Here is a 288,358-nt window from a genome sequence, read left to right on the forward strand (position 1 = left end):
CGCGCTGCACTGCGCGAGAAATAAAACCATTTAATTTATAATTGCACTAACATTAGCTTTTAAATACCAAATTCGTAACAATATCATAATTCAGAATGCATATAAATTTACAGCATTTAAAGAATTATCTAATCGTTGCCACATGTTCTATTCAAATACTATAATAAGTCTAAAACGATGTATAAAATAAATTAAGCAAACGAAACAAAAAAGAAACAGTTTTTTACAGACGATTCAGTATTTCTCATTCAACTAATTCAGTTCTCACTTCCTGACAAGGCAAAAATACATAAAAACTCAAAATATCTATATTAAAAATTACGAAGTAAACCTTAAACACTTATTTCCTCGAATAAATTCCAGAATGGATTAAACATGATTTAATTCGCAGTAATAGAAAAAGAAGTTATCTTTGTTATTGCGATGCTTAGTTTCTCTAGATTGGTAACAAATCCGCTATTTTGCCAAGTTTGAAATGTAAACAAACATGTCCGCCATCGCAAAAATAATTAGGCTTACCTGCACTTAAACAACTTTTAAATTGTTGATAACTCCCCAAATATTGCATGCAGATTTTACTAAAGGCATAAAAACCTTAACCGGAAGATAAGAACAACATAATTCAATCATTTTTAAAGCACAAAATGCACAATTTACAAACATATAAGAGTAAATTAACTGAGATCTCTGAGACGGTTAACAGATATATGTATACGTATATTTATATACGTTTGATGCGGCCGATTGCAACCAAAATACGAGGTGCACATCTACATGTTATAGCAGTCCTATATACAAAACTTCAACGTTCTGAGGCTACTCGAACGTATATACGTACGTACGAAAACGACGCCACAAAAAATTCTCTTCAGAATTAATTTTAAATCTGCTTTATGGTTCTTTTGGGGGAAAAGAGTCTTTTATTCTGCCCTTACGTACAGATGTCACGCAGAAACATCGTTAAATTGCATTCGATAGCGGTCAAAATGGATATTTTCGTTGAAATATGATGCCTGAAAATTTTCGCGATTACAATACATCTTTTTTACTTCGTACAAGAAAGTTAAAAACCTGATGCGATCACATGACTTCCTGGTAAGAGCCTATTAAGTTATATGCATTTCATTTAAACTTATTTCCTCGAATTTCATCAGATATATTTCTTATTCATTTAATTCAGTTCTCACTTCGCGGCAAGGCAAAAATACATAAAACCTCAAAATAGCTTCATTAAAAATTGAAAAATATAGAGAAACATAAAATACCAAATACAGTTAAAATAATTAAAATTAGAGTTTTTACGCAAAAACAAACAATTCAGCCAGCGGGCAAAAAGCCAGATTTTTCATTGCACAAAACTGAAAGTTTACTTTCAGTCTTAGTCGGCACAAAAACACTGAAATTGCAGAAACTGACTTAATTCACTATTTTTGCTAAGTTTCAAATGTAAATAAATATGGTTGTTAGCAGCCATTAGGCTTAGCCGCACTTAAACAACACTTTATTATTGGTAATTCTATTGGTAAATTATTGGTAATTCTACAACTATCGCATGCAGACTAATTAAAGGCGTAAAATCTTTAACCGGAACATAAGAACAACATAATTCAATCATTTTTAAAGCAAAAAATGCACGATTTATAGAGTAAAGAAACTGAGATCATTGAACCGAGTAACAGCGTAGATATATATATATAATTGAAATAGAAATTGTAAAGCTAACTAGTAATGAGACGTAAGACCTATTTGGTCTCAAAAAATTTTTTTGCGCATAAATTTGCAAAAAGATATGAAATAATAGTAGGTAGAAACATTGCAGCGATCTTGCTAAAAAGTTACCAGGAGCTGTAGCTCCACGAAATAGTTCAATGCTGTATTACTAAAATATGAACTAAGAAGATTTTTTTAAAAAACTTATCTGGAAAAACTGGAAAAAAAAACTGTAAACACGCGAAAAAAACCGTTAATATTAATGTTGGAAGACATGCGAATGCACGAAAAAATATCTGACCGTTGTGATATGTGAAAAGTTAATACACATAAAAAATAGATTGACGGAAAAAATATATATGAAAAGTTAATACGCATAAAATATAGATTGACGGAAAAAAATATACCAAAACATAAAATGCAAAAATTATAATGAAAACATAAATTGCTAAAATACAAAAATACAATAATTACAAAGCGGAAAATGGTAAATTAACCCACTCGTACCCTCTGCCAGGCTTTTCAAGGGAAAAATGACTGAATGTACGAACTAGGCCAAATACCATTACGCGTTTCGCCGAAACAGACCATTGAAGCTCCTATTTGATGCGCTAAATTTTTTTTTATAAAACATGAATAGTCCCAAATAAATCTTTTTTGGAGCTTCACTGCTCTGTTCCTTTTTCCCGACGCGTCCGCTGAAAAACACATTAGGGTGTTAAGAATGTAATTGCAACTCCGAGCTATGTAAAATTAAAATCAAAATAAAATAAATAGCGGTTTGCTATTAGTCAAAAAATTACAACGTACGGGCTGGTCCTGCACAGCTTAAAGAAGATAGAACTTTTAAAAAGAGAATGGTGCTGTAGTCAAATTAATATGCAATTAAATTAGCAAGAAAACTAACGTCGTTGGGCCTTATTAGGACCCAAAAAAAAAAAAAAAACATACAGACAAAAGAAACGAAAAAACTGACCTGTAAGGTGCCGTCCTTAGCATCGCGAAAAAATTTGAAAAGGGTGCAAATCCCCTCCGTGTCCTACCAACCTTCCTTCTCGTCGTGTGACGTAGGTGGGAGAAACAATTACAACTGCATAGGCCAATGGGCTGAGATTGTAGTTTTGGCGGGAACTCCTGTTCCCCCCTTCTTTTATAGAGGGTGTGACAGACGTGAAAAGACACGGAAAGAACTCAAAATGGCGTCAGTCAAGTTGTTAGAAGAACATAACTGCTACAAATAAGTGAAAATGGCTAATTCAGCTAAAATTACTTATTTTTGGCCACAAAAGAAAGAGTAAATTGGAAGAAAGTCATTTGTTGATAAAAGTCGTCATTCTTCAAGCTAGAGGGCGGTCAAGCTACTATGACAAAGGAAAAGGCCCGATTTGTTAATAATATTAGAATTTTACCAATTTAAAACTATTAAAACAATAATATTAAAGTATAGTGCCAAAATCTTTGGAGGAAAGAAAATGTATTTACGAGAATAATCTGTACATTTATACAATTTTTACATTAGATTATCTGAATCAGCCATCCACTTTATACCGTCCCATTGGGCTTTGAGCATAAAATTTCATTATCCAAAACAAATTATCTAAAAATTGGTAAGGTTAATGCCAGCTTTTTTTAAGGTATTTTTAATTATTTGATGAGGAATTTGGTTATTTTTCAAAATTATGACGAAGTAAAGTATTTCTTCTTGTAAGTGTTTTGTAGTATTACATATTCTTTTTTTTCTAAGTAGCTGTGAAAAAATTGTGCTAATGATGATTCTTTTGGAAATATTAGAATTCCAGTTGGTTAACTTTAGTGTAGAAAAAGTGAATTCTCTCCTCTTGTCGTAGACTTTAATAAAATTGTAATCTATAATATTTAGGTCAAGGTATACTACATTATTTTGCACCGTATTTGTATTATTTAGTTTTAAGCAAGTCGGGTAGATATTAGCAGCTTCTATTTTGTTATGGTTGTTAAAGGCTATGATATCATCAATGTAACGATATATGTGTTGGTAAAATTTATGTTCTTCTTTATTTAGTGAACGGACAAAGGTCAATTCTTTTGTGAAAAGGAATAATTCACAGACAGCGCTTGAAAAATTACCACCCATTGGGATCCCTTGAATTTGTTTGAAGATGCTATTGTTAAAGAGAATAAAATTATTGAAAAGCACGCTCGAAAGAAAAAGTTGTCATTTTTCGTAATCAATTATTGTTGAAATCTGTGGAATAATATCTGGTAGAGCAAGTAAGCTGGTATAAATTTCTTCAAGTGGTAAGGTAGTATAAAGGTTCTCGAAGTCGTAGCATTGTATACGGTCTATTTGAAGTGAATTAATTGTCTTAATCACGAGCTCGTTACTTTAAATCATCCAATTGCAATGCAGATCCTTAAAATCATAGTTATTAATCAAGTCACGTATTAAACGAAGTTTTTTTGCAAAAAGATAATCTATTTCTTTAAAATAACTTTTGGTACTATTGGCAATAAACCTGAATTTAATAGAAGACTTATGAAATTTTGGAAGCGCATAGAGATTTGCAAATCTGTTATTATAGTTCCGGGGATGTATCTTAAGTCTTTTATGTAGTGCGTTAAACCTATCGATAAGAATTTTGGTGTTGGTAGTAATTTTTTTGTAAGTGCAATTACTATTTAGTTCTTTGTGTAGAAGGTCGAAGTAAAACTTTTTTCAAATAACACTAAAATTGTTGCTAGCTTTGTCAATTTTTGTAATGATAAAATTATCTTGTTGTTTTTAATTAGATTATAGAGTTGTTTCTTATTGTGTAAAGAGTTGAAAGAAGGTGTCTTGAAAAGTAAATGTTGAAATTCTTTAATCAGTGCAGCTTTCCATTCAAGAAAAGTAGTAGTAGGTAAATTTGATTTATCATTAACTAAGATGATAAATTTATCAAGATCTTGATTGAAATGTTTGAGGCAAAAATGTTTATTGATACTGAAAGTAGGACGAAATTTGGTTCCAAGTTGTAAGAGGGCTCGCAATTCTAAGTCTTCAATGATGTTAAGATCTCCGGTTATAACATGTTGGTGGAAAGGATCGACATATTTTTGGTAAAGAGGTAGTTGGCAATTACACTTGCTATTTTCTTGTACCTCGTGGTGGTTAATAACAAGTTGACCTAAGGTCTTTTCAAATTTAAAGCAGGGCTTAATTTGTAGTTGTGGTCAGGAAGCAAGTGTTGATATTTTTTAAAAATGCTAGGTATTTTTAGTTGATCGTAAGAAGGGTGTTTGAATTGTACAGTACAAAACAGTTTTTTGTGAAAAAAATTGCTATATTTTAGTTTAAAATTGCAGAAGTCAATAATTAAGTCTTTAATGATTTGTAAACATTGAAAATGTTGATTCATTACTTTAATATTTTTAATTATTAATTTCAGATCTTGTGTAGAAAAAAAATTTTTGTGTTTGGAATCACCTCCTCTGATTCCTCTGGTCGTTATATTGCTAAAAAATCTGAATTGTCCATATATTGAGACTTCTGTCTGTCTATTGGTGGTATGACTTAGATATGCATTTAGTCCGTAAGGATAAAGTGACTTTTTTGAAGTATATAGATGGATTCCTTAAACAGTCTAAGTTTAGTGTTTGGTACAATATCAAGCACAGTAATTTCTATGTTATCAAAATTATGCATATTATAATGCTCTAGAATTGCAGTATGCTGACTATTTTTTGTGAGATTATTGCTGTTATTTTTAAATTTTTTTATATGAGATCTATGGTTATCAATTCTGAGGTTGAGAGGGTTTTATGTTTGACCTATGTACAGTGTATCACAAAAGTGATGGGACACTTGTGCTTTACAAAAGGAAACTGTAATAAAATAAATTAAAAAACATGTAAAATGTTTTTGTGGGTGTGTTTCATACTTAAATTTAGTAATAATTATTACATAACATACATTTTCTCAAAATATTAAAATATTAATTTAATAAAAATACAATTGTTTAAAACGGAGCAAAAAATGAGTCACATAAGTGATGGGACACCATTAGATACTACTACGTACTACAATAAAAATACTTTTTGGGGTTTTTATTTTTACTCAAGAGCAATTGGCAATAATTTATAAAATCGTCTGCAGTATTTCTCTCCAGTTTGTTTTGGAATTTTTGTGTTTTTTAGCTCTATGCAGCCATGAATACTAAACGAAAAGACACTTTGCTTGAAATTCGAAAATTAGTTAATAATTTGCATATTGAGCGTGGAAAATCTATTAGAGAAACTTCTGAAACAGTTAACTTGAGTCATTCAACAGTTTTCAATATCATTAAACGATATAAAAAGAATCCTATGAATCAGGATAAAAGAAGACCTGGCCGACCATCAAAGCTATCCAATGGAATAGAGCGAATTATCGTTCGAAATATTAAAAAAAATCCAAGATTGAGTGCTCCTAAAGTTGCTGTTGATTTACAAGCATTATATGGAGTAATTGTTAATCCTAAGACTATTTGAAGAGTAATTCGATCTGCTGGATATCACGGTAGAGCAGCCAGGAAAAAATTCTTCGTAAGTGAAAAGAATAGAAAACTATGACTGGCCTTCGCAAAATCCAACATAAATAAGAATTCTCATTACTGGAATGAAGTTATATTTGCTGATGAGAGTAAATTTAACATATTTGGTTCTGACGGTAGAATCTTCATGTGGAGAAAACCCAGGGAAGAATTTCGCAAACAGAACTTGGTGCCAACAGTAAAACATGGTGGAGGAGGAGTTATGGTATGAGGGTGTATGTCGTCCGCTGGAATTGGTAATCTTTTTTTTTATTGACAGTATAATAATGGATCAGTACAAGTATATTGACATTTTAAATCAAAATTTGAAATCTTCAGCACGAAAATTGAACCTTCATAACGATTTTAAATTATACCAGGACAATGACTCCAAGCACACTGCTTTGAGCGTTAGACTCTGGCTGCTGTATAACTGTCCTGAAATAATAAAAACACCACCACAATCTTCAGACTTAAATCCCATAGAGAATATCTGGCAAAAATTGGAATCAAGAATTCGCAAACACACAATTTCTTCAAAACAACAATTAAAATCGGTGCTTCAAGAAGAATGGGTAAAATCACTCCAGAAATCACAAAAAAATTAGTCGAATCCATCACAAGAAGATTAAATCATGTTTTAAAAGTAAAAGGAAATCCAACAAAATATTAAAACCTTTTAAAAACTAAAATTTTTGGATAAATATTTGATGGAAAAGTAAGTATCCCATCACTTATGTGAGCCAATTTTGCTCCGTTATAAACAATTGCATTTTTATTAAATTAATATTTTAATATTTTGGGAAAATATATGTGTTGTATCATAAATTATAATACGACGTTTAGCTTAAGAAAGCTTCTCCTGACGCATGCGCCGTTCGCGTTTATCCGCGCAGTGAATGATGACGTAACTGTTTATTACGTATGTATGTATATGTATATCTTTCTTACTTCTTCGCCCTTTTTTTTTCTCTGCTGTATGCAACTATGTTTAAGTTAATCTCTGTCCTTAAAAATGTTCATTGATATCACAATCTATTTAGGCCCATTTATTTCTTCAATGGTTATGGGCCCAGGAACGTTTCAACTGTGCCTAATTAGCAAAATACTTATTTTAAAATGAACATTTTGAAGTTTTCGAGCATTGAACTCTTAAGCCTAATTCAGTGCAAGAACTGTTACGTCTAATCAATGGTAAGAACTGATCATCGTTCAGTTAAGCCTATTTTTATAGCGCTCAATCTTGTTTTTTTTTTTTTTTTTTTTTTTTTTTTTTTTTTTTTTTTGGCTGTGAGAGACTGTATTACATTATGTCGCATTTGACTACTATAGAAAAGCTCGGAAAAGATAATTTTGACAGTTGGAAGTTACAAATAGAAGCAGTATTGATTAAAAACGACCATTGGGATTATGTGACCGGTAAAGCGCTAAAACCTGCTGAAGGAACCGAAGACGAAAAGAAATGGCTCCAAGCTGATCAAAAAGCTCGCGCAGATATAATTCTTGCTATTAATCCTAGCGAACTGTGTCATATAAAGCATTGTGTGATATCAAATGCTGTGTGGAATAAACTCAAAGCCGTATATGAATCGAAAGGACCTGCGAAGAAGGCTACATTATTAAAACAGCTTTTATTTAGAAAAATGGTGGAAAGCGAAACGATGTCTGAACATTTGAATAATTTCTTCGAAATAGTTGATAAGCTTAAACAAATGGAAATTGACATAGCTGATGATTTATTATCGATTCTTCTGCTCTATAGTATTCCAGAAAATTTTGAAAATTTTAGATGCGCCATCGAATCAAGAGATCAGTTACCTAGTCCCGAATCTTTGAAAATCAAAATGTTAGAAGAAAGGGAAGCAAGAAAAGGGAAAACGTCTCAAGATTCACAGAATGCATACTATACTGATTATAAAAGAAGAAATCAAGAACAGAAGAAAAATGAAAAATGGAAGGTAAATTCAAACAAAAATTTTCCAGCTGAAAGAAATTTTCGAAACTTGAAGTGTAATTACTGCTCGAAAATTGGGCACAAGGCATCTGAATGCAGAAAGAAAGTAGCTGATAGAAAATATGCGCAATCAAATAAGGAAAATCAAGGTTCTATGATGGCTTCTAATTATGAAGAGTAGATTAGTTTAGCAGTAAACAATGCTTATCAGAAGACCTCCTCATGGTGCTTAGATAGTGGCTGTACATCTCACATGTGCAATGACAGAAGGTTATTTTCAGAATTTCACCCTCGAATGAATTCAACCATAAGGTTAGCAGTTGACAAAACAGCAAAAATTACAGGAATTGGAACTGTCTTTATAACAGTACCTAACGGAAATAAGACAATTAAACTTACGCTCAAAAATGTGTTATGTGTTCCGGAATTAAAATGTAATTTGCTGTCAACATCTAAAGCTACTGCAAATAATCGTTCAGTGATTTTTACAGAACGGCATGCTAGAATAATAGAACCAAACGGATCTATACTAGTGCAGGCTATTCGTCATGGTGATCTTTATTATATAGATCCAAGCACTGAAACAGCTGCAATAGCACAGGTAAGTGATTTTGTAAAGTGGCATCTTAAATTAGGTCATTTAAATGAGTCTGATTTGAAAAGACTTAAATCTGATAACATGGTTAGAAATTTAAATTTTAATAACACTGAATCTCTAAAAGACTGCAAAGTCTGTATCCGAGGTAAACAAACTGCGCAAACCTTTCAAAAAGAATCAAAATTTCAAAGTGATGAATTACTGAACTTGATTCACTCAAATTTGTGTGGACCTATGAGAGTCCCATCCCATGCTGGTTCGCGTTATTTTGTTACTTTCATAGACGACAAATCGCGTTATGTCGAAGTCAGTTTTCTTAAAACTAAAGATGAAGTGAAAAATGCATTCATTAAATACAAAGCTGCGGTCGAAAATTGTCTAGGAAAGAAAATAAAAATCCTTCGGACTGATAACGGTCTCGAATATCGTGGAGAAGAATTTAATAAATATATTCAAGAATGCGGGATTAAACGAGAATTCTCTGCACCAATGACTCCTCAACAGAATTCGAGAGCTGAACGCATGAACCGCACTTTAACTGAAATGGCCAGATGTTTGTTACTACAAAGTAATCTTCCCCAATCCTTTTGGGCTGAAGCCTTGAATTGTGCTGTTTATATTCGTAATCGTTGCCCGAATCGAAACCTGGGAGTAAACAAAACACCTTATGAATTATTTTTTGGCATCAAGCCAACTGTATCTCACTTCAAAGTATTCGGACAGAAATGTTTTGTACTTAATAAAAGGTCTAAAGGGAAATTCGATCCTCGTTCAGAAGAACATATATTTGTAGGATACTCAAATGAATCGAAAGCATACAGGCTGTGGAATAAAAATTCCAGAAAAATCGTTATAAGCCGAGATGTTAGATTCATTGATGAATTTGAAAACTCTACTAATTATGATAAAGATTTAGAAGTTTTATTTCTCGAAAATATTCCTGATAAAAAGAAGGAAGAACCTCTGAATGTAAAGCAGATATCGGCTGATGAAATAACAGAAGACCCCTCAAATATGGCAGAAGCATCTGCTGAATCATCTGATAATGAAGATTCTGATTCCGAAGCACTACCTGAAATGCAGATTAAAAGGGGGCCAGGTCGTCCAAAGAAAGTCAAGACTGGGAAGCCAGGAAGACCAAAAAAGGAGTACCACAATATAAACATAGAAAAGGAAGAAGCACAAATTGCTGAAGAAGATACAAATCCGACATTAGAAGAAGCATTAAATGGAAGTTATGCTGAAGAATGGCATAAGGCTATGCAAAGTGAGTATGAAGCACTTGTTAAAAATGGTGCATGGAAATTAGTAAAGCGACCACACAACAAAAAGGTAATAGGATGTCGCTGGGTTCTTAGAACGAAATATAATGCAGATGGAACAATTCAAAAGAGAAAAGCTCGATTGGTTGCTAGAGGATTTGCACAGGAACCTGGAATTCATTTTAATGAAACCTTTGCTCCAGTAGCCAGAGCAAGTTCTATAAGAACTGTGATTGCATACAGTGCTGAACAAGACCTTATGTTATATCAACTAGATTTTGTTATGGCTTATGTTAACGGAGATTTAAAAGAAGAAATTTTCATGGAACAAGCTAAAGGTTTTGAAGACCAAAATAATCCTGATTATGTTTATACTTTGCAAAAGTCTCTTTATGGTTTGAAACAAAGTGGACGACAGTGGTATGAAAAATTAGACAAAAAACTCAAAAACTTTGGATTACAACCATTACAATCAGATAAGTGTGTATACAGGATGAAAACATCTCAAGGTGTGTTAATTCTAATTTTATATGTGGATGACTTAATAATAGCAACAAATAGCTGTGATTTATATGCTGAACTTAAAGGTTATCTTTCTAAAGAATTTCATGTTAAAGATTTAGGCAAACTTCATTATTGTCTTGGAATAGAATTTAATCAAGATGTAAATAATAATTCTATTAGTTTATCTCAGCAGAAATATGTTAATAATATTCTACGAAGGTTTAATATGCAAGATGCAAAACCAGTAGCAACTCCTTTAGATCCTAGTGTAAAATTAAGTAAAGAAATGTGTCCTTCTGAAACTAAAAAGGAAGAAATGAACAATGTACCTTATCGCCGTCTAATTGGTTCGCTTATGTATCTTTCTGTGTTTACTAGGCCGGATATTACATATGCTGTCAGTCACCTGAGCCAATTTAATAACAATCCTGGAAAATTACACAGGTTGGCTGCAAAGTGCGTTCTTCGATACTTAAAAGGAACTAAAAATTATTGTTTAAAATTTCGAAAGACTGGAAAAGCACTTACTGGATATACCGATGCCGACTGGGCGTCTGATGTTAATACTAGAAAATCGTATACAGGTTACCTATTCAAGCTAGCTGGAAATCCGATACGTGGGAATCATGCAACAGTCTGTTGCATTATCAAGTACTGAAGCAGAGTACATCAGTCTTTCAGAAAGTGCCAAAGAAGCAGTTTATTTACGTCGTTTTCTTAAAGAATTAAATTTTACTGCTGATTATCCAACCATTATATATTGTGATAATCAAGGTGCACAGAAGCTTATGAAAAATGCTGTTTATCACTCACGCACTAAACACATAGATATTAGACATCATTTCATTCGTGAAATTTACGAAAGAAATGAAATAGACGTTAAATATGTGCCAACAGAGAAAATGCCTGCTGATGTACTGACAAAAACATTGACTGCTTCGAAACATTCTAAGTGCTGTAAATTAATTGGAATAACTATAAATGATTAATGTTTATTTTTTTTTCAGCCGCCAAATGTCGAAAGGAGGATTGTTGTATCATAAATTATAATACGACGTTTAGCTTAAGAAAGCTTCTCCTGACGCATGCGCCGTTAGCGTTTATCCGCGCGGTGAATGATGACGTAACTGTTTATTACGTATGTATGTATATGTATATCTTTCTTACTTCTTCGCCCTTTTTTTTTTCTCTGCTGTATGCAACTATGTTTAAGTTAATCTCTGTCCTTAAAAATGTTCATTGATATTACAATCTATTTAGGCCCATTTATTTCTTCAATATGTTATGTAATAATTGTTACTAAATTTAAGTATGAAACACACCCACAAAAATTTTTTACATGTTTTTAAAATTTATTTTACAACAGTTCCCTTTTGTAAAGCACAAGTGTCCCATTACTTATGTGAGACACTGTATGTGTGAGAACATTCTTTACAGGTGATTTGGTAGATACAATTGTGAGTCTTTCATAGTGATTGTGTCTTATTAGTTTTAGTAGGAAGTGGAGTAGCATTAGCCTAACAGGTTTTTCAAAGCATATTGCTTCATTTAATTATCTCTATGTGATTGATCTGAGCCAGTAAATTGAAAGTAAAGAGGGAGCTAGCCTGCTTTACAGTGTTTTTTGGAAGGAAGACTAACCTATCGTGAAAGTGGAACTGTAAACAGTATCCGGTAACTTAAAAGCTATAGCTTAAAAAAATGAAATTGAAATACACCTAAACTTATTGAAACTTTTAGCGCTCGAGGCTGCTAAAAAGAAAAATAATTGAAATAGAAATTGTAAAGCTAACTAGTAATTAGACGTAAGACCTATTTGGTCTCAAAAAATTTTTTTGCGCATAATGCTGCAAAAAGATATGAAATAATAGTAGGTAGAAACATTGCAGCGATCTTGCTAAAAAGTTACCAGGAGCTGTAGCTCCACGAAATAGTTCAACGCTGTATTACTAAAATATGAACTAAGAAGAATTTTTTTAAAAAATTTATCTGGAAAAACTGAAAAAAAAAAAAAACTGTAAACACGCGAAAAAAACCGTTAAAATTAATGTTGGAAGACATGCGAATGCACGAAAAAATATCTGACCGTTGTGATATGTGAAAAGTTTTTTTCCGTCAATCTATTTTTTATGTGTATTAACTTTTCACATTCACAACGGTCAGATATTTTTCCGTGCATTCGCATGTCTCCCAACATTAATTTTAACGGTTTTTTTCGCGTTTACAGTTTTTTTTTCCAGTTTTTCCAGATAAGTTTTTTTAAAAAATTCTTCTTAGTTCATATTTTAGTAATACAGCGTTGAACTATTTCGTGGAGTTACAGCTCCTGGTAACTTTTTAGCAAGATCGCTGCAATGTTTCTACCTACTATTATATGTTTCGGCCGATTGCAACCGAAAAGAGAGTTTCACGAATACAGGTTATAGTAGTCCTATATACAAAATTTCAACGTTCTGAGACTGCTCGTTTTAGAGTTATGCGAGATAATTGCGTACGTACAGACGTCACGTACGTACAGGCGTCACAAACGTACGTACAGAAGTCACAAAAAAATCTTTTTTTGAACCCATTTTTTAATCGGTTTTAGGAATAAGAGACCTTTACTCTGTCCCTACATACAGATGTCCCGCAAAAACATTGTTTAGATGGATTCGATAGCGGTAAAAATGGATATTTTTGTTGAAACATGATACCCAAAATTTTTCGCAATTACTTCCTTTATTTCGTACAAGTAAGTAAAAAGCCAGTTATAATATTTCAGTTATATCAAAAAACGAAATACTGTATTTTGAATTTGATGTATATGCATTTATTATACACATATTTTCCTAGTTTTAGTCGCCGCAGAAATCTTTATTAGATCATTTATATATAAATAATCTGAACATTATATTCTGATGATATGAGTTACAAATCTATAAGATGTTATTTAGATATTATTAATGTGAAATAACCTTTTATATTTATTTTTGCTTTTAAAAACGTCTTTACCTAGACGTTATGGAAATATTTAATGTTAAATTAATTACATAATAAGTGCAACGTATTTGGAAAGCAAGAGGAAGGTGAAACACGCCATGTAACGTAAAATTAGGCAAAGCAACAACCTTCTGTTTGGTGTAAATTTTAATCAAAATTCTGTGGCGACTCTAGGCGAATCTGTTTACTTGCCAACTCCGTGCTCGTATCTCTAACTGTAACCAAGCCCCCCCCAAAAAAAAATAAATAAAATAAATAAAAAAAAAAAAAAAAAAACTTGGCCGGTTTTTTCCTCCGAAGCAATTATTATCTGTGCTAATTTAACGTGTAATAGTTATGTTATAATTAAAGGTTTTGTTATTTAAAATTAAGCTATTACTATAAGTGTCTTGTGGATCATACGAAAATTCTAGAAACACCTCTACATTATTTTGTAGCAACCAGTGCAACAGGCTGTTACAATTGGTGACACGGACCTGTGCACGTGCTTAATCGATATCAGTCAAAAATATTTACAGTGTTAAAGGGAAATTTTTTCTATAAGAGTGTCTGGTGGTAATGTGTGAAATGCATCACAATTGTCAATAGTCGTGTTCCAGCAATGTGGATTGATTTGATGTATTCGTCAGTGATCATGTTCTAGCAACGTACGAGTGTGTATCAAGGTGATTTGTGATATTTTGTACCTTTTTCTTGGTATTATCTGTGTGCATTCGTCAAGCGGGTGAGATTTTTCCTTATGACAACAGAAAAAAAAAAAAAAAAAAAAAAAAAAAAAAAAAAAAAAAAAACGACGCACCGAGAAGATATAAAGCAAATTGGACACATTGATATTCATACAGGTTTCGACGCAAAATGCAAATTTTTACATTTGGCTGCCAATGAATGAACGGTTGTCTCTACAGCGCATTTGATCTGCGTAACTGGCAGGATATTTAAGAGGAGAAATTGCGATTCCAGGTAGTAAATTCTTCACTAATTTCATTCCGTGTACTCTGGTAGACAGTAACTATGCCCCGCATAAAGGTGCGCGCACGATATGCGCAGATGTCAGAATTTGAGATAGGTCGTGTAGTTGGGCTCAAAGAAGCCGGTTGGTCTTATCAGCGAATAGGTTGACATTTGAGCAGGAGCGATGCCATTATTAGACGATGTTGGCAGGAATGGGATAATCATGGCCGCACATAGCATCAAGAAGGAAGCGGTAGGCCTAGAGAAACGACAGAACGTGAAGACCGAGAAAACGTCAGAGCGGCACTCACAGCCCCAGATGCACCATTATTATCGACTGTACGTGCAACTAGTGCTTCAGTGGCCGCAAGAACCATTCATAGACGGCTCACAGAAAGGGGACTGAGGTCACGGCGTCCCTTGCGCCGACTACCAGTGACCTCTGTACAACGTCAAGCCCGTTGGCAGTGGTGTCGGGCTCATTCGCTCTGGAATGTCACTGACTGGAGTAGAATAGTCTTCAGTGGTCAGTCCCGCTTTGAACTGAGCCCCGATGACCAGCGAAGGCGAGTCTGGAGACGCCCCGGACAGCGTTGTTATACCAACCTGACTGTCTTCCGGCAGACAACCAGAAGTGATGGTCTGGAATGCCATTTCATTTCATAGTAGGACCCCTTTGGTTGTCACCCGTTGCAACCTTACAGCACAGCGGTACTGGACGAAGTTCTAAGGCCCGTTGTGTTGCTCTTCATGTCACGCCACCCTGGGCTTACCTTACAGTAAGATAATGCCTGCCCCCACAGTGCACATGTTTCTGCTGCTTGCCTTAGTGCTTGCCGAACATTACCTTGGTCAGCAAGGTCGCCGGATCTCTCTCCTATTGAGCACGTTTGGAGTGTTATGGGCAGGGTCCTCCAACCAGCTCGGGATGTTGACGATCTAACGCGCCAGTTGCACAGAATTTGGCACGATATCCCTCAGGAGGATATACGCAAACTCTATCAATCGATGCCAAGCCGAATAACCGCTTGCATAAGGGCCAGAGGTGGACAAACGCGTTAGTGACTTTTTCACTTTGTGAAGCTCTATCACTTCAGTAAATCATCCAGTTTTTCTCAAACTGTAAGCACTTGTTTTTCTGTAGATGTACCGACATTTCTGTACATGTTTCTGTTCTGTAATTCTACCGATTTTCGTCCCATTCGGATAACTCCTTCTTGGTGCATAGTTTTTTTTTTGTTTTTGTTTGTTTGTTTCTTGTCTAAGAGTGTATTTCTCATGCTATAGATCATTATAACCCAAATCCAAACATTAATTACTTACTTATTCTTCACTTGTACTACAGCTGTATTCCTGCACTAAATTATTTTATTGCTGTATTTATTTATATATATCAATGAAATGTCTACTAGAGATCCTCCAGCCACTGATGATAAACAGATGGCTCATGTTGCTGTGAAACCGGTACATGTTGCCGTAATGACCCCAACCTTTTCTTTTTTTTTAATTGTTTGGGATGTCCAATTCAAGCTCGGGTATAACATGCAATGACACGAAAGTTTATACCGCGGTTTCTGCCCTCGAGACCGAGGTTCTAAAGTCACTACGCGCGATAATTCTGAAAGAGAAAAAACACCAAATACAGTTTAAAAAGTTACCAAATACAGTTTTAAAAAAAGTTTTACAAGTATAATAAATACGAGAAATTGAAAAATAAATTAATTTCAGTACATGAGGAGTTTGAAAATACTGAATTAAAGCAGCTGTTACATGATTTGCAACTTGGAAATATACGCCCATCCCAGTTATTGTCAAAAATGCAGGACCAAGCAGGTGACAGTTTTAAATTCAATGCGTTACAATCATAGTGGCCCAAGCCCCTCAATTCCCCAAGCAATATTCAGGCTATTCTTACCACTAGCGAGAACGTACCCCAGTTGGCCTAAATGGCAGACAAAATTCATGACGTTCTCCAGCCACAAGCAATTAATCAAGTTCGCTTCAGCAAAATATCTAAGAACTATCATTGCAAGTCTCAGCCTTACAGACATGATCTCAGCACTACCCGCGAGCCAAATCAAAGTCCTGGAACCCCCAAAATAAGGAATATCAAGGCATGCAGTCCACTAAGTAAAACAAAATTGTTTCAATCCCTCCTGATTTGGTAATAACGCGTAAGTGTTACGTCTCCATGCCAATTCCAGCAGATCTCTTAACTGAGTGGGCCATCACTCGAAGCCATGAGCGACTGATAAAGCGTCAGGGGTGCGCTTTTTTGTAGATACAGGTGCTGATATTTCAGTCGTACCTCCCTCTCTTGTCAAATTTAAACAGCTACCTGGAAAATTAAACTCATTTGCAGCCAATGGATCAAATATCGCAACATTTTGAGAAATAGTAATGTCTTTAGACTTAGGTTAGTGTCGTAAATTTCAATGGCCATTTGTCTTAGCTGCGGATTTGCATCCAATAATTGGCAAAAAGTTTGGCAATTGCAGAAACTCTTTTGGTTGACATTAAAACCGAGGCTTACTCAATCAAATAATTGTCCGCTGTAGGTAGCATCCGAAATGCCTATACTTTTGGAATTAAATTAATTTTCGGTAATTCGCCCTTTCGCAAATACTTCAGCAGTATCATAATGTCATGCCTTCTGTAACTGCAAACCTAGTGCTGACCACGGTATTGTACATCATATGGGGACCTCTGAACCACCAATTTTTATTAAAGCAAGGCGGTTGCCCTCACAAAAATTAAGGGCCACAAAAGAGTTTAAATGCATGCTGGGACAGAGAATTTGCCGCCCTTCAAAATGTTCATGTGCCAGTCCACTTTACATAGTACCCAAGAAAAACGGCGACTAGCCGCCTTGCGGCGATTATCGATGTCTTAAAGCATTTACTTTAGTAGATTCCTCATATTCAGAACTGCATGCAGGTCTTACAGCGCAATAAAGTTTTTTCTACTTGCGCTTATCATCAAATTCCAGTCAACCCACACAATATACCAAACCTTTGGGATTGTTCGAATTTTCTGAATGACTTTTGGGTTTACTGTTCGAATGGCTTTCGGGTTGTGCAACACCGCATAAACTTTTCTTAAACGAGGTCTATAATGATTTAGAATATTATGTCCCATACTTCGATTATATTTCGTTTGGTGAAATATATATAATGATATATACTTCAACAAACGAAAACGAGCACCTTCACCAATTTCAATCCTATAACGTAATTGACAATCCGTCAAAATGTGTTTTCGGGAAGTCTAATGTATCATTCCTTGGTTATGAAGTTTCCTCGGAGGGTGTTCGCCCGCTTTGTGATAGTCATTGCAATTCAAAATTTCCCAGAGCCAAAACACTGTCCAGGAGTTGCACCTTTTTCTGGCCATGTTTAACTTTTATCTTCGCTTCCTTTTCATGTCGCTGCAAAGCAGGCGCCTCTGCACACATATCTAATCGGCAGTAAAGAGCAGAATGCGTGGCCAATTATTTGCTCAATCGAATTTTGTAGAGCTTTTGTACAATGTAAGAATGGACTAGCATTGGGAACAGCTCTTATCTATCCTAAACATCCTTTTTACAGTTAGTGCTTGACGCGTCTAATGCGACCATTGGCGCGGTTTTGCAGCAACCGGTACACGAATCATGGAAGCCACTGGCATTCTCCAGCACGTACGATCGAGAATTTCTTAGTTTGTGAGGCATTTATCGTATGGTAGAAGGTCGAGCGTTTTCTGTCTGTAACGACAAAATTCCTCCGATTTTCGCTTTCTAAGAAAAGCCTGGCAGGGCCTCTCCCAGACAAATGCGCCACTTCAATCACATAGCACAGTTTATAAGTGATATAAGGCATGTCGGAGGCCTTTAAAATAAAATACAGTTGCTGTTGCTTCCAGGACTGAAGAGGTTCAGTTGCCTCCAAAAACAGATTTCTCCGCCATTGTAGAGTGTCAGAAATATGACCCAGTAGAGTGTCAGAAAATTGCAGTCTGAGAAACCTCATGGACTTAATTTATTAACTATGTAGCCGGAACAGACCTTTCACTGTCCAGCGATGTGGGGGACAATGTGTTGCGGCCATACATTCCATTGAAATTCCGACACACTATTTTTAAGAGCCTTCATAATTTATCCCATCTTAGCATTCTTGCTTCCCGCATATTGATTCAATAACGCTTTGTATGACCTGGCATGCAGGACATTGCTTTATGGGCTAGAGTAGGTGTACACTGTCAAAGGTAAAAAATTCATAAACACGCTCGAACTCCAAAGCTTTGAGTTACCATCTGCTTACTTGGTCGGTCTTTTTCCTACGGCGCAATTATAATCTATGTTAATATGTAATAGTTATGTTATAATTAAAGGTTTTATTATTTAAAATTAAGTTACGTCTTCTTGATCATGCGAAAATCTAGCTACGCCTCTACATAAACATTTGTAGCACTAAGTACAGCAGGGTGTTACAACTTGAAGACAACAAATGCAAGTAATCACCAGGAGAAAAGAAATTCTGCATATATAGCTGTATGTATAGCAAAAACTAAATAGTAAAACTAACAAGGAAGTAGCACCATCAGTCCACAGAAATGGTGACAAAAAGTGAAAAATTAGGTTAATAGCATTAGGAAACGAACTGAAATGAAATTAAACTCACTAACTATTCAAGATAAATCTTTATGAATATGGTATGCTTCGGGGAAATGCTATTCATTGACTGAAGAAGCTCTTTGGATAATTACTCATAATCAAACCTGTATTAAATTTCTAATAATGATTAGCTAGCGAAGATCTGTTTATTCTTTCTTTTCGGACATAAGATTTGTGTTCGTTGATGCGAAGCTTTAATGCGCTCTTAGTACGGCCGAAATATTTCAAACCACACTGGCAAGATATGCTATGAATTTCCCAAGAATTAAAGTCAGAAATAGAACCTTTAAAAAAACGAACAATGGATTTTATTAATAGGTGAAAAAATGACTTGAAAACTGAACTTCTGGAAAATCAATGCAATTTTGTAACGGTTGAAATGGAAGAACCAAGGTTATTAATGTTATTTTTCACAGCGGAATATCTTTTTTAACGGCAAATGAAAATTTCTTAAAGGTTTTATCAATAACCATGGGAGAAAATTCTCTGTCAATGGCAAGTGATTTCATTAGAAAGCAAAGATTCTGGGGGTAAACTTTAAGTGCCAGAAATACCTAATACTGAAAAGCAACCATTATTTTGCTTAGCTGGGTTGCAAGATTTAGCATGGGGAGGCAAACAGAAAAGGGTTTGCGGTACTGTATGGTTGGATTAATTGTAGTTATCAAATCAAAAGTGCTGCTAAACGGTGGCGTCTGTTATAGCTTGCAAGTTGTCTCCATCACAGTTCCGTCTGCTTTGACACATTCGCGACCGCTGACGTGAAACACGAGGTCCACGATGTGGCGACTCTTACTGCGTTTTCTCCCTCCCAGGCGCTGGGCTCGTATTTGCGGGAAATTTTACAAAAAAGTCTGCCTTAAGTGGGAAGTAAAAATTACGGGCTTATATTTGCGGGAATTTTTACAAAAAAGGCTGCCTTAAACGGGAAGTAAAAATCGCCATTCATAGATATATATGATGTGAGATCGAAGAATAACCAAATAGTCTTAAAAGTTCTAATAGTCTTAAAAGTTCGGAAGCTGTAAAGACTGACATAAACACAAAGTGAGTAAAGTTCCTGTTGAAATATTGTTTTTTTATATGCTATTTACAGGGTTGCCATGCTACCTGCTAAAGTCAGGAAATTCAAAAATTAACCAAAAAATCAGGGAATTTAAATATTTTAGTCGAAATCTGGAAAAGTCAGGGAATTTCAAACGGCAATCCCCCTTCCCCCTAAAAACGTGATGATTGCCCAAGCCTTGGAAGGGATTACTTTCTTAGCGAATTATGTACCGCATTAGCGTCATTCAGGCAGCTGGCGTAGAGCCAATTTTCACAGCTCCAATCAGATAGTCTTTTAGAAAGGCAAAGCAAAGCTTTCAGCAACTCTGGTAGCCTCGGGAATCGAGTGTATGTACAATGCATGTTGAACGAAAGAAAATACCTACCCATTCTCGTATACGGTACACATAGGATTTGGCGACAGTATGATGAGCAGTAAATCAGACATTTATGATAAGCAATAAATGGTCATTTTCGTATTAGCGACAATTTTCAAAATCGTGCCAAGGCCGTGACGTATGTATATTTCACAAGTGCACATCAGCGTACCCACTGAGGGAGGGGTTTCGAAAATGGACCAATGAGCTTCTATTGCTCTTGTGACGCTAATTCTTCATGCATGTGAGCGTACGTTGTTTATGTTTTAATTTGCATTTGTTTCGTAGTTATAAATAATACAATAGTACAAAATCTCGTAGTGTTTTCGATTTATGAGTTTAATTAATCGCTGACACTTCACTTTCGCGGTTTTTATCACACATTAATATTTGGATTTGATGTTCACGGCATATTATCGCTCTCGAGAAAATGACTCAACCTACAATTAGCTTCGAATATTATGGATTTATTAACACATGGGGATTAAGAGAATTCAAGTGTATAGTTTTGTTTCAATTGAGCTGAGGAAGGCTGGAAGTGTTACAATGAATCTAGTGTTTTCTTGTTTCAATGCTTGCATTCTTTTTATTTGTTTGTATTCATTTCAAATTCTTTCAGCCAGGTAACGAAATCTTCACAATTGCTTATATTTGATCTAACTTCGCAATGAAAATTTTCAGAAATCGACGATGCTTTAATTATTTTGTACAGAAAATTGCGTGGCAGAATATTTTCAACCCTCTTGTTTAAATCTTAAAGCACGCGAAAGATCATGTAACATGACAGAAATATTACTGGATGCCCATTGGTCCATCCTAGAAGCCACTCCCTCGGTGGCTACGCAGATGTGTACTTGTGAAATATGCGTACCGTATACTAACGACATCTTTTTAAAAAATGCGGTATTTGTCATTTTGCAGTAAAATAAAAAAATAGTAATCAATCATCTAGGCTAACCATTTTCACCAAAATATCGTTAATTATGGAAATTCAATTTTTTAATCTAAGTAATTATATAATTATTTTAATATTCGTATAATTTAATATGACTTCTTTTTCCTAAATTTATTTATTATTAATAAATAATACTTTCAAATTTTAGGCAATTTACTCTGGCATACTAATGAAACTTAATTCTAGCAGTATGATATACAATGACGAAATTTAATGCACATATTTTTTGTTTATGTATGTTGCTAAATAAATATAAAATACATGAATTTATTTTAAAATATCATTAAAAAGATTTCCTTCTTTCGTTTAGCTGGGGAAAAAAGAACTTTTTATAATCCAGAATGGACAGATTCTAATCTCTGTCTTCAGTGGAGTAAACAACTTCTATTATAGTTATAATGTCATATGTAATTGGCAAATTTTTATGTTTTCACCACGACACCTTTCTTTGCGAAAATAATAACAAGGCATAGATTCTTTCGGATTTTGTGTTTTTTGCACTTTTCCAATAATGCAGGAATGTCGTCGAATCCAAGCAAGTTATGCAAAATTCAACCCGTAATAAATTATCTTCTAAATAAATTTAACACAACATACAAACCGGAACAGGTGCATTCTTTAAATGAAGCCATACCATATCATGGAAGACTGCCTTTTAGGATTTATAATTCGAGTAAAATAATAAAGTATGAAACACTACTCAAAGTGTTGTCTGAGGCAAGTACTGGATTTATCTGCAACTTTTAGCTGTATTGCGAACAAGGAGACAATTTAGGGGGGGGAATATATTTCACTTCTTTTAAATAAAAACGAAAGCTTATGGCACCACATGTGGTGACATCATTCTCGTTAATGAAGCGCCATCCGTGAAACATCTCGCATGCAATTTTCTTTTCGCCAGAGTGGCAACAGTAAGCCTTCGACAAGAAAAAGAACAATGACTGATTTTCTGCCTGTATTATTCTATATCAAAAAAAAAAAATGAAAATAAATATTAATCTTCCTGGAGTCAGAATTGTGTTTAACATTTCCTATGTTCCAGACTTCCCCACTGGTGACCCGGACGTGATCCAATTCAACTTATGAAATGCAAGATGGAAAATGAACGTACGATGTTTCTGTATATAACGAGGTGTCATTGACATTATAGACACTTTATAAATAGTCATCTGTTATCGAATATAGGTTAAGGACAGCGTCATAAGCAGCTACTTACCCATTTTTAAAGTTTCACAGTTTTTTTTTTTTTTTTTTTTGGTGCGCATGGATTACATCGAGAACTGATGGTTCGATTGTTTTTATGCGTCTCTGAAATATAAATTCCGAGCGTACGTGGGACTGAAATACTTCTAAAATGGTAAATCAATTTTAAAAATTTAAATTTTGTTCTATCTTGAAATACGTCTGCAGAGGTAATGTATACAATTAGAATTTTTAGAATACATCAAATGTGTTAAGAATAAATGAACTAGTTTTTACTAAGCATGCTTTAGCCGAAAAAGCTTACACTAAAAAAAACAAAAAAAAAAAAAAGTTAAAGGGGGCAGTAGTTGAGCCTAATTCTACTATGGCTGAAGGAGATGAAAGTAAGCAAACCGAAACTAATGCAACATCTGCTAATGTCGCCAAGGTCAGCATCAAAATTCCTCCTTTTTGAAAACCTGACCCCAAAATATTGTTACGTTATTTTCTTCCTTCACGTTCGTACGGAGTTCGTAGATTTGGAGTGAATAACGACAAAACTTGATGAAGTATCGAAGCACACTTTATTTACCAATATTCTCAGGACAGCTCCAAAATCACTTTTACAGTCGTCGAACTGTTATAAACACGCCGACACGTTCAGCTACACAGCCTTCACACTGTCAGGCAATAACGGTGGAGACAGCTTCACTGCAAAGCACCAGAGTACAGCTTCCGACTCTGTTTGGTCATTCTCGGAACTCCGTACTCTCCACGCGATGCACTCGACGATACACAAGAGTATAGCTCTCGACTCAACACAGTCTAAGACAAAACTCTCGCACTCGACAACCAACTCGGCGCTAGACTTCGAGACATTCGCTCAATGACTGACTATCAGCTCGCTAGACGAGGCACACACACTGACTGCGGACCAGCAGGATTTATATAGCTTTCGGCTTGTGTTCGAGAACATTCTGGGCTAAACTGGTAAGAATCCGTTCCAGAAGGTTCTCCATCCGTCCATGGTATATCGCCAATTTTGTCGCCAAATGGGCGATGTCTCGCCAAATGTGGAAACTCTCCCTTAACTTGCCATTTTTATGGCAACCCTAAAACTGCTTTGAGGGGAAGCTATCTCACCGCGCGTGTACATTTCGTAACATTGTCCACTCCCAAGGACTGCACGTCCCGGGCAGTATAACCTTTGGTGAGAAGCCAAATTCGATACAATCGAAACGTTTTAAAACATACAGATAACATACTAAAGAACAAACATTTACACTACATACAAACTTTACACAGAAAGTAGGTAAAAAAAAACTCATGCACAAGAATTATGGGTATCCAGGATTGCAAAGCATTATAAAAATTAAATACAAAAACAGTTACATATAGTGAAATAATTGTAAAAGATATGAACTACCATATTTATTTATTACGTGCTTCGCCAGTAGGTACCCTACGGAATGAGCAGCACTAAGTACTATGGCCATAGTAAGGGGCTAATCTGTCATTATGAACGACCTTGGGTTTTGAATTGGGGATTTACGGATCCGTATCACAACGTCGTTCAACCTGTTGAGGACTGTATAGGGACCTTCCCAATGCGACTGCAGTTTGGGAGAAACTCCCTTACGACGACTTGGATTCCACAGCCAAGCTTGGTCGTTTTCCTGGAATTGATGTTAGGTGGCTCTTGCGTAGTATCTCTTTTTCATCCTGTCCTTCGAGATGTTGATCCGCTCTCGGAGTAAACCTGTGTACTGTTTCCAACCGGGCCTGGAGGTCTTGCACGTACTCCTCAGGCGAGGAATGTACATCCGAAGGTCGGCCGAAGAGCAGGTCACTTGACAGATGGAGATCACGACCGAAGAGCATGTGATGGAGAATAGCCGGTGCTTTCGTGGACGGCACTACGGTAAGCAAGCAGGAACAGGGGTAGCTTGCGATCCCAGTCTTCTTGGTTTTTGGAAATCATGAACGAGAGGTGGTTCAGGATTGTACAGTTAAACCTCTTCACCATGTCATCAGACTGCGGATGTAACGGGGTCGTCTGCGTTTTCTTGATTTCCAACAAGTCGCAGAGTCCCTTGAACACAGCCGAAGTAAAGTTCCTGCCTTGGTCGGAATGAATCTGGAGAGGGGTCCCAAATCTGGACACCCAATTCTGTAACAGAACTTCAACTGTTGTGACAGCTTCTTGATCTGGAACTGGGTAAGCTTGGGCCACTTCGTAAAGTAATCCATGAGAACGAGGATGTATTTGTTGCCGTTCGTGGTCCGAGGAAAAGGTCCAAGTATGTCGAGGGCAATTCGCTCGAAAGGCGCACCTACATTGTATCGCTGCAGTCTTCCTCGGCTACGTCCCTTCGGTCCTTTCCTGGCTGCGCAAGCATCACAAGATCGGCACCACTTCTCAACATCGTTTCTCGCCGAACTCCAGAAGAAGCGCTCTCGGACCTTGTTTAGTGTCTTCATACAGCCGAAATGCCATCCTGTTGAACTGCTGTGTATTTCCTTCAGAACATCAGGTATTCGGTTTCGAGGAAGCAGCAGCTGCCATCTCTTATTAGTTCCCTCGTCACGTTTCCATAGTCGATATAAGACTAGATTTCGGAAGTGGAGTGAATCCCAGAGAGCCCAGTACCTTTTAGCTGCAGGGCTGAAAATGGAAATGTCCTGCCACTTGGGTTTTGTACTGGATGATTTTTTCATGTCAGGATCCGCTGATTGGTCTTCTCTAACGTTTTCATCACTCCACGGATCTGGATCAGTTGATGTTGAAGATGTTACTTGCCGGATATTCGGATTCGCCAAACCGTACTTAGCCTCAGCTCTTGAACAATGGCTGCAGTGTGCAGGACAAGGCTTCCTGGATAAAGCAGCCGCATTTCCATGGGAGGAGCCTTTACGATGTTTTATGTCAAAGTCATATTCCCGGAGTCTTTGAATCCATCTGGCTATTTGTCCTTCGGGATTTTTGAAATTCAGTCGCCAGGTTAGAGAAGCATGGTCAGTCCGCAATAAAAATTTTCTGCCATAAAGATAATGATGGAAATGTTCTATGGCCTTTACGATAGCAAGTAATTCTTTACGTGTGACGCAATAATTCCTTTCCGGTTTGGACAAGCATTTACTCCAATAGGCTATTACTTGCTCTTGACCATTAATCATTTGAGAAAGGACAGCTCCCACACATTCTTTGCTTGCATCTGTGTCCAATATAAATTCCTTCTCTGTCTGAGTATATGCGAGCACGGGCGTAGATGTTAATGCCGTCTTCAACTGATTAAAGGACTTCTCGCACTCCTCAGTCCAAGCGAATTTTTGTTTACTTTCTGTTAATTTATGCAGAGGCCTTGCGATGTTGGAGAACCCTTTCACGAATCTTCTGTAGTAAGTACAGAGTCCCAGGAAGCTCCGTAGTTGATGAATATCCACAGGACGTTCCCAGTCCTTAACTGTCGACACCTTCGGCAGAGATGACGTGCCCGAGATAGGTAACTTCACTGCGGAACAACTTGCATTTTGAAGGACTCAGTTTAAGGTTGGCATTTCTCAATTTCTGGAACACCTTCCTGATATTTTCTAGATGTTCCTCGAAAGTAAGGCCCACTATAATGATGTCGTCTAGGTAGATCAGACAGGATTCGTAAGATAGACCCGAAGCACTGTCTCCATCAAGCGTTCAAATGTTGCAGGGGCGTTAGAGTCTAAAGGGCATAACTTTAAACTGCCAGAGTACTTGACCGGTAATGAACGCAGTTTTCTCTCTATCATCAGGATGAATTTCTACTTGCCAGTATCCACTCTGGAGGTCCAGAGTGGAAAACCACTTGCGTCCTGATAGGCTGTCTAGAGTATCGTCAATCCTGGGAAGAGGGTAACTGTCTTTCTTAGTGACATTATTTAGTCTCCGGTAGTGGACACAAAATCTTGTCGAACCATCTTTCTTTCGGACGAGAACTATAGGAGATGCCCACGGACTTGTGGATGGTTCAATGATATCATTTTCTTGCATCTCCTTCAGAAGATTTCCAACCTCTTCCTGTTTTGCGAATGGTAAACGTCTGGGATGCTGCTTTATCGGAGAGTTATCCCCCGTATCAATTCTATGTTGCGTCAGTTTTGTGCGGCCAACATCTCCGGATGACCTAGAAAATAGATCTTCAAATTCTTTTCTCTGCCGCACGTCTTTATTCATGGGTTAAATTTGCACTCTGCAGAAATTCTTCCATTAATTTCCTAGTTGCCTCAGTCGGAATTTCAAGTGGAGCTTTGTAAACGCAAGTAACTGGAGTGCATGCTGCTAGCACTTCACCCTTTTGCATGTTTCTCGGTCTGTGGCTAACATTCGCCACTCTCACAGGGATGAAATCTTTCGAAAAGTCTACTAATGAGAGGCCACTAATACCTCTCTTGGGCTATTTTCAGGGTATTCAATTAATCCAAATCTGAAGCTATTCTTTTCTATGGCGCCGGCTATTAATAATTCTGTCATCGGAGGGAGGGTGACATCTGTTTTTGTTGTTACTTGGTGATCTGCGGGAACGCCGCTCTTCATTTCAAACACAGTTATATCTTCTTTTGCAGAGTGCATTTCATTACGTTTAAAGTCCAACGTAAAGTCGTACTTCCGCAAAAAGTTCAGTCCGAGTATTAATTCGTCCGCGATGTTAGCGACGAAAGCTAAATGCTGGTAGGTCTCATTTCCGAAGGTAATGATGATGTAAATTTTACCTTCAATGGGAATCTTATCACCTGTCACTGTTTGTAAAGTCACACAGGGCGGAATCCAGCGCAACGTTTCGCTCAATTTTCGAGCTACATCTGTTCTCACGATGGTTACATTTGCTCCCGTATCTGTGATCATTTTACAAGGATGCTTATTCACGTATCCTTCGACGAACAGTCTTATCTCCGCCGCTCATTGAAGAGATTTGAAGAATTTTCAGAGGGGCTGCATCTTTGCCTGGCAACCTCCGCCCCGTGAGACTGCCACACTTTAGTTTCCCTGGTTTTGTTTCGCGGGAGCTCTCTCCCAGTCTTGATTCACGTGACAGTTCCTGCTGAGATGTCCTTCCCATCCGCAGTTCCAGCACTTGACGATTTTCTGCCCAGTATTGTGTTGATTAGGTCTTCTTAACGCCTCCCGAATCTCTCTTATTTCTTTTTTTAGTTTCAAGACATCAAAATTTGGATCTTGTGTTTGAGCTGCTCTAACAAGATGGCGATCTCTTCGAGTCGCTTCTTGAGCCGACTCGAACTTCATAGCGTAGACCAAGGCAGATTTCAGGTGTTTCAGATTCGCCAATTTGAGAACTTCCTTAACGGCATCGACGAAATGCATCCAGGCCAGATTTTCTCGACATCAGGTGGATAGTCCGGATATGCTTGATGCGCCAACCTCTCGATGTCAGATGCAAGTTCTTGAAGGCTTTCCGTGATTTTCTGCTGGCGGAATTTCAGCTGCAGACGGCTACAGTCCTTTGCACACTTTTCCCCGAATCTCATTTCCAGCGCATTCAAGAGGCGGCTGAGAAAAAGCCAGATGAATTTTTGGAAACACTGTCGATGCACTTAATATGCGGAGCATTTTATCTGTAAGCAGTGATGATTTGTCCAAATTGTCTACAATGGCTGACAAAATATGGGAATTAAATCCCAATCAAATGGCGCAGATCACCCTAACTACAGATGCATCTGATTCTGCCGTGGGTGCCGTGATTCATCAACTATTCAATAATGAAAAACAACCGCTTAGCTTTTTCTCCCGATCACCAACACAGAGAAATTACAGTGCATACGATCGAGAACTACTTTCAATCTACCTAACGGTGAAGCATTTTAAGCACATTCTGGAAGGACTATCATTTACTACCTTCACTGATCATAAACCTATCACTTTCGCCTTCCACCAGAATTTAAAGCTTCTCCAAGCAAGTACAGCAGTTGAACTACATTGCAGAATTCACTACAGATATTTGCTACATTTTTCTGGAGAAGAAAACATTGTAGCTGACACGCTAATCGAGGATCGACACTATCGCTATCCCAGCTCCAATTGATTATACAGTTATTGCCAGGAGGATGCAGACTTCAGGATTCTTAAATCAAATTTCCGTTTCAAAATAGTACAAATTCCTATTCCAGACAGAAATAAGAAAATTTATTGTGATACTTCCGCTAATTTTAAGAGGCCATACATTCCTAAAGAATTTTGCGAACAAGTATTTTTCTCTATACATAACTTATCCCATCCTGGAATTCGTGCAACGAAGCTGGTGACAAAAAGATTCATTTGGCCTGGCGTAAACAAAGACTGTCAGCTGTGGTCTAGAGCATCTTTGCAATGCCAATGAGCCAAAATACACAAACATACCCATGCTCCAGCTGCTGACTTCAAAGTTCCCAATCAATGTTTCAAGCATCTTAATATCGATATTGTTGGCCCTTTACCATCTTGCAAAGGTACCTGCTTACCATCATCGATAGATTCACTCGGTGGATTGAAGCTGTACCTCTGGAAGACCAAACTGCAGAGTCCGTCGCACATGTCCTCATCGCGACTTGGATTTCGAGATTTGGAATCCCAAAGAAGATAACATCTGACCAAGGTCGGGAATTTGACAGCGAACTCTTCAGATCCTTGAGCAAATACCTAGGTTTCAAGGCTAACAGCACCACGGCTTATCATCCACAATCTAATAGGTTAATCGAATGACAACATTGAACCTTGAAAAACAGCCTAAAATCCCACCTGCAAACGTCAAATTCTTGGACTGATGTTCTACCTTTGATTTACCTTGGCATTCGAACCGCCATTAAAGAGGATTTGCATTGTTTTTCTGAACTTGTCTATGGTTCACTAATCTGTTTGCTTGGAGAATTTTTCAGTTATGTACCCACTGTTACGCATTCAGATTTTATACAAAAATTGCAGAGTCACATCCAAAACCTAAAACCAACAACTAACCATAAAAAAAAAAAAAAAAAAAAAAAAAAAAAAAAAAAAAAAATTCATGCACAAGGACAGCAAATTGTTCACACGTATTCATCTATAATAACATAATTTCACCTTCTCTTCATCCACCCTATCTCGGACCATATTTAGTTAAAAAAGTCTTGAGAAATTTTTCGATGTGGAAGTTTCAGGTAACATTAAAAGGATATCGATAGATCGACTTTCTCAAGAACGAAATAACAACAAATCTCCAGACACACAAAGGGCCCACCAGCGGCCGAGCGGTAAAGTCGCTGAACACTGGTAGTTCGGTCTGAGGTTCGAATCCCGCGAACGGGCTGGCTGCATGGGTGTTTTCGTGGTTTTCCCCATGTGTAACGTGTATACGAGCCAGTTTCCCTTAGAAAGTCATCCATGAAGGCATCCCTCCCCTTAGGCAGATAGCCCTAGTGTGCTTTGCCATAATTAAATACACCACACACACACACACCAGACACATGAAGCTGATAACTCCAAAATCTTACCTCCACTTCCTAGAAACAATGATTCTTCTTAAGATATTCATCCTAGAAACACAAAAGCTGGACGAAGGGTGAGATTTCCGGCATACCTGAAAGAGTACGAGGTATAAGGCTATCACTGGGAAGGGGGTGTGTGGCGACATCATTCGCGTTAATAAAGCTTCATCTGTGAAACTTCTCGCATGCAATTTTCTTTTAGCCAGAGTGGCAACAGTAAAACTTCGACAAGAAAAAGAACGATGATTTTCTGCCTGTATTAGTCTATATCCAAAAAATGTAAATAAATATTAATCTTTTTGGAGTCAGAACGGTGTTAAACATTTTCCTATGTTCCAGACTTCCACACCATAATATATACATAAACAATTACTATAATAGCTGAAAACTTATTGAAGAAGAAAATTCGTTATACATAGGAATAGGGGTTTTCCAAAGAAACTGAATGATATCCAATTGGAAATAGGTAAATTTGGTTTTCAGTGTAAAGGTGAAGTACTAGTTCTCAAATGGAAAGATAAACGAGATGTTAGAATGGTATCCACCTTACACAATGCTGATATCGTCGAGACTGAAAAAATGACTAAAAAAAACTAGACAGCAAGTTCGTAAGCCTGAGTGCATAATGAAATACGATCAACATGTCTACTAATCAATATCTTTCATATTATTCATTTCTGCAAAAATCTATCAAATGGAGTTTTAAAGTTTCTTTACTTTGCATACTTTTCAATTTATTTATTTTGTATTATAAGCTCAAGTTAAATATGAAAATAACTTTTTCGAAATTCTTACAAATTCTGGCAGAAGAATGGATTGCTTTTGCTACTGAACATTATAATTCCGAAAATTTACCATGTAATAGCTCACCCTGATCCTCCCTTATAGGCTTTAAGGTTACATAGTAACACACCAGCGAGAAAGAATCGCACAGTCGAGAAAATCAAAGTATTCACAAAAAATGTAGTAGTCTGCAAAATACGTGGAAAAAACATCATACTTCATATACATGCAAATTATGTACACTGTGTAAAAAAAAAAAAAAAAAAAAAAAAAAGAGTTCTATATCTCCTGTTCTACTGTAAGATATGTATTAGATTTATATATTTTTTACGTATATACATGTTTGTTAAAATTTAAATTTGTTTAAATTTAGGTTCTAATATAGATATATTTATATATATTGTTCTAATATAGGTGTTTTGAGACAAAATTGGTTCTTTTTTCGGAGGAGGGCCCCTTAACAAAGAAAATGGGAACAAACTGGCATCCTGAAAATACTGTTTCAGGACAATGAATGCACTCTTCAAAAACTGGACGTCTGGAAACTCTAAACTTAGAGGATTCTGGGCATGAGGTGCTATAGCAAGGGTTTGCTCAATGCACTGATCCTTATAAAGAGGAAGACAATAGATTTTTATTTATTTATTTTTATTCAGATATGCCATTAGCACAAATGCCAGAGAAAATATGTTTCTTGCTTATTAATTTTGTGTTTCAAATAAGTGTGAAATTTTGTGTTTTCCTCTCTTAATAATACTTTTAGAATAGGCTTTTAGAAATAAAATCTTTATTTAAGCAAATCTTTTAAAAATTCTTAAAAAAAAAAAAAAAAAAAATTAAAGTGCTCCTTGAAGCTTCTTTAGGCTTTTAATAAACAAATGAGCAAAAATTGTAAACAAACACATAATATATAAATAAAAGTAAAATGATTAATATACTAAATCAAGCTTCATTATACAATATATTCAAATTTTAAAAGGCCAAAAAATACTTTAAAAACAACACTTTAAGGAAAATAATGATAAATTTATAAAAACTAAAATTAACAATAAAGTTAGTACTGTTATATTAATCACTGGAAAACAAGTCGAGTTTGTCCTTTATATCCAGGTAATTTTTCATACCTAAGTCTTCTAGTTTGCCTGGGAGTTAATGAAATACTCTCCATTGAAACGGAAGGTGAATCTGTAAAGTACCAATCCACATTTTTTATAACAACTGACTTTTGTAATACCAGAAAGATTTCAAAATTGAAATGATTCATTAACTTATTTGGCATACTGAAGAAATAAATAAGAAATAGCAATATTTAAAATAAATTTTAATGCATTAAATATGGCAATGGACCTTTCTGCATTAAAAAAAAAAAAAATGTTTTATGAGCATGTGTAAAGAGATCAAATTTTCACTTGAAATTTGCCTACAACTTAAGAATATAAAATACTATAATGAAAATGTTTAGGTCACATACTCTAAAAATGACTAGTATTCCTCAGAATATAATTGCTTGACACTGAACAATTATCCTTCTAAAAGATGACCTATCACCTCTATGGAAGACCAAAATAACCTAGCTGTAACTGTAATTCAGTGCTTCATACTTTAAAAACTAACTTCAAAAGATATGTTGAATCATCGTGAAATTGTCCGAGTTCTTGAAAACTCAAAATCATTTTCAAATGTAAAAGGATTGATTATAAACTTGAAAACATAAATGAATGCATTAATTCTAAAATTTATTTGTCTACTTCATTTTTAGGCAAAATACAAACCTGCATCTTCCCCAGCTTCTACAAACTTTGCAGTTTATAAATTGTAACATAAAAGAAATATCAATTTGTGATTAAACAAAGATTAACATTATAGATGAATGTATCGTACTTCATTACAAATATTATACATGAAGGATTAATACATCTTGAAGTTGTAATACCAAGAAGCAAAAATAAGTTTATGCGATTTGGGAGTTCTTTAGTGTAGCTAAGGCTTGCAAATGATCATGTTCTTAAGCACTAAACTACAATACTCAACTTGTAAGAAAGGTTTAGATATATGAAAGCCTTATTGAATCTAATTTTTTCTGCCATACAAGATTTCAGAAATTCGATTAAGTCTTATGGAATGACATCAAGACATCTTGAGTTTGTCAATGTGCTAGTTACCATCACTTATCTCAAACAGAGAAAAACAGAATCTCTAAATTCAGAGATGTCAGTTTATCCCTCTTATTAATTGCTATACAATTAAGTTGAAATGTTCAACATAGAATTGCCCAGCAACACTGTTCAAGATAGAACAATATATAAGGACACTGTTCAATATGTATAATTGATTCCAGTGGTTGCAAGAACAACAGATTAGGATCACAACCAGCAATGGCCAGAGAAAAACATCTGTTGAGATAAATACATTGCCCAACAACTAATTTATGAAAATTTTATTTCCATCAACTGCACAATGACAGAAAAAATTGGTACTATAAAGGTTATTGCAGAGCAGGATCTCTTATCTGTGCAAAAGGCAGAACACTTGTGTTTGTGTATGCATCTGCTTAATATGATCAAAAATGTTTCTTTATTTTAATTTTTAGTTTCTTTGATAATTTTCATAGTTTTCCAGTATTTTTAGAAATCAAACTCATAACTGCTCAAAATACCTCTAAGACTATTTACATGTTCCCGCAGCATCATGTGACAATTGATAACCGTCCTCTATCAGCATTATACTTCTTACCTCAAGGGGCATTTCAGTTGATTTTCATGCATCATGCACCTATGGTGACAATAATTCAGACAGCCTGATCACATTTTACAAAGCATGATAATTTGGCAAAAGTGTTAGTTAAAGCTGGAGTTGTTTTTTATTCATAAGTGCAAGCAGAAAATCTTGAAAGAAAAATCACATTATCAGTTTCTGAAAATATTACTATGAATTTTGAAATTTAACAGCAAGTATTGACTGCAGAATGTCTGTAAGACATCATTTGAGAGCTTAAGAGTTGTGGCCAAGTAGCTGGATTGCTCACAGCAGTGTAAAGTGTTATTCAAGTCGCCACAGCAGTAAGCATGTTAAAGAGCATTATCTTATGCAAGAGTTCCGTTCACAGCTGCGACACAGGATCTAAGCCACACTGAATTACAGAAGCTAAATTTGCACATGTGTTTGGATGTGTCTACAGCTTTCCCGCTCTGTTTTCCCATTCAGGTTTCGTGCGTTCGCTCTTATTAGTTGATGCTTATCTTAAGTCAGCATAAAGTTGGAAACTTCGAACTTTATGCTAAGAGCCCTAAACCAGATTTTGTGATGTAGCATAGACTGGTTGCCTAGCAACACAGCTCGGCTTAAACCACTTATGCCCTTTATACCATCGCAGCTTTAAAGAATGCTGCTAAAGGTGTAAGTGCTGCATAAAAGCAGGTTGGAGGCTGTGGAAGGATCATCATATCTAAAAAGGATAGATATGTCACCCTAGAAGCAAAAAGGAACTGAAATACTAGCACTGGCTAGATAGACACAGACACTGCCAAAGCTATCAGCACTCGCATATCTGCAAAAATATTTCTTGGTATAATGTTGGTTTATATGCATGCATTCTACTATGGAATATAGTATAATATTCATACTACATCATTATCTGGAAAGATTACATTTGGTGTAAGGAGCATATTTGTTGGGGTCAGCTGCAGAGTAATGTCCTCTGACGAAATCCCATTTTATTAACAGTGATCCTAGACACAAATTAGTATGAAGAGAGAGAAGAACTCATTATCATCATCAGAATGTCTAAGAAATTGATTGCTATGGCTGAGGAGGAATTGCATGGTCAGATATCATGCAAGGGGCAGAACTTCTCTTTAAACCTTTGACAGAGGTATAATGACATCACAGTGGAAAACACCATAATTCTTCTGGGTTATATCTGTCTTTTTCATGTTGCAATTGGTCCAAACTCTGTTTACAAATGAGAATGCACACCTGAACATACCAACTGAAGTGGGTAACACACTAATAGGGAAAGATATTGAATGCATGGCTTGTCTTGCATATTCTACTGACCTAATCTCATACGGCATGTTTGGGATGCACCAGACAGACATACTGCTCAAACACAGAAACCACATCAAACAGTAAGGGACTTAAAATAACACTCAGGAAAAAGGGAAGAAAATCTCCCTAGCTCTCCTCAAAAGTTTAATGGACAGCATACGTAACAGATGCCAAAAATGCATCAGTTTCCAAGAACATCGTACATGATATTTTAGAACCTCTGTAAAATGTGTGCCAGGTCTAATTTATTTAAACAATATCTGCCTTTAAAACCACCATTCTCAAAGATTATCATAATGCACATCTATGTGGCAATGGAGGTTAGAATGGAAAATCATTCCTTTCAACAATGAGTCTTAACATTTCTCAGAAATAGTGACAGTTGAAAATTAATCTGTAAATCATTGTGGCGATAGCCATGAACAAGCCTTCATAAGAAAATGTCATAACTGAGCCTGCACCCGGAATTATGATATAGGGTGTATATACAGTAAGCAGACTCCTTGGATCTTTTTCCTTAGTTACACTGATAGTTGAATGTTATGCTAATTTATTTGGTTGCAGAGCCAGCAGTAAGGCCATTTCACAAAGTTTACGAGGAACTGTTTTTCAGTATAGGAATGCTAGGTTACTTGTAACACTTGCTACTGTGCCCATGTGGATTTGATATGGTGCCATGACCTGCCATATCTCCAGACTTAGCTGCCACCAAGACATCTGGGACATCACTGGCGGCCACTGAAAAAGAATGAGCAGCTGCTGAACATAATACTTTATTGTTATTTTATATACTGTGTCAAAATATTCCTCACATAGCATGTTAAGAAACTTAAGTGCATGCATTTCCACATGCAGTGATACTATTCCATAATAAATAAATTAAGGTAATTAGAAAATTCTGTTTCCAAACTTGGGTCATTTTACATATAAATGGCATATTTACCATTCTTGTGAGTTTTAGATTTCTGAGATTTTTTTTCCTTCATATAGCAATTTCAGTGCTTAGTATTGCACATTATAATACTCACAGTACATTAATTGTTTATGATGCTCATTCTCAGAATTCAGCCACACAAATTTCTCATTTATTTTAGTTGCTAAATATTTAACTTTTTTCCAACTTTTGTATTCACTATTAATATAGTTGTATCTTGGTATATATCCAACTTGGTATATTTGGAAGCAAACATTTTTGTTTGGTATATACCTTTGCAAGCACTACCTTTGGTTACCTTTTTCGACACAATGCCACGTACAGTCCACCTAATATAAGAAATGCTCTAGTGATACTCTATTTAGGTAGTGGCAGTTGCTATAGTAACAGAGATAGTATATTTGACTAAGGGGTGAGCAAGTGAATTTTTATTTTTATTTTTTATTTATTTATTTTTTTTTTTTTGGCAAATGTTGGCAGTGAGAAAGAGTTTATCATTCAGTAAACTGCCCACATAAATAACATAACTATTCAGTAAAATAACTCGCATTACAATTCTAAATTTCACATGCTTTTGGATTTTTTTCACATAAATATTTTCTGAATTCATCAACAATGAGTTTTAAGAAAATTAATTAGAGATCATTGAAAATTATGAACATAGCATGTGTACTGGCTATTGCATATTGTATGTTAAGAAAGATGGTATCTATGATCGTGAAAAACAAAAATGATATTAAACCAGCTAATATTGCAAAGAGAGTGAAATCTATTACCAAACAAGAATCACTAACATTGAAGCATATTATGAAATTGCTTTTGATTTGGATGACAGCAAAAAATGGCAAAAGCACATCAGAGACAATAATTTATGCAAAGGAAAAACTGATACATATGCAAATCTTTCAAAAAACAAGGCAAGAAAAAGCAAAGGAGGTGAAGTGTAAAAGTCACCAATGTCTGGTTTGATAATTGGACTCGCATTTACAGTGCTATGATACATGGAGAGGGAAACAGTCAATATAAAGATGTTAGTGGTTTCATTAAAGAGTTTAGAGATTTTGTAAAGATTAAGGGCTTTGTTTTCCATATATATATATATATTAATTTGATGACACTGGCCTGTTTACAAAGATAATGCCTAGCAGAATCTATATTACACAAGAAGAGAAGGCATTGTTAGGGCATGAGCTAATGAAGGACATGCTTACTCTCTTGTTAGGAATACAAGATTCTACTTGGCAATAGAAGTAGGGATTGCAAAGTGCAACCACTATTGATCTATCACTCTGAAAACTCAGTGGTCTTTAAGAAACATAACACATAGAAAACTCATTTACCTGTGATGTGGAGGTCAAACAACAAGGCTTGGGTAATAGGACAATATTTCAGCAAGTGGTTTGATATTGTGTTTGGGCCAACTGTAAAAAGTTATTCAAAGGAAAAACAAATGCCTCTGTAGGCTCACCTCATCATGGGCAATGCTCCAATTCAGCCTCCAAATTTGCAGGACTATGCGTGTCAGAGTTTTAGTTCATCAATCTAAAATTTCTTCCCCAACACAATTTCTCTCATTGAGTCCATGGAGGATTATCAATAATTTCAAGAAATGACTATCATGCTTTCAGAAGTGCTTTGAAGTGGCCTGTGGCACAAAATTAACTCTAAATGAGTTTTAAAAAGATCAGTCTTCTACCTTTCATTACAAGGATGTAAAGCAAAGCTGTTCACTGAGCAACTCGAAAAGAAACAACACAGGATGACAAGACTAAGATGGCTACACTTTTCTCAAACTCAAATTAAAAGGAAGATGAATATCCTACTTTATTAATCAACGAAGATTTTGCCAAATGAATGGATGTCAAAACTTCAAGCAGAAAAGTACTATACTAACGCAGCTCAAACAACTAGTAACAGCATTGTCTAGAACAGTGATGGTGAACTTCTGATATAGATGTCATAATTGGCATGAGAACCCATTCTGGTCAGAGCTGTACCTAAGGTTTTCAGCATCTGAGGATATCTGAAGATTTTGTGTCCCCTTTGCAAAGAATGGAAAACATTTCATTCTAAAATTTCGTAGGACCAGTTTGGTGTCTCCTGGATGCAGCGCCCAGGGATAGATGTTTCCCCTTACCCCACCCTAGCTACGCCACTGATTTTGGTTGATGTGCATCATGCGTTTCCACAGCCAGCAAGGAGACACAAAATTGTATAATTCAAAAATATTTGTCTCTTGCAATAGCCTCGTCATTATCAACATGTGCCACACTTACCTAGAGTGCTTTCTTGGTAAGCAAATGCACTTGATCACTGTGTTCATTAGAAATGGTAGACAAAGGTTATACAGGTCTAGAACGACCAAATAATGTCACATTTCTAAAACATGATGATGAGAAGGTACAAGCAAAGTTCTTTGGACATATGTTTACTGAAGATCAGACTTGGTGATCTTCAACCAGTTCCAAACAGAGATCTGGCAGGAAAAAAAAAAAAAAAAAAAAAAAGGACAGAAAAGAGGTAAATAGATTTGGTAAAGTTTTACTTATATACACTATATATTTTACCTGCTGCATTTGTGTTTTGTAAGCAGTAAGTAGGACATTTTTATACCAACAGATTAAATATTTTCTTTTTATTTCTTATTGGAAACATTTGTTCAGTATATTTTAACATCTTCTCATTGTAAGTAGCAGTCTTTATAACTAGTCATGAAGCAATATTTTTCACAACATTCATTAACTAGGTAGTGAACATTCCCTTACATAACTTACCTTGTCTCTAAGTTAATACAGAAATTAAAATTACTCAAAATATTTAATAACATTAAACAATTTTGTGATATTGTACATTAATGAAACATGAAAATTATGCATTTACTTCTATAAACTACAAATGTCTTAAAATACCTTTCATAATTTTACAGTTTAAAATATTTAATTTTATAGCTCCAAAACTACTTAAAAACAAAAGATAAATTTCATATTTTAGCAAGAATATTTAACTTTAAATAAAACATAACATACACACCTGATAATTGGAAGAAATCATTTTCAGAATAAACTTCTGTGTTACAAAATTCATGCTTTGTTCTTGTAAGGTCCTTTATAGGCCCACTGAATAAAATTCCAGGATTATTTGAAACTTCAAACCCATTTAAGCTGTTATCAAATGCAGAAATGTCAGACTTTACTGAAATATGATTTGCTAAATCTTGCTTTTCTACTGTTTTAGAAAAAACACCTTTTTGTATACGAAAAGACTTCTCTAGAGGTGATGAAGGAGAGCATGAAAGCATATTGTGATCTTTAGGTGCTACATGATCACTTGATTTTAGCTTTTTCCTAGGCATATACAAAAATTCCTTCTGATTAAATACCTTTTTCGCACTAGTTTGTGAAGGTGAAGTTATTTCATCATTATGAAAGCTTCCATTTTTAGGGCTAATTTTAGTATTGCTAAAGGAACTCATTAATTTTGGTGAAACTGAATTGTTATTTTCCGATTTTAGCTTTTTCCTAGGCATATACGAAAATTGCTTCAGATTTAATACCTTTTTTACATCAGTTTGCGAAAGTGAAGTTATTTTATCATTATCAAAGCTTCCAGTTTCAGGACCAATTTTAGTAGCTGTTAAACAATGGTTCACTAATTTTGGTGAAACTAAATTTTTATTCTCCTTGTCTCTTTTACAAAATTTGTCAATAAAAATGGAACTATTCGTAATATCTAGAGGGGTAGTCTCTGCATCATCAAAAATATTGAAATTATTATCAGTGCAGTTTCTGACATCAGCAACTTCTCTTGTCTTAGCAAAAGGAAATTCTGTTACAGATTCAGCAAGAATGGAATTTTGGGTACATTGTGAGGAAGTGCATGGAAGAGAATTTCCTTTATCTCTGCAGCTACAAAGTTCTTCCTCCCTATATCTACAATTTTCTTCATCTCTATGTTCTTCATCTTCGTAACTAGAATTTTTTTTGTCACTGTAGCTATGATGTTCATCATCACTATAGCTATAATAATCATCCTTGATTTTATTTTCAGACTTTTGGAAGGCAATATTTAAATTATGTGGGGCAACTGTGCATGACAGAGACAAATAATCTCTATCAATTTCCTCAAGAGTTTTTTCATGAGTATTCAAATAAGTGACTTTATTATTTGGTTTAAAATCAGAACTTTCTTGTAATGAGTTAAAAATATCAATTTCACTGCAACCTGGAAAGTGCACACTTTGATATTTACTACCTGATGACAACGATAAAAAATTTATTTCGGTATTATCCCTATTTGGTTCCCAAACAACATTTTTTCCTTCAATATTACCAGGGTTGTTCTTGAGATTTTTTAAAGATTTATAAATGTTTTCCTTAACTGGATTTTCAGTCAACCTGAAAGTCTTGTGAACTGTAGAATAAAAATACTGAAAACAGAAGACATAAAAAAAGGCTTACAAATAATAAAGTGCAATTTTTTATGCTACACAGATAACTGACTTAAGAAAATTAACTTTATCATCAAAAATTCTTCTGGACATTTAATAATACATATTACATTTATTACAGGTACATTGCGGAAAAAAAAGGGGGCGTCAGTTGTATATCTCCCATTTTACTGGGCCGATTAACGAAATTCAACTTGGGCTTTTTATGTCTCGAAAATGCGACTTAGGACGTGTATTAAATTTATATATAGCATTGTTCCAATATAGGTACTTTGACACAAAATCAGAGTTTTGCTGAAATGACATAACAATTTTTTTTTCCATATTTCAATTATACAACTCAAATTATGCCAGACTGCCAAGTTCTGTAAAATTCCCATGAGTAATTAAGACACAATAACACGCCGAATAAATACTAATTCAGAAGTCAAATAACAAAAATCAGCGTTATATTTACAAAATTTTCACAGGACTAGTTTCAATGGTTTTACCAAACCACCATCCTCAGCTGCAAAACCGCAAATGAACAAGATAGGAAATAATGATTAGATAAGATAAGAAAGTCTGGACAAGAATAAGCAAGTGGCGCCATCTGTTGGTGAAACCAGAACTAAAACATAATTTTTTTAAAGGCCGAAGGCAAATTTGGATTGGAATTAGGATCATTAACTAGAACAGAAAGATTTTTATGAATGTGAAATGCCTCTAGAAAATCCAGTTCTCCAATGGAAGATGTTTTTTGAATAATTTTGGCAGCAGAAAAATTGAAAGTGTGGTTTTCGGACCAACAATGTTGAGCAACAGAAGACTTTTGTGTTTCCTTTTTTCTAACATATGCCTCATGTTCCTTGACGCGAAATTTTAAGGCTCTCTTAGTTTGGTCAATGTAAATTAAACCACACTGGCAAGGAATCCTATAAATACCCCAGGAATTCATATCCGGAATGGGGTCCTTGAGTATGGAACTCGGAATTTTATTGATGGGAGAATAAACAACCCGAAAGTTAAATTTCTGCAAAATATGTGCAACTTTATAGCTAATTGATGGAAAAAAGGGAATGACAACAGAATTTTTATAATCTCCTAAAGCAAGAGTGTGCCTTTTAGTGTGTTGAGATGAGAATTTTTTAACTGCTTGATTAATAATGTTGGGTGGAAAGCCCCTGTCAATAGCTATTGCTTTTAAATAATTTAGTTCTTCATCAAGGGCTAGTTTGGAGGAGCAAACTTGAAGAGCACGGAAAACATAAGAATAAAATGAAGCTAACTTTTGTTTAGTCGGATGACATGATTTAAAGTGTGGTGGAAGGCAAACCGATGAAGGTTTACGGTAAACCGTAGTACTGAAGTTGGATGTGTTACGTGTGACCAGAATGTCGAGAAACGGAAGAGAATTGCAAGTCTCAAGTTCAAAAGTGAACTGAATAGCAGGATCAATAGAATTCATTGTTGAAAGAACTTTATTTAAATCATCTTTATTACCTTCAAACAGAGTAAAAGTATTGTCTACATCGCGGAACCACGCCGGGAAGTTTAAAGTTTCAAACAATTTTGATTCATGATAATGCATGTAGATATCAGCCAGGATGGGACTGAGGGGGCTTCCCATGGCTAATCCCTGAGTTTGCTTGTAATATCTATTTTGGAAAACAAAATGTGTTTGTTTCAAACAGAGTGAGTGAGAGAAATTAGCTCATCAATTTCGATGCAAGAGAAATGAAATTCGCAAAGTCTGGTTTCTAGACATCTTAATGCACCCTCCACTGGGACATTGGTGAATAATGATTTTACATCAAAAGAAACCACGAGTAAATTACTAGGAGAAATGTTTTTAACTTTTTTTACAAACTCTATTGAATTTTGTATGGTGTAAATGTTATTGTCTAATAGAGTTGAAAATCTAGAAATTAAATATTTAGCTAATCTTCCAGTTCAAGTAGTTCAAAAAATCTTCCCATTGTAAACATCAAGCCAATAGTTAATATTTCTAATGTTAGTCTTTCAGAAGAACAAGAGAGAATTCTAAAATATAACTTTAACTTCTCACAAACCTGTAAACCCTCGATTCCAAAGATTTTGGCTCCTATCGAAAAAGGTTTCAAGTTCAGTAAAGTTCCAGATTCACAGAAAGAAATGATTAGGCATCTTATCGCTCATAATGTGAAATTCAATAATAAACCTTTGAAACCAAATCTAACTGCGACAGAAAGAGCTACATTGCGTGAAATTCATTCTAACCCGGATATTATTATTTCAAAGGCCGACAAACGTGGCCAGATAGTCGTCATGGATTGGAACACTTACACCGATGGTGTCACTAAACTCTTAAACGAAGGACCATATAATCCGATTCCTAAAGATCCTCCACCTTCGGACTTGTCAAAAATAAAAACTGCGATCAAATCTTCGCAAATTATTTCAGGCAACTTAAAACATTCACTTATCCCATCTGTTGCGAATTGTGCCAGATTATATGCTCTTCCCAAAATTCATAAAAGTGGTATTCCTTTCCGCCCTATTGTATCAAATTTAGGTACTGCCTCGTATCCATTAGCTAAATATTTAGTTTTTAGATTTTCAACTCTATTAGACAATAACATTTACACCATAAAAAATTCAATAGAGTTTGTAAAAAAAGTTAAAAACATTTCTCCTAGTAATTTACTCATGGTTTCTTTTGATGTAAAATCGTTATTCACCAATGTCCCAGTGGAGGGTGCATTAAGATGTCTAGAAACCAGACTTCGCGAATTTCATTTCTCTTGCATCGAAATTGATGAGCTAATTTCTCTCACTCAACTCTGTTTGAAACAAACACATTTTGTTTTCCAAAATAAATATTACAAGCAAACTGAGGGATTAGCCATGGGAAGCCCCCTCAGTCCCATCCTGGCTGATATCTACATGCATTATCATGAATCAAAATTGTTTGAAACTTTAAACTTCCCGGCGTGGTTCCGCTATGTAGACAATACTTTTACTCTGTTTGAAGGTAATAAAGATGATTTAAATAAAATTCTTTCAACAACGAATTCTATTGATCCTGCTATTAAGTTCACTTTTGAACTCGAGACTTGCAATTCTCTTCCGTTTCTCGACATTCTGGTCACACGTAACACATCCAACTTCAGTACTACGGTTTACCGTAAACCTTCATCGGTTTGTCTTCCACCACACTTTAAATCATATCATCCGACTAAACAAAAGTTAGCTTCATTTTATTCCTATGTTTTCCGTGCTCTTCAAGTTTGCTCCTCTAAACTAGCCCTTGATGGAGAACTAAATTATTTAAAAGCAATAGCTATTGACAGGGGCTTTCCACCCAACATTATTAATCAAGCAGTTAAAAAATTCTCATCTCAACACACTAAAAGGCACACTCTTATTTTAGGAGATTATAAAAATTCTGTTGTCATTCCCTTCTTTCCATCAATTAGCTATAAAGTTGCACATATTTTGCAGAAATGTAACTTTCGGGTTGTTTATTCTCCCATCAATAAAATTCCGAGTTCCATACTCAAGGACCCCATTCCGGATATGAATTCCTGGGGTATTTATAGGATTCCTTGCCAGTGTGGTTTTATTTACATTGGCCAAACTAAGAGAGCCTTAAAGTTTCGCGTCAAGGAACATGAGGGATATGTTAGAAAAAGGAAACACAGAAGTCTTCTGTTGCTCAACATTGTTGGTCCGAAAACCACACTTTCAATTTTTCTGCTGCCAAAATTATTCAAAAAACATCTTCCATTGGAGAACTGGATTTTCTAGAGGCATTTCACATTCATAAAAATCTTTCTGTTCTAGTTAACGATTCTAATTCCAATCCAAATTTGCCTTCGGCCTTTAAAGAAATTATGTTTTAGTTCTGGTTTCACCAATAGATGGCGCCACTTGCTTGTTCTTGTCCAGGCTTTCTTATCTTATCTAATCATTATTTCCTATCTTGTTCATTTGCTGTTTTGCAGGTGAGGATGATGGTTCGGTAAAACCATCGAAACTAGTCCTGTGAAAATTTTGTAAATATAATGCTGATTTTTGTTGTTTGACTTCTGAATTAGTATCCCATGAGTAGGTTTTAAAAAATTAGCTCTCAAAATTTTAGTTCCTCAATGTTAATTGAATCTGATATATATTTATTAATATCTTTTTTTATAAAACTTTCTTGATTCTATCTTCCAGAATTCGAAATTTAGGCTTAATCCAAATATAATTCACAATTTTTTTTATGATATATTTTAAAAAAAAAATTTTATAAATTTTTCAAAAGAATTTTTAACATCATCTTAAAGTAGATGTATTTCTAGGCATACCTGCGAAAAATTAAGAGTTTTTTATTCGAAATTTCCTTAAGATATACAGTCAAAAGTCTTTAATCTGGACGTCCATTATCCAGAATGATCTACTATAATCCGGACCTCAAAGCTGCAAACTTTCTACGCATGCGTCAATGCATAATGCGTTAATGCATGCGCATAATGCCTTTACACATGCACGTCATTCGTTTACGCATGCGTGTTTAATGTATAATGGACGGTATAAGCTAAGCTAAAATTATCTAATTATTTATTTCAGTCAATGTTGCAGATTGCGTTGTTCCTTAATCTTCTAATTGGATCCGGCTTATTATTTTTTGCAGACTGTTAGAGCAATTTTATAAAAGTAAGCTTGAACTTTTGATTATGTCAAAAAGAATTTCCGATTCTGGAGCTACCAAAGGATCTACAAAATGAGCAATTTTACAAAAGTAAGCTTGAACTTTCGATTATGTCAAAAAGAATTTCCGATTCTGGAGCTACCAAAGGATCTACAAAGCAAAAGAATGTTTCGAACAAAACAAAAAGTGGAATCAAACAAAAAGTGGAATTGCTGCAAAAAATTAATAAAGGCATATCCTTTGATTCTCTGACCATTCCTCCGAAATATGTTTATTATGGCGGGGACGCGGTGTGCAATGAACTGGAAGTTGATCTGTCAGCACTATCCTTATCTTCAGAGCAGATTTTTTATTTTATTCGGCTTATAATTCCTTACTAAATGTAGTATTTCATCTCGATGTACTCCGTCTTTGATATGATTTAAAATCAAATTCCTCGTCATTATAAATATCAGGAATACACATCAAATAGTTTTCTATTTGCAATTTTCTAATTTCGACTATGCGTAATGTATGCTTTACACATGCGCGCGTTGAAAGACATGCTTAATAAAGTAAACAAATAAATATTAAGCTTTTTTTTAAAATTTTGATACCCTTTAGATCATAATTGCTCTTTATTTCATAAATTACAGTTTCATACTTTAAATTTTATAATTTCTGCATGCCATCTTGCCAGATTTAAACTGATGATCTATAATCCGGAATCGCCAAAGTCCCGACAAGTCCGGATTAAAGACTTTGACTGTATATGAATTTACATATTGTCGTGTTTTGAAATTTGGCATATTTATTATGAGTGATTATGGTTCCTGCACTTTGTAAAAATTCTTTGAAAGTATGAATGATGACTTTTTTCCCCGCTTGTGTACACTGAAATGAATGGAAAGAAAATTAGGTTGCTTATAAATTAAGAAGTTTGCCAAGTGAATTAATCTTGGAGCAAACTGAAAAAAACACGGCAAGATAAATTTTTAAATTTCTGACCAAAAATTACAAAATGTAATGTTTAGGCATAATTGGAGTCGTAGAATCGAAATATGGAAAAAAATTAGCACGTCATTTCAGAAAAAGTCCAGTTTTGTGTCAAAATACCTATATTAGAACAATGCCTTATATAAATCTAAAACATATCATAAGTCGCGCTTTCGAGATATGAAAAACACAATTTGAATTTGTCCAACTGGCCCAGTGGAGCGGGAGATATACAACTATCCCCCACTTTTTTTGCACAGTGTATATACATAGTAATTATTTATGTGTATATATATAATAATAATTATTTGTGTCACTACTATCCACTGTCTTGTAAATATTACAAAAGTACATCAGCTACTATCAAGCAATATGGGCATAGGTATGATATAACCAAATATGTACTATAAAACATTTGTAACTACATATTTTAAGTTATAGACTTCCAATACTATTAGAATTTATATTTCTGCAAAGCATATTTATGAATCTTCTGTGAAACATCTTACTTAAATCAACTTTCAAAATACTTTAGTTTGATACAACCCATGGTTTGAAAAAATTAATATTGCTGACATTCAAGAGCACCTACTTTTTGACTGCCCTTTCCTTAATTATGAAAGAATTCATTGAAATGTAGATTAAAATTAATTGTCCATTAAAATGCCATGATTTTGTTTCTTTATCTCAGCCTACCATGCTTTTAATGATTTTATCGATGTTTATTTTGAATGTTGTAAATTATTTTTATATATTCTTCTTCTTTTTTATGTATGTCAAAGATGTTTGAATTAATTGTATTATTTAAAGTTGATGTGCCTTTTTTTACTTACATTTTTATAAGCCTCATATAATACTTTGTGGTGCATGAGGAAATATATTTTTTTCCATTTAAAAAAAAAAAAAAAAAGAAAGAAAGAAAGAAAGAAAAGAAAAGAAAAATGAAATCTGAAGGCTTTCAGATTTTATATTATGCCCAAACGGTGTTTTTTTTTCAAATGGCATTTAAAGCCGGATTTGAAAAGCGATACAGACATTCAAAGTCATTCGATGTAAACTATTGTTAGACACTGTAACTCCCTTGCATTGCTATGCTACCAACATAATACCAGTAAGAAGTATAAAGAAACCTTATGCATAAAATATTTGTGCTTGAAGATGCACACAATGTTAATGGAATGCTTTGAAATCATTGAGTTTGTGAATCAAAAATTTGTTAACATTTTACAAAATATGAAATAGATAATAAAAAAATTCTAAATTTGAGCTTCCAGATGCCGATATTTGAGTGGAGTTCTTAGTAGTAGAATGTTATTCAAAATTTGATGTGTCTAGGTACTGTTGTTTTTCACAATGTGAGAAACATACATACATTCATGCAGATTTTTCATTTAATTTCTTTAAATAAAAAGCAAGGCTTTACCATTTGGTGGCAACAATTTGAAAGGTGATTCAGACTTTTATAATGAACCGATGCAAAATTATTAAAAAAAAAAAAAAAAAAAAAAAAAAAAAAAAAAAAAAAAAAAGGCATTCAAGAGCAGAAAGAAGTATGTCATGCCATACTTAACTGAGAGTAACATGTAAAATTAAAGTAAGGCAAAAATAGCAGCTTAGCATAAAATCTTGTGTTAGTTTCAAGCCCTATTTATAAATGTAGTATTGATAAAACTATGAAATGTTCAGAAAAAAAGTTTTAATAACATATTTGCATGCTTTTAAGATAAAGGATTTTTTTTTTTTAATGGAATGATGAAATAGGATATAAGTTGAGAGAATTGCTTTGGTTTCTTTTTTTCTCATCAGTAAACTGGCAGATGGAAAATTTTGAAGAGAAAATATTTTAAGAAATGAAAAATGGGAACAAAAGTGTTGATTGCATCTCATGACAGACAAATATGATATATCAACAAGAAAGAAGAAAGTTGAAAGTAATATTTGAATAATCTTACATCTGCACTTTTCAAATGAAGCAAATCCCTCATATCCTAACAATATTTTGAAAATATTTGAAAAGAAGCAGAAAGAAAAGAAGAATTTAAGAAATTTAAATAAATAAAAATTAAATGTAATATTTGGAAAAGCCTGAAAATTTAAAAATTAATTATAAATCTTGCATTAAACATGAAAGAGAGCAACTACAAATATAAAAATAGAAACTTACATATTTCAAAATATAAATAGCAGCAGTTTAAAAGAGAGCTAAATAAAACTTGAACATTCTATTTCTGCTTTTAAAAATGTTTTCTTTTTAAAAAAACTTTAATATCTATTATAAATAAATAAATTTTCTGTGGATGCTAAAACAAAGAAGAAATTTTACATTACAAAGTATTATTTTATGTTATATTTCTACAATTATAACATACAAGGGATGAAAGCTTATTTCATACTTACCTTTAAAAATCTTTGAGGTACAGTAAAAAACTTCTGACACAACTGAAAACAACTCATATTTAATAAATGAGTAATCGTAGTAGAAGACACCATCATACAAACCCTATAAAATATTTATTATGAAAAAGTAGTAAATAATACAGGGCAATGAATTTCAATTTTATTTAATTTTATAACTTTGATTAATAATATAAATAGTCTAATACATATTCATTAATTTATCTACCATTTGGCTCAAAATATGAGGAAAAACAAAACGAATTGAGAATAAACAAATTAATAACCATGAAGTCACTATATTTCTAAGATATTTTAGCAAGTCACTATAAAAACAATTAATGCATATATGACTGATTATATGCTAACTGACTTTTATAATGGTTCATTTAAGTTCATAATAATTATTAATTTCGATAATGATATAAAATCAATTATGCTATAATTATTAATTTTTAATAAGTATTGTAAGAGTTTTTGATAAAGTATTCAAGTTAAAAATTTCTTATGTATGTATATATGCCCTTATTTTAAAAGCTACCTATAAAATCACAGTTAACAGAGTTGATGTCAAGCAGAAAATTATTCAACTACTATTCATTATTTATATAGCTAATCCTGAAAACCCCAAGGCAGTTTAATTTCCAAATTTTAAAAGCATACCTTTGACAGATCCTTATATGCATTGATTGCATAAGTAGACATAAGGTAAACTTTTTTTTAAAAATACATAAAAATTTCAGACCAAGTTTATAGCTAAATTCATATACAAAACTATGATACTTTATATTAGATAAATATAAAATTATTAACAAATTCATAAGAATTTATAGCTATTAAAATGGAGGTTGTGTTATTTGGATTATGGCAAAACATGCAACAGCTGTTTGTCATAGGTAGGGGTGGGCACATAAGGACTCACTAAGAGTATTTTGTGGCCCACTAAGGCAGTCAGAAAAACCTGCCTCAAGCCAAGATTTCCTTCCCAAAGTGCAACACTAGGATAGCGATGCTAATAGGCATGTGCAGTGCTTTCCCTGTCGATCTAGTTAATTACGGTTTTGTCTTAGTAACAGTAAATATCTAAATTTCCTACTTTAGTGAAACCATGAACCTTCCGAAATAAAGTAAAATTGGTGATTTATGTTGCGCATTTACTAATAAATGGGCAAACAAGTATGTCTTTAGTGATACAGAGAATAAAGGAGTGTGTTTGTGTCCCGAAACAATAACCATATTTAAGGAGTACACTCTGAAATGACACCCTGAAACAAAACACAGCGAATATGGTTGCAAACTTTCTAAGGAAGAATGCAAAATAAAAGTTCCAAAGTATGTGAAAAAGCTGAAGAAGCAAGTAACATTATTTACAAAGCAATCAACAATTCAAAATAGCACTACAGAAAAAATTTAATGGTAGCCTACAATCCTGCTAAAACACAACAAGCCATTTTTGGCTGGCGAGTTTATTCAGCAGTATATGGTAGACAGTGCAATTTTTATGTCCTGATGTAAGAAGCAAATATGAAAGCATTTCATTGTCAAGAAAGACTACAGTGAAGCACATTGACTCGGTGATGAACTTACAGAACAGCTGCAGACTGCTATCAAAGACTTTGCATGGCTTTCTTTAGCACTGGATAAGAGCATAAATAACAAAGACACTGCACAATTACTTGTCTTTATCCATGGAATAAACAATATTTTTGTCATCATAGATGAATTACTTGGCCTAGAATAAATGAAAGATAGAATGAGAGGTCAGGACTTGCTACAGTGTGCTGTGAATTGTGTAGAGAAAAGTGGCTTGTCCTGGAATAAAAAGTAAACATTGTAACAGATGGGAACAGAGCTTTCAGAGGAAAAAGTATAGTTAAGCTTTTCAAAAACAAGTTACAAGCACAAAACACAGACAGTGATATCTTATCTTTTCATTGCATTTTGCATCAGAACAGCCTTTATAAAGCTGAATTGCATTAAAAGTAGATAGATGCCGCAGATCTATTATTAGTATAGTGAAAGCAAACAGAGCAATGGCACTCCAACACTAACAAACGTCCATTATCCGGAATGACCTAAAATATGGACCTCAAAACCAACAACGTTTTTCTGGTAGGCTTTACGCATGCACATTTGATTCCCCACTCCATGCATAATAAAAACATTTGGAGAGTCCCGATTCCTAATTTCACTTCAACACTAAATAAAATACCTTGTTATTAAGAAACAATCATTTTAGCATAAATTTGTACGATCAGTAATTTGGCTCCATTGCTGCGCATCTACTTGGCACACATCTCAAACAGAAACATTATATATAGATACATTGTTGATCTGACACCAACCTGGTGAATCATTGTTTATTATACTTCCCTTTCATCACCTCGTGTTAATCAATACATGACAACTTGAATAATGAATCATGCAGCGATGCACAAACAATTTTTTTTATGTAGCAATTTAATAACAAAGGATTATGGTAACCTTTTATGTTGACATTATGCTTAGCGATGATTACAGATTCAAGTTAAATGCGCTAAAACATCTTGACGAGGAAAAATTTAACAAAAATTTCTTTCTATATGCTAAAAATAGATTTTGTTGATGATACTCATAGATCCAAAGATTATATTTAGGGCTATTTGAATTAAGAATAACTGATTTGTTAATCCCATAAACCTAGAACGAGCACCAGGGTTCGTAAGGCAGCACCGTGTTGCAGAATTTAGGACCCACAGAGACTGCATCAGGCGGTGAGATATCTAGAGCACCGACTAGGCTTACCACATATGGTGGGAATTTATTTATTCAGAACTCTGATAAGCCTTAAGCATGTGCAAGAAATTGAATTATAAGTATAATAAATAACTAAACTAATACAATTCAAGTGTGCAATAGAAGCAAGATAAAATTTAATGGAACAACTTGTCATTAGTCGCCAAGCTCATGATGCATAGACAAATATGTATAGTGAACAATAGCTAAATTTGATGATGATAGCCGCACATTTTAAAGGTTTTCGGATATTGCAAAACAAAGGTGAAATTTTCCAATTAATGGATTTTGTAAAGAAATGTGGAGGAGCAGTAATAAATGAAGATGGCATAAAAGAAGCACCTTTTGAGGTGCAGTTGCCCCTCGCTCCCTATTTTTAACTTCGCTAATTCTTTGTCCTTTGTGTTACATGTTTGATCAGATAGCCTGGCTCAGTAAAAGTTGACGGCCAGTGTAACTCTGATTAAAAATCCGGTTATAACCACGTGCAGTGAGATAAGGACCACGTGTTTCTGAGACTCCTTCCCCTTTAGTTTTCTTCTTTCTAGGTATTTCTTTCTCCTGATGAGGAGGGACCTTTAGCTGCCCTCGAAATCGATTGAGTGTTTCAATATACTTACGCTAAATACAAGGTTGTTTTTACAATTTTGATTGTCACATTTACAATTTTGATTGTCACATTAGCATGTTTTTCTTCTAGTCTGGCAAGACAATTCAAGACTTTTTGAAATTTTTTAGCATAAAATCTGCTATGTGGAGCATCGCAAGATCATGGGAGGATGTGTTTCCAGATACGTTAAAAACTGCTTGGCATAATTTATGACCAGCTACCATATTTCATGGTGAGGACGATGAAGATGATAGCCACGAATTTGAAGGTTTTCGGACATCGCAAACTAAAGATGAAATTTCCCAGTTACTGGATTTTATAAAGAAATGTGGAGAAGCGGTAATAAATGAAGATGATGTAACAGAAGTTTTTCATTGTGAAGACAATGCCCCAATCATCAATCAATTAACAGACGGCGAAATCTGTAGTATGGTTCTAGATCCAGAAAATACCGCTTCTGATAGTGAAGAAAGTGACAGAGAGGTTATTGAAAACGAAAAAATTTCGATTGACAAGTTAGTCGGTATTCTCGACACAGCAATTACAGAACTTGAACAGTGGAACTTGATAATTGGACAAGAAATTATGTCTATTTATAGAATTAAAGAGAAAGTATTAGCACAAAAACGAAGCAACTTAAACAACTTACATTGAAAGAAATGTTTAATAAAATAAACAAATAAATATTAAGCTTTTTTTTTGCAAATTTTGATACCGTTTAGATTATAATTGCTCTTTATTTCATAAATTACGGTTTCATATATTTAATTGTATAATTTCTGCATGTCATCTTACTAGATTTAAATTGATGGTCTATAATCCGGAAAAAACCTTAATCCGGAATCGCCGAAGTCCTGACGAGTTCGGATTATGGACTTTATATAATTTTAAAAGTGTTAAGAAGACAACAACAACAAGCAGTTTGAATAAAATTTTTTTATAAACAACAGCATGCATTTTGGTTTGGCGTGGATATAGTTTTCTTAGGATAGCAATATGAGGGTGCCCCAAATAAAAGTATATCAACACTAAAGCATTTAAACTGGAAAATGCACAAAACATTTCAAGTAATGCATGTTAGCATAGTAATTATTACTAAGCCATCTTTCAGTTCAGATATTTTGAGCAACAATAACATGCTAATTAATCTCATAATTGGAGAAAGTAGAAAACAGTCAGCCTGAAATTATAAGAATAGTAAGTAAATTTTTTACAGCTTATATAAAAATATATGGACGAAATATAACACTACTTTTCCTACACAGCATAAACTTATATTAATTAATAACTACTTAGAATTACTTTCAATAACATAAGACTACAGAATATAATACAGGTTATAATTTTTATTGCATTTTACAATTAAGTGCTTTTTATTATAATGTGAAACATTTGTAGTATATCAATAATTTTTTATTTAAGTGAGGTTTACTGTCAAAAGAAAGTATCTCTTGAAGCTGAGATATTTGATAGTTATAAAATATCCATTTATGAAGAGAAAGAATGAGAGAGAAAAAAAGTAAATTTATAATTTATTAATAAAAATTAGTAATAGATCAAATTAATTCATTAAAATTAAATACTTTTAACTGTAAATATTTTTTGGGCAATAATATACATTGAAATAAACACTGCAAAAGGCAGAAAATTGACAATGATCATTACCAATATTACAAAAAATTTCTCTAAAACAGGCGACAAAAATGCATTCGGAATTTAAATTTTTCATTTTGTCACAAAATCTTCCTTGTTATGATAATGTGTTATAAATTGAAAAAATGTTATAATTTGAAAATAATTTTATCCGAGCTAATGGAATATTTTCACATATAATAATAAACGTGAGGTTTTATCTACTTATTTAATATAGTTAATTTTAAGTTCAGTTACTTTTCTATCATTCTCTTTTCACCCATGCTTTTCATGCCAGAATGTAAATGGGATAATGAGTGTTTATTTAGATTGAAGGAGAAAGAAGGGCTATTTAAGCGAAGGTCACGCAAGTTACTTTTAGAATGTGTTCTGCCTACTTCCGACTACATTGTAACATGATTATTAGCAATTTAAGTCGGTGGCATCGAGTGCTTCTAGCCATTGGGCTTGTCTCACTGGTTTCTACAAGAAAGCCTTTCCTATGCATTTAAATTATCCTGTAAGCCATTAGGTTAATCTATTACATATGAATTAGTTCAACATCATATATTTTATATTTATCAGTTTTTGTATTTTTAATCCTGCTAATTTGTTCACCAGTTTATATATTTATGTTAAGCCAGAAGTGTATGGCTTGTGCAAGCCCAAGTTCGATCACTGTTATTTCTTTGTGTTCAAATAAAATGGCTACTTACACCTTTCTTCTGACTTTGTCTGTCTACAGTTTACAACAAGATTAGAGCTCACTAGTTTATGCTACCAAAGAAAGTGTGACTCTACAAACATATTATAATTGGAAAATAATTTAACTAAGCTAATGAAATATTTTCATATACTACAATAGCACAGTCATTATTACATAACTGCTAATCTTGAAACATGAAAAACTAAGAGCTTCCTCACATGAAAACTGGCAGTTCTCATGAGGTTTGGCACCGTGCAGCAATGCTCTCCTAAAAGAATCTAAAAGGACTTAAATTCCCTTTCTAATACATTATTCAGATTATTTATATTTTATTATACTGGTGTGTAATATACAACCACTTAATCAGATATTCTACATTTTATGTTCTTTGATTAATTTCATTTTGTAATTTTCTTCAGCTTCTGTAATGAGTAAAATCTTCAGAAGGAAAGAAAAGCCTTATTTGTTATATTGTTCATTGTATTTAAAAATACTTAAATAAATAAAGTATTTTTAAATACAATGAACAATAAAATGAATTATTTTATGGACCAGAAATTATTTTATAGACTTTATTTTATAATATGGATAAATATAGTAATGCACATTGATGATATTGATGAAAAACAAAATTAAATATAAATATTAACTAATAAACATTGGTTAAAGCTTATAAAAGGTTCCAATTTCTCCAGTAGATTAAGACAATTCAGATCAAGTAAAATTTAATTTTATGTACTACTGTACAGATAGATATTAAAACTAAATACAAATATTAACTGATTAAACTTTGAAAGATTCTTATTAAAGGTTCCCAAATGACTACAGTAGATTATGACAATTCAGATAAAATAAAAATTAATAAAAAAATATGCTGAAAATCGGTAGGGGTATGCAAATAGAATTTTAATAATTTGAAGTTTAAAAAATTCAATAATTTTTATTCATTTCTAGAAAATGTCTTCTTTAACAAGGTTAAAAATTAAAAACTATGAGATCCGGTAGTCTACCAACAGACAGGAAGACAAGATAGAAAACTAGGAGAGATAAATGGCAGCTATGCTGTTACATATTAAAATGCTTCTTACGTGTATGGATTCAGTGATGGGAATGAAGCCAAGAAAATTTCTTTCTGAAATAATAATTAAAAAGGCATTAATAATATGATAGGAACAATATAATTAACAATCCAATATGAAACAATATCCTATCATATTGTTACTACTTTGTTTAATCAATAAAGATTAACCATTTAGCAAATTTCAAATACAGTAAATAAAACTACTGCATATAATAAATAAATATGCATTACAGAGTTCTAAGAAAGTAGTATAACAGTCATGGCTAAAATGCTACCACAGATAATTAAATTTAAATAAATAGGAATGAATTCATAAAAATAAACAATGATGAGATTTTACTCTGTAATATAGCAGTATAAATACCTAAAATGATGAATAAAGTACTATCAAATTTCATGTAATGTAATACCACTGTCAAAATTAGCACAATACAAGTACATTATTCTAAAGTCATGAAAAAGAAAGAAAGAACGAAAAAGACCGAAAATTTGGTAATCTTTAGAGGCACAAACCAAGATATGTGATGAAACAAAATCTTGAAAACTATTATACTTAAAATAATAATAATAAAAAAAACTATTATACTTAAAATATGAGATATATTTTTGCTTATAAGATTTCTGTTAGCATAAATTTAGGTATTTTGCATAATGAAACTCGAAAGGCATACGAAACGAACGTGCGCCAAGGTATATATTGGCGAGAGAAAGTAAAGCTCGTGTGCAATGCAGTATATTTGATTTTCACCCTAGCTACTTGTACCTGGCCAAAGGTCTAATCCAGTAGTACTTTCTTCTCTTTCAGGTACGATGGCAAAGTATGTTCCTGTTTATTTTTCTTATTGCATAATATAGGTGAGCCTGATGATATTTAGTACTGATGATGATTCTATGTAAGTTATTCTTTTGAATACTTCAATTTTAATGTCCTTGAACATTATTACTTTTGTTATGCTTAAGTTAAGCAGAATTATCCTATTTTATTAAATAAAGAATTCATAGTTAATCTTTTGACTTCTGATTCTTTAATTCTGTGCTTGAGAAAACGTATTGATTACGCCTTCAGTGCTAATGCACAACCAACAAAAGATTATGAGACTGAGAAATTGAAATTTTGTAATGTTGTAAGATTCCAGGGGCATAAAGTCTTTGTTGAAAAAAAAAAACTAGTTACAAAGTTTATAAGAATAATTGTAACAAATAATAATGTCTATTCTAAAAGAATCAATTTGTATAGAAAAATTAACAGATGAAAATTATTCAGTGTGGAAATTTAAAATAAAACAACTTCTAATAAAAGAAGGTTTAGATGATGCTGTATTCGAAGAAAAACCGGAAACTGATACTATTTGGTTAAAGAATGATCGCAGGAACATATCTCTGTAATATAGCAGTGTACTAGAATTGGCTAGAATTGTAAAGGAGTACTAGAATTGGCTGAAAAGCTGCGTAGTATAGGTGAAGAAATTAAAGAAAATAACTTAATAGCAATACTACTATGTTCTTTACCAAATTCATACAACACCTTAATAACTGCAATACAAAGTAAATCGGAAGCTGAATTGTTGCTAGAATATGTTAAAAACAAACTAATAGATGAGTATTGTAGACGTGTGGAAACTAAGAAAGTTCAAAAGTACGATTCAGTTGCTTTAAAAAGTAAAAGCGAAAATAAACCAAAGTATGCTACACAATTTTGTACTTATTGTAAGAGAAATAACCATACGATAAATGACTGTTTTCATTTAAAACGCTACGCTAGAACTTCCCCGAAAACAGATGTAAATAATAGTAAAGTAAGAAATTATTCTCAAAATTATAAAAGTAATGCATGCCAAATAGCAAATACGCAAAGTGTAGAAAACATAACAAAACTTGAAGAAAATAAGTATTTTAAAAAAAGTATTGAAACTGAAAATACACAGATTCAGTTTAATCAAGTTCTAAAAGTGGAAAATAAACATGAAAACACGCAAACGCAAGAATGGGTTATCGACTCAGGAGCCTCATATCGTATGACGAGTGATAAAAATTTTTTCTCTCAGTTAAATGACTCTAATAAACAAATAGTAACTGTAGCCAATGGTGCTAAATTAAATTCTTATGGTATTGGTGAAGGTTATTTTAAAGTTCAAAACTTAAAGGGTCAGGTTACACAAATAAAATTGGAAAATGTATTGTATGTACCAGGTTTAGATAGTAATTTACTTTCTGTTCAATCTGTTACCAATAAAGGTTGCATTGTTACATTTGATAGTAATAAGTGTTGCATAAAGCATAACAATATACTCGTAGCCGACGGCAACGCTCAGCAAGGTTTATATAAATTGACCGTAAACCCAATTGATGAGAAAGCATACTTAGCTAATAATGTTTCATGTTCAAATACGAACTGTATACTAAAATGGCATCAAAGATTAGGCCACAGAAATATAGATGCCATAAAAACACTTGAGAAAAATGATTTGGCAGACGGCATTAAACTTGGCAAATGCACTCATAGTGTGGAATGTTCTACTTGTGTAAAAGCGAAACTAACTGAAACACCTTATCCCAAAACTAGTTTTAGATCTAAAAATCCACTGGATTTAGTGCACACAGATGTGTGTGGGCCAATTGAAGTCAACAGCTTAGGAGGGAAAAGATATTTCGTAACTTTCATTGATGACTATTCACGTTATACTCAAATTTATTTTATTACTTCAAAAAGATGAAGTATTCGACAAACTTAAACAGTACGTTGCATCGACAACAAATAAATTTAGAAAGAAAATAAAGGTTCTCAGATCCGACAACGGTACAGAATACTGTAACAAAAGTACTGAAAATTATTTAAAGAAACTCGGCATTTTTCACCAAACTTCAGTTCCTTATTGTCCGGCACAGAACGGCGTCGCAGAAAGGAAAAATTGCTCTTTAATAGAAATGACAAAAGCTATGCTAATAAACTCTAAATTACCGAAAGGATTCTGGGCTGAAGCAGCAGCTACTGCTGCATATCTTCAAAATAGGTTACCAACTAAAGCCACAGATAGAACACCATCTGAATTGTGGAATGGTAGAAAACCAAACTTAAGTCACTTACGAGTATTTGGCTGTAAAGCATTTTATTACGTGAGCAAACAAAAACGGCGCAAATTCGACAACAGAGCCGAAGAAGGAATATTCATAGGATATGATTCACGAAGTAAGGGATACAGGATTTATGTAGATGGAAGAAAAATAATAGTAAGTAGAACTGTTAAATTTTCAGAAAACGCGTCTTTACCTGACAAACTTGCAGAAAATAATGCTGAAGATTTAGAATTAATTCACTTCAATAACTCGCAAGATGATGAAGAAAATAATGAAGAAACATCTCTTGGCGATGATTTTACAGAAGATTCAAACAGTTCCGAAGAGTTAATTAAATGTGAAGAAAATGTAGAAAGAAGGGTTTCTAGCAGATCAACCAAAGTGGTCCCACCGGAAAGATTCTCTTATAAAGCAGAAGACGAAGAATCAATCTTACTTAAAATTAAAGATCCAGAAAGCTTTGAAGAAATTCTAAACTTACCAAAACGTGAACAAGAAGCTTGGATCAAGGCTATGCAAGAAGAAATACATTCTCTAAAAGAAAATGAAACCTATAAACTTACAGAATTACCAACAGGAAAACATGCAGTAGGCAGCAAATGGGTGTTTAAGACAAAATATGATCAAACTGGTAAAAATATAAAATACAAAGCACGCTTAGTAGCCAAAGGATTTACTCAAAAATACGGCAGTGATTATGATGAAACTTTTTCACCAGTAGTGAAACACACTACGATAAGAGTTTTCTTAACATGGGCAGCGTATAATAATGCCAAGGTACATCAACTAGTTGTTAAAACAGCTTTTTTGTACGGCAACTTAAATGAAGAAATATATATGGAACAACCAGAAGGATTCGTGGTTCCGGAAGAAAGACATAAAGTTTGTAAATTACAGAAGTCGATTTATGGTCTCAAACAAGCAGCTAGGTGCTGGAATGCAGAAATTGAAAATACACTGAAGAATCTGGGGTTCAGTCAAAGCAAAGCAGATCAATGTCTTTTCACAAAAGTGGTTCGTGATAAAAGAATTAAATTAATAGTGTATGTTGATGACATCGTAATAAGTTCTACAGAAGAAGGACTAATTCTTCAAACAATTAATGATTTAAAGAAATGTTACCAAATAACACATCTTGGTGAAGCTAAATATTTCTTAGGCATGGAAATAAATCGCAAGGAAGATGGAAGTTCTCTCTTATCACAGAAAAATAAAATAAATCAACTTGTCAAGCAATTTCAACTTGAAGAAGCGAAACACGCTAGCACACCAATGGAAATGAACTATTATAACCTAAACAAGGAAGAAAATCTCCTAACTTCAAATGATAAATTTCGCCAAGCTATTGGAAGTCTTTTGTATATATCGTCTATCACAAGACCAGATATCACAGCTTCAACTCACATACTCAGCAGAAGGTGTAATAATCCACGTCAAAAGGACTGGAATGCTGTTAAAAGAATCATTAGATACTTAAATACGACAAAGAACCTATCCTTACAAATTTCGTCGAGTGAAGAACCTAATATTACAGTTTATTCAGATGCTGATTGGGGACAAGATATTGAAGATAGAAAATCTACATCAGGAAGTGTTATTTTATTAGGAAGGAACTGTATTTCATGGTTTTCAAGAAAACAAACTTGTGTTTCTTTATCCTCAGCAGAAGCTGAATATGTTGCACTATCGCAAGCTACGCAAGAACTATTATGGCTATTAAAATTAACAGAAGATTTCAATCTACCCCAAACTCTACCGATAAAGGTATTTGAAGATAATCAGTCTACTATAAGACTTGTAGAATATGAAAAATTCAGTTCACGCACAAAACATATTGATACAAAAGTTCATCATATACGCGACTTGAATAACAAAGGAATAGTAAAACTTGCTTATCTTTCAACAGAGGAAATGGTTGCTGATATTATGACTAAACCAATTCCTAAAGCTAAATTTCAGTTTTGCAGGAATGAATTACAATTGGTATGAGTTTCATTAGCAAAACAGGGGCAATGTTAGCATAAATTTATGTATTTTGCATAATGAAACTCGAAAGGCATACGAAACGAACGTGCGCCAAGGTATATATTGGTGAGAGAAAGTAAAGCTCATGTGCAATGCAGTATATTTGATTTTCACCCTAGCTACTTGTACCTGGCCAAAGGTCTAATCCAGTAGTACTTTCTTCTCTTTCAGGTACGATGGCAAAGTATGTTCCTGTTTATTTTTCTTATTGCATAATATAGGTGAGCCTGATGATATTTAGTACTGATGATGATTCTATGTAAGTTATTCTTTTGAATACTTCAATTTTAATGTCCTTGAACATTATTACTTTTGTTATGCTTAAGTTAAGCAGAATTATCCTATTTTATTAAATAAAGAATTCATAGTTAATCTTTTGACTTATGATTCTTTAATTCTGTGCTTGAGGAAACGTACTCATTACGCCTTCAGTGCTAATGCACAACCAACAATTTCTCATATTTGACAGATGCAAAATGTAAGCTACAAAATATGGAATATAGCTTCTTTGCAGCATTTAATTTGTATTTCCATTTTGTAAGACAGTATTATTAAATCCACTATTAGCTTAAAATATTGCTTTATTAAATTTATAAATAGACCACTTACAAAAATCAGTTTGGAAATAAATTTTATTCTTCTACAAAGTAAAAATTAAAAAAAAAAATCCTATATTTATTTTTATTTAGTTCTTATTTTTTTTACAATTCTTGTTTTTTTTTAAAGAAGTTTCTTCATTCTAGTTATTTTATTTTAATGTGAATATATCTCCATCTATAATCCTGCTAATTTGTTCACCAGTTTTTGTCTTTTTAGTAATATATTTTCCAATCGACAAACTGGATTTACTGATTTCAGTAAAAACAATTAGTATAATCCTAATACATTGCTGAAATAAAGCATTCTTTGAAAGAATGCATTTTCTTGGAGATTAACATATCAAAACAAATAAATAAATAAATCTGATTCACATGCTCAAACTATGTTAAATAACACTGAAGCTTTCATAAACAATTTATAAACTTTAACTGCCAGAATTGGAATGACATGTCACTTTCAGTTTTCTAAGGTTTCCTCTGCAGTTCTGGTTGCTGTCTTTTAAGAATAACCATCTAGATTAAACAAAATTCAAATGATTCAAATTCAGTGCTCTTTACTACCTAGAAGAAATTTCATTGCTAATTTTAGTTTTCTACTGGGATACTTTTAAGTGAATGAGTGTAAAAATACTTAATGAGTAAGGAACCATTCTGTTGATCAGTTATTATTTAAGAGCCCCCTTTTGTATTACACAGTCCTCTTCCTGGGTGCTGAATAACTTGTATCATTTCCTATTGCTTCATCACAGATGAAGATGCTGTAAATTCTAGATATATCTATTCTCTTAACATCCTTTACCTCTCGGAATTTATTTTTGAATGTACGGCAATTGTATTATTGTGAGTTTACAGTCATATTTCTTGAATATTAATATTATAAAAACAATATATGGATAATAGGGTATATTCTAATGAATAATAAATAAATTTATCTCTGCTTAGTTTGTGAATGGGTTAATGCATTATTTCAGCCATGTTAATTACTGCGATCTACTCATCTTATTACAAAGATTTCCATAGAATTCAGAGAGGAAGAGAAACACCTATAATTCATTGAAACCTTCTGGGGGGTACTTGAATTCAATTTTACAAAATATAGCCATAAGGCAAAATTTCTTAGCTTTCAGGGAAATTCTGCAAGGTATTAATTACGTCTTGCATGATTCCGATATAAATACTGCAGTTTTCTTTACAAAGAAAATAATCAAATTTATAATAAAGTCTTAATTGAAACAGCATTTTAAAATCTCACTCTATTATTCCATCAGAAATTAAAACCATGCGGAAACTTCTCGATTTATTAAAAGGATTGCAATAAATATTTTCTAAAAAACCTGGTGTGACAGCAATATTTTGCTAGTGAAGACTTCTCTATTTATTAAAAGGATTGCAAAAAAAATATTTTCTAAAACTGAAGTGAAAACAATATTTTGCCAATTTATTAATGAATAAAAAATATTGCCAAAAACAATAGTTATTAATGAATAAAAAATATTGCCAAAAACAATATTTTTTATTCATTAATAAAAGAACATGAAATTGACATATGAAAACATTAACATCTACTTCAAGGTTCTAATAAACCTTTGGATAAATGGAATATATACCTTTGTTTATATTATATTATGGATTTGCTTTACATTAGTTTGACATATTTGTCATTCCCTGCAGGAATGCTGCAACAACATAAAACAAGAGTTGGGTAATTAACATATGGCTAATATATTGCTATAATATCTAAATTTCAAAATCTCTAAGTGGTCAAGATACATCTTAATTATAAATTACAATTCAGAAGTGTTTTATAATAACCATCAAAATCTTCTAATTATATCTTTTAAATTTCATTTTACAGCATTAAATTTGAACAAGAAAATGAAAGTTTTGATACAAACTTCAGTTATTTCACTTTGAGAAGAAGGCTTATAATCAAAAGTATTCTTTTTATTTCTATATACGACTGATGAAATATGCTTGATGAAATCAGCGATATCTGTAGTTTTTGAAGCAAAGAGAATCTTTAAAAGAAAAAAAAAAAACTTAAGTTTATTCTTAAGTAAGTATAATAACTTAAGTTATAAGATTAAGTTATAAGTTTCAATAAAAAATCTTTTCTTAACAAAGTTCTGTTTAGCACCACTAAAGAATAGCTAGACTTTGAAATGAGAGATCTGCTAGAAGTAATAGAAATTTGGTGCCTTAATGTGCAAATAATGTACAAATGCTGAAAATTTTTAAAAAAATCTCAACTAACATCAATACAGTACAGAAATTTCAATATTAAATAAGCTAAACTGTAAATAAACTATGACTAAGAAGTAGAATGAGCTAAAAGCATATAAATCTTGAGTTACCAATAGTAAATTTAATTTAAAGAAACATCAAACAGTTATCTCTGCTGAAAGAATTCATTAATAAAAGGTGACAATATTAAAGGTAATAAAATAACAAGGTAATAAAAGGTAGTTTTTATCTTAAAAGTTAACTAACATTCTATTGTTGTATAAGTGCTTCTTGAATTAGTCTTTGAAACCATTTAGATATTATTTAACATTTTCATTTTTCTACAACATGAATTTTGAAAAAAAAATTAAGATAATAAATAAGATTGAAATGCCATAAAATGTAGCTAATAATACATCTATGTTAATTAACTTGTAATAAGAGCTATTTTGGGAAACAAATTTAAAGATATAAGAAAATAATAAAATTGTAATAAAAGTACTTTTTTTATCATTATTTTAAAAAAAAATACTCATTTTTTTAAAAATTTTTATCATTATTTAAAAAAAAATAATAAATATAAATGATGGGTATCTAATATTTCCCAAGGAGAAACAACTTTTATCTTTCCTCATCATTCCCGCTTTAAGAACAATTTTAATAATTTAATTTCTCTAAGCTATAATACTTATTATTACCAATATTCTGACAGAAAATGCCTGTTGTGTGCTCAAGTACATATTTAGTGATCTAAAATTTTGTTTGTGGGACAATTATCTGAAAAAAAAAAAAAAAAAAAAATTACAGCCTAAATTTTTTTCATAACAATCACGGTTTTAATCTCTTTTTTTCATTGACATATTATACTTGTGTAGCCAGCTGAATTGAATGATGGAGAAACAATCAAATTAAATAATTTCATAAGAAAACATTTCAGCAAAAATATCTACATAAATATTATGTGTGATACAAATTTATGCATGATGTAAAAGATAATAGTGCTGAATCAAGTTATGGCCTTTTAATCTGTTTTAAATTTAAAGCATGTTACAGTAAAATCATATAATCAAAGCAGGAATTTATATAATTTTTTACAACTTGCAGGTTACATGTTTGCAAGGCAAAGGCAAGCATTCAAAGAAGAAAGATTAAGTTACTATAGAAGATTAATAAAAGGTAAAGTTCCTTTGTTTTTCAGTAGAGGACCATAACCATTTATTATTGCTTTGAATATGAATTGGTTATTGGATACAGAGTTTTGCTTTAATTTTGTTTGGTACGTAAGTATGTGCATAACCTATGTCATATAAGAAGTGTATGAAAATCTTAGTTCTGGAAAGATGCATTTCAGAAAGCATTATTACAAACACTTTACTATTTTTAGATAGAAAACAAAAATAGTCAAACAATTAAGGGGACTTTATAGGCTATTAATAATTTTATTTTATATATACAGGATATTTGTAAACTGTTTCAACAAAATAAAAGTGTTGATAGTACCTGCCAAAGTAAACAATACAAGGGTTGCTACTTATATTTCTGGCCTAATAATGAAGAAACAAATGTTTATGATTGAAACTGGTTTTTATTGTTTCTCAAAATATTCTCCACAAAATCAATACACTTTTTCACGCATTTGAACCAATTTTTGAAGTGCTTTTTTCACTCCAATTGAGGTAACTCCAAAACAATCAGCCACTTCGTCGGGTGTCACAAATCTCTGACCACGTAATTTATTTTTGATGTGCGGGAATAAAAATGTCATTGGGTGCCAAATCAGGACTGTATGGCTGCTGACCCATCAATTCTATGTTTTGGCCTGTCAAAAATTCCTTGGTTTGAGCCGATGTGTAAAAGCTCACACTGTCATGATGTAGAATGATTTGCCTTTTCTTCTGCTTTTTTCAAGTTTGTCCAATGACTTCTGGCGAACAAATGGTTGTGTACCATTCACAATTGACCATCCTACATTACTCTAATGTGTGTGACCGGTAGTGCCAAAGAAACAGACAGCCATTTGCTTCGATGTACTTCTTCTGTGAACAAATTTTGTTGGATTTGGATCATCTTGGAAGACCCACACATTCGACTGCTGTTTTGTTTCGGGCTCATATGCCCGAAACATGATTCATCACCAGTGTAGATGTCATACACAGCCTTTGATGCATCTTGAAATTATTTTTCCAACATTTCCTAGCACCAATTGATACGAGCCTTCTTTTGAGCATTCATCAGATTATGTGGGATCCAGCGCAAACAAATATTTTTACAGCCAAATGTTCATGTAATATCTTATCATTGCTTGTCATACTAATGCCCGAAGATGCCTCAATCTCATGGTATGTCTCATGACGATCTTGCTCTATCAGTTCATGCACAGCATTGATATTTTCTGGCACAACAACTGATTTTGGACGACTTTGAAGGAATTTATCTGGGAGCAAACATCGACCACGATTGAATTCTCTAGTTCATTCAAACACATTCAACCAGTTTTTTACAGTGCTGTAGGATGGTGCTTTATCGTTCTATAAAGAATTAAGTTTACTGAAACACTCATCTTGATAATGCACATTAAAAGTTATGAAAAATGATCACACAAAAACGCTCATGAGTCAATTATATTTTTTTGTCCGAGATGAATTTTTCAATTTACTGTAAACAACATAAATCATACTAAAATGACAAAATGTTCGAAAGAGGCTATGGTTAAAAATATCAAATTTTCGAATGGAATCATCTGCAGTCACCTAGCAGCAAACACAGTTGCCAAGGCCAGAAACATAAATAGCGCTCTTCATATTTAAAATGGAAGTCTGCATTTCAGTGATGCAGTGTCAGAAAAGAGTAATTTCAAAACACATTCAACAAACAAAAATTGTCACTTTTGACGTGCCAGTAGCACATCTCCAGAACATAACCATCAAACATTTGTTGTGCAAAATTCTAATGCAAGAAGCAGAATTGAGAGTTACAGCTGATTGGCTGTTAACAGTCAAAGGATCTATTAAGAGTTTATCATTAACCATATGTGATGATGAATCTGAATCAACTCTCCAATTAACTACCCTGTTTTGTTTCATTAGCACTAGAAATGATGCTAGTTGATTATTAGTGTTATTTATGCAGGAAAAAAAAAAAAAAAAAAAATCCATGATTACTTTCTTTCTTTACTTTTTTACACATTTTGCAAACCTGTTTGAGGAAATTTTCTAAAAATATCAGTTAAATGTTCAACTATTACATTTGATACAAATCTTTTCAGTCGATTTTATTACAAAAAATGAGCAATATGATCAACATGTTCATAATTAAAACAAGTTTTTTCTTTTAGTCTTTTCTTTCTTTTTCTTACATTTAATAAATGTAACTGAATTGGTTTTGATATCTCTGATTCAGTTTTATCCATCTTCTATAATTAATATTGTTTGTTAAATTTTATAATGTTTTTTCACCATTTGACAAAGATTCCCAACTACTAATGAAATATTTATATTTCACTGATGAATCTACCAAAATTATCATCTTTCCATCAAATTTATTCTTTCAGTTAATTTAACATATGTTCCATTTTACTGATATGAGAAGCTATACCCTTTCTTTCTTCATACTTACCATTGATATAATATTTTCTTTTACCTAAACAAGATGTATTTTTATGATCAGATTTTTTTCATGTACAGAATACAGTTTATCGTACACATCTTTAGAATTAGTACAGTTTAATACATGCATCATTGGACCTTTATCTACAGAAGAAATTCTACATTTTTTAACTTTGGCATTTTTTTAACCATTCTAATTTTTTTAGATTATTCGTTCATATTGCTTAAATTTTTATTTCCTGATACTATGTTATACAAATCAGATCACTCAATTTTTATTATTATTTGAAATTGCCATACTTGGAACTAACATTTCAACATTTCTTAATATAACTACATTTTTATCTACAGTCATTTTACTTTTTTTATATAATTTAGACAAATTTTAATTCAATTCTTCCCAAATAATTGTAAACAAGCTTTCCTGTATATCATCTGAACATTCGCTCTGTTACCATGTTGAGAATTTGTACACAGGTGGAAAAGCATATTATTACTTGATAAGATTTTTATTTTACACAAGAATATTACATTACATAACATAAAAACAAAACTCTTTTCACATAATAAAGAAAGTATTAGAATATTAACCACTGTTGACATTTACTTAAAAAGACTACTTTTGCCATTGGCTTGCAAATAATTAAGACTTCAACTCAAGTTTAGAGACATAAAAAAAATAAAAAAAAAAAAAAAAAAAAAATTGCACTTAATGTCATAAACGAAGAAAGTTTATGTAAGGTTAATTCTAACAAAAAGGTTGTCACAATGGTTGAAATCGTTTCCATTTTTCCAAAATTTGATAAATTAAATGAAGAAAACGTGATAGTTATTCAGTCAGTTCGTTAGTTTTGATGATGCAAAACCAAATATGGGTAGTTAATGGATTTTAATGATACAAAACTAATTTATATGGGTAATCCTTGGGTTTTATTGATGCAAAACTAAATATAGGTATTCTATGCCGAATACAATGTAAAATATTATATATTGACACAAGCTATACATGTACAAAATTAAGAGGAGATTCAACAGAATATTGTATTAAAATATAACATTGCTGGCATGGTTAAGTTCTCTCCCACATCAATGCATGACCTTTGTTGGAAATCGTGTCAGCAGAGATATTATCAGAGAATTTCAAGTGCAGACATATCCGTTCTGAGAAGAATCCTGAGGTTTTGGTTTTCCATTGTTCCGAGCCCAATGAGCCCCCTTCAGATGTGCTAATCTTGATATCAGTGTTATAGAAAAATGACAGCTTGGATGACAGGGGCTAAAAACGTTATGAGGGTGAACTGAAAGAGCCTCTTAAAATTTCCCTTGAGTTACTCCTGTGGTGATGGCGATAAGGAGCGCGCCTTGCGCCCTCCGATAAGTGTGGCAACCCTAGAGGAGAAGCTTCTTACGAGTAGCGAGCAGAGCGAAACAGGCAGGCTGTCGGGGAGTATGCGCGATGTTCCTAAATTTAATTTTTATTGTGCACTATGTCTTGTTAATATTATATTAATGCAGTAAGAACATAATCTGTGATATGGAATTCGAGGATTGGTGGTAAAAACATAACCGGAAAACACCATAATGGTAACCTGGACTGTGTTAAATCGTATGAACAGTTCTCAAGCACTTTCGGTTTTGACTACAAGCCATCACTCAAGATCTCCAAACCAGAAGTAATGGATTACATCGGTTTTCGTCCTCCGGATCACAGATGAGTAGTAATTATAGATCATTTTATAATTCTGTTTTCTACTTATCATTTAATTTCATTTTCTTTAGTAAAATTTTTGCTTTTATTTTGGCTTAAAAACCTTGCACAATGTCTGATGTTTATGCCGTCCAAATTCCGGTTTATAACCGATCAGACCCATCTTTATGGTTTATTATGTGTGAAAGTACCTTTGCTCTTGCCACCCCCAAACCTATCACAGAATCCATTACTAAATATAATTATGTAGTTTCTCATCTTCCTCCAGATATTGCATCACTAGTACGGGATTTACTTATGAAACCAGACCCTATTGATCCATATACAAAGCTCAAAACTGAGTTAATAAATCGTTCAGGAGAATCTTCTCAGCAAGAAATTCGCCAATTATTATCTGGAGAAGAATTAGGTTCTCGAAAACCTTCCGATTTGCTTAGAAATATGAAACGTCGAGCAGAATCTTTAAATGTTCCTGATAACTTAATGTTAGAATTATTCCTTCAACGTTTGCCTTCGACTGTTCAGTCTATTTTGGCAGCGGTTTCCAATTTAACTGTAGATAAAGCTGCAGAAATTGCCGACAGAATTTTAGAAGTAAATCCAACCCCAGGGACTTGTGCCGTTTCTCGCACAGTCGATCAGTCTCTTGAGGATAAATTATTTAAACAAATAGAAAAATTAAACAAACGTATTGATCGCATTTCTCTTTCTCGTGGTCGCTCGCCAAATCGCGGAGATCGCAATAAGGAAAGAAGCAATTCCAAAAGGAGAGATTATTCTGTTTGCTGGTATCATAGACGTTTTGGGAAAAAGTGTAGAGATGACAAATGTACAAAACCTTGTTCATGGCAGGGAAACGAAACCAGCAAAGAATAGAGGCGACTTATTCTTTGCCTCAAGTTTCACGTCGCCTGTTCGTTCGTGACCGTAGAACAAACCTTTCATTCTTGGTCGATACCGGCTCTGACGTGTCCTTACTTCCAGCAAATAATTCTCAAAAACGGAATTCGTCCCAACAAACACTTTTCGCTGCTAATTCTTCTACTATTCATGTTTATGGTCAAAAAACACTTTCTTTGGATTTCAAATTAAGATGACAGTTTACATGGACTTTTCTTATAGCAAATGTTAGTACACCCATTCTTGGAGCAGATTTTCTCCATTTCTTTGAATTGGTGCCTGATCTCAGAAACAAATGTCTCAAAGATTTAAAAACGCATTTTAAAACCGTCGGTTGCGTGAAAAATGCAAGCATTTATTCAGTAAAAACTGTATTTAGTGATACACCATATCACAAAATTTTAAAAGAATTTCCTTCAGTTACTAGATTACCAGATCCTAACCAACCTGTTAAACATAACACCGTTCATTATATCATAACTAAAGGTCCACCTGTGGTTGCAAAACCTCGTCGGTTAGCTCCAGATCGCTTAAAAATAGCAAAACAAGAATTTCAAACTATGATGCAATTGGGGCATTTGAGACCTTCGAGCAGCAATTATGCATCCCCACTTCACATGGTTCCAAAAAAGGGAAGTCTGGAATGGAGACCTGTAGGAGATTATCGAGCATTGAACGCTCAAACAATAAAAGACAAATACCCTATTCCATGTTTAGCCGATTTTACTGCTGCATTGCACGGTACTAAAATTTTTAGTCATGTCGACCTGATTAAGGCATACCATCAAATACCAATTAACCCAGCCGACATCCACAAAACCGCCATATGCACACCATTCGGTTTATTCGAAAGTACCCGTATGCAATTCGGCTTATGCAATGCATCCGCGACTTTTCAACGCTTTATAGATAAAGTCACGCGGGATTTAGAAGGTGTTTACGCTTTTGTCGATGACTTGCTCATAGCCTCTAAAGATTCTGAGGAACATTGCAGGCATTTGAAAGCTTTATTTTCCAAACTTCAGGAATATGGACTTTGCATAAATGTTTCAAAATGCACCTTTGGTCAAACATCTATTGATTTCTTAGGTTTTCACCTTAGTGAAAACAGAATTGAACCTCTTCCTGACAAAGTCAAATGTATTTTAGATTTTCCTCAACCTACCACTCTCACTCAGCTTCGCCGATTTTTAGGCATGTTTAACTTTTATAGATGTTTCATACCTAAAGCAGCACATATTCTTTCTCCTTTAATAAAATTGTTAGAAGGCTATATTAATAAAAAGAAATCTCGTTCTCGTGTTCAGGATTCATCCCCACAATTAAATTGGAACGAGAATGCTGAACAAGCCTTTATTGCTGCCAAAAATGCCATTGCTCAGGCTACCCTTTTGAGACACCCTATTCCCGGAGCCCAGCTAAGCATCTGGGTAGATGCCTCAGACGTCGCTATCGGCGACACACTTATGCAGTTGTCTCAAAAAACATGGGAACCTATAGCATTTTTCTCTATGAAACTCAGTAAAAGTCAACAGAAATGGTCCGCGTACGACAGGGAATTATTTTCTATTTATTCTGCAATTAAGAAATTCCGACACATGTTAGAGGGCAGAAATTTTATAATTTATACGGATCAAAAACCGTTAATATACGCTTTTAAACAGAACCCTCATAAATGTTCACCTCGACAATTGCGCCATTTAGATTTTATTTCTCAGTACTCTACTGATATTAGGCATGTGCAAGGTTCAAAAAACGTCGTTGCTGACGCTCTTTCAAGAATCGAAATTGATTCCATAACAAAATCTCCATTTTTGGATTTTAAAAAATTTTCGAAAGCTCAACGGCATGATCCGGAGGTACAAGACCTTCTCAAAAACAACACATCATCTTTGAAACTGGAATTTAAACCGTGCCAATATTCTGATGGTAATATTCTTTGTGACATATCAACTGACATTCCTCGTCCATTTGTTCCGAATTCCTTTCGCAGACTCATCTTTAATCATCTGCATAATCTGTCACATCCAGGAATTGCAGCTACTACGAAGCTTATTTGTTCTCGTTATGTATGGCCTGATATGAAACGTCATATCAAAAATTGGGTGAAATCCTGTGAATCTTGCCAAAAATCGAAAATTACTAGGCATACTAAAGCACCACTGGGCACATTCTCTCTTCCTGATGCACGTTTTTCAGAAATCCATATGGATATCGTCGGACCGTTACCTCCATCAGAAGGCAATGTGTACCTTTTGACTCTAATAGATAGATTCTCCAGAAGGCCTGAAGCCATTCCCATCCCGGATATGAAAACGGAAACCATTTGCAGAGCCATCTTCAACTGTTGGATATCTCGTTTTGGCTGCCCATCGATCATAACAACAGACCAAGGTTCTCAAATGAGATCCGCACTTTTTGCAGAATTTACGCGCATTTTGGGTACGAACAGAATCACAACAACAGCCTATCATCCAATGTCCAACGGCATTGTTGAACGATTTCATCGACATTTAAAATCTTCTCTCAAGGCTCACGAGACCAATAACTGGACTGAAACACTACCAGTTGTTATGCTTGGCATTCGGACAGCCGTAAAGGAAGATCTACAGTCATCTTGTGCTGAACTGGTGTACGGCACAACTCTCAAGCTGCCTAGTGATATGATAACGTCATCTAAGATATCTCTGTATGACACACAATTTATCACGAATCTTAGGCATAGAATGCAACAATTGAATCCAATAGCAACATCTGCACATTGCCAAGAAAAATGTTACGTAAGTGCTACCTTAAAGTCGTGTACGCATTTATACTTACGTGTCGATCGAGTAAAGCCACCTCTGTGCCAACCATACACAGGTCCGCATAAAGTCCTTTCTAGAACGGACAAAACTTTCACAATTGATGTTAACGGTCTGAAATCTACTGTGTCTATAGACCGTGTGAAACCAGCCTATTTGCTTTCGGACTCTAATTTGCCTGAACTGAAAACAAATAAAGACTTAAAGACAGTTCAGCAGAATAAATCTGCAAACGAACTCTCTAAGACACAAACTGTCACCAGATCGGGAAGACATGTTCACTTCCCTAAGAAACTTGCTTCTTACATAACAATTTAAAACATTTTTTTTAAATTCATATCTTAACATATTTCTTGTTATTTCATGTTTATTATATGTGTCAATACCTTGTTATATATTGAATTGCATTTTGATCTTTTCTAATTTTATATTCTAATTTTGTAATCATAAAAAAAATACCCGACAGCACGGATACTCTGAGATAATTTCATAACCTATGTCGTTCCTTTGAATAGCCATTAAAGGAACTGGGGGGAAACTCTGTGGTGATGGCGATAAGGAGCGCGCCTTGCGCCCTCCGATAAGTGTGGCAACCCTAGAGGAGAAGCTTCTTACGAGTAGCGAGCAGAGCGAAACAGGCAGGCTGTCGGGGAGTATGCGCGATGTTCCTAAATTTAATTTATATTGTGCACTATGTCTTGTTAATATTATATTAATGCAGTAAGAACATAATCTGTGATATGGAATTCGAGGATTGGTGGTAAAAACATAACAGGAAATTTCCATACTCCCATTGCTGATATCATTAAATAAAATTTTTGTTAAACTATCTTAGTTTTGTTTACAGGTTAATTTTTAATTGTTGACAAGGGATGAGATCATTGGGTCCTATAACTATAGATTAATTTATGTATACTGAACTATTTACCATAAAGTTAGTATAGATTGTAGAGACATTAGGATTTTTTTTTTTTTTTTGGAAGCAAGCAAGATGAAAAACTAGCAATGCCTTTGCCGGGAATCGAACCGTGGACCTCTCAATTAAGCACTGAGCATGCAGACCACTACACCATGAAGGCTCGCTAAGAAGGCAGGAGAAATACCTTATATACTTCCCTTTTAAAGAGCAACTGGGGTTTTTAGGGGACCCAATCGCCAAATCCTGGTTGGAGAGAATAATCATCTACCACCCTTTTAGTTCGGGTGCCACTGTAGAGACATTAGGATTTTTTTGGAAGCAGGTAATATGAAAATTGGCAACACCTTCGCCGGGAATCAAAATGCGCAGACCTCTCAATTACACGCTGAGCGTGCAGACCACTACACTACGAAGGCTCGCTAAGAAGACGAGAGAAATACCTTATAAGGTATTTAAAAGAGAAATCCAAGCTCTTAAATGCTGCATTGCAGTAAAAGTCTAAAGGATAATCACATAAGTAATTTAAATTCCTTCCTTGATGAAGATTGAATACTTAGGATTGGTGGTAGATAAAATAATCATCTCAGTTGTATGATCAAAAGTACCCAATACTGTTGCTCAAGGATTATAAATTAAGCATTTTAATTATGCAACACTTCCTAAACCTGAAATCACACAGCAATTTATAGTATTATTGCTGAAAGAAAGAGTTTCCGTTAGTCCCCCCTTTGCCGCAGCTGCATTAACTTATTAAGACCTTATAATATAAAACATAAACTTCAATAAAGAGGTACCTTAAATAAGGTATGCATTGTCATTTTTGCATGCACCTGAGCAATACATTTTGATTTTCTTAGATATCTAACAAAGCAAGCTGTAGTTGCAATGTTAAAAAGGTTTTTCACACAATATGACATTTGCTTGACTATATAGTCAGACAAGATATCAACTGCATCAGAGCCAATTCCTAAATGAAAAAGTTGCTAAGCCTCATTACAATTTCACCTTGTCAGTCATAATATTTAGTTTCTGAATCAATTGTTCAGAAATTCAGTCCATTGCTATTTTCCAACTTCGGCAATATTTATGAGGCTGGAAAGAAGTCTTTTGCGAATCATCTGAAATAAATTACCAGAAATGCAAAATTAACTCTTGAGAAATTTCTGACTGGCACAAATCATATTGAAAGTTCATTAAATAGTACACCGTTATTACCTTTATCTTCAGATCCCAATAATTTAACTTTGACCCCTGGTCCTTTTTTAGATTTTTTTAAATCAAACAACCCTTAATGCTACACTTGAAACTTACATTATAAAAATTTCTAATAACAGTCTTTCTCGTTGGCAGAAAATTGTTTAAATTAAGCAAATAATATGGAAGATATGGTGCAGAGATCATCTAAACAATCTTTAGAGAGAAGTAAATGGTTCTTTTAAAAGGAAAATATAAAAATAGGTACCCTTGTATTAATTAAATCAAGAGAATCAATTATCTTTATGCACTTGGATAGTAAGCATATCCATTATAGCATCAAGAGAAGTGATGATAATATACATGTTGTCATCAAAAACCCCCGAGGATTGATAAAACATGGGATTTCTAATACATGTATTTTGCCTATAAACGACTGATGTAATGAAATTGTATTATAGTTCACTGTATTACTTTTTGCATATTTCTTCTACTGTGTATAATTCAGTTCATTTTGTTTGTTTGTTGACCTGATATACTGATACATTCCATTGAATTGTTTAGAAATGGTATATTCTATTTAATTATTTAGAAATGGTATGGTCACCTACAGTAACCACCTTTTCTACTGAACATCTAACTCCCTTGTGTGAGCAGTTTTCAAGATTGGCTGTTTCTGAAGTTCCCTTGTAGCTCATTAGATGGCAACCAAGAAACATAAGCCAGTACTTGATGCAGCAATTAGTCTTCAAGAAAATAAGCATCAGGTGTCAAAGACAACATCACGAGGATGTGCACTCTGCAGAACCTACAAAAAACCTCTAAGAACAGTGTCGGAATGCAGCACATGCAAAGTTGCACTCTGCTTGGAAAAGAAAAACTGTTTACATGAGTATCATAGAGACTGATTTGTAGGGATGTGTTCTGTGGGCAGTGGTCATTTTTTCATGCGTCTTGAACAAAATATGTGTAATTGTTGCAAATAATTTCATTGTAACACCTGATATAGAAAATAAACAAGAGTTTTGCTGAAAAAGTTAATTGCCTTTCCCTGCCTCGCAAAGAGTTAAAGTCAACAAAAACATAAGAAGTTCATAAGCAGTGGAAGCAGATAATTTTGTCATTATTAAGAAGACAAAGGGAGTGACCATTATTCATATGCATCTGTTAGCTATGTGAATTAATATAACTGCCTTTCAAAAATGGATTCTGGCATTTTAATCATGGATAAAAAAGAGGTGGGTAGAAGTTGCTTTATAAGATATCCAAGTTTTGCTGATCAGCATATTCATTCAGAAGGTAAGGTGCACAGAACAAACAGCAATAAAATTTTTAATATTAATTGCTTCTGAAACAATATGGCAACTGATTACATTTCTTATATTAATCTGTACTGTAACAGCTTAGAGATATATTGTCAGTGAGAGAAGGATAATCATGTACAACAAGAAGAGCAATAATTTCATTCATTTGACATTTTTTGACTGTCCAGCATTTTGACATCTTTGTACACCAGTCTGGTTTTCTTTAACGTAAAATTTACATGTGTATCTTACTCTGTTTTGCACACAAAAACTTAAATTCAACCTTAATTTCATCTAAAAATTTATTTTGTGGGTTTGACATTCAAGCAATAATCAAAGCTGCATTTTCATTCATATGTGAAAAATTGAAAATTTGTATCTAACATTGATTTTCTGAAGTTTGGTTTGATAAAAATAGTTTTGTTTTTCAGAAATATTTAAAGCAACTATAGTTTTTGTTAATGCTTTTATAAATTATTTTAATATAAATATACAATTTAAAGTGGCAGTAAAAAAAACTCCTTGATAACAATGTGTTAGCATCAAATTTTTTACATTCAGATTTCAGTCAACCAGTGTTTTTACTCTCAGTGTTGACTTTTCCTTTACTGACACACCAACATAAGAAACTCAGAATCTCAGTATACTTCACTGGCTGGCCAATCATTATGCACAAGAATTTTAAAATTCTCATAAATGATCATGGTTATTATATTTTATATGTGAGGAATGATTTTCTTCTTTATGGTTAATTTATTACAACATTTAAACCTTAATTAAAGATAATAATAAAAAAATATTTATAAAATAATGGTCAGTGAAACACAGTTTTTAATGGCATTTTTTACTCTGCATTCAGCCTATAGTAAAATCTTTGTAAGAGAATTCACTAATAGAAATGCTTAACACAGCACAAGCAAAAATTAAATTTTTTTCCTCCCACCTCAGCACAGCATAAACAGGAATTACGTAAACCTCCTGCAACTCAAATATTATATTAGAGAAAAGCACAAAAATTTTATCAATTAGAAACATGTAACAGAAAATAACAAACCTTCACTTGGTAAGAGTCAATTTTCTGGCAAAAGTTTGTAATAGCACAAGAAAACAGCATTATATTTTCTCTTATTCTGCATCTTAAACTAATATCTCTGTCAAAGGGAAAAAAAGGTTATTAAACTTTTACAATAAATGAAAGAAGATAAAAATGCTACTCTTTCATTTTTAGAAGCAAAGAATAAAACAAAATTTTATTAACAAGAAATAAAACAACACTTAAGACATGCTTATCTGATCGAGAAATGCATTCATTTCAATAATGCAGCTTGAGTTTATAAAACACACTGAGATACTAAACATACTGTAATTATATATAAAGATTTATGTAGGTTTGCTAATGATTAAAAGTAAAGAAAAATAACATATTTCAACAACTAAGAATTTTCCTTTTCAAATTTAATTTTTAATTTAAGAGGTGCACTGGAATACAAATATTTAGGAACTTACATATTGTGCTTAAATTCCTTAACAATAATCCAGCAAACGTCATATTTTAAATGTAAGTGCTCAACTCGATTAATTGTATTATGCAGAGTATTATTTTCACAAAATTCTGATTGGTCAACCAAAATTACTGCTGTTTTTTCATCAATTGTCACATCAGCAAAATAAATATGAGGCAAAATCTTCTTATACCTTTTTTCACACAATATTATATCAGACCTGGATAATAAATAAAGGAAAAGAGATTAAAATAAGTAATAGATAGCCTTATTATAGCAAAATAATAATTTGCTTTTATTGCTTAAATATTTTTCACATATTTCAGGCTGATGATTATAAAATGGGATGGGGGAGGGAGTTTTTATAGCAACTTTAAAATTAATTTAAATTTACTAGATAATGTTATGTAACTTACTTGGATTCAAGTGAATACAGAATTTCATTCTGTGCAGTGACAGCATCAGATACAAACAAAAGTATGGAACTCTTGAAAGAAATTATATTCTTATTTGCATCTATGAATATGAAAAAGATAACATTTTATTTTGCTTAAAAATGCATAACAACACTGGAAAATGATTAGAAATTAAAGAAAGATTATATTTAATCAAAATATAAAGAAAAGTTTGATGACGATAGTATATTTTATCAAAAGAAATGTATTAAATCATTAATAAAGAAATCATTAAGATAAAAATTAAACTTGCAAAACAAAAAGATAAATACATAATTAAAGGTAAAAAAACATTCATTTAATTAGTTATCAATCAATTTAGTTTTGGGGTTTAAGTACTTTGCTTACTTATTTACAATCACTTTTTTTTGAATCAAATGTGATTATAGGTCTTAGAAGTATAAGAGAAAAGCAAAGTATTTAAGGCCACAATTTTATTGAAATATCGTTCTATAAGGCATTATATTTAAGAGCAATAATTTCTGTCCTCTTTCTAAGAAATAAAGAATGTTAGTTGGGAAGGGAATTACATTACTTATTTCTTCTACAACCAGTACAAAAATAAAACTCAACTATAAAAAAAATAAAGAGTAGTGCAAGTAAATTTCTCATAGTTTTAGAAACATTAAAACATCTTTTAAAGTTAGATAATTTGCTGTTTCATGGAAGAAATAGAATTTAATTACTTAAATTAATATTCATATAAATTTACAGTAAAATAACAAAAATCTTAGGCAGGATATTTATTACAAGATAATTATGCTTATTTATAGAATTTATTTTACATCAGAAAATAGCAAATATTTTTTAAATATGCCAAAAACTGAAGGGAAAAGATCTTATTCTGTTATTAATGAATAATAACAGAATAAGAACTGCAATTTTTTAAATTTGTCTTTTCTTCAATGATAATAAATTTATCAACGTCAATAAACCATTTTCCTAATGAAATAATGAATAAAAAAGTATCTCATATTAGCAATACTTTTTCTCATACAATATCATATTTTAACAGCTGAAAAATTAACAGAATCATAATATTATAAATTAATATCAGAGGTACTCACTTAATGAGCACCTCTGATTACAAATGATTAGCATAAAGACAAAACAAAATGCAAAAAACAAGGCTCTCTTAATAAGCAATGTTTCCAAGTGACGTGGAAACATTGTGATATCGTATGCAGGATCATGTCTGCATTTCCGCTCAAACTTTGGCCAGACATTATTGTCAAACACGACTCTAAAGAGTTTTAGCAAGTGATGAGGAGTGCATGTGGAGCCCATAATAAAAAAGATTATGTCTTTGGCCAAGATTATGAGGTGGATATCATGGATATAACAATGACAATGATGAACAAGTGGAAGACCATAATGAGAAGCTGGCCACTAAAGAATCTACACAGCTGCATTTTTTGTCCCACCAAGGAACTGTGGAGGAGATTTCATCTAGGGAGAAGGAAACAACAGCTTGGATAAATTAAATCTTACAGTGAAATAATAACAGAATTAAGTTCAGGGAGATGCTGAAAGCATGGGAAAGTGTTGCACCATATTTTGAGAAGCATCACTCTAATAAGTCAGTAGCTATGTGTGCTACAAATTTATTTAATGATAACATTATGTCTAATTTTTGTCGAATTCTGAAGCATAAGCAAATATGTAGTCTTTAGACAACATTCTTGTAAAAATGGATGTATTATAAATGATAAACAACATTGTTATAACTTGGTCTGAGTATTTTCTTTAGAATGAAACACATTGTCCTATGGCATTATTCTTGATTCCTATAGTAAAAATTATTTCACTTAGTGAGTGTTTCACATTACAAGTAAGATTATGAAACAATTTATTCTCATTACGTGAGATTCTATTGCATAGGTAGGAAATTACATGAAAAAGTTGGAACTATAGCTAAACCTCTTATCCATTTATAAATTAATAAAATACTTTACATTAATAATCACAGTACAAAGTCTGTAATCCGGACGTCCATTATCCCGAATAATCTATAATCCGGACCTCAAAGCCACAAACTTTTTTTTACGCATGCACATTTAACACAAAAAAACGAAGCAAATTAAGCAACTTACATTGAAAGAAATGTTTAATAAAGTAAACAAATAAATATTAAGCTTTTTTTTTTGCAAATTTTGATACCATTCAGATTATAATTGCTCTTTATTCCATAAATTATGGTTTCACATTTTTAATCGTATAATTTCTACATGCCATCTTACCAGATTTCAATTGATGATCTATAATCCAGAAAAACCTTTAATCCGGAATCGTCAAAGTCCCGACGAGTCCGAATTACGAACTTTGTATTGCATAAAAACACTAAGATTTTTGTAGAAAGTTATTGTATATTGCAATATATGTAATATTACCTTGAATTAAATTTAACTGCTTTATTTCTTGAAGAGTTTTAAGAGCAAGGGAACCAACTTTTACAAAAGCATGTTGAACTTGAAGTTCCTGACATATTCTTTTCCAGCATGAATTAACATCGTCTTCAAATTCAATAACGATTTGTAAGTCTTTCCAAGGTATATCATTTGATAAGGATGAAGAACTCACTATATAAACATAATTTCCATCTTTTCTAATAAAGAAAATAATGCAAGCAAAATCAGTAAAAGCACATTTGATAAAAAAAAAATTAATAGATATTTTCAATAAAATGTATTTCTGAGAATATGTATCTATGTCTAAATTTTGTCAGTATTGCTAGTAAGTAACTGTTAAATTTTCTGAAGAATAAATATGTTTCATTGAATTTTATTCAACCTACTTTATAAGATAGTCGTTTTACTGCATATTAGGAACTGAAAAAGCTGCAGTGCTTGAATACATATTATAAATGGAAAACTGCAATTACACTTCTAACTACTGACCAAGACAAGTATAATTAAAAAGTGCCAATTTTTTTATTCCTAATAACATATTTGATTAAGAAGTAGATGAATAGAACATTTATTAAGCAGTATTTTAATTGTTAATTACACTTTTATCTGATTATTCACAGCATACTTTCAGCTCATTAATTACATTTCACTCAATCTTAAAAAAAATCAAAAATATAACTATAATTTCTATTTAACCTGATGTATTTCTAGCAATCCCAGTCAAACATAAGTATAAATGCCGAAAACTCCCTACATCCCATAATTGTTATTTTTTCAATGTCACTAATCAATGCAATCTAATTATAATAGTTTTTTTCTTTTTAATCATTGCAGTTATTTTTTTTTCTGACAAAAGAGTTTGCATACAAGACATCCCCTACCTACTTCATAGTACATACTCATCTCAGGCAAAAATTAATACTTTAAAATGGTGCTAAATGAATTACACTAGCAAAAATACTTCATGGAAATAAAAAGCAAGAAAAATACATATTTCGAAATTTTGAGAGGTAGAAATGTAATTTCAAATAATTATCATTTGCACTAAAAGACAAAAAAGACTAATATTGATATCCTATATGCCAAAAGATGTGTAATTATTTAATGACGCATGATGATGATTTCATACATGAAATTCACAGAACAAAAGAAACCTGACATAATAGTATTCCATCTACTCAATACAGAATATAAGGCAGATGGAAATTTCTGACTGGTTCAGGCTGTATTTATTAGATGATAGCTAAGCATACTAGGACATTTAAGCCAAGAGGAAGGATGTCTTCAAAGGTTACTTTCTAATGCAAATTCAAAATGTGTATTCACATTACATACATAGGTAGGCATGACAATACTTGCACAGCCAGCTCATTCACCACAAACTGAGTTACCAGCAGTATTCAGCAGTCTTATTTGCTAAGCATACTAGGACATTTAAGACAAGAGGAAGGATGTCTTCAAAGGTTACTTTCTAATGCAAATTCAAAATGTGTATTCACATTACATACATAGGTAGGCATGACAATACTTGCACAGCCAGCTCATTCACCACAAACTGAGTTACCAGCAGTATTCAGCAGTCTTATTTGCTTCTTTTTGAAGAACTTAGCTCTGCCTTTAGGATATCACAACTTAACTAACATTAAAATATGTTTTCAAAACTTACAAATAACCTAACAATCTGAAGAAAATATGTAGCCCTTTTGCAGAAAGACAAATCTGTTTAAGTAAAAGTTTTTTTTTTCTTCTGACTCTGAAATGAACGTAATAATACAGCACAACTTGTCTATGCAATAAATATATTTGGAAAGCCCATTAAAATTTATAAGCAAAGAAGTGCACACACACACACACACACACACAAAAAAAAAAAAAAAAAAAAAGGAATGAACGAAAATCTACAAAAAGTATTCTCATTTTACCCTTCAGCAGAAAACTATTTAATTCAGTATAAAATATATTTAAATATTCATTGATAACAGACTTACAATTAACAAAGAAAATAAGGTTTATTATTATGGAGATTAAAATATTGATTTATAAATTAGATGCAAAAATATTTAAAATTACATTTGACAGTTTTGGAAAATAAATTCTATTTATAAATTGGATGAATACTTTTCTCAAATACTTATATCTATTTAAGATATGCATTTTATGCAGTGGGGGAAAAAAAAAAAAAAAAAGAAAAAGAAAAAACTGAAAATTTGTGACATGGTGAAATGTCTCAGAAAAAGTAAATAACAAATTTGGATAAACTGAATGAATCATGCAGCAAACAAATAAGAAGTAAAAAAATTGACACATCAGCAAAAAAATTATGCATAATATTTTTGGCCAACAGATGATACAATACGCAATGAAACATTTTAAACTTCAAAATGGAAAAATCTCTAATCTTTCCATAAATCAAAAAGAATATTCTAACGTGTTCAGTGTCTTCTGAGAAAATTAATCATAAAATACACTTTGTAACTTTAAGACTCATAAGTCCATAACATATAAAGCATATTACTGAAGTTATTAAAAAAGAAAAATCTCTATTAATTCCAAAATTACACATTTCATCTCATTTTTTAGTTAGCGATTATTGTGCTGTATGATTATGTATGCAATATGATTCAGAAGCATATGAAATTTAAGGATTCAGAAACAGCATAGACAAAGATAGTAAGTTGAAATTTTGATGTTGTAAGGCATTGCCATAATAATATTGATTTCAGGATTAACAGAAGTTCAAAACAAACTTTCAGTCCATTCTAAAACTACATACTTAACTTTACTACCTTAAATAACACAAATAGAATTATAGAATTACATTTACTTCCATTATTCAAAGGTGACAGTAAATATAAAACTCAATGTTTTTATGTTGTATAAAATTAACTTCTCCCACAAAAAATAAAATTACTTTATGAAAGCATTATGTAGCATTATGAAAAATACAAATACTGTACATATTTTTCTAAATACCAACCTCTGCTACTAAATGTTCAAAGTTAGCCAGTAGTGAGCATATATTTTCCACCAACACAGATTTTATTATTGTTATTTTGGGGCTAATTATTTGATTATGGCAAAAACAGATAGCTACATGCCAATGGGTAGGAATGTTTTTGTGAAAGGCACTCTTAAGGAAATTGCAGTGTATTTATGAAGCAAATGAGAGAAACCATGGAACCCTCATGCAATCAGCTATTTCCACCACACAGAATAGAACCTTAAATAAACTACCAGTGTTCCACAGCTTTAATTACACAGCCATCGGTCAGCCTCCTGCTTTTTTAAAAAAATACTTTTATACCAAAAGAGATTAATGAAAGAAATCTTAAACAACATACTTTATTAAGTGATTACAAGTTTTCAGATCAAGCTAACATATTTTTTTGTACATTTTTAAATTCTAAAACATTTTGACTGATTAATAAAAATTCTTATATTTATTTTCTCATTAAATCCTACTTACAAAAATTCTAATGCAATGTTTTCCTTATTCATCGGCATAAAATAAAACTAGAAACATAACAACTTAACTCTTAATTAAGCTGATTTAAGCTTTTAACTGTTAATACTTATAGAGTTCAGATGATGTTATAAAATGTTATGACGCATTTTTTATCAGCTAATGCAAGTTCCTTATTTCTTCTGACATTAGAATCATATTTTTTATAAATGCCATAATAAAAAAAATTATAAATATTTTTTTATAAATTCATGTTTTAAAACTACAAGAATTACTTATATTTATGCAACATGTAAGCTTTTAAGACACAATAACACGCCAAATAAATACTAATTCAGAAGTCAAACAACAAAAATTTATTATTTATTATTATTTATTATTATTTTATATATTTTACTTTATATATATTTACCAAATTTTATATTTACCAAATTTTCATTATATATTATATATATTATTATATATATATTATTTTATTCTGGTATATTATTATTATATATATTATTTATTCACTTTAAATCATGTCATCCGACTAAACAAAAGTTAGCTTCATTTTATTCCTATGTTTTCCGTGCTCCTCAAGTTTGCTCCTCCAAACTAGCCCTTGATGAAGAACTAAATTATTTAAAAGCAATAGCTATTGACAGGGGCTTTTCACCCAACATTATTAATCAAGCAGTTAAAAAATTCTCATCTCAACACACTAAAAGCCACACTCTTATTTTAGGAGATTATAAAAATTCTGTTGTCCTTCCCTTCTTTCCATCAATTAGCTATAAAGTTGCACATATTTTGCAGAAATGTAACTTTCGGGTTGTTTATTCTCCCATCAATAAAATTCCGAGTTCCATACTCAAGGACCCCATTCCGGATATGAATTCCTGGGGTATTTATAGGATTCCTTGCCAGTGTGGTTTTATTTACATTGGCCAAACTAAGAGAGCCTTAAAGTTTCGCGTCAAGGAACATGAGGGATATGTTAGAAAAAGGAAACACAGAAGTCTTCTGTTGCTCAACATTGTTGGTCCGAAAACCACACTTTCAATTTTTCTGCTGCCAAAATTATTCAAAAAACATCTTCCATTGGAGAACTGGATTTTATAGAGGCATTTCACATTCATAAAAATCTTTCTGTTCTAGTTAACGATCCTAATTCCAATCCAAATTTGCCTTCAGCCTTTAAAGAAATTATGTTTTAGTTCTGGTTTTACCAACAGATGGCGCCACTTGCTTATTCTTGTCCAGGCTTTCTTATCTTATCTAATCATTATTTCCTATCTGGTTCATTTGCGGTTTTGCAGCTGAAGATGGTGGTTCGGTAAAACCATCGAAACTAGTCCTGTGAAAATTTGGTAAATATAACGCTGATTTTTGTTGTTTGACTTCTGAATTAGTATGTAAGCTTTTATTTGATATGTTTGAAAAAGAGTATCACATAGTAACATGAAACCTATGAGTTAAGAACATTGACACCAAAATGTTTTCAGTCTTTTTAGGTTTAAGTATTTTTAGATAATTAGAATTTTTATCATAAAGAAGTCTTTATATAAACCATGAACTCATTCCGAATAAATTCCATTGTGCACTTCTTAAATGCTTTATGCAGATTCTTCATTATTTAATTTCTTTAAATATAACACAAGGCAATAATATTTGCTGGCAACAATCTGAAAAGTGAAACAGACATTTAAAGTGAATCAACACAAAATGCCAAAATGAAATTAATAGCCCTTTTGAGCTAATGTTCCTTTGGTCTAAAAAATTAGAGCTATTCATTTTCTGTCTCCTATTGATTCCTTTCAAAACACAAAATATAATTTATGTTCTTGCTTTATTTAATTTGCACAGCCAAATCAACGTTTTCTTTTAATTAAACTGCTTAGAAAGGCAGGTAAATTGGTAACAACCATTTTCTGTTGATTATTGTGTGGGATATTAACTTCACCTTTTTTTCAGTTGCTGTTGGATTAACCTTGATTTTGAGTGAACCATGGATGTCATCCTCAATATTAATGTGGATGTCATCCTAATATTTCCAGTTAATTAGGAACGGACTGTAATTAAATACATCATTAGAGAGTAAATGTTCTAAATTTCAGAATAAGTAATTCAACAACAGGAAATACTTTCCAAAATAGGTTGTTTACAAATAAAATATATATATATATATATATATATATTTTCTCCGTACAGTTTGAAGATGAACAGTTATATAAACTTTCCAATTTTACATGTATAATGTTGAAAATATATAAAATTATATTTTTACACAATACATGCTTAGAAACATAAATTTTATTATTTTCAGCTGGCTAGTGTAAATCCTAAAAATGAAATGCAATTTCCTTTTTTCATGATAAAACAATGAACTTGTGCTGCATTTTTATCTAACAGTTAAAATTAGCAATTATTCATTATACATCTTCAGTCTCTTTTAGGAGTCTTGCATGATACTCTACAAAATAACTAAATTTGAGTATGAAAAATAAACTTACAGAAAATGAACATTATTACAAATATTATAAAATAAGTAGATTTTCTTACTTAAAAACCAAAGTATCACAGAAAAGGAAAGCATTTTCAGGAATCATCTCCAAGGTAAATTCACAAAAATCAGCTTTTATTGCTGAATCCAGCAAAGAATAAAATTGTTTTAAATATCGTTTTAATATAATTAAAACCTGCAAAAAATGCACATATAATGATAGGAAGTATGATCAGTCTAAAAACATTTAATAATAAATTTATATAAAACTCAACATATTTTAAGCAATTTTAAACAAACATACAGGTTGTAAGGATCCTAAGTTTTACTAACGTTTATTTTATTTTAAAACTGTAATATCACTTCTTATTTTCTACTTCCGGCAAGAATTAAATGCTTTAACTTGTTTATGCAAATTGTCTTGCTAATGCCAAGTACTTAAGTTGTGGCTTTTTGCCAAGAAAGAGAGAGAGAAAGGAGTTATAGGAAGCAAGCCACTTGCCACTGTAGTTTTACGAGTTTTCACTCTGTTGCTGGTTGCTTTAAGGCCAGAGGTTTAGCCCTCTTGATAATTGCAGACGTATCGTAGTTTCAGCAGCTCGGCGTACTACATACGTACCTTTTTTAAATAAAGGCCAATCTTAGTGCTAGGCATTTGTATACTAATTCAAAGTTAGTTTTAGTTAGAGTTTTAGTTAGTAGTTTTTATATTCTTACATTCAGACCACAAGTGGTTGGTCTCTGTATCCCGAAGTTTCGGAAATACCTGTAAAGTATTGAAAATAAAGGGTTTCATATACCTTTATTGCGTGTGTTGTCTATTTCACACCTTCCTGAACATAGCTTGAGTAAGCTCCCTGTTCCTATTCAGGACCATTCATGTTTCCAAAGCAAATCAAGAGAAATACAAGTCCTGATAGTGGCGCCCGAAGAAGAAGAATAACCATGGCCGAGTTTCAAGAAGAACCTGACGTGCCTGCAGCAGCGGCTCAGAATATAGAAATGCCAGCTGCCGCCCTGGAAGGATTTGGTTACATTGTCCAGACCATGCGCGCATCGATGAAACCAGCAGCAATCTTTGATGGAAACTCACCAGTGACCAGTGTTTTGGAAAAATTGGATGATCACTTCATGCTATATCCATTCCATGAGTTCCAGAAAGTCACCTTAGCTACCAGCGCTTTGAGGGGCCAAGCGCTTCAAATGTATAGTAAGAAACCTCTTGGGTCAAGGGGGAACTCCCACCTATACTTACAAAAATTTCAAGACTGCCTTAGTAAAAGCCTTCCCTGTCGTAAGAAATCGTGCAAAATTGGAAGCGGAACTCTTCAGCATATACCAGCAACGAATCGAAAATTTTTCAAGCTTTATTTTAAGAAAAATTCATGTCTTTAAACTCTTGTATGGAAGCTGGCCGGATCCTGAAATAATCCAAGTAATTTTGCCTAGGTTACTTCCCCAAGTACAAGACTTTATTGAATTACGGCAGGCACAATCTCCAGAGGTGGCACGGCAGGCACAATCTCCAATGGTGGCACAACGACAATCACAAGAGCAAGCCATGAGTAGACAGGTGCATATGAAAAGAAAGTTTCCCCATTGAAAAACTGAAGGTAACAAGAAAAAGAAGCCGTTCCACCGACCAGAAAAGAGAGGGCACGACCACCCTCAGAATGAAGAAGGGAAAAGTTCTACTAATGCAAAGAGAGCCAGGAGAAATAGCAGCAACCATAACACAGCTCCAAAACGAAAGATGTACCCATTGGATAGGAGTCTATGCAGCAAATGTCGACAAATCGACGAAGGAAAACCAGCTGCAGATGCAAAGAAGCAAGAAACGTTTGAACAGCCAGCAACTAGATCCAGGCAACAATGGGAGAGAGTTGTCCCGATTCCGCCAAGAACAGCTGCCATCAAATGGCCGGGAGTACAAGCAGATGTTAAAAAGAAGTTCTTCAAGGGTGATCGAACTGGAAAAAAAAGAAAGCTCACGGAGGAAGGAACCAAACGGCGAACCCGCACAAGATGGAGGATAAACCAGACGGTAGTCTTCGCCACTTTCCAGGACTGGGTGGCAAAAAAGATGTAGGAATATCATAAAGATAAGTAAAACTTTATGTTACTTTGAAACTTTAAGTTAATTTTTCGTTCTTACTGCAAGTGGCAGAATTTAAGAAGTTTTACCTCATGTGAGGCCTACCTTTATCGCCAAAAAGGCGAGAAATGAGTTTTACCTATTTTGTTGCTATGTTTTTCAATTACTCGCGAGTAAAACTAAAATTATTGTATAATAGAAATGTATAAATACTTGAATATTGTAAAATCATTGGTAATCTTTTAGAAAGGTACCTTAAGAAAATTGTGAAATTATTGTATAAAATTTTATTTAAAAGATTCTGTCAAGAAAAGAAGTTTTAGTCTGAAGGACCTTTGAAATTTAGTATTTCAATGTAGAAGAATTAGCACTTGCTTGGAAAGAAATAGAAGTTAACAAACACTGTACTACTAATGTATGTTTTAAAATGCGTAAAATTAACGGCATGTTAATATGTCCTTATGTACAATGTGAACTGTTATCTTAAAAGTTAAGAAATACTGTGATATGTTAAAAGTGAAAATGTTATAGTAATGCCAAAATTTTTAACTTATTGGTATGACTATAAAAAGAGCAAAGTAGTGTGAATATGTGCTAAAGGTTGAATGAATGTAGTTAGGCTCCCTGATGCTACACTTCAGAGTTAACCATTTTTGAGAATAGTACCTCAGGGTTCAGAGATGAATATAAGGTGTGTTCTGAGGTCTTGTTATGTTGAATTTTAACACGTTAGTGTTTTGATTGCAGGTGGTAGTGTTGAACACTTGTACATAGACACGCATGTTTTGGTGTTTCTCTTTACAACACATGTCAGAGAGCACGGGGAGATAATAATGGCATGAATGAAATAAGAATAGTTTTAAAAGAAAAATGTACGTATTCATGTTAATTGCCATTTGATTGTTTAACATTTCATTAAACTAGTTTTCCTTCCAAATCTCTGGAAGGAACCAGATTCAACTAAGAAAAACTCCTGTTTATAGATGCAGTACAGATGAAAAGTAATTGTCCATGGAATTGATCATGTAAAAATGACTTTTTAATTTCTAGATTAGATACTTTCTAGTGAGGAATGTTTGTAAAAGATTGGCCTCGCATTAGATTTAGAATCTAGAGCTAAAAGTTTTCAACAAGGTTGTTTTAGACCTCAGTTTCAAACTAATTAACTCTGGTGGGAAGTATGTAAGGATCCTAAGTTTTACTAACGTTTATTTTATTTTAAATCTTTACTATCACTTCTTATTTTCTACTTCCGGCCAGAATTAAAAGCTTTAACTTATTTATACAAATTTGTCTTGCTAACGCCAAGTACTTAATTTGTGGCTTTTTGCCAAGTCAGAGAGAGGAAGGAGTTATTAGAAGCAGGCCGCTTGCCATAGTAGTTTTACTCGTTTGCTGGTTGCCTTCAAGGCCAGAGGTTTAATCCTCTTGATAATTTTAAATGTATCGTAGTTTTAGTAGCTCTCTGTACTACATACGAATTTTTGTTAAATAACGGCCAATCTTGAAGTTAGGCACTTGTATATTAATCCAAAGTTAGTTTTAGTTAGAGTTTTTAGTTAGTAATTTTATATTCTTACGTTCAGACCACAAGTGGTTGGTCTCTGTATTCCGAAGTCCGGAAATCTCTGTAAGGATAGAAATATAAAGGGTTTCGTATACCCTTCCTGTGTGTATTGTCTACTTCACAATTTATTGAACATAGCTTTAATAAGCTCCCTGTTCCGAGTCAGGACAGTTCATGTTTGCAAAGCAAGTAAAGAGGAACACAAGTCCTGATAATACTAGTGAATGGAAATTAATTAATTTCTGGCTAATTGACGTGTTGGAACGAGGAAGAAATTAAGAAAAGGAAAAAAGGAATTTTCACTGTCAAAGAGCTATTTCACAGACTAGAGATTATGAAATAGGCCCACTTTTTTAATAATAAGAAAAGTCTATATATAATAAAAGCAAGGAAAGCTGGAACACTGTTGATGCGTAATACCCAGATAGGATAGATCGTCTGTCTATATTGAAGAGGAAGAATTCTAATTGCGTTGTATGCTAATGTGTTGACTTTGGTAATATCTAAACAATTTGGCAGTCGAGGCGGTTTCAATTCCATTTTTATTTTCCAGTTTATGTTTGTGGCCACAATCACCTGGCACTATTCAAGAACATTTATTCCATAGTTTCTAGTATCTCTCTCTGTATTCCGAAGTTTCGGAAATACCTGTAAAGTATTGAAAATAAAGGGTTTCGTATACCCTTCCTGCTTGTGTTGTCCATTTCACACCTTCCTGAACATAGCTTGAGTAAGCTCCCTGTTCCTATTCAGGACGATTCATGTTTCCAAAGCAAATCAAGAGAAATACAAGTCCTGACAAGATTAGGATCAAAATTTAATGACAAAGGAATTTGAAATGAGTTATTAATGCAAACTCAAGAAGTAAATTTTCCAGAAAATAGAGCCCAGATCAAAAATGAGAACTATATATTAATACATTTTTTCAATAGCAGTGGTTCTCAACCTTTTGACTTACAAGTAGTACCATCTAAACAAAAATTGAAAAACTTTAGTACCACCACTTTATTTTACAATGATAATTTTTCAGTTCCTTAACAGTATTAATATATGTAATATCAGGAATTAGATGGAATGTTCAGATGTTCTTTATGGCCCTAGCTAGGTTTTTAACCTCTCCTTTTCTTATATATATATATATATATATATGTCATTTGCACAACCTATTGGCTATTTTGTTTTAAATATGCACACATCAAAAATATTAGATTAAAAATATGCTACCATTCTAATTATCAAAATTTATGCTATAATACTTTAATTCTAAAACTTAGTGCAAAATTTGGGCCTGTTTAAGATGGATTCTTTATTTTACTTAGTTTTAACCATAATTAGGATCCACTTTTAATTTTGTTTGGTATTTATTTTTCAAATATAACATGGAAGAAATTCCTTGTTCACAGAAACAGGTTGAGGAAAAAGGCAAGAAAAATTTAATAACTTTTTTTTGAAATGCCTTTAAATTCTCTTTTCTGGTTCAGCCAAAAGTTAACAAGTTCACATTTTTCAAATCTTTAGTTAGAGTTCGATCACAGGAAATTTCTATTGTTTCTTTTCTTCATGAGATAAAATTTCAGGTATATTTGAACAAAGTGAATTTCTAATACATTTTTTTTCATAACTCTCAAGAAAAAACATGTTGAAATTATTTATCAATAAAAAACAATGATTTTTAATATTGGATGCTAATTGTTCTTTTATTTTTATATTATTTTCATTAGAAAACTTTCTAAAAGTGGCAAAAAGCTTAAAATATTATTATCCAATTCTTTGATTATTAGCTTGAGTTTTTTTATCATTGCATTTATTTTATCTCTAATGGTAAATTAATACTTTGTCTTTGTAATCCTAAATTTAATTCATTTAACTTTCCAAAAATATCAGCTAAATATGACAACCATAATTCACTAAATAATCCCTTTTGCAATTCAAATTTTGAATCACAGAGTAAAATTTGAATTTCTGATTGAAGTTCAAAAAGGCAATTTAAAACTTTGCCTCTGGATAACCACCTTACTTTGGAATGTAACAAAAGTGTTTCACGTTCACTGCACATCTTTTCAATAAAATCGTAAATATTCTTGAATTTAAAGCTCGGTCAGCTTTTAATAAAATAAACAATTTTCACAACTTGATTCAAAACAATTTTCAGGTTTTCAGCGATTGTTTTGGCTACTAAAGCTTTACGATGAATGAAGCAGTGAGTAAATTTAGTTTCAGGTATGACTTTCTGTATTTGAGAAGTAAAACCAAAATGTTTTCATGTTAAAGCTTGAGTTCCGTCACTTCATATGGCAATGCCCTTATTCCAAGGAGTATCATTCTCAGACATAAAATTGTCAATCACTTTGAAAATTTCATTTGCTCTATCATGAAAAGATTCACAAAATAAATACTCTTCGGCAATTTGCTATCTTCTTCGAAACATATGTAAATTAATAATTAAACAGATTTCATTATATCAGTACTTTCATCCAATTGCAATGCAAAGTACTCACTGTGTTTTATTTTTTTAATAAGTGTCTTTTTTATGGAATTTGCCATTTAATGAATTCGCTGACTTACTGTATCATTTGATAGCGGAATCTTACTAAGTTCATTAGACGTTTTTCATTGAATAACACCAAAACGATATCTTTAGTTGCTGGTAATATAAGGTGTTCTCCAATAGTGTGAGCCTGCCCAGTCTTGGCAATTCTTAGGTTTATTAGCTTCCAAAGCTTTTAAAGTAACAAAACTGTTCATTACTTGTTTACTATTTTTGAACCCTGATAACTGCCTCTTCAAATATACTTCAGATTTATCCTTTAAATTAGTATACTTAGATTTAAGATGTCTTTTAAGAAACAATGGTTTTATACTTTGATTGGATAACAGTTCACCATAAACAACACATTGAGGTTGAGGGTCCATTTCATCTCCATTCCAAGTAAATCCAAATGATAAATAATTTTCATAATATTTTCTATAATTTTTTTTTTTTCTTTTCAGTATTCTTACAGGGTTTGTAGCCACGTTTTAGTTAATAAAATAAGCACCTATAAGCACTTTTCAAGCACATTTTAAGAAAAAAAATAAGCACCTGTCTAATTACATTATACACAACTGCATACCCTTAAAAGAAAAATTAGAATTGTAATTTAAAATATGAGAAAGGCAGTATTTATTAAGAGGAGCATTACCTCAACCATGGAAAACAATCACCTTTTTTTTTTTTTTTATTTTAAATAACAGTTCAATTTACAGAGCTGGTTTACAATGAGTGAAAAAAAAACTATGCAGAACTAATTATAAGATTTAATGATGACATTTCAGTTCAAAATATAGAAAATAAATAATAAACCATATTTATTGTATTCGCTTGGCACCTATTAATAAATACAATTTATTTTTTCACTCATATTAATATTTAAATAATTCAACTTAAATCAAAATTCTGAACATTTTCTAAAGTTTCACTGCGTAACAGTTTTCCCTTAACAGATATTACAAGCAAAGTAATTTAAGTAAAAAAGAGGAACATTTCTGAAATCAGAAGACAGGAAATTGCTTTATGCAGTCCTTCATCCTTTAATAGTAAAAGCTTAACTAACCCGCATACTCGGAAATTGCCGAATATTTAGGATATTCAAGCGTAACTGGAGAAAGAAAAGCGGAAGGGGGTAGATTGTAACCACCGTTCTTTAGATTTTTTGGCTAAATAAATGCTTTTGGCATTTCAATATGTGCATCATATAAAAATAGACCAACGGAACTGAAAAATATTCTGCTTAGCAAGCACAGTAAAACCCTTTTAAGTGTTCGTAAACAAATCTCACACTGAACATCAAAATGCAAATCTGCAAAATAACGCAAACCTTATTGCACAATACGTGCGCCGTAATTCTTCCGTACGTGATATTATGCAATCGGAATCAACAGCTGCTGGTATTCGGAGAATAAAGAACTAAATTAAGGAAAAGAAAGAGACTTACTAATCTGGTGTGTTTTTTATTCTAATAAGATAATGGATAAATGAACTCATAGTCACAATATTATTCTTCGTTCAATCTATTCAACTGCTCGTGGAACCCGATGTTGGCCTATGCCAATATTCTTCAGAAACTTGGATATCTATGCAATAAATGCATTCGTATTATTTCAATCTTATCTCATTGGCTACGAAAATGAAACGCAAAGATTTCATTAGCAATTCAGTTGGTGCAGTCTCATGTAAAACGGAGGATAACTTCATAATTTTTATCTAAAGAACTCAAACTTACAATAAGAAGAGTTTTCGGAATAAATGATGATGAAGGAAACATTGCGATCGAAGACGATAAATTAGATAAAAAAAGAATGTGCTATATTTGTCCACCGAGCAAAAGAAGGAAAACAGCTTACAAATGTATAGCATGCAAAGAACCAGTGTGTCTACAGTGCAGTAGGAAAGAATGCATAAAATGCAGCTCGAATTATAATTTTTAATATAAAAATTAATTTCCTATATTCTTATTAAAGCATTCTTATCGCAAATTTTAATGGAAAATAAAAATGTTGAATTTTAAAATTTACTTCTTCCATCCAGATACGTAAGCGAAGGAATTATTATCATAGTATATATTTTATTTTAATGAACTGATTTAAGTATAAAAATTACTTTATATCCTTATGAAAAAGTTAAATATAGGAAATTAAATAACATTTATTCAAAAAAGAAAAAGAAAAAAATATCTTATTTTGTTTCTAGCAGAAGTGGTCTGAGAGACCACTCACAGTAGTTGTGCGACAATTTAAGTCACAGTAGTTAAAGGTTAAGCATCCATTCTAGGTTCTAACCATTATCAAATTTCTTTCAAACTCTTGCACTGACAAAATTTGCAGAATAATTTTAAAACCTACATTTTGTTGCTTAAATGCTGTTATTATTTAAATATTATGTTTATTGTTCATTTTCAACATTGACTTTTAACCTTGTTCTATTATAAATATGAAGAATGTACAGCATTCATTTCCATGGTTAAAAATTTATAGCTATTTCTAATAATACTACTGAGTTTTTTTTTTTTTTTTTAGGAACTATCTTCAATCCCTCAAGGACAGGATTAAAATTCAAGACCTCTGATGGTCTACATATTAAATACAATTTTTGCTCATCAACATGCCGAATTTTAAGCTGATTCATTTATTGATATCTGCATGATTGAATAACAAACATTCGTACATATTTACTAAGATTATGTAATAAAACAGCAGTTTAACATAAAATCTGAAGAACGAAATAAGATGACTTCTGGTTAAGATAAAAAGATATTTTTGAATAATAATAATAAAATTCATAATACATATAATTCATAAATAATTTTCCATATAGCATTCATTTAAGTATTTCCAAATAACTCTTAAAAACAGAATACAAATTGCATGTAGAAAATCACAGCAAAATCAATTTGAAAAGAAGCTGACAATTATAACAGGCTGTTAATATATATTATAATAAAAAAGGAACAGTAAAACATAACAGTTACATACAGTGAGCATTAGGATGGTTCTCTTCCATCCCCCCCCCCAAATTCCCAATTTCCCTCTAAGCAGCTCTGCATATTTTAGACTTGTCTTCAATATGGTTCTGTAAAATTTCCAGATTCTTATTTCAGATGATCAAAGAACTTTATGTATTTAGTTAAAATTACAAACATATTTTGCTACAAATTCTTGCCAACAAAGAATATTTCTGTTTGTGAATATGTGAAATTTATAGTTTAACATTTCTTATTCATTTGTGCTTTTAAAGTGCTTATCGTTTTAGGAAAGTATAGAAATTTTAAAAGTATTTTATAAAACTTACTACCATTTAATTAATGCTGAATTTACACTTAAAATGACTAAATTAATTTTAGGCTTGGTTATATATTTAACCTAAATTTCTTGCAATTAATTTCAATATGAAAGCAATATATAATATTACTTTACTGCACAATAACAAGTGCTAAGACTGACATTATATTGATATTCTAATTATAATGACATCTCCAGCTATACATCAGTCAGATACCAGTATTTCAATTGGTTTAACTTCCAAATATACTATAAAGAAGAAAAATGGAAAAGAGTGTACTGATGATAAACAGACATTTCTAAATCATCTTCTTGTGATTCATTTGGATTGTTATGCTGAAAATTATTGGTCAAGTGAAACAGTAGACTTAATCGTATCGATTTTCGGATGTGAAGAAGAAAAAGACTTGCAAAACCTAAGCTTTATTTGTGTCATGGATCATCAAGTTCTCCAGATGTATCTCTCGTTAGACAATTCACGGCTGGAACAGCATACAAAGAAATAAATTTCAGTGCTTTAAAATTAACTCACAAACTGATTAGTTTAAACAAAATGCACTGGAATACTATATATATCACAAACTGATAACTCAAAATCATGACTTGGAGACAATTATCAAGAACTAATATAAGTGGCAGCTTTGAGCAACCTATCTACGAAAACACACTGATAAGCTTGGAAGAGTACATGATATATGATGTGTACCTAAATTGATTTGCACATCCAAAAGTCACATGACAATCAACCATGTTTTACAACCAACAAAATGTTTCCAAGCTCAGACAGAGAAAGAGAACTTAGATCAAGTTATCGGTCATATTAGATGCTTTAGTTTAAATCTAGACATTTAAATCTAGACATGGAGTCAGGCACCTTTACCAAGTGAAGCTTATGTGAATGATTTCAAATTAAGGCTAGATCTAAGAAAGATGAAAAAAAGATCAGAAAGTCTCAAGATTTGATTTAGTTTATTCAATTATGGCAATAAATTAATTATTAATTTATCTAAGGGAAGGGATGCCTTTGTGGAGGACTTTTCTGGTCGAACTGTCACTGTTCAGAGATTATAATGTGTTTGAAAAGTGTTACAATGCTATTTAAGTTTTCTCACTGAAGAAATGGTCAGTTTCGTTATTTTCTCAGACAGAATATCAGATTCTGATTTAAAAAAAGAAAGAGAGAGAGAGAGAAAGATTATCAATAACATGGCTGCTACTGAATAAAAGACATGAATATTAAAAAAATAAAGGTAAGAAATCTTAAAGGGGCAAATGATATAGCTGAGCAAGATTTTAAATTGCTTAAAGATTTTTACATAATATTCATTTAAAAAGAAGATGAAAAAATGAATAGCATTTATTTAAAATTATTATGGCTAATAAAAAGTTGTCCTTACAAAGATAAAAAAATAAATAAATTAAAAAATGTAAATGCCTTGAAAAATTATCTGTTTAAGTTAAAACTTTAATCATCATTTTATTTTGTTTATTGTTGTATAATTATTAGTACAGAATTGAATGTAATAAAAAAACAGATACAATTTCTTTCTCTTTTAACCCTTCAGTAGCTGATTAGTAGAATTGCTGAACTTTGTCAGTACAGCCCAGGTTCAAATCCCAGCAAAGAAGAGGACTGAACTGAATTTTTCATAGTTTTTCTCATATGTAATGCGAATACCAACCAGTTTCCTTTAAAAAAGTTTTCTATGAAAACATCCCTCAAGTGCCTTGCCACAATCTAAATAATTAAATCTTTCTCTCTGCCTCTCTCTTTTTTTTTTTTTTTTTTACTTTTCATTCACATGATTTGTTGAATTTCTGTTCTTCAGTAACTGAACAAATACAGTACAACATACTTTGCATTCACAAGACTTTTGAATTACTTCAGAAACATTTTAAAACTTTGAAGTCATTGAGAACCCTCTTCTTACTGTAGTAGAAAGTTAAAATTTTATAGAGACAAATCTAAACTTTTAAGAGTGCTCAGGGTTACAGCAGATACTTCATGTTTTACTGTATAAAAATGAACATCCTAATAGATACACAGTTTTATGAATTTTGATTGACTGCAGCTTTTATTCATAGAATCAAATGTATGTAAATGAGAACATTAAAAAAAAAAAAAAATATTCTCCCCCCCCCCCCAGAACCAACCTGCTAGTTTGAAAAATACACAATTTGCATATTGGAGGCTTATAAAAATGTCAGTCCACTGCATATAATATGTATGCCTGATAAAAATAATCTCAAAGAGTTTTACAATACCTTAAGTTGTAAACCATTCCTCTTACAAAAATAGCACTTTTCTTTTAACATCTTAACAAGTTCCTTAATTTTTGGATGTATAGGATATGTTTTTAATAATCCAGATACTTCAAAAGAAAGATTTTTCACAAGGTTTTCATAAGAGCCTAAGGGCAAAAAAGTATGTTAAAATTTATTCTTGCTTTAAAAATTGTAATTCAGTTTGCTTCTACATGTCTGTCTAAGAAAGGGTTTTTATCACTAACTCAAATAAAAACAAAATACTGAAATTGCTTTGAGGTATATGTGCAGTTTCAAACAAAATACAAACAGAGAATAGGTGTGCAAGAAACAGCAAGCTCATCCATCTCATTAATTATGAGTAACAACATTTATTTAACTTTTAGTTTACAATATAAAGATATCCAAACTCAAATAGCCTTAAATTACTAAAAATGAATACAAATATTTTACTAATTTGATAATACTATTAAATTAATTTTAATTAACTGTATTTTAGACATGCAAGTATATGATACTGACAATATCATATGCTAAAAAATTGCTTTCAAATGGGACAAAAGTAAAGTCTACAGAATCTACAGAACATTCTAATTTAAAAAGGTTATCTTCAATTGAAAAAAAATTTAGAAATGCTAGTGTAAACTTTAAAACAAATTAAATCTACTATTAAACTAGCAAAAATTAGACAATTGCTGGACTTTACGACAGTTATTGCAATAAGAAAAAAACAAATCCATAAGATCATTTTAAAGACAATGAAATGTGAAAACAGCATGAAAGTTCTTTGAAGCATGAACAAGGTTTTTACCTACACATGAAAAAAATAATGCAAATAAAAAGAAACACCAATTTTCATGAGTTACCACACTGCTATACATAAATGAGTTGCTTAAAATATGATTCTTTTCCATGAATTGTCAATTAAAATGGTTATTAAAAATCAAATTAATTTTAAAATAATTAATTACAACTTTATAGTAAGAATTTGGTATTAAGTATAATGTCTTAAAAGTGGATAAATAACAAAATGTAACACCAGTTTCTATTATGGAAAAAAAAAATTATGGGATAGCACTTTTAAAAAAAATCAGTTGTTTTCAGAGATGTAATTGATGTATGTATGTCAGAGTATGATATAAAACAAACTAAACACAGTTTATTGAACGTTTTTGTAGTAACTTCTTAAACTTTTTTCATTTATGCCCCCTTTTTAACCATTGAAAGTTTTTCATGACCCTAGATATTTAATATGAAATAAGGACATAAAAATTTTCCTGTAAAATATTTATTGCTTTAGTAAACATTATACATATAAAAAGTAGTAGTTTAAGGATTTGTTTAAGGTATATAAAAATTACTGAAATAAAATTACATTTTAAGATTGATATGCTTGTATTCTGTTGCATAATAAATTAAATCTCATTGCAATATTTGACATTTGAGTCTTGAATGATATTTGGGTTTAATAATCATTAGAGCTGAAAAAGTTGTTTCACTTAAGTATGTGGTGCTGAATGGCAGAAGAATATTAAATGCCATTTCAGAAATAGGGGAAAATTCAGTTCTAGCACTTATCCAGAATTCGGTCACGGAACTTTGTAGAAATTCAAATTTTACGTTTGACTCACTTAATAGCTCAACAAATTCCTCTTGGACTTTATGTTACAGGTGATTAATCTCATTAATATCGTTCAAAACTGGTTTTTGAATACAAAATAACTTAGGTTAAAGTAACATGCTGAACAAATATTAATTTAGAAGTCAAACAACAAAAATCAGAGTTATATTTGCAAATTTTCATAGGGCTAGTTTCAATGGTTTTATTGAACTATCAACCTCAGCTGGCAAAGTGCAAATGGACGAGATAAGATAAGAATGGCTCCAAAATAACTTTTTGAAATTAAAATTCGATATTTAGTATTACAGGGTTCGTACACATTTCTGCACACAGAAATTAAGTACTTTTAAGGACTTTTAAGGACCATTAATGAAAAAAATTAAGAACCTATAAGCAAATGGGAACTGAATAAATTCAATTAAAAATATTATCCACGCCTGAATTTTACTTTTGTAACACCATCCTAAAATGAAATAGATCCCTAAGTACTATGCATTATTACTAAACATGAATTAATTAACATAATTATTAATAAGTTTGAGAATAAAATAAACTTTATGCAATTTATCAAGTAGCATTAAATATTTGACACTTAAATAGTTGGACATATTTGAAAGAAATAAGTGACATTTACGTTTTACTAACAGTTAGCTTTATGTTGATTTTTTTTGTCTCATTTTGTCACATACTTGGTCAGTCTAGAGGTTTAGTAAATAGCAGGTAGATTTTATGTCTAATGGTATAGGTTAAAATGATAAGTAAGATCATAATCAGCATGATTCTTAACCCAAAAGACTGAATGTTGTCACCACTGCTGCTTGTCTAGAGAGAGACCTGCTGATTAGAACGAACCTGAAAGGCCTGACGTAGGCACGGTTGACAAGTGTTGAAAGTTAGTCAGGCTCTGTTTGATGTAGTTAGTGTCATAGCTTCATGTAGAGTTCCGGAGATTGTAACAAAGTTGATATACTTTAAGGTTCCAATAAGCCATTAATCCTTTGACGTGCGGTGGTCGCGCACTGAAACCACCAATTTTCAAATTTTTTTCTCCTCTTCCTTCCGAAATTTTTGAGTGAAATCAATTGATTACTGATCTTTTACCTCTAAATAACACAAAATGACTACAGAATCATACGTTTTTTAGGTCTTAGTACTTCAAATCGGATGCCTTTTAAAATTCGTTTTCAATGAGACAAAATAACTTCCTTTTATTAATATAAACAACTTTAAATTTTAAAAGTTATTCATCGCACATTATGATTTCTAATATAAACAGTATAAAATGGCAATAATTAAACTGCATATATAAAAACAACCCTCTATATGTATGGCATTTGCTTTGTGGTTTCAGGGCGCGACCACTGCCCCGCACAATGCTCTAGAGGCTCGGTGGTCGCACCTTGAAACCACTGCTCTTCAGAATGGCGTTTGCTTGCTTCTTGAATAGGAATATTTTTTTTTACCCGGATATAGATAAGGGGTTTTGAAATCACAGAGTTATTTTATTACTAAACAATACATGCACTTGCCCAGTAAAAAGGTCTTTCTTTTCAAGCAACTTCAACACACTTGCTCCCCAAGCTAGTATTGTGATTTTATAAATTCTTTCCTGTGGTTAAAATTTAATGTACATATACTTTGCTGTAATTAAAAATAGAAATCGCATAAAGTTTTATTTAAATTAAAAATATTTTCTGAAAATTTTGGGACAAAATACGAATAAAATAAGTGTGAATGGGAAACGAATGATCCGTATCAAAGCCAAAAAGACTAAGCCCCTCCTCATTAACATAAAAAAAACCCACAAATTTCATGTGCCAGATGAAAAGAAACTAAATAACGCTGGACATATACCAGTGAAATTTAGATCCAATCAGTGTACATTTTCTAGCAAAAGGAAGAAACCTCATAGAAGAAGATACATGTGGCGAAACGTGCAATGTGGGCATGCATGTACCAAAAAGACAAAACATGTTTTGAACAATGTAACAAAAAATATTTGTTCTTTGAAATTAAAAAAAAACACTGAGTCTTTTTTTATCCTTATTGTACTGAGTTTTTAATCCATGTAGCCAAATGTCCTTATTATGTAGGTACTTTCACTGCTATAGAAAAATTACATAAATGTTTATTTTTTAATTTTTTCTGACGATTTACATTGTAAAATAATGTAAAAAATATATATATTATATATTATGCAATTCCTAAATGCATTTTGTTTTAAATTCGTAAATTTCGTCATTTATTGGAAATGCACACAGAGAAAGGTAAGTTTTTTTTCCCTACTTATCTCGGTAAGTTTCAAAGTCCTAGACGCACGGTGGTTTCACAGTGCGACCATCACCCACAGAACAATGGGCAAGAGTAGATTTTTTAAAATTCATATATTATTTGTCTCTAGGATCATAATATTCAATTTCTAGAGTTTTTAGTTAAAAAAATTATAAAAATAATATCGCGTGCGTCAAAGGGTTAAAGCACCAGAGGTGATAAACTGTTTTGTACTATTTTAAGTCTCACTAGATGCAAAGAATAAGTTTTACTTGAATTTTTACATTTTTTATTTTATCTTGTGACCATAGTGAGTATTAATGAAAGGCAATAACTCAATATGTAAGGATAATTTTTAAGGGTAAGCAGTTAGTTATAAATAATTAAATTAGGTAGTTTGATAACCTTAGTCATTATGGATTTACATGGCCACCATTAAATTTTATTTTTTAACAATATTTGTTAAAAAACACTATTAAAATCAAAATCTAATAACATTTCACAGTTTAAAATACATGTAATTTATGACATTAGGATAATTGTACTTTAAAAGCTACAAAACATTTATGAACAACAACACTCAAAAAATATTTATCCGTTATTTTAATTTGAAGCCTTCCCAAACATTTTGGCTACTTTATATCGATTTCCTTCTCTTTAAGCATCTTTTCTAACAATTAAAGATTTGTCTCACTATGCAAATCGATGCTCTCGCTAGTTCCTGCGTGCTTGTCAACCTCTCCACAATGTACCTATGAGGGTTTACTTGATCTGGTAAAAGTTAAATAGTCCGAAACCTCCGACAGATGTGAAGCATATTATCGCTATGTCTGAAAGTATTTACAATATCAGACAAACGTTTAAACAAGCTTCTTATTTAAAAAGAACTTAGAACATAAAGGCATTTTCTGATGCTAACAAAATCAATTACAGCTCACGGTGACATAATTAAACAAGAACAGTCTAATTCAAACTAAAAATGTAGACTAGTGGTCAAAGATTATACAATTTAATTTGGCTCAGTAACTCTATCATATGAGGAAATAGAAGTGGGAAATTATAGTAAAGGCTCAAATTATAAACTATTGGGTAATTTACATAATAATAACTGCACATATCTTTGAAGAATAATTTTCTTTATGCATTCAGTTTCTTTCTTCAACACATTTCCTTTTCATTTTAGAATTTTTGAATTTAATTAAGGATTTCTGTTATGCTAAAAAATACTAAATGCATTTAGAATTTATACAAAAGGCGGCTAGTTTTATTTCTTTGGTAATATGAACATTCGAAAGAAATATAAAATATATATTGTAAAGGCCGGTTACAGAGCTGATGTGCCAGAATTTTTAGAATTCAGTGACCCACCGAACAACAAAATCTAGAAATGGCAAAACCTTTTAGAGCAGACATTGGAAGCAGAACTTAGAAGGGCACTAGGCAGCAGAATTTAGGATCCACAGAGATTGCATCAGGTGGAAAAATGTGTACCAGCTCTGTGTATGATGCATTAAGACATGTTAGATTAATCTTTTAAATTGTAAGTTTTCAATTTATTTATTAATAAAAACATTCCTATCTATAATGCCTGCCCATGTGATAAGATTAGAAGTGTTTTTGATAGTTTCCATGCTTGTGTCTAGTGAAAAGTAGATAAAATAAAGGGAAGATAAACATGCTAAGATTCTAGTATCAGAAGTAAAATATTCAAATATTATGTTTTCATTGTCCTTCCAGACATTCTCCAAAAAGTTAGAAATTCATTGCAAATTTTCTGTAAAATACATCCATTACGTGTTGATACCATGGAGACATTTTTCATTTTGTCACATATTTCTCGAATCTTCTAGAATCGTGGGTCTATAAGTCTTGCCTTCAAATCCTTCTAAACTTTCCAAGCTGCAATGCCTAAAATCCTAAAGAAAAATTATCCATACCGATTCTGCAAGAGCAAAAAGCCAGAAATATTTTGGCAAAAAAATGAAGGAAAAAGTGTAAAATTAATTTTATAGAGAAAACTGATACATATTCTGAGAATTTTGAATATTCTGAGACAATCACATGGGAAAAATAAGTTGCCAAAATGAAACTTTATAAATATGACAGCAAAAAATAAAAATGTTTTATTTTAATGTTATTTTTTAAATATAATTTCAATACATTACTATTATTTTAATGAAATTTATCAATGTTACGATGTTTTAAAAAAAATCGTCGAAAAATTCTCAGATCTCGGAATTAAAAATTTTCTATAGAAACTAATCTTAAAATCACCAAAATGTTGATAAGTCGCCAAATTTAGAACCGTTTACTAAAAGAATTCACATCCCCAAAGCGAGAAGTTGTTTAAGAGCTCTTTATTAGAAACAAATTATAAACCATGAACCCATTCAAAAGATAACCATATATGTCAGTCAATCGCCAAAAATATTCCTCCAAAATGCTAATTCACACTCAAAATGGCAGTCGTAAAAAACAGACAATTTCAGATGATTAAAATTAAGACTTCTAACGATTTTTGCCAAAATTAAGGACTCTTAAGGACCGTACGAACCCTGTATTAGCAAAACTAAGTTTCTAGGGATTTGAAGTGATCTCTAATGACTTTTACAAGTAATGTTTTGCAGTTATATTTTTACATTATAGAACTGTTGATAGTAAAAAGCATTTTGAATGAATAATTTTCCACCCCCTTCTTTTATATGTTGATTTTTTTAAATAAAACCTTCAGTTTTAATCTAAACTAAATATACTGCTATTTTTTGAGTTGACAAATTGAGTGTGTTTAGCTAATCAAAAATGTCTGAAAAATAACACAACTTTGATAGCCATAAATTACTTTGAAAATGAATAGCAAGATCAGATTTTATTTGGTTAAAAATATAATAATTTCTTCATTTCATAATAATTGCCTATAACTTTATGGAGATTTTGGAGAGGGGGGGGGAAGGCTGTTAATGGCATGGCTTTGAATAAAGTTTATAATTTTGTCTGCATCCTGAAACACATCATTCAGTTCCAAAGCTAATTATTTTGCTGCAAAGACCTCTCACTGGAAAATGTAGTACACTAAAGTTATATGATCATTACCAGCAGTTTTAACAAATAATTTAAAACCAACATTTTCGTCTATCATCATTTTTCCACATCTGTGCATACTCCAATATTTTAATTCCAAATCTTCAGTTTTAAAACATTTATCAGTCTTACTATATTTACTTCCCTTTTGCATGTTCTTTCAAATGACGCCAAAATAACAAGCCTTCATTGAAGTTCTCATCATAAATATATCTGACATATACTTACAACTGATAGTTTTGAAATACCAGTTGTTTCCTCCAACTGAATAGTAAAAACTGGATTTTTTTATAACCCAGTCATAAGTTGCTCAAATCGGTCATTGCTAATTTCAGAAATGCTATTGGTGACAGTGTCATTTGACAAAGGGATGATCTGAATTTCATCGACATATTTATTTCTGTGAAGTATTTCTACTATTTTAATAGCAGAAAGTAATACAAGATCTTCTCCAATGGTGTCAAGCTTTTCATTTTTAGCAATCCAATATGAAAGTTCGTATAATAGAAATAAATATTTTTCACCAACAGTCAAATTTCTCAAAATATGTTTTTCTTTATTTAATGATTTTAACAGTAATTTGAAATGCTCTTTTGGTTTACTGATGTACACTGCTCAAAAAAAAAAAAAAAAAAAAAAAAAAAAATGGGACAGTGCTATATTTCCCGTTCTACTGGGCCAATTGACAAAATTCAAACTGCGTTTTTCATGTCTCGAAAGCTTGACTTAGGATATATATTAGATTTATATATAGCACTATTCTAACATAGGTATTTTGACACAAAATCGGACTTTTTCTGAAATAATATATCAATATTTTTCCATATTTCGATTCTACGACTCAAATTATGTCAGAATACCAAATTTTGTAAAAATCGTACAAGTAGTTTTTAAAATATTAGCTCTCAAAATTTTAGCTCCTCAATATTAATTGAATTTGGTAAATGTTTATTAATATCTCTTTTTTTTATTAAACTTTTATTATTTTTCCTTTCACATTTCGAAATTTAGGTTCATTCCAAATAAAATTTACCCATTTTTTGTGTTTTATTTTTTTAATTTCTATTTTTAAATAATTTTTATAAATTTTTCGAAAAAAATATTGAATTATAACCTATAAAATTTTTACATCATCTTAAAGTAGGTGTATTTTTAAGCATATCTGCAAAGAATTAGACTTTTTTTATTCAAAATTTTCTAAGATATACATGAATTTACATATTTTCACGTTTTGAAATTTGGCATCTTTTTTTTTTTTTTTTTTTTTTTTTTTTTTGAGCGATAATAACGCCAAATGTGGTCTATGGATTTTTGTTACAGTGAATTGCCACAGCTATTTTTAACCTTAAATTTCAAGTAAAATTTTACGGAGAATTAATTATATGAATTTTTTTCCCTCAATGATGTGTAATAAATATTTATTAATACTATATGAAAAGCTATTTTTTTAAATTATAGATGATATTATTCAAATTTTTAACTATTTTTTAAAAATTTCTCTCTATCTTCCTTTTTTTTTAAAAAAAAATTTACTCTTTTTTAAAAAAAAAAAGAGTAAATTTTTGTAAGAGTAAATTTTTACCTTCGGCGTTTTATCATGTGCTACTTTACTTCGTTTAAATCAAAATGTCTAAAACTGAGCATTTTCGTTAAATATTTATTTGAATTTTATGACATTAACTGCATAATTTATTTCTAAACAAACTGTTGCTTTTGAAGTGGCTGAAAGAGCGGCTGATACTATCATCCATATTTTTAAAGCGCAGTATATTTTTATAGAAACATAAGATTTAGAATAATCATTTTTATAAAAGTCAAATTATGATATAAACATACGACCCTCTAGAGACTGAATTAATGGAAGTTCAATGGTTATGTAGAAATGATTTGCAGCTACTTAATGGCTGAATAAGTTAGCAGGTTCTGTGGACAAGTAAGAATAATTATATAAACGACACCCAACATTCTGGATTCAATTAACAACGAGGATATGATGTTTATTAAATGAATTTAAGAAGTTTTAACACATAAAAAATCAACTCATTTTTTATTTTAAAATGTATTTTTGTGCGTAGCGTATTTTCATTATATCCTTAAAATTCTAATTTAGAATATAATTGTCAAGAACTGAATCCTAATCATCAATAATATAATAAGTAATTATTATGGTTATTAATAAATCTTTTTTATAAAGTAATTGCAAATATTTCAAAAAACTTTGTCTGAATGCAAATATTTTTAATTTTATATTAATCAAGATTGCACATGATATTATTTATTTGCACTTCAATTCTTACCATCAGCTCTAGTAGAAGTTACAAATCAATTATATTTAATTAAGGATTGGATTGAGTTATTTAATTATGGCAAAGCACACGAGGGCTATCTGCCTAAACGGAGGGATGCCTTTGTGGAGAACTTTCTAAGGGAAACTGGCTCGTATACACGTTACACATGGGGAAAACCACGAAAACGTCCATGTGGCCAGCCCGTTCGCAGGATTCGAACCTCGGACCGAACTTCCAGTGTTCAGCATCTTTACCGCTCGGCCGCTGGTGGGCTAATTAAGAAATGACCATCTAAGTTTAGAAACAGCGTACCGTAACAGCAATTCAATTATTGGCACCGTATCTTTCATGTTACTCCCGATTGGTAAGCTGCATGATTTTTAATGAGTATTCGGATTTTGCTAGTAACTTCACTTGGAAATCGCACATAAACTAGGTTAGTTGGTTATTTGAACATAGAAAGAACATGGGAGCTATTTGATTAAGATGCTTTCATAGAGAACATTTGTAAACAGAACTCAGAAAACTACGAAAACCAACTATGGAACCTGGGTTAGACTTCGCAACAAACAATTAGTATTTTACAATCTTCAAATGCTAGGCAACTGATGAGGCTGCAATTAAATCTCCAATTTAATATTTTATTTGTAAATATTTAAAATACTGTTGTATTCTTAAGACATAAAAAGCAGAATTTAAGTTTTGTTAACTTGTTAGTAAACTACCAAGCTGTAGTGCACATGAATATTCAATTTCTTTTGCAATAATTGTAGTCACTTAATATTCTTGGAATATGAGCTAAAGAAGGAATGTTCTCGGAAGATTAAAAAAGTGTTTAAATCCAGTGATATTAGGTTTGTCTTACAAGCTCAGGATCAAAACGTTTCTGCAATTGCCTGAGCAGTTGACTTGTGAATGGCTGTGAATTAAGCAGATGACTTTTAATCTTACGTTATTCAGTCAGAAAATGTGTTCCAAATGTTTTGTATTTCATGACAATTCATCTTTTCATTATTCAATAACCAATCAGAGAACCGCTTGTGTTCCGAAAATAAGTATGTGTACTCAATCGTCCTGCATGTTCTTCAAATTTGTCTTCTTGTGATTTTTTTTCTTTCCCAAAAACTAAAGTTGCATCTCAAAGGAAAGTTTTTTGACATTGAAGAGACAAAAGGAGTATGACATCTACTTTTAGAGGCATGTCAAAAACAGATCTCTACAAGCCTTCTCTTCCATTACATGTGCAGTCAGACAAAAAGTTGCATCAGCGTAAATTCTATAATCTATTTTTATTACACTCTAATTACTTTATTAACATACAGTGAATATATACTAAATCTTTTAGTTCAGCTTAAGTAATTCGGAATTTTTGATGGAATTGTTGTCAGAACTAGGACTTAGAAGATAAGTCAAATTAAATATTTTGATAACCCAATAAATTCAAGGTCGAAGTTTCCATATTTTATTTTGGGAGGGAGAGGAAATTTTTTCAGTTTTGGTCCATTATCCTAAGTATATTTGCTTCGATTCTTTATTTTTCCATAAAAGGAAAAAATTTACGCATGGTATACATATAACGCATAGCTTCAAATTACAATTTAATAATATACAGAGTGGTTATAATTAAAGTTCCACATTGAAACGGTCATAAAAGGAAAACTACTGGATCAAATGTTATCAAACTTGGTAATCGTGTAAAGGAGGTCATGGGAATTTATTTTCCGCAAAAAAAAAAAAAAAAAAAAAAAAAAAAGGAAGTTCGAAATCTCACCACCAGGGGAGAAATGGAGCTGTATGCAGTATTGTTAAACGAAATATGGGTCGGAATCTAACTTAACCTTTTGTTACATGGGTTTAATATGTTGTATACCCTTAAGAAACTTTGAAGTAGGCAAATTACCATTTAAAGACGTTAAATTCGATAAAAGTCGAGTGCACCATCCGTGTAAGTGAGAAATTCGTCTGTGAAAACCACGAATTAGCGATTAGAAAATGTGAGATCGCAAATCACTCGCACAAGTGCGTACAATCTGGAAATCGTTTTGTTACAGATCGCTAATTTGTAATTTTTTAAGCCTGAATTCGGCCCTAAAACATGAAGATACCAATTCAAAACGCTTTTAATCGATTTGTGCCAAAGAAATCCCTCATGTTATCTATCTAGTTCCATTGCATTCGATTGCATAACAGTCATTCCACACCGTTTAGTGTTGAATGACAGCTAGTTTTATAACTGAACCATTTTTTTTTTAAGAGCAGTCGACAGCTGGACCACTGTAATTGCAGCTCACTTAGAGTCAATGTTAAAATGTTTCGTGATACATGAACTGCAGTAATGTGGCATTTTAGATACTACGATTTTTATGCAGGGCTGGGCCCCACCTCATGTGTGTCGCAGAGTTACTTAGGCAACATTTCACGAATGAACATCTTATAGGCCAACACTTCCCCTCTTTCCACCAGACCTCAACCTTTGGTTATCTCAAAAGCATTGTTTATGGTGATAATCTAAACAATTTGGCAGAAATGAAAAATGTGATACACTGACATGTCCGTAACATTCCTCCTGATGTGCTAAGAGCTGCTGTTGAGAATGCAGTAACAGGATTTAACTTGCTTTCGGAAAATGCGGGACGCTACATTGAACATGCTTTATAACATGAACACATTTTAAACAGATGTTTTCATGTCTTATTTCATTTAACAATATTGTATACAGCTCCATTTTTCCCCTGGTGGTGAGATTTTGAACTCTTTTTTTTTTTCCGTGGAAAATAAATTCCCATAACCTCCTTTACAGGATTCCCAAGTTTGATAACATTTGGTCCTATAGTTTTCCTTTTATGACCATTTCAAATTGGAACTTTAATTATAACCATCATGTAAATTAAGCTTTAAAAGTTTGACAGTTTGGTTCAAGTCCCAGCTTTAAAAATATATATATAAATATAATCTTTTATGTTAATCCTCTTAGAAAGAATGTTTTAAGAAGCTGATATTTCTCTCGTGTTATAGACTGTATAAAAAAACATGATGTTTAATATGATTTAGATTTTTTCAGCCGATATAAGAATCGGGTCACTCGGTGGTACAGAATAAACCCTGCTGGACTGTTTTATTTCTTTGTCATTTAGCAAAAATCTTTTAATTAAAATATCTATCATTTGGACTTCGCTTTAAACTTTATTTATAGTTAAAATGACTAGAAAATGAAAAGCTGTCTTCAGCTGAAATGCAATTCATGCAATTGATATTTTAAAAAATTGACAAGAATGCAAAATTTATGGAAGTCTAGCAATCGAAAAATCTTAATTTTCTTGTGTGAGCACTGAAAATAACCGTAGAAGGAAAGAAGAAAATTAGGGAGAAAAGTAAGCAAAAATTTGCAGGGAAATTTGGCTGTCAGACATACCAAGATGTTTCAAAAAGTTGGGCACTTTTGAATATACTTTCAGGATACTTCAAAGAATTTAGGTGTTCAAAGAGGAAACACTTGGATGTGTACACCAGCAAATACCATCAACTGAGCTTGTGTTAACAGAAAAGACAAAAATGGTATCATTCCAGATTAAAATAAAGAGCGACTGGTTTTAGACTATATGGTTGTATAAATTTAAATTACGTTATAGAACATCATATCGTATCATAAATGGAGAATCCCATGATTTTCTCAGTCAAATTATTTGAAGATTCAGGAGTTTATCCAGTGATGTATGTGGATGTCACTTAAAGATGTTTTTTTTTTTCCCTTCTGATTTTTGTTTGTTTGTTTTTTTCTTCTCAGCGGCTGAGCGGTAAAGTCAGTGAACACTGGTAGTTCGGTCCGAGGTTCAAATCCCGCGAACGGACTGGCTGCATGGGCGTTTTCATGTTTTTCCCCATGTGTAATGTGTATGCGAACCAGTTTCCCTTAGAAAGTCCTCCCCGAAGCATCCCTCCCTTTAGGCAGATAGCCCTAGCGCACTTTGTGATAATTAAATAAACCAAAACCTCTTGATGAAACCACTCTTTTCTTTCACCTCATACCTTCAAAATGTTTAGCCTTTAAAGACTGATAAAGGCTCTGACCAAATACTTCGTGAAGAACTTTCTAAGGGAAACCAGCTGGCAAACATGGTACACATGAGAAAATCCACGAAAACGCCCATGCAACCAGCCCGTTTACCGGGATTCGAACTCCGGAGTGAACTACCAGTGTTCAGCGACTTTACCGCTCGGCCGTTTGTGGTCCTTTATGAAATGGAAGGCGATAACTTTATTTAAAATTATTGTCAGAAATATCAAGATATTTTGAAAAGTTGGATGCTTTTTAATATACTTGCGGAATGCCTAAAGAAAAAGAGCAAGAATAAAGTAAAATGCCTGAAGAAAAAATAAATTTTTGCGTAAAATTTAGTATTTGTAATTTTTTTTTAAAACTTTTTAATCTTATGATATTTGATTCTTGGGATTTCAAAAATAAGATATTTGACTAAAATATGAATAGCATTTTAAGAAACCAATTGTAGGATAAAATTGTGTAAAGCAATGGGCACAATGATAAAACTGTTTAAACCAGTGTATGCAAGTCATCGTAAGTTAAAATGTCAGTTATACATCTCTCTTATTTATATATATATCTTTTCTGAACGGAACATTGAAAGGCGTGTTAACTGTATTTTCTCTTTTAATATATGCAGTTTTCAAACGCATCGTAGTCCGAGTTACAAAGTATTCTTCCGAAAGAAACGCAATTCAAATAAATAAAATCAAATTCTGGAAAATTTATATTAATAAATATATTTAAAATGCTCAGTTTGAAGGAATAAATAGAAAATTTTAAAACAATTATCTGAAGAGACAATGCGACACAAACAATTAAAATAAAAGTATAAGAATTTAAAAATTACCTAAAATAATAACTATGAAAAAAATATATATAAAGAAAACTATTTGAAAAAAAATAAACGCTGCACCTTTATTTACGCAGTTCGAATAGGTAAATAGAAATTTTTAAAACAGTTATTCGAAAGAAACCATGCAACTTAAACAATTAAAATGAAATTCGAAAAAGAAAAAATTACTTAAAATAATAACAGTTGTAATTAAAAATATAATATAAAGTATATTATTTGGAAAAAAGGAACGATGGTGACTTTTTTTCCTCTTACGGGAAAGGAAACTAGGTTGCCATATATTAAGAAGTTCGCCGAGTGAACTATTCTTGGCGCAATAAGAAAAAAAAGTGCCAACATAAATTTGTCAATTTCTCCGTAAATTTCGCTCCAAATTTTACAAAATTTCATATTTAGGCATAATTTGAGTTGTAGAATCGAAATATGTAAAAAAATTGGTATGTTATTTCAGAAAAAGTCCGATTTTGTGTCAAAATACCCATTTTAGAATAGTGCTATATATAAATCTAATATATATCCTAAGTTGCGCTTTTGAGACATGAAGAATGCAATTTGAATTTTGTCAATCGGCCCAGTAGAACGGGAGATATAGAGCTGTTCCTTTTTTTTTTTTTTTTTTTTTGAACAGTGTACGTAGAATGCTTGATTTCAAGATGCCTTTTTAATTTTGATGATTTCATACTCTCCATAGCTGAAATGTTATAATAAATTAAATAAAGAGGTTGTTCATTATCATCATAGTTGTTGAAAGTTAAGCCCAATTGGAAGAATGTCTCATCATATTTTCTTTCTTCCATCCTAGATCCCTTTTTCTGATACATTATTACTTTTACAATTACTTTTTTTTAGTCCAAGCATTTATCCAATGGTAAAAAGTATTTTTATACTAAAGTATAAATGAAATAACATCTCTTGTAATAATTTTTAAATAAATACAAACCTTAGTCCAGTAAAATACAATATTTTATTGTTCTCATATATTGTCATGTACACACTTTTTATGATGAAATGGAACTGAACTATACTGGAAAAACGTTTTCAGTACACCAGTTGCAGCAGCCCTGACTTTATTATTTCCATTTATATATGAGGCTTGACATACAGGAATGTTGGTAGTTTAATGCCAAATAAACAGATTTGTATCATCTATGCAGAGCAATAATACAAATCAGATTATTTTAAATCGTTTCACAAAGACATCTTTTTTAAGACAAAAACTTTTGAGTTCATGATGAATAGCCTAAAGTACCTTGAGTGCATCATTATCTCATAACACAAAGTATATGCAAAGTTAGATTTGATGCAGTCAATTTCTGCAGTGTTAACACCAACTTGTAGAATAATAAAGTACAGATATTTTATGTCTGATGAAAGTTACAAATCTCTAAGCATACTTCCATACTTAGAAAAAAAAAAAAAGAGAGATTTGGTATGAAAATGGGTTTAAATAAATAAGCTTAATATTATAATTATACTGATAATAATAACTAAAGTTTACCAACATTTCAACAAGGATATATGAGACTTCTCAAAATCGCCCAAACATGTTACAGCTAGTTCAGGATCAAATTGAATAAAGTACTCCATTGACTTTAAAATACCATGCAGACATAACAGAGGGATGTAGAAATTGTCACCTCTACCTATTTCAAGGGGGGAAAGATCATATTTTTATATAAAAACCAGGCATATGTACAGAACAACTGATCATGGAAAATTACCAAAGAAATAATTGATTCTGAAATTAGAATGAGCAAGTCATCAACACAAATAAATAAAACTGAAAAGTAACTATGAAAGGTATAAAATGATAATTTTCAGCAAAGGGGGTATATTTGTAACTAAAGATTATTTAAAAACAAAATTATTTCGATTTATTTCTCCTTTTGCACATTTAATATGAATTATTTTCATACTTTTTATTTTGAAACAATTATTCCTGCTTTTTTTTTAATACAAAATATTTCCACAAACTTCAGGAAAATCCTTTAAGTAACACATTATGAACAAAATATAAAATCAGGATTGTGATACCATTAAATTAGTTGAAATATCTGCTATTAGAGTATAAGATGTATAAGTGTGGGCCAAATGAAAACGGAATAGCACACAACTTATGAGATGGGCACTAGTATTACAACCCTACAATTACACTGTCGTTCATCGAAATGGTAAAAACCATAAAAATGTAGACGCATTAAGTCCTACTCCCTGGCCTGATTAAATAATTTGTTTCTCTATATAAATAAAAAAATATTTTGTTCTTTCCTCTCTTCCTGAGTGTATGTTATAATGTCATTTGTTGTATTTCAACTATGTGTTGTGTTGATATTGTGTTTTGAGAAAAAAATTGTGAACTTCAGTTTATAAAAATATCAATTAAAGTTTATCTGGAGGGGGGAGAGGTTGTAATATTTTATTATTTAACAAATAATTATATTTGTAATCCTTTGATATTGGAGTGGCAATGCCATATTTGTAACATCTAACCACTGCTCAGCAATGTCAGAAATTGTTTAAAATTGTTATTCTGAAAGTTACCAGATAATAGTTGTATGAAAAATTTATAGAGAAAAGAAGTAAGCTGGAATGTGAAGCTGTAACAAATAGGATTGAATTTAAATTATCTATATTTGTGAATTAAGAATAAAATTTTATTTTAACAAAGAAGCTCATATGTCATTTCAATAAAAACTGCAAAATACGTTACAATATATTTACTATATCTGCTAAATTGTAAAATGCATAACATATTTTTAGCTCTATAATTTTATTTAAAATGACTTACCTTCTGAAACTGGATTAATAATTTTATCTTGGCACTGCTTGACTTCCTGGTTTAGTAAAAAGCAAGTTGTATACGATGGAATGTCAGTTAACATAAAATTTAAAGAAACTGGAAATTTATTTGAAAGCAACAGCTTTTGAATGAAGGGAACTGCAGATGTTTCATATAATAAAACAATTTTCATATATTCATCTGAAATAAATACATAATCAAATAAATAAAAATTAATATAGAAATAAGAAATAAAGGTACCAATTAATATTTTAGAATTAATAAAATTTCATTACCAGGTAATGTTACATGCAAGTCCTGAACATAAATTTCTGGCATAGCACACAATGCTTCATTACTGGAATTTGGTTGCAAATAAGTAAGATCTTTACTAAGCACACAATTAGTAGCATCTTGTGGAAAGGTTACAGATATGCCAAAGTCTACAGAATAAATTAATATTAAACTTAATTGTAATTAAATTAATTATAACTCTTTAAAATTACAATATGCATAATAAAACTGAAATTTTACATACAGAAATGAACATTATCATACACAATTCAAACACGCATATTTCTACTGCATGCTTAATCATTAGAAATTAGGATGATCACATAGAAAGGAATACAAGGAGAGGCCCTGATCAATTTCTCCAGCTCAAATAGTATGAAACAGTGACATCCCTCCTTGTTCATCAAAACATTCAGTGGTTTACCATTGAGATCTATGGATTTGAACACCTTTAGTGGTAAGCATTCTGCAATTTCAAAGCCCTAACTATTTGAAAGATAACTTTTTTAAACAATATTTTCTTCTTAATGGAATTGACTGTTATTAATTTTCCTGTAAGAATAATTTTAATTTCAATGAAATGGTTTCATGCATTTTTGTTAATTACATAAGAAAAAAAAAATATTTGATTAATAATTACAAAAATTAAAACCAAAGTTTTGTTGTATTATTAAAATTGCATATTACTTATTTTCTTTTTTCAGAGTCTCTTCCTGAAATATTTTCTCAAATGTGAGGTGATTTTCCCACTGTAATTAATGCTCTCTTCAAATTAAAACAAAATTTACTTTAATAGTTAAATATGCTAAATATTACTGCTGCTTTCTGATTTCCATGCGGTTTACTTTCTGTGGGAGTTAAAGGGACAGCGAAAATAAATTAATAATATTCTTTAAGACTTCCAACTGAGTTATTATGATATGTAAGAAAATAATTATTTTAATACTTATAAAAATTTTGTCCTTATATTCAACAATAAACATTCTAAAAATTCTACTTTAGAACTGTCTTAAGTATGTGAAGCATCTCATGTACTATGCTTTCTATATTTTAATACACTGTTTTCGAGTGTAAATAATTCATGCTTAAATAGTTTATAAATACAGCTGTCAATACATCTAACTTATGTTTACATTTAAATGTTAGTTATTACACAATACATATTTAATAACTAAATTCTGGATCGTAATAACACTCATTATTATTTATGAATGAATAAATCCTTTCCAGGTATATTTATAAATAATTTAATTAATATTTACATAGTTAAATAGAAGAAAATACATGTTTCTTAATATATGTATAAAGAAATACTCATATACATTTAAATTTTTTTTTTTTTTTTTTTTTTTTACTTTTTGACATATGTAAATCTTTATTTTCTGTGCATTCACTGTATTTTTCTAGTAAGGTAATTTACAATCATTTAGCATATATAAGAATTTTTACATAAAAAGTATATATAAACTGAATAAAAATTACTCGCATTATTTTAATGTAATATTAATTTTGATTTATCATTCTTATATTTTCTTGGCATCAACCTCACTAGTGATTAAGCATTTAAAGTTGTTGCTGGTAGTTTGTCCTGGTTTCAAACACAGGCAAATGGGCTGGCTGCATGGTTGGTTTTCCACATGCATAACATGAATACAAGACAGTTTGCCCTAAGGCTTTCTGACACATCTATTACATTAAAAATCTAGGTATTTTTCCATTTTACCGGTGCAGGCGATAAAGTCGCCAAAAATTGTACAACCGATTGTTTCGTTTGTACAAATGAAATATCCTTACTGGTAACCTTTTACGTTTCATTTTCAAAACAAGTCGCAGCCATTTCTTATCAGATTGATTGTTTCTTGCAATTCTGGCATACAATTACATAGAATTTTTACCAGATAGTTCAATTTTATGTCCTAAAGCTATTCGAGGTAATTAAGTTAATTAGGATGCAATCACACCGCTCATCCGAAGGCAAAAATATAGAAAAGGCAAAGTCATAAATTCATCAATTCGAGGGAGAATGCACTAGCGAAGTACTGACAAAGTAAGCTATTCGTACGAATTGAAATAATTCTTGCATTTAAATTTGTATTCGCTAAGATTTAATTTAAGATTTAACTTGAAATTAATACAGATAATCAGTCAGAGAATTAGATTTTTGTAGTGTAGTTTACGTGAGATGAGATAACTTGGGATCTCGTGATATGAGCTGGTGAATCAGGATGTTGAACAATAACAGCATATTAAATTATTAAATTAATGTGTTTTTACAAATTTATTTTCTTTATTTATTGTCTTTTTACAATATGTTAAATGATATTAAAATGTTTATGCCTCTAAAATAAAAAATTCTTAGAACCCACATTGGTACTTTTCTGTTTTGCTGGCGCAGGCGATAATGTTGCCGAAAAAGGAGCAACCGATGCCAGACAAAATATACTTGCTGGTAACCTTTCATGCCTCATTTTCAAAACAAGTTGCAGCCATTTCTTATCAGATTAACTGTTTCTTTCAATACTGGCATAAAATTGCATAGAAATTTTACCAGATAGTTCAATTTTATGCTCTATGGTCATTCACGGTAGTTAAGTCAATTAGTATGCAATCACACCACTCATCCGAAGGCAAAAATACAGAAAAAGCAAAGTAAAGAGTTAAATTCATCAATCCTAATGCGAATGCACTAGCGAAGTAAAGCACTGTGGTTTTACATAATTTCTGAGTAAGCTATTCGTACGAATAAAAATGATTCTTTCATTTAAACTTCTATTCCATATTAAGATTTAACTTCAAATTAATGTAGAATGAACTAATAACTGGATAACTTGAAATTTAATAACTTTAAATTAATGAGAGAATTAGATTTTTATAGCTTAGTTTACGTAAGATGAGATCATTCGGAGTCACGTGATATGAACCTGCGAATCCATAAATCCAGGATGCTATACCATAAAAGCATAATGTTTATGCCCTCAAAATGAAAAATCCTTAGAACTAACATTTGTTAACATGTTTTATGTGTATACCGTGTGTTGTTGCCAATAAAGTCTGCTTGGCGAAATTTGCACCAGTGAAACGGAAAAGTACCCTAATATTCATTAAAATTTTTTACGTGTATACTGTGTGTTGTCGCGAATAAAGTCCACCTGGTGAGATTTGTGCCAGCGAAACAGAAAAGTACCAAAATCTATTCTAATAATTAATATTGTTTACCCCAGATAAAATATACAGTCAAAAGTCGTTAATCCGGACTCGTCGGGACTTCAGCGATTCCGGATTATAGATCATCAGTTTAAATATGGTAAGATGGCATGCAGAAATTACAAAATTAAAAATATGAAACTATAATTTATGAAATAAAGAACAATTATGATCTAAAGGGTATCAAAATTTACAAAAAGAAAAAGCTTAATATTTATTTGTTTACTTTATTAAACATTTCTTTCAATGTACGTTGCTTCGTTTCATGTGATAATACTTTCTCTTTAATTCTATTAAACAGACATAATTTCTAGTTTAGTTACAAAGTTCTGCTGTTCAAGTCCTATAATTGCTTTGTTGAGAATACCGACTAATTTGTCAATCGAAATGTTTTCGTTTTCAATAACCTCTGGGTCACTTTCTTCACTATCGGAAGCGAATTATAATGACGAGGAACTTGATTTAAATCATATCAAAGACGGAGTACATCGAGATGAAATACTACACTTAGTAAGGAATTATAATTCAAATAAAATAAAAACATCTGCCCTGAAGATAAGGATAGTGCTGACAGATCAATTTCCAATCCGCGGCGTGAAATTGATAAACAGATTTCGAATTTCGAAACATACTTTCGCTTTGTAGATACAAATTACATATTAGTAAATATATATTGGAAATTTTATTTGACATAATCGAAAGTTCAAGCTTACTTTTATGAAATTGCTCTAATAGTCTGCAAAAAATAATACGCCGGATCCAATTCGAAGATTAAGGAACAACGCAATCAGCAACATTAACTGAATTAGATAATGTTAGCTTAGCTTATACCGTCCGTTATACATTAAACGCGCATGCGCACAAACATATTCGCAGCCGTAAAGGTCTTACGTGCACTCGTAAATGCGTGAACGCCACGCATGCGCAGAAAGTTTGTAGCTTTGAGGTCCGGATTATGGGGGTCCGAATTAACGACTTTTGACTGTACTACCTTGGAAATAATGAAAGAAAAGAAACGTATATAAAAAAGTAATACAACCACCTAGGAAAAATATCATCAGCGCAAAATGGAAGATTTAGCCATATTATTGATTTAAAAGAGAGGGAAGACCTTTCATTTACATATTAGAAATATATGCTTTAATTTCTTATAAAAATGACAGAAACAACGTTAAAAGAAAGAAAAAAGTGTAAAATGAAATGAGCAGGCCACATTCTGAAAATCAAGAAATGAAAGAATATAAAATGCCCCAGGAGTGTCAATTAATATTGGCATACAAACATGCTGCATAGAAACAAGCATGTGCTGCCTCCATTCTTTTAATGGAAGACTTCTTTTAGCATGTATCTGCAACACTTGCCTTCTTAAGTGAATTTTCATCTGGCATGTATATGCTGCAGTTAGTGACAATGCATCAAACAAACACAAAAGAAATACTGCCCCTTTTATTCAAATTACAGACTCCTAAGACTTTTAACGAGTATTAAGGCATTATGCACCCTGTTAAAAGTTGTTCTTTTTTAAATATAATTATTGTAAATAAGTACTAATATAATTACAGCATACCTGAAGATCCAGAAGAAGCATCAGCATTATCTGACTTTTGCGATTTTCTGCTTTTTTTGGAAAGCAAAAATGCAGAGAGCATATCCATAGAATTAGACAGCTTCAATGAGCAGGAATTCTGTGAAAAAGAGGCCATTTCACTCAGGCTTTGCTTTCTGGTGTTCTGGAAATTTAACGGCTTTTTGTCCTTGTATGCAATTGACATTTTACTTTCATTTATATTCTCAATATTATCATGATCATTCTTAGGTTTCATAGGTTCAATTTTTTTATCCCAGGACAGCCCAGATAACTTTTCCAAAAATAGCTTTTTATTTAAATTTGTGATCTCTTGAGTATCTTCACGTTTTATGTCTTCAAAATTTTTGCTTCCAGTACTTTCTTCTAAAATCAATGATGGCCTAGCACATATATTATTACTAATCCTTGGATGATGCAAATCAGTGTACTGATCAAAATCAGTAATTTTATCATATGGTGAAAGAGTTTTTGCAGAGTTTTGTAAAATGCTATTAAAAAATTTATCAATATCTGTATCTTCTGAAAGAGCTTCTTCTTCATTAAAATTATTTGAGCATAATGATGTTTTGTTAGGAGACATATCTTTGTAGCACTTAACATTATTGTCTGTTTCTTGTTCAATACAAAGTTCTTTCATATTTCCAATTTTATTTCCAGTATCACTTCTTGGAACTGAATCACTAAAGGTCCTCCTATTGTTCTCATGACATCCACTTTCTTCTAGTACATTAAAAAGTGTTGCAATATTATCAGCATTTTCTTGTTCATTTAAAAATTTCTCTTTTTCAGATAAACAGTTTTCCAAAAATATATCTTGATGTAGAGGAAGTTGTTCATCATTGTTCCACAAAGATTTTTCATCACACATATCAAAGCTTTGCATATCATGTTCAATATCAGGACACAGAAAAAAATTTTTTTCAGCTAATTTATGTACTTTTAATGCACTAGGATCAATTTTTGCACTTCTAGAATTATCAAATAACATATTTTCTTTTAAATTTGCATTTCTCTTTCTTTCATAAAGTAAATAAAAACTGGCATGATCATCAGAAGAAATTGCTTCTGAATTTGATTCTTTAGAAGAATAATTTGTTTCCAAGTTTACCTCATGCTCAGTTTGTTGCTCCAAACAGACAGTTTCATTCAGTGATAACTGAAAGAAAAATTATCTAAATTTAATCATTAAGAATAAAATTATTATTTGAATTTTCAGTAAAAGACAGTTTTACTAAGGATTCAAAGCTTTTGCATTTGTTTTAAAGAAAGTCTGTAGCTGAATTTTTTTTCACTTAAGCATTCAGTTATTTGCTTTTAATTTCAGAAGCACACCAATGAAGATAATTTCAAAATTATAAAACACCAATTTAATATTATAAATGACATACATCTGGTAAAGAAAGTTCTTCAACATCTAGAGCACAATCATCTGTAGCAGAGTTTTCCAACACTTCAAATGGGTTCCAATCTCTAAAAAGAAAATTCTTTTACAGCTCCACTTTGGAAATGAAGAAAATTTAAAAATTAAGTCACTGAGCACCTGGGATAACTCTTAACATATGATAGACTATAGCATTTATTAAATTTATAGTTATGAAATCAAATTTCAAAGCAAGAAAATTCAAAATACTATGCACATTTTTTAAAACAGACACCATGCTTAGTCACCAAAATAACAAGTAAGCAATCACAGTTTTCAGATGGATAATGATATGAAAATATTTAATTATTTCTATTTTGCAATGACTGAATTTGAAACAAAATAAGTCTTAACTATATTAAGCCTGCAAATAATGTAACTGCACCTATGATAGTTATCAATAAACATGATTTCTCCTCTCCCCAAGAAAATAAAATTCAGCTAATGCCCTCTAAATGCATAATGACCAAAATGTTAAGTAGAAGGCACTATTTGCTCATATTTCAAAAGAGATAATTGCTAACAAAAACAGCAGATAAGCAAAATAAACTATTTTACATGACCCCATCCCTGAAAAAAAAAAGGAGTTAGCCCTTAGTGTGTGTACTCATGATCTCTATATTTGTATGACTTATTCAGTTTCTGTTTCATGAAAAATTATTTGTTAATATTGTGACAAAAAGTAAAAATTTTATGAAGGGCATTCTGAAGATCAAATTCAAATTTGTTTATATTGCACACAAAATAAGATAAAATTTCATTGTACCTTTCCTGTGTAATGTAAACATGAAATGTAATTTTTAATGTAAATTTGAATCAATCTCCTTATCAAAGCTTTTCAGTATTCTATCAAAGCCCAAATGAAATGGTTGCTATATAATTTCATAAAACATTTTATCTCCTTGACATTTAATTTACATATATGGAAAATAAATTTTTGTGTGCATGAAATTTAGGTTTATTGACATTAGAGTAATCAATATGAAACTCCTATAAAATGTTATCACTAAAATAAGTACAATATATGCTCAATAATTAATATAAATAACTTGGAGAATCAAAAATGAATAATTATATTTCTACTATCCATGTCTATTTTTTTAAAAATATTCTTATATTCACTATCATTCGATAGCCGATATAAGAATATAGCTAATAATTTATGAAGGAATGATTGTTGATTTATAACCAAAGATTTTAAGGAGTCTGTAGCTGAGAATTTTTTTATCTTTTAATTATGATTCTTTAATATTTGAAAATAGTTTCTTTTTTAACTTCCATCTGTTTTGACAGCAGAAATCTCTTTAGCCTAGTAATATCTAAATGTTTTGATCATTACATTATATTATGGTATACTGTCATACATTAAAAGCATCCACGTGACTGGACATGTCTTGTTATTGTGCTACACAAAATCTTACACTTACTTCTCACATGTCCCACAAATATGTAATCCTCAGAGTATTACACATCAGAAAATTATATTTCTGATTTATCTTTTCAGAATAACTCAATCTGAAATACTGAATAAACCGAGCAATTTAAAAATAGCACTTCTTAATGATTTATATTTATATTTTAATAACATATTTAACTGGTATAATTTTCAAATATTTAACTTATTGCAGCTGATATAAATTTTTATAGCATTACTGTAATTAATAAAAAATGTTAACACTGTATATTATATATCTAGTCAAAGGAAGGTTTTTTTTTTTAAATATGACTTGTTATAACAAAGAACATTTTAAAATTTTCAACATCATAAAGTTATTTCTAGATGCTGCAGCTTTGAGTAATAAAATAATTATTACTGCTGTTAAATTCTCATGCTTGTGATACTGCATTATGAAGTGAAAGGGTCCAAATTTTAAATCTGAGAACAAATCTAAGATCCAAAATCATTGAGACTTCAACAATTCTGGATTTTAGATCACTAACTTAAATCTAGTAAGATGGCATGCAGGAATTATAAAATTAAATATATGAAATTATTGCTTGCAAAATAATGAGACATTTCTAACTTCAAGGGAACTGAAATTTACAGTGTTAACATTAAATTTGTTTTATTAAGCATAAATTTCAATGTAAGTTCTTCAAGAAATTTCATTTTTTTGGGGATTAATTCATTCTCTGATTTCATAGAGATACAGTCACAAATTTTCATTGCTTAAGTCCTGTCCTGTAACTGCCATGCCTAAAATTCCCATTAACCTCTTCATCGTCCGTAATGCGCTTCAAGCCTTCTTCTACATTTTAAAACTTTTAAACGTTTAAAATGCTTTCTAAATGTTTACTTGCTTGGGTTTTTATTTTTGTTTATTCTAATACCTCCTAGAGGGCAGTACTAATCAGGCATTCTATTTCTAATTGAATTCCCCCTCCCGGGTTTTATGAATATTCGCGCCATTTTACATAAGATACAAGACAGTGAGAGATCTTCAATGTCTACTCAGGAGAAAAAGAGAAAAAAATGAGGTTGTGAATCGGAACGACAAGAAGGATATACAATTTGATGAGTACAGTCCATAATAACTCTATGATTGACGTTCAAACATGGAAAAGAACTGTAAAAAAACCAATAACTGTAAAAGATTAAACAACAATATGGGAGGAGTGGACTGCCTGGATCAAATATTATGAAATTAATCCTCTGTTACAAATAAGCAGAGATATTATTACTTTTCCATTATGCTTTATTTCCTTGTAATTTTACTTAACATTCATTTACATTCATCCACTACGAAAGTTATGTATGTACAGAGAAAACATTAAATGCTGCGAAAAACAAAGGACACGCTGGGAAGAAATTTCCGCGGACAGGAGAGGAAGGCGAAAGGATTAAACAGTCAATTCAATTTTTTTTTATTCTCAACATCATCTTCATTTTCTTCCCTATCAAAAGCAATATTTTATGGATTTGATTTTATGGATTTCATTTTGACTCCCCCCCCCCATTCTAAGTTTATGTTTGAATAAGCACCTCAAGAAACTGAAATGCAACTAGAAGGCAAAAATTATAATATTTTCAGCCTATGACAGATTTCATGGTCTATCAAATGACTTATGACTGGATCTATCCAAAGCTTTCAAATTCATGGCTATCATCCTCATGAAATACGTATGTAGCTGGTTATCAATTATGAAATTTCCCTAAGAAGATCATCTCTGGTTCTAAAGGACTGCGATATTCTTGTAGAGGTGATGGCCAACATTGATGTTTATTGACTTTCTCAGAAATAGTGAACATTTTCAGAAATGATAGTTTAAAAAATGTGATTACTAGGACAGGTTTTACTGCATTTATGTTCTGGATTTTAACTTCTACATAATATTTTGCTTTTCTTAAAAAAGAAATAATTGCAAATTTTACTTTTATGCTGCGCCTATGCAAATGCATAATTTCTAGAGTATACAAAGTATTGACATATATTCTATCATGTAACTAATATAATTTAAAAAAGCAAAATATTAACTTCTGAAAATGTCTTCAAACACAAAATATAAAGTAATATTTAATGCAAAAATTAGCTATGTTTAATCAAATGTTAAAATGCTTTTGGTCACTTGAAAGAATGTTAAAGGCTGTTGACTCCTGAAAGGTATCATGAAGTCTTTGCCTTATGAAACATGAAATCAATAAAACAAAGACACACGGTGGGACGCAAAAAAAAAATCTGAAAGTTTCAGATTTTAAATTACGTCTAAAGGGCCTTTTTTTTTTAACATTTTGTGTGTTATCTTTATTTATTAAATATCATGTTCTTCGTGCTTAAACCATAAAAATTGAGTTCAACATCAATATCACAAAATAATTTTTAAATGATCATAGCTTTAGAATTTCCGATACAAAGTTTCACGCGCTGGAGATAAAAAGGTATCCCCCCCCCCGTAGAGTGTTGCCATTGCTCGCTTTTAAATTGTTAAGTTTGTTAATCAAAAATTCGTTAAAGTTTTACAAAATATGAAATAGATAATAAAAAAATTCCAAATTTGGGCTTTGTAGATGTCCATATTTAGGTAGAAACGTACGTTATTCAAATACACAGCAAAATATAGTATATTGAGTATTTCATGACAAAAATTGTTATTTGTAAATACACATCTTTCATTGACCTTTAAAAGTATTTGCTATTATCCTATAATACAGCAATTTCTTATCATTTTAAATCAAATTTTAGAAAAGCGGAGAAGAGAAAAAAAAAAAAATGAATATACATGTTTTAAATATAATTTTAAATTAATATTTTGCTGCAGCATTTCATTATTAGCATTACTTTTTACGTTTGATGCAAATAATACCCAAAAGAACTACATGATGCAAGTAATACCTAAAAGAAGTACACAGAAATTGTGTAATCAACGTAGATGGGATTAGAAGTGCTTTTATTAGTTATACTAATGGATATTAATACCAACAAAATTTACTGCCATCAAAAAATATCAGAATGATAATACTGTTGAACAGTTAATTTTGTTATACTGGTACATGAATAAATGTACTATTATAATTTGGAAGATAAATGAAAGATTTCACTGCAATAACTTCCTGTTTTGCCAGAAAAGAACTTTATTCACAAAGTAACAAAATAAAATTTGAATAAGCCCTTAGATTCTTTTTAAAAAAAATTATGATAATTTGTCTTTACCAATGCAGTGAAACCTCTCATGGCAACAACCTGCATAAAATGACTATCACAGAACATGGCAATTTCTTAAAACATAAACCAATATCAGCACTTCCACTAAAGATCAAAATCATTGTGAATCATAGGTTATCAACTTAGAAGGGTTTTGCTAGAGTTAAAGAATGAAGAAAGAAACTATGAATTTAATCAAAATAACTCCTTATAATTATTAGCTTTCATCTTTTAACTTACTGCAGAAAAATTTTACTCATTTTTATCAAATATTAGACCACATCATATGTCCCTAAATTTATTCATTGAAAAGTAAAGCCTTGTGAACCTAATTAGAAGTTCTGTATGCAATTTCCAGTTATCTAGCTTTATATTATGATTATTATTACAATCAGTTACACATGTTATTTTAAAATTAAGGTGCCATTCGATGCAAAATTATGACATATAACCACTTGTAAAACATTACATGGTGGGAAAGTGAGACGTGATTATGAGGATGCACAAAATCCTCTCATGTAGCTAAAACCCTAATAAAACTACTCTTTTTTTTCCAAAGGCAAGTCCTACTCCCAACACATGACTAACGTGAATTTCCAGAAAAGCCCCCCCACGGCAACATACAACTTATTATCATAATAATAATGATGATGTACTTTAGGGTTGTGCCATAAAATCAGTACATAATTACAAACGTATTGTTACAAAATGTACAGGCAGGGTGGGATAGCTTCCCCGCAAAGCAGTTTTACGGTTGCCATAAAATGACAAGGAAGGCAGGGTTGCCACATTTGGCAAGAAATCGCCCATTTGGCGACAAAATTGGCAATATGCCATGGATGGATGGAGAACCTTCTGGAACGAATTCTTACCAGTTTAGCCCAGAATGTTCTCGAACACAAGCCGAAAGCTATATAAACCCTGCTGGTTCGCAGTCAGTTAGTGTGTGCCTCGTCTAGCGAGCTGAGCAAGTGTTTCGAAGTCTAGTGCTGAGTTGGTCGTTGAGTGCATAGAAGAGTCTCTTAATGTATCGTCAAGAGAGCGTGTTGAGCTCTGGGAACAACTGAACCGAAAAGTCGGGAGCTGTGCTCTGTGTGTCGTCGAGTGCATAGCGAATTGCAGCGTGGAGAGTCTCGAGAGTACATGGAGTTCCGAGAACGACCAAGCAGAGTCGGGAGCTGTACTCTGGTGCTTTGCAGTGAAGCTTTCTCCCACATTATAGCCTGATAAACTGAAGGCTGTGTCGCTGATTGTGTCAGCGTGTTTATAGTAGATCTCTGATGACTGTAAAACGTGACTCTGGAGCTGTCCTGATCAGTATTGGCTAAATAAAGTGTGTTTCGATTCTTCATCAAATGTCGTCGTTATTCACTCTAAATCTACGAACTCCGTACGAATGTGAAAGAAGAAAATAAGTTATCAATATATATGAATTTTAGAAGAAGCATGGCAAAATTTTATATGATTATGGAAATTTTTAATATTTCCTTATGATTTAGATATTTATATTTTGTTATGTTAGATATTTAAATTATATTATATAAAACTCAGTGCCGCAAACAGCCCTAATGGGCCAAGGCCTGCAGTGCTCCGAAATCTGCTTTCTTGACCGTGAGCCCGGGGAACGTAAGCATATGCCCTGAACAAGTTGTCAGCTTGTCGCAGGACACCCAGTGTTTGGTCTCCAAGTGAACTTGGTACTTATTTTATCGACCCAAGGGATGAAACGCTGAGTCAACCTTGCCCGGCACGGGGTTTAAACCCCGGAACTGTGGTGCTGCTGCGTGGTATGCGCTAACCACTGTGCCACCGGGCCTCGTATTATATAATTAAATTATTTATATAACATTATATCTACAGCACCATAAAATATTACTTTTACTTAAATCTGATATTTTAAGATTGACTAAAAGTATTTTAAAGACTGCACAAAATTTAATATATGGAATAATTTTATAATATTTGTAAAAGTATGATATACTTATCTCATTTACTGAAAAATTTCATTGATATATTAAGCATACTTACGTGAAAGCAGCAGTAGTCTCAAATGATATTGCATATTCTTCCTTAAACATATCTTCATATTCAATGAAAGGTAATTCTTCTCTGAGAATTAAAACAGATGGATTTCGAGGGCTAGATTTAAGCAAGGAATTTGAGATAGGTAGTTCCTCTAATAGTTGAAATTCTTCTATGTAAGAAAATAAAGGAAAATTTTCAAAATTATCTATTCAAAATCATTTTGCAGAAATGATAAAATAATGAGGACAAAATATAAACCTATAATTTAAAATTACCTCTGCATTTAAGCTATGAAGCTTTTCATTCCTAATTTCTTTTAGTTAATTTATTATTATATTGTATTATTTCTTAAAAGATAATTTCCCATATATAATATAAATTGTTAAGAATAAAAAGAGATAAAAATTGGGATCTTCTGTTCTAAAACAACTGGATACTTTTTTAACCCGGGAGCATGCGCCCCTGGGTCTAAAAGACCCGGCTCCATTTTTTTGAAGAAAAAATATTACTCTTCAGGTAAAAGTGTTACATTTATGCCAAAATTTTATGATCAAACTTAAAAAATACACAAATTATACAAATTAAAATTTCAATTTCTATAATACTTTTAATAAAATAATTGTTTAAAGGAATAGTATTATACTAATTTAGAATTTATTAGGAATTCATTATATTATTATTTAGGTTATTCAGGAATTATTATTCAGGTTTATTAGGAATATACTGTCTGAAAGAACATCTTCCTTGGAAAGCTTCAAGTTTTTCATCAATTGTTATGAACTCACCAACAATTTATCACAGTTTTTCACAAAATCTACAAAAACCTATCTTATAGGTACAAGTTTATCTGATTCTTTCTTGACAAGGTGAATTCCTATGTAATTAAAACGCAAACATCTTGATAAAAAGAAAACTTTTGTAGGACAGTTTTGTGGAAAATTTCCAAGCCGGTTCCGTTTGTTGCCCTCAGATCGCACATTTACATGAGATGACTTATGTCACAAAAATATAAAAGACCTCTAAAAGCGCGAATTTCAATTAGAGTTATGTGATGAGCTCTCTCTTTCTTTCAAAGCTGTCAGAAATAGATGCAATATAAATATTTGTATAACTGACGACTTTCAGCAGCATCTATTCACTTAGTAAAAGTTCCCACTATTCATTTGGGGTCTGCACATATTTTGCCTTACCAATGTTTCCAAGCAATTTAGTAATAATATTATGAGCACGAGTTCTAATATCAGTTTTAGGCTTTACTTTTCCCCATCATTTTTTTTGTCTTTTTTAATACAGCTATAAATGTCATTCTCATTTTCATTTTCAGAATGCATCTTGATTTCTGAATCAGTATCATGAGAACTAAAAAATGCGTTATAACTTTCATCATCAGTTTTTTCAATGGAGTCTTCAGTGTAACGTAGAAGTCGATAATCTTCTAATAATTTTTGCAAATGTAACATTCTTCCTTATAGGATAAATTATGTGACATGTTTGCAGCTTTTTGTGCTACCAAAAATGAACTACCTTAGAGCAATGCGAATAGGCGCGCTGGTTTTGAAAGATCCGATCCAAACAAAACAAAACTTCAAATCAAATTTCCAGCGAAAAACTTCGGAAGCATAAAGAGGATGGCCTTGGAGGAGACTACATTGAACCACAACCACTTAGGAAACACAGGGGCGTTTCCAGAAAGGCTTTCTTTAATCGGGCGGGCACGCGTGCTCGCGGGTTAATAAAATTTTCATAGAGAGAAAATGGAGTATTTTAGATGGATGCATTCTGGAAAATTGCACACAAAGTACATATAGCTTTTACTCAGAATAGAACTGTAATGGATATTAGATCCAAAATCATCTGTCCCCAAAAAATCATTTTGGAATTTTACAAGGCAAAATAATATGAAATAATATAATAATATGACATAACAAATAATATGAAATAGTAACAGCAGATAATTATATGCAAATTGTAATTATTGATATATAATTTGAAATTATTTAGGTAGTAAAATATTTAAAAAATCCTACGCCATTCAACCTGAATAACTTATTGCAAAATTTGACATTTTTTTTTAAATCAGAAGCAAACACATTTTATCATTGGAAAACTATAAAAATTTCACATAAATATGAATTAAATACCTAATAAAGTATCAAGATTGAAATTATTTAGACTCTTCTCTTCCCACACAGTTTCTTCTTCAGCAAGATCTTCTGATTTCAAATTGATATCCTCATCAAAATCTCTAAATTTTAGTGATTCAAAATCATAGAAATATCTTTAATAAATAACAAACATTCTAGAGAATACTAGCATTAATACATACAAAATAAATTTAAATAACTGGGATCCTAGATATATAATATATGGCATGAAGAATACTGTTTGTTAATTATAATAATGTTTTAGTAAATGTTCCTAAAATTATCAACTGCACATTATAAATTCAATGCCGTTTAAATTATATTAATTAGACTTATTGATAAAAAAATAAAACAAAGAATTAAATTATTTGAAAATGTATTTGTTGCATTTAAATCAGAAAAAACTGATTAAATTTGGAAGCTAAATTAAAGTTTTGAGTTTCATACAAGTTTTTGAGCGTTGCTAGGAAAAGCTATTAGCAATACTCAAAAACTTGCTATTTGTAAGGCCACACAGCACAGAACAGGGTTCTCAGACTTTTTGAGTTTGCGACACATTATTTCACTGTCCGGAATACAGAGACATATCCCTAGCTCCCTTGCAAGCAAAACACAAAACAATGGAATGGCAATCACACCCTTGCTCTAGTGGAGCATATATAAACCAATGAATAATCACCCAGATGTTTGACTATAGTTGTACATATAACAATTGTCTTGGCAAATTGTACATAATATGAACACATCACATGTAGTACATAGCTTCATATGGTGGTTTTACTTTCAGTAAATTATTACTTCTACAACTTATATATAATTATAAATTATTAATTTGAATAAATATAAAAATTTCAAACAACAGTTTAAATAAGTTTTACTTTTATTCAAAACATATACTGTACTAAAATACATTGAGATGAATTGCATTATTGATTACCAAATGCTTTCTTGACATCAGCACTGTCGTAAGTTTTTTTTTGGGGGGGGGGCAGTCGCTAATATTATTTTATTGCCTTGTTTTGCTAAGCTGGAGAGAAATCTCTATTTCAAAATAATAATAATAAAAATAAAAAGAACAGAATCAATAAATTATTTCTTGGTTCCCAACTTCAACTTGCACATCTCCTTCTTTCAAGACAACAAAGAGGATTTAACCTTTCCCTCTCATCCCTGCTGGGAAACTGGTCATTAGTATACGAGACACACATAATTATTTTGGTCATTACATTACATATTTACTATATATGCCTTTTACTCAATTACTCAATGAATATTCTTAGATATGTGATGCATAATATATGCTTTTTATGACTTATCTCTCAGTGGGGCATATATTTCAAAGAGGCCATATCATAATGATCAAGAAATTTCACCTGAATTATACGTAGACCCTTTTTTGTATTATTATTATTATCTCAAAAAATATGTAGTAGTTAACTGGAAGATGATGCTTTATAGGCAGACAATAATAACTGACAAAAGACTACCGTGTTTCCAAATGACAAATATGATAATATCAGGCAGTAAAAGTGATTGGATAGAAAATGACATTACAGCAAATTTAGAGAATTAAAAAAAATATTAAAAAATTCCACTAGAGTATGTAGAGCAATGCTCTTCCAAGAAAAACGAACTGAAACTTAATATGTTTTTAAAATCAGTTTGATACCACTGCACATAAATACATGCTACACAGTACATCATGCCCCAAAAAATAGTAAATGTATGTTTGTAATAAGTCTGATCACGCACATGAATCAGATTGATTGTTTCTTTCAATACTGGCATACAATTACAAGAATTTCTACCAGATAGTTCAATTTTATTCCCTAAGGACATTCATGGTAATTAAGTCAATTAAGATGCAATCATACTGCTTACCTGAAGGCAAATATATAGAAAAGGCGAAATCAAGGATTAAATTGATTAATTTTAATGAGAATGCACTAGCGAAGTAAAGCATTGTAGTTTTACATAATTTCTGAGTAAGCAATTCGTACGAATTTAAATAATTCTTGCATTTAAAACTTGTATTCCAAATTAAGATTTAACCTGAAATGAATGTAGATAATTACTTAAAGAATTAGATTTTTGTAGCAGAGTTTACGTGAAATGAGATCACTTGAGGTCATGTGATATGAAACGACGAATCAGGATGTTGTACCATGAAAGCATAGTAAATTCTTACAAATTTATTCTCTTTATTTATTTTAATTTTACAAATTTTTAAACGATATTAAAATGTTAATGCCTTCAAAATAAAAATTTCTTAGAACTAATATTTTTTATGTGTATACTGCGTGTTGTCGCAAATAAAGTCTGCTTGGTGAGATATGCGCCGGCGAAACGGAACAGTACCAGTGAATTTGAAGATAACCAGTCAGCAAGAAGTTAAACTAATGCAGCATTTATTCTCTTTCACAAAAAGCAATTGCACCTGACATACTTAAAAATATTTCATACATAATTTCAATGCTTAAATAAAGTGGGTTCATATTCCCTTTCGAAATAATATTTAAAATTGTAAAAGATTTAATTTCTGTTATATTATTAAAAATTTTACTGTTATGTAAGTAAAGTAAATGTAACACGCCAAGTAACAATTATTAGAGGTTCAAACAACAGCAATTGGTGTCAATTTTAATAAACTGCAATACTAGTTTCAAAAGTTTTACTAAAGAACCTTCTTCTTCAGATGCAAGAGAATCAATTTTTATGCTTATGTTATACTTTTTCTGGAATTAATTATAAAAAATGTGAAAACCTTTTGACATCAGCTTATAAAAAAACTTTATTTTAAATCATTAAATTATCCGGCTTAAGCACAAAATCAAAATTTTACTAAATTCCAATGAAAGTTTTCAAAATTCATATATATAGTGGATTTGTTTTCTAAATTTATTCTATAGTGGATCTGTTTTCTAAATTTCTGGAAGATTCCTGAAATGTTAAATTTCTCATTTTAACATATCACTACTTTCAGTTTACTGTATTTCTTAACCCATACCTATATAGCTGATGAAACAGGAACTGGATAATTGAAGAGTTAGGTTTGGGAGTTGGATGGATGTGGATGTGTGTGGATATTCTGGTGCAAAACCTTAAAGGTTATACGTGCCAAAGTACAAGTCAGGCACTTAAAACACAGCTGATAGATAAAACAAGACATATATACAAATATACAGACAAGGTTAAAACCACATGAACTGCATAACATCCAAAACTGATGAAATGATCAATGCTCAGATGAAGTTGCCTATACCTGATGATATTAAATGTAAGTGTAAAATTCTAAAACATGAAATAACTTAAAATACATTTCATTAAAATACCAAGGTGTAACAGAAAAAACAAAAATTAAATTATAAAGACCTGCCTCTTTCAGGTAGTCAAATAAATTTGTATTGGCCTCTTTCCCGATTACAAGGTCCAGAGGCAAGTCAGAGTCATTAAAATATTTCAACCGAAGTCTGTTAAAATGTGGACATTCAATTAGAAAGTGATGAACAGTTAAAACATCATTACAGTTTAAACATAAAGGTTGAATCTCGGCCTTCAACAGATAACCGTGCGTGGCTCGAATGTGACTGATATGAAGGCAGGTTAAAATTATCTCCTCCTTCTGGTTTCTAGTCATCTCCCAGTACTCTAATTCAGGTTCGACACTTCTCAATTTATTTGAAACCTGATCGTCCCAGAATAACTGCCATTTAGTTGAGATTCTTTGCTTGATCGCCATTTTGATATAATTAAAAGGAACAAGCAGCTTCAACAAAGCAAAATCATACTTTGCAGCTGTGTCTGCCAGCTCGTTACCTTTTATGCCTATGTGTCCAGGAATCCAGCTGTAAAGAATATCATACCCTTGGCTCTTTAGTTTTTTATGTATTATAAGAATGTCTACTAGCAGAGGATTTCGAGTGTCAGGAAATTTACTTAAAGCTTTTAGAGCACTTAAAGAGTCTGTGTAAATTATGAACTTTTTCTGGATTTGTTTAGAGATGAATGCAAGAGCGATATACACAGCAGTTAATTCAGCAATAGAAACAGAACATGCATCTTGCAATTCTTTGCTTTCAGTGTGGTTTTGAGTTACAAACGACGTTCCTACATGACAGACTGATTTTGAACTGTCTGTATATATGGGAATAAAAGTGTTGTATTCATTTCTGTGCTCAAGAAAAACTTGTTTATATATTACCTCCTTAGTGTCACTCTTATTAAGGTATTGAAAAACTTCCAGAAGCTCAATTTTCAGATTATACCAAGGTGGAATTTCTACATACTTCACTGCCTGAACCCTGATAACAGGGTTTCTGTTCTTTCTAAGAAAGAAGTATATTAAGAGGTCATGCAGAAAATAAACGTTTGAGACAGTCATCAAGCCTACAGACCTGAAGGAGATGATAGATTTCAACATAATATTGAAATACTGGTAAAGAGACAATTGCTCACACCATAGTTAAAGCGCCGGTTCATAACAGTCAACATATAGGCTCTGCACAGGAGACATTCTGAAAGCTTCCAAACTAATCCTCAGAGCCTGATGATGTACAAGATCAAGTTTCACTAAAACAGAAGGCCATGCACATCCATACACAATTAAACCATAGTCTAATCTGGCGCATACAAGTGATCTGTAAATACGAAGTAAAGAGCTATGTTCCGCGCCCCAGGAGGTGTCCGCCAGTACTTTTAGTAGATTTACTATTTTTAAGCACTTCTTCCTTAAATATAACACATGAGGAAGAAAGGTAAGCTTACGATCAAACAACACTCCAAAAAATTTTACTTCAGAGACAACTGGAATCAATGAACCCTGAAGGTAAAGCTCAGGCTCTGTATGAAGATTCCACTTTTTACAAAAGTGCACGCGCACAGTTTTCTCTTTTGAAAATATAAAGCCCTCACCCTCTGACCACTTTTGAATCCTATTCAGAGCGATCTGCAACTGTCTCTCCATGTATCTCATATCAGCACCTTAACAACTTATCTGCATGTCTTCAACATATAGTGAACCTGAAATGGAAGGAGGAAGTTTCTTTAAAATAGAGTTTATTCTTAAGCTAAAAAGAGTAACACTAAGAAAACAGCCTTGAGGCACACCTCTTTTTGACATAACACACTCGATTCCACTGAACCAATTCTTACTTTAAAAAAAAACCTAGCCTTCAAGAAATTTCATTATTAAAATTGGCAAGTTGTCGCGCATACCACTGTTGTAAAGATCATGCTTTTAAGCTTTTTGAATATAAAAAAATATTGGCACTGAATGGTTTCTTTTGACAAAGGCTTTACAGATTGAGGTTTCCAAAAGGATACTATTATCCATAGTAGTTCGACCTTTACGGAAATCACTCTGATATGATGAGATTACTCTGCATTTTTCTAAATAATGGACTAGGTGGTGATTTACCATTTTTTCAAATAACTTGCAAACGCAACTTGTAAGAGTGATTGGTTGGTAGTTGGAGGGATTTTTCGGGTCTTTCCCTGGTTTAGCTATTGGGATGACAACATCTCTCTGCCATGCACTAGGAAAGAATGTTCCTTCCACACTTGATTGAAAAGGGTGAGAAGGGCAACCAATGACTTATAGGACAGATGCTTCAAAATATCATAACTGATACCATCCGGATGTGTGCTTGATCTGTGTGTCTGCATCAGTTCTGTACTTAGCTCAAACATGGAAAATTTGCTATTATATGACTCACAGATGGGAGAGTTGAATTGAATGAGAGCTTTTTCACAGTGTTGCTTAACAGAAAGAGCTTCGTCAGGTAGTTGCTGCCACTAGAAATGGCAGAAAAATTCTCACCAATTGCATTTGCAATTTCTTCTGTTGTGCTGATCACTCGGCCATCTTTTTCCAGAAAGGAAAGTGAGTGGTCTTTGTACAGTCTATATGATTTTTCCCATACTCATTTACTAGATGCAGAGGTTGTCATTCCAGACAGAGGTCATCCACAAATCCTGCTGGTTTTTACACCTCACTCTTCTTGCATGTGCTCTAGCTTTTTTGAAGGTAATAAGGTTTGACAAAGTGGGGTGTTTATGAAAAACTCACCAAGCCATTCTATATTGTTTCAGTGTATCTTTACATTCATGATTCCACCATGGTTTTGTATACTTTGGAAGCTTTGCTGATGTTTTTGGAACAGAGACTGCAGCTGCTAGAATAATGACATCCGTGACTGTTTTCACAGCTTTGTCGACTGGCACATCTTTTACCATCTCTTCAGTGATCTCTGTGAGAGAAGAGAAGAGTTCCCAGTCTGCCCTAGTAAGTATGAAACGGGAAGATCTTGATATGGGATTTACTCCATCTTGTGCTATAGATACCAAAATGGGAAAATGACCACTATCATAAAGGTCATTTCTGACACTAAACGTACAAAAAGGCAGGAGAAATGGTGAACAGATAGCCAGATCTAAAGTGTGAAATGTTCTGTAGGCTCATAGAAGTAGGTGTTCTGCCTGTTATTGAGGAGACAAAGGCAATGGTCTTCAATCATTTGCTCAATTTGTCTGCCTTGGTTTCTATTCCTACTTCCCCAGAGTGGGCTATGTCCATTTAAGTCCCCTATGATGATAAAGAGTTCAGGCAGCTATTTTATTAGGTCATCTAATTCTAGTTGAGCGATATGATGATTTGGGAACAAATAAATAGAACAGACTGAAAGTAAGTTCCATATAATTACTTGGATGGCAACAGCTTGGAGGCCTGTGCTTAAGGATACTGAACTAGAGGGATAGTCAAGTGAAGTCAGGAGGCCGACACCCCCGCTCACCTGCAAGATTATCTTTCCTCGTGAAACAGTACCTCTGAAGTTTAGTTTGTTGAACAGGTTTTAGTAAAGTCTCTTGAACTGTGCAAATCTATCTAATGTTTAACATTTTCAAGATTTTGGTGGAAATCACGACAGTTCAATGAAATGAGGGTGGCCATTACGCTTGATGTTTGTTCTTTCGGTGCTGGTGTTTTGATTTTCGTGGAAGCAGGTATTTGGGGACATCCAATCCCTCTTCCACACCCATCTCAGAATCTATACTGTCTGAGCTGAGGCTCCCAAAAGAGCTTAACTGAGATTTCTGAGAGGTTTTGAATTTTTCTTTGTTTCTCTATTACTTTCACTTTGGTTTTCCATTGGTTCTTTGTTCTGCTGATTTTTAATTGTCGATGTTACTGAGTTCTGTAATTTGTTCTTTTATATATTCTGTGTTGGCTGTTTATTTGGTAGGCCAGTTGAAGTTTGTGTGCTTACTAATTTAAAGGATTTTAATGTACCGGCATAGGACAAATATTTTCGAGGCTGCATATCTGTTACCAATTTTCTTGCTTCTGCACAAGATATATTTTTAATACTTTTACTGTCTACTCCTTTTCTGATTTCCACTTCGGACACTGTCGTGAGAATGCTGTGTGGTTTCCTTTGCAATTTGCGCATAATGGCTCAGCATTGCAATTTTTGTTGTCAAGGCCTTCCACAGAGCAGTGCGCACATGTGATTTTGCCACGACAGGACATTTTTGAATGGTCAAAGTGCTGGCACTGGAAGCATCACAAAGGGTTCGGCATGTAAGGCCTTACAGGACAGTACCTGGCCTTAATACTTTTTGGCAGATCGGGTGACTTGAAGGTCAGGATTATATGCTTTGTATCAGTCAGCTGACCTTCTTTGCGCATCATTCCTTTGGCAGCACAGATTTTCCTCTTCTGAAAAGTAGAGGAGCTCGATCTCTGAGATAACAACACGAGACAAATTGAGTGTTTTATATGCTGACACTTTAACATCGATTTGTCCAATTTTATTCAATCCAAGGAGTGTTGAGACTGAGTTGCTGATATAGTTTCAACAGGAAGATCTCCAGAGCGCAACTGTTTGACATTATTCAGTTCTCTAATTGAAGATCGGATGTACTTCTGAATTAAAAATGGTGACAGCTTTTTGAGATTGCTTGTGAAATCATTTACGATAAAAAATTCAGGTGGACTTGCTGGATTTATATCTGGATTTGCATTTATATTTGTTTTCACTCATTTTGATGCATAATTATGTTCATTTGTATTTATTAAGTTGTTTTGAGCCATATTGAAAGAAAAAATTAAGATTCAGACCCAGCAGCTCCACCCACCACGGAGCCCAATAAAAGGACGCAGAAACCTACGCCACAGCTAGCCTGGTCTATACGCAATCCGAGTACAGCTTTCCCGAAAACAGGAACTCCCAAAAGCTTATCCCCAAGCCACTGACCCTAAGGACAAGTGACCAGCCAATTGACACTAGTGGGGACAACTAAGTGCCTCATGTTTCAATCTGAAGCAGAGGCCAAAGCAGTGTGTTGGGGACAGTACCTCGCCCCTCAACTACCAGGACTTTCCTTTCCACAATGCACAGCAAACGCGTAGGCAGTTTTCTCTCTGTGAGAAACTAGAAACAAAGGGATGTATTAGAATCTCACTTTAAGCCCACACCTCCAGAAAGGAAAACCACAAGGGCAGAAAAAAAAGAAATTAGCACAGGTAAGGAGAGATGAAAAAGAAAGGAAGAAAGATCACTAGGGCTCTGGGATCGTGAACCCGGTCTCACCAAAAAGATGATCGCTTGAAAGGCTAGGGTACTTTGGGATTGTCACACCCATACTCACAAAAGTGAGCCCCTGAGGGGTAGGTTTGGGGGCAACTTCCCCTTGAAAATATCTGTCTTCTACCTGCTCAACAATTATTCACTTTATGCAAATTAAAATGTATTAAAAAAAAGTCTTAAGAGTTTTTTAAATAAAAATTTAGGATTGTATTATTTTTATTGTATTTACATGCTTGCACTTTATTTACTTTTGTTTTCTGAATTTAATGATACTCCAAATTAGTTCGCAGCAATAATTAATCAATTTATTTTGTTTGCAACTGAATTTGCATTATTTAAAATTTTAGTTTTCTTTATATGAATGAGATTATAATATTGTATTTATGAAATTCATATCTATCTAATAATAAAAAAAAACTACAGGTCTGCTTGCTCATAACTCATTCTATTAACTTCATGTTTTTTTCTTATCAAGAAACAAATATTTTTTTACTGAAACTGGTTTAGAAAAGTAAACTCTCTTTCTATATATACACATACATACATATAAAGATACATACAGTTTCTATCATTTTTTTTTTTTTTTTTTTTTTTTCAACATCTTTCAAAGTTAAATGGCGAAAGGTATTCATTGTCATGAGGAATGAAACTTAAGAAAGTTTCTTTAGGTTTTCTGCTAACCCTATAACACTTGTATATAAACAAAATTTTGAATTATTAAATCATATAACAGTTTTCCATTAATCGATATTTTAAACATTTTAAGAATTTTGGCTGTAGCTAAAGATCTCTTGTAAGTTAACATCGATTTTAGTGTTGCAAATTATTCCACATGTTTATTCATTTAATGAAATCCTCACTTAGGAATTGTCATTTTGAATGAATTATTTACACCCAGGAAGTATTCTTATCTTGTTCAAATTTTCTCTTTACTGCCTAGGCAACAAAATCATTGATAATCACAGCTAATTACATTTATTTTCCATCGACAGGTTTTTCTATTTATGTTCAGTTGAATTTAACCTACCCACCAATCTTCATATTTATATGTAATTGTGCACTGCTAACACCTGCAAATACTGCTTTTTTTCCCCCCACTATGCTGAACCCTTTTTAATTAGACAAAAATTATGAAACTTTATCAATCCCTTATAACTACTTTTAATTCATTAATTTTATTTAAAAAAAATTTTCAGCTTTAAATATTATAGTAAAATGATACAGTGCATAGCTTATTATGCACAAAAATTAAATCAGATTCCATTATAATCACAGATTAAATCATGTGAAACACTTATATACAGTGCTGCTACAAATGACTAATATTTTATCCATGTAGATGCAAAACATTTAGCTGTTATGTACATACTAATTTAAAAAGGCAATGTATTAAACATTTTATTAATATCTGTTAAATAAAGAATAATTTTTCATTAAAAACAAGTTTAAAGGCTGTTTACATGTTTAGTCAAATTCACCAAAACATAAAAAATAAATGAATAGAAATACAGCTTACAATTTAAACTCTCCCTCAGATAAGACAGTATTTTTGCAGATTTCTGAGATCGATTCTCTTGCTTCTTGGACAAGCTTTACAATAAATTCTTCATCATACGGAACTAAAAGAAAGAACGAAGGAAAATATATGTAATAAATAGAATATATGTAAAATAATTTAGATTTTGCCATTTTTTCCCTACATTTTTATATAATAATATTTGAGAACAAGCATTTAAACTGTCAGAAGTACAGATAATATTTTCCTGCCAAAACACTACAGGCAGTCTATAGTAGTTAGAATCTTTTGAAGTCAGTAGTGATATATGTTTGTACAATACATCTACCATGGGTTCTCAACTAGAGGGGAAGGGGGGCTAGAATGCAGTCAGCCTTTTATTTACTTTTTAAGTATTTAGCTTTAGTTTATGATATAAAAAAACCACTTTTATCCAAGTTTTGGTCCAACAATTTCTATATTTTTCTTTATTTAATTCATAAAACACTTTAAAAGTAATCTAAGTAAATGTATATGTATTTTTTAAGTTTGGGAAAGGGGGAGGGATGATCATTTAGGTGAAAGGAGTGCATGGAGCAAAAAAAGAGTTGAGAAGCACTCATCTATAATTCATTACATTCATATCCTGTCACTACAAGAACCAAATGTTCTTACATTAGGGGGGAAAAAATTGGAATTAGGTGTATGCATAGCATCCTTAAATATTTCTTTATAAGAGGCAGTGCTTAATTTCTTGTAACTGAGTAATTCACAGTTCTTTAGAGCAGTAATAACAAACAAGTCAATTGGAAAGTGATTTTTGGCGTTTCACAGCAAACAAGAGTTTCAAAACACCAACACAACTCAGTCAAACCTAACAGAAATAAATGCAATGATTTCTATAGTTGATGCTGACAAATTGCCTTCCACATCAGCCGTAAAGAGTATGGAAAAACAGTTCCTACATCACCTGTCATCTGCTCACTATCCAACATGGCTATCCACTCATAGTTTAACACAAGTTACCCAGGTCATTTCCTTCTAATCTTCAATGTAACACGTATAAAATGGCATTCCTGTGTTCTTTGTTTAGTGTTTAGTATTCACCAAAGTGGTAACATTGTACTAGCATTTATAGAAAAAATATGTCTTTCTTAACACAATTTCTGTGAAAAAAATCTGAGTACCTTCTTTGTTTGTTTTAAATTAAAACAGTCCATTTGTATACTTCTATTGCAATTTAGTTCTCACTGAAATAAGTAGCATATCAAATAATCTGAACACTTACCATTTACATGTAAAATGGAAACTTGATTACTTTTTTGTTATGATGAATGATAAATGTTGGTGCTTAATATCCACACCCCTCTGTAGCCATTATTAAAATCTGAAGACATTTTTTAACTTTATATTACAAATATTATGCATAGAAGGTCATGTTAAGATTTAAGTAAGTTTCCATTTTTCAATTATTCTCTCAAATACATTTTCAGTTTTTAGCTGTTTAAGGCTCAGATTTGACATTTTTTATTTCTAGAATTCTCTATGTACAGTTTTTTCGTTTTCTTGGTATTAAAAGTTTAGCATAATCGAGGACTTCCTAATTTTTTAGTTTTGTTTAAATGACTATAAGTTTTGCTCATTATACTTTCTTTTGAATTTCAGATTAGCATATACTATTTTAGACCAATTTGTTTTTAATTTCAATATACATAATGCAAAGTTCTATGCTTTTTCAGTTGTCCTTTTGGCACAATGTTATGCTTTATTCTTTTTTCCAAGTATTTCAAAAATGTGTTGGGAAATTTCTGGTACATTTGGAGATTTAAATTTTCAGTTTTATATGAATATTTAAGTCTTTAATAAAAATTTGATGAAATCTTTTTACCTTTTCTGATCTCAAATGTACCAGGAGAACGAAACATATTAATCGACTTTTATGAAGCTTTAATTTATTTTCCCCTGATGAGTTTTGAATTGGAGTTTCAATTAATTTTTATTTGTATTATTTTGTATATTTTCCTTTTCACATTTTTATTTTTCGAGTTTGTCCTACTGAATTCTTTCTAAACCTCTCATACACAGTTGTAATTATATTATAGAGAAACTGCCTTGCTTTTATTTACGTTTACTAATAAATCTAGATGCTTTCATTTTAATCTACTTCAATCCTGCAGCTATAGTGCAGGATGAGTTTAAAAATGTTTAATTCTAATTTTTATCCTTTTTTTATATTTCTTTATATATACAGTAAGACCCCGCTTAACGCTGTTTCATTTAGCGCTGTTTCGGTTTAGCGCTCTTTTATTTCAACCCGGGGATTCCACGAAATCACTCGCAGCATACGGGGATTCCCTGAAATATTATGCAGCGATAGGTTTCAAATACATATCCGAAAGAGTGTACTTGTATTTCTTGTTTGGTGCGGTATTGTACAGACATATTTTGAAGGGGTAAATGTGGAAGATGTCGAAGAAATAATTCAAGAAGCAGCGGCTAGTCTTTCTATTGATGAGCTCAAGGAATTAACTGAACAAGAAGAAAACAAAAATGTTGACAGCAGTGATTCAGAAAAAGAGCAAAAAGAACTTTCGATGGCGTTTGTAAAAAGGAGTTTGTCTACCTGAAATAATGGATCAATTCATTGAAAATGATCCGAATTTTGACAGGAGCTCAAAAGTAAGGCGTGGTGTTAGAGATGTTCTATCCGTTTATGAAGAAATTTTAAGAGAACAATGCAAAAGAAAAAGGCAAACAACATTAGATGCTTTTGTCACAAAAAGGCAGAACACTGAAAACGCGGAAGGCTAACTAAATATGACTGAGAATTTTGTTTTTTTTTAAGAATAATCGTTTTGTTATTTATATTTTGTTTTTATTTTTGCAAGAAATAATAATGTGGTATTAATTTGGGCTTTAAGAAATAAATGTTTGGTTATATTTTTATTAAAAAACATACTTTTTAAATTTAATACCTAACCAATTTCCTAGCCATCTTCCCCTAACCCCAATATTTACATGTAAAGATAGCCTCGTTTAGCGCTGTTTCGCATTACGCTCTACTTTGATGGAACGTATCCCCCCCGTTAAGCGGGGTCTTACTGTATATCAAAGATGACCTCCTGATGGAAAAGTGACTAGCGCATTGTGCAGCTGCACCACAGGTCCGGGGTTCGATTCCCCAGATGGGCAAGGTTGACTCGCTTGGGGACTAAATACCAATTGTCCTGTGACATGCTGACCACTTGTCCAGGGCATATGCTGATGCAGAAGGTCAAGAAAGCAGATTTCGGGCACTGCAGGCCATGGCCCACTAGGGCTGTTGTGCCACGGAGTTTAGTTTAGTGTCTATATCAAAGATTGAATTAAAGTAGAAATATTAATAAATTGTAATAAATTGCCTAATACTTGTAAAAAGCTGCTAAGTAATAAAATAATAATTTATTTACTAATGGGTTAATTGAGTATATTATCTCCTTTGAGAAAGTTATTAGAATTTTAGTTGAATGAAGTAACTTATAAGCATTTAAATATGAATCTTGAAAACAAATTTTTTCTTTTTACACTAATATGAGATCTTCAATAAAATAACTTCCAAAATATGTTCAGTTTTCTATAAAAACATTGAAAACTGCATTGGAAAATAAATCTCAGAAATTAAAAACACGATTGAAGGCTCTGAGGACATATTTCATATTTTGAAAAAAATTGAAATTATTGTGCAGTATCTATCTTTTCCTTTTAAAAAAAAAAAATTAAATGTAAAATATTTTGCAAAAAAAAAAAAAAAAAAAAAAAAAAAATTCTGACACATTTAATATTGAAACAGATGATGATAATAATAATAATAATAAATGTGCATTAGAAAATAAAATTATTACTCTGGAAACTATCTAACCTTAAAAGCCAGAAAACTTGATGAATTTCTGGAAATATGACAACTAAGAAAAGTATGCCAATATCACTAAATGCAGTGAACATATCTACTCTATTCTGGATCTACATATTTATGTTATTATCTTTGCTTGGATATACACCAAATAATAAGCACTTGATGTAAGACATTTAGATGTAGACTTCCCATTAATAATAAGGTAACACAATTAATAATTTAAAAAAAATCTAATTAATACTATGCCTTTAAAATGTCTGAAAATAATATAACAAGAATTTTTTATAAAAATCACCTTTTTGCCACGGATACCTATAAAAATCATCAGTATTTAGCAGAAGAGAACTTTCCTCATTCAAAAGACTAGAATTCTCAGGTATTAGAACTTCAGAGAGATAGTCCTCAAAAACACTAGAAATCTATGAAAGACAAAGGTAAAGCAACTGCAATCACCTAAGTACACCAATATCCAGGAAATCAAAATAAATGCATTTACAGCAATTCTAAGAATGCAATTTAAAATCATTATGTTACTTTAAAATTAAAAAAAAATCATATTTAACTTGATTGTTGTTTTGATTAATTTATAATTACTTAATAGGAATTATGAAATATAATGCACTTTATTGTGCTTTTAGTGAAATAAAAGTAAACATAATTCATGTGAGAGAACATTGGATTGGTACAGGTGAACTTTAAAAGACTTGAAGAAATATAGAGTTAATAATTAAAATATATTTTCAAGAGGAATATGTATTTCACATTAAACTATGAAAAAATAAAAGTTTTCTCATGTGAAGAAGTTTTATTATTTTCACCACATTAAGGAATTCCAAGGAAATTTGTAATAATAACCTCAAAGAAAATGAGTGCAACAGTTTTTTAATATATATTTCATAATGTTAACAATATTGAACTAATAATAAATATCTGTCAAAATGAAAGAGTAATACACTGAATACAGTGTAGACACAGTAGTATACTGAAATATTTCTAAACTAGGGAAAAATTTATTTCTCAAGAAGTATATATAACTTATTTGCTTGTTATACATACCTCTTCATAGTAACTGACTGCAAGAAAACTGCAAGCTTTACTCAAAGGATAAATTGTATTTGGCACATTCATCACATCTAATAAAAAGTATATAGTTTAGTTATTTGCTGTATGAGAAATTTTATGAAAAAAAATTACAACTAAAATGTCCTAAAACTCGCATATATGAGCAAGTGATAATACATAATATTTCAATGAATAATTCTTTACAATTCAGTAGTGAAAAATTTATGAAAATTTAGAATTCTGTATATTGGACACAATCTTGGATTAAAACAATATTAATAAATTTGATTAACACTTTGCTTTATGTAAACAAATATACTTGCAGATAAAGATGCATGAAAATGCCTTAATTTATAAATATTTAAAATATCAAATGGAAAGTTTGTAAAGAAAATGCAACACATTTTATAAGAAAACTTTCTGATTTGAATTTACTATTTTTTCATCTTTGGTACACATATCAAACACACAATAAGAAAAATTCCACATTTTTTTTTTTTTTTTTTTTTTTTTTTAATTTAGATTTTTACAAAGCCTTCAGCATTAGACTTTATTTACTTTGTGTTAGGCATTCTGACGAAGAAGAGCAGAATGTTAACATAATTCTTTTTTGCATTCAAATGTAAATATTTATTTTATGAAGCATCATAAGCAAAGGGAAACTTTATCTACTAAAAAGTTTTATCTGATGAAAATAATTAATTTCTTAAAAATTCCAAATATTAAAAAGTGGATAATAAAAAAATGGGCCTTGTGACTGTAAAATTGTGATTTAAAAATAGCATTAAAAAAGTGTGTTACACCAGAATATCTTGAGGCATCTCTCGGCTTCCAAATTGGCTGCAACCGATTTCAACAACTTAATGAATTAATTTTTGTACTTTAAAGTGACGAAAAAATTACATTGCAATAAAGGTGCTTATTTCTAATATTAAATGTGGATGTGATTAATGTATGTCATTTAACTATCACGAAATCTTCCAATAAATTGTACGAAAGAATGACAGTGTCTAATAGCATGCAATCATAGTACCTGCCCACTTTCATATATTTACGCCATAGTACTTTTAACTTTCAGAACTGTGTTAATCTACTTTAGGGAGGAAAATGTTTAAAAAAGCAGCCAGGCCCTAAACTGTTGAATAGTTGTTTTTTCATCTTCTCAAAATACACTTCCCTTCTAAACAACAAGGTCACGTTCTTTACCGCCAAATATTTTGCATTTGTGATGCCACCGCTTAATTAAGGAACTCTCATTAATAAATAGTTAAAAAAGAACCTAATAAATGCATAAATTCTAATTGAAATTTAAAGACGTTTTACCGTACATTTAAAATTTTAACATACAAGCAAGGCTGATCACTCAAACTAAAAATATAATAAAACTTCAACGCAATATTGTAAATGATTAGATGTTTTCTTAAATTTCAACAGATGGCAGCACTAAGAAACTAAGATGCTTCTGAATAACATATGAGAAACTATATCTGCTAGAGACCAGGTTCACAGAACTAGAACAGCATCTATCGAGAGCCAGAAGATCGACGTCATGTGCTTCCTTTGACCTCAAGTGCATCAAGCAAGAGTCGCAGGTAACTCTCTCTTCCTTAACCTCTCTTGCCAAGCGCCTAAACTTGCCTCTATTCAGCATCCCTCCTACAGAGGAGGAATGCATCCAAAAGCTGGTAAATGTCACTAAAACTACTAGTAATAATTCTAAAACTGACGTTAAAGTCAGCGACCAGGACAAAAATGTCGGGAAAAACTCCCCAGTCAAAAGATACCTCCTAAAACCGGCAAAATTACAAGCCGACAAAATCATTGCTAGCAATAGCCAGAAATTAGAAAAATTAACCATCAGTAAACGAGAAATTACTCCTACCTCGCCCAAAAACAAAAAAATCAGGAAAGTGGACAAAGATGGCTTTCAACAGCCACCCCGCCATCTCATCGCACGTAATGCCGATAACAATAGCCTGCCTCCATTTTGGAGCGAAAACTGTGACGATCTCCCCCCCACCCAACCCACAGAGCAAAGCTCGTTGCCTAGGCAACCAGTCATTCAGATCAACGAGGAGAGCGCTGAAACCGGTACTCCCCCCCCCCCAAGCAATAGCTCGTCCGAAGGGTCGAAAAAGAGAATTCCCTATTTTTTCGTCGACCCTAAAGACTGAATTCCTCACTTCACTTGTGCAGTCGGAAGTTCCAACAGCCATATGCCGCATGAAAGGCAAATATCTCCGAATAGAGATGCAAAACGAGAATGATTACCGCTCGGTCGCCCAAATTTTAAATAACCAGGGGGCCGAGTACAAATCATTCAACCTCAAGCAAGTTCGCCCTGTAAAGGCCATGTTAAGGGGACTGCCAAGTAATGCAAAGCCCGAAAAAATCAAAGCCGAACTTCAGCTTCTTGGCTATTCGGTGATAAGTGTCACGCAACTGCGTCGGCATAAATCCCGTTATCCAATGCCCTTGTTCTTAATTCAATTGAACCCCTCGTTGAATGTTTACGACATCTTCGAGGAGACTCTCATGTTCGGAGTCGAAATAAAAGTGGAAAAACACCATGGAAAAAAGGGACCCAGTCAGTGTTGGCGCTGCCAAGGATATTTCCACAGTTCAGCAGTGTGCACGCTCCCCATCAAATGCCTGCGGTGCGCTGGCCCGCATTTTGCGTACCAGTGTACCAAAGACCCTGAGGAACCAAACACATGTGCGAACTGCCTTGGTCAGCATGCGGCCAACTGGTTCCACTGTCCCAGGAATCCCATGAACAAGGGCAAAAACCCCAATATTCGTAAGGATAGCGGGAAATCAAAATTTATACCGGCGCCAGCTAAACCTCTCCTTAGTGGTACAGACCCCTTATTTAGTGAAATCGCTTCCGGACGAAAAAATCCCGGACTTAATATGACTTCGGAGCAGAAGCAAGGTCAGAAGCAAGCCCTCAAGCAAGCCCCGGCACTGCATCCTGCACCACAGCCAGCACCACCGGCCCAGGCTTTAGCCCCAACTCCAGAGGACTACAGCTGCACTGATACCCTCCGTTGTGTATTCCAGATCTCTTCAGAGTTTGGAATTGAACATAAAACACTACTGAAAGCCTTCAAAAATGCCCTGCCTCAGCTACGGACAGTCTCCACCGGACCTGAGAGAGCATTTTTCATTTATGAAGCCTACGTTGGACTCCTCAACTAAAGCATCAAGTTCAACAGCTCCAACAGAGAAGAAAACCTCCTGATCTCGTTCTGGAATGCCAACGGAATAAAAAACAAGATCCACGAAGTCCGGGATTTTATTAATGAGCACCACATGGACCTCTTCCTCGTTCAGGAGACACATCTGGTTGAGGGACTTAGCGCGAACATCGCGAATTATTTCTGCTACCGAAATGATAGAGAGGTATGCATCAGTGACACTGTTCGTGCTAGTGGCGGTACTAGCATCTATGTAAAACGCTCATTGAAGCATTCTAGAATACCCACGCCACCACTGGAGGCCCTAGAAGCGACAATTATCCAAATTCATATTCAAAATTCCCCCCCAATAGCAGTAGCGTCCTGCTACATGCCTCCGAGACAGGGACCGGCATTTCTCTCTGATCTCAGAAAATTAAGTGGTGTTGCAAATAACCTGATTATCGCAGGAGATTTAAATGCCCGTCATAAAAGTTGGGATTGTGTCACTGCCAACAATTATGGCGATAAACTCAAAATTTGGGCTCAGGACGCCCGAATCCAAATTATAGCGCCGAACTCACCTACCCATTACCAGTTTCCTGGGGGGTTAGGTGCTCCTTCCATTATTGATTTGGCCTTATTTAAAAATATCCCATTAGATTATTCGATCAAAGTGATTCCGGAATTGTCCTCTGACCATTACCCGGTTCACCTCACCCTTAAAACAACCAAAATCAATCAAAATTTACCGGCGCAAGTCTCGACTAACTGGGACAACTTTCGGTATGTTTTGGAAAATGGTATTCTCCCCCCTATCAAAATTAATGATAATCAGGAGGTTGACTTAGCCCTTGACAGGCTCAACCAAACCCTGGGAAGTGCGTTCACAGCTGCTTCCAAACCCAAATTCAGACCTAATCACTATAAATTACCTGACTTCATTAAGAATAAAATCAAAATTAAAAACCGTCTTCGCAGAGATTGGCAAAACACCCGTTTAGAATCCATTCGAGTGCAACTGCGAAGAATCCAGAATGAGATCAAGTCTGACATTAAAAAATTTGCAGATGATAAGTACTCAAATTACCTTAAGTCCTTAAAGACTTCTGACAATAGCCTTTGGGTCGCTAGCGCACGGCTACGCAAACCTAAACATGACATTCCCCCCCTAATGGGCACGGTCAATGACCGGATGGCATTAACAGACACTGAGAAGGCTGAACGCATAGCGGACAGTCTTCAAACACAATTCTCATTAAACACTGGACTCATGTTCGATACCTGTGCAATGCACACGCATGAAGTCCAACACCAAGTTGAAGAATTTCTCTCCTCAGATACACATTCTGAGGAACCCATTACCACAACCGTGACTGAGATTTCTGCAATAGTCAAAAATCTCACCCCTGCAAAAGCACCTGGCCTGGATAGGATTTCTAATCGCATGATTAAAAATTTGCCTATTAAATTCATATTTTACCTAGCAGTTTTGATTAACTCAATGCTAAGGTTAAAATATTATCCCACTAGCTGGAAGAATGCTTTGGTCATTCCTATTCTAAAACCTGGCATGGACCCAAAGGTCCCTCAAAATTATAGACCGATTAGCCTCTTGTCTTCACTTAGTAAAATCTACGAAGCTATACTGCTTAGATACCTGAATGATTTCTGCCGAAGCCGAAATATCATTATTCCTCAACAATTCGGTTTTCGCGCAAAACACTCAACTCAGACCCAGCTACTGAGGGTAGTAGAAATCATTCACACAGGATCTCGCAGTGGAAAGCCTACAACCATAGTCTATTTAGACGTTGCAAAGGCTTTCGACAGGTGTTGGCATATCGGAATTTTATTCAAGCTCATGCGACTTGAAATTTCGGCTAATTTTGTGCACATAATGCACTCTTACCTCAATAATCGTACCTTTTCTGTAAAAGTCAAATATTCTGTCTCTTCTCCTCGCCCTATCCTGGCGGGGGTGCCTCAGGGAGGAATTCTTAGCGCTACGCTCTTCAACTTGTATGTAAATGACATACCACAATCACCAAGTGTCGATCTAGCCCTTTATGCAGACGACACAGCCATCATTTCTCAGCACCCAACACTTAACGCCACTCTAAATCACCTACAACTTTGTTTAACAGACTTGGAGTCCTGGCTCATTACCTGGAAAATCAAAATTAACGTCGCAAAAAGTGCCGCCACCGTTTTCTTTTCCAGAAAGAGGAATGTCCATAGTCAACTCCAACCACTCAGGTTATTTGATGAGGAGATACCCTGGGTGGAATCCTATAAATATCTAGGAGTTTATCTAGATGCGAAGCTACTCTGGAGTACCCATATCAACTATACAATAGCCAAAGCCAGAACTGTCAGAACTCAACTAATGTCACTTATCAACCGTACCAGCAACCTCTCCCTCAGCAACAAGATCCTACTTTATCGCAGTACCATCTTCCCCATCCTCACCTATGCAGCTATCATCTGGTCTACCGCAGCCAACAGTCACCTAAAGAAACTCCAAGTATTCCAGAGTGTTACGCTTCGCATACTCACCAATGCTCATTATTTCGTCCGGAATGAAGTGCTACATAATGATCTCAAAATTCTACCCCTGGATGCCTTTTTTCGGCAAAATTCGGCAAAGTTTTTCAATAGACTATCTCAGATTGAAAACCCAGTCTTGCACTCACTTCCTGCTTATAATCCAGCAGAGCCTAGCTCTGCTAAGCGACCTAGGAGCGTTCTTGATAGAACATTTAACATCTTTCCTAGGAAGCCAAAGCGGAGGTGCTTGCTTGACTAGGAATTCTCTCTAATTTTTAAAGCTAAACTCTAACCAGCACTTCACGGGCCTAACCCGGCGACCCTTAATTAACTCTCTTTTTTACATCACTGCCCGCTAGACCTAATCTGGCCTCGTTTATCGCGACCCACATCTGTACCACTAAACATGACCTCCCCCCATTTATCAGGACCTCACCTTTTCATATATCACGGACCAGACTTATAACATTAAAGTAAATTTAAAAAAAATCTACAATAATTAATATCAACCTAGTCAAACTTAATTAACAACTATTAAATGTATTGAAATTTAGACTTAAATAACACAGCAATAATTAATCTACTCTATAAACATTCCTGCAGTGCTTATTCTACCTAATGACAACTTATCAATTCTTTATTTTTGCACAGGTATCACAAGCTTGCATTTCATCACTTCAAGACCTTCAGCAATAATTAAATTTAATCCTGCTTCCTTTAATTCCTCCTACTTTCTTACTTTGCTCTATTTCTGTCCCTTTAAATTCTCCTCGAATAATTTCTCCGTCTTTTTCACAGTTAACCCTCCTCACGGTTCTTTTCCGCTTCAGTAGCTGCTCCTATTCTCCTCTCGCCACGGGCGGTCGGAGAACTTTTCGCCTTCCTGAATAGACTCTCCCCCCCCTCCTCTTAGCTCCTTCTTCCCTGGATTCAGTTTTAGTCGTAAGACTCTTCCCCCCCTCGCTCATCCCCAAGGCATTAGCTATCACTGCGGCTGTCCGTATTACCTAATATTACCTTTCCCAAGCCCTGGAAAATTATGTTTCCCGGCTGATTGTCTTCCAACCTTTCCGATTCCATAAACGCAATACGTTCCGGAATTCACCTCAACTAACTCCTTTCTCTCTTTCAATCTTAAATTACAAGTTGAAAGCAGAGAGAATTGCTCGTCCCATATGCGGACTCCTTATTCATTTCTTTCTATATAAAAGGAAAGAGCAATGGCTAAGGAGAGGTTTGTTCATCTCTCCTTTAGCCATTGCTTTTTCTTATCCAACTCAGTTTCCTTATCGATGTTGTGGAGGTAATTGCATTAAGTTGCAAAGGTACTCCGGAAGTCAAACGCCTTGGGCCTTGGGCCGTTATTAGCTCCGATAAAATACAACTGAAAATTGTGTAACTACTTCCGATAAAAGTGAATAATTCTTCACAACTTTTAGAACTTTTAGTTTTACTGAGATAAACTTAGCTGTATGTTTTGCACATATGATATTTTTTATTTATTTGTTTGTTTATTTCTTCTATTCCTACCTCTACTGAAATAAATTCTGAAAGTTATATAATTTTCAGTCAATGGCACGAGTCTTTATTTTCTAACTATTTCAAAGAATTAAAAATTTTAAATAGTTCCCAAATAATATAGTAATTTAAAAATTTTCTGTCTGCATGATAAATATATTTGAAACTTAACAATGCATGTGCAGTCAGAAACCTTTCAGTAGTAAATGTTGCTGATATTGGAAACGTCTTTAGAAGGATTTTTCCAAAATATTTGGACTGTTTCATTATGCAAACACAAATTTATTATTGATGCAGTCTAACATGTGTTGCTATTGTTCAAAGTATTATGATCTTTAATTTATATCCTACGCTTATTGGCAAATAGCCAGTTAGCCCACATTCACAGCGGCAAAAAAAAAAAAAAAAAAAAAAAAAAAAAAAAAAACTTAATATTCCTTTAAAATGACTAGTGCTGAGAAATCAACAGTTACAAAAGAACTCCTTAACAGTTTAAAATCTTTATTTTATTTCTCTGATAATCTTTCCAACTGATATAATTTAAAATTAATTTAATGTGCAATGTATTCATTTGTCAATTATGAACATATATACAGCATTAATTCAGTTGCTGAAACCAATTCCTAACTCCAAATAACATTAGAAGATATTCTCCCTTCCTTCTTTTTCTAAAATAGGTACTTAGAGAAACTTATTTTTAACCATTTACAGTAAAATCTCTTTTAACCAGGGCTTAATTTGTAAAAAGTAGAAGTGTTAGAGCCCTACGAAAGACCGTCAGGAAAGAAGAAAAAGAATAAATAAATAAATAAATAAAACCATTGGTAAAAAAATTTAATTAATAATTGAAATAAATAAATAATTAATAATTAAAATTTAATGAAATGTAAAGAGATAAATTAAAACCAAAATTTTATTACTAATAATAAAAATTTCGAGATCAAATTTCTACTGAAATTGTTCAGTTACATAAAAGAAGTTCCAGAGCCTTCTTATTTAGGGCTCTGGTGCGCTCCGGCTAGAATTAGTATGATTTATCCCAAAAACTGAGAAGTACCGCAGCCGACCTCCAGTAGGCTCTGACGAATTTAAGCACTGCTCTTACTGCACCTGACTGATTCCGGATAAGATATTTTTCTGAATAAATGAATATATGCTTCTAGAAATTATCTGTTCATACTTTGTTATGCCATCAGTAGAATTTGCTGCATGCGAGTCCGTTAGTTGTCTTTTTCGATATGTAGACGAAGCCAGTTTAATATTTTTTCTGTATTAAATACATAGTACAGAAAATCTATATATTACTTAAAAGTAAAACGCATACAATTGATTTTACATTAAAAAAACAGAATCAAAAAAGCATTTTAAAATTTTATATATTACCACATGAAAGTTATGAACTTCTTATTGCGAGGACATATAACTTTGAATGCCTGCCTGCCAGAGTCGTAGCTAGGGTTTTCAGCGCTCAGGGACAACTGAAGATTTCGCGCCCCCTACTGCTTGCCAAGGATGGAAAACATTTAATTCTAAAATGTCGTAACATCAGTTTGGCGCCACTTGGATTCTGCGCCCGGGGACGGATTCCCCCTTTACCCCCCTCTAGTTACGCCCCTGCTGCCTGCTTACTAGATAGTCATGGGAGTTTTAAAAATTCTCTGTGTATACGATGAAAATTTATAATACCATGTACTGGCATAGATGAACATTCTCGGCATATCTTGTAAATGTCTACAATCCTTTTTTTAGTTTCTTTTCTGCTGTGCGTGTTGGTTTCGACTTCATCCTCTTCTTCCTCATCGATCTCCTTTACGAGTACATTCAGTTATTTTTCTTTACCATGAAAAAGTTACGATCGGGAACATACTTGACTACATTCACACAAGCCTGCAAATCTTCTTCATTAACACTAAGCATCTCTGAACAAGTAATTACATCCAAGATGTCAGGCACGGGCGCCGGACATGTGTGACTGAAATTTTCGTCACTCGACTCTCTAATCTACGAACATAATCATAGACTACCATTTATGCCAACAGCGGCATAAGGTAATTTTCTTTATATATCTCCAGGCAAAACAGAAAATAAATACGTTATCTTTTAATACGAATTTCTTCTGAAAATCATAAACACTGCCTTTACAGTTTCAATATGATGAGGATTGTGCTAAAGGGAATTGTGGAGTCGCATTGGCATGCGACATAGCTTTACCTACGAGAGTATTGACTCATTGATAGCCAGTTATGCATTTTTATTGCAAACGCCTTAATTTCGAATTTAAATTCCACCTTCAAAAATGCAGTTATTTTGATATTTCCAGTTAACTGGGTGCAGGTTTCTCGAGACTATATATAACTTAAAAACGTATATTGTGCTATGAATGTAGTCTTAGCCAAAGTTTTGGAAATATCATTATATTCTACTTCAAAATTCAATTTAAAATTTCGAAAGATAACTGAGTTTTAGGAAATTAATATTGCATTTCAGTATAAGAATAAATGCGCTGCTGAAAATAATTACTAGTTTATTTTATACCTATATATAATTTAACTTCCTCATTTCGATTCATTGCTAAATAGTGAGTGAGGCATTCATTGTAACACTGACAATAAAGAACCTAATTTTATTTAGACTCATATTTATAGATAACGCAAATATAAAAGACGATTAGAAACAAAATTTACAAATATATATATATAGAGAGAGAGAGAGAGGGGGGATACTGATTAAAAAGAAATTTAAAACTTAACTGTTCTAAACTTTTACGTCTATTTATCTCTGCATTTTTATCTTTATTGAATTAAGGAAAATTTTAGTCTATAACACACAAACTTTCAAGTGGACCCATCTTAAAGCTTCGAGGGAGCTATCTCTTATCTATTACTCGCAGAGAACTGCACTGCTTCCAGACGTGTTGCTTGATTGTATAAAATTTTTCCTGTACATCTTCTATCTTATACCCTACACAGAATCGAAAATACTAAGCTTACAAGACTACTTTAAATTCAATAGTTATACATTAATCAGCATGATCTCCTGCAAAATTTCAAGAAAAGTAGATGATATCGTAAATGAAATAATGCAGGAACTGAAAATTTGGTAAGTTTGACGCGATGAAAAAAGTAGTAAATAAACTACATCGCTTAAGAAATAACTTACTCAAATTTACCAACTGAATTACTTCTATTTTTTGCTATTCAGCAATAGATGAAAATTATTTAGCCAGTGGTTTTAGGATAGACGTGGTTGGACTTAAGACGTGATGCAAATACATTAAAATATGATCGTGAATGTACGGGGACTCAATGCTCCGGCGAATGACAGAGTCTCTAACAAATTAAGCAGCACTGACCATGGCGCATAGGATTTTATTCTAAAAGGAACTTATATTTTTTGCTATGAGTTTTGTGGCAATTGTCCAAAAAGAAATTGCATAAGTGAGAACTAGAGGAATCAGAGGTAGGTAAGAAGTTAGCTTCACGCGAAAGTAAGGTTTGGATTTTCCTCCTTTAAAACAATAAACAGACACCTGTGTTGGTTTTATTGACAGTACAAATTATTTTGCATTTAAATCTAAAAGTCATCAAATATAACTTCTATGTATTTATATCACTGAATCATTGAAATAATTGCTTCATAAATCGTAATTCTTGAATAAATTAACAGATTTTTTTTCTAAAAATAAGATAATTACATTTGCATTTATAAAACAAAATGCTAACAAAAAACTGCAAATTTTTCATGGCTTCCAAATGCCATGCTAAATTTATGCATAACAAAGATTTAATGAGCACTACAGAATCTGCATAATTAAGAACTTTTGCACCAAGTGGTTCTGAAAGGTCATTAAAATAGATGTGAAAAAGCACACGATTTTATATAGAACCTTGGAAAACTTCGGCCTTGATAAACTTTTTCTAGTGGAAAGAGAAACGGGAATCGAAAAATGTGACATTTTTCAAATAACTATAGATAAGCTTAAAAAGAATTGGAAGTAGAAGAACTTTTCTAAGTTTGTAAATAAGACCTCGATGCCAGATGCGGTCAAAGTCATGAAAACAGTATGCTGCACTAATTCCTCTTTTTAGTCCAAAGGGTCAATTTGCCCTGAAGGACTATTATTTTCGTTTTGGCATTTTGCGTTGATTCACTATAAATGTCCGATTCACTTTTCAAATTTAAGGCGTCGCACTTCGTATTTTGTTTCTCTTGTGTGTACATGTATTCTTCTGTGAAGTAGTTGTTAAAAAATAGTTAATTATGTATGGATTAGTAATTAGGTACTTAAGGTAAAAAATATGTATTTAACTATTAGCAATTATGAATTTAAACTCTTACTCATTTAATTATTTAGCTCATTCAATTATATTTCTCATAATTCGAAACTTTTATCATGTTATTGGATGAGGGGAAGGGCTATGGCGCCCAGGCACCCTGGTGGTTAAGCACCGCAGTTCAATATGTGCTTTTCAAATTGTTTCCACCAAATATTATCTCCCTGTATTATATTTAAAAAATTAAATAATGAAGAATCTGTATAAATATATGTATGTTTCTCGCATTGTGATAAAGCAACGGTACCTAGAGCCATCAAATTTCGAATACGCGCGTTTCCACCTGAATATGGGCATCTGCCCAAATTTGGAATTTGTTTTATTATCTATTTCATATTTTGTAAAAGTTTAACGAATTTTTAATTAACAAACTCAACGATTTAAAAGCGAGCAATGGCAACAGTCTACTGGAGTGGGGGAGAACCTTTCTGTCTCCCGCGCGCTACTGTGTATCGGAAATCCTAAAGGTATGGTCATTTAAAATTATTTTGCGGCATTGCTATTGAACTAAATTTTATGGTTTAAGTACAAAGAACATAATATTTAATAAATAAAGGTAACACACAAAACGTTAAAAAAACGTCCCTTTGGACGTAATTTAAAATCTGAAACATTTCAGATTTTTTTTTTTTTTAATTTTTATTATTTGTGGTGTTTTTGTTTGTTTGTTTGTGTGTGTGTGTGGGTGTAGAAAGTTGATATGATAAATTCAAAGTAAAATTTAAAGTTTGATGACATGTACGGAATCTGAATTCATTGGTCCCTTTACGCAAGTTGAACTGACAATTCTTCTAAATGGGGTGGTATTTTTCTAGGTGTTCTGTGATACTTTTTTGGATAACTCTTTCAAATACCTTCTTAGTACAAAGTAAAGGACTTAAACGTCGATAACTTGCAATACATTTTAGGTCTTTACCATGTCTAAGTAAAAGTATAATTATCGCATGTTCCATTGTAGAAAATGGATAAACGGGAATAAAATTTAAAGATACATGTTAGCAAAACTAAATTTAGCAAGCTCTTGTAAATCATTTAATTGAATAAAGTTACTTTTTGTTATCACACGCCCAATCGAAATAAGGGTTCTGAGTGCCTTACCGAACGGTCCGGGTTCGAATCCCGGAGAAGGCATGGATGTTTGTAAATGTATAGTATCTGTGCAACATTGGGCACTCTAAATATGCGGGGAACCGAAAGTCCTCTCGAGAGGTTAGTGGTAGGGGAAAGAGGGAGCAGGATACCCTTGGACCCATTCCCCCGAGATGCTCCCTATCAAAATTGGGGGCGGAACTGAGCACTGTCGTCCTGTCACCTGTGTGGTGCTCAAGGTTCTTGCCAACGCAGGCGAAATCTTGCACTCCTTGCCATTCTGAATTTCGTGAGCTTGTTCTGATGTTACTCTCAGACAAGTGAGAAAAATCACAATACAACACAATGCTTTTTGTTATTAGTTGATGTGAGCAATCTGCTAATACAAATCTCACAAATAAACTTTTTTAATGGCCTGATGTGAACAATTCGCTAATTCAAATCTCACAAATCAACCTTTTTTAATAGGTCATCAACGCCTCTTTGAAGGCACGAAGGCAGAAGACATTCATTTCTTATCCAATTCAAATTCCATCGGAGTGGCGATATTATGGAACAAATGTAAAGAGGCAACTACATCCAATAACTCCTTAACGTAAAAATGAATGAGTTTAGAATTAACTTAAAAATTAACATTAACTTACAAAGGATGAGAATTTAGCCATATTTAATGGGGACAACACGATTGTTTTTGATTAAATGCCATTTGAGACCACATATTTGAGAATTTTGTCTGTGTAGAAAGGCAAACTAAGCAAGGAAAATGCGCCATAATGATTTGAGGCATTCGATTAACTGAGGTATAGAATATTTGATGCTTCTATTTTATTCATTACTCCAAAAATTTGCATACTGTGAAGATTACAGGTAGAAACTAAACCAGCATCTCTGTCGTATCATAGACGATTGAGGTATTACTGGGATTTTTTTCATAATTATTACATCCATGATGATAAAAAAGAATCGGAAAAGGTATTGCTAATTTTTGCAGTAACATAAGGCAGCGCAACTTGTATTAATTACACTGCTGGCCATTAACATTACAACACCATGAATGAAATCAAATACAAAAAAGATATTTATTGCATGGACGTAGTATGGCAGGAAGACAAAATGATTAAATTTGTAAGCATTTTGAAGACTTACAGGGGTGTGAAACTAGTAGAAACAACTGCCACCCCTGGCAACTAAAACGGCCCTTACCCCATTAGGCATGGAGTCAAACTGTGCTTGAATGATGAACAACTGCCATCCCTGGCAACTAAAACGGCTCTTACCCCATTAGGCATGGAGTCAAACTGTGCTTGGATGATAGAAATGGGCAACTCATTCCATACTGCTTCAAGTCTATGTCACACTTCATCAATGGTATTAGATGGAGAGGGGTGGCGGGCCAGTTTCGTGTATAACAGATCTGGAGACCATGCAGGCCAGGGCAGCAATCGAATACCCTGTGTATCGAGGAAGGTCAGAACATGACGTGCAACATGTGGTATTGCATTATCTTGTAGGAACATGGCGTTTGGGGCCCTCGAAGATAGGGCAAACCACTGGACATAAGATGCCAGAAATGTACACATCTGCCTTCAAATTACGGTCCATCCGAACTAGAGGTGCGCGTGTCGAGTACCCAATGGCTGCCCAAACCATCACACCAGTTGCAGGGCCCCTATGTCAATATCGAATGCAAGCAGGCGACGTGCGGTTTCCTTGGACACTCCAGACACGTATATGACCATCAGAAAACTGCACATAGAACCGGGACTCGTTTGAAAAGGCGACAATTTGCCACTCCTATACTCAGCTTTGTCGTTCGGAGTATCAGACTCACCGTCTCTGTCTAGGCTGCATTGTCAAGGGAAGCCGAAGTAATGGTCACCTTGCTGCCGTCGAAGCCTATCAAACGTCGAAGCGTCGAAGCCTATCAAACGTCGAAGCACCTTAGGAGCTGATATTGGGCGTGCTGCAAATATACCCATTTCCTGACTAATGGTCCATGATGTGGTCGTACGGTTCTGAAGGGCTGACCTCACCATATGTCTGTACTCTCTGGAGTTAGTCATGAGAGGTCGTTGAGATCCTGCATGCCGTTCAGTATGACCCTCAGCAATCCATTGATTCGCACGATAATGGTTGGATGTCGACCAGTACGACAGGCGATATCACGGAACGATAATCTACACTTTCGATAGGCAATGATCTATCAAATTTCGAAACTTGCTGGTAAGCATTTCCCCTTCTTATTCGAGGCATAACACGATATTCTGAGCAACTCCTATCTTACAAATCACTTTCCGAATGGAAAACTTCTTTTATACAGTGCTTCAGATGTCGTTTCTCCCTAATGCTTCGCCTTAATGCGCTGAAATATTAATCATTTCTATATCCCAACTTCTTCCTTTCATGTGATTTTGACGTTCATCAGATTATTCCTTCCTAGTGCTGCAATTTTAATCACCAGCAGTGTATAACAATGCTTTTGAATTAAACTATAGCATCTCAGATATTTTAAATAAATAATAACAATAAAAGACTTTGTCCTGTGCTTTTAAGAGGAGGAAAAATAATTTAATTAGAATTAAATCATTACAAATAATAAGGTTTACTAATTTACCACAAAGCCATATTAATTAAAGGTGAAATTATATGAGTTAAAAAGATTAGGAGCAATAAATGTTTTGAGAATAAAGAACGCTGGTACTAAATGAAAAGATTAGCGCAAAATGCTGCTAAATCATAATTTAAGAGTTTAAAAACCATTAAAAGATCCAACTATCAGTAATAAGACCCGAATTTTAAAATTTGGATCTTATTACATCTTTTAATCTTTTTAAATTCTTAAACTTAAAGTTAAAAAGATTGATATTTGATTCGTTTCTTCACTTCCTTGTCAGAAGTAAAGGAAGTACCTTAATCGCGAAAATTTTCAGCTGTCATATTTCAACGAAAATATCAATTTTAACCGCTATCGAATGCAATTTCAAGACTTTTTTGCGTGATATTTGTATGTAAGAACAGAAAAAAGACTCTTTTTTCCAAAATCGGTTGCAAGAAGGATTTAAAATGGATGTACGTACGTACGTATGTATGTATGTATGTATCTCGCATAATTAAAAAACGATTAGCCTCAAAACGTTGAAATTTTGTATCTAGGGCTGTTATAACATGTAGTTGTGCACCTCTCTTTTTGGTTGCAATCGGCCTCACCAAATATGTATATATATGTATATATATATATGAATGCATTTTAACAAACATGTAGATACGCAAAAAAGCAAATGGTTAAAATAATTAAAAAATGTGCAAACATATATAAGATTTAATTTTCGAACTAATCTACAATATCATTTAAATTCAGATAGCATATGTAAATCAAGTGCAAAACCAAACCATGAAAATAAATTCCCCAATTTAGCAAATTAAAATTAATCTAAATTTTTTTAAAAAATGCATAAGTGAGTGACTGTTGAGCAGGCAGGAGACAGACTTATCAAGGGGAAGTTGCCTCCAAACCTAACTCTTCAATCATTCAATTCGTGTTTCATCATTCATGCAGGCAAGGGTAAAAGTCAAAACCAAAAGTAAATACATTGTGAAGAATGTCCGAAAAGAAATACCAATAAAGTGGTAGAGAAATTAGCAAATAAAAATTAAAGTTCTAAAAGGAAAATACCAATAATGAAGTATTTTGAGAAAAAAGTAATGTAAAGTATAGTATTAAATTAAATTTTTCTTTAAAAAAATAAATTTTTTAAATAATTAAAAATTTTTCAGAAAAATTAATTTAGAAACCAATGCATTTTAGAAACCCTTGTCTACAGAAACCTCCCCGATTCGAATATGCATCTCAATCAAAAAGAAACTAAAATGAACAAAACATAATTTATATAAACCAATAAGAAACTAAAAAGAACTAATTCATAATTTATAAAAAACAAATATATATTGGGTTGGCAACTAAGTAATTGCGGATTTTTTTTAGAAAATCAAAGACAATTTTTTCATGGAACTAAATAACTTTATTCTGTAATGTATTGCCCATTTTGATCAATGATCTTTTGCCATCTTTCAGGCAGCATCATAATCCCACGTTCATAAAACTTCTGGTTTTTATTAGCAAAAAACTGAATCAGGTACGATTTGACGTCATCTTCATTATTGAAATTTTTACCATTCAAGGAGTTTTGTAAAGATCGAAACAAAAAGTAATCAGATGGTGCAAGGTTAGGACTATATGGTGGATGTGGCAAAACATCCCAGCCAAGCTCCAATAATTTTTGCCGAGTGACCAAAGATATGTGTGGCCTTGCATTGTCATGATGGAATACAACACCTTTTCGATTTGTCAATTCGGGCCGCTTTTCTTCAACTGCATTGTTTAATTTCGTTAGTTTTTCAATGTAGACATCAGAATTGATCGTTCGGTTGGGTGGTAAGATTTCAAAGTAGACAATTCCTTTGTAATCCCACCAAACTGATAACAAAACCTTCTTTTGATGAATATCAGCTTTTGTTGTTGTTTGAGTTGGTTCACCTGGCCTGCTCCACGATCTTTTTCGCTTGATATTGTTGTAAACAACCCATTTTTCATCGCCAGTTATCAATCGTTTTAAAAATGGATTATTTTCATTACGTTTCTTTAGCAAATCGCAGCTGTTAATGAGTTGCGTTAAATACGTTTCTTTCAGTTCGTGAGGAACCCATGTATCGAGTTTTTGAACATAGGCAAGTTGTTTTAAGTGATTTTCAATGCATGTATGTAATACATGAGGCTTCTCTGCAATGTCACGTGTTGTATTGTGACGATCCGAATCGATTATTGCGTTGATTAGGTCGTCATCAACTTCAACTGGATGACCAGAGCGTTGAGTGAAAAACCACCAGAACGAAATTTGGCAAACCAATTTTGACACTGCCGTTCTTTTAAGGCTTCGTTACCATAAACAGCACATAACTTTTTATGAGCTTGCGATGCGTTTTACCCTTTGCGGAAATAAAAAAGCAAAATATGACGAAAATGTTCCTTTTGATTTTCCATTTTTTAACGAACGCCAAACGAAAACTACGCAACCGATCAAAAAACGTTTTTTACTGATTGACAGCTGAATTGCCAACTATCAAATAACAAAATGTGTTTTACATTTGTACTACGTCTGCAACCCTAAAAATTCAACTGAAGCTATCTATGAGTGACATCCGCAATTACTTAGTTGCCAACCCAATACTTAAAAATATAATTACATATCGAGAAAATACTTAAATACTACATAAAAAATACTTAAAATACTTAAAAGCAAGTAAATAGTAAGTTTTAATTCTAACTTACCTACCATATTAGCTTGGGGTTTGCAAAAGTATTTCCTAAGTAATGTAAGTGTGTTCTGCAAATTATAAGATGGCGCTAATGTAAGTTGAGTGCCAAGCTGCTATCTTTGTTTTATTAAAAATTTTGTAAACTTTAATATTAAAATATTTAAATAACATAAATTTAATCTTACATTAGTGCCATCTATATAATTTGCAGAACACGCTTACATCACTTAGGAAATACTTTTGCAGACCCCAAGCTAATATGGTAGGTAAGTTAGAATTAAAACTTACTATTTACTTGCTTTTAAGTATTTTTTAGGTATTTTTTATGCAGTATTTAAGTATTTTCTCGATATGTAATTATATTTTTAAGTATATATTTGTTTTTATAAATTATGAATTAGTTCTTTTTAGTTTCTTATTGGTTTATATAAATTATGTTTTGTTCATTTTACTGAATTAATTTTTCTTAAAAATTTTAAATTTTTAAAAAATTTTAATTTTTTTTAAAATTTTAATTTAATACTAGACTTTACATTACGTTTTTCTCAAAATACTTCATTATTGGTATTTTCCTTTTAGAACTTTAATTTTTAACTGCTAATTTCTCTACCACTTTATTGGTATTTATTTTTGGACATTCTTCACAATGTATTTACTTTTAGTTTTGACTTTTACTCTTGCCTGCATGAATGACGAAACACGAATTGAATGATTGAAGAGTTAGGTAGGTTTGGAGGCTAGTTCCCCTTGATAAGTCTGTCCCCTGCCTGCTCAACAGTCATTCAGTTATGCATTTTTTTAAAAAAAATTTTAGATTAATTTTAATTTGCTAAATTGGTGAATTTATTTCATATTTATTTTATTTTCATTTTGCACTTGATTTACTTATGCTATCCGAATTTAAATGATATTGTAGATTAGTTCGAAAATTAAATCTTTTATATGTTTGCACATTTTTTAATTATTTTAACTTTAAATTTGCTTTTTTACGTATCTACATGTTTGTTAAAATTTGAATTTCATTCCTTGCAGCAATGGCGGAAAGAATTAATTAAATTTGTATTTAAATTCAATTTATTCTTTTGAAACAATATGTGAATGAATTAAATATTAATAAATCGTAATAAATTGCCTAATATTTGCGCAAAAGCTGCAAAGTAATAAAATAATAATTTATTTACTAATGGATTATTTAGTGTGCTATCTTCTTTGAGAAAGTTAGTAGAATAGTAGCTAAATGAAGTAAGTTAGAAGCATGTAAAAATGAATCTTGAAATTTTTTCAAAAAGGACATCAAATATGAATCATGAAAAAATTGAAACTAGAAACTTTTAAAAATGAAAAATTAATTAACAAACCAAGTAATTATCGTGTCATTGATCATAAATTGGTTGACTTTTCATCGGTAACAAACCGACCGCCGGTCAACTAACAATAATTACTAAATGCGAAGGTGTTTCGTCCTTTGCTCAAGTAAGAATTATCATGCCAAACTGATAAGTTAAGCCAATTAATTAGATTTTAAGTGAGGTGAATTAAAATGAAGGTACTATAGACTGCATTATGAATGTGGCAGTTCCGTTTAGCTTATAATTTTTTTTTAAATCGTGAGATATTACTGCTGAGTAGTAGTAATATTTTTTCACCTGAATAAAATGTCCCTCGACACCCTCGCTTTCATACATGTTAAATCAAAGTAATCTTTATAAACATAATAAACAGAATGCAATCTTTGCAAAAATTATTAAATATAAAATATAAAAGTTGAAAAATATTTACAGAAAAAAAAAGGTACATTAAAATGTACAAATTGAAATGTACATAATATACATATATGGCCAGAAGAAGTTTCATTTTTAAAAGTTCCCAATTTCAGTTTTTTCATAGTTCATATTTGATGTTCCTTTTAGAAAAATATTTCAAGATTCATTTTTACATGCTTCTAAGTTACGTCATTCAACTACTATTCTATTAACTTTCTTACTGAATGAACTAAAATCAATATTTCTTCAGTAAATATATATATATCTTAAATTCACTTAGTGCGAAATCGAGTTATTCTACTACTTGCGCAATAGCTGCAAAGTAAGTTAATAATAATTTATTTGCTAAAGAAATATTGATTATATTATCTCCTAATTTTAGTAGAATTATCTAAAAAGAGTGAATTTAATTCCGAAAATTGTTTTAAAGTAACTTGAATGTAAATTGTTAAAAATGTTTTACGGGGACTTTAATTAAATCATGAATAACAAAATTTCAATTGGAAAAAGAAATTAAATTAAAAGCAAGTAATCATTGTCATTGATCGGAAATTAGTTGACTTTTCAAGAGAAACAAACTAACTCCCGTTCAATGAACAATAATTAAGAAATAAATACGAAGGTGTTTCGTCCTTTACTGAAGTAATAAGATGATGCCAAACTGGCAATTTAAGTTAGGCCAAATATTTCAGTGAATTGAAGGGATCAAGAACCAATGCAGAGCATTAAAGAACTCATTCTGATTAAGCGTTTTCGCTAATTCAATTTTTAGTGAAAAGCAATTTATGCAGTAAAATTGATAAATTATTTGAGTAATTGTCCCCCGACACCCTCGTGTTTATGCATTTTAATTCAAAATTATTTGTAAAAAATTAATCATTGTAAATTGGTATTATCAAATAGAACTCAAAGTAATTGAAATAAACATTAGAAAATTACGAAATATAAGAAATATAATGCAATCTTTGCAAAAACAAATCAAAAAATAAAAATTTAAATTTAAAATGTATATAATAAGAAAAGGGAATGTACATGAAGATATAAAAGGCCAGAACTGAATGAACTAAAATCAATATTTCTTTAGTAAATATAACGGGTGGTCATAATTAAACTGACAGTGCTCACAGTGTTCTGTAGCGCGATCTATTTGCGAGAATGACTCCACATTTTTTAAGAAGATTAAACAAGACGGGGAACGAATGATTCCTCGAAAAAAAAAAAAAAAAAAAAAAAAAAATAGTTCCAAAAGTCACCTAGCGGTGACTTTTGGTAAATAATTATATGTCTATTTACATATAATGGTAATTTGTGCATTTTTTTGCTTTAGAAATGATTGAATTATGTTGTTCTTATCTTCCGGTTAAGGTTTTTATGCATTTAATTAATCTACATGAAATTGTTGTAGAATTATCAACAATTTAAAAGTTGTTTAAGTGCGACTAAACCTAATTTTTTTTTTTTTTTTTTTCCCCATAGCAACCACATTTTTTTTATTTGAAACTTAGCAGAATAGTGAATTCAGTCATTTTCTGCACTTTTAGTGTCTTTTTGTCGAGTTTGACCAAAAGTAAACTTTCAGTTTTTTGCATTGAAAATTCTGCCTTCTTGCCCACTGGCCGAATTGCTTGTTTTTGCGGAGAAACTCTAATCTGGATTGTACAATTTTTTAAAGTTGTTTTAAATGTATTTGGTGTTTTATATTTTTCTATATTTTTCAATAATGAAATTTTGATGTTTTATGCATTTTTGCCTTGTCGCGATGTAAGAACTGAATTAATTGAATGAGAAATATATATTTCTAATGAAATTCAAGAAAATAAGTTTAAATGAAATGCAGGAAAAATTGCGTATAATTTAATATTCCGTACAAGGAAGTCATATGGTATACATATCAGATTTTTTTCACGAGAACAAGACCTTAAACTGCGCGAACGAATCTATTTTTGAGAATAAATTTGATAGTAAAGTTGAATTCAGACACCATCGGAATGACATTATTCGGTTGATGAGATATGACGCAACAATGAATTTTCGTACGAAACAATAGGACTTGGGATCTAATTACAAGATTCAATTCTTCGTAGAAAACTTCATAGAAAAGACGATACTGAAAAAGTACTAAATTGTGAATGAAGCCAATCTTTTATAATTTATGTAAATTTTATAATTTTCTATATCTTGTAAGCTTGATGAACATACAGGACGTCACCACGCATTATAACACCATTACGCTCTAAGAAGCTTTACGGGGAGACAATGTTAATGAACACATGGTTTTGTATTTACATATACCTTTCTGCAGTTTATTATGATACCGTAATTACGCAACACCGTAACCAATGTTTCCAGATGAGCCTCTCATGATATTATTTTGTGTTATTTTCTCAAAAAATTTTCATTTTGTAAAAATTCTCACACTTAGGTCCTCCTGAATGCTTTATATAATTTTCAATCAAAGTTATGAAAATGAGACGTGTTAGTTTAGTGATATTTACATATAACTCAAATTTTCAGATCAGTTAAGAAAAGAAAAAATTACACTCAAACAAATTTCTAGCAAATGAAAATTCCTTTTAAGACTTTCTCTTCCGGCTATTCTTTCAGAGAGCAAGTCACGTAGTGCCTATATCAGAGATATTACTTCCTATTTAAAATGAGAGAAGTGTGAAAGTTCATCTCATTGTTTAAGCGCCTCAGAAGATCAGTACCGTACAATCCTCGTGACAAATATTTACAATGCATAGAATTTGTTTACTTTCGCATTTAAATAAACATCTCACATAAGGAAGGAAATCCGTTTCATATTATTCCTTGTTTGAATGAAATTTAGATTTTACCATTTTTTACGAAGGTCTTCTGCGAAAGAATGTATAAAAACTGTATTGTTTAAAATAAGCAGGAAAGTGTAACAAAAATTCATGAATTTATCCTTTCAGACTTCTTATTGGAATTGTAAGAAGTTTAAGAGCTTCGATAACGAAGCATAATAGCATTTATTGCAATGAGCTTAGTTGAATATGGAATTTATTCCTTAGCATTGCTACATTGATAAATAATGATGAATAAAACCTCAAATGATATTAGAATTATTTAAAATAAGTATCATATAGGTATATACGTATATGTGTGTGTGTAAGATATAAAAAGTAAAGGGAAATTACTAACTTTAGCAATAGACCTGCCTTAAAAATACTAAGATGTGAATCTAATGCGCGTCATTTAAAAATTAATACGTTTCATGTCTGTTATGCAGTTAAACTGCAGTGCGACAGCTTTCAGCCAAGCACATTAAAGAAATAGTTTTCTATATTATCTAGGGCTTTGCTGTTGCGTATCCTTTTTTCTTTCACTTCGCTGGCTACTGGTCAGATGTATCGTTTAGCCTTTGCTAGTCCATTCAATTTCTACAAAATGTTATCTAGATAAAATTGTGGGGGGCATAGCGTACCCTAAACGATGATGTGTAATGAAAAGAAAATTGTTACTAAGAATTAGTTACCAAGGAATAAAATTATGCGTGGAAAATCGGCTACTTCTGTCTTCAAGTGATAATCTTCTAACTACGCGGTAAAAGTCTCTCCATATTATTACAACGCAAAGAACCCAGTTCATTGCAGCTATTCCCCAATCTATTAAATACTACATTGACCAGCCAAAACATTATGACCATCCCCACATTTTTGAATTAAAACTCATCTGGATTACGTAGAGGACACGTGATTAAATGGGAATGGTATTTAACTGCTGGAGAAGGTAAGGAATCATACTTGAATTTATTTTTGCGAGTGATGGGAAAGGCTGCTAATCTAAGCAAATTTGATAGAAGGCAGATTGTAATAGCCTGAAGACTCGGAAAGAGTATCTTCGAAATTGCACGACTAGTAAGTTGTTCACGATGCCTAAATGCCTAAATGCGAATTGCATATGCTTATGTAGCCTTGCGGCTTTTATAAGCTATTATAAGCTTCTTTTAACCCCTAGAGAACATCACAGTGTAAACTATCAACTAAATCCCAGAAGGGAAACGGATCAAGGTAGGAATCGTCACATAACTACCACTTATTGAAGAGGTTGTGGGAAAAATTCGTAACCAAAACATACATGTGCAAATGTAGCGATATCAAGTTACAGAAAAATGAACAAATAAACAAATAAAGTGTAAATTAATGATATTTACAATGAGAAATGTAGTAAAGTGTATGCCTAAGTGACGAAATTATGGTCCTGCATTCTGTGAGCAGTAAAAGGCCTTAGTGTGACATCTTCTGGGACGCATATGTAGTTTAAAGAAGCATTAAAATTCCCCGCCGTGCATTTTAAACCCTTATCATAAAATTTACTGTTTAATCTATGGAGGTACTCATCAATGTATTCTTCCTTCAAATCATCATGCAGTAGTTTGTTCCTAATATAGAAATGTGCGTTTGTAATGGTGTGCAAGATTTTATTTTGTACAACTTGTAATTTGTGCAGTTCATTGCTCTTTGCCGTAGCCCAAACTGGCGAGGCGTAACACATGATAGGTAGCAAAATGGAAAGATAGATTTGTCGCTTCCTGCGTAAGTCCAATTTAGAACACCTACAAAGTAGAAGATTCAGCTGTTTCGCAACACTTTTAGTTTTGTTAGCTACATAGTTGATATGGGTGTTCCACGTTAGCCTTTGAATTAGATAAACTCCTAGATATTTGGCCTTGTCAACTGTGGGTACCCGCTGGCCGAATAGGTACAGTGGCTGAATAACAACTTTTAATTTCTTCCTGCGTGCGATAAGCAGTTGAGACTTATCAGTATTAATAGAAGTCCTCCAGTTGGAGAACCATTCTTCAATATCAAAGACAATATCTTGCAAAACGCTAATGGCTCTGTTAGAATTTACTGATTTAACTGATACAGCCGTATCATCCGCATAGCAGGAGAGTAGCGTGTTCCAATTTAATTTGTCCCTTGGAAAATCCGCTGCATAGAATAAAAAAAGAATTGGCCCCAAACAGGACCCCTGTGGGACCCTGCTGACATCATCTTGTAGCCAGAATGACTGTGTCTGCAGCTCACAGTGAAGAATCTGTTTGTGATATAAGAATGTGTCAGTAAGATAAGCTCTCTGGGAATATTAAACTTGATTAATTTGTAGATTAGACCCTCATGCCAGACACGGTCAAATGCTTTGGCCACGTCTAGCATAAGCAGTGCTGTGCAGCTTTTATGATGGAGTGCGGATCCAATGAACTCAACAAGTCTAATTAGTTGTTTCGCAGTAGACAGCTCACGCCTAAAGCCATACTGTTCATCATGTAGGAATTGCAAATAGGGCTGAAATTTCTGTAAGATAATCCTTTCAAATATCTTGGCAAGATTGGATAAAAGATTAATCGGCCTGTGGTTTTCTACTTTAGTGATGTCTTTAGCGGATTTGGGAAGCAAAAATATTTTCGCTCATTTCCAGCTTTCTTGGAAGTAGCAACACGCAATACAAGCGTTAAAGATGCCTGTGAGTCTTGTAATGCCACTTTTAGGCAAATTCCTGATCATGAGATTCGTGATCCCGTCAATGCCTGGCGCCTTCTTTAGATTGTTTAGAGACTATCTTCGTAACCTCCTTCGGAGTAGTGAGCCCGCTGACATCTTCAGCCATTCATTTACTTCATTTTGAACTTGCTGTGCAAACGAATTATTGCATGGTGTTGCATGTTGGGACTAAATTGATTCTTTAAGTGATTTGCGAAAATCTTACATTTATCATTATCAGTGTAGGCTGTCATACCATTTTCTACTACAGGGCTGTCGCATTGGTGCGTGCGCTTAAGCATTTTAGTGAAGCGCCAGAAAGCATCGCAATCCATCTCAAGCTCAGCGATTTTGTCATTCCAGTTTTCTTGCCTGAAATCCTGTATTTCCTTCCTGAGTCTTTTACTTATTCTATTGAGCTCGGCTTTCGTGTTCGGATCCTAGGTAGTATTGTAGCTTCTGCGTAACCGGTTTCTTTCAGTCTTGAGTGCCTTAATAAATTTAGGGAACTTAGTAAGCTTATCTGTCATCTGAGTGATTTTGGTAGACTCGTAGTAACAGTTGTTTAAGCATGCAGTGAGAGAGTCAATTTCCCTGTCGATGTCATTTTGGGTTTTAAGTACTCCTGCCCTTGGGAGCCGCTTCTTAACAACATTATGAAACATCGTCCAATCTGTGTAAGTCTTAGTAGTTGGGTAGCTTATACTTGCAGCCCCCAGTGTTGCTACCACCGGGCGCATATTTCACAAGTGCACATCAGCGTAGCTACTGAGAGAGAGGTTTCGAAAATGGACCAATGAGCTGCTATTGTTCTTGTGACGCTAAATCTCCTAGTGCTTTCGTTTACTGAGTTTGATTAATCGCTGACATTTCACTTTCGCGATTTTTATCACGCATTAGTATCAGGATTGATGTTCACGGCATATTATGTGGATTAAGATAATTCAAGTGTACATATATATTTTTAATTGAGCTGAGAATGACTGAAAGTGTTACGATGAATCTAGTGTTTTCTTATTTCAGTGCTTACATTCTTTTGATTTTTAAAGTGTAAGATTCAGAATAGATATGATCTGTATCCATTGTTAACATTAAAATTTATATGTGAGTAAATTGAATATACTCGTTGTGAATACGATAAATTCACTCTATTTCATGAGTACTTCTTGTGTAGACAGTACATTTAAGAGTGAGCAGTTATTAATTTAACACACTAAATGTATTCGAATGCAAATTAGTAAAGTTCACTTTGAATAAAATTCTGCATTGATTATTATTATAGAACATCTTTTTCATATGGACTGCAATAAAAAGTGCTGACTTCTATTTTCTTATACAATTGGTGTAAATAATTTTCTCTTACGCATAGTTTTATGTAAAGTTATGTAAAGTTTAGTTATTTTACGCATAGTTTTATGAGCATTTGAGCTCAGACCTTTATCACATATTTCTTTTTCATCTTATTTACCACTTATTAAGCAATATTTCACATCGATATTTTTGCGAAGTATCCAACATGTGTTTCTATTTATTTCAACCAGGTAGTGAAATCTTCAGAATTTCCTATAATTGATTTAACTTCGCAATGAAAAGTTTCAGAAGCAAACGATGATGCTTTAATTATTTTGTACACAATATTTTCAACCATATTGCTTAAATCTTAAAGCACGCAAAAGGTCATGTGACATGACAGATATATTACTGGATGCTCGTTGGTTCATCCTAGAGGCCACTCCCTCGATGGCTACACAGATGTGCACTTGTGAAATATGCCCACCGGGCAGTGGTCCGAGCTAAGATCGTCATGTACTTCCAGGATCATATTAATATTAGTGTTCGATAGTATAATGTCCAAGATATCTGGAATGTGCCCTGTAATATGCGGCCTGAACGTAGGCGAATTGGGTGCATAGATCCCCACAGGATGATTACTTATGAATTCTTTAAGAACTTTGCCATTATGGTTGGTGCCGCGGCATCCCCAGGCCGTGTGTTTGCTATTTAAGTCTCCTCCTGCTATAATGTTCATAGAGTCTGGGATAATGCACCTGAAAAGCTCTTCTGATAGCCTGTTAGTCGGCGGGTTGTAAATGGCGGCGAACAAAGTGTCCCCAAATTTGGGTAGTTGTATGGAAGTGACCACAATTTCGTAACCTTTGCTTCTATCCGTGGAGATGGGACATGAAGAATATTTGCAGTGCACATATATGGCCACGTTGTTCACGATCTGTCGTTGTTAGTATTTATGCAAAGTGGATAAATGATGGTGAACCCAGTAGTAGCCCGCAAGGTGTTGAACGCCCACGCGTCATCAAATAAAAAAGGTCATTGGTGACTGTCTCGCTTGGTATAAAAAAAAAAAAAAAAAAAAAAAAAAAAAAAAAAAAAAAAAAAAACGGCGCCAGAGAGTGGCGCAGTTGACAGCTCAATACAATGCATGTTCAAGTACAAGTGTTTCGGAACACACAATTCAGCAGACACTATTGGATACGGGACTGCGTAGCAGACGTTCCACGCGTGTGCCTCTGTTGACCAAGCATCATTGTCAACTGTGCCTAAAGTGAGCTCGCGAACATCGAGACTGGACCATGATAAGTGGAAGACAATTGCCTGGTTGGATGAATTTCTATTTCTCAGACATCACGTTGATGGTCGTGTCAGGGCACGCCGTCTTCCATGCGAACAGTTGCTCCTGCCTACACAGCAGGCCAAACACAGGTTGTTGTTGGTGGTATAGTGCTTTGGGGGGGGCGTTCTCATGGACTGTTCTGGGCCCCTTAGTTGTGGTAGAACAGACCATGAAAGCTCCGGAATATCTGAACATAATTGCGAATCATTTACACCCTGACATGGTATCAGTCTCCCAAATGGAATCTTCCAGCAGGACAAAGCTCCATTTCACAGGGCTCAAACTCTACTGGAGAGGTTCGAGAGAAATAAGGATGATTTTCAATTAATGTCCTGCCCACATAACTCCCAGGATCTTAACCCGATAGAGCACATTTGGGATGTCATAGAGCGGTAGCTCAGAGCCCAAATACCATCATATCGCAATACAGGGTGTTTATAAAGTCCCGGACCCATTTTGATGATTAATAACTCATAAAATAATGAAGATATAAACAAACTTATAGCATTTATTGATGGAATAACTTATATAGTTTCCTTTTCAGGTTTGAATATATTTGCTTTTGTAAACATCGTCTGCGCGTGTGGTTAATTTCAGATAATTTCATTTTCAGTCTAAATATATGTACTTTTCTAAATATCGTCTGCTTATTAATTGCATTTTCTCTCTTTTGTTTTTGGCATCTTTCTGGCATTGTTAATCGCCATAATGTGCGCATATGGTTATCTGAGAACCCCCATGAATAACGTGAGGCACAAAGGGATTCCCCAAAGGTTAATGTGTGGTGTGGACTAATGCACGACCGAGTCATTGGGCCTTTCTCTTTTACAGAAAAGATGGTCTCATCAGTCGTATACTTAGACATGTTGGAAAACTTCGTATTTCCACAACTAGAAGAGCTTCAGCCACATGTCTTTTTGCAACAAGATGGTGCACCATCTCATTGGGGTACCATCGTTCGTAGTTCTTTGAATGACCATTTTACAGGAAGATAGATTGGGCAAGGAGGTCCAATTCCTTGGCCACCCAGATCACCTGATGTAACGCCGCTGGACCTTTTCCTTTGGGGATTTGATGACCTAAAAGCCAGAATTACAAGCGCAATAGCCTCTGTCGATGCCGACATGCATGCCGGTACCTGGCTTGAAATTGAATATCAACTTGATATTCTCCGTATGACGAAGGAGGCACACGTGGAAGTTCATTGAAAAGGGTCATGAAACGTTTTGAGTCTATCTAACCAGTTATATCATTAATTTTAATCTATCTTTATTATTTTATGAGTTATTAAACATCAAAATGGGTCCGGGACTTTATAAACACCCTGTATTTCGACTTTGCGTAACCGCTGCTTAAACATTTGCTACAAACTGTCTCCTATTCCCCTACCAAGAACTTGTGACGTCCATGCCAAGCCGAGTTGCTGCTGTTTCACAGGCCAAAGTTTGCGCAACGTGATATTGATTAGGTGGCCATAATGTTTTGTTTCTTTAGTGTATATGTTGCGCTGAAACACCGAAATCTGGAGAATGTCGACTTTCACCGGTGAATGTCAACATTCACATAGTCTCTTGGTGTATGTCCGAAATATTTTCCAAATACTCTTATTTCTGACTTACACCGGTCAACGTCGACATTCACCATGTACTAATGGTGAATGTTGAACATATAACAATATTTTCTTCTCCGTAATTCAGTCGCGAATAAACGCACTTGAAACTTGAAATAAGAACTTAAGAACATGAGAACCTAAAACACACAATACATTCAAAATGAGAAAGGAAAATAATAGAAGTTAAAAACTTACTTAATTATACAGTACGTTCTAAATGAAAAAATAAAATAGCAGTAAAAAAAACTTACTAAATTATGTGATTCAAATCTTATTTATTGCAACAACTTAAACTATTATGGCACTTTATGACCTCTCTTTTCGACTTTCACCAGAGCATATCTGTGATTGTCGACATACACCGGTGAGGGTCCGAATATACAAGAATGTAATGAAATATTCGGTCCTTCACCGACGTATTTGGTGAATGTTGATATTCTCCGGTGTAAGTCGACATTCTCCAATTTCGGTCTTTCACAGTAACATATATATGTATACTGCCGCCTCAGGGTACAGGCAACACAGGTAGTTGCTCAAGGCGCCATCAAGAATCTCCCCTCCCCAAAAGGAAATGAGAAAAATAATTTTCTCAATCTGACATTTTTAACAATTTTCTGTATGAGTGACACACGAGTTCAGCTTCTGACACCATGAACTATAGCACATTTTATAGCCGTCCTATTTACTCCCTTGTAAGAAGTAAAAAGGAAGTATTGTAATCGCGAAAAGCTTCAGGCAGCGCATATTTCAACGAAAATATCCACTTTGACCGCTTTCGAATGCAATTTAACGATGTTTCTGCGTGATATCTATACGTAAGGACAGAATAAAAGACTCCTTTCCTCCAAAAAAACTAAAAAACTGCTTTAAAATTAATTCTGAAGAGAATTTTTCGTGGCGTCTGTACGAACGTATGTACGTATGTGCGTGCGTACGTACGTATCTCGCATAACTCAAAAACGAGTAACCTCAGAACGTTGAAATTTTGTATATAAGACTACTATAACATGTAGATGTGCACCTCGTATTTTGGTTTCAATCGGCCGCGCCAAACGTATATAAATATATTTATAAATATATCCACTCTGTTACCCGGCTCAGTGATCTCAGTTTCTTTACTCTTATATGTTTGTAAATTGTACATTTTTTGCTTGAAAAATGATTGAATTATGTTGTTTTTATCTTCCGGTTAAAGTTTTTACTCCTTTCGTAATTCTTGAAGCAATATTTGTACAATTATCAACAATTTAAAAGCTGTTTAAGTGCGGTTAAGTTTTAAATAACATGACGGACATATTTGTTTACATTTGAAACAGAAGAATTGTAGATTTGTTGCCAATCTAGAGAGACTAAGCTTCACAACACAAAAATAATGCCTTCATTTATTTTGCTTTCAGATACCGACATTTTACTTAAAATATATACAGGCGGTAGCCGCTAACCTCTATCCAACTATAATCAGCGTTTAGTTGTTTGTTTTTGAGATTATTCTTGTGCCTTTCTCTTGTGTCTATAATGCTATACCGTAATGTTTTTATTTGTTTTCTGTAGACTGTTTAGATTTATTTCATTTTTCCTACTCCTAAAATTGAGTAATACCTCCAAAAAGTTAAGGCAACAGGAAGAGACATCTTCAACAAAAAGTAGCAGCTAAGAAACAATCAAAAGTATTAATGTTTTTAGTCCTAAATGAAACAGTGGGAAAGCAGATTCAACCTCTTCAGCTACATATGTATGTCTAGATATGTCATCTAATGGTTGCAAGGTCAAACTCAGTAAAGATACTCCTACTTTCTGGAGAAAATAACAACTGCATGCGTGAATTAAAAAATCAGGATTACATTTGTAATCTGGTTGAAGGCTGGGTCTTAGATAATAGTGTCATACTCAAAGTCGGCAGTTCTGGGAATATTGAAGTAAATTTGAAAACTCGACCAAAATAAATGTTAACTAGAATGATCCATCACACCGACTAGATAAATTATCAATAGATGAATGTAATCGCAGCATTATGAAAGGGTCACACTCTATTAATAAACAGTACTGTTTTCCAAAAGACGCAAATAAAAGTAGTTTTTCATAGAGGGTCGCTTATTTATTCAGAAAACTTGAATACATTTTTTGCTTTATTCTTTTCAGAATTTTTAGGTATACCAATAATTTAATGCTGTTAAATGTTAATAAAATCTGGAATTAATGACTGGAAGCATGGGCTATATTTACAGTTACCTCGAATGTCTGAAGAAAGGGTTTAAAACATTATTACGATTACAGATTAATGAAATTATTGATACAGAACTTCAGTCACAAGTGGAAAAAGAATGAAAGTATTACTATAAAGTTTTAGAACGTTTAACCGAATATTTAGCTGAACGTAGATTGTCTTCCAGAGAAACTTTACATATATTATTTACATCACATAATGGAAATGTTTTATGTCTTGTTGAGCTACTTGGAAAATTTGATTTAACAATGAGTGAACATTTACTTCACATTGTGTTTAAAGAAACTTATGTTCAGTATTGCAGGAAAAACTTTCAGAATGAAATAATCAATTTGTTACGAAATTCTCTTCAGGTCAATATGCTTAACCAAATAGATAAGCGAAATATATTTTTGTTTTGTCATATTTTAGGCTCTATGCTAGATATAACTCATGGGAAGCAGCTTGCGCTTAAGATGCGATTTTTAGATGTAGAAAGTATTTCAGTTAAGGAATATTTTGCTAGCTATAAACCTGTTAGAGAAACTATAAATCAAGGATTATATGAAAGTATATTTAATTTTTTGGGAGACACTAACCTAGACTTACAAAGTTGCCGAGGCTAAGGCTACAATAATGGTTCAAATAAAAAAAGGGAAAATAAAGGGTTCAGGCCCGGAGGGGTCATACAAGAAAATCCACGGGTGTATTATATGTCATGGGAATATCATGGCCTAAATTTAGTGGTTGGTGAAAGTGCACAAGATGTCTGTAATGCACTTTTTTTTTTTTTTGGTACAGTATAGCGCATTTATGTTTTCTTTTATGCCTCTCCTGGGCGACGGCATGTACTGAAAAAAACATGTTAACTGCCTCACTGAAAAACCCTTATGCGTGACTAAATGGGAAGACACAATAGAATGTGAGAAAAACCATTAAAAATAAAATCAGGGGAACTTCAGATGCTGTCTGTGAACTTTCATAAATGCTTACATCTGACCCTGTAGTGCGACATCAAGCAGAGAATCTTGCGACATAAATAGGAGATTACCATTTTCTCCACCGAACTGAGCATAATTTTTATTGCAGGAAACGAACTAACTATCGAAAACATACTTTTTATCACACATGATCATGAGCGTAACACGCAGGCCACAATTTTATATAGACTTATCACATTTTAAATAACAGAGTAGTTAGCAGCAAACAAGGCACAGTGGAAAAAACAGAATCTAAACAACAGAGCTGCAAGCTCACTGCGCATTTAATACAGGTGACAGGTGTCGGAGGACGGGGGCGCCTGGTGTCTAACAAAGGTAAACAAGCATATGCCCCGCGTCCTCCACTGTGTAGAGGCAACAACTCCCTGGAGCCCCATGAAACCGCCCAGGGAGTTTATTAGGATCTTTAAAAAAATAAAAATAAAAAAAAGTTAACATGGCCATACAAGGGCTGGACTACATGTAGTACATTGTAAGAACGTGAGACAACTGAAGGTTATGGTTACAGAGGTAGAACAAAATAAGACATAAACATAAAACATAAATGGAAACATATGAAAAAACACAAAGAAACACACAAAGCACTAAAAACACAAAAAGGTACACTAAGATACACTAAAATACACGTAACTAAATAAACACCAAACACACATAGATAAACACGATGCAGACAATTATATAATGTGGACACACAAAAACGAAACACTTGATGATGTTATGAGACGCATAATAGCACGTAATTATTTAAACAGCGCGTGTGATACTGAGAGGACACTCAATAGGGCACGCATATATACGTGAAGCAATGTGATGACAGTAGTTCATGAAGCAATGATAATAATAGTACGCACAAGAAAACGCGTAGATATACAAGATGCAATGTAAGGACTAAGGTATATGATACAATGATATACATGATGCAATATAATGGTAATAGTACATGATGCAATAAAATTAGTAATTCACATAACAGGTAATAGTACACACATGTGAGCATACAAAGATACGTGTTACAGCATAGTGACAAGAGTACTTGACGTAATGTGGCTAATAGTTCACACTGTACGATGCAGTACACACATATATGTTGAACGTATACTCGATGACAAATAGTACACATATAAACGATGCAGACGATTAAATGTTGCAGACACATGAAGAAAATAAACATTAATATGGTGCACATAAAAATTATGAGACTCATAGTAGCATACAGTTGATGATACGGCACGCGTGACTTGATAGTATACACAATTGTCCATTCATATATACATGATGTAATGTGATGATGGTGATACATGATGCGAAAATACTAATAGTACACTGAGCGGTTAATAGTGCACACGATAAGACATGCAAATATACATGTTGTGGTGTACTGACCACATGATGCTAAAACGACAATAGTGCACAAACAAAACTTGCGTGTAGACAAGATGCAGATAAACATTAGTATGATACACTTATTGATATTAAAGATGCATAATAGCATATGGTTGATGATAGATGGCTGAAGATATGACATCCGTGACACTGATTGTACACGCAGTAAAGAATAGATACACATAATGCGATTGGCTGACTAAAGTACATGATGAATTGCAGAAAAAAGTACATGAAGAATTGTTGAGAACAGAACATTTGACAAGACATGCAAGTACACATGTTGCTGACAAATGCATGCTGCAGACTCAGAAAGGGGCTGCATATTAAGTAGGCTCACAAAGGTCTTGCCCTAATGCCGTTATTGCCTTCAGAATGCGGCAGATTTTATTTGTCGTGGTCTTATTTTTGATAGTGAAGCGGTAGAATGCCTCTTCATTGTTGGATGGTGTAGGCCGGTGGTACTGCGATTTTTGTTATATATTTTATATTTAACTCATCTAATCTGATTAGTAATTAATACTGGTATTATTCATCGTAAAAAAACAAAACAAAAAAAAAAATTGGCTCTCTACGTATAGAAAGCATTTCCATTCAATTATCTTTGTACTACGACATTTCTCAGGAGTGTGTGCAACTTATCACAGTATAACTGTTCACAATTTATAATAGTAATTCCCTCATAGTCAGCTTCCAGCATGGCTCAAACTACACGTCCTTCGAGCCCAGTGTCCGTCAACTCGGAAAGTATGCTTTTACCACCGGAAAAAACAGCAACAGTACGCCAAGAATCGCATATAAGAGCCGTAAATCTTTATCATGCATGTCTAGATCTAGCCAGTACTAGACGAGGCGGAAAACGCGTCATCCCACCAGGAATGTTCACAAAGCTTAAAAAGATGCTCGATGAGCTCAGAGATATTGCTGCAAGTAATGGGATCAGTAACGTAAGGTATTCCGATAGGTATTCCGCATCCCTCCCACGCCGTCACATGTCAGTGCGATGATTCCACCACAGACTTAATTAATACAGAAACAATGGCGTCATTATTAGAGGATAATAATGTTCCTAAAATTTCATATGCTGATGCTGTAGCAAAGGTACCAAGAAAAAATAACCCAACTATTTTGCTATACCCAAAGCAAGAGCTAAAATGACATATTACAGAGAAACTAAATCAGATCCTTCCCCTCAAAGAAATAAACGCCAATATTGATTATATAGCAAATATTAAGAATGGAGGCATCGCGATCAGCAGCACTTCAAAGGAAGAACTCAACAAGATTACTAACGCCATAAACGTTTCCGAAGAAGCAAATAACTTAATAGAAATAAAAACACCAAGGGTTAAAATACCGAAAATCTCAATCAATAATATACCGAATACATTACCACCAAAATTAGTTCTCGTAGAACTAGTTGACCAACTAAGGATTGATAAAGAGGAGATTTCACCTCTCTTTTACACAAAAGGCAAAAACCCCAACACCATTAAGTGGGTTCTCGAATGCTCCCTTCGTACTCTGTCAAAATGTATTGAACGTAGGAAAATTATAATTAATTGGAGCACTCTCCCAATCGCAGAATTCTACGGAGTGAGGAGATGCTACAGATGCCAAGATTTCTCACATTCTGGTAGTGCATGCAAATATAGGACTTATTGGGCTTTCTGTGGCGGACCTCACTCCATAAGGAATTGCAAAGAAGACGTACCGGATTGTATCAACTGTAAACTGTTCAACTGCACATATGGAACCTACATCAATACTTCACATGCTGCATTCTCCCCCAAATGCCCATTATATCAGAGGGAAATCTCAAAAGTTAAAGCTGCTGCAGTTTACACATCAAAGCAAGAAGAATAGTTAGCTTACTACCTAGTTTCTTTTAAGTTAATTTAAACTTCCCTTTCTGTACATGAATCCATCAAGTACTACCGCCGCCCCTTCAATTCCCCAATCTCAACTGTTTACGACAATTTTACACAATAATTCGCCTCCACAGGACAAGCTTAGAATCCTTCAAATAAACTTAGGCAGAGGAAAAAAGGCGTCAGAACAACTTAGTGAAGTAATTGAAAATAACAATCATGATGTAATTTGCATTACTGAGCCGTATTGCGTAAAAGGTGAAGTTAGATGCCTTCCCCTTCACTGGCAAATATTTCAATCTACCGAAAAGGATCCTCTAGTTAACCCACGTGCCAGTATTATAGTCACCAATACCAAATGGTCCCCTACAATTATATTAAGCCATAGAGATGTGATGACGATAAGTATTAACTGTAAATCAGAACAGCTATTAATTACTTCCATTTACTGCTCACCACGAGAGGATATGGGGCCGAATCTCCACACATTAGAAAATATCTTTAGTAATCTCAGAAGATCACAGCACGTGATTACAGGTGACTTCAATGCTCAAAATCAAATGTGGCATTACAATAATACAGATAATAGAGGACATACACTAGCTGACTTTATTGCTACACACAATCTGTATATACATAACCTCTCTTCAGATACTCCTACATTTGAAACAACAAATGGTAAAGGATGGCCGGACTTGACACTTGAGTAACATTGAGTATTTCCAATAAAATACAAGAATGGAAAGTTCTTGATGATCCAAGCCACTCAGATCATAACTACATCTCATTTGAATTATCAGAAGAAATCCCCGACCTCAAATTAAGAAGATTTTCAATCTCAAAGCAAAAATCAAGGCAATTTGGAATTAAAATCTCCACATGTCTTCAGTATGCGGAGAAACTTATAGATAAATGCATATCACCCAATGCAGTCCATGATTTAATGGAAACAATTATCAAAACAATACAGGAGACAGCGACCAACACATTTAAACTCCGTAACAACAACAAGATTACGAAGATTAACTGGTGGACAAAGGAATTAAGACGTGAAAAGCAACATACAAAGGCCCTTCGTAGAAAAATGAAAAGTGCTCCGGAAGGGTTGAAAATGGAAATATGGATAAAATACAAGCAACAATTAGCAAATTACAAAATGAAAATAACTGAAGCAAAATTACGCAGCTGGAAGAATTACTGCTGTAGTAATAAAGATACATACGGCCAGCTGTATAAAATGGCTACAAGTAAAGTTTTTAGTCCCGCACATATCGGTCTTTCGAGAGATCAACTCTCACGTAACAGCCAGCTTGGCAATGTCACTGAAAAGATTCTAAACAATATTCTAGATGTTGTCTTCCTAAAAGATAATGCAGAAGACGATGGCCACTCACATTCCGACATTAGATACAATAATACCGCTCCAAATACTCCAGACGATGTGGAATTCCACTCACAAGAAATTTCAAAAATTATTAAGTATCTTCCGAATAATAAAGCTCCGGGACCTGACGGATTAGACAACAGGATTATTAAGATAATTCACCACGCAATGCCTTTTCTGTTCCACAAACTACTAAACCTCTGCCTCGAATTTTATGTCTTCCAGAATTGTCTCAAACAGGGACAAACAATACTATTCAAGAAAAATAATAAAGATCCTACGGATCCGGAAGCCTTCAGACCAATCAACCTCTTACCTGCAATAGGTAAACTTCTGGAACGTGCAATCGCGGGCAGATTACGCACCACTTAGAGAAAAACGAAACCATAAGCCCCAACCAATACGGCTTCAGACCTCTCAAATCTACATCACATGCGATAGTAGAACTTCAAGAGCAGATCCGTAGGAATAAATCTTCAGCTCTCCATACAGCAGTACTCTGCATGGATCTCAAAAATGCGTTTGACTGCGTGTGGTGGCCTGGTATCCTTGAAGCCTTGCGCAGCATTAAATGCCCTCAGAACATATTCAAGCTAATGAATAGTTTCCTAACAAACAGAGCAACGATAATCATCAGCAACAACTGTATAGTAGAAAGAAGGATAACGAAGGGCTGTCCACAGGGGCTCTTGTCTAAGTGCAGACCTGTGGAACATCACCTTCAATTATATCACCTCCTACAAGTGTCCGGACCATACAAAGCTCATCGCCTTTGTTGACGATGTGGCCTTTGTAACAAATGGGCATTCAAGAGACATACTAGAAAAGAATAGTAACGAGACTCTCTCCATATTCCATTCCCTCTACGTCAATCAAAAATTAATAATTTCAGAGCCCAAATCACATATTATTTTATTTCCAAAACCGGGCAAATCGCTACAAAGGCTACCTTGCATTAAAATCAATAATAGAAGAATCAAGATCTCAAAAGAAATCAAATTTCTTGGATTGAAAATTGACCAAAAGTTTTCTTGGATCCCACACCTCATGGATATTCGGAAGAAGACCCAAACTATTTCTAGAGCCCTCGCAAGGATGCAAGGCACAACGTGGGGCCTCAAGTCGAGGATGCAAAACATTCTCTATAATACCGTGATCGAAAAAATAATCCTCTACGGAGCATCATCATGGACTCACCCTATGACAGTAAAAAAGAAAAGACTCTTAGCTTCGATCCAACGCCCCTTCATCTTACAAATAGCAAAAGCATACAGAACTACCTCAACGGCAGCTCTCTGTGTATTAACAGGAATCCCACCCCTCCACCTGAAAGCGAAAGAAGATGCAGACTTAGCCACGTTATTCCACCTCAAGAAAAACATAGAGGTAGAAGATCAAAACCTGTGCCCCCTTGATTTTGAACAGCCACGAAATCCTTACCTAAGACACCCTGCAGTACATGCAAAACTCAGAATATCTACAAAAGAAGACACCCTCAGTGTACCTTCATTTCCAGTTGTGTACACAGATGGGTCAAAGTTAAACGAAGAAGTAGGATGCGCGTTCTTTGCACTCCTCTCAGAACAAGAAACAACAGAAGGGAAAGGACACCTAAGGAACAACAACAGCGTTTTCCAAGCTGAGCTTTCAGCCATAAAACACGCTATTCTATGGTCTCATCAAAAGCATCTAACATATTGTTGCGTGCGTACGGGTTCGTTATGAAATGAATGCACAAGTCCGATGAAAAATGAACAAAAATTTATTATTATCACAACAAAAATGCTTAAATTTTCTCAAATTATCATGCAGTATTACAATATCTCACAGTAGTTTTCTTTTAACTACTCAAATGTCCAATAGAACGTAATTCAAAACAGCTAAAGAACGCTAATCCGCGAATTCGCTACAATCAACAACAGTAGTTTTCTAAACAACAACAAACTAAGCAACTACTACAAACTGAGATGTTTTCCTCCTTTTATAAAATTTTAAAATCACGCGCTAGAATTTTCCAGTACTTTCTCGAAATCAAAAAGAGATATTTATTTATTTAATGCACGCGCTCTTGTATTTTCAATTTTCCGGCTTAGCTTTCTTTTAATATTCGTCACGCGCTGCACTGCGCGAGAAATAAAACCATTTAATTTATATTTGAACTAACATTAGCTTTTTAAATACCAAATTCGTAACAATATGTTACCATCTACAGTGATAGCCAAGCGGCAATTAAAGCTGTCGATGATGCAAGAAACAAATCATCAATAGTGCAAAATATCTACGATTTATTATCACAGCACAAGAGAACATCTATAAAAATAAAGTGGGTAAAAGCGCATGCTGGACAAGCCCAAAATGAAAGGGCAGATGCGCTTGCTAAAAATGCAGCTCAAGACCCATCTCTACCTCCAATCAATGTCCCATTCCCTAAATCGTATGTGAAACATATGTTGAAAAAATTACATTAAAAAAATGGCAAACTGAATGGGAAAATGCAGAAATAGGTAGAAGGCTTTTCAACTTATACAAGAAACCCACATATGATCCAATCTCTTATAACTTCTTCATCAACATATTCTTATCTGGACATGGTCCTTTCCCCACGTACTACTTTGCACGAAATTTGAGCGATTCAGACAAGTGCGTATGTGGGGAAAAGGGAGACCCAGAACACTATATTTTCAAGTGCCAGCTCACAAAAGAGCCTCTGGCCTTGAAGGCAACCAACAAACGAGTAAAACTACTATGGCAAGCGGCCTGCTTCTAATAACTCCTTCCTCTCTCTGACTTAAAAAAAAGCCACACCTTAAGTATTTGGCGTTAGCAAGACAAATTTGCATAAATAAGTTAAAGCTTTTAATTCTGGCCGGAAGTAGAAAATAAGAAGTGATAGTAAAGATTTAAAATAAAATAAACGTTAGTAAAACTTAGGATCTCTACAGTATATTCAAAACTTTAACAGACGTTTTCACTCACATAAGAACTCAAGCATTCCTAGTCCCTCCCTATCCCATAAATTACTTCTCACAAGTTTCGTCGCTTGAAATAATTCAAAGACCCCGTTGCCGATAGAGAATTTCGGACACACAAACCTTCTGAGTAAGACGCCGAAGAAAACACTTTACCCACTTGCCACTAGAAAAATCGTAAGTTAATTAATGCTTTTTCTGGCCTTTTATATCTTCGTGTACATTCCCTTTTCTTATTACATATATGTCAATTCATTTTTTTTATTATTTGATTTGTTTTTGCAAGGATTGAATTATATTTCTTAATTTTCTAATGTTTATTTCAATTACTTTGAGTTATATTTCATAATTCCAATTTCCAATGTTTAATTTTTTACAGATAGATTTGAATTAAAATGCATAAACACGAAGGTGTCGGGGGATAATTACTCAAGTAACTTATCAATTACTCAAGTAATTTTACTGCATAAATTGCTTTTCACTCAAAATTGCCTTAGCGAAAATGCTTAATCAGAATTAGTTCTTTGGTGCTCTGCATTGGTTCTGGATCCCTTCACTTCACGGAAATATTTGTCTTAACTTAATTTGCCAGTTTGGCATCACCTTACTATTACTTGAGTAAAGACCGAAACACCTTCTTATTTATTTATTAATTATTGTTCATTGAACGGGAGTTAGTTTGTTCCGCTTGAAAAGTCAACTAATTTCCGATCAATGGCAATGATTACTTGCTTTTAATTTAATTTCTTCTTCCAATTGAAATTTTGTTGTTCATGATTTAATTCAAGTTCCCGTAAAACATTTTTAACAATTTATATTCAAGTTACTTTAAAACAATTTTCGGAATTAAACTTACTACCTATAGCTTCACTCTTTTTATATACTTCTACTAAAATTAATATTAGGAGATAATATAATTAATATTTCTTTAGTAAATAAATTATATATATATATATATATATATAATATTTGGCCTAACTTAATTTGGCCAGTTTGGCATCACGTTATTACTTGAGTAAAGGACGAAACACCTTATTTATTTATTAATTATTGCTCATTGAACGGGAGTTAGTTTGTTCCCCTTGAAAAGTCAACTAATTTCCGATCAATGGCAATGATTACTTGCTTTTAATTTAATTTCTTTTTCCAATTGAAAGTTTGTTGTTCATGATTTAATTCAAGTTCCCGTAAAACATTTTTAACAGAAGGTATTTCTCCTGCCTTCTCGGCATGTGTCCGTGGTGTAGTGGTAACAACGCTTGACGCGTATTCGAGAAGTCCGTGGTTCGAGTCCCGGCCGAGGGCATTGCTAAATTTTCATCTTTCCTGCTTCGAAATAAGCTAATGTCTCTACAACTTTATCATCCTTTTGAAAGGAATTATTCCACTTTATATTAAAACTAAAGGCTCTGTGACTGAATTTTAGGGCTCGAGAGAAGCCTTGTTAATTCATTTTGTTTAAATAATCAAGATATTTTTATAATAAATTATTTTGAAAGTTAAATGCTAAATCGTTTATTATTTAAAATACTCTGATATCAATATTTCATACTTTATTAAACGTTTGGAAAGAAATTACATTGAGATGTTTCTTATTTTCAGTTCGCGGATATCGAATGAACAAAATGGAAATTAAACTTAGTATGCAAGTGGTTTGGTGGAATAAATGACCACTAATATTCTGAATAATAAAGACTTTACTTTATTAAATAAGTGAAATAAGTGAAAAAGTCCCCATGTAATGTTAGCGTTGAAATACTATCATAAGAAATTTTTTATCCGTTTAGTTGTGTCATTTTATTGAATACTTTGTTTTAAATATGATGTCTCTGTGTGATGTCTAATTTCTGAGTAACTATTCTTAAAGTTGTAGACTTGCTGAAATAATTTAGCTTAACACTCTTTCAGATGTTAAACTAAAATCTGTAACATTGTTTCAGATGTTAAACTAAAATCTGAATATCAAACAGACTAAAATTTCGTTTTTAATTTTATGGATATTTATAATTTTTATTCAAGTATTTTTTAAGCTTTAATGATAAATATTTCGAGATGTTAGACAAATTTCAAGACGTAATCTAAAGTTTTCAGATTACAATTTTTTTTTACAAAGTACTTCCAGTCTATAGATATTAAGATTAACGAAAATTCTCCATAAAAACATTGCATTTCTGACAAATTATGATTCCGGAAAAAATAAAAAATGAGAAACTAGATAATATGATAAAGTACTGTCCAAAAGTGCAGTTAGTAAAATTTTGTACATTTTATGCGAGACAGACGGCGATTAGTCTTACATAAAATCATGCTTTTTATTCGGTACAGATAAATTTTCTTAAGAATAATTTCTGTTAATTATGTCTGTTATACATATGAAAAAATAACTGGAGCAATTCATCAAAAAAGAAAAAGGATCGGTAGGTAAAACAAGCTGTATTGAATCTGGAAATTATGTGTTATTAGTTATGCTCTATACAGTAAAACTTAATTATGCTCTATACAGTAAACTTATATTTCCTAAATACAGGAATAAGTTATAAAATTTCCTTTCATTTTAAACAATGAGGTTCTCGAGTTGTTCAAGTTTACTCTATAATTCTTTGAAATTAAAAATTCCATAGACTTATTTTTTTCTTGTCTTTGAGAATCGGGGTCATCTCGGGCGGAAAATGTTGTGTCAAATTAAAATGGCAGGTTAGCCTTGACATTTTTTTGTTGGGGGAAAATGTCGGCTTTAGTTTCATCCTGAGTATGTGCGCCTTCATCGCATCTTCCTACTAACAAAAGAGCATGATAACGCTGATTAAAGGGTTGAAGTTGAATAGAAAAGTTATAATACGAGAAGCTGGAAAAAGCCGTTATTTGTTGTGTAGGATTTCTTGCGAAACTTATGTAGTCAGCAGTCTTATTCAAATAGAACAAGCACGAATCTTTAGTAAAGGGAGAAAAAAAAAGAAACTTCTTTTCGTTATTATGCTGACTATTCCTGGTTTTGTTTACTTTATTTAAAATTATGAAAATTCTAAAAGCATTGTGTAAATATTTCAAACATGCAAAAGGACATAATTTTTTTTATTATTGGCAATATTAATTTTCTTCACAAATATATTTTTATATAAGATGAAATGATTTTTATTTATGTCCTAAAAATGATAAACTGTTTGTATTCGGAAATGAACAGTTTAAATGGTGCCATATTTCAAATACCGAATATTCCGTTGTGTAAAGCGCACCGGTGTATAACGCGCACTTATAATTTCAAGCTACGTTTTTTTAATTTTTAGGTATATTCGCCGTATAACGTGCACCTTTTTCTTTACTAAGAAATCTGAAAAATACACGTGCAATACTCTTATCTTTTGAAGTCGCTCATTCGAAGATTTTTCACTGAATTGCGAATAATGGTATTTTGAATTGGCAAGAGATGAGGGAAGTAATATGTGTGTGTGGGAAATGCTTAAGGAAGTAAATAATTCTGTAATTAGTGTGGGTTGCATTAAATGTAGGTGTGCACAAGAATGTTATTCTATGTTATAGGCAAAAGAGGAACATAATTTAGGGTAAGAATGCATTTCCGACTCGAATGAATTCGAGGAATTAGGAATCAGACTTTTTTTTGTAGTCATTTGAAACAGCTATTTTGAAGTGAATATTGAAGGCTTTATTAACTCGTTTACTTTAGTTACAATACAGTTGATCTAGTGTTTCTTTTAATAATAAATATGGCTCCTGCCAAACGAAACAAACACAGTGGTGGTTTCAAACGCAAAGTAATTCAAGTTTGCGAAAGAAAATGGAAATTGTGTTGCAGAAATAATGTTTGGTGTTTATGAAAGCTCCATACGGGATTGGAAGGAAAATGAAATCACAGTCATTAATATATCAAAGAATAAATGTGCTCTGCATAAAGAAGTAATGAAATGGCCTATCCTAGGAGAAAGTGCTCCGAATTAGGTCCTAGAATATCCTCAGAATGGATTAATTGTAACAAGAAACAGCGTACGTTTGTTTTATTTTAAACGGGTGAAAAAGAACGCAAATGAAAGTGAAACCTTTAAAGCATCTTTGCGTTGGTGTAGTTGGTTTATGGCACAGAATGATTTAGTTCTACGAGAAAAAATAAAAGTTTCTCAAAAGCTTCCGCAAAAACAACAAATTGATAAGTTTCCAAAAGTATGTTATTGACCTAAGAAAGATACATATATATATACTGTCACATATTAGAAATATGGATAAACTCCAGTATTGATTCATATGATAGGAAATAAAATAATTGATGTGAAAGGAACAAAAACGGTTCACATAAAAGCAACACGTCACGAAATCACCTCACCGTATTTGTGATTACTGCTTAACTGCTTAACAGAATGGTACAAAATTAAAACACATGGTTATATATAAAAAAAATCTGATGTGTATACCACATGACTTCCTTGTACGGAATATTAAATTATACGAATATAATTTCTTGCATTTCATTTTAATTTATTGGATTGAATTAAATATACTTCGTCGATAGCGCATAAACCACAATAGAATAAATTCAGTCGTTAAAATTCACTATATTTGTTTACCATGGCGACACTCCGGTCGCTATGGTAAACTTCATTCATTTTATAACTACTTGAAATCATGGCGTTCATGGCGCAAAGCACGATGTTACCAGTTCCTCATTTTATTTTATAATCCTAATAGTCTCTGGTATACTGGTACACAATCACATTAGGATTTTAACCAGTTTGTTTTGCATATGTCTTAGGCCAATTGCGTATGTGTCTTAGGCCAATTGCGTATGTAAATAAATCAAGGTGCGAGGGCTCCCACCCGAAGGCGAAGATACTGCGGCCATGAATAAGGAAGTCAAGGTTTCGTGAAAACAATTAAGTTGCTTCAGGAGAACAAGTGTGCATAATATCTTACTAATTGAAATACACAATTAAATACTATGAGTTGAACATAGAATGCAATGTAGTACGTTGAGTAGTAATAATGTGAATGACATTCTGAGTTATTAAAAAAAAGTATCACTGAATGATTAAATTTTTAACTGAGAGAATTTCAGGTCGAGTCTTGAGCATATGTGAGTTAAATTGGAGAATTCCTATTGTCAGAGGCAATTGACACGCATATTTATGATATAATAATAAAAATAAGCATGATAAAAATAATATAAAAATTATTATAGTACATAGCCTGCTCTACCAGGCACAAAGTCAATAACTTTGCAAGTATTCACATATATAATATAAGACATGTTTAAAAAAAAATTTATGAATAAATTTTAAGCGGAGTCCATAATTGCCTCTACGAAGTCACAAAGTTCATAAGCTTTGTCAGTTAAGTAGTTTAAAATAATTAAAGAATGAAATAATAGTTAAATTATAATACATATATACAATTAACAAATAATATTATGGTGAATAGACTTAGGTCGCTTCACTACATTCTCAACAGAAGGATCGTATTTATTATTTCACGTAAGCGAGAATATGAGGAATTTTCCATTTTTTTTTTCAAAAAAATTGAGTGAATCCATAAGTATTTGCTCCGGAATTGCACAAATCTTTAAGTCTGCTTTTTTTTAAATAACTCAGAATGCATAAAATTTATATCATCTGAAGAATTATCTAATCGTTGCCACATGTTCTATTCAAATACTATAATAATCCTAAAATGATGTATAAAAAATTTTAAAAATTTAAAATAAATAAAAATAAAAAAATCTGTTAGGCTTCAGATTTTAAATTACGTTCATAGGGGCGTTTTTTTAGCGTTTTGTGTGTTACCTTTATTCATTAAATATCATGTTCTTTGCACTTGAACCATAAAATTCAGTTCAATAGCAATGTCGCAAAATAATTTTAAAATGATCATATCTTTAGAATTTCCGATACAAAGTCTCGCGCGCTGGAGATAAAAAGTTTTTTTTTTTTTTCCCGTAGAGTGTTGTCATTGCTCGCTTTGAAATCCTTTAGTTTGTCAAGCAAAAATTCGTAAGAGTTTTACAAAATATGAAATCGATAAAAAAACAAATTACAAATTTCAAATTTGGTCTTCCACATTCCCATATTCGTAGGCGGATTACGTCATTCAAAATTCGATGGCTCAGAATTTTGAATGACGTAATCCTCCTACGAATATGGGCATGTGGCATATCCTCCTACGAATATGGGCAAATTTTAATGGCTTTCTAAATTTTTTTATCACAATGCAAGAAATATACATACATTTATGCAGATTTTTCATTGTTTAATTTCTTTAAATATAACACAGGGCGATATATTCGGTGGCAACGGTTTGAAAAGGGAAACGGACATTTATAGTGATTCGACGTAAAATTGCAAAACGAAAACAATAGTCCTTCAGGGACAAAACCCTTTTGAACTAATAATAAAAAAAAAAAAAAAAAAAAAAATAGTTTCTCACAGACGATTCAGTATTTTTCATTCAATTAATTCAGTTTTCACTTCCGACAAGGCAAAAATACATAAAACCCAAAATATCTATATTAAAAATTACGAAGTAAAACTTAAACACTTATTTTCTCGAATAAATTCCAAAATGTATTAAGCATGATTTAATTCTCAGTAATAAAAGAAGGCATTATCTTTGATGTTGTGTTATTTTCCCTAGATCGGCAAGAAATCCACTATTTTGCTAAGTTTCAAACGTTAACAAATATGGCCGCTATCGTAAAAATAATTAAACTTAGCCGCACTTAAACTACTTTTAAATTGTTGATAATTCTACAAATATTGCATGCAGATATCCTAAGGGCATCAAAACCTTAACCGGAAGATAAGAATAAGAGCAACATAATTCAATTCTTTTTAAAGCAAAAAATGCGCAATTTATAAACATATAAGAATAAAAAAACTGAGATCGCTGATCTGAGCAACAGAGTGGATATATATATATATATATATATATATATACGTATACTTTTGGTGCGGCTGATTGCAGCCAAAATAGAAAGTGCACATCTACATGCTATAGCAGTCGTATATACAAAACTTCAACGTTCTAAGGCTACTCGATTTTGATTTATGCGAGATACGCACGTACAAAAACGACGCCATGTTTGAAATGTTCTCTTCAGAATTCATTTTAAATGAGTTTTATATTTTTTTGGGGGGAAAAAAGAGTCCTTTATTCTGTCCTTACGTAGTCACGAAAAAACATCGTTAAATTGCATTCGATGGTGGTCAAATTGGATATTTTCGTTGAAATATGATACCCGAAATTTTTCGCGACTACGATACTTCCTTTTTACTTCGTACAAGGAAGTAAAAAGGCAAAACGGCAAAACATATTTCGGCAATAATTAAGTTTTAAATAAAAATGCAATAAAAAGTTCGGAACTGTTTTGGAATTAATGCTACTTGCAAATTAATAGATCCTATTATTTAATTTAATGCAAAGAGCGCATTCAAAGCCAAAGAACACTAAAAACAACTTAATGTACAAATTTTAGCTCATTTTATGAGCGTCATGACTGGCCATTATTAGGTCATTATTCAGAATAATTATGTTTGAAAATAAAATTTAAAGAATATTTGGATTTACTCTTAGTATGAGAAATTTTCATGAACATTCACAGTTGCATGACTTAAGTCTACAGTAATAAAGCATCTTATGCCACCGTCAAAAATTAGAATTTACCGTCAGAAAAATTAGAAACCGTCAAATTTAGGAAAAGCATCATTTAGGAAGAAAGCATCATTTGAAGATAATCCCAAATCAGGCCATGTTGTTGATGTAGATTCATTAGGTTATTTTGAAGCAGAAGACGTGAAAAATGTGCAGTCCTCTTGCTGGGACTAGAACCTGGACATCAAATACGCGCCAGTGAATGCTACTGTTACACCACGAAGACATGATAGAAGGGAGAAAATACCTTATATTCTTCCCCTTTTAAAGGGAGACTGGGGATCAGGAGAACTCAATCTTTAAACCTGATGGTTTAAAGAATTATCGTCCACCACTTTGTGACTCGGACGCTACTGTAGAGTCAATAAGTTATTTTGAAACAGGAGAAGTGAAAAATGAGCAGCGCCCTCGCCGGGGCTTGTACCTGTATCTCTCTAATACACACTGAGTGTGCTAGCCGTTACACCACAAAGGCATGCTAGAAGGAGGAAGAAAATGCTGAAGAAATTTCTTCGAAAAGTGAATATGTAGAGGAAAATAGACATCCTGCAGTTTCTCAAATTTGTCACGGACGTGAGCATCAGTGCTAAATCAGGGGGAAAGTTCCGGCATGAAAAACTGGGAAGTTGAAAGCTGCGTCAGATGGACACCAAGGACGTTGACGTCAGAAAAGGTGAAATATCGGGTCGATCAGTCCCAGTACCACTTGCTCTCCAAGATACACGAGAATTAAAATTTTTTATTCACAGCTGTGACAGGAGATGAAGTTTGACTTTAAAATTACATCTATTCTGACTCAAAAATAAAGCAAAAGAGAATGTTATAAAAACACAATGGAAATGCTTGCTTCTGAATATTAATTGAATACTTAAAACTCCATAATTTGTTAGCAAAAGTTAATTTTGACGCGTAGTCTGAAAAAAACTAGTAAAACAGCAACTTGGAATTTATTCTTAAGTGATGGTTTATTTAACTCTGGCAAAACACTCTAAAGCTGCTATCTGCCTAAAGGGAGGGATGTCTTCGAGGAGGAATTTCATCTGACTGGAAACGTGCGTACGGCACGTGACACATGGGGAAAACCATGAAAACTTCCATGAAGCCAGACCATTCGTCAGGATAAGAACAACAGCTTTTAACGCTAAACATCCCAAATTCATATATTCACAGACATCCTGCATGATGAGGAATTTCATCTGACTGGAAACGTGCGTACGGCACGTGACACATGGGGAAAACCATGAAAACTTCCATGAAGCCAGACCATTCGTCAGGATAAGAACAACAGCTTTTAACGCTAAACATCCCAAATTCATATATTCACAGACATCTTCAAATTGATACTATACAAAATTATATCAAAAAACTTGCAATAAATTTTTTCCTTTCTGTACTCTTACATCCAAACAGCTGTATCAGCTCTTTGCGATGCTCACCTTTTCCTAGCAAAACACAAATATCTTTCGGATATTCTAACCTAACATTTTGTTAATTATTTGAAGTACGTACTACCTTACTGATCCAACTTTTTTTCACATTGCTGGTCTATTTTCATTCATTTCATCTTTTTTCGCCGACTGACGGCGGCTAAGTGAAATATCCCATTCTACCATCTTGATTCTTCATATTTTCCTTTTGTTGTTCCAGAAATTCTTTTATCTGATGCAGAGTAAAAGCGCGCTGTCACTCTCTTTCTATTCGACACAAGTCAATACTTTAGCGTTCGGCCGTTGGTGGATTCATTCTTAACTGATATCTGCCCCAAGTAATATTTCTTAACTTATACAGAGTGAAGGATATTTTTTATTAAACACTATAAATCTAAAGGAATAAATCCGGTAAATTTTTAAAAACATTGAGTGGCCGAGATACAAATGTTTAGCAAACATAAATAAAGATTTTTCAGTCTTTACCTCAATTATAGAAAGATCACACTTATACCTTTGGAAGGAGAAAATTGGAATGAGATAAGTTAGCTCAACAAGCTGATTTTTCAAATAATTAGAAACTCAAAGAACATACAATACTTAAAGTTAGAATAAATAAATAAAAATAAAAAAATTGAAAAATATTGCTCGTTAATTGGTAAAAATTGCTCTCTCTCTCTCTCTCTCTCTATATATATATATAGGATATTGTACAACAATGAGCAACTATTGTATATTAATGGATAATTAGTCAGTTAAAAAGTTCCTATTTTCAAATACCATTGCTCGTGTATTAGGAAAATTTTCTATTTTGATGGGATTCGGATTCCATAAAAATATTAAAATTTTTCTTTCACTTCTTTTTTTAATAAAGATTTTATGATTTTAAAAATAGATGCCTGATTCAAAAATTAATATTCAGGTCAAATTAAAAACAGTAATCTTAAATAACAAAAGGCTTTTCTAAGAAATTTTCTCTTCTGTAATCAGCCCCGATCTAGAGCGACAAAACATCAGAAGTCGTGATATTCGTGTTCGAGAAGAGAATTCAATTCTCAGTCATTTCCGCTTTCAATAAAATGAAGAACAAACAAAAGGGCGATTTTGAAAAGAAGACACTTCTCGCTCATCTTCAACATTAATCGAGTTCTTTCGACCTGAAAAGAGATCCCCTCTTAGTAATCACATATCCGGGAGGAGTATCCCATCATGCTCAGCACGTCGTTTTCGAAGTAGAAAAACAACACTTTTCGATCTGATAGCTATGGGTCTTTATCTTCCAAATATGCTCGATTCTCATAAGTACTCTATCGTACTTAGGGAAATAAAATAAATAATTAAAAAAAAAAAAAATGCTGCATGATTTTTTTGAATTGCTATCTTTTATGTCTGAGACCATTCTTTTGTTTTGCCAGATATTAAGATGTTGCGATGAAAACGTAAGGCTGATGTCATTTTAGACTGGAAAGAATCTTCCATAGAAGAAAACAGTTTAACAATTCCACTAATCAATTCGCAGACACAAATATTTCCCACTTCAGCTTACATATAAATAATTTTTCTTCATAGCACTTCTTATGATAACTGAAGTTGTGTTATATAGTTAACAGAAATTCAGTGATATAATGTGATAATACCGAAATGTATTAAAATTTTATGAAACTAATTTCTCATATAAAGTTAATTTATTTAACTGTTCTTTACTAAGATGACATTTCGCTTCTCAAATGTATGTAGGATATTTCTCTACTTCAAAGAATCAGTCATAATTACAAACACTAGATTTTTTTATATTAAAAGAATAGGAGCAATTTTTTATTTTTTATATCTATGGTGCCCCCTTTTTTAACAATTGACTTAAAACGTACGAAATTGGAGAAATTTTAATCATTAACTTGAAGTTACGTAAATATGATGGTGACCACGAAGACCTGGGCTTGTCTCAAAAGTGGGGGGAGGGGAAGAATGATCAGAAAGCTTAGCGCGATCGGACCTGATTAGAATCTTTCAAATACAACTTCAAAATAAAAGTAGTGTCATAAATTATTATAGTTTTAATCGATTAAATCAGTCGTTGTTAGTTTTTCAATGATAGAGGATAATTATGTATCATATGAATCTTAGTTCAAAAATATCATTTCATTAGCTTCGAGATACTAATCACCAGTTAAGAAAAAATATTTAAAATCAGCTTCTGCTTGACCGTAAATCTTCATAATTTCCATATTTCTTAGTACTTTAAAAGAATGCTTTTCCATACTTATTGTAAACATGCTGTAGAAAAATGAAATATTAAAAAAAACTGAATGTAATCGTAGGGGCAGGAAGTAGGCTATCGAAAGATTTCGTTCTTTAATAATGATTCCTACGTGCAGCTTTAATATTTGGTACATATTTGATATCAAAACAAGTCTTTAAAAATCTATTCTGTACTGATTAAATATGTACGTCTATTTTAATTTAAAGCAGGCTTTAAATAATGTGCTTTAAATTAAACATGGTTTTGATTAGCGCTTTTATGCATTCGCGTATTTCTTGCATTCATTTGTGATTCATAATCTGCTTTAAAATCCAGTTAAAGGACCTAATCGCGTAACGTTTCCTGAAATGTCTTTCAGACCCTAGCAGACTGATAGTTATCACTCCATCTAATGTGAATGCAACTAATGTCCTGTGAATGTTTTAAATAAGCTTTTAATTTAGTTTGAATTTGAAGATAAAGCATCATTTGCGGGTATTTAAAATAACATACGCTTAATTTATAATTTACAGGTATCGTAGCAAGAGAGTACACAAATTTGGCCTAACTAAGCGGACTCAAAGCTTTAATGACGAGTTTCAACGTCAGCTAGCAAAATGGCTAAAGCTGGAATATTAACAGGCTTAACTGGCTTAAAGCTATTTGCATCTTGAAGGCTAACTGAAAGGAAAAATTATAGTAAAGTTTCAAATCATAAAAATTGTTTATATAACATAAAATATCTTTCATATTAATGTTAATGAATTAATTAGTCTTCTTAATGCGGATACCCTCCCTATTAATCATTAAAAGGGCGGATTAATTCCTTAATATAGTTGCTTGGATTTTTTTCCAAGCTAGACATATTTTTATAAGCATGGCATTTTAGACCACAGACTACAATTAATCATGGTCTTATGAATGTCACTGTTACGAATTTAAAAAGGAACCATTTTAAATAGGATGAAAATTGCTTACTTCTTTGCTGAGCGCCCGTACAACAGAACGTTTTGCATAATCTAAATTTCAAAATACTTCTGACAAACTACATTTGCCAATTCTTTTAACTTTTTATGTAATTTGCATGTTGCGCAAAGGACATAGCTGTGCAAACAGCTTATAATTTTTTTTTTTTTTTTGTTTCTTCCTTGAACTTTGTTAGCTGTTTAATAAAATTTGAGTTAAACATGATGTAGAAACCGAAACAATCGCAAAACTCTTAAGGAAACATACTTCATAGGATTAATTTCAAAATGTCTAGAAATATCCATATCAGCTAGTAAAAGTTTTGTATTAAAATTTCCATTCATTGAAATAAGTGAAAAAATATAGGTATTACACTCACATATATATAGTTTTATTTTTTTTTTGTGTTATTTTATACTATATAATTATTTATTGTTTTATATAAGATAGTATAATTTCATTCTTTGATTTTAATTGCATTATACATAATTACTTTATTATTATTGCATTATTAGAATTGTTATTTATTTTACTTGTCTAAAAACAAGCATAAAAGAAAATGAATGTTTGTCAATGTACACAACCTTAGCTTATGGTGTAACTTTTGATAATTCTAATCGTAACATTAGCTTATAATTAAAAGTAGTTTTAGCTTTTACGAATATTTTATAAACGTTAATGTAGTTAAAGAGTATTTTAAAGTGTAGCTAACACATTTTTAGCCCCTGTAAAACTTTGAATTCCAAGAGAAAGCAATAGTTTTGGACTATATATTACATCAAAATTATTAAATCTTTAACTTTAGAATCTCTCAGAACTACATTTTTGACAATTACAATAAATAATATAAAGCATATATAATAAGCATCTCTGTCAGACAATACTAGCGTGAAAAAATTAAAATCATTACTTTGATTAATCTTTGAAAGTTCTTTTACTAATAACAATACTAGTAAAATAAACTGAAACGTCTTTTTAACACAGCTGGTCTTTTACATACTTCTTCGATCTTCGTTATGAGATATTAATTATTTCTCACAAGACAAAGAACAAAGAATTCATTGTTAACGACAACGCAAGCGTAGAAACTCTAACAAATGGATATATCTTGATTTTTCAGGTCCGTAGAATTAGAAAACTGTTAAATAAAATTATAGCTTGAGACTTCCCACAATGCAGAAACGTTTGCTGAATGAACTAGGCGTCTCTGCGCGTGAATTGGAATGAAAGGTTAGAAAGCTTTTATGTAAATAGTGTAAGCTGAAACAAGATCACGTAAGCTTATTTTATCAAAAGGTATAATTCTAAATAATAAAAGTAATCCATTAGTTTATGCATGCCAATTCTTTCTATTTCTTACACGTGAGATTTATATGGTTTGATAGCACTGGCAATGAAATACCTTCTTTGTTACCATTTGAGTTAAAGATTTTTTAACCCTCAATTTGCTTTTTGCTGTTGCATTATTTCCTTTGCATTTCTCAAACAAAATTTATTTTATGATTATTATCTTTTAATCATTCAAGAATGTTTTATTATTTTTATTCCGAAACATTGTTAGTTTGTTTCAAATTAAAATAATTGTGATCATCATTTACTTTTTTTTTTTTTTCAAATTTACGCAGATGTTGGAACATCTCAGTTCAGTTGTTTATTAGTTGTTTACTAAGTTTTTATTGTTGATTGTAGCGAATTCCCGGAGAGATCGGATTAGTTTTCTCTGCGCTTTGAATTGAGTTCTATCTTACGTCTTAGTAGTTTAAAATATAACGACTGAGTGATATTGTGATATTGTACGAATATCTGTGAGGAAAGTTTTTAGCAATTTGTTTTGTTCCTTGTGATAAGAATAAATTTTATTGGCTTTTTTATCGGACTTGTGCATTCAATTTATTACAAATATGTACGCACGCTACACATGTACGTTTTGGAGAAACGTACATGTACGTTTGGAAAACGTACAAACTCCAAAACGTACAAACATGTACGTTTTGGAGGCAGGAGTGGGGTTTTTAAATACCAGTCACAAGAGCGATGGAAGGACAAATAAGGCAGTTGATGACTGCATTTGCTGCATTCAAAGAAAAGGTGGAAAAGGCCGTCAACTCAATTAAAGAAGCGATGTAAACGAGCAAAGAATCCGTTAAAGAGGAGGTGAAGGCATTTGAAGAAAAGATGGAGGCTGGTCAAGAAAAGACTGAAGCAGGACAAGAAGAGATGAAAAGAGAAATTACATGCATAATAGAAAATAAATTTGAGGCTATGGAAGGCAGAATAAAAAAAATTTTCTTCTGTCAAAGAACAAAGAGAAGAGAGAGTTCAGGCCGTAGACCAACAAATCGATTATAGAGTTTATTCTGTAAAAGATCAAATAGAAGAAAGAGTTTCTGCTGTGGAGCAACGAATAGAAGGAAGAGTTTCTGAAGTCCAACAACACATTGATGATAGGGTTTCTGCTGCCGTCGCCAAAAAATGTTGACACTTTAAGGAAGTGCATAGCTACAGCAGGAAACAGTTCTGAGGGTTTTAAATTTCTACCCATGCCTACTCGTCCCTTTCTGAAACTATCCACATATGATGGGAAGACCTCCTGGCAAGTGTATAAGACACAATTTTCTACAGTGGAGAAAGTGAATGGATGGGAATCCTAAACTAAGGCCTGTCATCTTGCCGCTTCTCTGAAAGCTCTGATCCGCTTCTCGGATTGTTTTCAAACTCAGAAAACCAGAGACGGGACTTCGAAGCTCTGTCCGGCGCGTTGGAGCTACGCTTAGGCGAGGAATGTTTTAAAGACTGCATTACGCATGACCATGAACATGATGATGTTTAAAGACTACATTACTTTGTCATGATGACTTATATCAGTAGGCTTCAATTAAAATCCCGTCAAAAGAGGCCCACGGAAACACTCCAAGAGCACGCCACGGATGCTGAAAGGCTATCTCACCTTGCCTTTTTGGAGTGCCCAATGGAAACAAGGGAAATATTGTCCCTGCAGTACTTCATCGATGGCATCCGGATCCTGAAACACAAGAGCTCTGCGAATGGCGGATGTCAAGGACGTAAAAGAAAAAAAAAGCGCTCTAGGGTACGCTAAAAATAAAAAGTAAAAAGCGCTCTAGGGTACGTTATGAAATTCGAGGGTACGCTATGAGGCAGCCCAGCAAGCAACCCGTAGAGATCGCTACCCAGTCAGAGCTGAGCTAAACCACGAGCCAGTGAATGAATTGATGCTCGTTTAGATGATTCAATAAAAGCCAATGTTTTGATACGGAGTAGGAGTCAAAACAAACTGGCTCTAAGGTGTTAGAAATTTGATACCGAAGGCCACATACGACGGCATTGCAGAACACACCGGGCACGTAAAATAAAACAGATGATTTGATCAGACATGTAAATGCCTTGAAACGGAATAGGAATGAAAAGGAACCAATCCTAAAATGCTGGAACTGCTGTGTTAAAGGCCACATACGAAGGAACTGCAGAACACCCCAGAGCACGGAAAATAAGACAGAAAATTAAATGCCATGAGACAGAAAAGGAGTGACAAGAAACCAAAGTGCTATAACTGCGGATCTGAAGGCCACGTACGAAGGAACTTCAGAACACACTAGGGCACAGAAAACAAAACCATTCCCCAACGACGCAGGAAAAAAATTAGTGCTCATACCGTTGAGCGGAGTTTGAATGATAGTGAAAAATCCCGTTTTAAAGCGCTCAAAATTTCTACGGTGAGTGGCAACAGTAATGGACTGTCCATCAATAGGCATATCGTTAGAGTTTCTTGCGATATGATCATTTATACAGGAGCTAATGTTACCATCATTCGGGAAAATTTAGCTGAACAATTTAAACTCATTTGGACGCCATCCTGTGTTACCCTCCAGACTGCATCTGGTGATGAAATCGACATAGACGGGAAGTTAAACGTGACCATCACGTTTGGAAGTGCCGCCTACCATCACACGGCATATCTGGCAGAGATTACAGATCCTTGCATACTTGGATTGAACTTTTTAAGGAAATACAATTTTTCTTTGGACTTCAAAAACAACAAACTCCTTTCAACATCCGAGGACATAACTATCCATCATCAAAAGGTATCCTCATCTGGAAAAGCCGACGTCTTGTCTGAAAGACCCTGCTCAGAAAACTGCCGAAATCATACTAAGGTGGAAGAGAAACAAGAGACTACCGGCTATTCTCCATCTCAGATGCTCTTCGGTCGTGACCTTCGTCTGCCTTTTGGTCTTTTGTTTGGTCGCCCTCCGGTTGCGCATTCATCGCCTGAGGAAGACGTTAAAGATCTCCAGGCACGGTTTGAGGTGATGCACAACATTAAATCAGTTTTAACCTGGTCCCTGTTGAGACAGTCAGGTGACTTATAGCCAAGTCTATGAAAATAGCAAGAGTCAGAAAAAAGACTAAACAAATTTTTTATTTAAAGCTTTAAACGTATCCGAGGCACTACTTGTACTTAGACTTCAAAACTTCGAAGCATGCTGGATTTCATATGACACAAGATTTGAATTAAAACTCAAAGTAAATTCATGGTAGAGATTCACAATACAAAGAAGTAACAATTATTGGCTGAAATCTAACTAATTACTCAAGTAATTCAACTGGCTAACACCAGTTTAAATTCTCAGAATTGGTGATAGAATAGTGTAACAGTTAGTGGTGCTGCCGAAATTATCTAATTTTCAATACCTCGTGTCTTATACACACGTATATCATTTACATCCTGGTGAAAGGCAACAATAAACAGTCTCATAACAATATGCTCATAGAAATTTGGAAATCTAAAATAAAAAAATGCGTTGAGAATTCTGCTTCAGCGTACATATATGCTTTGCATTTGCTGTTCTTTAAAAATTAATTGTAGAAATTTTTTATTCACAAGAGTTAATCACTCTGTTGTTGACAGAGCTTTAATCTAGGAACTCAAAATTTGTGATGGTTATGTAATCATTCAGGAACTTTTATTCCAAGAACCTTACAGGTACTCGCATTAAATAAAGAGCGTCACATAATTTAAAAACGTATTCACAATTTTAGAGAAATAAATGAAAATAAGAATATGTTTTACAATGAAAATTGAATTCGGAAAAAAAATTTGAATTCAATGTGGTAAAATGAATTTACTAAAAGTAATAAGCATTTACTTTTAGAAGTAAATTTCCTTTGTTTTAGAAGTAAATTTCCTTTGTTATCTTCTGTTTCTGTAACGTGAAACCCTAATTTAGATCACTGGCTACAAATTAACATTTGCAGAAATCACTAAATTTTCGAAATTTGAAATTTTGCTTTTAATGAAATGCTGTTTATTACAATACTCAAAATACGAACTGTTTCTTCAGATCAGAAGATACTTTTAGAACGAATTTTCTTCATTATGAACGCTTCCATCCTTTAAAATTCTAAGTTAAGAAAGAGGATAACTTTCTTCATGCTGTATTTCATACATTAATTTACATTTCATATATTTCCACTAAAAGTTTTCACAAGCCAAAAATATTCATAACTAGCAGCTTCGTTGCCAGCCTTCGTCTGGCTTTTAAATGTACCGGAAAAATGGCTGAAGGAAACACCAAACATTAAATTTAAAAACTGCGTAGAATTTTACTCTGCAGAACAGCTTCATAAAAAAATGTTATTACGTATAACAAATTTACAATGAAATAATCAATATCCCTTAATACAAATATTAATTATCCTAATAAATAAATTAACCAACTTCCCTTTGCAAAGTCTTAAGAACTCAAATGGTATAAAGGAGGTTAAGAACTTTGTTTCCTAAAAAAATCACTCAAAACGTTTCAATATTTTAAAAACAGTGCAATGAGCAATAAATAACATAAAAGAATACAAAAAAAAAAAAAAAAAAAATATTCTGAAAAGCAAAGTATAATTAATGATAGTTTATCTTATATTTTCAAGAGAAAAAAATTACAATGAAATAAGCTATATCCATTAATACAAATATTAATTATCCTAATAAAAAAATTAACCAACTTTCCGTTGAAGAAAAAAAATCATGCGAAACTTTTCAGTATCTTACAAACAGTGAAATAAGCAAAAAATGACATAAAAACAACTCAAAAAACATAAAATTACGCGCAGAATTTTACTCTACAGAACAACTTTATCAAAAAAAAAAAAAAATCAATAAAAATGTATTATCTATAATAATAAAAGCAAGTGTAAGTCTGTCTGTCTGTCTGTCTGACCGAGCTCTCCAGCCAAATCTATCGCACGCAGGGACCTGGAATTTTTTATACGGAAGCACAAAGGGGCTGGCCACCAGACCTCGAAGCCCGATTTTCGATTTTTGAATTAGAAAAATTTTAAAAAAATTATTTATAATTAATTAATCACGGTTTTTTTGACTCACTGATATTATTATTTGTTTTCAAATAACGTTCGATTGTAACAATTGATTTCTTTATTCTAGCGTTAGTTTGCTGTTTTGACGATACATTAAATCGATTAATTACAATTCATTTCTTTTTTGTAGCTTGTGGGGGGGGGGGGAAGAGAGAGAGACAGTCTACATGTCCTACACTACTATTCCTGCATTTTCACACTTATCTGCATTTTCTAAATGCACGGGCAACGCCGGGCGGGTACAGCTAGTATATGTATAAAAATGACAATGAAATATGCCAATCTCTTAACAACGGTGACATAAGAAATACGATGAAAAATTGTTCCCAAACCCATATTTCTAAAAGAATGAAACTATTCAAAATGATGCGATTTCATCAAAAATCTATTAACAACAATAAGAAAGGAAAATTGTTGTCAAAATCACATTTTTAAAGATGTGAGAAGTGTACTCGGAAGCTTCATTTAAAAAATTTTTAAACAATACAAAATATTATCATTTTTCCAAAATTCTTTTTGTAAAAATAGTCGCAAGGATGAAAGTTTAACGTGTTCAAAAATCAAAGAAAAATAAACTTTACATTTTTAAAAATAAACGTTTTTAGAAAAAATCCCGTTGAAAAGGTGTTAAGCTCCCTTTGTTAAATAAATTCGTATTTAATCGATTTATTGAAACACGAAATTTATTTTAAGTTCGTAAAATAGCTAAGTGTCTATGTTTCATGACGATGCAAAAATGGAGTGTGTAGAATAAAATCTTGCTTTCCTACAGCCCATTATGCCTCAAAATGACGTGATTTCGTCACAAAACATAAAATAAAAAAAAAATTCGAATTCGAATTTCGAAAAACTCGCTTTGAGGTGCACTGGCTCTTGTCTAGATGCACCTATGTACCAAATTTCGTAGCCGTGGGTCTATTAGCTTACGCGCAGCGCGAACGAAAGACACACACACACACGCACACAGGCAGACTCTTTCTTTTATTATATGTAGAGATCAGAAAATCTAATTTATTTGGTTCATTTCTGAAATTCAAACACTACAAAACTGTCAACGGTATTTCAAGAGATATTTTGTATTGTTATTTATTTGAAATACCTTTTATATACAATAACAGTCACATCTAAAGCTATTACGAGTAGATGCGAACTATTATTTTATTATTATATAATTACTGAAAACATTTTAAGCTGAATATATAATTCAAGTACAAGTTTTGGAATGATAAAATAAGTTCTGTATGAATATGTCTCATTTATGTTACCCCTTCAGTTTAAAAATGTTGTAAAACCGATTAGAAGATGGGTTCAAGCGACGCCTAACCTTCCTTATTTCCATAAACGTAACAACTCATTACTATTCTACATTCGTGTCAGGTTGTTAAAAGAAATGATATGCTCAACGGGAAATGACAAATCACTTCTCATGTTTACACATGCCGAAATGTTGATGGGTTGTATAACTCAATGCATAACTATGAATTTGCAATCTTCGTAAAAAGACCCGCTATTTTTCATTACGTTTTATTTCTTCTACATCAAAGTTTTCAAGCTGAAGTACGTCTTTGGAAGATGAAGTTTGTAATCTACAGGAAATAAGAAATCAAAACAGATTTTTTTAAAAACGTGGAGTGAGTGCGAATTTATTTCGTATTCAGACCAATTCATGAGTACAGATTAAGAATTACATGTGTGTCTAATCAGAATAAGTTTTAATCTTTGTATTCAGTGTCTCTAAAATCTAAATGACTCATCGAAAAATTGAATAGAATATTTTTTATTTTCAGCCAAATGTTGATGGGCAATAATTATGGATTTTTTAACAATTATTGCTAAAAAACTCACTTTATAACTGTGAATTTGCGCTTTTCGTAAAATAACACACTATTGATCGTTAAAAGGTAGTGTATTAGCTTTAAATACCATATACAAAGCTTAGAAAAATTTTAATTTCTTAAACTATGAATCATGCTTTATTTTCAGTTTTATGTATAACAATTAAATATGAATCATGCTTTATTTTCAATTTTATGTATCACAATTAAATATGAATCATGCTTTATTTTCAATTTTATGTATCACAATTAAATATGAATCATGCTTTATTTTCAGTTTTATGTATCACAATTAAATATGAATCATGCTTTATTTTCAATTTTATGTATCACAATTAAAATTTATTTAATGTCACTTTTTTCTAGGAAGTAGGTTTAAATTTTGATAAACATAAATAAAAATTGCAGTTGGCACTGAATCGGATTTCTGGACAGGATTAGAAGAAATTGATTAATTCTTAAGCTCTAAATCAAGTACGTTTTCTGTATTAATTCTTAAGCTTATAAAATTATCTAATTATCATACTAATATAATAGAAGCTCATTTACGTGCCTAAATTGCTTCCTGGAGTTTTACAGTTTGAATGTTATACGATTTAGTATTCCAGTTTGCATTTCTACAATTTTCACAATTTTCTTACCGAAATGTTTTAACTTAGTTTTTATCAATTACTTGATTCCTCCCAACACATTCCTAATTTAAGCTTGATGAGTATCGCTAAAGTTTTTTCTGATATAGATTTTGCAAACATTTCTCAGTATATTTCAGAAAAACAGATGAAACTAAAAATGTTCAAATTTGGTAAAATTGCCTATATCTCTAAATGATCTTTTATCATCCTGTCGCTGAAATACCCCATTTTTTAATTTTGTAACTTTAGACTTAAAACAGATATTTAATTAAATTTGTTGTTACTGTTTCCTTACTTGAACTCACAGCCAAACAAGGTTTGCGAATTTTTTTCGTGGCCAAAAGGCAAGGGAGGCTTGCTCCTATTTTTTGCTTGTAATTTGGGCACTTTAAAACTGATAATTTGGATTTATCCATTCCAGCTTTGAAGGTAACTGCCTCAGGAAACATATTTTCGAGAGGGCAAAAACATTATACATTTACATACGTCCATGCATACTCCTGGAATCGAACTCGAGCCCAAGGCTATAGCAGACGGCTCTCCTACCACGATGCTAAGGCAGGAAGCATTGGGGTAGTTAACTCAGTGAAGTGGTTATCAGTGAAATGGTAATCGTGGCAATTACTCAATGAAGTTTGATAATGATAAGAAGAAGCATCGGTTCACTAAATATATGTATACTAAAATCGACGTAAATATTCTATTTTAATATAGTTTCATTTACAAGAAGAATATCATACCATATTTTTTCAGTTTGAGAAATCTCATTGTACTTGAAGCTAAAACACAGCCTGGAAGCTTTACAAGGGAAAAAATATGCACTTCAGAGTTTTTCGTACAAACGTTTCATGAAGAATGTTGACACGAATCTTGCCCCCAAAAGCATAACTATATTTCTATACGCAGTTTTGTTAGCAAAGTCTGTATGGTTCTTTTCACCAAAATAAAAACTTATTTTAATAATTTGCGTCTTATATGATAATATGTTTATCAGAAACAAGTAACTCTGAAGAACAAATAGCACTTTTAAGAATTTTTAAAAAAAAACCTGTCATAATATATTAAGTTTTTAATCTTTGTACATCATTAAGAATATTTTGAAGAACAGAAAATAGAATTTTCTTAAAAATACATGATTAAAATATTACATGTAAATTAAATGTAAATTAATATGCCGATTGATATGTACATTAAAAGGGACAAGAATGTCAGCCTTGTTTCTCTTATTTTCTAACAAACATGATAGTGAAACAAGAAATTCTTTAAAATATCTCTAGCATGTGAACAAAAATGCAACAAATTACATTCATAGTTATTAAAAATAACTGATTACTACTGTCGGTTAGAAATATAACCTGTATTAGAAAATTATGCATACAACTGGTTTTAATCCGAGAATGAGTTTGAAATTATTGCGAAGACTTCCATTTTAACCGTAAAGCAATACTTCCTGTTGAAAAAAAAAATTAATATTTGTTCATGTTTATTTAACACTTAGACAAGCATAAAAATCTGTTCAGCTGTCTCTGAAAAAACAAATTTTTTAACTCTTAGGAGTCAAGTACCTTTAAATTGATTTTCAAGAGATTTATAATGTCCATTTATTTTGTAAGATGTGTAAAACGCTTGCAGAGATTTATCGTTGAACTGTTTTGGACAACGAGAACGGAAGTCGATTGGCGGATGATAAATTAGGAAAGAGGCCCTTTCGATTGGATTTAAAAATTTTGAATGTTAAAAGAATCTTCTTTCATTCATTATTTGTTTATTTTATATTGTGTTTAAAATTATAGTGTAAAGTTTCCGTAACTAATAGCGAAAACATGCGATTCCAGATGATTTTAATCTTATGCAGAAGTGACTGCTTTGGAGAAAATTATCATAAGTGATGATAACGGTTAACTTACAGTTAACGATTTTTTCTGAAAAATGCTGATTGCTCTCAGAAGTGATCGTCTTAAGAAGGTGGTAGCCGTAATAGCTTTCATTGTACATGGCTTTGAAAGAAAACGTTAAAACGATCTTATCACTCAATTAAAGAATTTCTTTCATATATATATATCATACATATCAAATTAAATTCACATGTTATTCGAAATGTTTGAAAAGAGGTTTCTATTAATCATTTTCTGAGTTTGAAAACCTCTGTACAAACACTCATGTAACATCTATAATCTTGCCAGTTTTTTTTTTTCCATTGCAAGGATAAATATAGATTTGTGCGTAAATGGCGTTCGTGAATAGACTTTTTTTAAAACAAAATAAGGCTTACTTAAGACCCCACCAGGAGTTTTTGTTACAAGATTCCGTTAACAGAGACGCAACAAAACTCAAAACCTTGTAAAACTGAAGGTCATTGAAACAAGTGTGAGAGAAGTTCAACCGCCAGCGTTGGAAAAGCAAAAAATGTGACAAACAGCAGACAAATAAACGATGGGAGCCTGCATCAAAGAAAATGGCTGCCACTTCCAATAGTTGAATTTCTTCGTTTTTAGATTCATGTTTATTCATGTGTGCTTTTGTTTTCCAACATGTGTTACACTAAAGTTAAATTTGAATTAATTAAAGTTAAGCTCTCCAATGCTAAGTTAAGTTTTCACTAGAATTAGCACTTGAGGGCTGAGATTTTAATGTAGGGTGTAATTCTGAGATCTCGTAAGTCTAGATACTAACAAGTAGGATGTCGGTTAGATGGAAGTCTAGAAGACGTTTTAAATGAACTCACGCGCTCATATCAGTGCACCTTGCTGAAGAGGATAAGGAGAGATTTAAAATTTAGAAAGAATGCAACAGGCAAACGTTCGATGAATATTAAATAAAAATACATATCTAATTGTGTTCAAGCTTGAAAGTTATGTGAATGTATCAAATGTAGTTCTAAACTATTTTCCTTTGAGTAGACTGGAAGTAGATAAGAGGAAATAATTATAAGGCAATGTATGCAATGGAAGGAGGCATTGATCCGTAAAACGAATTAATTAATCTTAAGCCTCAAAAATTTGTGAGGGTTGATTCAGGCTTACGTTTAGGATTTTATCTTTATCAAGGCTAGTTAAAGCCTTTTTGTGACGATAGTTAAATTCTGTAGGGGAAAGATGTGGGATTCTTATTTTTACTAAAAGTTATTTTATTTTGTGAGCCTTTCCTGAATTCTCTAATTTCCCTTCGTGTTCCTCGCTGGGATGTAAATGAAGTAGAATGAACGAGAGTATTTAAACTGTTAGAGCGAAGGGGTTAGACAGAGCGTGATTTCGCTATTGTGAGCGCACGTTTGTAAGTTTTTACGACCTCTTAATCTTAACAGCGGCTACTCATTCTTGCCGTGGAATTAGTATCATACCGATGTGGGTTTTTGAGTTAGCCTGTTAGTTTAAATTGAATTGTGTAATCTTGCGCTACTTATTACGTTTACATTTATATTTACGTTATCTTTTAAGTTCTCACTCAAGTGGTCGGTGTTTCTAGTAATCACGTAAATTCGTGCCAACTGTTAAATATTTTATAGTCAATAACAGGTCTTTTACACCTTTTCCCGGGTTATGTTCATCTTTCAGTCTCGGCAAGAATTCACAAGGAACAACACTTAGGTAGATCTAGTTACATTTTATGATAGCTAAGCGTACTACATCCTACAACCGATGTGCAAAATGTTTATACCAAAATTACTATTTAACAATTTATTTTCTGGTTAAATTAAAAAACATGCTAAAAGCTGAGAGCTAAAATTTTGCATTGCAAAATTTGTTAGCTCTTACTGCTTATTAGTCACATAATGGATGCTTGCTTGATTTCATTATTTTTGTTAATTACTCATCTTTCTAAGGAAGTTAAAATCTATGAAGTGAATCAACAACAGTATTTTTGTCCAGATTACAATTTGATTGATGCTTAAGAGAGTAGCACTAAATCTGCGTTTTCTTTTCGAATAGAATTTGCCGACCTTCTTAAGCGTTGATAATTATTTAAAAAATTAATCTTCTCTTAATTAATCTTCATACTGCTAACATACGTTTGGTTTTAAACTTAGAAGTTTAGACATTTTAGAGATTGTTATGATACGACAGATAACGAGGTTTACGAAATATGAAAATTAAAATGATCAGTTTCATTGAATTTCTAATCAGACGTTTTCGGAATTTTGATGTAGTTCACCGCCAATGCGATATTTCTCTTCTGCAAGCCCCTACTTCATATTTTCGTGATACCTTTACAATAATCCCACTAAGAATGATATGAGGTACAATGCAAACAAATGTAAAAACTTATACTTGGGTTCACTAACCTTTAGCTGAACGTTATATAAATTTCGAATACAAATACAGCATTTATCGGTGTGTGTAAATTCAAAGGGTGCTTGGAAAGGTGGAAATCTTCAAAATGAGCAAGCTGTTTAGGGTTTTCTTAATAAAGCTAAGTAAAATTTGCTTCATCTCTCTCTCTCTCTCTCTCTCTCTCTCTATATATATATATATATATATAAATGAATGAATATTTGTTTGTGTTTTATACAAATCTACAGTTTAATTCCGATTTTTATGAAACTTGCCACACTCGACTTTCAAAAAAGAGGAAGGTCAGTGTCTACATGACATTTCTCAAAAACCAGCCCATGGGGTTGGCACTCTTTAGATACATATATTTTACGCTAATTTAATGAACTTTTGATTAAATTCAAAGATTTAAAAGTTTTGAGTTGCGACTCTGCAAAACGTAAGATATGTATGTTTCAAATTTAATCAGAAAACTCGGCGATAAAAAAAAAAAGTGTTGCCTTACGAGTAAAAGCAATAATACTAATTTTTCTAGAATTTAATAAACAAACTCGCTATTTAAGAGAAATGTGTTGCCACCGCCAAAATTAAATTATTTTATAGTGTGTTAGCACTTTAAGCTTTTCATATGGGCAACTGTATGTGGTCTTTTCACGCTTTGGAATACCTGACGATTTATTAGTATACGAACCAGATGGAAAAACAAAAAATATTGTATATGCAAAAGCACTTCAATAACTTTCATTAAAACACGAACACTTTCTTTCCTTTAAGTAGCATTGCAATGCATGCCTGGTAAAATCTAGTCATGCAATAAAAGCATTGAAAAGTCATCTAAATCCGTAAATTTGCTCTAGCTCCAATAATAATACTGCAAGTATGTAATTATATAATTGTATGCATTTAAGTTATTAAAATAAAACGAATATTTTGCTAATTTATTGATTGACGTGTTTGGGCTTATAGATACATTATAGAAAGTTAAATTTTACTCTTACATAACCCTTCAAGACAAAGAACTGAAATAGTTTTCATAAAATTATCTTTCTTTATTTTCTAAATGTTTTGCCCCAATGCGCATTCTCCTAGAGCTTATATTTAAGGAAAAAAAAAAAGCTTCTAGCCATCTTTTCATGAATATCCTTCTTATGGAACAAAAAATAGCGCGCTGGTCAGCGTGATTAAGCGTTTTCGAACCGCGTTTCCTAACACAGCTTAAGATATGGAACAAATATACTACATTACTGTCAAATTACAATTATTTCTTATAATACTTTTTTCATATACTTAGATGGCTCTCATGTGTTTCGCTTTAATTCAAATACTGTCACTTTTTTTTCAGCATAGTTCAACATAAGCAACACATTTACCCCCTCACCAACTTAGCCATCAATCACCGTTGGGATCGGGTCACAGAAACGAGGTAATAATGATGCATTTTAACACAAACAAAATTTGGTCTAATTCACATTAAACCAGTCTGTTGAACTGGCAGAGCAAACTTTCACTGACGTCTTGCACGCAGATGCTATGCAGAGCATCATGCTTCCGCTAATCTACTTAGGCTTAATAAAGAACATTAAAAAACATAAAACAACCGGTTAAACTAAATGTCTGGAACTTGTCTGGGATTTTAAACGGGGAATTCCTATCTATTGGATGATCTAATGTCAATTCTTAAAACTATGATAACTGAGAGATCTAAAAGGTAATTACGTTGTTTGGTCTTTGATATAAAATATAGATGTACTTAACTGATTCTGTGGTTCAGGACAAGATGCACATAATTCTTTTCAGTATTTCTATTTATATAACATACCAGGTGCGATATGTTCTATCATCTCTCATCTGAGTGAGAATGTCATTTGAACAAATAACGTATTTCAATAAACTGTAAAGGATAAACATTTAATCGTATATCCTATTATGCTTCATAATTTATTAAAATTTAAAAACACTTAATTAGATATATTAATAACAGTTAGAGTATGAAATTACATGCCAGAAAATAAGTGATAAAATTTAAATTTACCTTTTTTGAATGAAGCATAATATTTCTAAGGAAAATGATTTATAGGAATTGTTTCGCAGTCTTTAAGAAAAAAAGTCAAGTTCAAACTTACAAATTCATAGTATGAAGATTTCTTTTTTTTAGAAGATTTCTTTTGTTTCCAAGCTTTATCATTTATATTAAAATAACTTCTTTATTGGTAATTACATTCTCGCCTAAACCTTTTATGAAATCTGAATGAAAAATGAAAAACTCTTTTCAGTGTACAACAGTATGTACAGTGGCTCATATTTATTTTTGGACACTTCTATTTTTGATATTTATTTGCATAGATCTTGTACTAAATGCCTAGATTCCAGTTTTTCTTCTAATGTACTATATTTTTACATATATATATATATATATATATATAGTTATGCTTCTAAAATAAAAATCATTAAAATATTCCTTGTAATAAAATAATTTGCTCAAAACGTGTTAGCAAGTAATTCACATAATAATTCAGACATTCCAAATTGTTGTTGAAATGCTTTTGTAGATAATGTTTTTTTTTTTTTTTTTTTTTTTTTTTTTTTTTTTTTTTTAGTCCAAAGGGGCTTTGTCCCTGAAGGACTATTGTTTTCGTTTAGCGATTTTGCGTCGGACTCATAAACGTCGGTTCACTTTTCAAACTGTTGCCACAAAATGTTAGAGTCCTGCATTATATTTGAAGAAATTAAATAATGAAAAATCTGCATAAATGATTGTCTATTTCTCGCATTGTGATAAAACAATGGTACATAGAGCCATCGAATTTTGAATGACGAAATCCTACTGCGAATATGGGCATCTGAAATCCCAAATTTGAAATTTGTTTTATTATAGATTTTATATTTTGTAAAACTTTAACGAATTTTTGATTTACAAACTCAATGCTTTAAAAGCGAGAAATGGCAACGTTATACAGAAAAAAAAATACTTTTATCTCCAGCTCGCGAGACTGTGTATATCGGAAATTCTAAAGATATGCTTAATTTAACATTATTTTGCGAAATTGCTCTTGAACTGAATTTTATGGTTTAAGTGCAAAGAACATGATATTTAATAAATAAAGGTAACACTCAAAACGTTAAAAAAACGCCCCTTTGGACGTAATTTAAAATCTGAAACATTTCAGATTTTTTTTAATTGATTTTTTTTTTTTTTTTTTTTTTCCAAAGGGATTTGAATCCCGAAGGACTATTAGTTTCGTTTTGGCATTTTGCGTCGGACTCATAAATGTCGGTTCACTTTTCAAACTGTTGCACAAAATGTTAGAGTCCTGCATTATATTTGAAGAAATTAAATAATGAAAAATCTGCATAAATGTATGTATATTTCTCGTATTGTGATAAAACAACGGTACATAGAGTCATCGAATTTTGAATAACGTAATCCTCCAACGAATATGAGCATGTGGAAGACCAAATTTGAAATTTGAAATTTGTTTTATGATCGATTTCCTATTTTTTAAAACTTTGACGAATTTTTGATTAACAAACTCAAGGATTTCAAAGCGAGCAATGGCAACGTTGTGCAGAAAAAACATTTTTATCTCCAGCGCGTGAGTCTCTGTATCGGAAATTCTAAAGATATGCTCGTTTTAAAACTATTTTGCGATATTGCTGTTGCACTGGATCTTATGGTTTAAGTGCGAGGAACATGATATTTAATAAAGAAAGGTAACACACAAAATGTTAAAAAACGCCCCTTTGGACGTAATTTAAAATTTGAAACATTTTAGATTTTTTTTACCTGTTTATTTTTTTTTTGTTTGTTTAAAATGAAAATACATACATCGCAAGAATTACCGCCTACATTTAGAAATTTTTGCTTGTTTAGCAAAATATAGCAACAATTCCACTTCTAAAGTGAACAGAGCAAGAGACTACAAACTAGCCACCAATTCTGCTAGAAATTTAATAACTCATCTTTTTATACCTCGTAAAGGTATTCAAAATATCCAAAACGTCGTTAATGTAAAGCGTTTAACTATCTTTGATGTTAATGAAACAATGGCAATTTAGTGGAACTGCTGAAAATGCTCTGAAATCTGGAATGTATTCCAAGCTAAAAAAAAAGGAATCGCAGATTTATTTTGCGAAAAATCAAATAAGACTTAAAAATTAGTTCTGCAAGGCAGAGAAGGGTTTTAGGAGATTTATAAGAAAGATTTGGAACAAAAGTTAACCCTGAAGTTTTTAGAATAGTCATTTGAAGAATATAGACACAGCAGACTGTCAATTAGAAGGAAATTCTTCGTTAATACGCCAAGCAATCGCAAAGTTTCATCATACTGTAAAAAGGTTATATAAAATATTTGGAGAATTAATAAACGAATTAATTTGAGCAAAATTAAAGAAATTAATTTGAAATCTAATTGTTTAATGTTACGCACGGGTAATAGAGGCATAATGGCTTGGGGTTGTTTTGTTGTCTTTAAAGGGAAAGGAATTCAGTGTTTAAAGGAATTTAGTGTTTGTTGAGAATCAAATAGATTAGTATAAACATATAAAATTTGAAGCACCTTCAAGAAAACTAAGAATGTAAAATACATTCAAGTTCTATTAAGATAAATCAGCCTAAATATAAAGCGCTAAATGTTCGGCGGCTTGTGGCTATTAAACAACTGTCTGAAATTATTAAAAACTGTCCATATTCTACCGACTTAAATCTTGTGAATCATGTATGGAGTGAGTTAGAAAAAAGAATAAGGAAACATGATGCTTCTACAAAAGCTCTACTAAGAGCAATTCTTACGTAAGAATAGAAAAAATGGAATATTTTTACACAGAAAAATTAGTTGAATTCAGGCTGAAGCATATGAAAAATGCTATTTTAACTAAAGGATATCTTACGAAATATTAAATATCTCGTTTTTTCATGCTTTTATTAAATATAAATTGTTTATTCAAAGTGTCAGAACGCTTATATGAGTTCATTTTCAGAGCATTTAAAAAAAATTTTTGCACCAAACACATTTTGAATAACTTTTTTCAAAACAAATAGATTATCAGTAGTATATGTGAAAGAAAAGTCAAGTCATTTTACTAACATTTCGTAATTATGTAGATAAATGTGAAAAAACACAAATGTCCGAAAACAAATTTGAGCTTTGTATACACTATTACTCTATTCTAAAGACGGTATTTGATTAGCAGACATAAGACACATGTGAATAGCTTGAGTCAGTAATGATAAAAATAGTAAAGTATTACTTACAGATCAATGAAGAAAGCATTTTTGAAAATAATTCAAATGCAGATCCTTTCGGGATAATAAAGTCTTTCCAAATAACCAAGAATCGTGAAAACTTATCAGAATATTTGAGTTTACACAAATGTGTAATAGTGCACAATTTTAAAAGGAAAGTCAGTTCTAATTTTTGATTCCTAAGTCCAATAAACGGCATGAGTAGCTATAGCATTTTTTACAATAAATTCTTAAACCTCTGATACATTTGCTAAGAACTGCGGAATGTGAATGCAAAGCAAAATATCTTACTAAATAGTAGTTTTATAAAACGAGAGAAAAGAAATAAATATCAAGCTTCAAAATATAGTTATACTACTTTTATAAAATATATGAGAGCTTATAAAAATAAAAAGAAACCTTTTTATTTTTATAAGCTCTCATATATTTTAAAATAGTTAACTCGATAACAGTAGAAAAGATTTTGATAGAGTAAAGAAAATAAATTTTAGAATACTGTTATCATCATTAAAAACATAGTTAATAACAAGATGAAATGAATGAATGAATTACCTTTTGCCTTTTCTTCCACATGAATATGTTTATTAAACAGGCATTGAATTTTCCTGGAATCGTTCAGTGTGCATTCATAATAGGATGCAAAAAATCATAAATTCGATGAGATGAATAACTTTGAAACACGATTTTCTGATACATTGAAATGTCTAGAATATATTTAAATCTATAGTTTAAAGGAAATGAGAATCGTCTGCCATTATTTTTGAATGAGTTGAACATATTTAATAATGTCGTCTGCATTATTTATTTTGATAAAAATTGAAGTTTTATAATTTAAGTCTATTAATTGATCATGATTTACGTTATTCAAAGTTACTTTTAAATAACTTTTGACGCTAGATGTGGCAAAAAAGAAAATATTTTTATTTCCTAAAAAGGAAGGCAAAGAAATTTTCAATAATTAACTTCTAATAACATGGGTATAATGCTATAGTTATGAGCTACAGGAATAATAGTTTATGATACATTCATTACTCTTGCAAAGCTAAGATTTTTTTAATTTTTAACAGCTCATAATTTATTCCTAATATTAAGTTTTCTCTTTGAAAATTCATTTTTAATGTTAAAGAATTTTTTTAAACTTTTTACACAAAAAACAAAATAGCCTTTGTATCAATAAAAAATGTCTAGTAATTATTACAAATGAATTTATTCTAGAATCTTTTAAAAACTAAATCAGTAAAAAAATATGAAAATAGAGGTAAACAATGTCAAATTAAAAAATTCTCTTTAAAAGTTTTAAGATAAAATTTAAAAATCCTCTGGATAAAGCAGAGCTGAAAAGCTTTTATTATTCTGAATTTATTAGCTTTTATTTTTTGTTATTCATTTTAAGATATTGATTAATTATATAAATCAAGCCCCTTATTTTAGAGGTCTGGAAGCTAATATAGAAACTAAAGTTTATCTATTTTTTATTATTTGAGGTGAACGTTTCATAATTACTAATTAATGAAAGATAAGTTTAATATAGATTTTATTTCGTTTGTTTAAATAAGACCAATGCTGAAATTGCCGTTAGTGATTCTGTAAATATAAAATTTAAACTTTTTTACTTCCTTCTACGAAGAAAAGGAAGTTTTGTGATCACGAAAAATTCTGGGTATCATATTTCAACGAAAATATTAATTTTGCCGGCTGTTCAATGGAATTTAACGATGTTTTTGGGTGACATCTGTACGTAAGGACAGAATAAAGGACTTTTTTCCCCAAAAAAAAACAAATTATAAAACTGATTTAAAATGGATTCAGAAGATATTTTTTTCGTGGCGTCTGTGCTTACGTGCATATGTATGTCGGATGAGGGTAGGGTCAAAATATAGGAAGGCAGTGGCATTTTAAAGATATTTAATGATGAAAGAATAATCATGATTATGGTATGTACAGAGTGAAAGGAAGTAAAATAAAAAGTTCGATTCATCATGAAATGGAATTACACCATCAAGCAACATTGTCGAGCGGTATGTATAGCTGCATCCAACGCCACGTCGTAACCTCATCTGAATGGAAGTCTCTTTCCATTTCCTCACGCAGCTTGAAGAAGTATCTCGCTGCTGTAGCTGTTGCCAGATTTAGGAAAAGACGGATGAGTTGTAGGAGCGAATGTCCTAAAGTCTTTTATACTTTGAACTATGTCTCGGCGAATTCCTGAGAAAGTAATTCTGAAAGGATGCAATGGTGGAGAACCAATTTTGCGATATGTTTGCTCATTAATTAGCGTTGTTTGAGATCCAGTGTCATAGAAAGCAGTTAACCGGGTTCTATTAAGTTGAATATCAACATGCATCGGATGCTTAGAAAAACTTTGAGTAGAAAGTGCATTTACAGTACCATCAGATGTAGAACATGTAGGAGCGGATTCCGTGGTAGAACTACAAGAACGTTTGGGGCAGTTAGAATGAACGTGACCATAAATATTGCAGCCGGTCAAAATATCGGAAGGCAGTGGCATTTTAAAGATATTTAATGATAAAAGAATAATCATGATTATGGTATGTACAGAGTGAAAGGAAGTAAAATAAAAAGTTCGATTCATCATGAAATGGAATTACACCATCAAGCAACATTGTCGAGCGGTATGTATAGCTGCATCCAACGCCACGTCGTAACCTCATCTGAATGGAAGTCTTTTTCCATTTCCTCACGCAGCTTGAAGAAGTATCTCGCTGCTGTAGATGCTGCCACATTTAGGAAAAGACGGATGAGTTATAGGAGCGAATGCCCACATGTATGTACGCACAGACATGCATATGTGCTTATGTACCTCGCGTAACTCAAAAACGAATAGCGTCAGAACGTTGAAATACGTAGGATAAAATTTCAACTTTCCTTTTGATTCCCCTTTTGGGTGCAATCGGCAGCATCAAAAGTATATATATGTTTATATATATATATGCGTGTGTGTGTGTGTGTGTGTATAAGATATAACAAAATACGATGGCTCCTTTAAAAAATAATTGGCGACCTCAAAGTTAACATTCTAAATTTGATACTCTCTACCTAAATTCATCTGTTCTCCTAGATTAGAGATTTTTATAAGTTACGTAACGCTACTAACTAACTAATCATAGATTAGCTGTACACATCAGACTACGTATAAATACCCCTGGCAGCTAATTATGTCACTTCTTCTGCTAGTTTCTACCTTGCTAATATCTCTTCACTTTGCTTCCCCGCCTAAAATGCTTGCGTCTTAATTTTAAGAATCAGCTTATTATAACCATCATAACCTCTGTATCTTAAAAATTGACGCACATCCCATAAATTATGCAATGGATTGTCTATTTTCATGTCTTTTCAGTTTTTATTTTTTTCAATGAATTATCATTCCGAATAACGAGTTAAAGCCTATCATTTTATACAAATTAATCAAACAAATGTTTAAACTTTTTACCTTAATTAAATGTTAATTTTGATTTTATGAAATCGAAATAAAAGAACGATATTGACATTAATAGTCATGAATCGCTGTATACAATTCCAACTAAATTTATAATAATAGGTATTAATTTAACACTTTATTGATTCCACTTTACTTGAATTTATAAACAACGTAACTTAAATTAACTTGCCTGAGAGAGTGCATGGATGACTTGGGATTACACGTAACTAATAAGATGTATTTAAAAATACCTAAACGCGATGAACGCTTAGAATAATTACTATGGTTCTTTTGCTTTCAGCCACATAAGAAAGCATTGGAACAATCACATTCGCATATTATCATTCGCAAGTATTTAGTATCAGAAACGAATCAGAAACGCTCTGTGAGATTTTCTTAATTTCTATTACTAAGGATGATGTTAAAGGCGATCAAGTAAAAAGAATGCGTAAACGAATCTTATGTCAAATCTTTTTTAAAATAATAAAAGAATAGTACAATATTTCAAGTTTATGGATCACTTAAAATTTCTTTTACTAACATAAGAACACCTGTGAAATACTACTTACTAAAAATGAAAGAAACCTTAAAGTAATTCCGGAAAAGGTTTTCTTACTCTGATTTCGTCCTACTTAAATTTAAATAAATTTGCATTTATTTTGTGCGTGGGTACGGTATACCTTTCTAAAGGAAATAAGAAAAGGGAAATAAAACGCTTTCGTTTTTGCTTACAGATTTTAAAATATAACTCAGTTCTTCTATTAAGACGTCAGCGCTGATATAAAATAATAATAAATATTAGTGAATGTATGCATAATAGGGATTTTGGAGTAATTCAATTGTGAATTATTAAACATTTACAATTAAAATGCATGCATATTTTTTAAATTTCGAATTCAATTCGGATAAGCTGTTGCTGATAAAGAATTATAGTCATAATTTAAAAAAATCTGATGTGTATACCACATGACTTCCTTGTACGGAATATTAAATTATACGCATTTTTTCTTGCATTTCATTTAAACTTATTGGATTGAATTAAATCTACTTCGCCGACAGCGCAGAAACCACAGTAGAATAAATGCATTCTTTAAAATTCACTCTATTTGTTTACCATAGCGACACTCTGGCGCTAGGTTCACTTAACAATATTATATATCGTTCATATTATAATTTGGAATGCACAAAATTTATATCGTTTAATGAATTATCTAATCGTTGCCACATGTTCTATTCAAATACTATAATAAAGCTAGAACGATGTATAAAAGAAATTAAGCAAACAAAACAAAAAAGAAACAGTTTTTCACAGACGTTTGAGTATTTCTCATTCAATTAATTGAGTTCTCACTTCGCGACAAGGCAAAAATACAAAAAAACTCAAAATATCTGCATTAAAAATTACGAAGTAAATATTAAACACTTATTTCCTCGAAAAATTCTAGAAATTTTAAGCATGATTTAATTCGCAATAATAAATAAAGGCGTTTATCTTTGTTGTTGCGAAGCTAAGTTTCTCTAGATTGGCAAAAAATCCATTATTCTGCTGTTTCAAATATAAACAAGCAATGGCCGCCACCAAAAAATTATTAGGCTTAGCGGCACTTAAACAACTTTAAAATTGTTGATAATTCTAAACATATTGTCTACAGATTTACTAAAGGCATAAAAACCTTAACCGGAAGATAAGAACAAAATAATGCAATAATTTTTAAAGCAAAAAATTTACAATTTACAAACATGTAAGAGTAAGGAAATTGAGATCACTGAGCCGGGTAGTAGAGTGGATATAGCGGCCGATGGCAACCAAAATACGAGGTGCACATCTACATGTTATAGCAGTCCTATATACAAAATTTCAACGTTCTGAGGATACTCGTTTTTGAGTTATGCGAGATACGCACGTACGTACGTACATACGTTCGTACAGATGCCACGAAAGATTCTCTTCAGAATTCATTTTAAAGCAGTTTTATAATTTTTTGGAAGAAAAGAGTCTTTTTTTCTGTTCTTACGTACAGATATCACGCAAAAACATCGTTAAATTGCATTCGATAGCGGTCAAAATGGATATTTTCTTTGAAATATGTTGCCTGAAACTTTTCGCAATTACAATACTTCCTTTTTACTTCGTACAAGGAAGTAAAAAAGGAAGCTTGTATTAATAAAAAAATAAAGTAAAATTAGAAATAAATATTGAAATAATAATGACTTTTTCATTTAAGCAATTAATATATTTTCCTTATGAATGGAAACTATAATGCAAACAATCAGCACCAGATATTTGAAGTATGTATATGTAAAGTGTAATTCTCAGAACAAAAAGACGAAAAAGATAACTACAAAATTTATTGCTCTTAGATATTGATTTTAGATATATGCTATTTACAATTATAAAGTGTTATAGGTACAGAGTTTTATAAAAATAATAAAAACAGCGTCAACGCTATGAGTGGAGAAGATTCTGAGAAATAATATAATTTTTGTAGGATATTCGCAGAGTAAAAATTCCAGTTTAGTTTAAATTCATCATGATAATTAGTTAAAAATAGTTATAATGAAATATATGTTACAGATGTATTATTATTATTACGGAAAAAACAAAGAAACTGCCAGTTAGAATATATAATTATGACCTCAACTTACCTCCTAAAATTTAAAAGTTGGATATGCTATAAATTATATTTGTAAAATGCGTTATAATTTAAATCACTTAGATTATATTAATTAAAAATAAAATAAAGACGCAAACAATTAATTATTTATTGCTTTTAAACTGCTGAATTTGTTAAACTCTTACATTTATAATTTAAAAGGTAAATTAAACTTTTAATGTTATATTAAATACCCTCTCTTTAAGAACTGGTTATTTGCCAGGTTATATGAAAGTTAAAGATCTTAAGTTTCTTCGATTTACACTTGCCAGACTGAGCGGAAGATAAGTAGCCTGGTAAGATAACATAGTATAATATGATGGTTGTGCTAAAAAGAATTTCTAACGTGTCAGAGCTAGTCCTGTGTACGAAATTTTAGCGTTTCTATATTTCCTGAAAAATTCGTCGGAATATCTTATTCTGAGTTTGTAATAAGTTTCATAGATTCGACATTAAGAAGCTATCAGAATTTTCATGACGTAAAATGTTTTTTTTTTCATAGTAATACTTCAAAGTTACCCCAGAGTCAAAATCTGGTTTGATGTAGCACTCTTTCTTCTGTTAGTATGACAAATTACTGTTTCGTTTCCATTTGCTCTTTTTGTATAAGGACTTTTATGAAGATTTTCTGCATCGGTACAGAATTAATTGCAAATATGAGAAAGATGGTGTAATAAATATACAGTTGTCTTTTTGGATATCCTGTAATTTCTGTTAATATGGGCTTGGATAACTGGGACCATTTTAAAATTAATTTTTAGATTATCTAACTTTGCTAGTTTTTTCAGGAAAAGAAAAACAGCTTTGCAAAATTTTCATTCAAAACCAAATATTTATTTCAAGTGCTTAGCAAAATAAAAAGACGTAGGATGCGATTAAAAAAAAGCACAATAAAAAAGTTTAAAGGCCAGTAGATGAAACCTTATTAGGCTGAGAAGAAACTCATTACCTCGGATTTCTTTGTGAGGACGTTAAAAGAAAAACAATTAGAGTTGGCGAGGCCTACTTTAATCTAGAATTGCCAGTTTCAAACTAACATAGCCCAACCTAAGAATCCATACATTTGTCCATCGATCCCTAAGGGCTCTACCTGACCCTTTCAATCGCAAGGGCAAGCTCTAACGATCACGCCGTTTTCAAATTCCGAAGACAAAATTGGAACGATTGTGACATTATTATGAATCGATGTAATCCCTAATAGTTTCGAAGCCCGTCAAAGGAAATGGGAGTAATAATGAATTCCACGCCGCTTTATGATGATGGTGTGCTAAGGATTGAAGAGGTGGACAAGGGGAATTCACGTTTCGAAAGAAGAGCGCTCGCTTTGTTCTCTTGCTGTGAACTCATTTTCGCTCTCGCTTTCCATTCATAGAGATGACTTTCTCGAACTCGTGGAATAGTTTGGAATGCGCCCATCAAGTGTCAAACTTGAACATTAGTCATTTGGTTACTCTTGCGGAAGTGTGCAGGTGTTATTTCTACATTTCCTGGCATACAAAAAATTTCAGTTGCGAATTAAAAAAATCTGATGTGTGCACCACATAACTTCCTTATACGAAATATTAAATTATACGCATTTCTTTTTGCATCTCATTTAAACTTATTGGATTGAATTAAATTTACTTCGTCGATAGCGCATAAACCACAATAGAATAAATGCACTCTTTAAAACTCACTATATTTGTTTACCATAGCAACACTCTGGCCCTAGGTTCACTTAACAGCGTTATATTTCATTCATTTTTTTTAACTCAGAATGCACACAGTTTATATCATCTTAAGAATTATCTAATCGTTGCCACATGTTCTATTCAAATACTATAATAAATCTAAAACGATGTATAAAAGAGATTAAGCAAACAACAACAAAAGAAAAAAAAGAAGAGGGGGGGGGAAGAAAGAAACAATTTTCCACAGACGATTAAGTATTTCTTATTCAATTAATTCAGTTTTCATTTTGAGACAAGGTAAAAATACATAAAAAACTCAAAATATCTGTATTGAAAATTATGAAGTAAATCTTAAATACTTATTATCTTGAATAAATTCCAGAATGGATTAAGCATGATTCCAGAATGGATTAAGCAAAAAAAAGCGTTATCTTTGTTACTGCGAAGCTTACTTTCTCTAGATTGGCAACAAATCTACTATTCTGCTGTTTCAAATGTAAACAAGCAATGGACGTCATGGCAAATATAATTAGGCTTAGCGGCACTTAAACAAGTTTTAAATTATTTATAATTCCAAAAATATTGCATGCAGATTTACTAAAGACATAAAAACCTTAACCGGAAAATAAAAAGGACATAATTCAATCATTTTTAAAGCAAAAAATGCGCAATTTATAGACATATAAGAATAAAAATCTGAAATTACTGAGCCGAGTAACAGAATGGACTTTTGGTGGGGCCGATTACAACCAAAATACGAGGTGCGCATCTACAGACGCCACGAGAAGTTCTCTTCAGAATTCATTTTAAATTAGTTTTATAATTTTTTGGCGAAAAGAGTCCTTTATTCTGTCCTTACCTACGGATGTGATGCAAATACATCGTTAAATTGCATTCGATATCGGTCAAAATGCATATTTTCGTTGAAAAATGATGCCTGAAATTTTTCGCAATTACAATATTTCCTTTTTACTTCGTACAAGGAAGTAAAAAGAATGCAGATTTTTGTTTCTGAATCTGAATAAACATAAGCCTAAATGTAGCTGTACATTGTGCGGTAGGAAGAGGAATAGATCTGAGTGCAATGTTAATTTCTTATTCTGAAATTATTTGCAGAAGTGAAAAGTCACTGAACTGTGCTTATTATAAAAATAAAACAAATAACGATAGAAGTAATCTTTCAGCATCACTTTCCTGAAAGCCGGCAGGATTTAGAAGCCTTAAAATTATATTTAGTTTATGTTAATTGAGCATTTTTCGGAAGGAAACTTCCCAAATAATTTACTTCAGGGAATAAAATTTGATAAAATATTAAAATTTTTAAAAATTTATAAATATAAAAGTTATAATTTTTCTCCAGAGAAATTCTGAAGCCAGAAGTCTTAACATACTTTAAATTTGTGAGTATTATAAATAGTTTTAAATCGGGATTATAATATAAATTAATTTTATAGTGGAATAAACCTGAAGAATAAAAAATATGCCAGAAATAGGAACGAAACTTTTACCTTTAAAAGCAGTGCATTGAAAAAGAAGATATGAATTTGATTTAATTAAAAAAAGTTAGAATCTTACGAAAGTAAAGTATTATTAGTTTAAATATACTTACAGAGCTATTAAAAATACAAAGTATTATTTTGATATGCGGTTTACTTGAAAATATTACTGTTTAAATTCTTAGAAAAATTCTGGTGCAAAAATGTTTAAAAATATCCCTCAAAATTATAAAAGATAATATAATAATGATTAATAAATGCAACGTATCCTGTGTTTCAGAAGGTTTCTTTCTTCCCTTTTTTCTTTTCTTTTTTTTTGGGGGGGGGGGAAGGGGTCAGGTATTCCAAATTAAATCTACATGTTTTTAAATACGCTAATGTACAGAACTTAAACAACAAGTTTCGTTTTTCAATACACAACGATTAAAAAATTGTTGAAAAGGAATTTTGCGATCTGTACAGTGAAAAGCGAAGTTATAAGGTATTTCTCTCACCTACTTAGCGTGCCTTCGTGGTGTAGTGGTCTGCATGCTTGGAGCGTATTCCAGAGGTCTGCGTTTCGATTCCCGGCGAAGGCGTTGCTCACTTTTTCATCTTGCCTGCTTCCAAAAATACCTAATGTCTCTACGCGAAAGGTGACGCGTATGCAAATATCAGCACCATGGTATCAGAGGGTACCTTAGGAACAGTAAAAATATAGACGCGAAGAGTCTGCTTTTGTAGTCCAAGGCAACTCAAGAAAGGAGAGCACTTTTCCAGTTATTCTTCTGCAAGTGAAAGTGAGATTTTACGTGCAGTATGGCTACAAGTAATCATCAGGATGCCTTTACACGTGGTGGAATGATTAGCAAACTTGAGGTGAAGAGTACTTTGGAACTGATAAAAGTGTTCTTCAAGAATTTGGAATTGATAAAAGTGTTGTTTCAAGAGCTTGGAATTGATAAAATTGTTGTTTAAAGAGAAGAATTAAAAGACCTTCCAATTAACACATGCAGCTATAAGAAAGGTTAGTGGTGGTGTTCCAGGAAAACCAACGGTGACCAATGACCGATGTAGACCCTTGCAGACGAAAAGAGATCGAAACCAAACATTAGGCAATATTGCTAAGCAGCTGCGTACGGCAACAGGACGACAGGTATCCCGGTTTACTGTGGTCAGACGACTTCATAAAGGTAACCTGTTCACCCGTCATCCTAACCATTGACAGCAGTAAGTATTGTTGTTATTGACAGCAGTAAGGTGCGTTCAGACGTAGGCGTAAAGCGTATAGAGGCATAGTCATAAGGGAATAAAATACCGGAGACCTGTTCACACCTGCGAGAACGAGGTGTAAGCCGTGGCCAATGAGAGAAGCTAAATTTGCGCATGCGTGGAATGTCTACAACTTTCTCGCGCTGTTCTCCCGCTCGATTGATTTCCCGCGTTCGCTCTGCTTGTTTTTTTCGTTGTGTCATGGCTTTTCAGCTCGCCACAAAGTTTTACTGGCTGAATAGAATGATCTTTTATCTGCCCTTCTCATTAGCCAAGAGGCAACGGAAGAAGGTAAAAAACGAAAGTAACGAAATGGTCCAGAGATATTTTTTTTGAAAGACCAATACTTGGTTGGCACATATATTTCTGTGCAAAGCAGTATGGAATATTTCTGCATTGTACTGTAGTACTGTCTATACTATAAACATGCACATGCATATTTATATATATAAAACTTTCTTCAATTTTTATATATAATTTCTCTTAGGAGAAATACGATATTCTAAATATGCCTAATTAAAAAAAAATCTTGAGGATAACTAACAGATAGCCTGTATATAATATTTTTCCATTTTACAAGTGCGAAAGCAGTTAAGCTAAAAACAGTACTTACCATACATTATTATTATTATTTTTTTAATTTTCAATCAAAAGGAACATGTTTCTATGACAATGAAACATGTGTGCTTAGCACTCTTTATTCACAGTCCTTGTCGATCACTATAGTAGTTTGCTGCACTACCAGTATCAATTATCCCTAGTACTAGTATCCCACAACTGGTCACAATAACCAGCAACCAGAACTAGTACAATACTTGGAAACGTTCACCCAACAATGTATTTTATGCTCAATCATTAAATACATTTTGCTGTGTTGCCAGCTGTTTGTATACACCTATTTCTAATAATTTGCATGTATAAGCCGAACCCCTGAATTCAATTTCAACATATGCTGTCATTTCTATTTATGACCAAATCTTAAAAGTAATTTCACTTTGACAAATTTTAGGTACCCAAGTCTTCAAATACATCAAAATTATAAACATTCATACCTTATCCAGGAATTTCTACCAGAGAAATAGCATGAATTTAATGATCAAAATTCCATTCAAATGATAGTAATAAAGAGTGGATAATAATAATAAATACTATTCATTAAATTATAGTCCATGTTACGAATTATGTGTGCTATTCAGTTTCATTAAAAGTAAATTCCTTTCATGGAGAACGTAATTAAAAAACAGAGCAGAACTTCAACAGGAGACAAAACTGTCTAGACTCTTGACTGTTTTAAGGATATTTCACTACATTTTTTCCTTCTTGGAATTCATAAGAGCATTTTCTCAAAAGATTAATCTTTTATTACTTATACAAAGCTTACACCATTGAATTGACTATTGTGACTATTCTTAAATAAGTGAAAATAATTTTTTCTTTAAAGTAATATTTTTACTGTTAAAAAAAACAGCAGATTCTGGATATTGATTTGATGCTTTAGTAAAATTAATTCATGAAGTTTGTTTGGAAAGAAAATCAGCATTTGAAGTAAATAGCAATACAATATTTCCAGTTTTTTTTAATCAATTTATTCTTAAATACAAAAATAATTAAACAGGAAAAAATTATAGTAATAATTTTTTTAAATTATAGACATAAAGAAAGTAATAATAATAATTTACACAGAAAAAATAAAATTTTTGCAATCATGCATTTTTTTAAGAATTTTTACAATAAAATGAAAAATATTGGATGGGATCAATCATCTACAGGATCATACACAGCGTGCATAATCCTGAGCTTAACTTTCGCTTTACGAGTTTCATCCATATTTTTCAATATAAATTGAAAAACTCATTAAAAATGCATTAAAAACTCATTAAAAAATGCATGTCATCATCGTAGATTTCTTGCGAGATCAACTCTTTATTTCGTTCGGATACGATTACAACTCAATATTTCGTTCGGATACGATTATAACTCATTCGGATACGATGTGTTCCATATTTAAAAAAACATCGCCTTCGACGTGACAGCGAAATCGTCTAAAGAAAGTCGCTTCGTTCTGATTGGTCGACTCTTATCCCAAACTCGGGGTAAAGTTAAAAACTTTGAACCCTAAGCGTCCTATTTACAAATTAGAGTCGTTTCAGTGTGACAAACGATTCTCGACACCACTTGATATGGAGAGAGATAGAGACGCTTTCATCGCACTAACATCAGGGGAACAGACCTCTGGGATGATCCTTCCTTGCTTGTATGGCTTGTACGATGATCTGACTGACGGACTCTACATTTTCGACAGAGGTTCACTTACCGGAGATCGTTACTGTGATTATTTTTCCTCACGCGAGGCTATTTTTAGGGTGTCATTGGTACTGATTTTGTTTTTAATGGATAACAATTTTTTATACCACCACCATTCTGTCAATTAAGCCTTTTTCTATTCGTTCTGTTTTGCATATGTTGAAGAGATTTATTTAAATTTGATAATAGTTATTTTTATTTTTAAATAAGCTTCCCTTTAATTTCTTATATTCCACCTACCATTCCCTGCCAGAATGAGTTTTCAGGATCGCGTTTTATCTAAATCAAGTAGAACCATAACTTTAGTTGAAGTGTCCGTCACTTCAGTAGAAGAGCTTAGAAGTTTTTAGTAGAGAGTGTTCTGTCTTATGGCTATACCGCTGATCTCACAACATATGCCGTATTGTTACGTGCCTGCTAGTTTTCGCCAGTGAGCTTGAATAAGGGCAAACCTGTTAGTTAATTTTGTGAAGCTTCGGCTAGTTTTTAGTTTAGTTAGCATTAGATTTATTTTCTGTCTTAAGTTAAAGCCCAAGTGGAGGCTTCCTGTAAGCCCGAGAGAGTCCATCTGTGAGCATTTTGAGTTGAATAAAAGGGTAATTCAACCCTTCTTTGGATCTGTTACTGAAGCGTTAGAATCAGGCGATTATTCGCTAACAGTTCTTAAGTACTCTACTTGCTAAAGACTACAAAATTAGCTAGAACATTATCACTTCCTTTTCTTTTTTTTTTTTTTCCTACTATAATTTTCTTATTGTTTGAGTACTGTATTTTGCCTTTGTAGTACCAATTTTATGGCTCCTAGTTGATTTTTTGAGGAATTATGGCCGACATCAGGAAAGTTGGTTAAGTTTTGCACACTAGTGTATTTTTGTTCTTTCAGAACTTTAGAAAATGGCCGAGTCAAGGTATCTCACGTATAAATGTATGTACACTTATTGTTTACACAAAAAGTCTGTTTTTAAACTGAAAACTCAGTTATACCTGCATTTAAACGGTTATCACATTTAAACAGCTATTAAAACACGAAATTGGTCAAAATAAAATTATATAATGCCTTTATGTAATTTAAGCAACTGATATAAATAGTTTTTCTGTTCGTTTAAGAGCTGTAGTAACCACTAGATACAAGTATTGAAACTTGTTTTAAACTATTAGTATAATATCAGTGAAATTACAGAATCCGAGTTGTAAGTGATTATATAATCAAATATTGCAAAATATTAAAAATACATTGCGAGACACTTCTACTACTTTTCCAGGAATACTTTAAGTTTTAAAAACTAATATCCGTAATGTAATTTAAGAAACGTTAATACATCGCGACATATTTCAAGGACAAACACTCCTCGAAAGAAAGAAAGGGCATCCAGTAGAATCCGATTTTACTAATGCCCTTGACTTTAAGAAAATTTGGGTGAAGGGGAAAAAAGAATAATCACTCTATGGCCAAAGTTCGTTTCTGCCTCCTGATCATAGATATTTCTGTAATATTCTCAAGAATATAAATTTTAGGAAAGCCATTTTAGCGGCTCTCATTTTACTTCAGGCTTAAGATTATGAAGGTTAAGGTCTCTTAAAAGTGAAAAGAAGCTATACTTTTAATATAAAACTAAAGCGACGAGAAGAAGCTGATATAAATGCCATTAGTTTTTCCCATGATCGTATGCTGACAAGTGGTTTATCTAAGCCCTTTGGTTTTGCCATAAGGGGATTCAGGAAGATAAAATTTAGATGCATAGATTAAAAGTAGCAATTTAAAAACCAGGTTTTTCCCATGCATTTTTTCAGAAGAGTTGCTAGAAGTTTTAGAAAGAATTAATCATACGGCATAGAAACAATGCGATAAAAATTCAGTACTGAAATCGTGAAAAAGCATGTGTACGATCACATACATATGTGTGTGATCACTTTTCAGAGGAAAAGTTTCAAAAAATTATTTATTAAATTTCAAAAGAAACCGAGTGGATTTTAGTTACCAGTGAAATAATTTTTCATATTAGGTTAGTTAAATTTATATAAAATACTCAATATTTATCTGCACCGAAAGGAATACCTTCGCGAAGAATCCTCTCAAAGAAAAATCCTCATATTAATTAAGAAGATGTAAGAAAGAAAAGAAATTTTCTGATATGAGGAAATCCATGGAACAGATGTATTCAATTTGCCAAGAACGGAAGAAGAGAGAAATATTGCTGCATTTAGTGGAAAATTGGAGTTTTCGTTTATAGAATATTTATTAATTCACTGCATATTAATTCACTGCATTTATAGCTGCACTTGACAAAGGAGATACATCAGGAACGATACTTTTTGATTAATCTTTTTGATTAGTGAACCTTATCTTCAACTTAGAATTTTGTTACTCTCGGCCTCAATGACTAAGACCGCTGAATACTAGGAGTTCGATCTGGATTCGCTCCCAGTAACCGGTTGGGGGGTTGGCTGCAAAGTTGGTTTTAGTGGTTTTTCTCATGCGTAATGTGAATACGATTCAATTTTCCTTATCAAGTCCACCCAAAAGGCATCCCTTTTTCTGGGCGGATAACCTTTGCTTGCTTTGCCGTATTCGACTAATTTAATCTAACCTCAGCTTCTCTCACGTAACTAGCTCTTATTTACAATGACAGTAAGCTGCAGAAATGCTTTATCATCAATCTTATATCAATTCAGAAGCTCTTAGCATGCATCGACCTTGTTTGTCCTTCATTTCAGGTGTCGATAGCTTAGGCAATGTTCTTGTACATACTTTTCTTAAATCCAGCTCATCAGGAATGATGTAATGAGCTGACACAATAATAATGTCCAACAGCGGTGTCATCCTTTTCATTGCAATATATCGGTCTTCCTATGCCACGTTTTACGGCTGTAATGCTATCTTCCGTGACTGATGGACCTGGACAGAAAGAACTCTTCACATTAGTGACACTGATCCTCAGTCCTCATCTTCTCAATCTATCCATACATTTGCTTACAGTACATATGCTTATCACCGTATTGTATTCTCATCCTACAGTTCTATATAGCTTTTATCTTTCGTTAAACAAAAACCGCACAACACTTTTTTCCTACTCTTACTTAGGTAATGTTACAAGGCCTCTTTCATTTATTGCAAGTCACTAGCCTTATATATGCCACTCAATGATAATATCCATCAAACGCGGTTATCCATTCAATCAATACAAGGGTAAAAGTCGTTGCGAGTCCATTCGTTGCGAGTTTTAGCATAAATATAGATAGGAATTGGTATTTACATGATAAAATTTTAACCTTGAATTCTTTCAAAATAAAGACCATCACAGAAAATTCATGGTCATCCCACAAATAATGCTGTTTTTTTTTTTAACTGAAATAAAAGACGATGGAGAATGGGCTAAACTGCTTGCATCAAATTGCTATTAAAGTAAATATTAATTTTACCGTGTTTTTATTCTTAGAGCAAGTTTTCAAGAGTGCAGTTAGATTTTAAACAGTGGTTTTTCAAAACTAATTGGAAATGACAAAGGAGCACATTCGGCATATTTTGCTTTATGAATTCAGTTTGATGATTATTAATACGAATATAAATGCAGTGTACGGGTATCGGACAAAAGCACAAGCGGTACCAAAAATTCCGAGCCGGAAACTGTAGTCTAAAAGATGAGCCTCTTTCTGGAAGCTCGAGAGAACGTCCTGCAAACCCTGGTTGAACAAAATCCCGTCGTAACTTTATAAGGTATTTCTCCCGCCTTTTTAGCATGCTTTCGTGGTGTAGTGGTCAGCCCGCTTGGGGCGTATTCGGGAGGTTCGAATCCCGGCGAGGAAACTGCTCATTTTTCATCTCTCCTGCTTTGAAATAACCTAATGTCTCTACAACTTTTAAGAATTATCCCGGATGAATGAGAGTATATTTTATATTAAAAATGAATTTTGTTTACAGTAATTTTGAGAAAATAAGAGAAGTATAAAAAATTGGATAAACCATGTATTTTAAAAATAGTCAGTTTTTAAATAGTGGGTTATGTTAGTATTTATATCGGTGCATGCCGCAACCAAGAATCTGCTAAATCGCTGTTTTAAGTAAAAGACTTTTTTAAAAAGCACTAAAAAATTATTGTTACGTAAACCAGTCTAGAAAATACATTAAACGGCAACAGCATTGTATTTAAAGATACATGGTTGGAACATGGAGCTGATGAATATATATTTAACTAATTATTATTAACTATCCAATATATTGATAAATGCGCATAGTAAAAAGATTATTTAAATTTTGATCATTTGCGCTAATTCCCGTCTAGGTTTTAAAATCTTAAGTTTCGAAACGAAACGAAGAAAACGACATGTAATATATCAGATAAAAATAGTAAAAAAAAAAAAAAAAAAAAAAAAAAAAAAAAAAAGAAAAGAAAAAAAAAAAAGAAAATTTCACTTGGTTGTGAGAATATACATATTTCAAAACGTTGATTTTAAGGAAGAGAGCAATTCATAAGCTGTACCGAAATATAAAAAATATCAGAAACTTGAAAATGTAGATTAAAGTTTTACTGTAATGAACATACTGATGTAATGAAACTTTGACACGAGTTAAAATGTATTATTCATTTGCTTAATGAAGTTATCATGCAAAATTTATTATTTCTATTAAATTTAACATCTAGATTTAAATGCAAAACAGTTCTGTGTTACTCTAAATCTTAAAACTATCGACCATTTTATGCGCATGTTTAACTCGTCGCGTATTGTGAGTAGAATCTAAATCGGCAATAACTTGTATTTCATCATTGCCTCATTCCCTCCCACCATCAAAACCAAACCTCTTGGGTGTATCGAGATCCAGATATGATAATTGTAGAAACTTAGGTGCGGTAAACTCGGATCTATACATGAGCCCAAACAGGTATTTTAATTGCGTTGAGTGCACGGTCTCTGTGTTTTTACTTTTTAGATATCAGCGTCTGATAAACTAATATATATGCGCGCAATGCGTTTGGCGAAATTGGTCCGTCTATGAGATCTCCAATTTTTCACTCTGAAGGCAATGTTTCGAGGCCTTATACGTCGTGCTTATAAGCGTGACATGTTAATTCATAAAGGATGCAGCGGGCGTTTAAGTAATAGCTGTTGCATTTTGCATGTATCTCTTATAATATGGCTGTCTCTGTTTAAATTTTCCTTAAGATTTTAGTCGTTAATCCCCCTGTGATGATTATATTAATTTAATAACTGAAAGTAATAATTTGGTTGTTTCTGACATAGCTTTTTGTAAAAATACGAGTACACTTGCAAGCATGTAGCGTTATCATTAGAAATAATGCATTTGACATCAGAGTAAAGTAGGTTTGTACAACACGAATACACTTCTTCGCAGATTTAGTATTCCCATAACAATAACGGAGCATTATTTAGAGATTTAGCACAATATGAACTAGGAAACAAACTATAAATTCCTTATAATATTGGACATAACATGTATATGGGAAATATATACTGATACCAGTCTATTTCCATAATAATATGCCCAAATCGGTTACAAATAATTTTTTTTTTTTTTTTTTTTTTTTTTTTTTTTTTTTTTTTTTTTTTGCACAGGGTAAATAACTCTAAATGTCTTTCAGCATGCAAGATAAGATAGCTATGGACACAACCAGAGAAAAGGATTCATTGGACGTGGGACAAAACTTAATTTTGTTGTACAACACACTGGTCTCAAGCTGGCGGCCACATGCGACCACCGAAGCAATTTCACGCTGCCCGCGAATAGCTTTAATTATTATGACAAGAACTTAAAGAAAGATTTATGATTTATTGATTTGGGATCTAATTTGGCATTTTTCATGAGCGTGAGTAACACCTCGGAAAATCTGCAAATGTAGTTAATTAATTTACGCTGTTATAATAATCTTATTCAAAGATTTAAAGATATAAATTTAATTAAATTTTTGTGTACTTGTTAAAAGATAAATATCCTCGCTAGAAATTTTTGTAATAAGAATGATCGCTTGCCGCCTAGAGGTTAGTGACCCTGACTGCCGTATCGAAAGACCCAGGTTCGAATCCCGGAGAAAGCGTAGACGTAATTTGTCCGTCCCGTCACAAAAGGCAACGGTGGCCCACTGTTAGGTGCTTCCATAATAAAGAGATCACCTCTTTCGGACTTAGCAGAGATCAACGACCAACGCCTATAAACTGCTAGATCCCGCCATCGGGAAAAAATAATAATAATTTTGTTTGGGAGTAGATTTATGCGTGAACAGTTTTTTCCCGCAGTTAAAAACTAATGAGTCCAAAAACAAACAAACAAAAAAAAAAAAAAAAAAAAAAACCTGTTGGACCAATCAGATTCTACAGTTTTTGATGAAGAGACAGAAAAAGCTAAAAAGACAAATTTAAAAAAAAAAAAAAAAAAAAAAAAGAAGGGGTTAGTAGGAGTGAATATAACAGCAGACTAACAGACTGCAAGCTCAACGAAGGCGTAAAAAACCTTAACAGTTTTCCCCCGCAATTAAAAACTAATAAGTAAAAAAAAAAAAAAAAAAAAACCTGTTGGACCAATCAGATTCTACAGTTTTTGATAAAGAGACAAAAAAAGCTAAAAAGACGACAAAAAAAGGCGGGTTAGTAGGAGTGAATATAACAGCAGACTGATAGATTGCAAGCTCAACGAAGGCGTAAAAAACCTTAACAGACACTTATGGGCGACCATTAAAATCCGAAACCTTTTAGGTTTATTATTATTATTATTAAAGTTTAAAAGGGTGTTAGCCAAAAAGTGTCCGAAGTAAACATTTTTACTTCCAGCGCGTGAGATAGTCTACCTTAAATTCTAAAGCAGTGATTCTCAACTACTGTGCCGCATCACTTTTGTGTGCCGCCAAATTTTAAAAATGCATATAGTAAAAATTATAATGGGTTTAATCCTAGTATACGGTACACATGGGAATTGGCGAAATTCGGTTTTTTAAGACATTAATAAGCTCGCCATTTGTGGTATCCAAGCCGATTGGGGTGCCGAAGACTTCCGTATTTAAATTAGCTTTGAACGAAGAGGAAGAACTAATTTCGCTTTCTAATAATTGAGATATAATTTTAAAATATTCGGAAGAATCAGTCAATTCATTTTGGATTAACATTAAATGCGATTATCCCACGATGGCCAAAAAAGCTTTAACAATATTATTACAGTTTTGTATATCTTATTTGTGTGAATTCGGGTTTTCAGTATTAACCAACATAAAAACGAAAAAAAGATCGGTACTGTTAAACGTAGAGGACGATATGAGAGTAGCACTGTCATTTTTAAATGAAATTATCAAAAACATCAAGCTCAAATTTCTCATTAAAAGTATTCTTATTATTAACTTAATCCCTTGATAAACGTGCTGCTGTTTTTGTAGTACATATTATTTTATTTTACATTCAAAATTATTATCATAAACTTTTTACACAGTGTATTATAGATAAGTAAATAACTTTTAAACTTATCTTTTTCTTTGTGAGCCTTCAAATTTTTAAATCGCTAAAAATGTGCCGCGACCAAAAAAAAAAAAAAAAAAAAAAAAAAAAAAAAAAATAAATAAATAAATAAAAAATAAAAAATAATAAAAAAAAATAAAAAAAATAAATTAGAATTACTCTTTTGAAGATATGCTGTTTTTAAATTTCAGTGATTATGTTGTTGAATTGAATTTTGTGTGGCGTAAAAGCGAAGAACGTAAATAGAGTTAACACCGAAATCGTTAATAATAAAAAGACAAAATAAAATTTTCCAAGTCATCAAGTTGATTTGATGAACTGAAAAAAGATTGGAACAAATAGAAAAAAAAAATGTTACGCCAACATTTAACTTGAAAATATTTTCTAACATGTTTTATAAATTAAATAACAAAAGGCGTAGAAAAAGGTGATAAATATCAAAACTTGAATAAAATTTGTAATAGTAATAAAGCGTTTTCTGAACTCGCCATGTTGCCAATATTTTTATCAAATCTTTATAAAATATTACGTTTCGAGCATATGCGAGTATTGATTCTTTCCGTTTTCTCTCGTGTATTTCTTTGAAACAGTTTTGTTGAAATACAGTGAAGCTTGTTAAGACGATTGGTACGGCCTTACGCAATTTCGGTATTCACTTGAAATGTTGTGTCCATTTAACAGAGTTAAGCATTTAAGCACACACATTAAACACCTCTGTTAAGCATTTAACCATTGCTTAACAGAGGTGATGTTCAGTATCGAAATTTATTTATGTTTTAAGAAATATATTTTTACCTTCAGATATAGTCTTCTATGGTACTGGGTTCTAAAAAGCATGCAATTTAAAATAATATTATTTTATTATTGTATTTTCAATAAAATAATTCTGAAATGTATTTTTTTCTCCCAAAGATGTGTTTGCGTTAATAGAATGGGAAAACTATTAACCGGTCTCTGTAACGGGCTGTCACATTTCCAGGGATTCTTTTGAGTTAACAGAAAAGCCACTTTTCCCTTCTGAACCCATTAGCTGGTCATTTCTCCGACAGCATTCTTTTGATTTAATAAAAAAAAATAAATCCTTGATAGTTTTAAATATACTAGATTATCATTTTTCAAAGCGTTCTTTCATTTTGAGTTTAACTTCCGCAAACTGGTCTTCACTGTATTCAGTATTCAGACTAACCAAATGCACCGTTAAGATAAGCAGCTGATAATAGAGATGCCTAAGATGTCAAATCTCCATTTCAGATTAATTATTTCTCTTCTGAAGTACTTATAATTTTGTTAAACGGGAATTTCATTTCCTTAGAGAAATTAAATATTAAATTGCTTCGAAATGGTCTGGGCTTGGCATTTGCTCTTTTCAACTACGAAGTCAAAGTTTAGGGAAAAGGTCAGAAATGAGTTTGAAGATTAATTTTCATTTCACTTTCTCTCATGCATGAAATCAATCCTACGCTGAGTTTTAGGAAAAGATTATATATTAACTAATTCGTTTTCGTTCTCAAAATTCTTTTAAGTTATATTTTCTGCAGGTCTCTAGTTTCAGTAATAGTAACGAGTTACATATAAAAAAGTTGCAGATATCTGTTTTGGAAAATTATGTTTCCTTACGAAAATTCGTTTACCTTCTTATTCCTTTATCTAAAATTTGAAAAAATACTGCTTATTTAAAAATATATGATTCATTGATATAGTCCTAACGATTGTTGAACGAGATTTCACATCTCACGGTAAGGAGATATAAAATGCTGTGTTACTAAAAATATACAATATATATTAGGGTCTAGCAAATATACTAACAATTACAAATATCATAATTATAAATGAATAAAAGAAAAGCTAGTATTAATGAAATTGTTAGTGACCCTTATTTTGTTTCAAAAGTGTCGAAATTGAGTAGGAAAAATTTGGTCGTAAACGTTGATATTATTTGTGCTATCATCTGCAAATAGTAATTACGACTGACCATTAAATTATACAAATTAATCCTTACCTACTGAAATAATTGTCCAACTCGTAAATTTGCATCGGATTAAAAGATACAGAAGCGGGAAGAGTGGTTTTGAATACGTTTATAAAACAGAATCTTTTTATGAAACATAATTTTGATACTATATACATCGATTTGTTTTCATTTTCTTTTTATAGAGCTACGGGGAAGAAACGCTATTTAAGGGCTGAAGAGAGAAGTGCAATTCTGTAGGAACCATTGGGAAACTTTAAAAATGAACGAACTAAGCGTGGTATTATAGCAGCTACCGGTAAAGAGCAAAATGTGTCTTTCAAAACTCTTTCTAGGATTCGCAACAAGGCAAACGATGTTCTACTGAGGAGAACCGGTTATTGTCGAGGCAAAAATAAAGGGGCAGAGTGGTCATCTACGCAAAATATTGTTGTACTTCTGTCTTTTTTCTAAAAGAAATTAACATTGTGTGATTTACCAAGGAGAGAGGAAGAATTTGTATCATTGCTCTAAAAAAGAAATATTCCAGCTTTCAATCAAATAAGGTATAATGACAGCGAAATGAAACTACATATCAGGGGTTACCAGACTTTATCATAATAACAGCCGCTTGCTAGATTTCAAGAAAATTAAAGAGCCGCAACTGTATTTTCCAAAAACCGTAAGTCTGTATTTAGATCATTTTTAAATAATAACACAGGTTTTCAATAAGAAATATTTGAAGTAATTTAATAAAAATTCCCCTTTTTTATGTAATTTATGTTTACGTATAAACTTATAATTCTTATGGTTTCTGCTTTATATGTAGGAAAGTATGTTCCTGCTCTTAAAAATGCTCGAAGCTATTTTTTATTGTCTGTAAAGGTCATGCCGCCTTTCTCAGGTACTGTTACAATAATGTAAAAAGGCGAATTTTCATTAGAATGAAAAATAGAACATTAATTTGAAATAGATCTAGTGACTTTTCTTTATTACTACTACATATGCATTCCTATGTAAGAAATAAAAGATGTGATGAAAAACTGCTTTTCTTGCAAATAAGTTCTTTTAAAATAATCCTGTATAGAATTATTGCATTACCCTGTGTGGGTGCATTGTTATACAAGTGGATAGCACGTTCGACTGGCAGCTGATAAAGCAGTTGCTTTTTTCATGCATCTATTCCAAAAGATGCCTACAAGTCTTTATAAGCTATCAATGTTTCCAAGCTTTTGCTTAAAACAATAATTTAATTTTTTCACAGAATTGATACGAGAAGCATCAGTAATTAAAGTTATTCCTAAGCTATGAAATGGACTGTGACTTATATTTTATTTTTTTCTAAGCATGGGCATGTTCGAATCTTCACATCTCGCAAAAGTTAGAAAAGCTTTAAAATACTGAAGCTTATTTCTCAGCGCTTTTCTCTTCATTCGAATGTTTCAAAGGAACCAAAAATCACTGAACTTTTAATTCAGAACTTTCGGAGATTTAGCTGCATTGACGCCCAGGAAAAATCTTCATTAAGGAAAAAAATGTACGAGAGATTGTCTGTTACATTTGTTCCAAACGATCGCTGGGTTTAGACGGCCTCTGTTCCAAACGGCCCCTGGATAGGACTAGTTCCCAAAAATTGTAATGTTTCTTAATTTTTATTTTATTGATTAAGTTTACTTTTTGTTTATTTTACATGTTATTTTGTTGCTTTAAAGAATGAAAATGTTCAGAGAAATTTGGAGAAAAATAAAACAGTAATTATTAATTACTTATTTCTTAGGACTATATAATGTGAATTAGTTAAAACTTTATGTAAAATTAGTCGATGATATGAAAAATAACAAATGTAACTCAATAGTTCAACAAAGTAAGATTTATATATGAATTACCTAAAGTACTTGAATAATTTGTAAGTACCATGTTGAAATTAAAGTGCTGTTTCATGAAACTGAACACTTTCTCATTTCTTTTTACATCGAAATTAAAATTTCTCGTAATAATCATTAGTATATCCTTGTCGACGCCTACAACAAAGATAAAAAAATTTTAATTTTTACGGGATGCTGTTACGTTTTTCGTAAACCACAGTCTGTCATATACATTGCAAACATTGTCTCTTGCGCTGTATTCTTAATCATCTTTATTTTTCGCCTTTTTATATTTACGAGTATTTTTATGCAAATGAAATCATTACGTCGCTTCCACAACTGCTCGCCGTCAATTCCAACACAGAACTTAGCGGTATTATAACCTAGCTCGTGCTCTCACACTTGTGATGGCATCAAAATATTCTGTATTTTTTTCTAACTTTGAGACTTTACTGTGGCTCAGTCCTTCAACGGAAATTCCAAATTTAATTTTTTTGTGTGTTTCGTAATGGATTCCTTTAATTATCAAATATGCTATAAAAGAAAACTATAGCTTTTGTGGTTATTGAGATATAAGCGCTCTACTACGGCATGTTTTGCATCTTAAAATTTTTTCGTTCCTGAGACCGTTATTAAGGATATTAAGGATCGTAGTCCTACGTAAAAGATAATAATAATAATAAAAAAATCTGAAATGTTTCAGATTTTAAATTACGTCCAAAGGGGCGTTTTTGTAACGTTTTGTGTGTTACCTTTATTTATTAAATATCATGTTCTTTGCACTTAAACCATAAAATTTAGTTCAGTAGCAATGTCGCAAAATAATTTAAAAATGAGCCTATCTTTAGAATTTCCGATACACAGTTCGTCGCGCTGGAGATAAAAAGGTTATCCCCTTCTTAGAGTGTTGCCATTGCTCGCTTTTAAATCGTTGAGTTTGTTACTCAAAATTTCCTTAAAGTTTTAAAAAATATAAAAAAGATAATAAAAGAAATTGCAACTTTCAAATTTGGGATTTCAGATGCCTATATACGCAGTAGGATTACATCATTCAAAGTTGGATGGCTCTAGATACCGTTGTTTTATCACAATGCGAGAAATATACATACATTTCTACAGATTTTTTATTATTTAATTTCTTCAAATATAATGCAGGACTCTAAAATTTTGTGGCAATAGTTTGAAAAGTGAACCGACATTTATAGAAGTCTGACGTAAAATGCCAAAGCCAAAGTAATAGTCCTTAGGGGCTCTAATTCCTTTGGACTAATAATAATAATAATAATAAACAAAAAAACTGAAAGCTTTCAGATTTTATATTACGTCGAAAGGGTTTTTTTTTTTCACTTAACATAAAAACAACTTTAAGCTAAAGAGTTTGGATAAGTCTAATAATTTACAAATTAATCTCCAAGAATTTATTACTCAGGGAATAAAATCACAAAATTCAAAATTGTTATGCGAATAGTAGAAGAAAATACTTGCTCTGAAGTTAATTTACAATGCATATAATGACAAACTGTTTTAATTATGGAGAAAAGAGGCTTAATTTTTCAAGTTGTGCATTTCTTTTAATGGATTGTTTGCTCACAAGACTTATAATAACTGTTTCTCACAAGTACAGTAGTAACAACTTGAATTTTTCTAGGACGCGATATACGCTTACTGAAAAGAATAATACCTATATTCAGCATTCTACTACAGCACACCAGCAACAGAGTGGTAAAGTCGCTGAACACTAGTTGTTCGGTTCGAGGTTCGAAACCAGCAAACGGACTGGCTACATGGACGCTTTTCGTGGCTTTCCCCATTTGAACGTGTATACGAGCCAGCATCCCTTAGAAAGTCCTCCACGAAGGCGTCCCTTACCTTAGCCAAATAGCCCTCGAGGCTTTGATATAATCACATAAACCGAACCGAAGCCATTATAGTACTATAATTTGGTGGGCCAACATATAATGTGCCAGAAGTGAATCTCAATTGTAGGGTCAACTGTGATAAAGTGATAAATTAATGGCAGAATATGAAAAGTTTTTTTAAAATAAACAAAAGACTATATACTCCGTATCTGCTCTTTTGTTTATTAGTAAACTCAAAAATGCAACAGAAGTCAAATAAATCTCGCTGTTAAAATCTTGAGAGACTGTGAAAGTTTATCGCTTTCGAAACATGGGTTAAGAATTAAAAAAAAAAAAAAAAAAAATGATAAGAAAGCATAGTTTTGTATTTTTGACTAGATCAGCGGTTCTCAACCTTTTGACTAACGCGCACAATCTAAACAAAAACTGAAAATTTTAGTTCCTACTATTATTTTTTACAATGATTATTTTTCAGTTTCTCAATAGAAATATTTAAAAAAATATATTTTGCCACTTGCACAACCTATTGGCTATTGGTATTAAATATGCACACATAAAAAGGTATTAGATTATAAATTGGTTACCATTTTGATTATTGAAATTAAAGATATAATACTTTAATTCTAAAATTTGAGTGTGAAATTTGGGCATGTTTAAGATAGATTCTTTATGCCTGGTCTTATTTTACTTAGTTTTAACCATAATTAGGATCCACTTTTAATTTTGTTCGGTATTTATTTTTCGAATATAACATAGGGGTTTGTGCAAAAAGGCAATAAATATTTTATAGCTTTATTTGAAATACCTTTAAATTCTTTCTTTGGTTTGGGCCCACCAGCGGCCGAGCAGTAAAGACGCTGAACACTGGTAGTTCGGTCCGAGGCTCGAATATCGCGAACAGGCTGGCTGAATTGGCGTTTTCGTGATTTTCCCCATGTGTAACGTGCATACGAGAAAAATTAACTTTACAAAGTCCTCCACGAAGGCATCCCTCCCTTTAGGCAGTGCTCCTCGTGCTTTGCCATAACTGAATAATCCAATCCAATCTTTCTTCGGTTCAACCAAAAGTTAACAAGCGTGCTATTTTTGAAATTTCGAGTTAGAGTTCGATCACTGGAAATGTCTATAAATTATCCATTTTCTTCACGAGATAAAGTTTCAGGAACATATAAACAAAATGGATTTCTAATCCAATTTTCGTTTTCGTTATTCTCGTAAAAATACATTTTGAAATTATTTATCAATGGAAAACAATGATTTTTTATGTCAGATGCTAATTCTTTTCTTATTTTCAAATTCGTTTTGGTTAGAAAACTTTCTAAAGTGATAAAAAGCTTAAAATATTATTTTCCAATTCTTTGATTATTAGTTCGAGTTTTTTTTTATCATTGAATTTATTTTATCTGTGATAGTAAACAAATTAACACATTGTCCTTGTAATCCTAAATTTAATTCATTTAAATTTTCAAAAATATCAGCTAAATATGCTAAACGCACCAACCATAATTCACTAAATAAACATTTTTGCAATTAAAATTTTGAATCACAGAGAAAAATTTGAATTTCTGATCGAAGTTGAAAGACAATTTAAATCTTTGCCTCTGAATAATCACCTTACTTTCGAAATGTAGCAAAAGCTTTTCATGTTCACTTCCCATTTCTTGGCATAAAATCGTAAATATTCTTGAATTTAAAGCTACGTAGTATAACACCTATTTCTATTACTTCCTTTAAAAATATCATTTTTGACAAATTGTGTTATGTTTATGGCTAAAAGTATATTTGTGAAAATAAAAAGGATTACTTTGCTAAAGTCAGCTTCAGCAACCTTGAACAAAACTCAGATTACATAAAATTAAGAGTGTTAGAGAAAAAAACTTAAACAGGATGTTGGAGTACTTAATTGTTAAATTTAATAATTAAAAATACTTTGTTTCTTTTGCGTACCACCAATTTTTCTCTTGCATGGTAGCAGTAAGCGTACCACCGGTTGAGAATCCCTGAAATATTGGGTCAGTCCATAAATTCGTGCGCATTTTTTAGTAAATTTTTAAATAATATAAAAAAATACAATTTAACATTTTAATCAATTATATATTTTCCTCCATTATCTACAATGTCTCGCCATCTTACAGTCAGCTTTTTTATGCCATTGCTGTAGAAAATCACTGGTTTTGATGCAAAAAAACTTGAAAGTTCACTGTATAGATCCTGTTTAGAATTTAATTTTTTTCCCAGTAAAAAACATTGTAAGGCACGAAATAAGTGAAAATCACTTGGAGCAATATCTGGGGAGTAAGCAGGATGTGGCAAAAGCTCCCAATTAAATTCACTAATTTTTTTGCAGCGTTGTTTGAGCCGTATGCGGTTTAGCGTTGATCAATTCTGAGTTTAGACGGCAACGTTGTTCACTATAAACTTCTGAATGAATCTTTTGATTTATTCTAACAGTTAAAACGTCTTGAACAGGGTTCATCATCAATGCTGCTTTTCCCAACTTTAAATTTTTTAAACCATTTCTGGCAGTTCTTACACTAATAGTGTATTAACCATGTACACTATTAATTTTTACCTGGCAGATTCACCACACGAAAATAAAAAATGTAGCACAGCACGTTTGTACTGATTATCTATATTCATGTTCTATGGGTACTAAAATGCGTTCGATATTTACGAAAGTTGGTGATGAACTGAATAATATGTTAGTCAAACGATGACAAGTTTCAACAGGTTTAAAATTGTATTGTTTTAGTAAATGCGTCATAGTGAATTCCACGCATACTCTTAATGCGCATAAACTTATGGACTGACGCGATAGACAGATTTCAATAATATATTTCATTTTTCGAGGGTAAACAACATTCTGCCTAAGCAAGTGTACTTTTCTTTAGACAACATCCATTGAGGTCAAAAAAATTTTATCAAGAGTTGTATCTCTTATACTGAGTACGAATTGCTCATAACAGATTTTCTAGTTTATAAAACTAAATGTTTCTTCCATTTTCTTCAGTTTACGCATAGTAACTTTTACTCTTAATTGTTTCTTCAAAAGCTTTTAACCTACTTTAATGGGAGTCAAAGATTATAAATTTGCGTCAATCTTCTGATGCAACAGGGACAAAATAATGAGATAATTAAAAGAGAATTCAAGTTAAATACAACCCAGAAATTGGGTTCTTAAATGCATTTACAAGGGAAGACCTTTTATTAATTGCAACTTTCATTGTACTTTTTAAGGCAAGATTTCTTGAATATTCTTCTTCTACGCACTTATTTTTTTTTTCAGTTTTAAGAAATAAAATGTAACTGAAAATGTTTTGTCAGGCAACTTGTTCATTGTATATTTTCTTTATCGCAACAAAAACCTATTTATTTACATTTTGTAGTAACATAATTTACCAAAATGGGTAATTAGAAGTTTGAATATTTTAACAGTTAATATTTTTTCGTAGTTATGTCTAGGTTTTGTACTGGCTGCGTAATTGTGCTGACAGAATTTAACACCGTGGCAAGTCTTAAGATGGCGTTTTCTAAATATAGAAACCGCCATCTTAAAATTAGAATATTTCCTATTAATATTCTACGTATTATATTTTAGTTTTAAGCCGCTCCTTTTATTACCTTAGGCCACACCCTAGCCGTCTCTGTAGCATTTGAACGGTAAAATTGCTGAGCACTGGTAATTCAATTAAGGTTCAAAATTTCGGAGAACTGGCGGGCTGTATGGGAGCTCTCGTAGTTTTCCCTATGTATAACTTATATACGAACCAGTTTACCTCAAAATGTTCTCCACAAAGACATCTCTTCCTTTAAGCAGAGTGGTAGTCTTAATAATCTAAAATAATCTCCCACCTTCGTTGGCACAGCTATACTTACAATTTTTAAATTGGAAAATAAACATCTTTGCCTCTGTTTTAAATGTATTGTTTTCTTTTATCTGTTTGTGCCAATTCTTGAAACTAATAATTAATTTTTATTTACCAAACCGATTTTCTTGAAATTCTTCAGACGTGCATGTAAATGATCCAATATGCCTTGTCAGTTTTTTCCCAAACTCGGTAAAGGTTTTTCCTCCCATTCTTATCTGAAGTTAAATTTTTCTCATGTGATTTCATTTAAGGATCAAAATAATCATTGCAGTATTTTCATCATATATCGTCGGAGAGATCAAAGGAAAAAAATTCAAATTAAGTTTTTCCGGAATTTCTAATGCTATCAAATTTTGGTAGCTGTTTAAAAACTGATTGAAGTTGTTTAATTTTCCTACAGTAAAAATAATAAGCATTTTATATAAAATAAACTTTTTCCTCCAACGGCGGGCGCTTGACTATAACGGCCTTGGCCTCTACTAAGGCAAAAGTGGTGGCCATTTTATTGTGGAAGCGTCTAATAGGCGGCCACTGTTACCTCTTATGAAGGGACAGACTATTTCACACCCATGGCTTCTCCGAAATTCCGGGATTCGAACCCGGGTCCTTCGGTATCGCAGTCAGGCTCCCCTAACCACTATACCGTCTGGGCGGCTTTAAACAAAAATAATTTTTCATTATTTGCAGTTCCATAATTTTAACCGTTGATGTAATCGGATCTAAACTCCAAAAAATTTTAATATGATGGGCATAAATTAACGTCATCGAGTAGCTTGGAACACCCTAAAAACTGACTTTCAGAAATGATGACATTTCTCATACTGAAAAGTATGGAAAAAATTCATACTTTATACTAAAAATATAAAGTAAAATTCATAAAAAATTTTTAAGTTACACAGTTTTAATTAAATGTAGTAGAAAAATAATTTACATTCCGCCAATAAATTGCATTGAAAGATATACGCCCATGAGGTAGAATGAATAGCAGTATCGAAGAATTTATGATGGAAGTGCGCGTGCAAAGCAAGTTGTTGTCGTTGACTAATGACTCACTTGTCTGATCTAGTCAGCCCAAGCCCACGAAATTTCTTTTGTCAAGAAGCACAAGATACACCTGTCGTTGGCAAACGTGACAGTGCGATTTAGCGCAGTTCCGCAACAATTTTGATGGACTTGTCGAGGGTCTCTCACCCCTCTTCATCTAACAACAACCTCTCGAGAGGATTTTCGGCTCTCTAGAGTGCCCCCATGCCGCATGGACTCTACACATTTACAAACATCCATGTCATCCGCGATTCGAAACCGGGCCCTTCGGCACGGCAGTTAGCGACAGTAACCACTATACCGGTTAGGCGGCAAGGAAGTAAAATGCATTGCGTTATTGATCTCCCAGTATCTAGCTGTATGTATATTTATGCATATTATGTAAATAAACTATTGTGTTAATAAATTACAGTATAAAGAATAATAATGTGTGATCTAGCTGCTAACAATGAGAACAATTAAAAATTCACAATTATCATAATATGGTATTATAAATACTATATCCTGCCCCCATAGGAATTGTACTTGGAACAGTTACAGAATATCAATGAAAAAGTAGATAATAGAGAAACGATACATATAATAATGACTGCCTTCAATTCACTTAATTTCTTCTTGGCATTTTGATATAACATATTGAATGGTTATTTTGATATAACCATTCTATTGTTAAGGAAAGATAAATAAAATACTGTTCTATGATAATTTACAGAATTATCGCTAACACACTATAACTTCTCTGTTTCTTCCAGAATCAAATTTGAAACATCAGCATGAGAGAGTATTGGAAGTTTTGGCACTTAAAATTTTAACCGAATTAATTTATCAAATAATAACCGAATTAATTTATCAAATATCTATTTATCAAATATTGTCAGGAATGATATTTTTACGTCCCTAAGGCTGCCGACTGGCCATACTCAATAAAGCTGAAAGTCAGACAACCTTGAACTCTCAATTTTTCAGAAAAAATATTTCATGTGGAAGCCACATGATTTCATTATACGACTTATCTGTTGTACACACTTTTTGCTGCACTTAAATTAATTTCCTCGAGTTTCATTAGAGATATATTTCTAATTCAATCGATTCAGTTCGCACTTCGCGGCAAAACAAAAATATATAAAAACTCAAAACGCCTTCATTAAAAACTGTACAACACAGAAAAACCTAAAACACCAAATGCAGTTAAAAAGCAGATTTTACAGTTAAAATTAGAGTTTCTAAGCAAGAACAAACAGTTTGGACAGAGGACAAGAAAAATGCAAATGCATTTTTGGTGCATAAAACTGAAAGTTTACTTTTGGCCCCACTCGGCAAAAAGACACTGAAGTTGGTGCAGAAACTGACTTAATTCACTATTCTACTAAGAGTTTCAAATATAAACAAATGGCGGTCTCGTTAAGCTTAGCACTACTTTTAAATTGTTGATAATTCTATAACTATTGCATGCAGATAAACTAAAGACATAAAATCCTTAACCGAAACATAAAAACAACAGAGTATGAAATGGTCTGCTAAACATGAATGAGAAGAGTAGGGTATATTAAAATTATAAATATGAAGTTGAATCCGAAAAACGTGTTTAGAATTCTTTTTACCAATTTTTCTTTTCTTTAATTGACTAACATGGAAGAATAAAATTAATCTTCTTTCTAAAAACCTTTTTTTCTTCATAATAGCATTTCATTTGGCAAAATGTAGAATAGTGCGACTTTTAAAAATTACATCATCCAGATCCATTATACAATAATATATTACATGTTCATTCCAACAAAAGGATAATATTAAAATTAAAGACTAATAAAAATGATGCACTTCCTGAGCTTAATGTTTTCTGGTTATTATTTCAAATTCCAAAGTATGGTATTCAACGAAAACTAGAACGGAAAGTGATTGAGCCAAAAATGTTGTTTACATGTAAATTGAAGTAAATTTGTTGCTTTTATGCCAAGAAGTGTGTTTATCTTCCGTTCTGAAAATAAAAGCAGTTGCAGTCGTAAAAGTACACTCTTAAGAGATATTTCCTTCATTATTTATCTGTAATTTCCAGCCATCTTTGGATGAAACTAAAGGCTTTCATGATGCTCTCGGATTCTGTTTTTACTGAATAGTAAATGTAGGTTGGGAAAATTTATTTTATTTAATTTTCTTCTTATGAGGAAGTTCTGACGAGGAAAGTGGTTCAATTATTTAGACCCCGTCTTTTCAAAAAGGTTTAATCTGGAGTTAATTAAATCAGTTATTTTTTTAAATTTTTATCTAAAATTTAGCTACGAATTAGAATTTTAGGTGTGTGCTGGTTTCTCTTATACTTTGGTAACCTAATTTGAAAATTACTTCAAGCATTTGAGTGAATATCTACTAAAATTTTTATTGATATGAATTTTGATTTCATAAAAAACTTATCAGAATGAAGAATTAGTTTTAGCATTTAAATTTGAAAAATTTTAATATTTAAAAATTGAAATCATTTAAAACGAAGCTAGTTTTATTGTGCATTATTATTATAAAAGTCCTATCAGAACTAACTGCTCCAAATACTCGCAGAATATAAATAAATTAGTTAATGAAAAATTATTATTACCTACTTTAATGTGAAATCTTTTATAAATTTTGAAATGTTTTCTTTTTTGCAGTTTCATATGAATAAAGAGTTTTCGAGCATAAGTGAAGTGAAATTATACGATAATACAACTGCATTTTATTTTATTATTTGTTAAAAGAAATATGTATTATTTCGTTTATCGTTTTCATGTTATTGCCTTATATAAAAGATATATTTGATTTTTGCTTTGCTTTTAGTTATTTTTTTCAGACAAATAACTGATTTTAATATGCAAAATATAAATATTTCGCTGTTAATAAAAACCATGCAAAGTTTATATTTTACTCATTATTTGTAAACATTTCAAACAATAGCGCACTTTGAGTTGCAAAAGGTGTTCAAATTAAATTCAAAGTTTTATTATAATGCGCTTGAAATTCAACAAAATAAATTCATGTAATATGAAAGTTGTATTGACAGTTCTTACATAGCCCAAGTTTTGATGACGAATGCTACTATATATTATGACCTATGACGATAATATACTATATATTATGACCTACTATATATTAATGACCTATGACGTGCTCATTTAATATTATGATTATAATCATGTTATGTTTAATTGCATCATATTTATGTTTAGTACATGAATATGAAAGTTACAAAAATAGTTCTTACATAGCTCAAGTTTTGACGGTGAATGCTACATCATATATGAATGATATACGAGATGCCTAACGTGATGTAGCAATTAATTTCAAAATTTTTCGGATATTACTTTATTAACTTGTAGAGACATTAGGTTATTTCGAAACAGTAGAAATGAAAAATGAGCAATGCCCTCGCCGGGACTCGCACCACTGACCTGTCGAATACGCATCAAGCGTGCTGACCACCCCACTGACCACTACGAAGCATGCTGCATAATGCTTTGCAAGTGACACTAAGAAGACGGAAGAAATATCTTATGTTCTCGTCCTTTTAAAGGGCGACTGAGGTTTAGGGGGACCCAATCGCCTAATCATTATTTGGCGAGCGGGCTGACCACTACACTTAAATAACACGTTAAATAAATAAAGGCATGCTAAGAAGGCGGGAGAAATACATTATAAACTCATGTTCTGTGTTATTTCCAAGATTCTGTAGATATACATATAACTGGTATAAAATGTTGAAAAAAAATGCAAGAATATGATATTAGCATTGTATCTCATTTATGGTCAATATATCTAGCACTTAATTAAGACACAATAACACGCCGAATAAATACCAATTCAGAAGTCAAACAACACAAATCAGCGTTTTTGTTGTTTGACTTCTGAATTGGTATATCTAGCACTTATTTACTAAATCATAATTTAATAAGTGAAAATACCGAAAATGCGGTATTTAAATTAACCCTTATGAGGTTTGATCGAGGCCCGGGTCGCCAGCTCAACTTTGATGGTTTAAAAGAAAGAGTTCTTTCTGAGAAGTCTGTACATCGGGATTGAGGTACATCGGGATTGCTGCTTTGCGCAGCAAGCTAACTTCGCATTACCCTCCTCTATTAAGAATTCCGGTCACAGCACCCAACCTTCCCACCTAATAGGGAAACAGTTTTTTCTGGAAACCATAATTCAGTCTGGAATGCTGATTATAAGTATAAAAGACGAAATACGGGTACTCCGCCCCTTAACGGCCCTAAAGGGATGGCTTACACTGATTTTGAGAAAGCTGAGTCTCTTGCAGATAACTATGCTTCTAAGTTTCGTACTCACAATATTTCCCACCCATGAAGAGCACACTTAGTTTCATCTCTTAAATTCACAATTCTTTTCAGGAACATGCACAAACAACATTCCCTTAATCCTGTAATCAGACATGAGTAAATACATTGAAAAGAGTAAAAAAAATCGAAAAGTCCAAGATTAGATAAACTCAACGAGATGATCAAGAAAATGGGCCCAAAAGTGCTTTGCAAGTTTCAAAAATCATAAACGACGTGATCGAAGTACAGCACTTCTCGACAATTGGAAAGATAGCTATTATTTTCCCGATCTTGAAGCTGGATCGGAAAAATAATAGCTATCTTTCCAATGGTCCAGCCGACCCTGCTGTATACAGGCCGATAAGCTGGCTATCGGAGCTCAGAAGAATAGCTGAAGCAGTTATTCATCAAGGAATGCATAACTTGATTGAGAAAACGGAATCTTGATCCTGTAGCAGCATTCAGGAGAAAGCATTCAACCACACGTCAACTGTAATAGATCACAGAATGCATCGCTGAAGGACTGAATAATAAACTCCTCACATGAGCTCTCTTTCTCAATATATCAAAAGCCTTTGTTTGTGTATGGTTACAATCGCCTACCTACAAATTAATCACTTTAGGGTTTCCAGATTACATTATTAACATCATGAATTCCTGTCTTTGTGACAGATATTTTGTCGGTTGCTATAACAATATTTTGTCTACACATCAGCAGATTCTCATGGACGTCCCAGAATGATTTTAACTCTCATCTGCATTATTTTCTCTTTTTGAGAACGATATCCCTAATAACTCTAACACAACAATTGCATGTAGTCTGATCATACACCGATCGTATCTGAAAACGCGTCTAACGCATTCATGCGCTGGAGCACTGGCTGACTAAATGGAAAAATCAAAATAAATGTGGAAAAAATCCGAAACAGTACTCTTCTCCAGAAAAATAAGACATGATCTCAATGTCAGTCTCAGTATGTATAATACTGAAATTCAGTTCGAGAAGCAAGCCAAATAGCTTGGCATTACTTTAGATCAAAGACTCAAATGGACTCTGCACATGACACATATTGTTAACAAGTTTCGGGAGACCAATGTTTTACTCAAACTATAATAACCCGAAAGTCCATTCTTCCTCTAGAAAATAAGTTACTCGTCTATGTGACTATGTTGCATCCCATTATTACCTATGCCTGCCGTATATGAGGTTATCTCTATAATTCTGGGCTTAAAATGTACCTTTACGTTAAATAAATAAAGGTCGCTGGTTCATTCGCAACGAAGCCAATATTCTCAATGATATTCGAAGCAATTTACAATGAACTAGATGTTGACAAAATAGATGAATATATTACAAAGATTGCAAAATTATTCTTTAGAAAACTCACCAGCTTAGTTACAATTGCATACCACTAATGAATTATAACTTTACAGAGCGCAGCAATAGAAGAAACCTCTAAGTCAGTTTATATTTTTTACATAATTTACTTTGCTTGATCGCTAACCTTTTTCTCTAATTTTACTCGTAATTATTTATTTTTACAATAGTTCTCCCCCAATCTTATATTTCGGTCATTTTTATTTCTAAATTATGTATGGCTCTGAGAGATTCCCGCCCCGACCAGTGCCTGATATGCAAGTAGTTGAACCCTATTTCCAGCGTTCCCATTGGCTCCGAACTGATTCTGGCCAGAATCACGATCACTCCACGATCTTATCCAGTCTCCATCATTAGACTTTGACGTCACACTACTCGCTTGCTTTTATGTAATACCACAACTTTCAATAATGCGTCTATCAGCAATTAATTGCTTATGGTCTCTGTACTTTGGACTTTCACTTCTAGCCTTCATACTACTATACATTCATGGATTTGCACGGATTTAACTTTGCATCTGAAGACTCACTTCAAGCATTCGCCACGAAATTACGCCTAGCTATTTCTCTATTCCCGAATGGCTTAAATTAGCTAAAAGAAAATTGTATCTAATTTCACCAGCACCGTTATACACAGGATGGGGCTCACGCTCAGGTGCCTGATTTCCAATGACATATTAACACTTAAGTCTTCAAGGAATGTCGGCTTATATGCATTAAGTTGCAGGAGACTTTAAAACAAAATTTGGTTGATTAACCCAAAAGATGCGCCGCCGGCATTTCTCGGCAACAAAATGGCTAGATGACCTATGGGTTTGTTTTTTTCTGATGAATGATAGCTTTGAATTTAGCAAATAAAAATTATGTAAATAAAAGAACTATGAAGGTATTGTTTCACAGGATTTCTTCGCAAGAAAAATTACGCTAGTGAGTATAAATATTAATATCACATTTTAATGATTATTTTATAGTATAAGACTGTAATATTCATAGATTGCTTTTAAGTTTAAATAAATTATTCAAATTTTTTTTAAAGCAGTTACACATGCATCATTGACTTTTGCAACTAAAATAACAAAACCTTCCAAAGTGCGAATTTATAGCGGATTTCTAAGCATTATCAAAGTAATTCTGAATGCGGTCATACAAAAAGTTTTAGCTCATAAATGTGAGCTGAAGACACTAAATCTTTCTATCAGAGGCTTTTGAATTCTGTTTAAGATTGTAATAGCTCTTTCATCAGGCTGGAGTAGGCGAAATTTCTAACAGCGAATTCGCTTATATTACTGTTCCTTAAATTTGGATTAACTTTATATAAGCAGAGAAAACATAAAGAATTTGTCATTACAGATAACAGTGCAGGTTCAGCTGGAAAACTAGTGATGTCATCAACGAATGGGCATAGTACTTTATTCAAGGTCTGTGTTAATGGGGCGCATCAGCCAAGGGAAATAGCAAGCCAACCTTTCAAGCAGAACTTCAATGTACTGATCGTAGCCTGACGACATTACAGATTGTAATCAAAAAGCATCGCAGAGGTAATAAATTCTGGGCATGCTAGGGGTGTGGCTTTAACTATGACATAAAGACTTTTTCAAAACGTTTGTAAGCACTTTCCGTTAGAGGCGAAAATGTTGAATTACAGTCTACCATTTTTAGAGCTCCTTTGTTACAAATAAAAGCTATCTATCATTTTGTTTGCTTCGAAGAATGCTTTTTATCTTCTATCTTTCTTTATTGTACTATTTCACAAATTTGCGTTTTGTATAATTATTGACTTAACTAATTATAACTAAAACCACGAAATCCTGCGGAAAGAAGGGAGTAAATATGTTATAAACTCACTTTTACACGTAGCCAACACGTATACTCAGAGTTCTCGTCATTTCATGGCTTTCACTATACTCTCTGCCTTATTTTATGCGTGAATATACGTATGGGTATATAAGACGCAGTTCATTAAAGTTGAATTAACTATTGATATTCTTGGAGAAAAAGATAGTCAGCTAGGATAGGTAGACATATAAGTATTACCCTTCATAACAGAAAGAGGTTTCACCATAGCGAAAACGGGTTCACATTCCCAGTTATTTAATGGAGTGCATGTCTCTCTTTATCGTTTTATTATCAATGAAGAAAATAATCAATTAGTTCTGTAATTAATTTGAAAATTATCTTTCACTTTTCTCATAGCTATTACAAATATAATTTTGGCTGACAATTACACGGGGTAGATATTAGCATATTACACGGGAAAATTTTTACACGAGGATTCACGACTGTACAGCTGTTATAACGATCTGAATAAATTCCTCATCGTTTATTCAGAATTGGAACGGGATGAGCTGTTGAACCGGGATAATGGTTGGCGACGTTGAGGGCCGTACCAAAAGCCCGGGCTCGAATCCCGGAGAAGGCATGGATGTTTGTAAAGGTATAATGTCTGTATGGCATGGGGGCATTCTAAATATGCTGCGAGCCGAAAGTCATCTTGAGAGGGTTGTGGTAGGGAAAAAGCGGTGGGAGACTCTCGTACCCGTCCCTTCTGAGGAGGTGCTTTTTCCATTGTTTTCCATCAAAATTGGGAACGGAATTGAAAAAGTCGTACTGTGACCAGTATGATGCTCTTGCCAACCGCAGGCGAAATCTTGCACTCCTTGCCATGATGCATTTTGTAGGCTTGTTCTGATGTTACTGTGAGACAAGTGAGATAAGTCACAACAACTGCAGAATGGAATGGAAAACTTCAATTTTATTTGCCATTCCCTTTTTCAGTAATATTGACTTTCTCGAATGCATCGTTTAATATCGCCTTATTATTACCTCCGTTTCTACATTTCTCAAAAATCTCGTTAAGTTATCCTTAGGATGCGGCTAAAGAGCTCTGCGCGTATCTTCAGAATATTCTGGAAGATACCCTTTTACTTCCTCGAAACATCTTCTCGAATGCAATACATCAATACCTGGGATATCTTCAGGACATCTTTGCTTGGTCCTTCCAACAACGTACGGAGAGTATCCGTAGGAAGATTTAAAAATACCTATCACCTCTTAGTGATATCCTCAGGATATTTTCAAGTGATCCATGAGTGAAAATACGTGATGTTTGTGCACTTATAATGCTGTATTTACGATATCCCAGAAATACTCTGACGTATTTCTAAGAGGGATTCGCAGGAGACAAAAAGAAATCAGTGGAACCGTTAGGAATTTCAATGTCCTGAATTTGAGGGATATCTTCTGGATCATATCATAGAGTCTTATTGAGCTTCTTACACATACTTTTCTTTAATTTGAACTGCGTTAGTCTCTTGTTAATTCTTAAAATACATGAGAAAATATGTCATTCTCTTAATATGAAATTTCAATACAAAATATTATAAGGAAAAAAATAGTTTTTAATTTTATAATCACTGACCGTTAAAGAATATCATTAAAAAATTACGTAGTGCTGGATGAAAGCTTCAGATCTTTACTCGGAATTGCACTGTAAATTTTTCTAAAAAGTTATTTCTGTTACGCAATTCGTGACATCAGCGCCAGAAATGGCTTTTCAATTAAGGTTACAGTGCTTCAGAAGTTAGAAATAGCTTTTAAGATGAAACTACACTGCTTCAGGAGATTAATAGTTGCTATTGTTAGATTCAAAAGAGCATATAGATAGCAATATGATATTTAAATTATTATCTAAGCTTTATGATATCTTTTCATTTAGAAACCTTTTCCTCTTTCCTTTTCTCATGTTAATAATATTTCTACACGCTTTTCTGCCTCATTTTTAGCAACCTCTCCTTGGCAAATCTCTGAAGTAATAAAATGAGATATCAGCTTCGGTAGTTTAAACGTCTAAGTACATTTCTTGCCTTTGTCTCATGTTAGGAAAACATGAAGGATATTTTGCTTCGCGGGAACAGAAAGCGCATGAAATCTCCCATTGTAACAGTTCTGTGACCTACTTTAAAATAAATGAAATAGTTGTTGCAGCTCTCCGTGTTGAAGACTGATCAAAATTAATCATTCTTGAAACATTATTTTTCAGTATAAATTCTTCTGCTAATTAAATTTTTTTTAAGTCTAAAAGGGCGTTAGCCTGAAGGGGGTTGTTAGTCTGGAATCGAGATTTTACATCCTCCACTATAAACGACGAATCACTTTTCAAATTGTTGCTGCGAAATGAGGATTATTGATGAGAATTAATCATTGTTGAAACATTATTTTTCAGTAAAAATTCTTCTTCTGATTTAAATTCCTTTTTTAGCCCGAAAACGCTTTTAGTCTCGAAACGGGATATTACGCTGTCCATTTAAATGGCGAATCACTTTTCAAATTGTTGCCACCAAATATTATCGCCCTGAATTATTTTTAAGAAATTAAAATAATGAATAATCTGCATGTATGTATGCATGTTGCTCTCATTGTTAAGAAACGATGCTATCTAGAGCTATCACATTTTGAATAACGTAATCCTTCACCCGAACATGTGCACCTGGAAGTCCGAATTTTAAATTCCAAATTTTATGTTTCATATTTTGATTTTAACAAACTCAACGACCTGAAAGCGAGCAACACTGTACGGAATAAAATATTTTTATCTGCAATGGGAGAGACTGCGCATCGGAAATTCTAAAGATATGCTGTTATTAAATATTTTGTGATTTTGCTCTTGAATTGAATTTTAAGTGTCCTAAAATGCGAAGAACGTGATACTTCATAAATTTTACTAATAAAACGTTAATAATAAAAACATAAAAAAGTTCTGCAAACCATCTTACTAAGAAAACTGAACACTGATATGAGGAACTGAGATAAGACTGAAAAAAAAAAAAAAAAAAAAAAAAAAAAATAGAAAGTTGTAGGTCAGCACTTAACACAGCATAATTAATTCTAAACGTTAACATAATTATAAACGTTAACAACATAATTAATTCTATGCTGCTTTTAAAATTTTGTAATTTTTCAGTTGCTATACGGCGTAAGGGCGAAGAAAATGATGCTTAATAATAAAGCTATTACCAGGATGTAAACGAGTTTAGAGTATTCAAATTGAAATGTTTTGAAAGATTTAGAGACAGCTTTGATGATTTCTCTCGCCCAGCTTTACTACGTTAGTTAGCCAGCATTAGTCAGTCTGCTAGCCGAAGTTAAATCGCGCACTTAGAATCTGAGCCAAAGCTTAATTAATTAATTAATTTTGGGCTTCCCTGCTCCGGGAAATAAATCCCACTGCAGGTCTACTCCCCCTTTGGGTACGTCGTGGAGGTTCAACCTCCACTATTGAGCCAAAGCTTAGGCAGGACATTTAAATTGTAGTCTCCTGCTACGAATTGCTTTAATTTGTGAATTTAACTTGCACTTTATCAAATGTCCGCAAGTGGCGGAGTTTTAATTTGTACTCACAAGCTGTTTATTTGTTAATTTCAAGCTTTCAATAGAAATGTTATATTTGATAAAAATTATTCAATAAGAACTCTCTTGTACTTTTACAGAGTCAGCGATTACTCACTTACCAGTCTTAGTAAGATTTCAGGATTTTAAGTTAAAATTACATCATGTAGAACCCTACATATTTATGTAAACTGATATCAGAATGAAGAAGAGTATGTGTTTAAGATTATTCCAACTAATGCTTTTTATAGCTCTTTTAAAATTTTCAGCAGATCACTATACAGCAAGCGCTGCTCAGTGTGATTACTAATATCCACGGCTGTTTTGGTAACACGTTAACTGAATGATAAAATTAAACGACGGGAAGAAATATCCTTCAAAATAGCAATGGAATTGAAGTACTTTAATATAAATATAACTAGAAACATAAAAATAGACTACTTAACAGCATTTTAATAAGGAAAATGCAAAAGTCTGTTTATGAACTGTTTATAATATCTTTACGGTGAAAGTTCATTTCTGAAGGATTCATAACGTTATAGAGTCCTTATGTTATATCGATGCAGAAACGTGGAACATGTGCATTTCCATTTCAATTTGTTGTAAAATTATTATATTAATCACAGACTATTTAAAGCAATAAGAAATTTAAATACATAAATAAATTAACAATAAACTTCATTTTATTTCGCTTAAAAAATAATCGATTCGGGTAGCTGAAATTCCGAATGCCTTGACTTCATATTTGGAATTCATAAAAATCTTTAAAAATTTAAAGTGAATTCCTACTTAGGTCAACAAAGAAAAATTTTTAAAAAAATTAAAAGTACAAAAAATTTAATAAAAAATTTTAAAAATGTTGAATATGTGAAAAAAAAGTGCCATCCACTACAAGTTTTAAAAAATATATTTTAACTTGAGTGGATGAATAAAACGTAATTTATTGACGATTGAAAATTTGTTAACTAGTAATTAATTAAATAAAATTTTTTAAAGTCAACTCCTACTTAGATCAACAAGGAAAAAAAATTAAAATACAAAAAGAAAAAAAAGAGTAAAAAAATTTTAATATGTGAAAAAACTGTATTAGCATTAAGTGTCATCCACTACAAGTTTAAAAAATGCATTTGAATTTGAGTGGATGAATAAAAAGTATTTTATTAACGAATGAAAATTTGAACAAGATATAGAGAGAGGTGTGAGCTAATAGTAGGAATTTAAAAACAGATCCTTTGCTTTTGTTGTAGCATGTGTTTGTTGATTATGAATTTTGAATGTAACTGTCATTAATTTGGTGAGTAAAATTTCCCATTTAAGTTTTTAATTCAGCTTAGCCCAAATACTGATATAAACACAATAGCAGCCGAACTCACAAACAAAGGAAATTTGCAAATGTTTTACAGAGTAAAGTCGATATTAACAATTCTTTTGAGTAAGTTTTCTTCAACACCTACTTATGCCCCTCTTTGTATATAATTTACTTTATTGCCTTGTCTTCTCTTTTCCACCTTTTACACGTTTCCTTTTCTTATCAGGCAATTTTAGATAGTATTCAAAAAGAATTAGTACATCTGAGACACTTCTGTAAAGAGTAGAGTGCAGTCGGTCACGCCGTCTGGTGGGCACAGATAAAAACTCAGTATAGTCTTTTCTTTCACTCGTTTGCTGACTCCTAAGAGCATTATCTGGGACAGAAGTCAAGTTTGCTTTTTATTTACTTTTGGTTTAATAATATAGTTGTCTGCTTGAAGAGATCTTTCTTCTGATGTGCCTTTTCCGCTATCACTTTCCTTTTAAATGTTTATTATTGTTTATTTACCAATATTAGAACTATCTTTTGTATTTTCAAAAGACTTTCGATTTTTTTTTTTATTTTTTATTTTTTTTTTTTTTATTTTTAAGTTTTGTATTTTACGCTAAAGGAGTTGGAGTTATTGTTAGAATTCTTTTGTGAAAACACTTCTTTACCTGTTTTGCTTCTTATTCTTATATATGGTTAGAAAAATTTTAGCAAACGTGAATATCCTTAATAATTAAAGATACAGGAGATTTTAACGATATTCTGTTTTCATTTTCCATCAATTACATTCCTTATGTGGAAGTATTTATGTTTTTTTTATTTCAATATGGACGCTGCCGTCTATCATTAAATATTTTTCGCGTACACGTATTACAAATTTTTGTCGAAACGTTTTCATATCTCTGACTTAGGAGAGTCATTATGCGAAAATGGAATAGCAGTTAACAAGCAAATTATTTAAAACTTGCATTGCAAATTAGAATTCTTGATTTTATCGGAACACAATAGAGCTATCTGCTTGAAACTGCAAATCACTGCATGGAGAATATTTAAGAAACCTAGCCTTACCAGTGGCCGAGCGGTAAAGTCGCTGCTAAACGCAGTTTTAAATCTAGGTAAACATGTATACTGCATAGCATTTTCGTAGTATGCAGCTTTCGCCTTAACATGGATACGAACCAAGTTTCTTTAGAATTTCTTCCATGAAAAGATCCCTCCTCTTAGGCAGAGCTTTGACATAATCGAACAAATAAAAAATGTTTTTAAGAGAAACTGATTCATACTTACAATACATACAGAGAAAAACTACGAAAACTCCCTTATAGCCAGTTCATTTAACAGGATTTGAACGATAGTCGTACAAAGGAAAATTGCGAAAACTCTTTTACAGCCAGTTTATTCAACAAGATTTGAACTTCAGTCGAACTCTCAGTGTTCATCAATTTTACTACGTGGCCGTTATAAATTAAGCAGATTATAAATTATACTAACGGCCTTAAATTTTTAAGGATATAAATAATATCATGGAAATATTTATGAATAACAATTATACTGCATTCAGAATGTGATAATTTTAAACCTGGCACAAATAAAAAATGTTTTTAAGAGAAACTGATTCATACTTACAATACATACAGAGAAAAACTACGAAAACTCCCTTATAGCCAGTTCATTTAACAAGATTTGAACGATAGTCGTACAAAGGAAAATTGCGAAAACTCTTTTACAGCCAGTTTATTCAACAAGATTTGAATTTCAGTCGAACTCTCAGTGTTCATCAATTTTACTACGTGGCCGTTATAAATTAAGCAGATTATAAATTATACTAACGGCCTTAAATTTTTAAGGATATAAATAATATCATGGAAATATTTATGAATAACAATTATACTGCATTCAGAATGTGATAATTTTAAACCTGGCACAAATAAAAAATGTTTCGTAGCTAGTTTGTGCTAAGAAGTATACGGAACCCTTGCTTTCCCAAGTCTATACAAATGATTTTATTAGAAAAAAGAGATCGACATTATATACAAGTGGGTTGCATTTCTACAATAGAAATAAATTTATTATTATGAAAAGCTGGCTACAGCCGCATTCTTGTTAAACTGCAGCCTGATTTTAAGAAAATCAGCAGCAGGTCCGTTTCATTCTGCTGGTGGGCTAGGAGGCTTCTGAACATTTAGAAAGTTGTTTTAGGAAACATCATAGCGCTGTCTCGTAGGATGATTTTAAAAATAAAGAATGGAATAAATTTGCTTCGATCAAAATTCGAACTTGGAGCTTTGCTGTATAACGTTGCGCGCCTCCAACTTGCACGCAACCAAGGGTGACTGTGAAAGCTTGTATAAACCACAGAGTCTTGTAAAGGGTTTAAGTCCCTTTTTATTCAACGTAATAAATTACAATTGCGTCCTCTTGACGCTTACAAACTGTGCCAACTTGGCAGTCAAAATAAAAATAATAACCTGAAAAGAAAGTAAAGACAAGATTCTAACTACGAGGCTCTCTAAAATAACTAACTCACCGCGTTTTACAATACCGCTGCTAATTCAGCAGACTTGAAGCTCACTGGAACAATTGCCACTACTTCCCGCCAAGCACATAGGCCGCAACGCGGGGTTCTTCAATTCTCGCTAACTACCTCCGCGCTCGCTAAGTAAGAGAATCTCTCACACCGAACTTGTTTCCTTCTATTTAAATCAGAATACTTCCGCTGATAATTTGAATCCTTGCGCGTTCTACTCAAATTTACATATTCTGGCATTGGCAGTTCCAGGGGAAAGTAAGGCTTGACAGGAAAGATAGTTTAAACTTAAAATAAATGTTAGTTAAAATAAATATAAAACCTACATTTGCCGCTGCCAGAATTTGGAAAACTTGGAAGCAGGTCCTACAAACGACCTGTTGTAAGTTTATCTAATTCTGAACTAACTGGCGAGAACCTCGTTTACACAAAAAAAAAAAAATCTTATGTAACAATTATATATTAAAATTCTGTTACTCGTTACAAAGCTTTCTTCTTACAGCAACTTTTCCTGGACTTCATCAATCAATCTTGGTCTTTCCTTCCAGCATCTGGAAGGAATAAGTATCAGTATCTTTCTACATACATTATAATTTACACTTTCTTGACACAATAAATTTTTGTTTTTAACGATTCGTTTTTCTTAGTTATTGCTTACTTCACATTCATTCAATTTTTCAAGCATTAATTTAACTTTACCCTGGCTCTCCACCGTGTGTGGTGTCAAACGGGAATATTCGTGTTTTAGTCTTACAACACTTCCCCTAACCACCATGATTTGTTAGAATTCAAAAATCAAATAGACACACCTTACTCGACATTCTACAACTCAATGAGCAACTTTAATATTCTTAAAAATTCAAATGTAGGTGGAGAACCCTACAAAACACATTCATTCTAACTTCCCCCTCATTCATCTTTAAACATGCAGGCTTTCGCTCTAAAGCATGACTTTACAGTTTAATACTTAAATTTTGACTTCATTGCTTTTAAGCATTCACTTTTAGCATCTACAATTTTATGCTTATAGAGTAAATTCTACTTTTACATAACCTTCAAGTATTTACATACATTTACAAAAGTTTAATACATATGCTTTTTACAATTTACCATAAAATGAATAAGAGAAAATAAATTTTTACTTTACTCATTCTTCGCCAAGCTGGCGGCACTGAAAGTAAAATTCTTATTAATACAAGAATACGAAGTTATTTTTATCTTCGGCCAAATTTTGGCTTTAACATAACAGAATTAGTCTTTCGACCAACAGAAAATGCTTGTTTTTAGCTTTTACACTTAAAGGAAATAATACTTTTGCCTTAGCTAAATAAAGTAAAACAAAACTAAGTCTCAACCGAGACATATTGACTTTCGTCAAAACATAGAACTTCGTACTTATGCATAACATTTCGGAACAAAAGAGAAAGAAAAATTATAGAAGGTTTTAACTTATCTTTGAGTTTTCGATGCTTGAAACTCCGTCATCCATTTTTGGCAAAATTGATCCCAAGTTAGAGGTTTCATGGATGTCAATCTTCTCCTTATTGATCTCCGAGTGTCGTCCACGTTGCTTTTTCTTTTGCGTCCTCTACATGCTGGCCTCTTGACGGAGTAATCGTCTGGTTGTTGGCCTTTCCGTTTCTGCCTGGGACGGCTGGTCTTGACGTCCTCCGGTCTGGAGTCCTTCTTGAATTTCTTCTGTTCCTCGTATTTTTGTGCCTCCTGCTGGCGTTTCAGTTTCCGGAACGGCGGCCTTGCTGGCACCTGACTCTGTGGCCGTGTGCGCGTTCTCCTTGATGTGTAATTTCTCCTGCTATCCTTTGTAGGTGGTGTTTTTCTCTTTACCACGGTTTCTTTAACCGGTTCATCTGTATTTTTGTTTTTCTTAAACGCCGGAGTTTGAAAATCATTTTTTCTTTTTGATACCGACGTCCGGGTTGTAGAAGTGCTAGGTCTCTCTTCAGTTCTCCGTTTCTTGGGTGGTGGAATAGTTGTTGCAGTCTCTGGCCCTTCTATTTCGTTTAGACTTGAGTCCTGCAAGAAACTTTTAAGGATTTCAAAATCATTTGGATTATAGTATTTTTTCACCTGGTCGGGACTTGCTTTACAGATTTCCCCTCTCTCGTTTTTAAGATATAAGACTACTCCTTTGATTTCCTGAATTACATAGGGGCCTTCAAACTTTGGAGCTAGCTTTGCCATAAAATTGTCTGGGGCACTTGATAAAGAAAATTTCCGTTTCAATACTTTATCCCCAACTTTAAAATCTGCTTCACGGCGTTTTCTATCATAATATAACTTCTGTCTATTTCTTGCCGTATCCGAAATTTTAAGCGCCTGATCAATCAACTTTTGCACGTCTTGTTGTCTAAATTCCTGTTCTCTTTGTTGCACAAAGAATAATTTATCTAAAGGCGTAATTAACTTTCTGCCTAAAAATAATTCTCCTGGAGTTTTTCCCGTAGTATCATGATGTGCCGTTCTTAAAGCATAAGCTAATTCATGTATGTAGCCATCCCAGCGCTTGTGATGTGTGCTAACGTAACTGCGAATTATTTTTACAATGTTTTTATTAACTCTTTCTGCTATGTTAGCCTGTGGTCTATACGGAACCATTTTGATATGGCGTATATCAAGTCCATTGTATATGTTTTCAAATATTTGACTAATGAATTGTTTTCCGTTATCGCTAATGACTTTTATCGGTGCACCGTATTTTAAAATGTATCTGTGTAAGAATGCATCTGCGACTGTTTTGGCTGACGCGCGTTTAAGTGGAACAATTTCTATCCATTTTGAAAAATGATCTACTATTACTAAAACAAAACGATTTTTATTTAACTCGCTCTGGGGGAAGGGACCAAGGAGATCTATGCCTAAAATTTCATTCGGAAATGTAGCGCGAATGCTATTTAAGTACCCGGCCGGGCTGTAATTAATATCATTTATTAACTGACATTGATTGCAGGACCTGACATACGCCGTTACTATTTTGTATAATTGCGGGAAATATACCGCCTCGCGTACCCTTTTTATAGTCTTCCTGACCCCGAGGTGGCCCGCTGTTTTTTTTTTCGTGCAACTCCTTCAAAATGCTTAATCGAAGCGAGGCTGGGATGACTGGCTTATACTCAAGATTTTCGTTTGTTGTTTTCGTATAGAATAATAAATTATCTATTATTTCATAGTTTTTTGCTCTATTTCTTATCGCATCGATATCTGTGTGCTCAAAGCTTTCGGGGTCTTTCAAATAAGCATAGATATTTCCAAATTCAGGATCAGCTTTCAGTTCAGTAATAACCGTATCTCTAGAATCTAAAATTTTTGAAGTCAACACAGCGCATTTAAGTTCATTTCCTTCGTCGTCCAGTTTTATACGAGAAAGTGCGTCAGCTACATTGTTTTCCTTACCCGGTTTATATTTTATTGTGATATTATATTCTTGGAGTTTTAAAGCCCATCTTATTAACCTGGGCGTTAGGTTTTTTCCCGAGTAAAGTCTACCAACAGCCGCATGATCCGAAAAGACTGTTACTGGCGATTTGCCGAAATAAACTAGAAATTTGTGTACAGCCATTAATACGGCTAATGTTTCTCTTTCTGTAGCTGTATAATTCCTTTGTGTCTGATTCAAAGTTTTACTAAAAAATGCCAGCGGATGGTTATTTTGCATAAGAACCGCACCCACCGCATAGTCTGACGCATCTGCCGCAATTTCCAGGTTTTCGTCCCCCTCAGGGAATTTTAAAACAGGGGCATTAATAAGCGCTTCCTTTAATCTTTCAAATGCTGTGTTAGCTTCCGCTGTCCACGTAAATTTACTCTTTTTTCTTTTGATTACTAAGAGTGGTTCAACAATATTAGCGAAATCTTTTATGAAAGATCGATAGTAAGAACATAATCCAAGGAAAGACGAAAGTTTCTTGGCGGTGTTGGGCGGTGGGAAATTCTTAATAGCTTTTATTTTTGAATCTTGCGTTTCTATACCCTTTTGCGAAATTTTATAACCGAGATATTTAAGTTCTTTAGTTGCGAACTTGCATTTTGAGGCGTTAATTGTAAGACCGGCCTCTTTTAATAATTTAAAAACTTGTTCTAGATCATTCATGTGTTGTTCCAACGTACTACTCGTTATAATTATATCATCTAGATAAATTAAAGTTGATTTTCCTAGGACAGGCTTTAGAACAATGTCCATAGCTCTCTGGAATGTTGATGGGGCCCCACACAACCCAAAGGGCATGCGTAAAAATGCATAAGTGCCCGATTTTGTTATAAACGCGGTTTTGTGTATATCTTTGGGTCTCATAGCTATTTGATAGTAGCCAGACGTTAAGTCCAAAGTAGACATATATCTTGTCGATTTGATCTGTCTAATGATCTCGTCTATAACCGGCAAAGGGTAAAGTGGAAATTTAGTAATGCTATTTAGTTTTCTGTAGTCGATAGCAAACCTCCAAACCATTTTATCCGAAGGAGGAAACTCGTTCTTTTTCCTACATAGTACGACTGGACTCGCGTACTCACTATTTATGGGCGTTATTATTTTATTCTTTAACATCTCCTGAATATGTTCTTCGATGATTAAGTCTTTTTGTTTATCATAGCGATACGGTTTAGTCCTACAAGATTTTTCGGCATTTAATTGAATCTTGTGAGTCACGATTTGACAGTTTCCTGGTTTTTCTGAAAACAAATGAGAAAAATTACTCACCACTTGCTGTATTGCTTTACTTTCCTGGTCATTCAAATGGCTAAGGTCCAATTCAGGTGTCTCCACAGGTTCCACCACCCTCTGTCCATCTCCAGCACCACGGAACTATCTTGAAAATTCAATTTGGCCCTCGCGGCCCTTAAAAAGTCCATACCTAAAATAAGAGAGTGTTGCAGGTGTTTCACCACAAAAATTAATACTTTGAGATTTTCCTCTTTTACCTGTACGTTTAATGATACTTTCCCGATGCAGTGACATGTTTTTCCTTGCGCCGCTATAATTTCCGTATTTCTGGTTTTAAAGAGTCGTATCCTATAAAAATTCTTTTTGAAGAACTTTTCACTCATGAAATTTCCTTCTGCTCCTTTATCGATGAGGGCTTCTACTGGTACATCGCCAACCAGGACTTGTATAATTGGTAGCTGTGAGTTTTTTACGATGACTGTATTTAAATGTCTATTTGAGGGTTTTTTTAAAACTTCCGGGGTCTGGACCCTTCCTTTCACAGGCCCCTCTAGTCGTTTAAAGCTTTCCTTTCAATCTGTGTTTTCTGGGTACGCGGATGCTTATTTTCAAATTTCTTTTTGGGCCTTGACCTTCGAGTTTCGATGCGTTAGCTTGATAGTTCTTTCCCCCATATGAGCGATTTCCATTTCTGGTTTCCTCCTTCCTTCGGGTATGTTGAGAATATGTTTCCGCTCTCGCTTTTTCCGCTATTCTGCGATTTTGAAACTTCACCGCCAATTCGAAAAGTTCCTGCAATGTGTTTGGGTTTCTAATTTTAAAGTAGTCTTGGACAGCGGGTAACAATCTTGGTAATATTATTTCAATAATCTCCGCATCGGGTTTTTTCCCATACAGCATATCCGTTAGCTTGATTTTTCGTAAAATAAAGTCCGTCAATTCTGCTGTATCCCGTTGATAGAAACTATATAGCTCGGCTTCCAGCCGTGCGCGATCTTTCACTATGGGGAAGGCCTTTACTAACGATTTTTTGAAATTTTCAAATATATATGTCGGGCTTCCAAATTCCCCTAATAAAAATTTGCCTATGTTTTTCCACCATAGCGCGGCCTGTCCTCTTAGTGCTGATGTGGCGATGGCAACTTTTTGTCTTTCAGGCACAGGGTAGAGCTGAAAGTGGTTTTCTATACCTTCTAAAAATACGGACACCGAATTTTTTCCGTCGAAATAGACGTTTGGCTTGATTGATGCTCTCAAAGTCTGGACCAGGTATCCAAATCCTTCTAACTGCGTTGTCATTTCTTGGTGTTGTCCAGCGGCTTCCATCCAGTTTTCGGCCATTTCAGTTCGACAAGTGTTCGGGCGCCAATATAACGTTGCGCGCCTCCAACTTGCACGCAACCAAGGGTGACTGTGAAAGCTTGTATAAACCACAGAGTCTTGTAAAGGGTTTAAGTCCCTTTTTGTTCAACGTAATAAATTACAATTGCGTCCTCTTGACGCTTACAAACTGTGCCAACTCGGCAGTCAAAATAAAAATAATAACCTGAAAAGAAAGTAAAGACAAGATTCTAACTACGAGGCTTTCTAAAATAACTAACTCACCGCGTTTTACAATACCGCTGCTAATTCAGCAGACTTGAAGCTCACTGGAACAATTGCCACTACTTCCCGCCAAGCACATAGGCCGCAACGCGGGGTTCTTCAATTCTCGCTAACTACCTCCGCGCTCGCTAAGTAAGAGAATCTCTCACACCGAACTTGTTTCCTTCTATTTAAATCAGAATACTTCCGCTGATAATTTGAATCTTTGCGCGTTCTACTCAAATTTACATATTCTGGCATTGGCAGTTCCAGGGGAAAGTAAGGCTTGACAGGAAAGATAGTTTAAACTTAAAATAAATGTTAGTTAAAATAAATATAAACCCTACAGCTGTTTGCTTGTGATAACATCCTCTCTTCATTCTAAAGTACATTTTAAAACGAAGAATTTTTTTAAATAAAAATTAAAGAGCTTCCTAAGTAAAAAGGAATAGAGAAATTAGTTTTTAAAACATAATATGTATGTAAATAGTTGAAACCAGACTAAAAAAAAGAATAAAAAATAAAAATAAAGTTTAAAAAATATTTTTCCGTTATTTTACAAACCTAGCGTTCCTTCTCTTTTACAAATAAAATGTTTGATATGTACTACGGGCTTACAGAGGACTCGAGAAATAACTTGCAGAGGAAGGGCATGGCTTCCAAAACGTCAACATTTAGTCAGCCTATACTTATTACCCAAATGGTTTTTTAAGTGGTATTTCCTAGGTTTTATAGTGGAGTAGACATTCACTTTCAAAGAAATGTCTTTTCCTTTCCCGCTTCGTTGTCTTTAAAGTCACATTCACTTTCAAAGAAATGTCTTTTCCTTTCTCGCTTCGTTGTCTTTAAATTTATACCTTTGCAAAGGGAATGGATTTATACCCTTTGTAACAAACGTTTGAGATATTGGTAACATTTTCTCGTTTAAAGTTTGAGGAATTCTAAAACTATTTGTCATGAAAATTAGGGGGATAAAACCCAGCACAGTCAGATTAAAGAAAAAGGATATTGGTTTTTCTCTTTTTCACTATAGTCCTCTTCGACCAAACTTTTGGTTTAGGTGGAAATTTTAAATAATTTTTATGAACTTGAAGAAAAAAAAAGACTTTGGAAATTATGCATTTGAACCACTCGAATTGTTTGTAAGTATCCGATTGTCTTATTTTGTTACCTATAAATGAAATTAATCAGGTAATCAATTTATATTATTATTTCTTGGAAAAATAGAGAAAATCACGCTGTTTATTATTTGTAAATCTTTTCCAAATAGAAAAGCTGATTAAATCAAAACTAAATTAACTAAGATTAAAAAAATCTGAAAGCTTTCAGATTTTATATTGCACCAAAGGGGCGTTTTTGTTTAACTTTTTGTGTGTTACTTTTATTTATAAAATATCATGTTCTTCGGACTTAAACCATAAAATTCAATTCAACAGCAATATCACAAAATATTTAAAAGAGCCTATCTTTAGAATTTCCAATTCACAGCCTAGGTCGCTGGAGATAATTTTTTTTCCGTACAGTGTTGCCATCGCTCACTTTGAAATCGTTGAGTTTCTTAATCAAAAACTCATAAATGCTTTATAAAATGTGAAATAGATAATAAAACGAATTCCAAATTTGGGCTTCCACATGCCCATATGCAGGTGAAGACATAAGTTACTCAAAATTTGATGGCTCTAGGTACCGTTATTATAATCACAATGCGAGAAACATAGATGCATTTATGCAGATTTTTCATTATTTAATTTCTTTAAATATAATACTGGGCTCTAATATTTGGTGGCAACAATATGAAAAGTGATTCAGACTTTTAAAATTTTCGACGCAAAATACCAAAACGAAATTAATAGCTTTCTGGGCTAATGACATTTGGGCTAAAAAAAAACAACTAAACCTATCTTCACAGTCGGTTGTATATTTTATACAGAGAACTTTGTATACGTTGAATATTGATTTTTCTACTTGAAAAAACTACTTGTGGATGTAAAGATGAATCTACGATAAAGGTATCTGATGCAATGGGACCGTAAATACCTCGGATAATTGAAAATTCGGTTAATAGAGATTAAATTTTAAAACATGCAAATTTTTTTATTTCAACAGGATTTTCTGAAATTGTTTATTTGAAATTCTGAAATAAAGTGTACAAAAATTATCATTAACATTTTAATAAGCTCTTTCTTTATTAGATAAAATTTGTTTCTAGATGAAATATAATTTTTAAAAAAGTCTGCTAAACGGTTTTTGTGACACTTCTATTATTTTATCAAATGCTATACGATTCTGAGAATTTTGCTCAATAAAACAGCCATAAGAGTATCTAAGAACGTTATTTTAAATATTAACGAGCTCAGTTCATGGCTTGGGGGCGTTTCAGTGTGGGGAAGGATAAAACCGCTTAGAATTGGTATTTCGACGCTAGTTTTCATTGAGTGGATTGGTTGCATGAGAGATTTCATGGTTTTTCTCATATGGAAGGTGAATACGAACTAGTTTTCTTTAAAACGTCCCCTGTGAAGACATTCCTCTATTTATGTAGATAGCCCTCACATGGTTTGCCATAATCAAAGTAAACCAAATCTAGGATTAGAACATGGAGAATTTTTAGATTTTATGTTTTGTTTCAGCGTCATCCTAAGTATCACTGCAATTTTTATTACTGTTCGGATCCATGCCACGAGTGATTTCATCGCCACTGGAAATCTGATAGCTTGGCTCACTGTTTCGTACATTTATCCATGATAAAACCTCATCCTTTCACTGTTTGAGACATGTCTGCGAATTCAGTTAAAATTACTTTCATCTTTAATAAACGTAAGTTAAAGTTACTTTCATCTTTAATACACGTAAACCAGATTTGCTACCACAATGCTCAATAGGTTGGCAGTTAAATGGCACTTCACTCATAAGAAGAGCCAAAAATGAGTCACTGACATGCGAATTCATGATTTTTGTTGTTCCTTTTCTAACGTTACTAGTTTCTTAATGATTTCTCTAAAATGATATCCGGCTCAGCTAACGGAGACATCGGCTGATAGAAACCCAGTTAAGATAGGTACTATTGTATATACTAACTCATGACTATTGTGTAACATTCGGTTAGGATAAGTTATTTCAATGTGGCAAAGCATAATACGGCTATCTACCTAAGGGTAGGGATGACTTCGTGGAGGGCTTTCTTAGCGAAATTCACTCGAGTTCATGTTACGTGCGGGGAAAACCATAAATGCCAATCATACGGCCAGCATAATCGTCTGGGATTTAACTCCCACTATTGAGCAGTTTTAACTAATCGGCTACGGGTGCGGCGAGTAACATGCGGAAAAGATATCGGAGTGTTTATTGTTATGCACCCAGTTTATAGTAGAGACTTAAATTTTAGTATAAAATATATATTTATTTATAAAGAAAGAAGTAATGCCAACAGTTAATTAAAAAATGTATTGCAAATGTTCATTTTTTCCTTACGTAATCTTTAACCCATACATGCACTACACGCTTCAAGGGAAAATAGTATATATTTTTAAGTATTTGCTTAAACTATATAAAATTTTAATTTATTAGACTTTCATATTTTTAAAATCTGCAATGAAAAAATTTCATATAAATCATCTCAGAATTTTTACACTTTCCCTTAAATTTCGTAGTTTTAGCCCTGAATAATTGAAAAACAGTTTAAAATCTCTTAAATCAGATAAAAGCGGCTTATTAATTCTAAACTACTACTGAAATGAATAATTTATTTTTAGGTAATTAAATTGCTTCCGGCTATAATAAGCGTGATTTTCTAGGTTTTGGGCAAAACCCAAATCTCTTGAAGGTCTTGCAAAACGTCTGGTTGCTCCTTTTCAGTTAAAAAAAAGTTACGTTTCTGACCTTGGGATTGAATGGTAACCATCAGTAACGACGAAGTACCAAATTACCTGCTACTTTCTCTCTTTTCATAATCTTAATCTTTTTAAATCCTTTTTGGTTGCTTACTTTCGTGTACGTTTTACTTCACACTTCGATGATCTGCCGTTACTTTACGACCGTAATTTAAAAGAATGATTTCGGTCAGACTGAAGAATAGACTAGTGGCATTTTTAATAACAGAAAATAGTTTCACGGGTAGTTAGAATGTTTCATAAAATCTATAATTAAGAGAAAATCAATTTAAATTAAATCATCATTTAATATTTCAAATCCTTCCAAAATCCTTTTGAGCATTATTCGAGTTTAAAATATTCTATACGAAAAGTTTTTTGCTACTTGTAAACTAAACTCTTTCTGTTAGCTAAAGTGTTTCTTTCTCATGGAATGTCTCCATTGAATGAGTCATAATTAACTCATGAGTTACAGCAATTGAAGATGCTTTTGTAGAATACTTTTTTTTATAATTCCAAAAATGAAATTATTAAACGTTATCAAATATTTAAAATCACATAAAACGGAAAGTTTGATGATGGACTTACAAATTTTCGCTTTTAAGTCAAATCATTTGCATTTAAAATGGAAATCTATCCATTTGCTATGTCGACTAAAATTTGACCAACAACTCAAAATGGTTTTGACACGAATCCTGGTATTACTCAGGTCAGGTGGCTCTTTCAATGAGAAACATTTTCAAAGGAAGCACTTTAAAGCATAATGCATGACTCTAACAGCAAGAGTATTCATATGTCTCAGAAGAATGGAAATGTTCAAACTTGAGTGACAGTTGATGACTGAAGCGGACATCTTTTCATTTCGCATAAATTGGCTTCCGGTTCAATTAAACTTAACCCAATGACATTAAACATCAAAATTTTAGGTCGTTATAGGGATTTGATTAAAGGCATAAGAGGTAAAAACGTCATTATTGTGCCAGAGGGTGTTGCGAAAGAAAATGTTCAAATCAGCAGCTCTTTAACAAATAAGTTATGCTAAACCCTAATTTAATTTCATAAAATTTAAATCATATTGAAAAAAAGTTTTTATATGTATCGTAATTTATTTCTAATATATTTGTCATGATTAAGACACAATAACAAGCTGAACAAATACTAATTCAGAAGTCAAACAACAAAGATCAGCGTTATATTTTCAAAATTTTCACAGGACTAGTTTCGATGGTTTTACCGAACCATCATTCTCAATTGCAAAACCGCAAAAAAAAAATGCGCTTTTCTTTTTTTGCAGCTGAGGATGGTGGTTCGGTAAAACCATCGAAACTAGTCCTGTGAAAATTTTGAAAATATAACGCTGATTTTTGTTGTTTGACTTCTGAATTAATATTTTTCATGGTTTTACATTTTAAGGGAATTATAAACTATAATAATCAGAACAAATGTTTCAAGAACTGCAAAACTAAAAATCAAATTTCGAAACTTTGTCAGAAACGATCTGTTAAGCTTGCTAACTGCGTTTAAATGAGGTTGTAACTATATCTTAATGTATATTAAAGAATAAACTGCTAAGTCTGTAGAGTCATCATGTTATTGTGAAGCAGAGGACGTGAAAAACGCACCTGCCTTCCCAGAACTCGAACCCTGGATCTCTCGAATGCGTGTGGAATATACTTCCAAGTACACCACGAAAGTATGCGGAAAAGAAGAAGAAAACACCTTATCTACTTCCCCTTATTTAAAGGCGACTGGGGATTAGGGCACCCAATCGCCAAATCTTGGTGATGACGAATTAGCGTCCACCACCTTTTACTTCGAGTGCCCTTTGTAGAGTCATTAGGTTTTTGATGCTGAAGACATGAAAAATGTGCAATGCCTTCTCTGGGAGTTGAACCCTGGACCTTTCGAGTATGCTTCAATTGCACCACGAAATAATGCAAAAAGAAGGGAGAAGGTACTGGCAAATAAAAAAAAAACCTTATAAGTACTTAAGAATATTACTAGATTTCTTATATTTGGTACTTAACAATTTTTCATAAACTTCTTTTAATAAATAAAAAAATATTTTAGATTGAATGAAATATGACCAAGACTACATTCTTAAATGTATATAATATAGAATACTTATTTGGAAGGAGAGTAATAACGAAATAAATAAAAACGAAGCCAACAAATTAAGAAACAAGAAAGAGTGGTGGAAGAAAAACGAAAAAAGATAAAAAGAAACAAATCGTATTTTTCAAAATATTACTTGAAGGATTTTGCTATAGTTTGAATATTTAGAAGGTTGTTGTTTAAAATGGCCGGACATTTGCAACATAATGGATTCATTTTTAATAGCCAAAACTCATCGGTAGTTTCGCCGCTCCGAATTATGATGGAGAACATACCGAATGACTCCCTCACTTCTTTCCCTCCCAAACCACTTGAAAAGACTTTCAGCTAGACTGCATTTTAAATGTTCTCATGTACTGAAGACACTATGCAATGACAAACTCGTGTCCATCCTAAGACATCCGGGTACCGAACCCGAGCCCAGAGTTCTCCTACCATCACACCAACTACCGGATATTTGAAAAGTACTCCGAACTGAATTAGATGCATTTTACTGTGCACATTTCTTTTATATTACCATGAATTAATTTATGATATGAGGATATGATACAAGAATATAAATTTTCCTTTTATACAAAGGGATTGGAAAATTATGCTCAATGACTAAAAATGTAGAAGTTTTTTCAAAGAAAAGATATATACTATATGAAATGTTCCCAAATCAAATGCAAATTACAAATAGGCAAATTTGGCTAGTGCATTACAATTAATGGAAATGCATAAGTGTGGCAACCTATAAATTCTTGTTCACAGGCATACTGACAGCACAAGACAACTGAAACTTTCTGTAGTTGAAACAGCATCAATTCTTGCTTTTCAATTGTAAATGTTAAAATCTATACGGGGAGATAGAAGCTAAGCCACCACCTGTGTAGTACCATAGGTGATTAAGGTATTGCTGAACCTATCAGCATCTCTAGAAGACTTTAGGCTCGCAGTATGCTTTGAGCGCCCCATGCCGCACAGATACTATAAGCTAAAAACCCTCTATGCCTCTTCCGGGATTCAAACCCGAGTCCTTTGGTACGGCAGTAAGCATCACTAACTATTATACCATCTGGGCGGCTATTAATATCTGCATGAACAGGAACACCAAGAGTGGAGCCTCCATTTCCTGGCTTGCTTCTTTGAGCCGTCTTACCATGTTAATAGCTCTCCACCCTCGGAGACTGTACGGAAAGGCGCCACACCCACCAATCAGCCCGCGGGGACTTCTGATGTTCATTGCCACAATCCATCGCTGGGGACTGAGCTGGTAGCCCAAACCCCCCGCACAGCCCTTAATATCTACATGAGAGCGTCCCCACATCCAAGGCAACGGACACGACAGTACCAGTACGGTCCCTGCCAAGCCCGCGCCTACCACCGTATAAAACGATGGTTCTAGTCACTGTGAAGTCTGCTTATATACCCAAGGAACCGAAGCTGTCAGGACACAAGTCTAGCCAGTGATCTGGAAGAACCCCGGGTCTCCTCCCAAGAATGGTCGGTTCCGGAAATTCCTACCAGTCGATCCCAAGGGATGGGTTGTCCAGCATCATTAGCCTATGCCAGCTAGAGCCTGAGCCCCAGCCGACATAGTTAGCAGCGAGCACCACGAGGAGGCTGAAGCTGAAATGAGAGAGACGAGAGGAGGCGCACCTGTCTCCTCTCCCTCAACACCTGCCCTTCGGTCAAACAAAGGCTCTTCTGCCTTTCCCTACTTTCTACGACGGTCTCCCGCTCACGGTTCTCGCCAATTACAGCAAGTTCCAACAGGTTCCGGACATTCGTCCTCCAGCTCAGGTGCCGGCAGTTCATCCTTTAGATCAAACACCAGGTCTCCTTCCGCGAGTGGTCGGCTCTGGATATTTGTCCTTGGGTCCGAACGTCACCCTCTTGTTAATATCTACAGTGAGTTTAACGTTGACATCGATGAACATACCGATGACCAAAACGGAAAACTCAGCCGCCCATGTGCATTCGAAATTCAGAGTTCGTCCCGGCTGCCATAGATAACATAAGATAAAAAAAAATATCAGCACTAATTTATTGTACTGATGAAAGCACGAATTACTATGATAAGTTTTCTGAGTTCAAGTATAAAACTCTTAATTTATAATAGGTGTAGTTATCTATTCAGAAAGAGGCTGATATACTCACTTATTTTGTTACACCAAAATAACCTCCTAGTGACGATGTGATGTAAGGTGTAAGTTACGTTTTCCTTTTTCTATTAAGTTTTTTTTTTTTTTTTTTTTTTTAGTTTGAACTCTTTTGCACTTTTCATGCAATCAGTCGATGTGTTTCTCAAATTTTATTATTGCATATGTTTATTCCGAACTGAATATGGGACGGATTTTAAATGCTTTAATTTAATTTATTTTGTTTATTTCTCTCTATCTCTGTATATACTATAAGGTACTTCTCCCGCCTACTAGCATGCCTTTGTAGTGTAATGGTCAGCATGTTCGGCGAGTATTCGAGAAATTTGAGTCCCGGCGACGGCATTGCACATTTTTTATGTCTCCTGCTTCGAAATAACCTAAGGTCTCTACAGTGGCGCCCGAACTAAAAAACGTGGTGAATAATGATTCTCCACCAACAGGATTTAGCGACTGAGTTCCCTAATCACCAGTCGTCCTTTAAAAGGTGAAGTATATAAGATATTTCTCCCGCCTTCTAGCATGCTTTCGTGGTTTAGTGGTCAGTACGCTCGGCGTGTATGCGAGAGGTGCGAGGTTCCAGTCCCGGCGAGGGCATTTCCCATTTTTCATGTCTCCTGCTTCGAAATAAGTTAATGTTTCTACAATACATATATTTATAAAGCTATATGAGGAAATATATAATAATTAATCAAAAAAATCGATTGAATTCAGCTGTTTATAATTCCCTTTTAATTTTTAATGAATTTCATAATGACTGAATTCAGTTATCAGTAATGGGGCTTGCATCATATGAACTGATTATCAGCAATTGGATCAAATATTTCCGATATCATTTAATATCCAGGACTGACGTCAAAGCATGAAATCGATCACTCGACCGAGAGAGGCCCTGCTGGTACCTGGAAAGTAATACATCTGCATATGTTTCCCGCAGCGCACGTCAGTTGTAGACACGAGCTTGGCTGGGAAAGATGCGTGGAACGTATCTGGTGAAGTGCTGTTGTCGAAGTGGGAAAGTGATGTTGTGGAAATGATGAAATGGAACAAAGGGTAAACATCAAATTCTGCTTTAAACTGGGCAAAAGTGCGACAGAAACACATGCAATGTTAAAGCATGTGTATGGTGAGCAAGCATTATCTCGTTCCCGAACATTTGAATGGTATGGACGTTTCCAGGACGGTCGTGAATGTGTTGAAGATGATGCCCACACCGGAAGAGCGATTTCCTGAAACAATTGAGAACGTTCGTGAGCTTGTAACAGCGGATCGGCGACTGACTATTCGAATGCTGGCCAGTGAACTGAACATCGACGAAGAGGTGGTTTGCCGAATTCTGACACAAGACCTAGGGAAACGCAAGGTGTGCTCCAGGTTTGTCCTGCACTGTTTATCGAACGGTCAGTCAGAATGCACGTGTGGTGAACTAATCGACAACGCTGACGCTGACCCTGCTTTCCTGGATTCGATAGTGACGGGTGACGAAGCATGGTGCTACCAATACGACCTTGAAACCAAGAGACAAAGCTCAGAATGGCGGTCTCCCAGCTCCCCTAAACAGAAAAAATTTCCATTTCAAAAATCAAAGGTCCAAATCATGTTAATCGCTTTCTTCGATAGTGAAGGACCTATTTATCATGAATTTGTCCCACCAGACACTTCTGTTACAGGACAATTTTATACAAAAGTTCTTGCCCAACTCCGACAAGGAATTCGCAGAGTACGTCCCCGTTTTTGACAGAATGGGAGTTGGTTTCTGTTGTATGACAACGCCCGCCGCCACATTCGTTCCCAGTTAAGAGGTTTTTGGCCAAGCATGAGGTTTTGGAGCTGCAACATCCGCCATACACTCCTGACTTGGCAGGACTTCTATTTGTTTCCCAAACTCAAAATTGTGATAAAAGGAACACACTTGGTGGATGTTGAAGACATCAAGAAGAACGTGACGTCGACATTGAAGAGCCTTCCGAAAGAGGACTTTGAAATTTGTCACAGAAGTGTATTACAGCAGATGGGGATTACTTCGAAACATATTGAAAGGTTACGTTTTTCACATTATCTGTTCTAGTGTTATTAGAACAGTCCTGGAAACTAATAGCCCCACCTTGTATAATAAAAAAACTTAGCTGTTGTGTTTTTAATACATCTTATGCATTAACCCTTTGAGCGGTCAGGTTTTTCGCTAAGAAAGCACAAATTTCACAAAACTGCTATGAGAACAGAAAATTGTTTTTATTTTAATGTAAACACTCTCCTGGTACTTCATACCTGGATTTGTGTACTTTTCATATATTGCCTTAATTTTTTGACATATTTTAATATGCACCTATATATACATTCTTACAGATACCACCAAAAAATATTCTAGGTCGTATATATATGGCCTTGCCCCTAAGACAAACAACACAAACTAAACTAATCCAAGCTAAACCGAATTAAGCTAAAGGTTACTAAGAATTAAACAGTGCCCTCAAGATAAAACTGAGTAACACCCAGAAAAGCCATTTATTACATTTACACAAACTTTATATAAAGCTGAAACCAGGACTATGTTGCAACAAAATATTTCATAAACGCGGGAAATTAATATTATAAGCTTAAATGCAATAAATGCATTACACTCTATCTATTACCTTTAGGCTGAAAATATTTACCTTCTCCTTGCTTATAAACATTTAGCTGCCATTAAGTACCCATAAAATGCATAAAAGAAAGCAAAATGAAATCTTGAAAGAGCAAAGTAAGAGATAAAATCTGAAAAGGAAAATGAACAAATAAAAAGCCAAGAAACGTAATTTAAATATAAAAAGGTTGTTAAACAACCTAAAAAGCACTGAGTGCAGCTCCTGAAAAGGAAATTTAACACTTTAAATAATATAAAAATATACCCTCTATTAAGACAAAACATAAAAGGAATTAGTAACAAAAATATTCTGGCATATTATTTTTTGCGAAAAATCGTACCTGAACTATACGTTGATAAAGCTCGAGGCAATATAGGATAAACTATTTTGAAAACAATATGGAAAAAACTTGTTAAACTTGCTCTCGAAACAAAGAAAGGCTCCCCGGAAATAACGAATTTCAGAGTAATCTCTAAAACCACTTAATTAACCTTTGACGCCAGCAACTGTAGAATGACACAAATTATAATATTTAGATTGTTACACAGACCTTTTTTCCCACTTTCTCTGAGACTTACAATCGACAGGCAATTCGTCGCATCAAATCGAGGTAAATCTTCCCCAGTGGTAAAATACTTGGCCGTCAGAGCAATGACACCAAAGGGGAAAAATTAAGTCTGGAGCTACTTAATAGCTTTAAATTCAAGTTTTCCAGTTTTAACAGCAAAGAAACGAATTTAAAATATCTTCTCAGACAGGGAAAAGTTCTGTAATATTGACTCTGAGATATTCTGCAGTGATCGCAATAAGTCGTATTTCTGTTAATTTTTAAATATATTGTACAAATAATTTTATCTGTGAGAGTAGATATCAAATGTTTGCAATACATTAAACAAAGGAAAGATAAGCAAAATTAGGGGAAATCGTGCTTATTATTTTAAAATATATTACTTATTTTAATATTGTATAAAGTTATATTTACATAAAATGCTACTTTAATTAAGTTTTCCTGTTACGCACGCATGCTACCCTAATGTTTAAGCAGTTTTCAATGACATTTGAAACTTCTAAGAGTTTTATAAGAATCTGAAATTACGAATGGGTATAGAAACCTTACATTTTTATCAAACGCGGTATATAACAGATTTAAGATTGTTGGGTCATTAGGACTTTTTTTGAAGCTGGAAACGTGAAAAATGTGCCGTGTCCTGGCTCGGACTTGAACCTGGACCTCACGAATACGCTCCGAGTGTGCTACGCTTTCACCACGAAGGCATGCAGAAAAGAGAAAGCACCTCATATACTCACCCTTCTAAAGGGCGACTGGGGAATAGCGGATTCAATCGCCAAATCAATCCTGGTGGTGAAGAATCATCATCCACCACCTTTTAGTTCGGGTGCCACTATAGAGAAATTAGTTCATGTAAAATTAGCAATGCCATCACCTGGACCTCTTGAATACGCGCCGAGTGTGCTACCGTTACACCACGAAGGCAAGCAGGAAGGATAAAATGCCTTATATACTTCCCCTTTTGAAGGGCGACTGGAGGTTAGGAGACTGAATCACCAAATCCTGGTTTTGGAGGATCATCATCTACCACCTTTTACTTCGGGCGCCACTACTGTGGAGAAATTAGGTATTTTAAAGGAGAATACATGAAAAATGTGCGATACCCCAGCCGGGACTCGAACCTGGGCCTCAGAATACGCGCCAAGTGTGCCCTGTGATACCAAGAAGGCATGCGGAAAAACTACCCTATTAGAGAGAAACTACCCTATATGTATATGGTCTGGTGCTTGCCAAGCGTTTAAACGTTATAAACTCAACAATAAAAATGTCCATTTAAAGAGAATTTCGTCAGTGTACTTGAAACACAAATCAAATTCTATAACATATGTGTATTTAAATATGTTTAACAAGTATTGATTTCAAAAATGACATCAAATTCTAAAACATATGTGCATTTAAATATGTTTAACAAGTATTGATTTCAAAAATGGCATCAGATTTTGCTTAGTCAGCTATTGTACAGAATCCTGAAAAAAGCACAGACGATTTAAATTATTTAACCTTAAACAGATTTAGGGTATTTAACAAAGGAAAAAACTGAATAGATAAAATTTAGAGTATAATTTTCCGTATCTCGAATTTCAAGTCTAAGTTTTTGAAAGTTAAATAGACTTTTGGAAAAGTATTCTCGAAACATTCAAATTCAAAGATTCTAAATAAACATGCATTTAAATACATTTAACAAACTTTGATTCAAAAATGGCATTGAGTTTTGCCTTGTCAGCTACAGCTACAATATCCTGGTCTGCGATCCAGAAGCGCGTAGACATACATATATTAGGTTACTTAACTTTTTAATATATTTAGAATATTTAACTTGGGAAATAAATGAATAAATTAAATTTTCACGTTTTTAAGTTAAAGAGACTTTCAGTAAATTGTGTTTACAACGCACTAAGCTTCTAAATAAGTATGCATTTAAATATGTTTAACAAGTAGTGACTTCAAAAACAGCATCAGGTTTTCCCTTATCAGCTATAGCTATCTTGGATTGTGATTGAAAACACATAGACGTTTATTTAACCCTTAATTTCTATTAAAGAATATTTAACCGGAAAAAAACACTGAACAGACAAAATTTCAAGTTAAACAGATTATCAAAACTTTATGCTTGAAACACACGCAAGATCCTAAATAAATATGCGCTTAAATATGCTTAACGAACATTGATTCACAAATGGTGTCGGTTTTTTTACCTTATCAACTTTATCTACTGTAGGGTTTTCCTTAGTTCAGTTAACCGATTATTCAAATTTTTGTTATCGTTCACGAACTCCTTAACTTCCCCTGGCATTTCCTCGCCAGGATGTAAATTTAAAGTTAAGTCAAGTGAGTATTTAAACAGGTGAATCTTGGAGTTTATTCAGAGCGTGTTTTCGCTAGGCAGCGCACGTTACGATTTTGACCTGGCTGTTACGCGGAATTGCTGATACGCCTTTTAACCATTTGAGTAATTATGACGCTAGGTAGGTTTTTGAGTCAACCTAGTTAACTGTAACTTAAAGTTCTAGTCTAGCACTAGTCTTTTAGACTTGGATTTATTGTGTTACAATTCTTAGTTCCACCGCAAGTTGTCGGTGTTATTGTAAAGCACGAAGTACGTGCCCTTCTGTTTTAGTTGAGAATAATAAAGGGTTATTTTCACTCTTCTTCTGCGCTGGTATTATTTCACGCTTATACTAGAAGTCGCCAGGTTCTTTAGTAGGGTCTAGTTGAGTTTTTGTGGCCAAAGAGAGGAAGATCCTATACTACAACGTTCTATTTTGCGATCAAGAATAGCATAGATATACATATATTTAACAGATGAGGCTATTCAAGCTTTTTTTCCTAAGAAATATTTTGGATATTTCTGCGGAAACAAGTAGCAGTCATATTTGCAATTTAAAAACGACTTTCGATAAATTATGTTTGGAACGCATGTGGGATTTTAAATAAAGATGCATTTAAATATTTTAACAAGCTTTCAGTTCAAAAATGGCATCAAGTTTCCTCTTGTCAGCTATTGATTCACTAAAAATGAGGAAGTGTTTCTTTAAAAATATGGCTATTAAAAATTATTTATAAAAGGAAAATATAATTAAACTTTCCTGTTTTTGAATGCGACGCTTAATCTATGAATTAAGAAGGTAAGATGAATAAAAGAATTTAGGCTGAAGTCATGCTGCTCCTAGAACATATTTAGTTTTGTAGGCTTCTGTGATAAAAATTGATCACTTCTTTCAAATAAATAATTCTGCACTTTCATCATTGTGCATTGTGAGTTCTGTACTCCATAATGAGAAATACCTGCTAAGTAGTCAGGGGCGGAGGTAGTATTGAAAAACTATACGAAAGTTTTTTTCAGTTCAAAACTTTAAATTTAAGAAAAAAAGGCTTCACTTAACACTTTCTTCTTCCCAAAAAAAAAAAAAAAAAAATCAAAAATCCGGGACAAGCTTGAGAGGTAGAAAATCATCAAGTAGTACTTGAAGAAAACATTTTTATTTCTCATAATTTTTACGTATCGAACACGGACACAAACGTAGCTTAACTACAATACTCTGTACATCTACACAAGAGCCCAAGCGATGAAAAAAAAAAAAAAAAAAAAAAAAGCCGATTTTAAATCTCTCTTTCTTTTTTTTTAAAACTGAACTGCTGTTGCTAATGTTAATAAACAGAAATTGTCTAGTCTTTTTATTTGTGTTTTTTTTTTCCTTTGGAGGTCATTTTCGACATCGAGCCGGTTGATCGGTGAGGTTAACTTGAGAGCCGGAAATTTTTTTAGAGCTGGAAATTGTTCACCAAGACAAAAGGAATGCCTAGCACTCTTGTTGCTTGGTGCAGTTGTATACTAAGCAGAATGTAAATTTCATTAAAATGCCTGGGTCCTCATGTGAAGGTCTATGCTCACCAAAAGAATGGGGAAATTCTGGTGTTCTGCCCTCTTCTGCTTGTACCTATGAAATTCTAAGCGAACAGCCGCAGACTTCGATAAAGCTGGTGTCGTTCTGTAATCTTCTAAGTTGCATGACATGAATTTTCTCCATATTTATGCTATCTAACAAAGAATTAGATCCATCCATTATGAATTTGTGACGAGGTAATGACGACGAGGTTAACACGACGAGTTTAATACATTTAGTAATAGTTTTTTGTTCAAATTTATTTATTCATTTTTACTTTTTAGTGTTATTAATTCTTTTTCGCCATTGAGTTTATTGCTTTTTATTGCATGAGTCCTTCAGTTGTGATTTATGTTTCACTCGTTTTCAAACTATCGATATCAAGTGACAAAACGGACTTATAGTCAGCGGTGCCTCGGGAAATTTCCCGAAATTCCAATAGCCCCATGCGCCTCTAGAAATAGAGCTCCAGCCTAAAATGTAAAGGAAAAAAAGTAAAGCCCATTAGCAAAGAAAGAAGAGGTCAGATGAGAAAGTTACGACTACAAGCAGCAGTTGAAGGAAATGAAATCTGGAAAATCTGTAAGGCAGCGAAGGAGTAAAACTTCATGGCAGAAGATTGTGTCATGTAAAATCAGTGGCAAAAGCAGGGAAACTCGGGATTGTAAAATAGATGCTCTTTCATTTTATGAAGAAGCCATAACACTAAAAATTGTGGTTAAATGGAGACTGTCACTAATCAGAAATAAAGAAGATCAGAAATGAAGAATTAGAAGCCGTTGCTGATTCTAAGTTTTGATGCCAGTTCAGATTTAAGAATTTAAGATACGTACTCATTCTTGATACATGAAATTTTCAAATATAATTTAATCAAGTTAAAGAAGCCTGAACTTAAAAAAAGTAAAAAAAAAAGGAGGGCAGAATGATGCAAACAAACACATCCGTCTAATTGATGAATATGACAAAATGATGAAAAGTGTTTGAAGCACAAAACAGGTGAAATTAAGATGGAGGATATATTCCCAGTAAGCAACCTAAGCTGAAAGAAGATGCATAAACTTTCCAAGCATATTTAGTTTATAAAAAGTGGCAAAACATGAAACATTTCGAATTTTTATGACATCAGAAGTTTTTTTCTGATAGAAGTCGTTATGCAATATAATATTACATCTATAAAATTAAGGGCATACAATGCTAAATTTATGGGCACATCTGTGCTGAGACGATATTCAAGAGAATTGTGCGTTTGTCGAGCTTATTAAGTTAAAAATCGTTCCTGGCTTTTTACATGAGAATTAACTATTGACTGTAGATTATAAGCAAAGCAGCTAATTCCATTTAGACTGATCTTGCTATGTGAAATCAAAAGAACGGTAAACATTGAGATAAACGAAAGAATATGTAGCCTCAAAGTAAATTCAAGAAATAAGAAAGGGCATTTAGGTTAAAAATTGGTAAATATTTGATAATGAATCAAATAGTTAATCACGCTAGGAGCGTGAACTGAAAAATCATTTGAATGCTAGTTATTTTTCCGAACACAATTTCCTGAGGAATATTGTTGCAAAATGTACTGAAATTAAAGTAATGAAAACTGATTGTAGCTACGAGTGAATTAAGATATGTTTAAAACAAGTTATATATTTTTTTTTCAAGATCAAATCTTGTTTCTTAGTATTAGGATTTTTGTATTATGAAGAACCGATAAGCACAGAGCCTAATTTTTAAAGCTTTGCTTTTCAACACTTACGAAATTGTCCTCTAAATATAAGACTCTTTTTATTTTTTTATTGTACCAAAATACTTTCACTATGCTGATTGACATGCATCTTCGCAGACTACATATGCGATTATACATGAAATTATATATGCGATTATACATGCGATTATACACGTATCACATCTGCAAAGCCCTTCATGAATTCGAAATGCAACCAAAAGACTGAAAGTTTCATTTGAAGGTTGACTTATATTACGCCCTTTCTGTCGATACGAATTATGAATACTAATTAAACGGATAGCGCAAATGTAGTACAATGAAAAAATTACCGAAACAACTGCATTTATTTAAAATATCATTTTCTAAACTATAAATGTCTGCAACTTGTATACTTAAACTTAATTCAGTTGCTTTCACGATAACACAATAAACAGACATTAGAGGAAATAAAGGTAAACAATAACCTTCTAGATGTGAATTGAAAACTCCAGAGTGCGGATTAGATTTTGTGTAAGGCTTGGTTGGCGACCTTCCCTCTTTTCGCAGGTTCAATAGCGGTCTACCTCCTGTGGTGTATACTGGACAATGTTTCTCATGATTAAGACAGTTAAAAGACTAATTGCTGTTATCATTTCCAAAAATTTTTCCCAAGCAAGAAAATATGAAGAATTATTGAAGAAGCAGTTTCCATGAAGGAGAAAATTCTAAGAAATGAATGAAATAAACAGGAAACTACTAACTATTTTGCTCATTTCAAGATATATAATCTTAAAAATTTAGGTAATAAACTTATACAAACAAATATAAATAAATTATAAGCGCAGTTTTAACTTTCCACCAAAGTGCAACAATTCCTCTAACATTTACAATTGTTTAATTTTTTTCAATTTATAGTTTTAAATGTAAAAATTGCTATTTAAGCTTAAATTACTATTAATTTGTAAGATTATAACATCTAAATTTATATATTTGATACTGCCTTGCCTTTCTTCTTTGTGGTAAATACTTGAGTTTGCGAAACTGAGATATATCGTATTTTCATATATTAAGCATTTTAATAATGTTTGCGCTTTGTACTGAAATAATTGGATGCATGTTTTTCATCTTCTACGGGAAAAGACTATACTTTTGATTGGGTGAACGATCAGATAAAAATAATGTAGACCGTTTATGTTATAGAAAATCTTCCAGCTCTTACTAAAGATGGTGTCGGACCATCTTTGTCGAAGTTTTCCAACTTTTAATAACAGAGGTATTTGTCGATATGTCCCAATCGTTTAAACGAAAGTAATTTCCTTTAAGTCATTGAAAATTGTGGCTTTCGGTTTCCCAGACTGAAACTGTCTACAAGATAGTGAGTGAATTCAGGAGACCAAAAAGTGCCTTCATCCTAAGGCATATGAAAAAATATTTTTTAGTTTTAGTTTAGAAGGCATACCTTTTAGTTCTGACCCTTGCATATTTTGAAACAGTAATTAATGACACTGAACTTAACTGTTCTACTTAGCTAAAAGTTCACATTGCCCATCATCTTGTTACAAGAAAGAAAATGAAGTATTAGAGCAACCAGCCTACACGGTTTCTCCTCAAATAACAAAATGAACAAAAAAATGATTGACAAATTAGCCGCTTTACAAAGATTCAACGCGGTTTGTGAAACAATCTTACAAAATTCAAGACCGCCCACGAAGAGTTAGTCTAAAAAATCCCACTCACCTCGCCCGAAAGGCGCATAAACGTCCAATTTGCGTCAACAAAGGCGGTCTCGTTTCCACAACACAAAACAAATTCTTTTGCAAAAGAAGGGAATGAAAGAAATTGCATTTCGCTCATTCTTTTGTCTGAGACCACGAAGTGGCTCAGGTGTCAGGTTCTCTAATAATCTGCCACCGTTACACCTCCGAAGATGCAAAACTTTTCAATTTCGAAGAAAAGTGGTACAAATCAGAGATGCGTATCACTGCTGATTTTTTACTGTTGGCGTCCTCAGAGTTGTGCATCATCACTGATTCAATAAATCAGATAAAAATAAGTAAATAAATTCATTCTCTCAGGATGTAAAAATATATATTTCAGTAAAATCATGGATAATAAAAACAATTATGTGTAACATCAATTTTTTTAAACCATTCTTAAGCAAAACTTGACTAACATTCACAAATTAATATTTTTATTCATTAACTTACCTAAATATTTATTTATTTTTTAAATAAATAAAATTTAATTGAAAAGTAATTTCAAATAACTTTGCGTAAAAAAGAGAAATTTTCATTCCCCAATTTCTAACGGCAACACCATTTTTTTTAAATAAATGTTATACATTACTATAGTTTACTGTCTTTCTTTTGAATCTATATTTTTCAAAAACCAACTGCATGTCTTAGATAGAAATTATTACTTAGAGTAATTTCTTTTCCGCCGTCAATTTCCTATTTAACAAACCCGCATCACTCAGCAATCTTACTCTTTATACAACTTGAACTCTTGAATTAGTAATTAATTTTATTAAGATTCTGGACTATAGCATTTTGCATCTAATGTTATTATTGACATTTATAACTGGAAGCATATAACTATATCAGAATTAATAAATATGCGGCAAAGTGTTCTAAGATGACTGATATGCTTTTGGAGACTAACTGCGATAAAACAGCTAAGTGTATGCAGTTATAATATATGTATAAACAGAAAAGGAATATAGTTATCTTATAATATTAGACTTGTAAGTGATACTTGAATTTGAGTCTTATAACCCTAACAGACTCGTAGAAAGTTATCGTTATGTCTGAAATAATATATCAAAGACTTGTGAAGGTTTCACCAACCTTTTTATTAAAATGAATTCTTAACATCATAAAGGCACGACTGATGCTACAAATAACAATTACTTGCAACGATGTGGATTAAATGATGACAGTGAAATAAATTTAAATGTTGATAAGTAGTCTAAGGCTAAACAGATAACTAAGTTATAAGCTGGCTTAAACTAACTTTATTGGCTCGTGACTTTAAAGCAGTTGACTGCGTGAGAAGCCAAAAGCCGAGATAATAGGGCATTTGGCTTTACTGCCAGCCTTAACATTTAAATAAGGCTGGCAGAATTCTAACAAGGCTCTGTTCTAGAAGCTTTCTCTCTGTCTAATATTGAAAACCCTAAGCTTAAATACACATAAAGATAACTTTCATTCTGGTGGGGAATACGGAAAGAATTTAATGTGAAGATCAAAATCATAATAATTGGTTTATTATCATAAAATCCATACAATCTTTCCATTTTTTTTCCCCTAGAGGAATTTTTTTTTTTTTTTTTTTTTTTTTTTTTTTTGTTAAGCGTCTGTTATGTCTCCAAGCTCTCAAAAACTACGTCTTCTTAGAAAGGGTTTTCTACGTTATTTAAAAAACGAAAATCAATTCATTTGTAAGCATGGGTCTGTTTCTTTCAGAAAACTCTTTATGAAAGAATCCGTTTCCTTAGATATACTGTTCTCGAATGTTTTCCCGTATCCCATTATGCAAACAAGCAAATCAAATTCATTAATTATATTTCACTTT

At 32.7% G+C, this 288,358-nt stretch overlaps 1 protein-coding gene across 3 annotated transcripts; it reads right to left on the minus strand.

The window, feature by feature from the left end:
* Positions 1-31,671: 31,671 nt before the first annotated feature.
* LOC118204075 (uncharacterized) lies at positions 31,672-216,563 on the minus strand. 3 transcript variants are annotated; one of them, XM_085813752.1, is made up of 22 exons: positions 216,426-216,563; positions 144,914-144,990; positions 144,153-144,276; positions 139,987-140,089; positions 129,880-129,983; positions 127,742-127,907; positions 121,042-121,123; positions 119,633-120,809; positions 114,864-115,010; positions 114,577-114,768; positions 113,291-113,431; positions 97,636-97,781; positions 85,951-86,087; positions 79,926-80,140; positions 77,497-77,596; positions 77,085-77,300; positions 76,633-76,729; positions 62,817-62,939; positions 55,230-55,273; positions 48,422-48,524; positions 38,979-40,374; positions 31,672-32,152 (listed from the first exon to the last, which is right to left on the minus strand). In XM_085813752.1, the coding sequence occupies exons 2-22, from the start codon at positions 144,983-144,985 to the stop codon at positions 32,040-32,042; spliced, it is 4,998 nt and encodes a 1,665-aa protein (XP_085669878.1). In that variant the 5' UTR covers positions 144,986-144,990; positions 216,426-216,563; the 3' UTR covers positions 31,672-32,039. The 3 variants fall into 3 exon arrangements, with proteins under 3 accessions (XP_085669878.1, XP_085669880.1, XP_085669881.1); XM_085813754.1 differs by lacking the exon at positions 216,426-216,563 and adding an exon at positions 145,953-146,277; XM_085813755.1 differs by having other exon boundaries at positions 31,686-35,752.
* Between the last annotated feature and the right edge of the window lie 71,795 nt (positions 216,564-288,358).

This window comes from Stegodyphus dumicola, chromosome 3 (assembly GCF_044657685.1).
Source record: "Stegodyphus dumicola isolate Sdum_Otavi_A_Nest chromosome 3, ASM4465768v1".
NCBI lineage: Eukaryota > Metazoa > Arthropoda > Arachnida > Araneae > Eresidae > Stegodyphus > Stegodyphus dumicola.

Excerpts from the sequence above, each read along its gene's own strand:
- LOC118204075 (XM_085813752.1), bottom strand. The coding sequence starts at position 144,985 with ATGAATGTGCCAAATACAATTTATCCTTTGAGTAAAGCTTGCAGTTTT. Across the intron at positions 77,597-79,925 it reads GCAGTTAAATTTAATTCAAG|ATGCAAATAAGAATATAATT; the intron begins GTAATATTACAT and ends TCATATTCATAG. Across the intron at positions 62,940-76,632 it reads TTGACTCTTACCAAGTGAAG|ATTCTCTTTGCTTCAAAAAC; the intron begins GTTTGTTATTTT and ends TTTCTTTTAAAG.